Here is a 255801-nt window from a genome sequence, read left to right as displayed (position 1 = left end):
GTATCTGCAAATTTGACAGATAATTCAAACATGCATGCGGACGGTACATAAACTGTAGCATTCATTGTGTACAAGCATCTCAAATAGGATTATCGGATAGATATTCTGTATCTGTGGCTTTCTGTAACATCTATCTTAATTAATGTCAAAGCTAATTTTTAATAGGTATGACATAGAAAGAAAGACAAATACTAGATCAGAGACTCAACAGAAATATACATTTTTTCATCTAAATATCTATATTTAATGATGGATTGTCCTTTTTAAGGTGCTGGCACACAGTGGACCAACATTTCAGCCTTTTAAATAAGCTCTTTTTTGACAACAGTGGCAAATAGAAGGTCATGTAATTATTTATTTTAAGTGAGTTGAAGGTCTAGTGCCACACATTGTCACAGTTTCCCATTGTGCCCCAAGTATCCCTTAAACCTTAAGCAGGAAAGATGCCAAACCCCTTATGCAAACATAAAATATGCATAATGTATATTCAATCCAAAATGGTCAGTCAGAACAACAAATTGCAACATGTCATGGAGGGAAAAATACATTTTCTTCATCTTGTAATCCATTACTCAAAATAACTTTAAAGTAAAAAGAAAAATGTAGATGAAATAAGTTATTCTCTAATTTCCCAGAAGCAGGAGTGATTACTTATAAGCCTTGTGTGTGTCCTTTTGTCTTTTAATGGTGTCTTATGTGTCCTTTTTCATATGATCTGTATTGTAGTAAGTTTTTGGATTGTGTGGCAGATCAGAAAGGGGGAATGTTATCCACTGAGCGAAGTAGTGGAGTGGATGTCATTTTATGATTGTACCTTGTCCTAATGAGCACTGAAAACAGCCACCGTAGTAGAGGTTCATGTTGTTTGCTAACATTCCTTCCATATCTGGTTAGCATTTAAACTCATTCCTGTACAGACCTTATCTACTCTGTGTCTGTATTTGGTAGCTTCGTCAGGCATTTCCCATGTAGCATCCCTCTGTGTGTGAGCGTGTGTGAGCGTGTGTGTTAGGAGGCTACCTCAGTCTGCACTAGAAGATGCCTCACTCATGTTGTCCACCTTCATTATGAGGTGCAGGGTAGCTGCTCAGTCATGTTGTACCTCCATTGTACAGCAAATGTACAGAAGATGAAGGAGTGATGTTAGACAGGAGGATGCAACAGAATTCATGCATGTAAAACAAACTATACACTGTATCTCATCTTCAAATAGGTTAAGATTGTTAGGATATGTATGTATGTATGTAAATAAGCCGGGAAAACACCCCTTTTTTCAGAATTATGTAACTTAAGAGGACAATAATCAGGTTGCTCTATGGTATGTATCAGTAAATGTTTTGCACCCTGAAATCAAAAGAAGAGAAAAACTAACATGCTGGCACTCCTGGATCCGGCTTTCCTGTTTGGGCTTTATCAGACACTCCTTCATCTGGACAGAGAGCCGATGGATGCAGCTCTGTGTGCGGGCCCACACAGTCTGTCCTGAGTACCACTACTGAGTGTTAATGTGCGTGTGTGTGTGTTGTGTGTGTGTGTGTGTGTGTGTGTGTGTGTGTGTGTGTGGCCTGACAGGAAGCTTCACCGGCTCCTGGGACGTTTGGCCTCTGCCCCCATGTACAGGTGTGTGAACTATGAGCACAAAGGTGAATTTTGGGACAAGAGACACTGCTGACGTGCCCCTTTTTCTGTGGTTGCTCCTGTACATTCCTATCTTCTGAATGTGTAAACCTGTACACGTGGTGTGAAAATTCCTCTATTAATGTGTATCAAGAGAATGGAACAAAGACAAAAAATGTTACTTTTTAAATTATTATATTATTATTACTCTTATTATTGTCTAGCTTTGTAAAACTGCTGATCCATCTGGCATACCTCAGCAGGCCTTTCCCCATCTTTGAAAAAGGACAAATGAGTGACGGGGAAATGAGGTTTTGGATAAACTATTTTTATTTGTGGTTGAAGCAATAGACTTTTTGGACTTTGAATTGTGCATGGCTGTGTCTTGAGTGTAAAAAAAATAAATAAAATATTGCAGTTTCGGAACTGGACTGAAATAAAAAAAGAGGAAGAAAACCAGAGTTGTGCTAATGATTGTAGTCTATTGTGATTCTTTGGTTGTATTTCTTTTAATTCTTTATGCCATTCAGTGTCTTGCATTTTCTTAATAATCATGAGAATGAAACATTAGAATATGAACAGACGAAAGAAAAGAGCATGTTATGAATTATAGAAATAGATGATACATTATGTGTTGTACATGCTATAAGTTTGGACAAAATTATAACGCATGTTAAGACTTGAATGACAAATTACTGCCATATCACGGTATCTATAGTGAACATAAAAAATAACTTTACAAAAAACGGCAATATAAAAATGTTTTATAAGTTACACAGGGATGATTTAAAAAGTAATAAGGGTCATTCAAAAGATTAAACCTTTAGGTAAAAATGACAGGACAGTCATGCCCTGCTCACCTCTCAACTTTGCAAACAATTCACCAACGTGCAAATAATTATGTAAATTCACACACAACCAGGGACATCCAGCGCTTTGTGTGTCTGGACCTTAGAGAACAGATTGAACCACGACAGGTCTGGTGCTTTGATGACGGCACGTGCCAAGTAAGATGTTCACCACATTGTTCAGCAATGAAAGAGATCCAGTCCTCTCTCAATTCAATGGCGAGATCACATGGCGGTCAGCTCAGTAGAAGTGACGATCCTCAGACTGATTTTACCAGGCATCTCGTCAGCTGTCTTCTGTCCTCGCTTTAACAGCTGAAGCCTCTGAGGGCCAGAGGAGTCCTTCACCGACCCGGACAACACCACTTGGCCCATAAACTCATCCTTCACTGCGTTGCTGTTCCATACCTGAGGAAAACCAGTCAATATGTATGTAAGAGGTTTGCCGCCATATATTACAAGATATCAGGCACACCCCTGAGTGTCAAAGTATATGGGAGCTGTACCACTTTTAATTTGAGTATGACGTTTAGACCAAAAAACATGAATTTCAAGTGTTTCTTCAGCCACTTCTTTCTCCAACAGTCGAGAACCCTTTTGCAATTATGTAAGCAAATAATGTAATCTGAAAACTGCTGCCCTGGTTAAAAAAAACAATACAACTGATCTCAGCAGGTATTGTGTCTGGAATGGAGTGGAATGGAAATTTCTAAGTGACCCAAAACTTTTGACCGGTAGTGTACATACATACATATATACACACATATATATATACACACATATATACACACACACAAAATATATATATATATATATATATATATATATATATATATATATATATATAGTTAGTTAGTTAGTTATATTTTATTTCTGTGTCATGCCAAACATCTTGGCCCATCCCACATGGGATTACAAGACACCACAAATTCACTTATTCAACAAACATCTTCCCGTTGCATATACAAATCCTTCGAACAAATACATGAATACAAATATATAGACATGCACATACATACATGTATATACACATACACACATACCACACACAAACAACTAGTTCTCATCTACACTCGATAAAGAGCATTTTTCCTCATCTCCCAGGCTTTATCTAAATCATTAGCAAATTTATGTTTCATATGTGAACAGCCATCTCAATCTTTGAGCATCATCCATATTTACCAAATCAATCTCTGCTTTTATCCTACAAAACAAAAAAATCACGCTGCTCACGATAAAAAGGACAATAGAAAACAAAATGGAACTCATTTTCTACATCATTCAAACAGCACATAGGACAAATATGTTTTTCCTCTTCTACATTAACATATCGTCCTGTTTCAATAGTCAAAGGCAAAACACCAGATCTCACTTGAGCACATAAGGATCGTTGCCTTTTTGACAAATTATATACAACATAATTCTCAGTGCCATATTCTGGTTTTATCATTACAAAAATACGCAATTTTGGCTTAGCCCATATATCATCAGCCCACTGCTTTTTGTCTTTAGCAAACACAGCTTCTTTAAACAAACAGATATTCAGCTTTTCATTATTAAGAAACAAATCCCCAAAACCATAATTACAAAAGAATTTGCATATGTCGTTAGACCAAAGACCAAGAATGTGTTCATCCCAGAGAAATATTTTCCTTGTCAACCTATTTGCGTCCATATTTAATAGACGATTCCATAACTGGGCCATACATATCTTCCAGCGAGCCTCACATGATTCCCATCCCATGTCTCCCACTATCGCCAATGTAGGGGTATACTTATGCACACCCAGAAAATATCTTATAGCACTATTTTGCACTAATTCACAATTAGATATATTCCTAAGTCCTCTAACACCCACAATATAATCAAGTATAGGGCACACACAGGCTTGAAACAATTTAGAATACGTTTGAAAACTTATGTCTTTCAGATTCCTGCTTTTACCAATAATTCCTCCCAAAGCTCCTCGTGCTGAATCAGCAAGAACCTTAACACCATTTCTAAAATTCATATGTTCATCAATATAAAAACCTAGATATTTATGAGTCTACAAAGTTCATCTTGTGTGACCCAATTTTAAACTCATAAGTGCTGCAAGTAGTTAAAGGTTCTCTAAAGTGAATTATTTCCGTTTTCTTTCTATTAATGAACAATCTCCATTTATTACACCAATCATCAATATAAGAGAGCATGCGCTGCAGATTATCTTCAGATGGAGACAGTAGTACTATATCATCCGCGTACACAAGAATACTTATCATTTCCTTTCCACATCTTATCCCACAATTCAATGCTTTAATTTCCTTTGCCAAATCATTTATATAAATTGCAAATAATGTGGGAGACAAAGCATCGCCCTGTTTACCCCTGATGATGTTGGAAACCAGTTGGTATGGAGTTCATTCAATCTTACACATTCTATGGGCTTGTGATAAACACACTTCAGTGCCATATAAAAATTTCCATTTACCCCATACTCTATAAGCTTATATGCCAACAGATCCCTATTGATCATATCAAAAGCTTTGTGAAAATTGATAAAGCACGAATATGTTGGCTCATTTTCACTTATTCTATTAGTTATAATTGTAGACAATACAAAAATGTGATCTAAGCATGATCTTGATTTACGGAATCCATTTTGTTCTTCCACAAGAAGCTCTTCTTTCTCTAAATACAACATGAGCCTCTCATTAAGTCTTGTAGAATACAGTTTATAAACTGTGCTCATTAGACTAATCCCTCTATAATTTAAGGGCACCCTTGGATTTTCATTTTGGGATTTTGGTATCGGATTAATAATTGATTTAAGCCACATAGATGGTATTTTGCCACATTCAAAACATCCTTTAAATAAATCACACAAAATATCAAATAGTTTGGGTGATTTCAGTATTTCATTTGGGATATTTTTGACCCCTGTCGCTTTTCCCAATTTAGCCTTATTAATAGCCATTTGAACTTCTCCTTATTATTAAGATCCTTATTTATGCAATATTCCCCTTTTAAAATGTAGCTCTCTATTACATTTTTCCTCTGACATAAATCCTCGTAATACCCTCCATCAAAATCAAACATCTCACAAGAGAAAAGATCTTTAAAATCTTTCTCCCACCTATTAATTACATCAGACAGCCCCGTCACTAAACTACTGTCATTCCCCAGCACTTCCATGGGTATTTTACAACTACGCCTTGGCCCTAGTTTATTAATTTCTGACCAAAATCTCTTAGGGTCAGACGTTTGGATTCTCTTCAGGTTTAATACCAATCCTCTTTGATAACGTCTTTTATAGAATCTGTATCTTTTATCAAACCTATTCTGACTTTTCTTAAATGTTTCTAATAGTTTATTCCTTTCTATATTATTATTTAAACACTTCAGAAACATTTTTTCTATTTTACACATGGATTGCCACAATTCATTCAACTCTTTGTTCCAATAAGGTTTCGTATTGAATGGCTTTTTTTTAACCTTATAGTTGTCTCCATCTTTAAAATCAAACTCTATATCTTCTTTAATCAATTTACAAAGGCTGACATACCAATTATCTAATTTTTCTTGTTCTCTAAAACATAATTGTATGTCATTCTTCATTTTCGACAGGGTTGATTGTTGTAAACTCGAAGATAAGAAGTTAACTGGTAAAGTCCTGCTAACTTTCCTTTTTTTGGATGCATTTTGTAAACTCTCCCGGTAAGCTACATGACAATGAGCCTCCGTCTTTATAAGAAATGTTAACCTCAGTAAAGAATGATCTGGGACTCTGCTTCTTTCTCCAATCAAATCCATACAATTTGCCATTTTAATTAATTGATTTGAAACTAAAACTTCAAAAGAGTCACATATTTGTAAGCAGTCATATGGTACAAGTATATAATCAACCCTTGATAGATACCGATGTGAAGATATCACTTAGAGGACATATCATCCCATTAACAATACATAACTTAGATTCCTTTAAGAATTCAATCATTGATTCTCCATGTTTATTTACAGAACCATCCAAGAAAGCTCTAGGTGGCATCGCATCCACTTTGTTTATAGATAGTCATCAATAGCACCTATCCTACTATTGAAATCTCCACACACTAGAATTGCTTCAACTTCTGAGCATAGATAAATCTGACTCATAACATGATTAAAGAAAAAAGAGGCATCCTTTCCCCATACTGACGTTTCAGGTGGCAGGTAACAAGTAAAAACAACAAAACTATAACCTGATTTCAAATGCACAAATCTTAAATCTAGAATACCATCCACCGGTTTGTCTACAACATCAATTTTGTACAATTCAACCAAGTTATTTTAACAAAAAACCCAACCCCACCGGAGCCTTTAGGTGCTTTAACATGTTTTGTTCCATTATAACCAAACCATATATAACCTTCCATGTCGATTACTTTGTCATCATATAAATGCGTCTCATTCAGCGAAATAATATCCGGGTTTAAAGTATTCAAAATAAGAATTCTTAATTTGCAGTTACCTACAGTCCATCCGTTAACGTTCCAATGTACTAAAGAAATGGAATCTTGAGCATGGTGGGTCCGAGAAACCGTTCATCTTCCAGTATCTGGCGTGCGTCGCTGTTGCTCCTCATCACGTTTCACAATGCGTCCATTCCCAGTTACAAAAAAAACATTCCCCGATGGGATCTCCTTCAAAATGGTACGAAAGTTCAAATCCAAAAGCCTCTCCGTGTGTGATTTTGCCGATCGAATATATAACTTGTTGTATCGATCATCATCCCTTAGCTTGTATTTCCTTCTCAGAAACGCAACTTTGTCCCCGACTGAAGCCGACTGGATCCTGACCGGGCCCGGTCCACGACCTCTAGGCTTCAGCCTCTCCACTGCCACCAAGCTAGGCACAGAATCACACCGCAGCCCCTCCAACATTAGCCTGGACACTGTCTGCGTCACCTGTTCACCCTCCTCGAAGGGCAGGCCAAAAACCATTATTCCGGTTTCTGGATTGAAATCTGTTGCAGCTGTTTTCTTGATATTTAGCTCAATCTGTTCCATGCGAGCTGCCATGAGTCCAATCTCCATATCCAGGCTATTCTGCCCTTCTCTAGCTTTGTTTTCAATTTCTTCTTTTAGGGCATTTTGATTGTCTTTTACAATCTTTATTATCGAGTCACGGAAACTGTCAAATTTACCATTGAAGTTCTTGTCCAGGGATACATGTAGACTTCTGATTTTTTCATCAAGCATCTTCTCCAAGTTAGCATTCATTCCTGCAATACGCTCACTCAATTTTCGTAACTCTTGTGTGATAGCCTGATTCTCGCTTGCTTCCGTGTTTCTGTCAGCGTTGCTTCTCAGCGTCTTTCCACCTTTCTCACTCCCTTTCTCACTCATTGTTGGTTATATTTGATGTTTCCTTGACACGTTGACCAAGCTGGATACAAAATTATCCTTCAGTGTACTTTTTTGTCTTAAAATTTGTTCTTTGTTATGTTTTTTAATCGAAAAAAAAACCTCCTACGTATACACAACTCCACATGCAACACGCCCGCTGGTGTTAGTCATATAGTATATATTGATATTGGAAATTAGGCTGTCTTTCTGAGTCAGACAAGTTGACATTTTTAAGATACATGGTTTCCACAGGACAGTGACCCACAATCCCTTTGCACTGCCAGTCACCGAGATTAATTACAGTCATCAGGACCAGAGGGATGCCATCTTACCTCCACAATTATGGGATTTCTGGGCTTCTTCCTGTAGAAAATGGCGCTGGTCATAAACTCTGGTTGCAGGGTGTCCTTCTTGATGGTGGATCGAACCGACCGGCCCTCACAATTTATAATCACATAAGGGTCTGCACCTGCATGAATACATTAGAGTTTTATTTTAGCAAATCATATTGGTGGACTACAGGCTGATTACACTGATTAATAGATTTAGGGTAAAAGTCTGGTTTGTATAAATTCCTTTTAACCTCCTGTATTGTCCTGCTTCTGCAGCTCCTCAGCTCCGTGGACGTAGACGTGAGTCACAGCTTGTGGGTATCCAAGGAATGAACTCCAGCATTTTACCTTCGGCTTATCCTCTGTCAACTCCCTGTGAGAGTAGAGGAGAATTTAGGCCCCATGAGAGGAGTAGAGTTCCTATAGCTTGGTTCTCTGACCTAGATCTTTTTATAATCAAATTGGAAGAAATGGGAAGTGACATTGGGATCCTGAAAACATTGGTTGGACTAGCCAACTTGGATGACCTGTATGTGATTTGGTTATGTGTTTAGGTCTGCCAACAAGATCGTCAGAAACAAAATCTGGCAAAACAGAATATTTGGCCAAGAAAAGCATTTTAAGTAATTTGATGTGAACATCATTTTATAGTCTAAATTCTCCAAAACAGTCATTTGGGTGCTTTCCTTGGATATAGTCCATCTATTAATGTCTGAATTGGACAGCTCAACAGCTTAGTTAAACAGCTGTGTTCTCGCTTTCACTTCCACAGTGTTTCTTAAGATCTGATAATTATATGAATGTTACATTTCTGTCTGGCATGCTGCTATTTACATCACACACGGTGACTGGTTCAAGATCACCTCTCCATCACAGTTGTACCTGCAGCCTGATTCCACATCGGTGAAAACTCGGATCATGTAATCCCCCAGCTTGTAAGGCTCAAAGGTGGTGGGGATGATGACGTAGCGGCCCTGTTGGAGCGTGCATCTCATAAACACTATCCGAGCATTGATGTAGGTGGATGTGTTCACACATTGTTGGGTCAGGATGTCGTGCATCCGATACTTTCTGTTCAGTTCCACCTGGAAAAGGAAAAGCATTTGGGCTTTATGTAGTGTTCATTTAAAGATCACTGAACAGTTAGCTGACTTTACTCATCAGATATAAAGTCTGGCAGGTGACAATGAGTGTTACATGCATTGCGTTTACATGTGCACCATTAGTCTGGTTATGTGTTTGCATATGTAAACATCTGACTTTGAGACACCTGGATAGGCTACCTGCAATACCCCAACAGAAACCAGGACACTGTGGCTTTTGAGCACTTGATTCAGGTTTTTGAACGTTCTTTTTTGGCACTGAACAAAGTGGCTTAGAGGGTGAGAAATCAAGAGTAATTTTACCCACTGAATGCCATACAGGCATTGAACACAGAATGAATGCAATTGTGAACACTTGTTATTTTATAAGCTCTCATATAACTTATTTGCCGCTACCTGCCCATTTACACAATTGTATACTGCATATTCTTTATGTTTTTAATTATGTGCTGTGTAATGCATATTGTATGTACCTGTGCTGTACTTTGGAAGACGCCAAAGTGAATTTTCCACTGAGGTGGACATGAGGTCAATCTAACCACAAACCAAATTCTAAGGCTTTAAACTGCATCTAGGGTAGTGATAAGTTACTGTTTGCTGCCTACAACAATTCTTCTGCCTCCTGTTGGTAGAATAATAGATTAAAAATAACATAAGTCTGTATTCTATTACAATTTTATTAAAAACACAGAGTAATGTAATTATTGCACCGGTAAGATGAATGGTGTGTCAAATAGGCACATTTAAAAAGGTTATACTGCATGTCCTTCTTGTTTGAGCAGTTAACAGCCAGTCATAGATTAACATAAGAATCATAGTCCTCCTCCAGGCTTTCACTGAGCTGCTGGGATGCCCTGAGGTGTCAACTAATACATATTTTTAATGTGTATTTTGGTTCATAAATGGCAATAAAAGTACCCATTACTGTATGACCGAAAGTCCTACAACTGATATACTTTTCAAACAGGAAAACGAGAATGTGAACACAGTGTTATCAGATGAAGGAGGAGGATACAGCATGATGACCATAGATGACAACGGTTAAATCCAGGTTCAGGCTCAAAGCAGCACAACAGGCTGTGTTGTTAATCAAATGCTGCTTGTGGCATCAGCATTTATTGCTGTCCAGAACCTATCCCTTTGGCAGCACTTCTGTCAGCGTGATAAGAGTGTATAGTGTGTTTGAACTTAGCCAGATCTCTGGCAAGTAAATCACATTACAGGAAATGGGATGTCAGTTTTGCCGAGTACGGTTATATGGTTTGAATGTGACAATCTAATCCCAGCCAGTAGGATACAATTTTGTTTGGCAGAGTAGTTTTGCAGCTGTATGAGAAGATTCCCTTAACTTTGCATTAAACATTATTGAGTTGTATTTCTCTTTATAAATGTTGCAGTTCCAGACATAATTATCTCGATTGTAAAACTCCTCACATTAAGTTTTTTGTGAGGTTGTGGTTTCACAATTGTTCAGTATATTGTAATACCAAATACCAAATTTTCCCAAAATGCATGAGCTTTCTATTATGGCTGTAGAAGCACTGTAGAACACAGGCAACTGAACTCTTTGCACCTTACTGGGAGTTAGAAGGAAATGGTCACTGTGTTTGGTTCCGCTGTGTTTTTCAGCTTGAAACAATCAACTAAAGTATGTGCATGTGTTGTGTTTAATCATGTATGATTTAGCCTCTTGTCAAAATAGTCTGTTTTGGTACTGATAAACCATTTCAAGTAAAGTCTGCCTGCCAGTAAAACACTAAACTGTTCACTATTTGCTCAGCAAATTCTTTGACCAAAATGAAAGCCAAATTGTGCCCCAAATGAATTGACCTTTAACTAACGTCTGCGTCTCATGTGAAGACCAATTCTTTTGTAATGAACTCATCGGAGTCTCACCATGATCTTTGTGCAAAGTTTCCCATACCCTTCAAATGTTTAATAACTATTCTGCTGCTTATCATGCACCATGTAGTTTATAGATCAGTTATCAGCTGTTCATTAGATAAATAAAGTAAGTGGAAATGTTACACCATATGTTACCTTGAAGACACCAAAGCCAATGCTTAGATTTTCTCCTTGACCAAATTGTCTGTTGATCTTCATGTCCTTCTGTTGCAAGGTGATTAGAACCTCGTCAGCCTCCTTTGTAACATCAAACAAGTACTGTAAAAGAAGTCAAAATGGAGTGAATATGAATGTATACATGTGCATGAACACAGATGATGTGAGGAGTCCATTCAAGAGTACCTGTGGGTTCTGTAGGAATGTCGACTTGTGGTTAGCACAGCCACCGCAGCGGTTTAAAAGCGGCTCTGCGTGTTTGGTCCAGCTCCCAAAGTGCACAACCTCGTTCCACGTCTTATGGACACTGATCAGCGAAGTATTGAGGAGACGGCAAACATCTGCATCTTCGTAGAACTTGCACCAGTCTGTGAATGACATCCTGTGGATGTGAAGAGAAAATGCATTAATACACTCTAAAAGAGGAGATAAACTCCACAGGTGGACTGTTGCGATTAGAGGAACCTTATCACTCACCAGAACTCCCCATCATCCTCTACTACGATGCCAAGGTTGCGCCTCTCCGTATCACCAACCTTTGACCATTCCTCAGAGCTGACAAACAGCAAGCAAAGCAAATGGAGATGGTTGATGCTTATGAAATGCTTATAGATACAAACAAATAGTTTTAAAGTTATAATGCACCTTTAATAAAGAATTGTTTTGGTAGTCAAATTAAAGAGGTTACATTAGATCAACTATGACAAGATTTCACAACAGAAGAAAAGCTTGACCACTCCTGCAGCATTATTGACTCCTCTGCTGTCCCACCATGTGCTCAGTGTGTTCCACACAGTCACTATTTTCACCACAATATGGCAAATTACCATCTGAATAGTTATACACAATCCTGGTGGTGAGCTTGTGAGTAGGAGTGCACACCGTAGAGCTCTTCCTCTGGTCAGAACTACAACAGTGTAGAAAATAATGAACTGGAAGCACTTCTCACCTGTCACTCCAGGCTCCCTTCCACTCAGTCTTGCCCCAGGGGTTCCTCATGCGGATCAGAAAAATGGTTTCATTCTTGAAGTAGGCCAGCAGTCCGTGACCCAAACGCACTTTCTTCACTGCAGTTACTGAGTATGCGTGGCCTTTCACCAGTCCGTTTGCCATCCTGTGTTCAATCTCATGAGGCTGTGCCTGATGATATTATAAAAACAACTGGTCAGTATCTATCTCTGAAGTATAGAGACGAAGAAGCAACATATTCACAAAGAGCACAAACCCTAATGGAGCAGCTAATGATTCCTCCCTGTTCGTAGACCTTTAGCAGATCCTCAAACAGCTGGTCCTGTTTTTTCGGGTCCTTCCAGTAAGCTTCTTTCTCCAGGTTGATGGCTTCAGCCACACATCCACTGAAATCCACCACAGCGTCTCCGGTGTTTCCCCCCTCCAGGGACTCATAGCAGCTATGGAGCCTGGACAGAGAGAGTGCAGGGGAATCACAAGTTTAGTTTGAAGTTGGACATATATGTTCAGACATATGAAAATATAATACAGTTAAACACAAGAATGGACTCTACCTATTTGCATTTTGTTTTGCATAATAACATATTGTCAATAATTTGTCTGCAACAATACACAATATAATATGATACAACACTTATTTTCAAAATGTCATGGGCTTTGTACAATGTATAGAAAGCAGCATTAGTTGTATTGTTATTTATGCATTGCAAATATTTGGTTTTTATTATTGGTCTAAGTAGTAGTACTTGTAGAAGTAATCTGATTTTTACGTTGTTTTGTTGGTGTAATTTATTATATTTTAAGATAAACATTAATAATATAAGCGTATATTTTATAGTATCAACTAGATCTAACTAAATAAATACAAATCTATTTATGTTTAGGTTTACTGACTTGGCGTAGGCCTTCTCGAGCAGAGCACTCCAGAATTCGTTGTTGTCTTTCGAGTGACAGTAGATGAGTTCACCGTTGATTGTAGGCAACCGGTCGTCTACCACTACATCCACCCACTCTCCAAACACCCAGAACTGAAAGTGGAAGATTCCAGCATACCGCTCCGGTTGTTTGGGATCCCACTCCTGCTCCTTATAGTCAGGAATGACCTGGAAACACACACACACACACACACACACACACACACACACACACACACACACACACACACACACACCATTAAGGTACTATTAAATGCTGATGATGTTTATTTCACACAAAAATGTAATATTACACAAGGGATGAATGTATGTGCAGTATACTTTTGTTATGCATTATATAATTGCATAAACTCCCTGCTGCAGTATTATGTGAAGGTCACTCTTATTTTCAGAATCAAAATATTGTAAATAATGTTAATCCAATCATCAGCTAAAGGTAGGACTTTAATAACGTTGTGTTGATGGCTTTCTTGCTTAAAGGTCTTATACTGTGAAAAGTAAAATTTCCACGTCTTTTTTTATAAAGCAGACATTGAATGTTTTCATGTCACAACTATACTATGTAGAAAGTGTTGCTACAGTGCTGTTACAGTCATTCCCCGGCTGCAATGAGGGTGCAGAGACACAGAGAGCGTAGCTGCAGATGACCCAGAAACGCTGGCCAATCAGAGCAAACTGGGCTTTTTGGGAGGGAACCTTGAAGAGAAAGGCACTAAAACGTGTTTCAGAACCTAAACCTAAAAATGAGCAACATATGGGACCTTTAAAGTTCATAACATTGCAAAAAATAAATTTGCGAATGAGACTCTGAACTTATAACCAGAAATTACTTTTTAAAGATTAAAATATGTGACACTGGATAGCTTCCAAAGACTCACAGAGGCTCTATCGGTTACATTGTGTATGTTCTCCGAAATGTAGTGGGAAAACCCTGTGACATTTTGCCAACAAAACGTTTTTGAAAAAAAGTTCTCCTCTTCCATTATTGTCGAAATTGCCCTATTTTTTATTTTTAAGTATCAACATTATGTTGAATGCATGGAAATAGTACTATCTACGACAAAAGTCATTTGGCAAATTAGTTTGGTTTGGCTGTTAGTTATGTATGAACCCCCCTCAGATGAATTCCTGCTGTCCTGACTTGACCTGAGCTGTCTGCTGGTTACATGTTCCAACCCTAACCCTTTACCTCAGGGCTGCAGTACCTGCAGTAACTGCAGTTTTCTATCACAACTACAATACATAAGCCTTATTAATATTTGCTTACGGCATCACCTCAGCTTACACTTTTAGAATAAAAAAAACAAATTAACTCACCTTCTTCCAGAGGTTTGGCTTCAAAGCCAGACAGGAGCAGGCAGCAACAAACCAGCAGTTTCCCACAATTCCCTGGTTCAGGTCATGGGAGCTGATGCCATCCACAAACAGATGGGGATCATTGCTTATCTCCTACAACAGAAAAGTGAATGTGAAGGATTTTACACACGTTTTCTGAGTTGTTTGATCTTCAGATGATTTAAAGTGTGGTGGTGGTGCAGTGGTCTTTTTACTTTAACTACAAAGCTTCAGCTCTGCACTGAATGTGTCAAAACCATTTCCAAATCATTACATTTACATGCCACCTGGTACAGTAAAATATGACTATGTTCATTTGTAGCAATCATTTCCTTCACTGATGAATGTAAGTGACTACCACTACCTCCTGTGCCACTCACCTTTGGCCGTTTCCACTCCACACGACCAGGAGGTGGTTTCCTAAAATAAAGAGATGCATTGACGGCTGGGAACTCTGGATCCTCAAACAGCTTCTTGTCGTTGATGCAATCCCTCTTCAGGTGAGAGTAGTACTGGTTTTTGTACGGGACAGCAGAGGAGAACATGGTCCAGACACTGAAGGCTCACAGCTGCAGAGTGATAACAGACATCAGACTTTTACTTTATACTTTTTGTGGGAAGGATTTCCCTCTAACTTCTGGCTATTTTTTGGGCAAGGCCTGCTGAAGTGCACCCTATAAAACTCTGAACTACTTTATTCCCAGATCAACAGCAGACAAACATGTGACCCAGAGTCCCTCCAGACAGTCTAGTCTAGAAATATCCATCTTCACTAAAACAGTATACCAAGAGCCCACAAATGGAAAGCTACATTTCTAAAGGTATCTCACCCAAGCTACTTTTTGTTGTAAACTTATTTTTAATAGCCGGATGTGCTGCAAATATCTGATAGACAAAGGGAATATAATTTTTTTTTTTTTTAATTTTACAATTTTTTTATCCATCAAGACAAAGATAAATAATTACACATTGGGCGCCTGGGTAGCTCACCCGGTAGAGCACACACCCATTTAGAGGTTTACTCCTCGACGCAGCAGCCGTGGGTTCGACTCCAACCTGTGGCCATTTGCTTCATGTCATTCCCCCTCTCTCTCCCCTTTTATGTCTTCATCTGTCCTATACATAAAGGCCTATAATGCCCAAAATATAACCTAAAAATTACACATCCTTCACACATCAACACTAGGCAAGAAAGGCTGCCACAGTACGTGCGATCAGGGACTTTGTGGATCAGTTTTGACCTTAACTGTCCAAACTAAGTATTGCAAAGAATAACATGAATTGTGTTTAAGGCTGGATTTTGCCTCAAAAAGAATACATATATTTATGAAAGAGGAAGTAATAAGCAACACAGCTGTATTCACTAGAGAATGACGATATTTTAACTCTTGATCTTTTTGTCCCCTCACACTGACCGCTTAAGACTGCATTTGGACAATACGTGCCAACATAATCATTTTGAATGAATCTTGATATTTTATATTTGCCAAGAATAACACAGCATTCAGAATTGAATTGACTGGAAGCAGCAAGAAAATGAAAGGAAGTTTGTTCTTAACAAGAAGACCCCAAAAACATGAAATGAAATGTCTAAATTATGTGATAATGTATTGTGTATATGAAAAAAATACTAGAACAAAAAAGAAAAAACAACAAATGCCCACTGTAGCTCTCAGACAGCAGCAGTAGGGCGCTGATTCCTTCCTGCTCTACAATAAGGAAGTTTCCAGGTGCTTTACCTGCCTGTATCGCCCTCCCACGCACAAGTGACCTATTTATGCATGTGCATTGTTAGAGCCACACCCAGAGCCAACAGTTTGTTCTACTCCATATTGGATTTTATTATCTCCCGGTATTATTGTTTAACAGGACATTGAGAATGAGTGAAATACCTTCAGATGTCATAGCATGATTCAGTGGCTCTGGGTAAATGGGGTAGACAAGACTGTGAGGCTGTGTGGGTGTTATCTGTTTGAGAGTTCCTGGCTAATGTGGTCAGGCAGTTTATTTTTGGTGGTCTATTTTCCCTTCTTTACTGGACAATACAGTAAGTGTAGCACATGTCTGTTTGCTGAAACGTTCCTTTCTTATATTGACGTCCGTTGTAAGTTTTTGGTCCTATACTCTCTGTTTAATCTTTGTCATTTGTGCAAAGCAGGTCACATTCCAGACATTTCCATCAAACGTGCCAGTACACCGTGGTGATGAGACAGCAGATATCCTCAGGCTGCAGCCATGGTTAAAAATTTTACATTTCAAAGAGGAGCTTGTACTGACTTGTACCTGACAAAACCTTTTAGTAAAGTATTAAAAGGCTAATTGTAAAGAGCATTGTAAAACACCAGCCCATGTCATTCAGTAAGGAAGAACAGGCGTAAGGGTTTGAGGCAAGAAACTGAAGATGTCTCATAACAAAGTATTGAAGTGAATAAGTAAATATTAATACAATGAAACCATATTGAAGCAAAATGTATAAGAATTTTCAAACTTAGATGAAGAAAATAAGTGTAGACTTGAAATACTAGAGAGGTTAAAGGCAACACTCACCTGTAAGCTGTCTTATCCTTGCAGTGATGAGCTCAAACACATCCAATGTCCTCCGGCTCCTGAGATGTGTTCAAATCAAAGCCACATTTCTCTTATCAGATATGTTACATACAATAACAGTCTGTTCAACCTTTTATAGAACCAAATCCAGTTTCTTGAGTTTCAACTTCTGGCTACAAGGACTTCCTCGAAACACATGGATTTGCACACAACAACGGCCTGAAAACTGGTCTGACGAGCACCTCTCTGCAGCAGGAGGTGTTAAGCAAAGGCTGATAAGGGAGGGAAGGGCAGACTGAAATTGAACACCTTCACTCCCCCCATCCAACTTTTCATAGGTATAACAAGTTAAAAACTGTTTTGTTCAGTATCTGTTCTTTTACAGAAACAAAAGAAAGCTCATATTTAATATATCACTGTATGTGCTGATTGTTTTATCACAAATATCTGTTTAACAAAATTATTTGTTCTGTTTTGTTTTGCTTCACCAAAAAAAAAGATCTTCCAGTTACCTGGGGTCAGTGAAATAGAACAAACATAACTAATAAGCCATGTGCTATCTTCATGCTGTAAGGGATTTGTGGTAATAAGACAAACTGGCAGACTCTCAGTGGTCCGGGCTTAAAGCTCAAAGAGCACAAGAGGCACTTTGACTCTCTCACAAGGACACATCCTGTCTTAATATTTCCAGCTTGGAAACTTGTTGAAGAAGAATGTTAGTAGAGAGCCAACAGTAATAAGGTAATTTCATGCAGTAGCAAAGTAGACACGAAGAAGAAGAAAATCTAATTATTTGGATTAGCAGTGATGTGAGAGAGGACCAATGGGAAGTTTCAGATATGATCACAAGTTCATGAGAAAAAACATGTTTAAGAGAGGGGGAGACAAATATAGTCACACAGTGTATGAAGACCATCAGTAAGGCCTCTACAATTGTCACTTTCACAGGAGCACAAGAGGCAGTGACCAGTGTGGTCTGATAGTGGCTCTAGGGAAAGGGTCACAGGGTCACCAAAGTCTCTTCCTTGTGGGAATCTACTGTACTGTACATGTTCTAAGAACATGTCATGCCAAATCAACATGACATAGTTTTTATGAGATGATGGTAACAAACAAACAAAAAAAGAAAATGAGAAGCAATCACACAACTTCCACTTCTTGGGCGAATTACAGGATGTACATTATTGTCAAGTATTTTAAAACTTCTTTCAATATTTAAATGGTCAATTCAATGTACTGTAAGTTAATAACCTCCTTCAAACCAAGTCAATTTATTAATTTTATATTTATATAGCCCAATATGTCAAAAGGCCTCGAGGGGCTTCCCTCATGTATGTATGGAGCCCCAAAGTGGCCAAAAATAAAATCAGAGTTCGATTGGGCGCCATTATAGACTTTATTTTCAAAATCCCTTTTTAGAGAGTGTGTTTTTCTTTCATAATGCCATTATCTTTTATTGACATATTATTCTATGTCACTTTGTATTTCTTGTTTTATTTATAACCCGTTCTCACTCCCAACTCGTAAAATAAGGACGCTTGGGCAGTGCCTCTCAGCGTTAGATACGACATAAAAAGCACCCTTCAGCGTGTGTATGGAATGCACCTGGGAGAGCAGCAGCTCCGCTGCACTTTAAGATGACGTAGTATTAGGAGCGACAATGGCACCGAGTAGTATGAAAGCCCGAAATTCTGCATCAAACAACATAGGACTTTCACCCCGGAGACCGGGGTTCTTGTCCCATTCTTGTCCCGCCTGTCACAGAAATGTTCATTTTATAACCCCACAGATGATCTTTTCCTAAACCCAACTGTCCTGTTCTGGGACAGTGAGAATGGGAGTGAGAATGTGTTATTATTTTACACCAGCTACTCACTTTGTAACTAAATCAAATTCTAAGCTCTCAAACCCAGCTTGTAAACCAGCTTTTAAGAGAGAATGTATATCCATGTAAAGCTAAAGAAAAGCAGAGTTTAGTCTGTGCACTGTGTTTATTTTGAACAACAGCTAGTTGGTTGATTCAGAATAGGATTGGCATTGTCGTTGCTCACCCTAACAGGAGCTAACCGGTTACATTTGCTAGCAGTTGTTTGACTTTTTTGTTTAACACCATAGACAGTAAAAGAAATGGACCAACAGATCCCGTTGCTCTGGACGGGGACCAGTGAAGGCTATTAGAAGCACTGTTCTGTGCAGCCTCCAACTGAGCTTGAAGACGTAGATGTGACGTGAGCAACCTGTCTGAAAGTTGTAAGTCTTCTGGGAGCTGTGCCAAGAGAAATCTCAATCATTCCCAATCTTGCAGAGACGGAGAGCGTAGGTATATGTAAGGAGATAACATAGACACAGGCTAATTATTGCTAACTAAAATGCTAGTTAACATTAGTAATTCAACTTAAACAGCTAATGTAAGACGAAACTGCCTGCGAGCTTCTCCTGTATTATACGGTAATTCCTCTACTATGTGACAGTAAGTCGCGTGGTTATGACACAATCGTTAGCCTATTTTTACAAAAACGCCTGCTACGGAGCCATAACGTGAGATACAAGGTAATGGAGCCTATTATACATTGTTGTGTTACTTTAGAAATAAACAATGGACAAATAAAGTTTTTAAACGCTTCACATGTAAAGTTACATGTGAAGTCATGTGACGTCACAAAGTGACGTCAAAATGAATTGCAGTCAATGGAATGCTAACGGGAGGTGAGTGCTTGTTAGCATCAAAATGGCGCCATAGGAGGTACGCGTTGTGGAGAGAGGCTTACTCCCTTGCTTTACACGGGCAGGGAGAATGTGATTGGCTGAAAGGTGAGGGTGTAGTACCTGGTGACAGCACTACTTTCATGTGAAGTAACAGTATGAAATAGAAAATTATATAATGAAAACATGAACGTGAAGTATGAAATAAAAGTTTCATTGGGATAGCATTATGCCAAATTAAATGGTTTTGTTCAATTATTTTATAATATATTGATTTACATATGTTTTACACAATTTATTTATATGGTCATTTATTTTATAATGTTGTATTCATTTAAATAAATAATAATAATAATAATAATAATAATAATAATAATAATAATAATAATAATAATAATAATAATACAAAGTTCTACATGCACAAAATAAACATCAAATAGTAATGTGCAGATTTGTATGACATACTGACTGAAGATAAACCTTTTTCCTTTTCAGGCCAAAAATATACTTATACACAAAATATTTCATAAACTGATAAGCACACTGAAATAAAACTTACCAAAGAGGATTAAACCTCATGTCCCTTCCTCTAGTGCCACCCTGAGGACAAACAGTACATTTTCAACCTCACCGCTAATGCTCCACAAATTTCACAATTATTGTATGACTATGTTGTACTCTGTCCAAAGCGTTAGTATTGTGGGATGTAGGGAACATCACAGTCTCTTAGGGCTATTAGCAGAGATTTAGACATTTCTATGTGCTGTTTTAAAAGCAGCAGCTGACAGCTTTCTGCTTGTACTCCAGCAAAGCTCTGTCCCACAATGATATATAACATAATTACACTATTCCCCCTTGTCATCTTTATAAAAAAAAAAAAAAAACTCATCAACCCAGAGACAAACCTTTGTGATACATAATGGATATTGTGTTTGACTTATTAAAACAGGGCAGGTCAAAGAGAAATATCTGTCCAGTCAATATTTGTGAACATGAAACAATTTCTCTCAAAGTCAGAAGGTGGTGAACTTTAACCCTTAATGACGTCAAGATTGGAAATCTGGAAGTGATCCGAAGAATGACAAGTGGGTTGACCGTAAAAGCACAAAGTATTTGGCATACAGGTACATTCTCTGGCACAAAATAGATAGCAGAGTCCACAATGTCAACTAAACTGCTCAGGATTTTCTATAATAGTGCCATCAGAGATTAGAGTAGCCTATTGTTCATACATATTGATTGGACTATTTTAGGACGTAGGAATTACAAAGGTCAAATCCTAAATTAACTGCTTCTACAAAGTCTGTTTACTAAAGCTGTTCTTCTAGTATTGGCTTGAAATTTGTTATGTTTCCCATCATATTTACCATTCAAAGACCAAAGAGCCAATAATCATTTTGGCAGAATGGCTAATAAATCGCATGTTTGCTTGTTTGAAATAATATTAAGTATTTCATTTGATCTAAAATAAATGACAATGAAAGAACCAAATGAGCTGCTTAAAATGGAGAATGTTGTGTATAATCTGAGCCGATAACAACCCAGACAACCAGACCCTGTGCAGACATTATGCGGCCTCACTGTGGAATGTTTTTGCTGCTGACATTTTAAGCTCTTAAAAAACAGGCATACCATGCATGACTTTGAATGGTTGGCAACAAAGACAGACATTCATTTATCAATGCCTCTGTTAAACATTTACCGTATGAGATAGTGGCTGATAACAACATCTTAGCTCCTAGAAGAAGTCAAGAAGTCAACTTGATTTGCATTCAAATTATTTCAGTGAAGCTTCAACTCTTGCCTCAGATGTGACTTCCCATTAGGGAGTAGTTACAGCCAGCAGATGGCAGGACATCATTCATTTAGCCAAATGGGTGCCTCTATACAGTACGTGCTACTGAAAAGGCCATCTGTGTGTCCATACTTGAGCCCTGCAGTAGAGGCCGCCAGAGCAGGCTACGCAGTCTTATCAGGCCATATTATAGCAGTAAGGAGGAGGGGACTTTCTCCAGCATAATACAACAATAAAAATGTGCAGTTATGGTCCAGAAAGTGCTGTAATAAATCTATGTTAAGATGTTATTAGAGCATATTTATTTTATCATCTGGACTAGCTTTACAAATCATATGTGAATATATGATCATTATACATGCACATTACTCAATTTCCACATCTTAGTTACATGTAGAGATGTATTGGACAGGATTAATGAGTGTACAAAACTGTCAGTATTTGTGTTGTTGGCTATCATTAAAGAACCATGGTGGGGGGAAAAGTAGTTTCCAAAATTAGGATCTAATACAGTTTAGTTGTATTCTGCTAAAAGTTTACATTCATATGGCATTAATTGGAGCAATCATGAATATACATACACTTCTAATGATGCATATACCATATCTTATCCATTAATAAAAAACTAGATAAAACCTGGACTACATGCACAAGTAGTTGGCGCAGCTTAAAAATTTGAAAGTTAAGATTTTAATTTGCTTGCCGGTTGTTAGACATTTTGATATTATAGACAAAAGAGCATGAATTATCATATTTCAACATTATTATTCCAATATTGTGTAACGATATATAAATTGACAATGACAACAGCTCAGCCGTTGTTTGACATGTTTGGCCACTGCCGAAAATGTGAGAGACAGATTTCCTGTTCCCATGGTGATGAAGATATTTATGTAGTGATCTCCTACATGAACACAATACTATTTTTAACTCACAGATCTTTTATCTATTTATACGTCTCTCAATAGATTCGTAGCACACATTGAGCATTGGCCATTGGGTTGCACATATACAAAATGCACCTTACAAAAAAGTAAAAAAAAAAAAAAAGCTATTCCTGTGAATTTGTCTGGAATTCTGAATTATGGATTTATTACTCCATAGAAAAAGATGTAAAAAGCGGTGATTATTGTTGCAGTGATTAATGACAAATGAGACTGTGTAGATCTGTGAAACAACATTCTAAGTGGCCGTCATTGCAACAAACTCAAGACAAGAGAGATGAAATACAATTGTTTTAATTGCAAAAGGATACCGGTTAATACATTGAATGAAGCACTGAAACAAGCCACTGTGACATTGCAAAATACCACTAAAAAGGACATTGTACATTTCATTCAAAAATTCATTCAATCAGAAAGGTATACATATGAAAGAGAACAGGAGGGGAGCGTATTTACACCATGATAAAGTGTCCTGTAGCTCTACAAAACAAAGTGTGTTGGGAGGCTTCCTCATTCAAGATGTTTAAAAAGGTTTTACAAACAGCTGTTAACAAAGATCAAACTTTCGATGTCCCATTGGATTTTTTTATTATTATCAAAAGACAGTAATCTTAAAAAAAAAAAAAAAAAAAAAAAAAAAAAGGCACCACTGTAGGTGATGAATTCACACCCTCCATCTTACATGGTGGCGGCAGGTTAAGACAAGACAACCAACATTTTCTGTTAATGCTTTATAATGCTGTAGCGCTGTAATACGCTGTAGAAAAATCAAGGAAACAAGATTATTATTAGCATGTAAGGTTGTACAGAACTGATATTTTGACTACAAATGGGATTTTTGTACAAAATGGTGGTTAAAGTGAAGTGAGGTGTCCCTGCTGTTGGATTAGCTGATATTCTTAGCTATTGTGCTGGTGTGACAGCACTCCCTGCAGGAGAAAGGTGGAGTTCACAGCACCGGATAGTTTGGGGAGCACTAAGTGGCTGATGTACACAGCTATTCAAGGATTATCCAGAGGACGGGCACCTACTCTTAGACATACAACTTTCAGACTGTCACATCATCACAATGGAATAACCGCATGGAAATTTCTGTTTAAGTTAATTTCTCATAATGCTATTGGGTATAAAAAAGGCCATTCCTAGAGAAAAGGAAAACTATTTTGAACTATTCTTGAATCCAAATGCATAGATGTTAATTTAAAGGATGCTACACTATGTGCAGCATAATATTTTAATTATAGAGAGAAATGAATTGTGGTCACGCATTGTACTGCTGGCAAGCAAACGGTAAAGTGTCTGTTGCTGAGATAAATAAGTAGCTCCCTGCTTTGTGCTTCAGTGTCATCCAATTTAGCGATTCTCAGGCTTGATTCCCTGCAAAGGTCTGAGAAAACTCTGTCCAGTAGATTTGTAAGATACACAATGCAAGTTGTGACGATAGAAAAAGAAATATGGCCATAGAAAGTTGCACACAGAGGCTTGAAAAAAAGTACTAGTGTTAAGAGCTCATGTCAACAAATGCAAAGAAATTCTAGAGAAGTACCCTTGATATAAATTAATAAAACTTTATAAAAATTTAAAACCCACACATAGATTTAGACGACCGTTACGTTTTCATCTCCCCTGTATCTGAGAACTACGCTGAGCCATGCAAAAGGAGAAACTCCACTACAGTTTAACCTGATAAAACTTGAATTGCCTCAAATGCCTCAGACGTTATTTTTTATGCGTTAAAAGTAACATGCAGAAATCTTCAGGTGTGCTTCCTCCAGGATATTTAAAAGCATTTTATAACTAATAAAGTTACGTATTTTCCCTTATAGTTACTGGTCTAAAAATCATCATCATCGTACTTCAAACATCCTACTTTGGCTTTGATACCTTTTATTTATTGGTCTTTGAATTTCACACTTTGTACTATAAAATGTCACAAGTGACAACCTGGCCTAAAAGGGAATTATTTAGACTGTATACTGAATGTGTGTTGGCTTTTCTTTTTTTTTCTTCTTTTTTTTTCCTTTTTTAAAAAGGGCCTAATATTTTTTTTTCCTTTGGTTGTTTTTATGCACCATTAGGTCCTTCAAATCAGGTTTTTTGATGCCCAGTTTCATAATCATTCAGCAATAACATGCACTGCAGTTTGTGAAAATCTAAAACACAGAGGGTATATATTGCCTACCGTCTACGTAGAGGGTCTAAATAAAGGAAACCCCAACACAAAGACTTCTGAGGGCTATGTGGGATGCTTTTTCATAGTAATTTCCTTGTCCTTGATTAGACAAGATGAAAGCCAATTATTGCCAACATAAGGATTTTGAGGCCTCCGTTGTTATGGTGGTTTAGTAAAAAGTGTCATCTTATGGTTTTATAATCTCTTGTTCATTTGGGAACATGAATTTTCATTGAGGAGGCGTTGGCTTCTGATAATCCTCTTCAGTTGGGAGCTGCATCCCACACATCCTCACCCTCTGCGGTGGGACTTCATTTTGTTGGCTCTTCTTTTACTTTGACCATACCCTGTATCATGTTGAGCAAATGTTAGTGACATATGTAGTGAAGTTATAGAAGCACAGCAATGAACATTGGGCAGAGATGTTATGATGGATAGCTATACACAGTATTTACAACGGGTTAAAAAGACTGTCTGGTGTAGCAGATTTCCTCTAACAAGGGACCATTACCTTTCACACCTTTAACCGTAGGACATGGAGGACATGGAGGAACGTCACAAATACAAGTGATAAAAAAGTTAGTTCTGACTAACACCCCTAAAAAATTCCATTTGCTGCTTGGAATTCTGTGACCGAAATATTAAAAGCCAGAGTACATCCTTCAACAAAAGGTTTGAGACCGAAGTGACATTTTTACACCGTGAAATCTGCTGGTCAGTGAACTGTGTGCCCTTTTTGAGAAATAGTGGTTAACCTCCACATAGAAACATACGTCTGATCATTAGTGAGCCGATTGTAACAACGTGGTAGAAACCGATTTAAAAGCAAAACAAAAAAGGTTTGTGTTATTCTCAAGCAGCAAATGGTGTCATAGCCCTGATGGCTAAGGCCTTATAAAGAGAAAAAGAAAGGTTCTCCTACAGAACAGGTGGCACTGTGAGTGAAAGTGGAAAGCAGCAGATGTATAAAAACTTCTGTGTTTCAGGCCAAAAAGGAGGCAGGCTGCAGGAGGAGCGTCTACATTGATTCGCCGAGAGAGTCATCATCATCCAGAGATAAGGGCAAGTAGAGATCCTGCAAACACAGAGGAGCAAGATCACGTGTGTAAATTCACGGTTAAGACAAAAATAAATGATGGATATGGAGACATAAAGGCCAAAAGATGAGAGGAGAGGGAGAGAGGTCCGAGTACCTTCTGCTTGTTGTTGAGGCCTGGACTGTTGGGGGTGGAGGTGGGGGAATGCTTGGAAATTGGGGTGGAGAGCTGGCTGCTGGAGCCTGTCCCGTTGGCTGAGAGAGCCCACAGAAAAGAGGGAAAGAGGGACGGATAAGGGAGGGAAACAGGAGAAAAAGAGGTAAACAGTAGTGTGGATTGGAAAGTGTGCAAAAGAGGCCTAAACCTCTTTCCTTGGCTCTGGAGAAAAGTCATTCCTGAACTGTGGCCTCATTTGGCTTCAGTGTAGGGGGACGCTGTCAGTCCAGGTCTAGGTGGCTGACAAGCTCTCCATTTGTTAGATTCAAAACATCTTATTCACTTACTCTGCGTCTGCCACGTTGCTAGGATTCCCTCTGTGTGGAACATTGTGTTTATATCTGAGAGCTAAGCGATGTGATGTAGTTTTGTGTGTTAAGTGCTTTAAAAGAGTTTTTTTGTCTATAAAAGAGATGAAAAGAATTCTGAAGACTATCAGCCAGATGGCCAGTGTAAATTTGAGCCAATGAGTGTTGAAAACACAACGCTTCATTGTTAATGCCACTGGCTTCATTTAACCACTCAGACACATTTACAAATGCAGACTTTACAAGCGGTTTAAACACTTTAAAGTCCTATTATCTTGGAATCTTAAAAACAGTATATCTAAACATGAGCAGCTCTCCCACACACACTTACTGAACAGAGAGTGCAGCTGTTTTATTTAGAGACCGAACATTCAGCAGCAGAGGCAGAGTAACCTTTTCTATACAGTAAGGGTTGCCCACATTGTCCAGGTTATTCATCTTCTGTAGAAAACTCATTCTAATGTGGCGATGTTAAAATTAAGATCACTGTGTTTTGTTGTGGGCTGCCATCCCAGGGCCATGCCAAACACATTTTCAATGCATTCAACTCATTAAACCCAGTGCACTCCAATACAAGTAGTTTTTGTTATGTTAAAGGCTGAAGGAAGTGCTGGTAAGCAGGCTAACAGTTCTGTAAATTAGACTTACACAGTATTTGAGAATGATATGCCAAGGAAGGCAGGAACATGGTTCAAGGCACAGGCACAACTATTGTTGAGCTGGTGGCCAATAAGAGGCTTCCATACTAGCTGTTAACCAATCAGACACAAGGGAAGCATTCAGAGACAGATAACAACAAACCGTACTTTATAGTTTTTCGTGTTTTTTTTAATCTGTCTAGATATCGGTATTTCAATAGTAATCCCAGTATTAACTAAAATAGTTATCACTTTTTTGTCATATTGCACAGGTTCTGTGTATATGATGTTTTAAATGCATGCCAGGAATGGTTTAAACTGAAACAGGCACTACATGGATGAATAGATTTTGCTTTGCATTGTTGTCGTTTTATTTTTGCGGCTTTTAATTTATATGTTAAGTCGTCGGAAAAGATAAACCAAAACTAAACTAAAACATTTATTTCAACCTCACACAGACTCATAGCAAAAGTAATCTTTCCCCTCCGCACACCCAAAATAAAAAAAAAGGAGAAATCCTCTTCCTTTGGTTCTTTCTTCTGGTACATGCTTTATGAATGATTTATACTTTTATAAGCTTTATTTACAAGTAGTCCTGTAATCCCAGTTAATTTATGCAAGTCACAACCGTGTCCTCTGCTATGACCCCATTGTCACCCTGTTGACCTCAGGTATTATAGGAGGTGGGTAATGCTCAAAGTTTACTGCCTCCCCAGCACGCTGGCCAACCATCTGCTGTTTCAAAGGCCGTAATCAATAAAATATTCAAGACCACTGAAGGACTGAGGGACCCCGCAGTGCTGGAGACGCCAACCCCCCGCCTGTCGCGTAAAGTGGCGTGAAGAAAAAAACAAAAACTGTGGACTACCTGCTTCTGATTAAAATAACTCACCTGCTTTCACCTGTCTTTCTTTCAAATGTCGGAGACATTGTCATGCTGTACTGCTCATACTTTAACAGGCTTTAAGAACACGTACCAAAACCTCTATAGGGTTGTGCCATCATGGTATATACCAATAACCAGTAGGGGAATTAATAGTTTTACAAAATATATAATCTAACATTTATATAATTTGACCCAGTTATTTGAAGCAAGAGGGTTGAAATGTATGCCATATCTTTCTGACCGTTTACATGAAAGCTGTCAAAGCCCTCATGCTTGAACCCGATCAGATTCCATGGCACCAACTGTGCAGCCAGCTAATGGTTCAGCTATATAAACTCAGACAGCATTGCAACAAAGAGGCATAGCAATGTTTTTCAGTGTTAAAAGCTGTTGTTCACATAAAAGATTCAAGCACAAGCAGTCACCAGTGTCTCCATTATGTTCTATTGCCTCCTGGATATTATTAAATGTTAAAACGCCCGATTGTCAAATATATAGCTGAAAGCGGTTTACATTGTCTTTGTTTACTTTTCATGTTTTATTCATGTTTTTTTTTTTTTTTTTAAGAATCTGCACTAGGAACATTATTCTAAATCCCATCAGATTACCATCGATGAACAAAGGCTGGATTCTTAACTGTCCCCATTATCAAGTATTAGAGGGGTTTTATGAGGGGTTGTTGTTATTTGGACCCCCCAGTACAAACAGTCTGACTCGCACAACCAGACAACACATTGAGGAACCAGGATTTTAACTCCTTCTGTGCCTTTTGTCAAATTCCAGAAAACAAAATGCAGATTATAGTCAAACAAAAGTTTTCTCTCATGAGCATCTCTGAAATTTTCTAATTTGAAGCAAGCTCTATTGGTATTTTTAAAAATCTTCTATCATTCACTATTGACCCTTAAGGAGAAATCATCGTTATGTTAACCATTCCCTACAGAGTAAGGTCAAAGGTGAAGGAGCTGGTCCCTATCACTCTGCTATTATATTTTATTTTTTATGTACAAGTTCTTTTTAAAGCAACAGAAATGGCCTAGTTTTATTTCCCACCAGCTCGCTTTGTTTTGATTTATAGAACAAGGTGAGGTCAGTTTCTGCTGTACTTTAAACAGGAAGCGCTACAGTGTGGGTGAGATAATAATGGGCTCACTCGATTCAGCAGGAGACTTGATGCGCCTGATCGGACCAGGACTCTTAACTGAACCACGTTGAGCTTTGGCTCCCTTCATCACCCTGCATTCTGTGGAAAGAAGCACAAAGAGTTAAAAAACATCACTTTCTCTAAAGTGAAAGAATAAGGTACATGTATTCATGTTTGGTCAGAAAATATTAATTTAAACAGATGTAAAAATAATAGAATACATCTAGGCAAAGCTCTATCTCTATCTTTTTTGTTATTTTGATTAACGGACCTTTTAAATAATGATTTCAACTCTGGTGCCATCTTGATGCATACTTGTCTGAAAATCTTTTGCTTAAACCACAAAAGTGTCTTGCAAAACTGTCTGAATGACTGCATGTTTACTTGGCATATTGATTGATGGAAATAAAAATACAAGAAGACGCGACGCAACCAACACACTGGCTATATGTAGTTTTGATAAGCCAGCTGCTGTGATCCTGAACCAAATCATTTTCATTCATTTTCTAAAGGAGAATGGCTTTAACTGCTTCATTACAACGGCAGTATGTTGCTTTCCCTTTAGCCCTTGTATTTTGGGTTCTAGCAACATACAATGCATGGAAACATCAGTTTTGTGTGGGCCCACAGCAAAAGCATGTTCAGGAGACAAAAGCATAAAATACAACAGGTATGGAAAAACAGTTTTCTGCAGAATGAGGGCCACATTTTTGTATCCATCAGTGTAAAACATGCTGAAGCAAGACAATTAGCAGCAGGTTGGTAGGGCTTTAGGCTTTAATTATTGTAAATCAAACCTCAAAAGCGACCAAAATGTGTCCATGGCACTGAGCTACGGAAACTGGGTGAAACACATTGCATTGGTGGCATCTTGTTTACTTATTATTTGTTCAGATATTACCTTTTTCTTTATTTAGGTAAAGTCAAAGTCTGACTGCTTATGTTTAGACAACATTGAACTGTAAATAGTTAGATTGCCTTCTTTATAACCCTGGGTTTAATAGCTATTATTTAAGAGTGATATCTGTTGCTTGTGAATTTATGAACATGCATCGCAGTAAACGTTTATATAAATCATATTAAAACGTAGGCAGTATATTCTGGGTCACTGAACTAATCAGGGTACACAGACTCCAGACATTGCTACTCCTCCCTCTGCATCTTCCCCTCTATTTGTACTGTCAGGCTCGCTCTTTCCTCCCCCCTGCCCCCTCCCTCCTCTCTTCCACTTTTGATGCTAATTATACTATCTGTCCTCCCTCCGTCTCCTGGGATCGCACCACGTCTGTCTTCTCTCTCTTAACCTTCACACACTGCTGGATACAGATGTACATTCATGTGCTATTGTTTGCAAGGTGTGCCACCGCGCCGTTGACAATGCTTCCGACTGGCAGCTTGTCGAGTCTACTCAGTGGTCTCGAAATAGCCCTGAGTCTGTCTGCGAAGATTCCCTCTCAACTGAAGTTGTCGCTGCATAAACAGAGCTGCAAGTACACATGTCCTCTTCTATGTCTGCATGTCCATCATAGTCTAGTATTTAACATAAGAAGTGTGACAAATAACCACAAGGGATTTAAATCTATTTTTGGTTATTCCACCAAACCTTAAAAGCTGTGTGAGTAGAAGAGAAAAATACATTTAAAGTTCACCTCTAGGCCAAACAGAAGTATAGAGGGAACATTTCATTGTATGCGTGTCTCGGATTTTTGCATATATAGAATCTTCACTCCTTGAAAAAAACATCAGAAGGTAAACTTATTTATCTTTGTAGGGAGAAATGCCTTACAAAACTTCAGGATTTGAACATAAGTCATCGGTGATCGGTGTGTTGTCATAATGTAATGTGTCACAGACAGGGCTCTCTCCTCCTCTACTAGGCAAACTCTGTGATGGCTGGATGCTCCAGTCGATTTCTTGTAGTATTGCCCCGAGGTTATTATAGACTGAATGAAACAATTTAGCTTTGGTACCATTGCTGAAAGTAGAGGACCCAGATCATTATAAACGTACTGGCATCTCTACCCTACAAAGATGTGACAAGAAACTGAGGGGAAGAGACAGGATGAAGGGATGACAAATCTGCCCTGCATCAGCGCTGTGTAAGATTAAAAGACATTTAGTAGATACTGAATGATTCGAGTAGGGGACATTAGGTGGAAGTGGGTTGTTAAAAATAGGGTTTTCAGGTCTGTGGGGAGCAGAGAGACTGTGAGAGGATTGGTTTTACATTTTCTCTCCTCGACTTCTCAGCAGTATCAGCACCAACAGATCAGCTGGCCTAAACCTGTCACCGGACAGATTAATGGCTCTTCTTCTCTACCTTTTTTTCCTATCCCTGCTGCCCGTTGTTGATATCAGACTTCTCTCTTTCTTGGCCTCCTTCTCACATGCATCATTTCCCTCCTCACTATAAACAAGCACACAGCTTTGTATGTGAATTGAATTTCTATTACAGAAAAAAACCATTATGGTAAGTATGAAGAGCCCCTGACGGGACTGATAATTTAAATGACACCCCAGGAACTAAGCTCTCAATCTATTTGGACATTGTCATCAACATGATATTTTAATTTGAATGTTATGGATTTTATGGAAGTTTAATTAGGTTTTCCAAAACCCCTATTCTAAATCTATTGTGTTGTTTTAATGTGTATGGACAACTCCGGGTGTCATTTCATTATATTTCTCACAACTATAATGTTTTACTGTCTTTTGGTCGATATTGCTGCATGAATATTCTAAAGCTCATACGGTATGTTTACCATGGTTTTACAATAATATTGCACAAAGTTGATAAACCGTTCACCACCATGTCTGACTACGTCTATGATGTAAAATACAGACTCATGCTGTCACGCTCACCGTTCTCATCCAGAGAGAAGTCGTCCTGGGCGTAGCGGAATTTCTCTGGTCCACATGCAATGAAGACATCGTCATCGCCAAAGAAATCTTGAAGGCAGGTAACCTGTGAGGCCGAATGACAGAAAACTTTAATAAAGACCCTTAATAACCTGGCATCAATTTGTATCATTGATAAGAGTTTAAAGCAACCCTAGTGGCTCTTTTATGCTGTGCTTAGGGCACACCAGTGCTTTGAGCTAAACGCTAACATGCTCACATTGATGTTGTGAATGCTAAAATGTTGATGCTAAGCAAGTATAATGTTTACCATATTTGCCAACTTAGTTTTGCATGTTAGCATGCTAACATTAGCTAATACATAGCTACAGTACAGCTGAAGCGGATGGTAACGTCATTAGCTTTGAAGGTAATTCAATGTTGGATAAATATAAAATTTTAACCTGATGATGGCGCTAGATAAAAGTTAAGGCATCAAAACAGTTATTACAATTTATATTGAGGGGAACATGAGTGTGTGTGCCAAATTCATCCAATAGCTGTTGAGATATTTTAGCCTGGAGCGGTGGCCCGACCCGACAGATCGACAGCGTCATCCCTATAGCCACGCAGCTTAAAATATATCAGTTTTAAATCGCTAATCAATGCACTGAGAGAGTTACAGAACCTGAGACTATACATTTGCCAAGAGAGGTTAATCCGTTCATATTCATCTTATTATATGTTGTTAATATTCATATATTAATAAAAATGCATTTGAAATGTTAATTCAGGCCTAATTTAAATTAGTCTAATTTAAATTTTAATCCACACAGGCATTTCCAGCATAAGGAAGCATTGCTAATTGCTGTGCAGAGGAAGCAGCATTTGATGACAAACACAAATGTTGATGAACTCTGTAAACACAGCCTTACGTGAATAAATTCACTGAGTAAAGCTTTCCTTGTCTGCAAGCCAAAAGGATTTAGTCCGCTTTAAGTAGTAGTAGGGCACCTTTGTGTTTTACTTGTAATGTTAACATGCCTTTAGGTACAGCAGATGCATTTAACAAAACACACACAAAAAAAAAAAAAAAAAAAAAAAAAAAAAAAAAAACAGAGTATAATGTTACACCTTTGCTGTAATGTGTAAATGATTCAACTTCCTTCCCCAGGGTCTTTTTCACTCTATAGCAGCTGTTGACACAATATGGCCTGAGTGGACAGATGTCTTTGGGCCACACCTTCTCCTCTGCTCTCCATTATACAGGCGCCGTTAGCAGCTCAGGCCTATTAAAGCCATTCAAGCTAAAAGCTGTGTTTCTCCTTGGTCGTTTTTGTTTATTTTCCTGGTGCAGATGACATTTGTTACAAAGCATCTCAGCCTCATTTCCAGTTTGCCTTTCAACACAAGATGACGTTTGTCATTTCTCACTTGAATTATTAGATCAAGACTCATTAATTGAACTACAGCTTACTCACTGGCTTTATTCATATTTTGGGCAAATTTTCTAAAAACACAAGACTCTCGCTGACTCAAGCCTCTCTTGCTGGTTTCTCTGAGGAGGTCCATGGCCCGAAAGGTTACCCCGTGTTGGGACATTTGCCAAGATAGTCAAGATGCATCATTGGTTTCCTTTGTGATACACATCCAAACTATGAGCTGCAGATAAATTGGGAACACCCCACCCCAGCAGCTGCCATGTTGATTCTCTGTCCTGCTCGACAAGCTAAAAGTTTGTGGTGGTGACTCGCAGGCGAGGCATTCAACAGCTGTACCCCTCTCTGGGTCCCGCAAGATTCCCTGGATACAGGCCTGAAAGATCCCGGCTGAGGTACAGATATGGTGCTTTGACTCCAGGGATCAAAATCAAATTGGTTTTTCAGCCCAATTTAAAAGGCTGAAAATGTGAGTTTCCTTCTGTGTGTTCATTATCAAGAGATTAGATACATGTTACTTTCATTAGGTTAAACTGTTGTGTGGCAACGAGGGCACCTGACAGTTAATCATAAAATGGAAGCATTAAGGAAGCACTCTTTTCCCCCACAAGGCCAGCGGGTGGAGGAGAGGAGATGGAATGGGAGGGTAATGGATAGTCCATGTTTTAATAGCTTTAACAACAGAGCTGATTAAAGGGATAAAGTGTTTATCCAACAGACGTATACCTTAATCTGCTTTAACAGAATCTCCATTTGAAATTAAGATTCTGTCCTCTCAATTGGTTTCTGACAGGGAGCACTAGTAGTTTATTATTTCACAGTCAATCCAGCCACTCAACGAAGAGGTTCAACGAAGATTCAATATAAATACCTCAAAAACAATGTCTGTTTTTGCAGAGGAACTTTTACAAAGAAACATTTAGAAGCATGCTCTGAGATAACTTGGGTTTGACCCCTTGTTTCAGAAAGCATTCATCCTCTTTTATAGTCCTTAGCAAAAACATTGAATCCTTCTAAGCAATCCTACTTATCCCATTCCCTACAGGGATCACTTAAGATCCGCATTATTTGTACAGTTACAGTGTAGATCTTTGACCAGTGCTCTTTGCATCATTCAACTCACAAATACTGTAATTCATGTACAGTGTGTATCCAATGTCTCTTAGACACTTCGACTATCACCAAAACCTGGCCTGCATGTGCACATAACTAATATTAACATAACTAGGCATTTGTTTCTCCTCTCACATAGGATGTCTATCATCCGGTAATTGTCAGTGAATTTTGGCCTGAAATCTGTCTACAGTTGATAGAAACGTTGTTGAAAACGGATCTGCTTTGCATGCGATCAGATCAAATGTAAAATGTCAGAGTCCCTTTGAAACATGGCTGCAGTGAGGAAAGGGCAGGCCAGCTTGGGAACATTTGAATATAGGTTAAGAAGCATCCGCTCTCAATTTGAAAAGGTCAGTCAGCTCTGTCATCAGACCCACCTGGCAACAGAATCTAGGAGGACAACATGAGAAGACATGCTGCCATTTATCTTAAAGCCCTGTCTTATTTTACATATTGCACATGCACTGCACACATTAGAGCATACATCTATATACTGTATATACATTTGTGTGTTTATTGGAGGAAGGCGGGTGGGCTATTCTGACAAACTGGCTCCTTCCAGACTCCATGTGCCCCCCACCCTCTGTCCCACCAAGCCCGTCCCTAATCTCTGACTCACCAGCTGTCAGGACCACATGACCCCCCCAAAAACAACCAACACCACCAGCAGCTATGCAGGGATCCACAGTCCAAAACAACTGAATTATTCAGAGTTCCTTTGGCCCGACTCTGGCCATTCGTCCACAGGCCGCAGACGTGTCATGAGGTCATGGCAGTCAAATGGTAAATATAGAAATTAAGCAGGAGAGTAGGCCACAAGTGTAATTTCCATAGTTCCTGTGGTGCTTAATGAACAGTTTTTTTATTTCAATATTTGTTCTACAAAAACGAAAAGGTCCGGGAATTACCTCAGATTTGAAATGTTTTACCTTTTATAGGATTCATTCATTAAACCACAAGGTAACACGCTACAGTGAAATTCACCACAAAATACTGTAAAGCATGGCCTTTATGAAAGTTAATATAATTAATGCACCGTATGATACCGATTATATCCAGTATCAAAACAAATGAATGCATGTTATAAATGAGAGAGCAAAGCAAATAACATATCCTCCTCCTCTGCTTGCAGAGAGTTCATGTTTCACTGTAAATATGACAACTTGTGTAGTACTACAACCACAGTGTGAAAAATAATGTGTCATTCTAATCTGGGCTGTGCAGTGCGTCAAAAAGGTCCGATATACAAAGTATATTATTTTGTGGCAATAGTTTCAGGTGTAACTCAAACCGTTGATCTGCCAAACAAATATCTCAGGTCAATAATGTTCAAACAGCAGCTTTTTGCCACAGCTTGTGTGTGAAGCAGCAGGAAACATTTTTTAAACAAAGCTCATGCATCCTTTGTCTTCTATAAGCAGCTGCTTGTCTTGACTTCAGCTCATCCTTTCAGCAGCTCAGCCAGAGCAATAATGAATGAACGACTGATGATTCTCCAGGTCCAGTATCTGTCTCATATCGGACTCCGCACAGCCATGTTAATTGATCCCTGTGCAGAAGAAGAGCTATTCAATGCTGCATTATACCATTTTGACTCTGTATCATGACTCATCTAATCAGTACTAAATCTGGCGAACAAAAAAGGTTTACCACCAGTAGTAATGAGTCAGGTCAAATGGCCAGGCAGTAGGATTGAATATAACTGATTACACTAATCTGCTCTGACCGATACAAGGGTTTCCTTCTGCCTCCATACAAATCAGCTGGAAACAAAATAAATAAGTCTTGAATTTGGACGGTTGCTTTGCATTGAAGCAACATTTTCTATTTTACTGCGTTTTCAGCAGAGGATATGATGGCGTGAGGTTGAGGGCAGAACATTTAACAAAAACAAAAGACGAATCTCACGTGAGCAAATTTTCTTTGCTTAAAATGTTATATTGGGTAGTCTCAGCATTACCGAGCTATGTGAGGGAAAAGTGACGTGTAAACTAGAATTACCAACTCAAGGTTGTATGCCTCCGCCAACCAGTCAAGTGGCAGTTTACATCCATGTCTGTCCAGACTCAAATTATATGTAGTGAAGACTTAAAAAGGTGTTAAGTATTTTTTCTTGGCAAAATGAAAGTTATCAATAATGACATGTATGATTCCAGTGAGTAAGAAACTAGTAAGAAACATGCTGTCTTCACTTTGCTGTCTAGACTATTTTTACAGAGAAGTACAGAGGAATGATAGAGAGCTTCGTCACATGGTGAGACGACAATCACCTGAAGCTCAACATCAGCAAAATCAATGAGGTTTTGATGGACTCCCAGAGAAACGAGAGGTCCCGTGTTCTGGTTGTCATCCAGGGAGGGGAAGTGAAGAGGGTGGACTAGTACAACTGGACTGGACTCACAACACTGAAGCCCTTTTCAGGAATGGACAGAGCAGACTGTTCTTCCTGAGGAGACTCAGATCCTTAAGTGTGTGCAACAGGCTCCTGCAGATCAATCCCCTCAAGGAGTTCCTGAGATATCACGTTCACGAGAATGGGACAGACGGGCAAACGGACAACCCAAAAACATGCATAACTATGCCGGCGAGGAGGTATAGAAAGATAACGGCTGAAAAAGAGCCAGTAAGACCTTGCTCTGCAAACCCATGGGGAAACTCCCACACCATTTTCTTCACTGTAGGCGCACAAACCTGATCAATATCAGTGCCTCTGCACTGAGTGGAATATTCCTCCAAAATACACACTCGTCTCCATTTTGTCCATTTCAGTTGAGGGTTTCACAGAAGGTGAAGTATAAAAGGCCATCATAGCAGGTTGTCTGCTTTTGTAGCAACAGCTCAGATATAATTACAAAACAAAAGTCAAATCCAGTAGATCAAATCACAAAGGAAGACGATATTTAAGCAGCCCTACTACATGATCATTATGCCGGTTGCCTTTCTGACCTGTCTGTGACCTCAGTGCAGTGGTACAGTGTCTGTGTGCTACTGGAGGTGCTCTGAATGCATCTGGAGCGCAGATGAGCCAGTTAGGCAGCGATATCCGCACAGTCATGGGGAGCAGCTGGTGCCTGATGTTGTTTTAACCCCACCCCTCCCCAACCCTGAGGAAGCAGGCTTTCCATTTGGCTGACTGATGTGGCCTTAGCATTATTAAATCGTGCTTCCTCCTCTTCCCCCCTGGTCATGCTCACTTGTTGATGTGGTCCTTGTGCAGGAAAGGGGGGCCTGTGAGGGGATTCAGGCACAGAGGAAGCATACAGGCTACCATGCCTGCTCGAGATGTTTCATCATGGGGACCACACCCCTTTGTCAGCCTGATTGTCTGCCTCTGTTAAACACTGTGTGTGTGTGTGTGTGTGTGTGTGTGAGAGAGAAATGTGGCTGCAATGAGCTGTGTTGATGGGTGAGAAACCGAGAGCAAGCAGGTAAGACCCAATGTAAAGAGCACACTCAGCGTATTACAACCATTGTCACAAACTGAATCCATCACGGCGGAGCTTATTGCCATGACAACTGCTTCTGCAGCATGGCAAAGAGCAGGCAGGCTGCAAGAGCACTGATAACCAAGCAAAAGCAGGCTTTTCTTCCCTATTACTGGATGTATTTTAGTCGTTAAGAAGCCCTAAACCCATGCCTGTATCCATATCCTATTCAGTGAATAATTTCTTACCGCAAGTTATTAACTTTTAAAGCAAATTGGAATCTTTTGTTCTCCGACAATAACAGTGTGACCTTGTGCCTGAAGCATCTATTCCTTTTCCTCCCTTTGTTGACAAATCAAAAAAAAAAAAAAAAAAAAAAAAAGACTTAAATGTAAACCTCATTTCTAAACCAGGTCAGAATAATGGGCACTCAAATCCACTAAAGAGCCCTGTGCAATGCTGCAGACTCTTACTGCAACACAATGTACCTTCAACATATTTCATAAATAATGACATTTGGATTTGGCTATTAGATTACTAGACGAAACCCATGCCAACGTGCAATTCAGATGAACAAGCAGTGGATCTTAGATGCAAATCAGAACTATTCTCCGATGCAGACACCTCTATCAAAATGGAATGAATACAAAATGGCTGTCAGCAATTAAATAAACTCTGATTTAATGTAGCATTTAGAAGCAGTTAGGGCAAATCAAGAAATGTACTTGAATGGGGAATTTTTTTTTCCCCATCAGCAAAAATAAAATGATCCTAATTTGCTCTAGGAATGGAAAATGACTCCTGAAATCCACTGGCCCCACCCTTCCTGATTGAAGCACCAGCAATTGAGGGGAAAATGGGAGTGATTTTGTTCAGAACACTGACAAAGAGAGGAGGGCAGGCTCTCTTCAGAGTCTACTCAGCAACAGACAAAAGAGGACGATCAAGAGTGAAAAGTAGGCATTTCAAAAATGATATGAAAACCTGGATCACCTCTCATCTTGGTCACAAACTGAGCTAGAGTCCACCGTGCTTCCAATTCACACCAGATGATGGAATGTATACAGGTAAAAAAAAAAAAAAAAAAACATGACATGTAATTTATTTTTTTAACCAAAGGCTTGCATTGATAGTAAACTCTCACACCCACTACAGGATGTGGTATCTGACAGACCAGTCCACACCAGCTGGGCTCTCTTTGTGCCTGGGATGTGGTCTCCTAGCAACCGGTCCCAGCAGCTATCGCAATGGAATGGGAAGAGGAGGATCGGTGCAGAGTCAGGGAGGGGCGGGCACTGCATCAATATTGCTTCTACCATATCACCTCCACCACAGAGCAGCTGCAGTCTGCCTCTGCACACAAAGACACCGCAATAATGTGTGCCGCATTTCTCACATTTCTGTGCATTGCAATGAAACTGGCACGAGTCCCAACACCAATGGACACTAATCATGAAGAAATTCATCTATATCTACAGTGATGACAAATATGCTCAGTTTGAAACAGCTACCATATGGCGGCTATTCAATTCATTTTGAAAGAGAAAATTGCATGGCAAGAAGAGAAACCAAACCATAGCCCAACCACAAAGATACAAATAAGTCATAATCCATGAGGCGATTACGATATCCAAACATTTTAGCAAGTGTTTCTGTAGGAAAACCAGTATGAGACCTGGGGCAGCCAGACTGCACCCCTGGGAGAGAGCATTAAAATCAAATTCCCCCATCTATCATTTCAGCACCCCCCTCCCCCTTCCTCCAAGACACATGTGGTTCCAGCCTTATTAATACAGGAGGAAATACAACTGAAGAAGTACAACACCTAAAAGGAGCTCAGCAGGGCACGATCCCAGTCCATCTGTAATGAATAATACAGGAAAGAAGGTCCCAACAGGAGAATTAGCGAACATTTAACCATATCAAAGAGAGGACTGAGGAACAGATGTCCATGTTCGTATCCACACATGCTTTCACGCTTGTGCCGCATCTCCGCCTCCGTTAATTAACTGTGATTCACAGTAGTCTGGAAAGCACAGGTATCTGTGTAGTCAGTTACAGGCAGGTGTGGCAGGTGTGAGTTTTGAAATGATCAAGGGGAAAAAATTATTCAGTACCTGCGTTTATAGACACATTTTATCATGGTTGTTGAAGGTTTTTCAAAACCTTTGTCAAAAAGGTTCTCCCTACTGCAAAACAACTTGATTTTTTTGTATGACCACATTCTGACACTGCACCCTATTTTGTTGGACCACAAACATTTTATTTAGGGTCCATGTCACAGACCTTTCCACAGTCTTCCAGGTGGGTGACCCTGCATGGTGGCTGCTCCAACAACTATGAATAAAACATTATGCCCTTTTAGCTTAGCCAGTGTGTTGAGAAAACAGTCTTCCCTGGGGAGTGACTTTTAGGCAAAGTTAAAGCATGTTGTGTGCCTCATATTGATTATTTGATTAGCTTTCGCCATTCTTGTGCTTTAGTATTAGCTGCATTTACAGCTGTGTCCCATTACACAGTATGTCATCTGTTAATCTTCAAGGTAAGGCTGTAGTTGAAGTACCAGCCTACACAAGAAATGAATGCACTTTATTAAGACAGCAGTATGGAATTGAGGCACAGCTTAAATGGGACTGTTGCCAAGCCAACTATTGAAAGCACTCTCTCACAATCTGCACTTAATTGTCTTTAAAGCAAAACATCTGAAAGCATTTTCTTGCCTGTTGCTATCTAGCATCTATGCTGGGAAACCATACATTAATACTGGACAGAAGTCAGAGTCAAAAAGAGACCTATGGAATTATTTAGAAATATAAATATATCCTGCTGGTTGAGGTAGGTCGCAGCAGGTAAGCAAATTAGTTAGCTCTACTAACTACATACCCAAGGTAGTCTTAGTTAGCCATAAACCAAATGCATATTAGGATGAGTTTTAATATTTCCTGTGAAATAAAGAATGTCTGATGTACATCTTTCCCAGCTTAGATCGTTTATTGCCAGTGATATGCAATGTTTGGTGGTTAATAAAATCAAGTCCTCCATCTTAAATTTGTTAATTCAGGATACACTGTATTACCTTTAACCTCATTATTGTGTGTATATAAAATACAGGTGTGATGTCAATGCAAGTTTTTACTGCCCACAGCCAGCTAGTGGAAACTAAACTTTATTCTCAGAGGGATTCCAGTGCCCTGATTTCTGTTTGGCTACAACAGCTAAAAGGATCGGTTAACTGAACACCAGAAAATAGTCAAGGTTGGTAAAGACACTTTGCCCTTCATTCAGTGGCTCCTTTTACATGACATAAGAAATGTCTGTGTATTTTGATCCTTGTCATGTCAACATTGGAATTCAAGCTGAGAATCCAGATGTGCCAGCGAGTTTAATAGATTCACTATCTGGTGACAGAAGCTGATCATTTTTTTTGTACTGAGCTCAGTTATTGCAAGGATTACGAGTAGTAGCATTTACTAGCTTCAGTGTCCTAGTTGACAGTAGCTACATTCACATTTTATTGTTAAGGTTTTCTAGACCCATATTCTCACCGATTTACTAATATCCCAGCGTGCACCATCTTAAACAGAGTAACAATGGGGACAAAATGATCAAACAACAATACAGGGTTTGGCCTTTTGTACACTACCATAGTGGGTGGAAGACAGAACTTCCCAGGACTATTGAGCTTTTCAGTGACTAAAAAGTAACTCCACAACAAAGGCTGGTGGACAGGATACTAATGGCCTGCACCACAAGACAGGAGAGTATGTTGCCTCAGACTAAAGTCAGAATAAAGACTGCAGACAATATAGGCCATTGTGTACACAGGTTGTTCTCATGGATGCTTGAGGTTCTCATGGACCTTCTGTGTCACTGTTGACTGAGGGTAGGAGCACACATTTTGTCCTCTATCTACTGGGTCCATTTTGAAAGTATACATGATGATAAATGAAACCACTGAAGACACAATGTGATTGTTTGGGGTATTTTATTATAAGCAAATAATTTTGTTTTCTGCTTAACTTTCATCCTGATACCTGGCTGTGTGTGTGGATGTATGAATGATGAACTGTCCTCAGTCCTGACCACACATTTTCCTATTAAGTAGCTTTGCTTACATACTGTACTGTACCACCCTTGTTTTAAGGTATTAGCTGCTTGGTACATTTGGTTTTTAGATGGTTAGTTTTTCATATGCAACTTTGGTTTGCAGCAGCACATGATCCAATGTTTGTTTTACCTGAGAGCATGATGCAAGCTGGGAAATGGCTAAAGGTGAGACATACCTGCTTTCCGTCAAGTGTGTAGATCCTCTTGACCGCGCCGCTTTCGAGTTTAATGGCCTCTGTGATGTCGGTGAGCACCTGCTCGAAGGAGTGTGCCGTTTTCTTATTGAGCAGGACGCGCACAGCCTTTCGTGGCTTCACGCCGCTGCGCATCACCGTCACTAGCTTGGGTCGAATAAAGTCCTTGCTCTCTCCTCCGGCAGCTTTGGCAACAAAGGCTTGCATGTTCTTCTGGCTCGCTGAGGCCTTTACATTCACGGACCAGTTGGGGTTGACGTTCTTTGTGTAGTCAACCTTCTTGTAGATGTTCTCTGATGCACAAACATAGCTTTCCCCTGTGAAGGCAAAGAAAAATTGGGTTAGTGTGTTGTAACACACTCAGCTATTCAACTTTGACACCTGAGACTCCCAGAGGTGTCCACTCAGAAACATTTGAACCTGCAGGAACTCAAAGTATGAGATATCAAGACCAGTGGGGGAATCTTCGGGCTTTCACATCTTGGATTCCATCTGACATCGAGCTAATGTCACAACTAAAAATCATTTTACTTAGAAAATAGCACATGCTGCAGATGGTGTCAATAAAAACTGTTCACAGATAGGCTATGAGCAACCAGATTGGTTCTGCAGAGAAATGTTGCTAGTTTATCCAAATGTTATTTTTGATCCTTAGATCTCCACACAAACTAAATGCCATTCATCCCCATCGTGTTGAGGCAACGGCAGGAGTCTGCGGATTGGATGTCTTAACACAAAAAACTACAGTATCCGGTTGGTTAGACTGCACTGGGAAACATGTTTTTGTGATTTGAATATTGGTGGTTTAAAGTAAACTTCAAAAGCCTTTTGAGACAGGACAGAAACTGAGATTTAATGTTTAGAAGATTATTTCATGGCATAAAATGCATATACAATGAGAGCATTTCATTAAATAAGACATCTGAAATAATGGAACAGATACAGTGTTACTGTGTGACTATGAAATATGATGTAGCTCACACTTGTATGTCTTTGTTGAAGCCTGCTGAAAGACTGACCTCCCTGTAGGACATTATTTAGTCATACAGGATCCAAGCATTCTTTTAACCATTTAAAAAAAAAAAAAAAGAAAATCTACCAGGTAGTTTAAATATTCTACAGCCTTATCACAAATGTACTTTTCCTTAGTTGGCCCGTCTTCATCCAATTCTCAAAATAATCAATTTTCATCGCCATTTATCAACTTCCAGTCTTTACGGCAGATTATGCCATTCAGACAGGGAGAGGTGTTAAAGTAAAAGCAAAATGCAGCAGTTGGAGAGAAAGCGAAATTTAGACAAAAGGGGAACCCAGAAGGCAATAATTAGGCCAAATGTGGAGAAATTACGTGAAAGACAAAAAGGCATAGAACAGGATTACACAGTGCAGAGGAGATTGAGCAATTAATTATACACCACAAGAGGAAGCACAATGAAATGCCCCCCACCACCCACAGTGCTTACTGTGCTGCTCCCCGTTTACTGCAATCCCCACACACATGCAGAAAAGCACATAGATGCACACACACACTCCTATCTTTCTTAAGCAGCTCAAGGAGCAGAGATGATCATCTCATTCTGAACAAATTAAGCTGCAGTTTATCTTCTAGCTTTAGCCCAAGTTCACTCTGTCCACCTCGTCCCACTTTTTTAGAAAAATCTCATAAAGTGGGCCAGGGCTTAAAACGTGGGTCATTTAACTGGGTCTTATGAATTATTCTTGAGAAACATCTATTTGATGGCTGTTGATTGAAAATGTATGGTGCTGCATCTAGGCAAAGGTTTTCCCTGAAATATGACTTTCCTCAGGCAGGCCAATGCATGGATCATCTTGTCTGGTGCCAAGCAAAGACTTTATAGCAATAACCAAAAAGGATTTCTAATCATCTTCGGCAACTTTCATAACATAAATCTCTAAGCCTCATAAATCACTTCTGATGCCAAATATAGACTAACAAACAAACACTAACTCATTTACACTACCTCATCTCTCAGACTGAAGCATAAACTGATAAGTAACATCATGAAATATGTCGTCATGTAAAATACCTTGAGTGGTGAATCAAAAACTCCACTATAAGTGAAAATACAAAAAGGTGCCGTTTCAATTGGGTTTTCCACCCTGTTACTATGGATGCTGATGGAGACGCTTGAGAGTAAAAACTCACTCCCAAATTGTGACTGGAGGTTTCTTTAATGAATTAAATGCTAATATCATCTGTTAATGAACCATTTATCCCATGCTGAGCCATAGAGAGCCGACTTTACAGCTCAGTATGAACCCCTGCGAGAGTCTAAAGCTAAACGCCCAAAAACTGAGACCAGTGAGTCTAATTACGGCCAAGATAAAAGCTCACAGCTTTACAAGCAGGTTCAAGGACTCTTTGACAGCAGATCCACGAAATACAATGTTATATGAGTAACAGGTTGTGTTGTTATGTAAATGTGGCTGTTTAGATCAAACAAAGCAATCTTTCTCAGTTTTTAAGAAATTCTCATATTTTCCTCTTAATAGGCTAACAAAATGCAAAATGTGCATGTCACTCGACTGCCCCAAAGTAACCCCTCAGATTAGAAGTCGATAGATGATATGAAGAGATTACAGGAGTCTAGACCGAAAAGATAAGACTTCTAATCTCAGAACTGGAAATGTTATTCTTCTAAATCTTCTCAGCACAGAAACTGACTTGAAACTGCAGATCATCTTCAAAATGGTGGTCAATGTTTTCGATTTGACCTCACTCAGCAGCTCTACTAGGGAACAAAGAAACTGACAATCCATTAGATTACTCCTCTCATGATGCAATAAATCAGATATGGTAAGTGGTTGCAGTGTCCTACTACATATGCTTACCTTCCTCTAGCTCATCCATTGAGACGATCTTGCGTGTGCCGTCAATAGTGAAGATGAAGCGGACACCTTGTGGCAAGTTGATGTGGTCAGAGAGCGAGCGTGTGAGGTCAGCCAGCAATGAGTCAAAGGTGCGGAATCGGTCGTTGGCCACAGCGTACACGATGCCCTTGAAGTAGCGGTCTCCGTTGCGGTAGAAGCGCACCTTTTTGGCTTTCTTCTCATTGGTGAGGGCCTGCAGAGTGCGCGTGCGGTAGAAGCTGCAGTGGGCGCTGTGGGTAGGGCTGGGAAGTCCATTCAGGCGCCCGCCCCGCGGGTTACGGGATGCCTTGTCTCGCTCATCAAAATGTCCAAAGTCTAGCTCCATGATGACTGAAAGTCGAGATGGTTTTGACAGATGTGTGGTGGTGATGACCAGCTCCGGAGAGTCTGGAGAAAAAAAGGAAAACAATGTATGTAAAGTAATGTATCACTAAGTTAAATACTGCAATAATATGATTTACTATTTTGGCTTGTTCCAAAAACATGGCCCAGGCAACAGGTTTTAAAAACGAGGAATAAAGTGACCAATTAACAACCATACTCCGCCTGATTAGCCACATCAACCTAATATATACTAGGGGCATTTCTGCTAACAGTCAAAAAAAAAAAAAAAAAAAAAAAAATAGACTGTTACAAAATACAGAGATGTGCATTTTCACACTTCACATTAGGAACTGAATTCTGTAAATCTGTAATGATAGTAATGGTTTAATTACCATACAGGTGGACAATGAATTAAACCACTAATCATTTTAAGTAAGACTAAAGGACTGGTTTTGAATACTGGTCTTTATGCTCCAGCCTAATACAGTGTCTGTATTGAACGCAGTGATAGTCTTGCTTCAAACAGTGACACATCCTGACCACTTCAAAGAACACTGTATGTGTAGGCTCATCATTTTACCTTCAGTACAATGTACGAGTCCTTGATCGACTACTGTGCTAAATAACATGGTGCCTCAAACCCTTTACAAATGATCCAATGGGATTTCCACCTTCTACACATTTGATACCTTGTGGCACCAGGCAGTGGCATTTTTTAACAAGGAGTTCTCATGTCAAATAAGATAGTTCATGATTATTTTAATGTCATGTTTACATCAGCTTTCACTCAATACAGGATTTAAATAATGCAGGTACACAAATTGAATTATACCCGCATGGAGATTAAGTTGACTCACTGACTGAAAGAAATTGCATGTTGGATTTGCAGTTAGCCAGAATACAATTATAAGTGCCTTGGACCCACACTACTGTGGATAAAATTCATGAATTAAGATGATATGTTTTGCTTATAGTAAGATTACAATCCAACATCTGCTTTGGCTTAACTGCTCCGTGAGGCATGTAGCACATACGATAGGTCTCTTCTTCTGTATTCCGCCTACATACACCTGTGAGCAGTTGTCTCACTTGCTTGGATAAATCAGTAAATGGCACAAGGCCACTTGTGTTTTTTTTTTTTTTTTTTTTTTTTTTTTTAAAATTGCATTAGTCAAAACCAAAGTCACATTTTCAAGACTCTTCATTCAGTGAAACAGAAGTTTATGTGGATCTAACTGTGAATAATCTTTCATTGATTAAACACAAAATGACCACATTTTCCAATCCATTTATACTCCACCAACTGCAAAACACTATATATCTGCAGCACCTTGTTCAAATGCTAAAACATTGTTTTCAAAACTGATAACACATTTAAAACAAAATGGAAAATGTGCATTTCTGCAGTAACTATATTGCAATATATAGAAAATCTGATCAGAATATTTTATTATGAGTAATTATACTATACATACCCTTTTGTAATTATTATTGCAGCCCTGGAATTTTAGGAATTCTTTTTTGTTTCAATCTTTTATTTTTCACAATTACTGTATACAAACATAGAAATAATAAAGCATATTGAAGCAAATTGCTGATTGATTCTTGTTACATATACTTTAGTATAGTCAATACAGTGAATATTCTTATTCTATAATGAAATACTGATTTATGTGAGAAATAATTTAAACTTCAAAAGATAAAAGTTCATAATTTATGTAATGCTCTTTGTTGTTCCTGTTTTTATATCACTGTTGAGTGACAATGTATGCTTCCTGAGTGAAAATTGTTGCCAGTGTTTTGTTCAAATGATCTTATTTTAAGTGTTTTGGTGGAAGTGGGATTAACTGTTTGGCCAAGATACATGCTATACAGACTGTATGAAGAGTTTTCAAAGAGTGGCTTTAGTATTGACTGATGCTTGTTAGGATTTGGAGAGAAAAAATAAAGTACAAGGGTACAGTTTCAAAATAAGCATTTGATATATAATTTGGTAACTTGCTGATTGTTGGTTTAGACATGTGAAATCAATTAAGCCCCGAGAATCTCTAGGAACCAACAGATGACATAATCACAGTATTGTCCCGACAGGCTGATCTGCTCTCAGATGACTCAGGATGTGTTTGTCACATTTCTCTATTTCTTTGTGATTGCTAATATGTCCGGCCGTTAATATGCTGCCATTGTGTCCAGTGTAATGAAAACGCATTTAGTGCCGCGCGGCGGCACAGCCAGACCAGTGATATTGTAGATGTGCACTTTTCAGATTTTAGACTCTTACAGCAGGTGTTTAATATTTAAGTGCAATAAGTGAGTACAAGTGTTGTCAGTGCATTTCTACTAACATTTCTGCCAAGTTTCACCACATTAAGACTGAATTTGAAGCTTTCATCATTTAAAAAAAAAAAGGAAAATGTTAACTCTTGTCATTTGTCCCAAAATAGTGGGGATTTGAATGTTACAGGATATCCAGCTCTTCCTGTTTCCTAGAAATTAAGCAAAAGATGCATCTGTTCAGCCAACAAACAATAAACCATTTATACTATGGGATGGACTGGCCAAAGGCTGGAGCAGCTTTTCTATTCAAAAGACTGGTCTCTTTCTGTTAACCTCCCACCTGATGAGCACAACTCAGTTCTCAAAAGCCACAAAAACTCATTGAACCATACCATTTAAAGTGAACACTGAGAAAAAAAAAAAAAAAAAAAATACACAAAAACACTCACACCCACCCACATAAAAGAGGAAGTTATCTGTACCCAGTTTAAAGCTCAGCTCCATTGACAATCTGATTTTCAATAAAATGTTCTTTAAAAAAATAAAAAACCTTCTCAAGAGTGATCACATCCTTATATTTTGAATAGCATTTGCCGTTTAGTAGTTTGCTATTGGAGTAGTCTTGCCCTAACAATTTCATTTCCCAGTTTGACCCAGTGCCCAGTGTTTCTCTGTGCAGATGACAGATACAGTCTTTGCAAACCAAAATAAGATAAAGATGTCATGCATGTCACCTGTTTTTCTTCCAAGTCATAATTAGCTTATAGACTTGACAACATTGACTATGAGGTCACTGGTGTTTGAACTCATCTCGGAGTGGCTTGTTAATAACACACTGCATGTCTTTTAGAATGTTTAAGTCACTTTTTCCTTATTGATAACGTTAACGACCTGGCATCACAGTTTGTCTTTCAAAGACTTTTTTTCAATCTTGCACCATTTTGCAGCAATTTTCAACCAAACCCTTGGTGAGAGGGGCCTCTTGTTAGAGGATTATTGCACACTATTATCATTTATCAGCTTTGAGTGAAATTATATCGCTAAAATATGAATTTACAGTATTATGTTTTACTAAAGTTTTTTCACTTCTTCTTTCACATAGATTTTGTCAAACGGTTGACAGCAGAACACCATTGAGTCTCTTTGAATAGAACTGAAATGACTAATCAATTAGCTGATAGACAGGAGATTAATCAGCAACTATTTTGATAATCAATTCATCGTTTTTAGACATTTTCACAGCAAAATGTCAACCGTTCTCTGGTTCTAGCTTCTCTAATGTGAGGGTTTGTTGAGGATCAATGTAAACCTAAATATCTTTAGGTTTGAGGAACATTGATCAGACAAAACAAGACATTTGAAGATGTCACACTAATATTATATTGTGATATTGATCTCAAACGTGTCATGAAGTTCTACTTCAAACATTTAACATGTTAAAAAGTTTCCTCAGAAGCCTCTACTGCCTCTTTTACCATTTTCATTCCACGCATGTAAACCAATGCATGAAACAATGTCTAATAATGCTCATTTGCTCTAACAATTTGTAATTCTTCATTGTCCTCCAGGTTTTATGCCCTACATGGTGCATTTAACTATACAGTAGAGGACCACATTGATTAAAAGGAAACATCTGCCGCCACCCATCCATGTGGCAGGGCCCTCCAATCCCCTGCTAACCCCTGGCTGTGCTGCTGACTGCATGAGGTTTTATGACAGGCACGCTGATAGGGGTGGGACTTCTGGGTGCTCCTCAGCTGACAAAGGCCAGGTTTCAAGCCCATCTGCCGCACTAATGGGCAGAGCTAACAGTGACCCTTCCCCAGTGGAGCATCAACTAGGACAGTCCATTGTCTCCAACAGGGTGCCTTGCCTTCAAAATGACATCACCATCACTGCTGCTGCTCCTGCTGGAGGAGCAGCCGGCTCATTCTCCAGCATGAGTCCACCAAGTACATCTTGTCAATGGAAGCAGTTATGGTACACAATTAAAGCTTTTCAGTGTGAAACTATATGACATCTAGATATACATGGCTGAATGATACACTACATACTTTTGTCAATAGCTTAATGTAAATCACCATCACAGCTAAATGAATGCATTCTCCCCAAAATTAAAGCCTCTTCTGAGCATTAAGCAGCACTGCAGCAACATTGTGTGATTTATCACTGATATTTTTGGCTGTTTCTGTGCTCCTGGCTGAGCCACCCACACACCACCCCGGTGACTACACACTCCTGACAAACCAGCAACCACATTATGACTCTCCACTCATCTTTATCCAGAGCTGATCTACATACAGTCATCTGTCTAGAAACACCACGCCACGCACAGCTATAGTTTTAAATCACAGTCGCAAAAGGAAGAAAAAAAGTTTCCCGATGCCACACTTCTCATTTATGATGGATGACTGTGGCCACATGGAAGACTGCAGCGGCAGAAAATGCAAGTTTTTTTTCCTTTAGGAAAAAAAGGCGGCTGGGTGTGCGCACACCTACTCACAATCCACCTGCTCAAATCTGAAAGCCTAAAAATATTTATTCCGCACACAATATACCTGCAATGTCATCTGCAACTTGTCCACTCCAAACCAGAAGAACGCCAATTTAATTTCTCTTTTAATCAGTAAAGTATGTGGATAATCACACCCAGTAAGACTCACCTGCGTCGCTGCTTGCGAAGAGAAGGGAGTGTGTGTGGGGGGGGAGCGTGCGTGGATGTGGGAGTCGATGCAGCAGGATAGCGGCACGCCGTCTCTCCCCTCGCCTTTGTCTGCTTCAGTCTGAGAGCCGAGCCGCTGCCTGCCTCACTAGAGGAGCCACTGGGTCCTAAAGCCAACGAGCACTGACTGGACCCGCCCACTGTGGAAATGCTTATAGGTACCAGTCAGAGTGGGCTGGGGTGGAGCTCACATCAGTCCTTCCAAAGTTACACGGACATGCAGTGTATTAAAGGAGGCTATTATTTAAAGTCATGGGTGAAAGATGAAAGAGCCTATTAGAGATCTCATATGTGGGTGTGAGGCACTTTCTCTCAAAAAAATAAAGTACTCAAAAGTACATTTTCTTCTCTTGAATTTCTCTCTATTTCTACCTGCTTTGATTCTCTTATCACCCTACAAAGTTGTGGCTTTCTCTGTGTGTCTGTGCAATCAGCTGAGTCCCTTTGACAAAAACCACAGTTTGGTGCTCTCAGCCTGGTGGAGCTCTTTGTAGCTGGAAGATAAAAGCTTGAATGCCCCAGTGCTTGTGTTTGACTTTCCTTTCTGGTACTATTTCATTGTCAGGGAACAGTATGCTTAGTGTTTTAACTCTGAAAATCTATAGCAATTCAACAATGACTAAAGATCAAGTTCATATGTGTGAAGCCCACTTTCTTACTTTTGCCTTAGTCAGAACACCTGCACTGTAGTCTGAAAATGTGTCACACAGCTGCAAAAGAGAAGCACATCAAAGAAAAGTTATTGCATTTTATTTTTCAGGGAGTAATTTGATATGTTTGCACCTCATTATGACGGGGATAATGAAATATCTGATGATGGGAATGACAGCCGATCCACAAGGGCCAAGGGATCAAATGTTTGTGGATGATTTTACAGTAACGTCTGCACAGTTTGTAGATGCAGCAAAGTGACATGTCACCTAATGGATAAGGCTGTCAGGTTCATTTTAAAGACAAAACACCTTGTCACTTAAATGCCCACATTGGTGATTATTTCATATTAAATTACAAGCTTGGGGATGTAAACTTTTCTCAACATCATGGCTATGTCACAGATTTGAATAAAAAGGCTTTGTGCTAGTTATTGTTGTGCGGTCTCGATTTCACTGACAGCTCTGTCAGGACAGTGGAGACCCCATGGGCAGTGTCATGCATCGGGGAAAGGTGAGAAGTAGAGCTTCAGAGGTGTTACATGATACTCCACACAGGCTAAAGTGTGGCAAGAAAAACACAAACATAACATCCCCAAACAAATGAACTCTATTGTTATGATATCCCTTAGACAGTAATAACTTGTGGGCCTAAAAACTGGGCCACAATACAAATGTACAAGGTTCCACAAAGTTTATCTTTGGTCTAATGCTTGAACAACACTGACTTTAGGGCAAACATACAATGAAAGTGTGTTTTCCCCCACAAACCAATCCATCTTTGTAACACTGATATGTTTAAAGTGTGTGTCCCAAATGATTAATAAAGATGATGGTAATACGCAAGTGAACACTTGTCCTAAATATGTATTTATTACTTTGGTTCTATTAGTGCACAAAAGGATAGTTTATGTAGGCACTGGTTTCTTGAAAGGTTGCTTCTTTATACCATTTTCAAGTGATTTTTCTCTCTCAAATCAAATTAAGTCATCATAATCCCCATTACATTTTGTAAATTAAGAGCTACAATCTAAATTATTTTAACTATTTTACTACTTTTTTAACTCCCCGTGGATTGAAGTTAAAACCTGTTTTACATAAATATAATCAGATTGCATATTCAGAATTAAACATAAAATGTTTTGGGGCAAGAAAATGTAAGATAATGCTTGGAATCTCACATGATGGATTGATCTCAATATAACCTATTGAACATAAACATGAAAGTGGCAAAAAATTAAATTTAGGAAGTTTCTTTTCTATTCATACTTGCACATGGAATTTCAAGTGTGGGAAGTGTGAGGATATTAACAAGGGCTTAGCTAAAGGACAGCAAAGATTATTTATACTGTTGCAACCATGTTCATTAATTGCTCTGCTTTGATGCCAAAGACATCACTGAGTAGCCCACTGCTTTAAATGAGAAGACCAATGGATACCAGGTCTCTGTTTTTAAAGAGCCAACAAAAGGAGTTGACTCTTTTCACAGCCGGCAGCACTGTCTTTGTCGTCTATTCCTCTCCCCTCGGGCGGAAAAGCTTCACTTTAAAACTCAGCTGTCGTCACATTCTGGAGCCTCTCCTTTGCATGTCACGCATAACTCTAATTCACTCTGATCACTGGCTGCTCCGCACCTCCCTCAGTGAGCTCCCCAAGGGCTGATGTCCACTGCCTGCAATCTGACCGAGGGGAGAGGGAAGGAAGTGTCAATGCAGGAGGTAGTTTTCCAGGTTGTGGGGCATAGGAGGAGCAGATTTGGATATTTGGCTCTCAGTTGGGTGCTGTGTCACACTGCGTTTCATGCCAAAAATGAACATGTACTCAGCGACTTTCCAAATCTGGTCACATAATCCCTTATTTGGGGAAATCATAAAATAAAAGATGTATTGTTTGGTCACACAGTTTAAATGTTCCTTACCAACAAGAGTAAATGTGACATTCCCAAATGTGATGTAAAGAGGAAGTGTTTTACATTTGTTGTCTATTCACCAATGTTTTGCCTGGAGAGAAATGAAAATGAAAACCTATATCACAATAAAAACTAAACTGTAAGCACAACCAATGTACTTTCAAACCTTTTGGACATCTTTTAATGAGGCATAATATAAGAGATGTCCCTTCTGGCGGTTTAAAGACTTATGCCAATGAATAAAAGTTCTGAAGTGCTGAAATATATTTAAGATTATGAAATAAAAATTACCTCCAAATGCTTTCATAGATCAAATAAAGAGCCCCATAATAAAGGACAATGTGAAGTTATTTAAATTCAGTCTCTCAAATGTTAGGACTTCTGATGAAGCAGCTTCATCACAGTTGTCATTCCTGTTAGTAATGACTAGCTTTTAATGCCAACCCTTTAGATGAAGGTGCTGAATTTAACAACAGATTTATAGTCTGCAGCTTACATCATGTCGGGTCAGGTTAGCCAGAGATTCCGGTGCAACATGATAAATGATGTACTAGAAGTGAACAACATAGTGTACACCTTCAATATAACAATGTATCGTAGTCTGGCGGCCATTTCCTGCAGCAGGGTAAACAGATACAATGGATGTCTTTTAATCATTTGCACAATTTTGCATACCTAAATTGATTTTCATAAAGATGAATGGATATAAACCCAGTTTCAGTGTACATATGGAATGAGGCGTATGTGTGTCCGACAAGCAGCAAAGGACAGACAGAGTACTGTGCTTGCCGTCGATATGACAAGGCTGAACGAGGTGGACTGCAGAATAAGCATAAGTGATTCACAGCTGGTGTCTGGGGGAAACACGAGAGAGGGGTGGAGAAGGCCGGCCGGCGAGTGGAGTGAAGGGGGTGGGCGGGTCTGGTGGCGATAGTGGGGGCCGGTTGCAGCCATGACAACTGATGGAGGAGGAAGTAAACAGATGTCCACAAGCTGGCAGACAGGCCCAGAGTGGTCGAGCCACTGAGAGACAGGTGGACATCCAGGAACACAGTGGGACTGCAGAGTGACTGTGAAGCCAAGCAGGGCTTTGCATCTAGAACACAAACACTGGGGTCATAAATAAATCTGTCACCGTATAGTTTAGGGAACTTAACACAAATGAGGCCCATATTTGAATATTCTGTATCCCAGTGTGTAGAATGGCACTAGTTGCTGTGGCACCACATTAAAGGCCTTTGTTTATTGTTGTACTGACACACATTGTCACTCCATCTGGTGTCCACTACATCAAAGTATTGAGATGGTCTCACTTAAAAAAAAAAAACTCCCAACATATAAGTGGCCAAATACAGCATCTTAATCATATTCATCAACCAAATTTCTGTCTCTTCCAATTTGATTGCAAGTTATAATCACGAAATGATGACACATTGATGATGATGCAGTGAGAAAGCCTTCATCTCAGCAGTCCAAATTAATCTGTCGCTGTCTTTCTAATAACCCACCTCAGCATTTTGCAGAGTCACCGCAGCAGCAGTAGTCTTGACAATAGACTGGAAACTTGAAAGCCATCAGTTTAAATCCCCTAGCAGGCTGCTAAATCAGAGTGCAGGAAATGAAGGAGACGCCCTTTCTCCTCCCTCAACACTAACTGTCAACATGACCTTAAGCAAGGCACTTCAAACCCAGCTGCTCTGAGATGCATTTGTATGCTGGACTGACTTGAAATACTCACTGAAGGGGAAAATATGCAACTGTCATGTCAACATTTGAACAGGTTGAGGTTTCAAGGTGACTTTAAACACACCCCATGCGTTCTGATGACTGTGATGTTCAGGAGACGATACATGTGCTGCCATGTGTCATTAGTGATGTGTTTTTAGGTTACAACAAGAAGGGATAGTGATGAGCTACACAAGCAGTCCAGAGAAGACATATGGTTCAGTGTGTCTTTTGGCATGTCTCAAAGTGGGCCTCTAGGACGGAGAAAAGGTACAGTATTGTTTAAAAAGTAAATCTGTGATGCATACAAATGACAGAAAGTGATCAAATAAAGTATTTAGGAGAATGAAATTCCACAACACTATGAGAGCAATGGAGCATTTTGTCGCAGTCGCCCTCTTTGGTGTCCCTATGTTTGAAAGACACACAGCAGAAATGCCCTCCTGGATGCCCCTGTGGTAGATCAAACATGATAAAGTGCCCTCTAGGTTCCCTTACAGTGGAGAAAACGGGATGCAGTGCACTAATGGGTGGCCTGAAATGGAGAAAACGTGATGCAGTGTCATAGGCTGCCCTACATGCTTGCAGACTGGCCATGGCGCCCTTTTTTATTTTTTTCCACCCCTGCCCCTCAGACAGCCTGAATCCGCCATTGTGAAAATCTAAATGAATGATTGAATGAATGAATGGATAAGAGTAAATGGATTAACATTCCTGATCTGTGAGGGTTTTTTACATGTAAACTTTTTTTAAACTATATTCTGCTCACACAGTCTGAACACAGTATGACTGGGAATGGTGTGATGTTCTTGTTACGGTAAAGAAAGAGATGAGCAGGACAGACTTCTGTAGTAATGACAGCATCATTAAACAAGGCCTCATCGGTTACCATGGAAGCTTATTCATCGTCGGAAAAAACTTGAGAGGCTTACTCTGAGCCTAATCAGCTGCAGGCACTCCAGGAAGACTATGATGAGCAATGGAGGATGACGTCATGTGATGAGCAGTTTGTGAAGAAGCTTTTTCTTTCTCATGGACACAATAGTCTTCATCATCATCATCATCATCATCATCATCATAAATTATGCTGAATCACAGATGTGTGTCATCATCATGTGTGTTTACTTTTTTAATTTCCTCCATCACCTCATTCTCCTAACCTCTTTGTTACTTTATTTGCTCTTTATTATAGAGAAAATGTATTAACCAGCCATGTGAGTCCCTACAGTGTATTGGCATGTTGGAGTCTGAATAATATCACCTGAATACTTAAAACATGGTAGATAAAACCGAAACAGAAGGTTTGTAGGGGGGTGGCTTAGTGGATAAGTCAGAATTACGGATAGAGGATCCAAAAAAGCTAAACATGACCTGGATTCCATTTATGCTCCTTTAAATCACCATGTGGGGAGTCACCATTGTGCCGTCTCAAGTAGCTTTGTCTGCTCTGCAGATTTTCTAATGAGGGGCTTTTGGAGGAGGATGACAGAGCGCTCTGCCTGTTCTGTCGGGGAGGAGGGGCATTTAAAGGAAATGAGCAATGCTCTGTCCATGGATACGCCTAATACAAGATTCCCCCTACTTAGATGCCCTGCTGGCAGCTTGGCAGCACCATTAGGACTGAGAGGGGTGGCATTAGTCTGAAACTCTCATTATGTCAAACAAACTGAAAACCTCTAATCTAGGCACCAAATGAGAGGGGTAGAATGAAATAGGGCAAAACTGAGCAAGAAGGCAGCGGAGGTGCAATTCAAAGTGCTCAAATCAGTTTTGTTTGTACTTTGCACTAGATAACTTTATTTGTTAAATGCTCAGAATATTTGCTTGTATTGAATAGCTTTAAGTAATAATCCATTATGTGTTCATATAAATTAGTTACTGCATTAACTTTTGACTGCTATATACAACACACATGCTATTAAAGTTTCTCTTGTGCACTGAAATTGAGGTTGTAGTTTTTTTTAACAGCAACAATAACTGTGTATTTGTAATTTGTAGTATTTATTTCCTAAATTAGAACAGAAAATGGAGTTAAAAATGTCACAGGCCACACTCAGGGTAAATAAGCTCATTGGTAAAAATCACATATTCCACCAACATAAAAATAAAAATTGGATCACATACAGTGAACTGGTTGCCTCTCATCATCATGTTATTATTATGAGACAGATGTATGACAGTTGGTCAATAAATCAATCAACCAAAAATATGTGAAGAAGAAGGTCAGACAAGCACATCTTAGAAGAGATGGTGTTTTGTCTCTACTTATGCTAATAAATGCTCTTTTAATACTGACAAATGTTACTGGATTTGGTAAATTGGAGGTTTTATCCGCTTTTATCCACTCTGAAAAATGCATTGCCTAAGAAATTTATCTTTTGTGGAATCAAGGAGGATTAGGAACTGTCTGCATCCACATCAAAACGGTTACAGTAATAAGCTCATGTTAGGCACTCGGCCTGATATAGGTTATCTTCTCTTGTTTTTCCTTATGTAGGTAGTTCACATGGATTGTGTTGAAAAAAGCCACAGAATCGTTTTATGAGCATCATCGATGACATAATGACTAAACGTGTGATTACAGAAAGAAGAAATGGATTGTCGACTTCCATGAGATGATCCACATTTGCTGAACTTTGCTCATGTTATTACAGTAATAGGATAATTAATCAAAGCCATTCACTCGTTTCTAAGTTTATCTAGCTGCTTCTGAAAAATTTCTATACACTCCAAAAATTGCACAATTTTCTCCACACATAATTCTTCTACTGAAAGTCCTGCTTTAGAGTTCGTAACCTGCAATTATTTTATTCACCAGGAGATGGAAATATTTCCCAAAAACATATAAACTGAATGAAGATAAGACTACATTGTAGTTAAATCTTTTCTAACTTTACTCTTGTCATTTTTATTTTCGGAATGTATAAGGTGTTTATAAATTATGTGGCTGTTCGTAAGAGATATTAAAATCACCATATTTTTGAGCATGGATCAAAGGGTTATTTCCCAAAAGAGGTAAAAAAAATATAAGTGAGCTTGGCCCACACACTGTCTGTGTGAAGCCAAAACAGGATTAAAAGAAAAGACAAGCAAGCTAATAGACAGCTCTATTCTTATTGTGTCACAACAATTTTTTAGCAAGCACTGGATTTTTCATGTCTTTTGTGGTCAATATGTTACTTTTGTTACTGCTTCTGCTCATAAAGTGTAATCTGCTGCTAAAATTAAACAAGCAGTGCTAGTAAGAAGTAGTAATAGCAGAAATAATGTGGGCGTTAGCATCCAAAATGTCACATGTCTGCCATCTGCTGGACCATTACCACATTACAACTTTCACTCCAACCCTCAGTTTTAGACAATGCCACTAAAGGGATAGTTCATATTTTTTGGGCCATATACATTTGGATATAATATGACTTACTCTTCGTCCACAGGGTCTAAAGACGGGCTAATGTCTACTCATCAGTACCACCACCAGGGAGTTATTAATAATAATAATATTAAGTTTATTTGATATAGCACCTTTCACAGACAGAATCACAGTGCTTCACATGATAAAAATTTGTACAAAACATAGTAAATTAACAATAAAGATAAAAGACTAAAAAGCAGTCATTAAAAGACAACATTCTACATAAATGAATCAAAAGCAAATTTAAACAAGTGCGTCTTCAGCTGCTTTTTAAAAGCTTCAACAGAGACTGCAGAACGTAAGGCAATAGGAAGCGCATTCCACAGGTTTGGAGCCACCGCTTCAAAGGAACGGTCACCTCTAGTCTTTAAACGGGTGTGTGGAACAACCAGTAATCCCTGGTTAGAAGACCTGAGGGGCCTATTTGTAGTGTATGAATGGAGCATGTCCGAGATATACGCTGGAGCTTGACCGTGCAAAGCTTTATAAGTCAGAACCAAAACTTTAAATTTGATCCTGTCGTTAATCGGAAGCCAATGTAATGTGTATAAAACTGGAGTGATGTGCGACATCTTGCTAGACCTGGTTATCAGCCTTGCAGCAGAATTCTGGACTCGTTGTAAATGGTCCTGGGACGATTTGCTGAGACAGGTAAAAATAGAGTTGCAGTAATTATTATTAATGAAATAAAAGCATGAATAATCATCTCAAGCTCAGAATGTGAAACAGTTCCTCTAATTTTGGCAATGTTTCTTAATTGAAAGAAACACGTGCGGGTCAGAGATTTAATATGTTGCTCCAAGTACATGTTATTATCAAATATTACACCAAGATTTTTTAGTTTGGACTGGACAGCTGAGGACAAGGAGCCCAGCAGCTGACTAATCTTCAAAACTATAGGGTCCGGAGCAACAATAAGGACTTCGGTCTTATTTTCATTTAGCTGTAGAAAGTTGTTTGCGAGCCAATCCTTAATCAAATTGAAACATCTAAGCAATTTCAACACTTTGTCAGTGTCTTCTGGCTCAAAAGAGACATACAGCTGGATGTCATCTGCATACAAGTGATAAGAACTATCTCCAACTTGGCTAATTATATGTCCCAGGGGGAGCATGTACAATGCAAACAAAAGCGGACCTAACACAGAACCCTGCGGCTCCACAGGAAAGGGCCGCGGTTTCTGAGGAATAGGGGCCAAGATACACAGAGAAACTTCTGTCTGATAGATAGGAGGTGAACCAATCCAGGGCGCTTCCTGAGATACCAACCCAATGTTTAAGTCTTTCAAGTATGATGTTATGATCCACAGTATCGAAAGCGGCACTAAGATCCAGCAGCACCAAAACAGAGCATTGACCCTTGTCAGAGGACATTAATAAATTGGACACGTTGGACACTCTAAGAAGAGCGGTTTCAGTTGAGTGTTTCTGACGGAAACCAGATTGAAATTTGTCTAAAATGTTGTGTGCATTCAAAACAGCAATGAGCTGTTTAGCAACAACTTTTTCTATAATTTTGGAGATAAAAGGCATTTTCGAAATGGGCCTATAATTTTCCGGCAGTGATGTATCCAGGTTGGTTTTCTTTAAAAGTGGCTGCACACTTGCATGTTTAAAATATAAAGGGACACAACCAGATTGCAGAGAGCTGTTGAGTATAGCGAGAACCCAAGTACTCACAGACCCAAGAACATTTTTAAATAATGAAGTTGGTATGATATCTCCTGGGCTCGAGGAAGATTTCATACTGCTAACCAGATCAGTGAGTTCTTGTAGCGAGATTGGAGCAAAATGGTTCATGATTGGTGGCCTGATTGAGTGAGCCGAAAATGGAGTAGTCGAAGGGATAATTCTATTTCTGACATCACTGATTTTCTTTACAAAGAACTTAAGAAAGTCACTGCAATCCTTGTTTGAAAAAATTGGCACTTCAGGAGGTGCAGGACTGACAATATTATTGATGGTTTCAAAAAGGATTTTAGGGTTTTGTTTACTTGATGAAATAAGATTAGCAAAATAAGTTGTTCTTGCCTCCTTAACCATGTTGTTGTATTCAGTTAAGAGGTCCTTGTAATATAGTTGCTGAACATGAAGCTTGGAGGATTTCCACTGTCGTTCCGCCCTCCAACAAGTACGCCTGAAACATGGAGTCACTAAGCCATGGGGATGTGTTGACAGGGGAAACACGACGCATTTGACATGGGGCCACTTTATCCAACACTGATATGCAATTTGTGTTGAATGAATGGACCAGATCCTTAATGTCAGCATGAGAGGACAGCACTGCGCTTTGGACAAAAGCTGCAGTAAACCTCCCAGCTGTGGAGTGATTTAAGATGCGAGAACATCTTACATTTTTACTGGGCAATACATCAGGATTAAAAGACAAATAAAAAAAATAAAAAATAACACAATCATGGTCAGTAATTTGCAGTTCCTCAGAGCAAACAGAGTCAATATTAAGACCATGGTCCAAAGTGTGACCCCCAATGTGTGTGGGACCAGAAACATGCTTAACATAAAATTAAAAGCCTCAGTTACATTAAGAAAGTCTGCAGCTAAAGTACTAGACAAATCGTCAACATGTATATTAAAATCTCCAACCATAATAACGTTATCCAACATAATAATTGGTGATAGAAAATCACTAAATTCAGACAAAAAAGACCTGTTAGAACCAGGTGGTCAATAAATTAAAATACAATAAAATTACCAACTTTGGTATTTATATACCACCGCGAGTCCTCCACCACGACCTGAGGTTCTGGGAGTACTGCTAAAACAACAGTCAGGTGGACAAAGAGGGCCGTATTCTAAGTTTTTCTGCCAAGACTGCCAAGAAACCAAGGCACCTATTAATAAACAAATCATTCAGAATAAAATATTTGTTTGTAATGGATCGAGCATTTATTAACATCATCTTGAGAGGCGCTGACCCAGTGCTAGGTACAGCAGGGGCCCGTTCCAGGGGACGCAGATACCTTGGAAGGGATCCACCAGACCGTTTCTTCAGGGTGGACGGCCTAATTGTTAAAATGGTCTGTATGGGACGATAGAGTGGTGATTCATGTGTAATTGCCACTGACGGGCTGTATGGGGAGATGTCACTGCTGACAATGTCCTGAGAGAAAGAAGTGGTACTGAGAGAAGAAGAGTCTGTGAAGGGGGTGTGTGGTGTAAATGATATACTGTCTATGGGTGTAAATAGTCATTCACGTGCGGCGGACTGTACAGAGTGCTGTATGTTAGCAGCTAAAAATGAGCTGCCCAGCTTGTTTGGGTGGACACCATCGTTCCTGAAATAGGAGGAGTGGTTCCAAAACAAATCAAAATTGTTTATAAATCCAAAATTATGGACACAGCAGGTGGACTGGAGCCAGGTGTTAAGACTCAGAAGCCGGCTGAAAAGCTCTCAACCGCGGGACACCAGATTTGAAAACAGATTTGCCACAGAGCTCTAAAAGGCTAAAAATGTCGTTAAAATCCTTCCTTGTCTTCACCGATTCCCGACGTGCCAAATCATTATGGCCCACATGGATAATCACCCGAGTTATGGAGGGTGAGAGAGACTGCAGTAGACCTGGCAGTTTCTCCAGAAGGCCTGGGACCGTTGCTCCCGGAAAACAGCGAGTTATGGCGTTAAAAAAGCGTATGTTTCTGGTAATACTGTCACCCACTATCAGAGTTGTGACGTAATAGCACAGTATGTAGTCTAACAATAATCTGTACCGGCCCTAACCCCAGACAGCATTGTCCAAATTTAGGTATTGGAAATTACAGTAATCTTTGCATAATTTGTCAAGTCTGGCATGCAAGTCTGTTTTCTTACAGTTTTTTACAATCACTTTGGCACTAATTTCAGAACGTTGATGTCATTTTTCAAAACTCTAGACATAAAACTATAACACTTTTCAATAGCTTGGATACTATACACATAAGCCTAAAATCATTTGTTCATTTAACAAAGATCATCTGTTCAATATGACACAACTTAACATCAAAGTACTACTATTTCAAAAAGCAATTCCCATGGGCGATTTTAGACCCTTTTTAGGGGGGCTCAAGCCCCCCTACATTTCATCTCAGCCCCTCTAAATAATTAAATATATATATTTTTTTTTTTTTTATCAATTTTGTGCTTTAAGTGAGAGTTTGCAAACGTGTCTGTTAGTGGCAGAGGACAAACAATTACAGGTTCAAAGGGCTTGAAACAGGTTTAATATCCTGTGTGTCTGTTGCCGATGTCATGCACCTGTAATCCAGTCAAGGAAAGGGTTAACAGAAACGTAGTTTTGGCCAATCGGAGGTGGTTGTGCCAGACTTCCACCTTTGGCTGAGTCTCTATCTAATCTGTCAGAAGGAGAGCAGGAGTGCGGTTGTAAAGTTTAACGTTGGTAGTCCCCAAAGAAGAAGTTGGAAATTCCATGGCAGATTAGAACCCAAATTGAAACATAAGCAACTAAAATTGCTGAATGTTAGAACATTGTGTCAAATTGGTCGTTATTACTGTGACTTATAAAGTGTCAGGTGTAGTTCCATCGTAGTGTTAATAGTGTCAAAACACGTTAGCTGACATTGTTGTTCAGTAGCTAACACTGGGTTAACACTTTTGCAAGGCACTGTATTTGCCCCTGCAATTCACACATTACATTTCAGATGATTGTCTATTCATTCCATTACAATCATCTAACTATCAATTGATACAACTGCTCAAAATGATAATTAACTGTTGCATTACTCTTAATGCATAGTTGTATGGAAACAGACAAACAATGTTCCATGTTTAGATCATGAACGTTTCAAGATAACGAGATTCATTGTCACCAATTAGCGTGGAGCATGAACCAATTAGACTACATTATCTATGGATGTAATATTTCATCATCCTTCTTTAATGTAATGTGCTACTGTTTATCAGACACTGTTTCTATGGTCCCATGTACCACTTTTGAGACTATTTACAGTATTGACAGTACTGCACTGTATGGATGCATGCCATTGGAATTGCTTGTCCAATTCTGCCAAATCGTTACTGGTGATTGAGATATATACTTTATATATATATATATATATATATATATATATATATATATATATATATATATATATATACTGTATATATACATATATACTTGTACCACATTGTTCGCCATGCCCGAAGGTTTTTTCCAAGATGTTTGGCTAATTGCAATGTAGATGAGAACCTGTAGCCAAATCCACAAGACAGAGTTAATGAAGATGTAGAATACAGTAATCACTTCTTTGTTTTGCTTTTTAAAGTACAAGCAAGTTGAGGAACACTGCATTTGATGTTTTACAGTACTGTCTTTTCTTCTCTATTGTGTAGCTAATTATTTCTGCTTTGATATTGTTTTTCATCAATACATTTCAGGTTTTGTTCAACGATTAGTATTCTCTCTACTACTGCAGTACTTTTACAGGGATGTATTTACATCTAGTACCATAATGAAACATGTATCACCTATTTTGTACTACAATATTTAATGATTGTACAAACAATGACACAGTGAAACTATGGGTAGCTTGTGTGTGGGTGATCTAAAGTAATGTTTCAATCGTATTTCACAATCAATTCGTTTTTTTAACCAGTGATTGTGCAAGTGCAAGATTTATTTAAAGATATGAATGCACAATGCAATGTTTTGAACATTAGACAGCCTGTGTTACAAGTGATGACCGTTTTGAGTTTTGTGTCTAGAGTTTTGAAAAAAGACGTCAAGGTTCTGAAATTAGTAGCAAAGTGATTGTAAAGAACTGTATCTGATATGTAGGCCTAGCTGTGTATAATATTTTTGTTGCAATTCCCTTCTGACAGTACACACACATATTGTCAACAACTGATTATTATTATTCTGATTACTACATATTCATTGGTATTAGTATTATTTTTTAAATGTTCTTATCCTTGCGGCTGTGATCTGTGTGTGTACAATTTTATACCTCTAGCACTTTCTCTTTATAGACTGCCTTTAACTTGACTGAAAAGATGCTGCTGCAAAATAAAATCACAGCAATTGAGGCGTATGGGTCTAAAGGAGCAGGAGGGGGTCTGATGGAGCAGTACTGCTAATCTGTACTGAGGTAAGGACTGTATCTCACATAACAAATAAATTAAATTATATGAATTGAAAGTGTATGTATCATATGTCTTTTTTCCCAGATGTTTTTCTAGTCTTCTAAGGTTGGGACATTCAGCTAATATCCTCTCATCGTAACACTGAAATCATGGCCAATATATATATATTCCTAATAAAAATTAGGAATGGCTTATTGGTTTTGCCCTTTAGTTGCTCTTGTTTTTGTTTCGACTTTTGAAGCCAAAGGTGAGAAACTGGCTGCAACAAATAAAAGCACACAGGCTAACATTAGCTACAATTATGATAATGAAGAATATAGATTAACAGCAATAATAATAATAATTAAAAAAATTCCAATATTGTTGCCATAAAGAGTCAAGACTGGTGCTTGAAAACAGCATTATGGAAGGAGGATAGCCATCCATTCTTAGATAATTGAAGATTTAACTCATCGCCTGGCCCAGCTGAAGTGCAATTATTTTGAAAAACCGATCCAACCGGATGTCTCCTGTTAAACTTTTCCAGCTGGACACACACACACACACACACACACACACACACACACACAAAGCAGCAGTAAAGGCAATGGTGGGAGAAGACGCACGCGGACCTCCGGCGAGCTCATTTCCACTGTGATTGACCTGCAGCGGTGTATCTGGTTGGGAGAAGATGTCTGTGAACGAGATGTATGTCTTCCGGCCCTTCAAGCTGATCGCTCTGCTGTGCGTCTTCCTGGCGCTGTGTCTGGACGTGGTGGCTCTGCTGAGCCCAGCCTGGGTCACTGCGGAGCATTTCTCCCTGTCTCTGTGGGAGTCCTGCTCCCAGTCCGAGGCACGGCATCAGACAGAGGAGGCTCAGTGGAGCTGCTTCTCCACCCTCACATCTGGTAGGAATTTGGTGTTTGCGTTTGCACATTTTGGTTGTTTATAACAGTCTGTCCTTGGAGTTTGTTATTTAGTTGCGAATGGGATAATCAGAAATTGTGAGAGAAAAAAAGATTTGATCTCAAGGTTTTAGTAAATTAAGTAGCCTACTCTTTTTTTTTTTAGGGAAAACTCAGATTTTGCCATTTAGGCTATATGGTATAGCCTATGCGTAATGCACTGGTAATTGCCATATATAGTTACTCTGGGTGTTTTTAAACTAGCTTGTTATCAGTGGTCATTTTCAGGGTCTGTTATTTAGGCTATAAAAAGGCTGAACATCCTATGTTTGACAAAAACAAAAAGGAATGTTTGTTGAACTGTACACAACAGCCTGGCAGCTCTGGCCACCGTCTCCCAGGAAGAGTCTGTTTTAGTTGGATTGTTGTTCTCTGTCCAGCAGCTGAGGAATTCAGGGATTCTTGTGCTGCTGATACATTTCCTCTGTTCATACCAGAGCAGTGACGTGTGTCAAAGTCATTGTGATCCTCAGCTCAGCCAGCAAGGGTTGACTAATCCATGAGCAATGAATTGAAAAAATGTGTGGATTGTTCAACTATCATTGTGTTTTCAGTCTTGTTTTGAATGGTAAATCAGTTAACAAAGGGCTGGTGAATCAGTGTTACATTCAAATGCTGATTTTTTATGAGTGGCATCGATGCTTTAACATTATGTCTAGGTCAAGTCAATGTCCATGTTTAGGATAGGAAATAAACTGAACAAAACGTGTACAACACGTGGAAACACAGTCTCTTCGGCACACAAAGAACACAAAGAACCACTCCAACCGAGAAGGCTTTGAGAGGGTTTGAAGAGACACATTCAGGATCTTCTCCATCATCCACATTACCAGGCCTGGACCCACCAGGTTGCCTTTTGTCAAGCATTGACGCCACATGAGAGGAGGGTTTATGCCTCCAACCCCCTTCCTTTCCCCACCAGGGGAGGAAATCCTCATTAAATGTGCCAGATTTTGGCTGGTGGCTGGTACAGTAGCTTGGCTTGTTATTAACTGGAGCTTTGTCTCCATTAAACACACAGTAGCTGACTGTTAAGTTAGTAATAAAAAGAGTAAAAGGCTAAAAGCAAACCATATAAAATCACATGTAGTCTTGGCCTTATTAGTTGCCAAAAGTATGTCACATATTTTAGATTTCAGTTGTTCATTAATAGTAAGAGGCGTGAGTGGCTACCATCACAGACACAAACATGCACAGCTACAAAGAGGGAAACACAGCTTTGGGGTGAATAACCGCTCTCTGATATTGTGGAATGTGTTGGGGTGAATGGGAGGTGGGTTTGTTGCTTTGAGGGTCTGCAGACCTCATTAAAGCAACAGTGGAGGCGTGTATTGAGGTTAAAGGGGCAGTTCACCAAAAGGCAAAGCCGATTTATTATGCACACATTCTCACATCTATCCCAAGATTCTTGAATTTCAATCTTTGGAGTGAAGGGCGGACACCATTCAATGCAGAATAAATTGCAAGCAACTACTATAATGCAGATCAAAACAGTATTATAACTTACAGCGTCAGTGAGCATTGTGATGTAAGTGCACTGTTGTTTTTTTTATAACCACATAATGGACCAAAGATGTTAGACAAAAAAATATGTAAGACTTAGGGGCCATCCACACGGAAACGTTTTTTTGTGCAAACGCACGTTTTGCATCGTTTGGGCCGACCGTCCAGACGAATCCTGCAAACGCACTGCCTGAAAACGCACTTTTTTGAAACCTGGTCTCAGGGTGAAAAAATCCGAAAACGGCTCTCGTTTGGCTTCGTATGGATGGTAAATACGGATCCGTATCGATGATGTCATCGCCACACCGCACTTTTACACCCTCTCCCGCTGACGCCCACAACTGCGGTGAAGCTAAGCGAGCATGTCCCATCTCCGTGGTCAAACCAGCTCACTTCATCTAAATACTGCCTCTGCTCCCTGACCCTTCCCTCTGGATTCTACACAAGATATATTGCTAACGTTATGTAGCCAACGTTAAACATCGCTAAAGTAGCTGACCGCTCCAGCAGCGAAGTAACGTTAACGTTAGCTGCTATGGCTATCTGTTTATAAAGTGGAAGTAGACAACTTATCAACTAGCTAGCTAATCTGTCTGCTTATAAACTCCTTGAACGGATAATAGTAACTTTTACCACGGCTTATTGTAGAAAGGCTATTAAAAAGACATCATTCATGGATCATTGATGTTGGTTTGACTGCCAATGTTAGAGCTAGCTAACGTTAACGCGTTACTAGCGCGCTGCAATCATGCAAAATAAAAAGCAATCCAACAGCACATTATACAATGTAAACAAAGACACGTTTTCTTGCGGCGGCCTTCATAAAATGAGCAGTGGTGAAAGGTATTATAGTCCACGGATGTATTAAGAGAACGTTATAATCTAGCTAGTCATGTTATGATGGGAAGTGGAAGTGACTATGCTCTTCTTCTCCGTTTTTTGTGAATGTCTCTAGCAGAAACAGCGCCGCCTATAGGCCTGGACTATGAAGTAGCGTATTGAGTCATTTACAAGTGGATTCGTTTGGACGCAACTATTCTTGAAACGAATCCAGGGAAGACGGGTAAAAAAAAGATCGTTTTGGTACGTGTGGACGGGGCCTGAATCAAATCATGTTGAGATCCTTGGGAAAAAGTTCATTTTTACCATCCTAAAGACAGTTAAATCAGGACCTGCGTTCATCAAATGCAAATACTCCTTTTGAGTCGAGTCTCCTGAGGTTTGGCCTTCTTCTGACACTGACAGGTGAGACATCAAAGAGGGAACACACAATGCAGGCAGGAATGTAAAAATGCACAATACATTTCTGGTTTCAGACTCTGTATCATGGCTTTACTGAATAGAGTTAAGCTCATGTCAGAAAAGCTTTTAAAATGTGCCGGTTTAACAACCTAGTGACGTGTAGGCCTTTTGACGCAGAGGAAGTGATGAGTTTAACTTTTCCACCAGGAGCGACTGTTTGGAATAAACTAAATAAGTGTGCCGTTAAAAGGCCACCATGGCTGAACCGACATGGAAAAGACTGGTAGCCACAAGCAGAAACAGTAAGGATTAATTAGCACCAACAATTTCACCAAAATAGACAAAAAAAAAAAACTTTCTAACTTTATTTTCATGTAAAAATCAGCAAAAAATATGATCAACCTTGATGGAGATGGATGAGCACTGGGCAATGTTCTCAGAAGAAATACATATAAACAGGTAGAAAGATCAGTCATCAGGCTATTTAACACCAACAAATGACACCCATCCCCCTTCCCTCCCCTTAATACCCACTAACCCTTAACCCAGATATAATATAATTATGCTGCTTTTATTCTGTTTTTAACTCTCTTGTGTATGCATTCGCGGTGTATTTATTTATTAATTATGCGGAACTGTGTGGTGTATAGGAATGTGTGTTTATGTGTGAGCTGCTGGACACTTGAATTTCCCCATGGAAAATATCAGTTATTGGAGAGTTTGGGTGTATGCGAGTATAAATGTATAAAAAGGTCTGAGTCTGTTCTGCTTCACTCACTTCCCTCTGTGGGATTAGCTCTTGTTTTGTGTTTGTCAACACAGCGGTTCAATTCAACAGTGCTGTCCTGTGAATCAAGCTTTTGTCGCTGCACTCTAACCTTCGTGTGTCTCGTCCTGCAGACTGGCAGATTGCCACCCTGGTGCTGCTGGTGGCCGGTGCCGTGGCGACTCTCTTGGCCTTTCTGGTGGCCCTGATTTCCCTCTGCCGGGGGACACAGAGACGGCACTACCGCACTGTGGCTGTGCTCCTTTTCACTGCAGGTATGTCTTTGTCTTCCTTTCTATTTACTTTCCCACCAAAAGTTCTTAAATCATTTGCACTTTCTGCCCTTTATAAATGTCTATCTAATGTTCCTACACATCATGCACATTTGGAAACAAAAAGATGGCCCACATATACATATACATACTGTGTATATATATATATATATATATATATATATATATATATATATATACACGTTAACCACGACCGCAACAATTTCCATTTAGACAGGGTTTTTTTTTTTGTTCCAGTGCTAATGTTAAATAGAAGGGTGCAGAAGGAAAGAAACAACTGAATGAGGCGTGCTGGTTGAGATCATTCTTTCTGTGGTGTGGAGTCTGGGGAACTGCCGGATCATGAGCCAAGAAAAAGCAGCCGCAGAATTTGCAGACTTACCAACCAAGTGAAGTCACTTAGGAAAAAAAAAAAAAAAGAAGCTACCACAAAATCCTCAGCCAGCACTGCCTCATATTTGGACAGCCCTTCTCCTGCATGCTTTGTGAGAAGGTCCTTTGGGTGAAGCCACATTTTGACACTGGTGAGGGAGGATCTATTTATGAAACAAATAATTAAAACCAAAGCAGAGAGACATTGTTCTGTATGTATGTATGTACGGGCAGGCATTGTAGTAACAGACTCGTAGCCTGTGCTTACTTTACTTTGACAACAATGATGAAACGCTAACCACTTACTGCTACTTATCTCACGCCCAGTTCCAGTTTTGAAAAATAAAATGGGATTATATAAGAAACAGACATCCTGTCATACATCGCAAATAACATTCCTCCTCCTGCAGTGTTACATTGTGCCTCTGGACTAATCTTAAAGGAGTGGTTTGACATTTTTGGAATATCCATACACTTATTTGCTTTCTTGGTATGACTTTCTGTAGATAAGAAGAATGATACCACTCTCAGACAAGAGTAGTATCAATCTTCTCTTCTAACTCTTGGCGAGAAATCAAATAAGTGTATTTCTCACAATGTCAAACTATTTCTTTAACATTTGTCTGATTAGTCTGTTAGTCATAGTATCCTCCTCAACTCCAGACTCCCTGTGGCGTGTCCATCGTTTTCAAACCCATAGTGAGTGGAAAGATATTAGGTTATTTGTTATAGCGTTTCATAGATTAGACTAAATGGCTGGAACAAGCAGATGGATAATAATATATAATGCTGTCAACCGCTGTGAAAAAATGTTTAATCTAACTTTGAAGAGGAAATGGAAGGGATTTTTCTCTTGTTCTGTCACTGAAACCGTCAGTCACAAAGGACCAGTGTGTGCAGTGAACTTAATGGCTGAGCTTTTGACTGTTAGCCATTTACTGAAAAGTGTGGGAAGGCAGTGTTATCCTTTCCTGTGTGTAATTGCTTTAAGAGCCTTGCGAGAATAAGGTCTCCTTACAGGCACACAGTCCTTAGCAGAGCAGCAGCAGCACAGGGTTTGGACTCTGTTAAATGCTCCTTGGCAGGATCATGGCTGTGTGGTATTTATTTTCTGTCCAGAAATATGACCTCAGTGAGCTGCGAGCTCAGTCTGGGCTCAATCAACACCGCCACATTTTTGAGCTGCTGTCGTCCCTCCTGCACGCCCCCATTGCTCCGTCCTGTAGGAAGGAAAGGCGGAGTTGTAGTCACACAAATTCCCTTCCTCAAGAGTCACCTAGCATGCCCGAAAGGGAACCGAGGTAGCTGGTGTGAGACGAGACCACAGTACTCCTTTGATCGCACGCACACATGCACGTACCCCCTCTACCCCCTAAGTGACACATTTACCACCGGTAGTTCATTGTCCTGAATGATTTGAAAGGAAAAATATTTACAATGATCGAGGCATTACAGACATTTTCCTTCAGGGATGTCAAGGTCCAAAGAATAATGAATAAAGAATAATTGTTAGAAAAATGTTCCTCATTTCAATAAAGAAAGGCAACAGCAGAGGCTTTACTTTGCCGAAATGTGCTGTTTAAGTCAGTCGCTCTCAGGAGAAAAAAGACAAACCACTTCAAAAGACCATGAATCCCACAAGGAGGAGTGTCATAGAAAGACTGTTTCTCTTGATGTTTTCCTTTTTTTATGCAGATGGCAGACTGGATGAGAAATAGAAATACATTTAATGCGAAAACATATCTTATATCTTGTTATTGCACTGCATTTTTACCTTACACTTGAAAGCACCTTTTGGTCCTTACATGAAAAGTGCTATTCAAATTATTATTATTATAGAAATTATGGTACTTGAAACAGCACCAGTCATATTAAAAGTTGTATTGATGTGGTTGTAGAAGTGCTATCAGTAACACAAATACTGCTGTAATATTTAATAACATTAGTGTTGCCTAGTAGTAGAGTTGTTTTCCCCCAGTAACATCTGATGTTTGACTCTTTTGGTTCTAGTGGTTCTGCAGGCCTGTGCTCTGGTCCTCTACCCGATCAAGTTCATCGACGGTACGGTCCTTCAGACCTATCACGAGTTCAACTGGGGCTACGGGCTCGGCTGGGGAGCCACCATCTTCATGTTGGGCGGGGGGATACTATTCTGCTTGCGGACGGACGTATACGAGGATGCAATGTACTGAATCCTTCCTCAAACCCCCCCGCCACTGGAACTACACACATAAACATACACACACAGAATTCCCATACAGGAGGTGTGCTACTTTTCCTCACTCGGCACACAGCTAATGTGTATTAGAGCACAGACCCAGTCTCTCTTTTTCTCTAGCTGTCTGGGGCTCTCTGTTATTTTTAGACAGGTTGTGGGGGCTGTATGAATAGCACCCCCCACCACACCTCCTCCCATGCAGCCAGCGGGTGCCTCAGCCCTGCCGGTATCAGGGATGAGGTGGCAAAGCTAAAGCACAGAGAGCTTTCTGGACAGGCACGGGCCACCGATGCTGGACGTTTCCACCGCACGTTGACCTGGATCTCTATTGTTAGGGAACAGGACAGTAGATTCTCAGCACAGACCTGAATGTGCAGTGACCGAGCATTTAAAAGGATTGATGTATCTCCACATTTCCTTTTTATAGTTTATTTTCCTTTTTGTAGCATTTCATGAGGACAAGCTTGTTGTTAATGTATTTATGGCATACACTTTATAAATATTGGAAAAAAAAACTGAACTTTCCCCTCCGTGTGTTCTAGCTTAAACATATCTAGAAATGCTTGCTGAGCCTTCTTATGTTAGAAGTGTAAATTAGATAGCTTGGATATATGCTAGAGCTCTCCAGTGTTTATAGTTTGTTTGAAAACTCACACTTTGTCTCAAATGAAAAAAATTTAAATGTGTACAAAGTATTTCTACATGAAGGAAAATCCCAAATAAACAATTGTAGTTTTGGGAATATTAGGAGTGTGAATTTATATTGGTCTTTAATACTACAACATTACATGTCATTTAGCTGACGCTTTTATCCAAAGCAACTTACAATTGCTATATATATATATATATATACATACATACATCAGAGGTTGCATGCCTCTGGAGCAACTAGGGGTTAAATGTCTTGTTCAGGGACACATTGGTTGATGTATCATAGTGGGAATTGAACCCAGGTCTCCCACACCAAAGGCACGTGTCATATCCTCTGCCCCATCCCACCTCAGCATTAGTGCAGCTGCAGTTGTCTGTCACTCTGACGCTAGTGGTTCACAAACTGACCTCTGACTGAATTTTAAGAGGGGGAGCATCAGGGCTGCCCCCCTTTTTTTGGACTAAACAGCAATGAGACAAAAATGTAAAACACTTTCATTATCCAGAGCACACATTCCTCAGAGTAAGACCCCCCATGCCCCCCAACCCCCCCAGTCTATTTAAAGAGATATCACTGGGTTGCTAGCTGATGTGTGAAAACACAACGCATTGGTTGAAGCATAATGAGCAACATAAAACATTTTATTCCAAATCCCGAGACGCATTTTTGCCGTTAAACTTTACAACTTACTGGGAGATGATGTGTATATTTCATGTAATTATTTGGGACGTATTTACAACACTTCCACAGTATTTGTTTGTTGTAAATGAATGTGCTCACAGGCTGAAATTCAAATCACAGCTATCATTTATTGTGTAACCTACCTTTTAGTTTGCAGATCATAAGGTAGCTTTAGGTAGTTATTATAGTTATAGTAAAGTAATGAAAGGCACGTTTAAAAAAGATCTCTATTATTCCTCTGGGTGTTTTGTGTAAAACAGAAGGCACAGCCACACCTGAGCAGCCTGGTGTGAAGTCTCTCTATACACACTTTCTTTACCCCCTAGAGTTCAAACTGCAACAGCTGGTTAAACAATCTCTGGAAAGGGAACTTCTTCAAATAAACAATATACCCAGGTGCAGCAGTGTGAAATCTCCCCAGCTGTGGACAATATTTACACCCGATCAACAGCTCCAAGAGAAAAACACCCAAATTACTTTGTGAAAAAAGTGTAATGTGGTGTGTTCTGTGTGTGTGTGAGAGAGGTGCCAGGCCAGTGGTTGTCTTATAATAGCAGTGACCTATCGGGAATCTTTCAAATGTGACTCACGTGTTAAAGGTGACGCGCTTACAAGGCATGCTGGCGAAGAGGTCACACATCATACAGTTTCTAAAGCATGACATGGACGTCATCATGTTACTTTCTTGGCCCGCACACGCATGTTGTTTTGAGTTAAACATTAGTGGAGAAGACAAAGTGGAAGATGTTTTGACAGTGGGGAAACTTTGAACAAGTGGAACATTGACTCAGGGCATTTAAAAGAAGAAGAAGAATATGTTAAACCTTTCAGGATACACAAACACCCATCGTGTACCACCTGTTCCACTTAATATGCAAATGTATTTACCAGTCAAGTTTTCTTTGCTTTTATTTGGCAGAAGAGGGTTTTAAATTATGCACTCGGTAGTAGTTTTGGTGTGCTGTTAGGGTCAAAGGTCAAGATGCCAGTAGGTCTTTATTCTCAGCACTCCACCCACACAGTTACTGCTCTTCTTGCATTACATGCCACTGTATAGTAAAGAGGAATATGCATGTAAACAAACTTGTTTCACCAAAGCCATTGTTCATGTTTTACACTAACTCACTTAAGTGTCAGTTGCTCATGGCCCCTGTGATCTGATTCTGTTTACTTGCTGTTTCCTCCTCCATGAGCACCATATTTGACCACACCCACACCATTAACTCTAATGTCTTCCTCCACCTAGTGGTCAAACTTCATTATATCTGGTGGTGTTGTGACATTGAAGGCTTTAGTTGTGATTCTTTCTCTCAAATGAAGGGTGATATTCAACCTGCGGCATCTTTAACCAAAAAATGTTGATCCAAAAATCTGGTTTTTGAGGTGTTTATCATGACTCTTTGCGCTATGAAAATTAAGTGGTGGAACAGAGAGAGAAAAATATGAATCATTTCATTTTTGTTTGTTGCTTTTGCTAAGATTAGCAGGAGAATGATCTAATTAAACTAATCAACTAATTAATAAACATATTATTATATGTTTAGTTATTAATAAACGCATTTTTTAAACAGAATCATTTTTTGAACAATTCTGCACCTCTGCAGCTACGTGCTTTCCTCTCTGCATACTTTGGACATTGTAATGGCAAAAATTACATTTAAGCATGATTCCTTATATTCTTATGTTTTCATTTGTGCTTTGCATTTTCTCACACAATGCTGAAAGGGAGTTTATCTCATTCCCACATGTATATTTTGATTCTAACTAAGTGAGAATCACAAAGTCTGGAACATAATGTGAGCACTGTTTGTCTGAACAGATAGGGGCTACAAGGTCACCCTAAAACTATCTCTAGTTTTCCCATGCCAGTTGAGATGTAACTAAGGGGGTGATAGTCGTACAGGAAGAAGGAGGTGAAACGCAGAGTCATGATAAGCCAAGTGTGTGTGTGCTGTCACTCTGAAGATGTATTTAAGCTCAGTGTTCCTGTTCACCCATTGAAGAAACGTTTCAACATTGGGCTGCTGTCTTTTGCGAAATCTATGTTCTTCCTATATTTGCAAATATATAAATAATAAAATACAAAAACCTAACTTGGTTTAGTCTTTGACTGTCTTATTTGTTTCACTTTACTAAACTTTCAAAACTTTACTCCTGCTGCAAAAGAAACTTCCACAACAACATGACCACAGCTTTTCCCACTACTGTACAGGTTTAGCACAACTCAAGAAGAAAAGTATACTTTATTAATCCTGCAAGGGGAAATTCAATTATTTTACTCTGTTGTGTTGTATATATATATATATATATACACACACAGGCCCAAATACGCACAAACTGGACCTAAACACATGCATAATGTACAGAGAGATGTCAGAGGGAGGGGGCTGCCTCACAGGATGGTGCACCGAGCAGTTGTTCAAGGGCTCTTAGACACTGCCCAGTATGCAATTTGGCACCTCACCATATACCACTCAAAACATGACACCATTTTGCAAGGTTGAATTTGTAACCATTGACTTTGTTTTTTAATACAACAACTTGGGGTTATGAGTCTTCAACATGCAGAGCCAGGGATTGAACCACTAACCTTGTGCTCAAAAGGCAACCAGCTTTACGTCCTGCCCCACAGCAACCCGCAAGTCTTCCTGTATGTAGAGCAGAGGAAACAAAACAAAAGCAAAAATAATCCTTCAGTCCACAGCTGTTTGGACAGACAACACATTTAGTCACATTCAATTCTAAGTCTGAAAAGCAAAAAACTGTTTGTAGTGAAGATGATTTAGCCTTTGGAGAGTAGCCTAGCCCCTGGGTACAGTAACCAGCCAGGCCCTGCACTCTTTTACTCTGCAGGGACAGATTCCAGTTACTGAGCCTGGGGGACAGAGACAAAGATGGGCTCTGACATCTTGGTGCCTGAGGAGGGAAATTATTGTTGTAGTGATACAATTATGCAGAGATCTACTAAACATTAAAGATAACCAATTATAAATGCAAACCTAAGTTGTCCAGCTCCTTCTGTGATCCTCAGCAGTGGGTGCCCTCTGCAGATTAGGGTCAGCAGACTAGTGAGGCAGATAAATAGACTGAAAAGTAACACCTAGGCTATACATTACCCTCCAACCAATCCTCATCAAGCTTGGCTCCACCAAAATTACATATTAACCTGAACAAAGTTACTCACTTCTCCTACACTATCACACTTATGCTGTGCTGCAATCCCCTGGGTCCTGTTGAACCCACATACTACGACTGTTAATAATGTATACTGAATATACTGTTACAGTCAAAACAGTTGCATAGCTCATTTTTAACTCATCATTCACTTGCATATCATCCATTATCTTCTGTTTTGTCATGCAGCAAGGGTGTTTTATTTTGTTGAGCCACACAGCAAATAATCCGAGCCGTTAACTATTCAACCATGACACAAAAATGACTCATCTAGCTCAATCTGTCATTCATTCTCTACTGATTAATCATATAAGATCTCTGTCTTTTTACCAATCCCTATTGACACACGCATGCACATGGACAGTCAGGTGTGAGCAAGCGACCTGCTTTGGGAAGCAGTCAGCTGCCTAGCTGACCTTGTGGATGTCAATGAATGTTGGATCAAACACAAAAAAACAGCAGTCAGCCTGGAGCCAGATGGTTACTTTCCCAACACGAAAGAAAATATCATGCATATCTAACATAGTAGTATATTTTGTGTGTTAATTAAGGGCAAGGAATGTACAATTAAAAAGGACCCACACACTGAATCAGAGAGTGTTTTGTTTGCAATGTTTTAATCAAACTCTGGTTTTTCTCAGGCAAAAAAAAAAAAAAAAAAAAAAAAAAAAAAAAAAAAATATATATATATATATATATATATATATATATATATATAGCATAAAAAAACTCAAACATAAAACAAGCATCTGTATGTTCACCCAACAACGTCTGACACACCTTCAGTCGCACGCTCACACACACACACACACACACACACACACACACACACACACACACAGCAGTAAAGAAATGGAAGATTGTCTCCGTGCAGTTTTTTGTGCAGCTTACATCTGTGAGCTTTGAGTCTTATTCTAAACATATCATTCTTGATTGTCATGCTTGCAGTCCCACAATGATACACAGATTATAGGTTTGGGTGGGAAGATAGGGAGCCACCTCCTTGTGCTCCATTTTGGTTCGTTGAGCAGTGTTATGAAGTGAGGGATAAAGGAGTGCTTGTACTGTTTTTCCATAATAATATACAGTCTATGGTTTTTTCCTGCAACTTGGCACCCTAAAGCGCGTCCCAGAGGGCAGAAGTTGGTACTCCTCATGTAAAACATGAGTAGGGTCCATGATGATTTTCCCCGCCAGTCCAAGGGTACGCTTAGTGCAGCTGTTAAGGAAGGCATTTTCCACAGAGTGACCCGCCAACTTGGAGCAGATCCCCAGAAGCTGTAGTACTGAAACAGACTGAACTCCGTAGACCTACTGCAGGACACTTTGAAAAGTAGAGCAGAAGAATAGGTTGAGGATTTCCTTACTGGCTCCAAATGACCAAAGTCTCCTTAAAAAGTAGATCCTCTGTTGAACTTTATTGCAGATGAAATCCTGCAATGGGTCCAGGACAGTCTAAGTTCACCCCTCGGTGAATGAAAAATATGAACATGAACAAGTGTACCATTTATTTCAAATATATTTTTACACATCACGTCATTTAATTTGGCAGTCACAAATTAATCCATTACAAAATCTAAATACTGTAACACTCATTTCATTTATGAACGTGTTGAGTGCTTTATATCATCTGGACACCAGAGGGCAACAAGAGCTATGACAAAATAAAGTGTCACCTATTCCTAACTATATATCACTCAAAAGCAGGTTATCTTAATAAATTAATTAGGTAAACATCATAACAGATTATTTTAAGATGCATATTTAATTTAGTTTTGTTCGAAATAAAAATAAATGAAATGAAATTAAATGAAATATACTGTGCCATTAAAAAGTAAATAAAATGGGAAAAAGCATGCTGAACATCCCGATTCTTCACTTACACAGCTTTTTCTGTCTACTTGCAAGCATGTCACAGTTAAAAAATACTCTTATTTGCATATGAACAATATTTTAAATTCATATATAATTCAAAACATAATCCCAAATGATAATCAGAATATTCACATCTGAGCTGGTGTTGCACATGGAAACCAAAAGGCAAATATGGCACTTCACTGTTTGAAATAAAGGAACACTGTGTGCAGTTTATGTAACAGCAACTGTTTACTATAGGGAATTGAACAACATAATATCCTGCTGTACATAATTTCATACAGATACAACTGTGAAGGATACATATGAAAATCAATAAAAATCAACACATTTCAGAGTGTTGTTCCATAACTGGTTTTAAACTTAAGATAATAATATTCTGGTTCTGGAAAAATGCAACAAGATAGAAACATTATCTGCAAAATGCAGCAATGATTGTTTTCATTGTTCCTGTTTATACAAATATGCATACACTAAGGATAAAACAAATAGATTATAAATTATTTCCAGCTGTTTCAGTTATAACAGACAAGGTTATGCAGATGTTAAATACTTTATTTTTACGAAGTACATTACACTGAAATGTTTACTTCTGTCTTCTCAGAAATGTAATGTGTTCCATAAGTAGGCATTCAATCCAATGGACCATGCTACGTTTTGAATGTTAGTGATGAACGTTGACTTTGATAAGTCTTCAGCTGAATGTTTTGTCTTTTGGTGTTCTGAGGAGAGGTCGGTCTCAATGAGGCGAGGATTTCACCAGGTTCAGTTGACATCATCAACGCCTGAATAACACATTGTTAGCTGAGGTATACACTCTCATGTAATCATTGTATCCACGTAATATTCGTTAATAAACTGTCTTCAAATGATTTACAATACAGCTCATAGTGCCTTCAACAGTACACTTTATTTTGAATAGGCCATTAAATGAAACAAAGAACATGGCAGATCACCAGTGGCTTGTTAAACATCTTATCAAAGTGAATCCCACATTGTGCCCTATTACAAAAAACAACAAGCTGTCCTTCTTTACAGAAGTATTTGAAAAATAAACAGTTTGTTATTGTAGCCAGTGGACAGTAATTTCTTTCTACAACCCATGAACACATGTCAAATATCACCTATTCAATTCTGAGGTGAAGTAGTACACAATACATAAACAAATCTGATTAAACATTATACTCTGTGAAATACAATCTTGCATTATCTTTCCATAAAAGGCAGTAGAAAAGTATTAAAGGAGGTCAAGGTGGAAAACTCTCACTGAGAAATAACTTTAAGTAACAGTAGTTGAACCATAGCTGAAATAATTGACCCCATAAACACATGAACTATAGTAAGAGCTTGAATCAGTCCCAGTGGATATGAGAACATGAAAGCTGCATGTGATGCATTCATGTTCTGCATTTCAGCACCTGTTTGTGCTGTTTATAAAATATTTGTTATATAATATCTGTTATTTTTTAGTTATTAGGAACAGACATGTAGGGTTAGGTATCTAGATGTCTTGTAACATTACAGATACTTTTTATGATGCATTTAGCTCTTAAAAAAGTAATGTCAACATCTGACCAACTCTTCCATTTAATACAATAAAAAGCCAAAAGGAGGGGAGAGTACATTTGGTAATATTTAGTGTAATTAAGGCATTTTGGCATATTTTGAACAAACGTTTTACAGCTACGGAAACATTGCCAACCCGGCCACATCTTGAGTTATAATTTACTCTCTACAACTCTTGCAAGCAGTCTTGGCATTACATAAAAGTACTTTTCATTTCTTTCCTATTAACACATTTAAAGAAAGAACACTGCATTTTACATTCTGTACATGATTAAAAACTTCATTGGCTTGAAGTGTGCAATAAAGACATAGTACAAAATCATTTCAGATGTATTATCCTTGTATACTGGATTTAGACAAAAATAAAATATTTGTTGTCTGGACTAATTGGCAAGAGTTGTGGCAAAAAGTAAACAATTTTACAAAAAAAAGTATAAAACCAACCATAAAACCATCATTAAGAGCAATACGTATGTCAAAACATTTTCAGTTAACATGACACTCAAGCATTTTCATAACAATGTAAATCAAAAGAAGCAAGTGCAATGCAGTATGTTGGATTACAGTAATATAATACTGTTTGTAAATGTTACATGTTTTGGTAAATAACCCGCCGTAACCTTGAGCGTAATATGCCATGTCTTAAGCAATGTGTTGGCAGTGGTTGCAATCTAAGGTGATGACTTGTGTGATTTTCAAACAGAGACCCTGAAAAATTAGACAGGTGCTATTTGAGAGCGATGAAGGTGCAGATTTTCTTGCCTTTTTAGGCCTCCGCAAATGTAAGTACTGAATTTCTGGAAAACAATGTGGCGAGCATAGTCTGGCTTCTTCAGTTGTCTCGATCTCCTCCTACAATGGAAACACAGTTTGGAGTGAGCTCATCTTATTGCGTGTGTGTGTGTGTGTATACTACATACATAGTATACATACATACTGTATATGTGTGTTTACTCACACTTTGAGCACTGCCCCCGCACACAGCGACAGCACCAGTATGGCGATGATGGCAACAGCGATATATACATAGACAGGTACCATGTCCCATTCTGGTTTCAGTGCCATTTCTTCCATTTCGCATACACAAACGAAGTAAGGTTTATTTAATATTTATTTACTTATTCCTTCAACAACAAAAAAGCATCTATCAAAACCTTACAAAGACAAGTCCACTAAAATCTACAACAATGTATTATGAACGCAATGTTCAAACAAAGCAGAAGATCCATATTTGGACACATTTTTGTTGTGTTAGAGCTGTATTCCAGCATTTTGTATTATACATTTTAATTGAAAATTGAAATTTTACAAGGGACCCGAGAACAAATATATATTATATGATATTATATATTAACATCACAACAAGACAATTAAAACAGTTACAAATAGCATTAGAAATATCAACAAGAAGAACATCAAAGTCCCCCATAGGATTAAGTATTTCTAAGTTTTTTTGTTTATTTTGCAGTTCATTACAGTGGTGCAAGGTGCATTAGTACCAGCAACCAGTCTTCCCCAGTTTAGAGATGATAAACTTTTAAGCTTATCCAAAGACCCAATGTCATGGTTGTTCCCTTTGAACTCAACTAAAGCCCCTTTCACACAGGCCTGTCATGACGGGACTGTTTAAGCTGCCTCGCCGTCTGTGTGAAAGTTACCAAGACGGAATAGGGGGACAAAGTGGTTGCACCTTTAAGCCGACAGCGGTAGTCACAGAGGCGTTAACAGAGGTGAACCAACATATGTGGCAAAGGGATAGCCGGCATGGTGGGACTACATGCAGTATATGATGCCAAAGCTAAAGTTATTAATAACAAAAACATTGAAATAGCCTAGCCCTAAATTATTATTCAACTTTTTCATGTAACAGCAGTTTAAACGAGACTGAATGGGATTTAGAGCCTAATATCCGGATCAGAATTACAACATAGCTATAAATGTGCGAAATATTGAAGTTTAACATTTGATTTGACGTGATTTGAAAAGTTTGATAGCTGTCTTATAGTATAATGAATACAAAGACACTGTGGTAAATGGCATCCAATGGTTTAAAGATAGTGTGACTTAGGTTATTCATCAAACAAAATCCTAATGATATGGAGCAAAACAAACTCAAATAAAAATTGACATAATAACCATAATCCACAAAGTTAGTGTGACTCATGAGGACTTGTTAAACAAAAGAAAGTTGCTTCGCAGCTTAGTTTGTAACTCCTTTACCCACTGGAAACTCTTTGCATTAATGATTCAGGAGTGCGGGATTAAACATATCAAAAATGAATCTCTCAGAAATATAAATCCATGATTTCATAAAAACTCAAGTGAAGACTGACTGAATCTTTTTCACATTAAGCCTTTTTTATCACACTCCGGTGAACTGATTTCATGCTAGAAATGTTTTTCAGGTTTTCTTTGTAATGACAACAAGAAAATGATTTTACTGCAACGTTGTAGTGAATTGAAACATCGTTACCTGGCTGGCATGTCGGACGACTCCATTCACTCCAAAAGCTCTTATCTGCACAATACTTATTCAACCTGGACCGAACCCTGACGCAGCTTCTCTTATTGTCGTGGATGGAGGGCAGAGTTAGGCTCATCTGTTTGGTTGAAATCAGCTGCTGTCAATAAAAAAATAAGTGGAGAAATTACTTGAATATAATAAAAGTTAGATTTAGAGAGATAACACACATAGCCCAATGCCTAATCAGAATGTCCAAATCAGAGCTAAAAGGCTATTGACTATTGATGATCACAAACACAATGATCATGTTCCTCCATGTCAATTTAAACTTTAAACTTTAAAAAGAAGGGGACTAAAAGTGCAGTGAAAAAATAGCAGGCTAATAGCCTCCTTTCCAGATTTTCCAGTGAGCAACAAAGTTGACCATATCCTTTCGTTATCCCCTTCACGTAAAGGTCTAATTTCAATTAAACAGCATAGGCAATTTCTCCCTGCACTCTTTGCAGGATGTCAGGAGACTCTGGGAGAACGATCTTGGTGAGGAATTTACAGAGGATCGATGGAAGGCTGTGCTTCACTTAATACATACTTCTTCCCCTTGCGCCAGGCACAATGTGATACAACTCAAAATAGTTCTAAGAGCACACTTGACCAAGGCAAGACTGGTGAAAATCTTCCCTAATGTGGACCCTTCGTGTCCTCGCTGTAAAGGTCAACCAGCGGACCATATACACATGTTCTGGTCCTGCCCCAAACTTAGCACGTTCTGGGCCAACATCTTTGGGGCCTACACTAAGATGCTTCAAAGAAACATCACCCTCAACCCTGTAAGTGCCTTATTTGGATTTACTCTTGAAAATCGCCCGCTCATAGCATTCACCTCCCTGATTGCCAGGCATCTCATCCTGCTCTCCTGGAAGGAACAAGCACCCCCCAGCTTCACTAGATGGATTAGAGATGTTATGCACTTCCTGAAACTTGAGAAGATCAGATATACCCGTAAAGGCTCCTTGCAAACATTCGGGAAGGTCTGGGCCCCTTTTTTAAAGTCCTACGAGAGCTTGCAAACACCATTAGATAAGGATGACTAAGGTGCTATTATTATAGTGGAGCGGCAATTCCCTCCCCCCCCTCTCCCTTTATTTTTATTTATCCATTTATTTATTTTTACGTATTTGACTTGACTTATTTACTTAGATATATTATTATTATTATTATTATTATTATTATTATTATTATTATTATTATTGCTTTGTTATTTTCTTCTACTTTCTCCTTTACTAGTAATCACTTACTTTGAAATTTTGTGCTAAATTGTATATGCTTCTTCTACAATGCCTCGTTGGACAAGCACTTCATTGGTCAATTATTTTTGTGATGACCTGGACTTAAAGGGACAAACTGGGATGGGTGGGTGGGGTGGGGATATCTTTCACACTGTTTAGTATCTGTATAACACAGCCATACTTTCTTTGTATACATTTGGTCCAATATGTACTGTAGAAAATGTTAATTGGTTTAATGAAAAATGTATAAAAATTGCTAAACAAAAAATAAAAATAGCAGGCTATATATGAGAATATATCAACATACACTGCAAAAATGCTTATAAATGTCTCCACTGTCTTCACCGTCTGAGTAATCACTTAATTGATAAAGGTTGTGTTGAGGTATATTAATTCCACTGTTCTGTTATGCATGTGTTGTGGTCTTTGCATGACACGTAATAACAAGAATGTGTTTCATTGCTTTTTAATTTTTTATTATTTGCATCGTCTCCTGTTGCTTTTGGGTTGGGTCAGTTTGTTAAACTGGGAGTGTGAGTCATCTGGCAATCAAATATTCAGACTTGCCAAGATGTTAAAAATTCAAAGAGTTTTGACCTTTAAAAGTCTCTTGTTATTAACACTGAGTTTGGTGTCAACACATAATTTGTCTAATAATTGCACTAAGTACTTTGAAAAGTAAAGTAAAGTCATTTCAGAGGGAATAAAGTCAATGACAAGCCAAGCAGTGAAGGCATTAATCTCTATACAGAAATTCTGGGAACATTCTCGGATCTAGAAATTAAATGAGGATGCAAAATGTTGAATGAAAAAATGTATGCTTGTACTGACTCCCACAGCGGCCTTATCTGTTTTCTGCAGGTTGGCTCTGCAATGCTTTCATCACTCTTGCCTTTGTTTGAGCCCATTCAAAACAAACCAAGGCTGTGGAAAGCTATACACCTTCTGCACTACAATATTTCTGGGTAAAATACTCTGGTAAGTGAGTGCCTTAGAGTTTGTTAACAGTAAACAAATTACATACAATATTAGGAAAACCATACCGAAGCAATTTTCCCATCAGGTCCCTCTTGATTGTGCTCCACCTCCCATTCTAGGCAGTCTCCAGGAAGACTCCCAACAGGACCTTCCCAGTGTAGTTCCAGCTGCATGTCTGGACCTGTTTGCAAATGCAGCTTCTCTGTGGTTTCAGGCTTCACTGTATAAACAACAATATGATTGATGAATTGAATGATTATAGCTTGTGATAAGAAGCTAAGAGGAAAACAAAATCCAGATTTTGCTGACCTGAAACAGTATACCCTCACTGAGTTTGCATGTGATGATGGTACTACACAAGAAGACAAACAAGTACCGTGGTTTTGGATTTGCAGGGAGATGAATGTTGGTTTCAGGGGGCCTTCAGGAGAGGAACCATTAACACAAAAGTTGATATCAGTGAACTTAGGGAGAGATTTCTCTGTGAAGTTGCAGCCACTCCTGGCTCCGTTCAAAATCAGGTATTTCGGGCATTCCTCTGCCTGTTTCAGCCCATTGTGCCTGTGAAAATGAGACAGCCTGGATAATACATTGCATACATAGTTGCTATCGATCATCCAAACAGTTTTGTTGGTGAGGTTTAAAGATGTGTGCCGTTTACCATCACCTCAATTCTTCAGGTGTCAATGGCCTTTGTTTTGTGGTACCCAGTAGCATTACAACTTGGCATTAAAAATTATTAACAAAACTCTTTAAAAAAAATTAACTATTATTTAGGATCATCAGCAATTCTCAGCATAATTGTAGACAACCTTGACACTGAAGTGGGTGTAAACAAGTCAGGGAATCACCAAAGTTATTCAGATTCATTCTCTGGGGATCTTAAATATATCTGTTCCACATTTAGTGACAATCCATCCAAAGTTGTTGAGATATTTACTTTAAGACCCCATGGTGGCACTAGAAGAATAAGCAGGGGATCACCAAAGTTGGTAGGATTTATCTGAAGCGCTAAAGTGGCTAAAAATGCCTTTAATGGGCATATGACATACCAGAAATATAGATTTTGCTGTGAGTTGGCCAGCATCTTTGGGCTTCTTCCCCAATTGCACTCCAGGTACTTCATGTTATGGTACACACAGACAAAATCCTGAACGGCAGTACCCACAACACCTTGAGGTAGAAAGTGGAATAAAACCAATCAATGACAATTCATACAATTCCCAAGTATCTCTTTATGAGTTTTTTTTTTACCACCATCTATTAAGCCTTGAGGACTGACCTGTGCTGGGAGGTTTTTGGACCACTTCAATGTAGCTTGTGCTTTTAATCATAGTGCCGTTGGTGCAGGGTCCACTCAGCAAGGTGTACACTCTCACTCTAACATCTTTCATCAGATCAAACTGGGCACTGTGTGTCCTCCTATCTGTCCTGATAGCCTGCCAAAACAGAAACAAACTACCCTGTTATTCAAAATTACAGCTTACATCTATGTTTAGTGTGCTAAAACATTCAACCGAGTTGCCTTTAGACAGAAGGTTTGCTTCCCAGTCTTGAATTTCCGTGAGACATATTGTAACTTGACGCTGTGCTTCCCTTTTTTTTATTCAAAGCTGGTTATTGTTGTCAGACAGCATCAGGTGATGACTCAAGAACATATCCTGAAGCATTCATCATAATAATAATAATTTATACTTTATTAATCCTGAAAGGGGAAATTCCAATGTTTTCAAGCATTTGGAATAACTGTTAATATCCTGCCAACAATAAATGTTTTTATTACATGTGACAAAGAGACTGGGTTGTGCCACACCATCACAGATAATCATCGTCTTAATCATAACATAGGGTTAGGGTTACACCATAGTCTCTTCCTGCTCATCAACCCTCTGCGGGCAGAAATGATAACTGGGAATTTTATGGTTAATCCATTCTTGGTCAATCATCCTGGTGCAATGACCAGAGGAGAGGAGAGCTATACCAGATGGACATAATGCTAAAAGAATGAACTTTACCGGAATATTCTTAGAGAATGAACAAGCCTTCGGGCTGTGGGAAATTGAAGTCACATAAACCTGTTCTCACATCTCACAAACATGTTTAAAAGTAGCTCCTTACCTGAGGATATGACTACAGAACTAAATCAATCTGTAGCAGATTTCCACTTTAATGTAATGGTAGAGTACTTCATTTAAATAGTAAGTATTTAAGTAACTCCCAATATAATATAGGCCATATAAGCATAAACCTGGTACAGTTTCTACAGAACTGGTCTAAAAATGATCTAAATCGAGGCTCAACACCGTAAAGTTCCATAATAGAAGAGATGCAGCAGATTATCTAACATGAAGTGGCAGGTTTCTGAAGTTTAAGGTTATTATAATGTTTTCAAGATATGAAAACCGATTTTCTTTCACACACAGCCTTGTTTCACATAGATTTACATATTTAATCAGGATTGTATGAAGTTCAAAATCACAAATTAAAAGCAGCAGAGACTTAAACATTTAATTCTTAACTAGCCTGCTGCATTTTATGGTCCTTTAAAGGGCCTGTTTGTCTACCTAATCTGAACACAAACAAATGTGTCATTTCTTCAGGGTTATACACACAATCCTTAAATTATTATTTTTCTTCATTCAAATGACCAGTAAAAATGATCAGTTATCATATACAGCTGTTAAATCTGTCTGAATCTCATACCATGTAGAAATGAATTGCCTCCATTAATTGTTATAATATAGCTATAATAATCACTTCTGGCAGGAGGTTAGGCAAGTTAAGTGCTTATATGTAAGATTTGAATAAAATGGTGAGCACTTACAGTCCAGCTGTCCATATATGTGTTGAAGTACTCCAGCTGATACAGTTTTGGGCACTCTGTCATATTAATCAAGCTGGTAGGGGGGCTCCATGTAATCTCGAGATGTCCAAGATGCCCAGGGTCTAATATCACAAGGTCCTCAGGAGGATCCACTGCAAGTCAAAAAAAAAATGTATTTACAGTGTGTTGTGTGTCTCTATTGAAAAAACTTTTTTTAGTAGGCTATGTTCATCTCTGTTTAGACGCCCACACTCAAAAAGTCGCACCCATACTGGCAACAACTCCATATGCCTCTGCAAAACTATTCATTTATTGTGCGCACACATTACGCCTAAATGCATTTTATTTTATTTTGTCCGTTTTTCACGTCTTTCGGTTTGCCTCTTTTAAAAATAATAGGCTAGCCTATAAGGATAAACAAGTGGAGTTGCTTGCAACGTAAAATTAATATTTAATAATTACCAACCTGTAAGTCCATTGCAATGCATGCTCTCCCTCCAGGACATTAAGAGCAGCATAAGAGTAAGCCAGGATTTAGTGGCCATCAGTGGGCTATGTTCACGCTTGTTAGGTTATAACCAAGTCTGAAAAAATAAATGCAGATCAAAGAAATTGTAAAAACGGCAAAAGAGAATAAAAATGGGTAGAAATCCACTGAGTGAGCTCACTATGCATTATACTATCTAATTTATTTTAATAATAATAATAATAATAATAATAATAATAATAATAATAATAATAATAACTGTTCCCTAAAAGGTATGAAAACGAAATAAAGCCATTACATAAAGGCTAGCTCTCAGATCAACATTTTCAGAATTACTTTCCCCTGTGATACAAAACCAAAATAATATAAAATAATATTAAATGCATTATTACTAAAAACGAAAGCTGTCAGACTAAGAGACGAACTTACGTGAATGAGACAGAGCGTTCCCCTCTGAGGCAGTTTCAGGCAGAGTTTACAGGGGTGTGGGTGTGTGCTACACAAGCCTTATCTGTAGTGTCTCGCTCTGTCGGTAGGCTAACCGCAAGTGCTGAGGAAGCGGAAGACAAAAAGGGGGGAACGAGAAAAAGATTACCACCACTGCTGCTCCTTTCATCTGGCCACGTGAATGGCTCTTTGTAGCCTGGGTGGCATTCAAAATCATGAAAAAATATTTTCCTATCTCAAATTTTGTAATTAGAAACCTTAAAGTCTTTTGTGTGTTAATTGTGTAGCCTAAATAACACTTACTGACCACTACATGTGCAGTGGTCAGTTAGTCTCGTATTGCCAGACCTACCTCCACAGCGCTGTGTCAGCACTGGACAGAAGAGCTGGGCAGCAGAGAGAGCAGAGAGAGGAGGAGGAAGAAACAAACAGTTAACGAGAAGAACTCCCACGGAAGGCAACTGTAGTGTTTGCTTGTTTTTCATGGCTCTCCTGTCATGCCATATGAATCTAGAGTGTTCTTTCTAGACACACCTCTCAGGCAACGTTTGATGTAAACAAACTGAACGTTAAGACAACTTTCCATGGGAACCAAAACCGTAACCTTCAGGGAACGTTCCCAGAACGTTCTGGGAACCATAAATGTAAGCTGTGAACCTTGTTGGAGATCCATAAAGGTAGCATTTGTAGTGGATATGAGATCCAGTGGGAGATATTTATTTTCATTAAACTAATACGCCCAATAAGGAGAAGGGGAGATCATGCCATCTGTCTTAATCTTCTTTATTTCAGTTTACTGAAAAGACATTAAGCCTCCATAGCTCTGTCAGGTCTGGTGAAACTTTTATCCCAAGGTAGGTGCAGACTGTGGGGGACCATTTTTAAAGAGCAGCTGGTAGGTGAGGGTAGACCAGAAAGGCCTCCAATTTTTAATTTTGTAGCCTGAGAAGCAACCATTTGTTTTATCTTGCACTTGGACCTGATGACGCATGCTCACTCATCTCTTTACTGTCCTGTCTGGGGGCAGTCAATCATGATACCAGCTGGTCTCATGAATCCAGTAGCACAGTCAGCGACGGAGCTACATATTTAGTCTTTCATCCTGCTGCTGCCTCTGTTTGATTACAGTTATTCAAGCAATGAGCTGGTGCATTTCCAAAATAAATCACTCCGTTATCAGCAGACAGCACTCTACTTGGCAGAGCCTGAGATGTAAAGACAAGACAGACTGAGCTGCAAAGAATTTGACTTTATTTTATATTGACCACGTTTGTTTTTTTAAGAAATCCCTGGAATTTATACAGATGATATGTACAGAGGTTCAGCTTAAGCCACTTGGTATTCTTGCATGCATTTGACCTTTTTTTAAAATACAAAAAGCTTATATACATACGTTTGAATTTTCTTGGCAGTGTAGTATTCAGACAGGACTCACTGTTTTCTTTGGATGACATGACAAGCTAACAAGCTACGTTGTGACACATGGACAGGTAAGATGTAGTGCAATAATGCGGAACAATTTGACATCTCCATGCTGCATTAAGTTTTGTTACAGGTGTGCTGTAAAGGGAGTGTCACTTAAAAGCAAAATAAGAAACATTCCATCAATTGCTCTTCCTCAGAAACACACTTCCACACCTCATTAAATACCTGCCACGAAACTTGTTCATAAGTCAGTCTCACAATATGAGGCTTCAGCAGTCTGAGTTAGACAAATCAAGTGGGATATCATCTGGAAGTTACAGTATTTTTAGTAACAAATTCCCTCTCTTTGTTACTATTCCTCTGCCACCGTTCAAAAAAGGAACACTGTTTGTGGAAATACAATGTGGACATTTCACACTTAAAAAACCTGTAAAGTTAGAAGACTGCTGAAGCCTCACATTTACTTTAGCTGAACTTGCATTGTTTTAAAGATGTATTTACGGCCAGTATGAACAGGAGGAATAACAGCCACCACACAATGTACATATGGGCATGTGACTTTAGAATTAAATAATGTGAACATGTACTCTAAACAAAGACTTAGCAACCGCCGCTAAACATACAATCACACTGTATGTAATATTTCATATTTGTTTGAAAATCATAACCCAAACCATCTGAATGCTCTTGATACAACTCCTGCTCGATGCTATGAGATCAATTCGTAGATATCGGTCTACAGTGTTGACAGTGCTTTTGCTCATACACTGAAGGCTGCAATGAAAGGATGCCTTCATTATTTGGCACTTGGTAAATTTACAGTAAAATAATGAAAGGGCTAATGTGAGATACAGTAGTTTATGCAGGTAAAAACCAGGATAAGGCATCAGTGTGACATTTGACGACATTTAGTTAGACTATTCACAGTTGTTTTGCTTTCCTTAGTTGACAGATGACCGAATCATCTCACCTTTTAGGGTGTAAACTAACAAAGAACTGAAGGAAACACGTAGTGACATTGCATTGGAGTTATATGTATCGTGTAGAGCAAAAATCATCTAACTAAAATGGATGGAGTCTATAGTCATGTTTTCATTCAGTCGTCAAGCGAATTTTGAAATGTCGGGAAAAAGAAATGCAAATTAAGCGTGCTTCCATCAACTGGTTTAGAGCAAATAAACTACAGCCCCTTTTACACATGCACTGAAACATGAACTTATCTCGACATTACCCAGCGGAGCTGTATGTGAGAATGCAAATGTCTATGTCAGTTGGATCTGACATCAAACAAGCTTTACCCACCCAGCTCCCTATTACAGAGTCTGTGTAATCTCAGATAATGCAGAAAGTGTGAAAATGTGTGAACACGGCTTGTGTCTGTCTGTACTTCAATTTTCTTGATAACCGTTCATCCCATCGACTACACACTTGGAGGGTGTTCTACTGAGGACCCAAGGAAGTGCAGTTTCAAGTGTGAGCTCTTGAGACCCACACTGTGTAGTGTATTGAGAGGGTCCCCTATTAACTGTTACTCGCAAGAGTAAATTCAAGAACAGATGAAGAAAGAGAGACCGAAGATGTTCAGCATCAGCTATGTAACTTTGAAGAATAAATGCTTTTGTTCTCGCAAATAGCCATGTCCCAAATAGCTAGCTGTTAGCAAATAACGCATATACTCTAGCATTGCTAGGGGGCACAACTAAGTGATGGCATGTGTATTGCTCAGGACCCAAGAAAGCAGTGTGTTGAGTGTGAAGTTGTTGAGTGGTTGATGAGCGGTTCTCATGAAAGCTGCAAGAAGCAACACCGGAGCTCTGTGACCCATTAAAACCCTTTTCATGTTTTGTAATTGCCGTTAGCTTTTAACCATTAATTAATTCACACACAGGCTGGTACATGCATGCTGGAACGGAAAAAAATATAAAATGAATCTCTAGTGCAATACCGGTTCAACACATGCCTGATTTTGTTCAGCTTTGTTCCGGGTTTAAATAGGACACACAGCTCCACGATAAGTATATGACTACATGTAGGAGATATATCATGCCCAGGCCTGCAAGGTGTGATATCATGGTTATAACAAAAACGAACACACAATAGGAATGAGTCATGTCAAGCATTTTCACCAAAAGCTATACAATTAAATTCATCTGTAAATGTCATTATTACAAAGAAAAAGAACATCACCACACCTTGTGGAAAAAGGGTGTGATAAATTTACTGTAAGTTTTATAAAGATAATAAAGTAGGTTTAGTCTGGCTTTAAAGGAATACGCCGACTTATTGGGAATTTAGCTTATTCACCGTAACCCCCAGAGTTAGACAAGTCCATACATACCCTTCTCATCTCGGAGGCGAAGGCTCCAGTGGCAACAGGCCAGCACAGAACATGCAGGTATATGGTTCCAGCAATCTTACTGCTCCGAATAAGTGACAAAATAACACCAACATTTTCTTCCTATTTACAGTACAGGCCAAAAGTTTGGACACATGACTATTTACATTGTAGATTCTCACTGAAGGCATCAAAACTATGAATGAACACATATGTAATTATGTACTTAACAAAAAAGTGTGAAATAACTGAAAACATGTCTTATATTTTAGATTCTTCAAAGTAGCCACCCTTTGCTTTTTTGATAACTATCCAAACCCTTGGTGTTCTCTCAATGAAATGGTTTTCACTTCACAGGTGTGCTTTGTCAGGGTTAATTAGTGGAACTTTTCACCTTATTTATTAAAAAGCAAAGGGTGGCTACTTTGAAGAATCTAAAATATAAGACATGTTTTCAGTTATTTCACACTTTTTTGTTAAGTACATAATTCCACATATGTTCATTCATAGTTTTGATGCCTTCAGTGAGAATCTACAAGGTAAATAGTCATGAAAATAAAAAGGAAAAGCACTGAATGAGAAGGTGTGTCCAAACTTTTGGCCTGTACTGTACATGTTGTGATTTGTAGAGTCACAGCGTGTACAAAAAACAACGTAGCATGAGACACAGCCACCTTCTATCCGTAAATGAACCGGGTGTGGCTGTGTCTCATTTTACGTTGTTTTGTGTACACACTGTGACTCTACAAATCACAACATGTAAATAGGAACATGTTGGCGTTATTTTGTCACTTATTCGCAGCAGTAGGCTAGTTGGAACCAGTTACCTGCAGGATCTGTGCTAGGCTAAGCTAATGCTGGAGCCGTCAGACAGCGTTACAGCACGCACGGAGCTGAGAAGAGTATGTATAGACTTGCCTAACTCTGGGGGTGAATAAGCTAAACTCCCAATAAGTCGGCGTGTTCCTTTAACAGAGTCAGATGGTTTAGCCTTTTTCCTCAGGAGAGAGAATATCAATCCATTTTTGCCATACAATTCACATATATCTTAAAATCTACTTTATTTCCATTAAAAACCAGCAGTAAGCATATATGATGGTCAAACCACAAAATAACCTCTTTGTGGTTTAACTTTCTTCCCTTTTTGTGCTTCAATTCACTTAGTGCCATGTATGATGAAAAGTCAAACACAATCCCAACGTCATTTCTTTTGACCATTCCGCTCCCCTTACTCTAAAACACAAAGTAACTGTGAGTCATTTGAAAAAAATATCAAATATGTGTGGTAACATATCAAACAGCAGTAAATACAGTAAGTCATGGCCAGACATTGTTAGCTTAAATCTTAAAATGTGTTTTTAGGCATCTGCGAACAGTTTTCACTTTCGATCAAAAAAGTTTTTGAATCTAATCCGCCAATAGTTGACACAGTAAACCTGAGGTAGGTTACACACCAGTTCTTTTTCTTCATTGTCTCTAAAGCTGTAATTACAGGCACGCAAAGTTTGTGAGAAGTTGCAATGCTGCCTTCAGTGATAATGCTTTTGCTGACACTTTCTTTGCTGACAGTTCAGATACAGCCCGCCAGCTTCTTTAATGCTAACATAGCGCTGTGTGCTACAATTACTGAGTTTATTTGACAGTTGCTTGTGTTTCATAAGTGAATATTTTACATGTCGATAAATATGTGTCAATATGATCAGTAGATGCTGTTCTATGAAGCCCACTGTTGCACACTTTATAGATATGTGTCCATCCTTTAAAGCAACACTATGTAACTTTTCCCGCTTTGGTCTCCCTACAGGTTGTCTCATTGGAACTACAGCTGCAGCTAAAAGTTACATAGTGTTGCTTTAAAATGCTGCTTGTTTGGTTATAATATGGTGAGCATAAAAGATTACGTGCCTGCAGCAGCAATAGTGTAATGGATGAGGTTATTTCCAGAGGTTGTTTTTATTACACTGAAATCGATAGGGTTTATGGAAAAAGACATGTCTGCATATTTCACAGTCAAAGGCCTGATAAACTAAAAGCCCTGTATTGTTTTGTGTCTCTGTGGTATCTCTTCCTTGGAAAATGATGACAAGAAGTTGGTCAATACAGGCCAAAGGAGGTTCTCAGGAACAGCATTCAATGCCCAAATCTGAGCAGTAACAGTGAAAAACTAACTCATGCTTGTCAGATTCAGTGACTTTAACCTCAAGTAACTCTCTTTCTCAGATTTTGGTTGTCTATGCACTGTAGTGCATGGAGTTATTTAACATTGACCATTGATCTCCAACTAACAATTATTCTCCTGCAGTATGGCAGCCAATCAGAGCTGTAGCCAATCAGTAGAAAAGATGCTAATAGTAATAGTGTAATTACATAAGCCTGCAGAAAAATCAAAGAATACCCCTCCTTTAAGGCACAACATGTCATGTTTTAGATGTAACAATGCTGTTTTAACATGATGGTATTTGTGGACTTTCAAGGTGTTGAAGTGGCATTAAAGTGCCCATATTATGAAAAAAACACTTTTCTGGGATTTGGGGTGTTCTTTTGTGTCTCTGGTGCTTCCACACACATACAAACTTTGAAAAAAATCCATCCATGCTGTTTTGAGTGAGATACGGTTTCTGAATGTGTCCTGCCTCTAAAAAAGGAATGGCGCGCCACAGCTGCCTAGACTAACATGCCAATCACTTGACAACAAGATTAATATTGCCCTGCAGGAATGTTCAATTAAGAACTCCGCCGTCTGCCTTTGTGAACATGATCAGTTCTTGCCACATAAGTTTGCCACATGAAAAAACTTCTTAGGCATGTACTGTACGTCTTATGCTGTCAACACTGCTGTCAGCTCTACTGACAAATGGTTTGTTTTTAACTCCCAAACTAACCAATTATCATGTACAACCAATTTAAAATACAAGTGTGACTACTGTCACTACTGCTAATAATGCACACAGAGGAACAATATAGCTACACTTCCAGCTGCTTTTGAGTCATTTTCTAATTTCTCACCAAAGAGTCATTAAGTTGACCATGAGCACACAGAAAACACAAGTGAGCTCTAAATGTTCAGCTGCACCGCACCTGCACTGGTAGTCAGGGTAAGGACGCACAGAGCAAAAACATATAAATATAAAACAGATGAATAAATACATTAATAATTTAATTTCCCTGAAATAATGAATTGTATCAGAAACTACATACAGCAGGGTGGGCTGGCAGTAAGATAAAAGTGTGCCATGTGTGGAAGGTTTGCAGGAGTGACTGCCCCTTTCTGGTCCAGAGGCACTTCACTCAGACCCCTCCGCTCACAAACACATACAGTATAAACATGTTTCATCTGAGGTTATGCAAAGCAATAAAAATCCTAACTGCTTTGTGTCTAACATGGCAACCCCATGCTCTGAACTCCACAGAAATGGCAAGTGATAATTGGCAATGACTGGAACGAAAGTATAAAAGCTTTAGAAAAGTTGGAATACAGGATATCTTTCAAAAACAGAAACCTTGCATGTACAATGAAATAAAAAGAAGACCGTCGTGCTTTTGGCCACAGCCAAGCATGTTCTCACAGTGGTCAAATGTCATGCAGGTTTGTAATGAGAATTTTGGATTTGTACAGAAGTTCAAATATGTTGAAACCAAACCAGAGTTTAAGGGGAAACGGTCAGAGTGTCTAGTGAAGCATGACTTCCAGAAAGACAATATCAGATCCAATCGTAGTAATATCTCAAATATGTAGACAATACTTTGAATTATGACTTAGGTTTGGCTGCTGAAAAGCAGAAACAGTGGGGACATGATGTAAAAAAATAAAAACTAATAACTTCAAAAAGATATTAGAAAAAATAACAGAAGCGAAACTCAAGAGTGTAAGAACCCCTTAAAGTCTGATTTGTGGCTACGAGACCAGCGTGTAGCTTAGGTCTCTTTAGTGAAAGAAGAAGAATCGTGTCTTTCATTTCCTCACTGCCAATGTCCCCAACACCAGCAAGGAAATGTTGTCAGTACTGGCACTTGCAGGCTCAATAATCACTGAGCATGTTGACACGGACAAACAGGTCTTTATATAGACCAATTGTATTTTATGTCTCTCCTTAGCAAGTCTGAGCTGTGCAGCTCAGGAAACACACACATTGCTAGTCCACACACATACAGGACCCCAGTAACAAGGAACAGGATACAAGCTAAAATGCGATGGACAGGAAGTGGGGAGGTGGCTGACATCATATAAAGAGACAGAGGGATTTCTCCCTCCCGTTTCCTGTTTCAGTCAGGCAGAAGCAGACTCCCAAAGACCTACGAGCCACTGGGTCCTTGCCCGAACGGGCTCCCTGGCCCCTGGCGATGGCGTATGGGTTCAGGCTGGGGAGAGGGGTTGGCTGGACGACTGCAGGTTGGATACAGCATTCAGGCCTGTGTCAAACAGCTGAAAGTTGTGTTGGCTTCGAATCAGGCAGATCCAGGAGAGCCTGAACAGTCACACCCACCTTCACCAGGCCGCGCTCTTCTAGGATGTGATGGGGCAGACACAGCTTGTCCTGAGTTAGCAGAGAAGCGTCTTTTGTTATTTACACTCAGCAAAACAGACAGGTGTGGCTTACATAGTTTCTCTCCTCCCTCATTATTTAAAGGGTTGTTCAAATTCCAAAACAAACACACTTACCTCTAGTGGTATCTAATTATGCCAAGAATTTAGGTGTTGAGGTTTTAAGATAGTGATCTATAATATGATATCAACATGATATCATGCAAGATTATGTGGCTGTGTTATGTTTAATTAAAAAAACATTTTGAAAACCTGGGACTTTCTCAAAGATCTTTGTGGCTGACTGAAGCATATTTATGAGACTTTCTTCACAATAACAGCACACTGCTTGATTTTCTATAATACTGATTTGACATCATCACTTTGTCATGGATCAGTACCTTCAAAACAAACAAAAAACATAATTTCTTTTAGACAGCTTTGTAGCAGTGGTTTTAAAATATTTGTCTGTGAGATTTGTGAATTTGTGAAGCAAAATGGCTGTACGGATTTGAATATTCTATGTAACTGAATACCTGATTGTGAAATAAAATCAGAACTTAAAATCATTATATATATTGTTATCTTGTTTTTTTTAGGGTTCTCAAATGCAGATTTGTCCAATATTCAAAACATACGTTGCACAACTTCAATTGGTAATTTTCTAAATCTAAAAATTCCAGTCATGTCAAAACAAATGTAGTTGCTAAAACAGGATTGGTGAAATTCAAGCACTAAAATTTATATATATGTATATGTATAATAATTGTTTTGAAGTAACAATACTAATATGTCAGGCAGATCTTGCCAAAGGAAATGATAATAAATGTTTGTTTTATTTCCATTGGCTATGAGATACATACACGTAATATAATAATAGCCTTACCTGTGTGACACCCAGCTTTTTACAGGCATCCAAAAAGTTCTCCACATTCCTACGGCATTTAGCCATGCTAAGCTTTGGCTGGAAGACAGGATATCAATCATGTTAGAAATAGAAAGCAGTACACACAAGGTTATGTAGGTTATGTAGGTACATAATAACTCTGAAGTATTAACTACAAAAAGTGATAAAGCTAATTTATTCTCACTTTATTCTTCAGATCTCACCAAGTGTTATTTGCGATTTGAAATAAAAAAGAACCCTTTTAGGATTTTCAGTGTGCTTACCACTGCGGGAGACGGCACGTGGATGCTGGCAACAGACCGAGGACAAATGTGATTAGCTAAATGGCAAAGGACAACCCCATCCATCAGAGCAGCTCCAACATCGTCTGGGAGCAACACCTTCAGTCTGGACTCAATGTTCTGGAAACACATTAACATTGACCTCATGACATCACTGTATTCATACTTTACACTGTATTCTGTATTATTTACACTGAGTTTTGTCTCCCCTTCGGGCCCTGTCTGTTCTTTATTTACCAGGAATTTCCTGCTGAGACTCAGCAGAAAGTGAATATGGGTGCAACCAGCTCATTACCTGAGGAGAGTGTCCAGGCATGCACTGCACTGTATGTTTTAGACAGGTTTACAAAATGATGTCATTTGGAATACCGTGAGAAAATCACATGGTAAATCCAATTTAAACAGTTTACACATGGAAATAGAATTTTGTGAAAAGACGTTTAGTTAAGCCATACGCAGGTTGAAAACTAGGAACTCTTTTTGCTGGGTGAAACTTGTGAAGCAGTACAATACATTTGGATGTTTCGATGTTATCTGTGTATGGTCCTTTCTGTGAATTTGGAGCAAATGTATTGAATACATTGTTCTTCAAACTAGGTTGTCATAAAGGGAAAACAATATGTATGTGTTTCTTGAGTGTCAATGGCCTAAACAGCCTAATGTTTTGTGTTCATTATTTTTCTTTGCATATTTAAAGCTATAATGCGTAGTTTCTGTCTCCCTCAAGAGAAATTCTAAGTAATGAGACACCCTCACTCCTCTTCCACGCAGCTGCTAGTAGGCAAGGACACAGAGGATTAAAAAAACATGGACGCTTCAGAAGAGGTCACTATCTTCACTCGATTTTCTGCGGACGAAAGTCTGAACATAGCCAAGTTTTGTGGAGCTGATAGTCTTAATTAGCTTTGTAGCAACTCATTTGGCAATGGCTTGAATGTAACGGATGTTCATTATTCTAAAAAAGTTACGCACTACTTTTGAAATTTGGAGACTCAAGGGATTAGTTACTTTAAAGAATTTATTTATTGACATCACTTTTGCGTCTTTCAACTAGCTCTCCAGAAAGTTTAATCTACCCCAAACTCACTTCTTTAGATATTTACAGATACAGGACTTTACACATTCTAAATTAGGTCACTTTCCGGCTCTCCCCCCCAAAACCCAATTAGACCTTATTCTAGATTTCGACCCTGTCAAGAAGGGATACATTAGTAAACTCTACGACGCAATTAATAAGGTGGGCAAGATACCACTCAACCCTCTTAAAAATCGATGGGAGCGAGATATGGGAATGTCTATCTCCGAGGAAGATTGGGATCAGGCAATCTGAAGGATACACTCCTCTTCAGTATTCATGAGACATTTTTGGTCTCTCTTTCTCTCGCTCTCTCTATCTCTTCAACCTGGTGTTAGTTTATGTCCCTCTGCATGTGTCCAACATCTATTAGTATACATTTCCCTTCTTTTCCTCTATTTGCACCTGTAAATGAGATATTTATTTATTATTTAACAAAGCTTTGATGCTTTTTCAAACCTGATGTGGGCCTAAGTAACAAAAAAAAATGGGGGTTTCATATGCTTCACAGTAGTCAAAGACATAACTGAATTCAGCTGAATCTGTCTCAATACTTCAATGCCTAAAAGGTTCTTTCTGATTGACTTCCCGAAGTAGCATGGTCATATACCATGTCATCTATCACAGTAGTTTGTTGTTCCAAGATCAAATATCTGGATGCTATCTGTCACCAAAAGAAAGCCTGTTAGTTCTTGTGCATGAGGGTGTGTAGGCTCTGTCATAAGCAAAGTCCAGGTCCTGAAGCTACTTGGCCAGAGTCCAACACATGTTCTGTGTTTTTCATCATAGTCCAGTCAATGAGGAGCAGGAATAGGATGTGAGACATGATGCGTTGTCACCTCAGGTTGGCTTTGATAGTAGATCTTGGTATTCATAATAAAGATTTTATAAGGAATTTTATTGACGTTTATGATCTACTATGTGGTGTTTTTGTGCACTTTCAAATGCTTTCATGCTTTCTCCATAAAGTTGGACAAACAAAAGGGTTGTTCTTCTCCCAGCATTGCTTAATGGTCTTTTCTAAATGTGAAACTCTAGTCAGTGAATGCAATTTGACCTTCACTGTAGTTTCCATTCAAAACACTTGGAAGTAGTGTAATCTCTGACCAGTGATGACAATGATTTTATTGAGATAGAAAGTTCATTCAGTCAAGACTCAAGTCTTGATTTCTTGGTGAACGTCCAGGGGCAAGACCTTTAAGCCGACATTGACAAAAAGGCCTGCTCTAACTTTTTGTGAAAGAAGTCAGTGGCGGGTTTCCCAGGAAAGTGAATGTCTCTTCTATTACGCCTGTGCATTCCTTTTCTTGCTGTTGTTTCAGTGTGCGTAGTTTCTGTTGCCCCCATGAGGAATTCTAAGTAATGAGAACAAAACTGTCGGTGCATCCACATGATACAAGCCTTCCATGATTGCTCACCCGCCTCACCCCTCCTCCACGCAGTTGCTAGTAGCCAAGGATATCAAAAATTAATATCAAAAAGTTATGCACTAAAGCGTTAACTCAGCTCATAACTACAATATTCCTATGAATCTGTAAATAATGTTAGCTTGATTCAGGGATATCAGGTCATCTCAACCTGTGAAATGGCCTGAAAACATGAAGTCCAACATTTGTTATTGGTGTGATATTATGTGGTTCTTTAGAAGCAAGTGGGTTGAGCACATCTGTGCACTCTTTTGTATTTCATTTAATTATTGAGGTCATGAAGCTACCTATTAAAGGTGCTCTAAGTGATGTGACGCATTGTTTAGGCTACAACATTTTTCGTCACATACAGCAAACATCTCCTCACTATCTGCTAGCTGCCTGTCCCCTGAACACACTGTAAAAGAACGCGGTCTCTGTAGACAGCCCAGGCTCCACAAACGCCAACAAAAACAAACTGCACTGGGACAGGCAGCTCGCGGATAGTGAGGAGATGTTTGCTGTATGTGACAAAACATGTTGTAGCCTAAAAAACGCGTCACATCACTTAGAGCACCTTTAAGTCTGTGATAAGTGATGAGAGATTAAAGTTCCTTTCATTAACTCAGTGATCTCATACGTTACAGCTTTCTCTGCCTATTTAACAAAGCGCACAAAAGCGTTCTTTGGCCTCTCCCAGTACGTTACCTCACCTCTCAATCTTTGTTCTTCTAGACAATCTCGGTCAAATTATCCTTTCCATCTCCTATCTTCTTTGGTTAAGTTTTGGTTTTAAGCCAAGGATACAATGCTCTTTTCAACTAGTTTAGGTGTGCCTTGGACAGTCTCCAACTTGTTGCTGAAAGATTTATTGTCCTTTTCTGTACAGACATCTTGCTGGCAGATACTCAGCTTCTACTGACCTCTGTTTTTCTTTGTACACTCCAGTTTAGGATGTCAGCTTAGGATGTCATCTTGCCGTCCATTTTGTTTTTATGGTGTGACCCTTCTGAACTGAAGTTTGACTTTTTTCATGGAGAGGGGCCATTAACTAGTTTTTGTATACTTGTAATTTTAATTTAAAATTCAACCAACTAAGCTGTGGCTGCAACAGATAGACTGTTTTCAAGCACTCTATAATCAGAGGTGTCAAGTAACGAAGTACAAATACTTTGTTACCTTACTTAAGTAGAAATTTTGGGTATCTATACTTTACTGGAGTAATTATTTAACAGCAGACTTTTTACTTCTACTCCTTACATTGTCACGCAATTATCTGCACTTTCTACTCCTTACATTTTAAAAATAGCCTCGTTACTCCTATTTCAGTTTGGCTTGTTATCATTCCGGCTTGTCATCGTTCAAAAAAACACACACATAAAAAGAAAAACCTATCCAGATAAATCACGCCATCTGGATAGAATGAATTGAGAAGTATAAACATATACCATTCCGACACCCTATTGGTTTGTACGCAATCCATCGCACCTGTACAGACCCGGTGCTAATACGGCACCGGTGCTTTAACGACCGTTATCTACCGGACCGAATAGCAATGCGGATTTCGGTGCCTTATTTAGGTGCCGCCTAAATGACTGTGCTTCTCTCTGATGCTCCGAAAACGGACGTTAGAGGGAACTGAAACATCACCACACGGGACACTAGTTAACACCACACTCGACACCACAAGCCCGCCCCTGCTGCTGCAGGCAAAGCATAACTCGTTAGCTCAGCAAGCAAGCAACATGTCGGTAAAGGATATTTGCCGTTTGTGTAACAAGAATTTACAAATAAAAGGCACCATTTCAGGTTCCCGGACCATATTCCAAAAGAAGGATCCAAGAGAAAAAAGCATTAGCGAGCGGCTAACAGAATTAGGGCTACCGCTGTCTGAAAATACTGGTTAGCTGATTGGATAAACCATCTGTCTATCACCACCTAACCCACCTCAAAACCAACGCTGATTGGCCCGGTCATTTGGCTAACGGCTCCAAATTATCTCTACCTCAAGATGCCAGACTGATCTGCGAGTGGAAAACTGGAGCTCGCGAGATCAGGACGGTCTCACGAGGCTATTATAGGAGTGCAACTGAATGTAAACATGACTTTTGTTTGTTCACAAGAAAATCCACAGTGCACCTTTAATAATTGCAAAGTTCGGCGCCTCAAACAACATCCAGTTGAAGGGAATTGAAGTGGTGACTCATCTGTTATGATTAACTCCAGATAGGATTAAGCACATACTGTACTTATTGAATATAAGGTAGGTAAACATATTCCTCGACACATTGGAATGTTAAATGTGCATGTTCACGCACAAGCAAATTCTAAAGTAGCTCCTATTTGACACTTCACATAATTATCCTGTCATTCTTGTCAACGGACTGTCTGTAAATGGTCCTTCTCTTTCTCCTTCTAAGAAAACTTGGCAGCCTAAAGGTGCTTATTTCTCTTTGTGCAAATCAGTCCTACTATAGGGCTGATACATAGTACAGTGTGACACAACTTCTTAGAAACCAATAAGTAACTTGAAGATATAAACACTGGAAAAAAAGCAGGATCTGGCAGGCTTTGGACAGTGAAGGACTCAATGTTTTGTGCAGAATACAAAGGCATAAACAATCTGTGAAGCTTCTGACCTGCCGTAAGAGTCCTATCTGTTCGATTTCCTCTCTCAAGTGCTCCATCTTCCTCCTCATAGTGAAGCTGGGGTCTGTCGAGCTGTACTCCTGGCGGCTTCCTCTGGTGAAGGCTGAAATAATAGACAAACTGTTCTGAGTTCCAGAGAACACACAGTGAGATGCAAAGAGGAAGCTAAAATCCAAGACACAGCTACTAATGACTTTCCTAGGAGATCAGTTCTACTACAGGTCAGTGTGAATACAGTTACACAGATTCTACTCCTGCTTTCCAGGAAAGTCTGTTCTCTTATTGGGCCTAAAACCTAAGCACTACATCTGATGATGTCCAAGCAGGAAATCTGGATATTATCTGTGTCATCAGGAAAAAGGTGACACCGCTATGAAACCAAACTACACTGTATAGAAAACAAATATCTTTACATCTTCACTTTCATGGTTTCTAGAAATTGTCAAGGTGAGTCACACTTCTGGCATCATTTTTTATCTTTAATTATCATACTATAACATAGTACGATCGAATACATATCCCACAAAAAAAAATGAAAAAGTTCTTCTCTAAAGAAGTTTTGTTAGAATTGCATCCCGCACAAATCCTTGCACCCCATTGGGTCCTTTGTTTCTGGAAACGCAGCTTCTGACAATATATGATATGAATGTTTTCCAAATATGTTCTTTTACATATGTGACACTATTGAAAGAGGCTAATGATAAGAGATGAATTCTGCTCTTATTTTAAAACTAATTCATCTAATCGTCATCTTTCCAAACATGTTACAAGCACAAGTAAATTTTCAGTCAGATAAAGGGGTCCTAACTCTTTTTCATTTTTGGTTAAAATAATATCTTCCTTACAGTTCTGAAGAGAAGCAAGAAAGAAAAGTACAGTACATAAGTACAAAATTGAGTGGGAAGTTATACTCCACTACATTTAAGGGGGAAATACTGTACTTTTTAATTGAATATATTTATTTGACAGCTATAGTTACTAGTTATTTTACCAATTAAGATTTTACATACAAAGCATATGAAGAGTCCATAAATATGATGCATTATTAAACCTACATTGTGTAATTTTTTGAGTTGATTCTTAGCAAAAAACCCTTTGTTCTTTCACAAATATGTACTCATTCATGTGAAATGACTTCCACCAACTAATCAAAGTATTCCCGTAAGCGTAGAATCTGACATTCAGAATCATTCAGAATACATACGAGCGAGTCGCTCAAATGACGGCAGCCATGTAGCGCCTCCATCTTTAAGATACATTAGCCAAAGAGGGACATACCTCCGCATTTCGCCCTCTTACACCTACTGGCACCGTGACGAATGCAAGGGGGAGATTACTCGCCAGGGAAGCGAAAAAGAGAATTAAAACAACAACGCGACAGGCAAAGCAACAAGACCAAAGTTAATATTGGAGTGGCTAGAACAGCTGTGTTTAAACGATGGAGAGAGCTAATTTCGGGTTTGGCCACCGTAGGAGGAAGGGCTAGAAAGTAATATTCAGTTGGTTGTCATATACAATTTCACTGCTAGATGGGAGAAACTCTTACACAATGTAGCTTTAAAAGCAAACAGTAAAAATAACAGTAAACATGTAAACAGTAAAATGAGAGATGAAATATTAGTCAATTAATTGACAGAAAATGTAACTATTTTAATAACAATTAATCAAATTAAGAAAAAAATGCCAAACATTTCTCGGTTCCAGCATCTCAAAGATGAGGATTTGCTGATACAGTGGACTGAATAAATTAGAGGTTTGACAGTTGGTCAGACAGAACAAGCTATTTGAAGGTGCCACTTTGGTTCTTGGGGATTGTGATGAAGTCTATTCATAAAGTTTTACGAACCGAACAGTTTAATCGATTAGTTGAGAAAATAGTCAGCAGATTAATCCATAATAAAAACAGTTGTTAGTTGAAGCCTTATATAAAAGTAAAAATGAGCTGCAGCTCAACCAACCACAAACATAAAATGCTGCTTACACATCAATCCATCAGTAGTGAAAATCTAATAATATGAGTACTTTTAACTTTCAAAACTTTAAGTACATTTTCCTGATAATACTTACTACTACAGAAAGCTATAAATCAATGATGAAAACATAAACATTTCCATGATTCGTTAGTGTAGCCAAATTGAAAAGAGAGCCATCAATCATGTTGCACATTGTCCTTGACTGCTAATGCACTGATATAGAACAGATCAACAGTTCCTCAGAAACTTCCCCACTTCCAGAGAAAGGACACTGGAACTCCACCTTAAAATATTTTGGCTTCAGATACGAGCCTTGGGTTGAAATGGAGCACTTCCTCATTGTTTATACAAGCTGCACTTTTATATTTTATATTAGTGGAAGCTAACTGCACATACTATATACTCATTTAGCTAATCCCATTGATTTGAAGGTATCTTTAGTAAAAGAGACTGTTTACTACTGATAAATGATAAATGCTTGGGTAAGTGATGACTTTGTTTTTCTCCTAAATGTAATTTACAAACACGATTTGCTATATATACATTTTTTATTTGGACTTGAGCCTTTGGATTTATCAAGTCAAATGTTTTACACCCTTTTTAGTATCTATTTCTTGCTTGTTTGTATGTTTGTTTATTTATTTAGGAAGGGACAATGTACATTAATTAACATGAGCACTTTTCATCTGCAGTCCCTGGCAGGTTGATGACATTAAAACTAAACATACAAGACCACATAAACATATGAACACAAACGAAGCACATGAACACAAATAAAAGCAGTACGCACAGACCCTTAAGCACATACAAGCTTCAAAGCGCATAAGCTCAGATCCATAAGCACATAAACACAGATAAAAGCACATAGGCAAAAACAAATAGCAAAACAAACTAACCATCATCTCAGATTATGACAGCATGTTAGATTAACCACTAATTTATAGATTTGGAGAAAGACTTGAGCGATGTGATGTTGCTTAGTTCTGTGGGTATGTGCTGCTCAATTGGAAAAGCTGACTGTCCAAAGGTACTTTTTCTATGTGGTATTTTACAATCCCCTGGTTTTATGGTCTACACAAACACATAGTTTTCTGTTTGTAAGGTATGATTTCATTACCCTTTTTACTACATTAGGTGAACATTTTAACTTTGATAATTTGGTAATTAGGACCCAATTTGCATAGGATGCAATTCTTATTTATAGGACGCAATTATTAATTGCATAGAATGCAATTCTTTTTTATCTTCAGAAATGTATTAAAAAGAGGTCATACACATGAGCATGGACTGTTGTCATGCTTGATGTGAATTACCTCACGTACATGCCGAGGTTCAATCACACAATTCCACCACTAGTGTTGTAGCCAAGTCACCAAGTGTCGAGTCAGAGTCAAGCATCCAGTCCCCAGTCCAAATCCAAGTCTGAATCACCAAAGAAGAGTCAGAGTTGAGTCACCATTACCTGAGTTTGAGTCACAAGTCAAGAGTCCAGAGAATAGCGACTCGAGTCTGACTCGAGTCCATCGGACACATAAAAACTCAGAAACTTTCGATTCCAACTTCCGAGTCCTATTTCATGAAACCTTGAGTCAAATTTCATAATTCCTCGAGTCCAAGTCATCAGTACACGAGTCCAAGAAGAGTCTGAGTCCAGGATTCAAGGAGCCTATCACTGCCACATTAAAAAGACAATAACCCTGTGGCGGGCTATTTTTGAGTTCCAAGATCATTACTGTTGTAAAAAGTGAAAACACTGACCCAAAAATGTAACACAGTCATGCAACAAGTCTATAAAACTGAAGTTACCTGATCTCGGCTTTAGTCCAAACACTGTCAGAGTGGTGCTGAAATCAACGTTGCGCAAGCCCTCCTGTAGGCATAACATTCATGAGAATTTAAATAAGGCATTCATTGTCTTAGCACTCAAAGATATTTTGAGATGATTGTTTTTCATCCACACACAATGGTTCTTACACCTACCTCACAGTCGTCATTCCCAGTGGAGTTTTTCCGAGCACTCTGACACTTGTACTGTCATGTAAGGAAAAACACATTATTTTTATAATATGACTCAGACTCCATTTCTATCCACCCTCTCCAGTTGGACAGGTTTCAGTGGACTTTAGACTTTGGTTGTTGATATCATACTGACGTACATACTGTGGGTGAGATGATAATGATAAAAAATGACTATCGTCATACAGTCCTTCACTATGTTATCTTTAATCAACGTAACATCATCACATTTTCTTGATAAAACCTGGAACTTTCTTAAGGACATTTATGAGACCTCCTTTTCACAATACGTTTTAAAGGCTCAGTTCACCTAAATCACACATAAAAACAGGTTTACTCCCACCAGTATCTAGCAATGTAAATACCTGCTTCAGAAACATATGCTCTAACCCCAATACAAAGGAGGAAAATGGAATTTGTGGTGCTTGATTATTTATTTGTTTAACTCAACAGGAGGGTGTGTTTCCAGAAACAATGTCCCAGTTCTGGAGAATCCACAGATCTCACTGTGAACAGCAACCAAATATTTCTGCATTGCTTGATACCAATAAAGGTTAAGTGCGAAATACACAACTAATTACCTGAGGGGAAAATGCAAATATTGTATTTTGTTCTGCAGAAGATACATTTTATTAATCATAAATTAGACCGCTGCAGCTTTGGGGAGACGTGTGCGGGATCCTACCTTGAGATAATCTTTTCTCAGGTACTTGTTCCTTCTGCGTTCTTCATTCTGATTGAGAATGGGTGGGACTTGGGGCCACATTGGCTCTGAATCTGACTGGTCTGTCTTCAAGCTGCCATCAAAGGAGCAGGAGGAAGAAGGCTGTAAAAGCATAAAGATACAATTAAAATAATTCTCTGCATCCTCCAGAGGAATGGGGGACTATAAATAAAGTAACTTGTGGACACAGGACATTTTTACTTGTGGTATGTTTGATTTGAAGTCAAAGAGTTTGTACCTGTCCACTCAGCACTGATGCTCCACTACTTCCTTCATCCAGAGAAGCACTAGAATAAAGACAAGGGTAGCATCAGATGTCTATATCTGTTGTTTTGGGGTTTTGTTTAAGCATTTTTATTACAGATTACAGATAGACTGGAAAGGGGAGAGAGAGAGGAGATGAAACGCAGCAAAGGGCCGCTGCCAAGGACTCAGCCTAGATGGGGTGCATGCTCTATCGGGTCAGATCAAATCACGATACTATTCTGTATCGACTTTTTCCCTGACTCCTACTCTACAAGGGCTCCACTGTAACACACACACATGTGTGCTTCTAGTCAGCATGAGTGAATATGTGGTACAGTACGTACCTGCGAGCAGTCTGAGGCGGGGGCCTTGGCTTGCTGCCTGAGCTTCCGGAGTGACTTAGGAATCTGCAGACGGAAACAGATGAAGAACAAGAACTGTGACAATGGCGATGACTCATGTTGCGTTATTTATGTGGTTTACGTCAATCGTAATGAAAGGTTTACAAACAGTAGGACTGAGTCAAATTCAATGGAAAATTCTCCAGTTGAGCAACAAAGGGCAATTACAGTCATTTGCACAATAAATAGTGTCTATTCATAGTCTAGTCCAGTGGTTCTCAACTTTTTTTTGTGCCAGCGCCCCCCTATCAAATATTATGTATGTTAATTCCCCAGAATATTAATGATTATGCCCTAATATAGGCCTATTATTGTTGTTACTATTGTTATCAAAAATAATCAAAAAATCAAATTGAATGACAAAACAACACATGTATTAGTTTCCCAGGTATCAAAAAAGCCATGTGAATAGAAATTATATATTTACAGGTTTTTAAAAAAAATGCAACCATTTGACATTAAAATTAAATAACAGCAGCCAATCTAGCCAAGACTAGATAACATTCAAACTATAATTAGGTATTATCAAAAGGCCTGCTGCATGGTGTGAACCTCAGCACCTTATAAGATGACTATAATTTGAATGTCCTTTTTTGTTTGTGAAGTGACCTTGGGTGTCATTAAATGCGCTTTAAATAAAATGTATTATCATTATTATTATTATTATTATTATTATTACAAACACTAACAGTAGCCAATCAGAAACAGCTAGCAATTTAACATTCAAATCTAGTTTTCATTCAAATCTAAAATCGAATTGTTCCAACGGAAAACAAGCTGGCACTTATCGAAGGGTAAAAGCAGAAGACGCACGCACGCACGCACACAGAAAAGTATTTTGGTGATGACAAACAACTTGAAGAATGACACCTACTCCCGAATGGAAATAAGTTTAATGTTGCAGACCACTTATTTTTTTAGTAGTTTAAGTGTAAACATGTATTATTGTGAATCTTTGGTTTAAACTAGCTTTCAAACAAACGCCCCCCAAGGGCACCTCAACGCCCCCCTTTACAAAATATTGCTTCCAACGCCCCCCATCATCTCCTGGGGGGCGGTACCGCCCCCGTTGAGAAACACTGGTCTAGTCCTAAATTTAGCACCAGCCAGGGGTGATTTTGGCAAAAGTCCTGCAAAATCAGTTTTCAGTTTAGTGTCAGTTGAAACTGCACATCCAGCCGAACAAGTAGGTTATGTGTCAACCATATTGACCCTACAGTCACATTAGCGACAAAGCGACAAGCTGCCATTCATTTTCAATGGGAGTGGCCATTTGCCAGTGACAAGCAACGAGCTTGCCGCTGCCACGAGCAAGGCAGGGCCGAAATAGACGATGCCAATTGGAGTGAGGCAGCTCCTCTAAATGAGGGCGCCCAGATAGCTCAGTTGGTAGAGTCGGCAAAGCTGTTTGAAACCTAAATGGGCATGAATATTTTTTTCCGTTAAACTCTTACATCAAGATATCTAAATGAGGGCGCCCAGATGCCTCAGTTGGTGGAGCAGGCGCCCACATATAGAGGTTTACTCCTCAACGCAGCGGGCCAGGGTTTGACTCTGACCTGCGGCCCTTTGCTGCATGTCATTCCCATAGACAGTATATAATGGACCAATAGACCCCGTTGCTCTGGACGGAGACCAGGGAAGGCTATTAGAAGCACTTTTCCGGTGATCTCTTGCTTTACTGCGCAGCCTCCAACTGACAGAGACAACGTAAATGTGACGTGAGCAACGTGTCTGAAAGTTGTAAGTCTTCTGGTAGCTGTGCCAAGAGAAATCTCAATCATTCCCAATCTTATAGAGACGGAGAGTGTAGGTATATGTAAGGAGATAACATAAGCACAGGCAAATTATTGCTAACTAACATGCTAGTTAACATTAGTAATTAAACCTAAACAGTTAATGTAAGTCGAAACTGCCTGTGAGCTTCTCCTGTACTATACGGTAATTCCTCTACTGTGCGACAGTAAGTCACTTGGTTATGACACAATCGTTAGCTTATTTTTACAAAAACGTCTGCTACGGAGCTATAACGTGAGGTACAAGGTAATGGAGCCTTTTATACATTGTAGTGTTACTTTAGAAATAAACATTGGACAAATAGAGTCTTTAAACGCTTCAGATGTAAAGTTATTCGCAGTCAAGTGACGTAAAAAAAAAAATGGCGGTCAGTGTAATGCTAACAAGAGGTGATCGCTTCGTAGCAACAAAATGGCGCCATCGGAGGTTCGCGTTCTGAAGCGAAGCTTACCCCCTTGGTCATTCCTCCTCTCTCTTCCCTTTCATGTCTTCAGCTATCCTGTCAAATAAAGGCCTAAAATGCCCAAAAATAATCTAAAAAAAAAAAAAAAAAAAACTATCTAAATGAGTCTGACACATGGCAGTTAGCTATAGCCTAGTTAGCCTAAGTTAGGTTCAGGGTTCAGTATGAAGTGAAAATAATGATTGGAATAGTGAAAATATGTTAATATTATTATCACCTTTTTCCCTTCCCTGTCTCTGTTTACTGTGGTAGCCTACCTATAAGTCTTGACATTGTAGAAACTTGATGTGACTAAATTCTGATCTAAGAGCCCAATTATATAGGATTATATGGCCTCATAGTAACCATTTTCAATGTGTGTCGAAAGCCTTATTTTTATTTGAACTTGACATTACTGTATAAAATAATCTATTGTGAGCTAAGGAGTTCTGCCCTCAATCACTCCATCGTGACTCTTAACCCAAAATCTAGGGTGAGTTGAGCCAATGTTAATATTTGCATAATACCATTTCATTTGTAATACATCCTCACCTTTGTAGTAATGGCCCTGTGGCTCAGCATTAAAGTAAGTTTTCTCAGAATTGTTGGCGTCTTTCTAGTCACATATTTCAGTGTTTTCCCTACCGTGATGGTCCAAAATGATGTTAAAATGCACAGTTTGCACACTAGAATAATGTTTTAAAAAAGCAAAACTAAAGCTGTGATCCTAGAATCACCCCTGGCAACGGCGATGTTGAAAGTAAGCATCAACCAGCTCACAGGAAATATAAGATTCTTCTAAGAGGAAAACATGTTCATTCAAGCATTGAAACAGCTTGGATTTCCTTATACTGTGTCATGTGATTGTATTGGCAATGGTTAACCAGCGTAGCAAAAAAATAATCTGTAAATGATGATAAAGAAAGTCCATCTACCTGTGAGCCCTGCCAGTGACTCTCCGTCTGTGAATAAGACTCTCCGCTCTGCAAATTAAGGACCGTCGTCTAGAAGCCGCACGTCAAATGTGCAGCAGCAGAGTTGAGGGAGAAAGAAAGAGTGGGCAGAGTGAAGGAGGTGAAATGGTGATGATGGAGTCATATTTGGGAATGTTAGGCAGCAGCAGCACACATGACATGAGCATACATGTTAAATGATGATAAATCAGGAGAAAGCAACAGAATACAGAGGTGGCTTTTAGCAGGTCAGCAAATGGAGATCTTAAAGGGGTGATAGAATGCAAAACCGATTTTACCTTGTCATAGTTGAAAAACGACAGTTTGGTGGGTAAATAGGACATACATAGAACCCAATCAAAATCCCACTGACACATCTTTCCTCTGCAAATCTCACAATTTGAAACTGCCTCTGAAAACGGGCGAATCTCAACAAAGCTAAAAATTGACGTCAACTCCTCAACTCCTAGTCTTTGTCACGCCCCAACATTTGCATAGGCCTGAGGTCAGCTTAGTCTTCTGAATCTAGGTCACGCAGATCTCTGATATTCCATTACTAAATTCACTTCTGCGACTTTTTTATGCGAGAAATCAACTATGTAGAGCTCAAATACGGGCTGTTTTACGAAAAGTTATGGCTAATTGCAAATTTGGTAAGACAGTGTCGGACTTCAAGAGCTCCACAATCTGCCGTGACAGCAGGCGGCTGCTGGCCGGGTTTGATGCCTTCCCGGTCAGCCTCTCCCCCTTCACAGACCCGCTGAACTGGAGCTCTGTCAGATCTCACACACGAGCTGTACTGTGTACTTTAGAAAGAAGCAAGTTTTGAAGTTTTTCAAGCATATTGGAAATGAACCACGGTCGTAAATGCAGTGTTCCCGGCTGTATAATGGAATACTGGCCCAGAGAAAAGCGTTTAGAACGAGTAGATTTAGGACAATAGAGCGGGAGTTTGGATCTAACGCAACTGCAGGGACTCTCCGCTAAATTTCCCCACGCTGACTAGCTACAGGGTGAGTTGTGTTTCTTTGGTGGCGGTTCCAAGGGTAACGTTACAACGGAAACTAGTTGTAATGTAAGTGTCGAAACTTTGCATTTTGTCTGTTTTAGGCATGTCGTGCCCGAGCATGTCTGGGCATGTCACAGAGTGTTTGTGTGTGTGTGTGTGTGTGTGTGTGTGTGTGTGTGTGTGTGTGTGTAGCTCTGTGTGTGTGTGTGTGTGTGTGTGTGTGTGTGTGTGTGTGTGTGTGTGTGTGTGTGTGCCTGTGTGTGTGTGTGTGTGTGTGTGTGTGTGTGTGTGTGTGTGTGTATGTGTGTGTGTATGTGGTACGCTCAATCAATCAGCGCGCAGCTCATCTAAATATTCATGAGCATACCATATTTGTAAGAAAAGCTGTCGTTCCAAATAGGGCCAAAACACAGGGATGCATAAGGACCCATAAAATATCAACTGGGACATTTTCCGCGAATGTTACGTACCCCATTAGGAGACCATAAGGAACAGTGTGAAATACCCTACATAATCATTCTATCACCCCTTCAACTAATGGCAGTGCAGAGTGCTTCAGTATGTACAGTATGGCTTGTGAGAACCACACACACCTATTCTGCTGCTCCTGCTGCAAAAGCTGAACAGCAATCTTCCTCAGATCCAGCACTTCCTTCAGCTCATCATCTTCTTCCTCAACTAGCTGCTCCTTATCAGAACTGTGAAAGGTTCAAGAACAAAGTGACTATCATCAGAAACTGTACACAGCTTAGCATTTTGACTCACACATGTAAACATTTGGCAACAACATATTAACAGTAAGGTCTGCAAAATGAAGAGAGCACCAAAACAACAAATTCAAAAAGCCTCTATACAGCTGTCAAAACACTGAAACCTCATTGACATAACTATGTGTATGTAAACAAAGTTATGTAATCTAAACTCATCTTTTTGACCATATATTTATTTCTGGCTGAGGCCATGTGCAGCAAATCAAGTGTGCACATGAGTGTCTAACATTTTGAAGTGTAAACATCCCAAAATATTGGGCAGATGTTTTAAACTGACACACAACCTAAACAAATAGCATTCATAACAGCTGCTAGCAGATTTTTTGTGTGTTTACATACACGGTCCTAACTTGACCCTCAAATAGACCAGTTGGTGCCACAGTAGATTAGTATTCAAGTTGAGCGCGCCTTGTATATTTGCAACTCGTGATGAAAGGAGCTATCTGATTGTACTTGGGGCTCACCATCTAGTTGATTGACCAAGCGGTCAGCTACTATAAACATTAGCCAGTGCTGTGGGCAGGAATCAACTCATTATACTCATTATGGGCCATGTGTTTTAAGCTAGCCTGACAAGCCAGACCCACATCAAGATGTTGGCTCTGGGAACTCACCATTGACAGGGCTCAATCCGAGGGGCGGGATAAATGGTTGTCTTTCAAATTCCCTCTGCACGCAATAGGATAGCGCTACAACCAGGCAGAGCAACGAAGAAGGTAGCAGAGCTAGTATTAAACTTTTGCTGTATCCGGTCGGCAAAACTCCAAACAAATCTTACTTTTTTAAAGGTCCCATGGCATGAAAATTTCACTTCATGAGGTTTTTTAACATAAAGTTCCTGCCTATGGTCCCCCAGTGGCTAGAAATGGTGATAGGTGTAAACCGAGCCCTGGCTGATCTGGAATCTTCTCCTTATGAGGTTATAAGGAGCAAGGTTACCTCCCCTTTCTCTGCTTTGCCCACCCAGAGAATTTGGCCCACCCATGAGAGAGAGACATCATGGCTTTCAAAAGAGCAAAGTGGCAGTTGGTCAAGGCCACACCTCCACCCTCCACCTTGCCCCCCCTTTCTCCTCCTCAATAGCTAAAGACACAGAATTGGCCCATCCTAAGAAAAGCTCATTGTGGGACTGGCTCTAGTGGCTGTAATTCTGCACCAAGGCTGAATTTCAGGAAACAGACTTCAGATACAGTATTAGGGGACCACTAAGGTCTATATAAGAGCATCCAAAGAGCACCATGTCATGGGACCTTTAAGAATGATTTCAGTGCTGTTCTTTGTTCTTTTCTCAAAGAAAAGCTTAACACCAAGTCTTCCAGAAGACCGCTGTTCCCAGCAGCAGCAGCAGCCATAAGCCCGCCCGCCGACTCTATACACGATGTTATTGGCCTGACCAGAGTTTGGTTTTTCCAGCATTTCAACGGAGAGTGCCTAGACCCCCCCTGGCTGCAAAATAATTTTGCTGCCGCTAGGGTGCGTCTGGATTTCTAGTCTAGTTTTCAGCCCACATCTCCTGATTTGCAATAGTTAGAAAAAAGTTTGCTAATATATCTCTATATTCTCTAAATTGTTTAACACTGTAAAACTGCAGCTGCAAAACACCTCTGTGCAGGTTCTTTGTTTTCAATGTAAACATATTCAGGTCCATGACTAGTCGACTAGTTTTTTGCATTCTTTGCATAAAAATGAGTTGCATGCATTGTGTAATGAATAAGACAAGAAAAATGTTTGCTCAAGCATCAGAGGTACAATATGTATTGAATAATAAACTCACCCAGACTCCTCTTTCCAGCCATCCTTATCTTTGCTTTGATGAGACATGTTAAGAACTTTCTCCAATTCCTGAAACACACACACACACACACACACACACCCTGTCAGGAACCAATAACCAGAAATTTATTTTATCTCCTGATTACTCAGGATTTGTATCACTGATTTCCTATCAACAACTTTTTATTATGTTCGCAATCATCCTTTTGATAGATTGATAAATAGATTCATACCTTTATACAAGACACATGACTGCTCTGCTGCCCGTCACACTCTGACAGAGCAGGATCTTCATCTGGGTTGGGGTCTATAAAGTCATAGAGATCCTGATCTGATAGAGGGAGGAAGCATCCGCGTTCATCACATAACCTGTCACATTTTAGGCACTTCATTCAACCACCCCGTGTCTCTGTTATTGCTGTCAAAGGGAATATGTGATACTTATTTTCGGTAACCTTTGCAAGAATCCATTTTGGAGAGGAGAGAAAGGGCATCAGCACGGGCTGTCTCTGAAACCTGAGAATGCAGGCTGACAGTGTCGTCATCTGAAGGCTGCAGAAGAAGCAAAGAATTTTTGTATTTAGTATTTTAATACTTCTAAATCCTAGTATGGTATTTTAGTTTTCCTATTTCATGAATTCGATTGTGCGTGCATCTTCGAGAAATGAAACGATGAAATCCTTAATGATATTCTTGATAATCTCTGCTTTCAGAAGAATAATTCTAGATGTTTGCTTCTTATGCCATACTACGGCTCAGCAGCAGGGACGTTACTTGTGTCTAGGACAGAGGTTGACTCCCACACATGTGTTTTTCAAAGTTGTTGATATTCCACGACAGCCTCATCTGTTCTGTCTAGAATCAATTCTCCATCTGTCCACCACCAGCCACCCAGAGAACTTCCCACCTCAGCCAGTCACCCTTGATCACTCACCCGCCTGAACACCTGCACCCCATTAGCCCGTCTACCCACTGCCCAGTTAGCTTTCAATTCTTGCCAGATATTCTGCCTACTTTCCATACTTATCTGGCCATTGTTTTGTCTAGTCTGCCCACTTATTTTGTATCATCCTCAGCCAGTTTTGTATAACTGCCTGCCTGCTTTGGCCTTATTGGATTTGTTTGTTGTACTTTTCTATTGCAATCGTGAGGCTGAATTTCAACCTAGTATTATGACCGTATTATCCTCTGTTGCTGCTGCTCTGCTGTTAGATTTATATGCTTAAAAAAACGTGCCTAATATGTGCTGGCTAGCAGCAGTGTATCAGAAAGAATTTTGAGATTTATGTATCTCCAAATGTTGCATTCTGGTAAGTAGTAAAACATGATAACATGTTCATAATGCCATCAGTTGATCTTGAGTGTTTGATCTCTGACCTCAGTTGTAGACAGCCTCTTGTCACCATTGTCACTACCAATTCCAGAGTCAGGCCCGTGGTTCTTACTGGGATAAAAATCTTCCATGCTGAAAATATGCAACACAAACTGCTCATTAGGACTGTATTTTTCTAACAGGTAACCATGAAACCAAATTTTGCAAGCGCAGAACAATTATAAGTATAGCATAATGCATATTGTCAGGGGAGCATGTGTAGATGCAAATAATATGTTTAAAATTATACAGATGTAAGTGTATTGTGTGTCATGTCATGATGAAAGAATAGCAATAACTATGTCAGTACCTATCTGTAAGCGGCTGTGGAAGGCAACGTTTGCCGAGAGAGGGGAGGTCCAGGGTGTCTGGTTTCTTGTCCATCCTACACGCCTGGATGTTCAGGTACTTGAATATGTGCACTTTGCCCTTGAGACAAATCTGAAACATACAAATGCACAGAAGGTGTCGTCGAGAGTTGTTGTAGTCTATATCGAGGACGTTTCATTTACAGGGTAGTTCTGGTGCCAACGGAAGTTCCGCCGGATTTCCCAAATTTTTGGCTGGAATTTTTGGTTGATTTATGAGGACTATGGTTAACTGCTCCTCAGATCTTTGCCAAAACAAGTTCCTTTCCAAGGCTATTTTGTAGAGGCGCCGTTGCTGGGTCTGGTGCTTAGCGTCGCCCAAGACGATTGTGATTGGTTTAAAGAAATACCAGTAAACCAGAGCAGATTTTTCTGCTATCCAGGTATGTTGTGTGGACTAGCCAGACCCTCCTGCGCGGCGCTGTGGAGATAGGTCTGGCAATGTGAGACGAGAGTTGTTGTAGCCACTAGAAAGATAAATATGTTCATTCATCCACTATTGACAATTGTACCAGGTTCATGAAAATGTGAGGGACATGACTCAACCACATATAGGAAACCCTAAAAAACCATCTGTGCTGCATGTCAACACCATATATATACTTGACGTCCATATAGTATGCACAAACATAATTGTGACATTAATGCACTCACCTGTGCTGGTGGAGACTGCATAGGATTGTTATCTAGGATGATGTGCTGTAGCTGCCTGAGTTTCCTGTAAGCTGGAGGAATCTCTGTGATCTTATTGCAGGAAAAGTCAAGTCGGATAAGAGGCAGGTCAGCCAACTCTGCAAGTACAGACCAATAAACAGCTTTTGTTGAATGTTATGCTTTCAACTTGCATTTTGGAACGTATTTGTATGTTGTGTTAATCTGGTGGATTAGATCTAATCTAAAAGTCACGGCAACACCCTATAAGCTTCCACATTGGTCTTATTTCTGGGCTGATCTACTGAATACATTAGCATGACATCCATTAATTTAGTATTTGCTGTTCTATAAATATTATATATTATATCTATTTGAGGACTCAAAATAGACTTTTTTTTGTCCCTAGGATGAGTCAAGCTCCAAAGACACTAGATAACACAGTTCCCATAATGCAACTTGATAGTATCTTTACTTTACACCCTCCATTCCTGGTAAACACTAGTGCAGGTTTTTTCATTTTTTTTTTTAAAACAAATGAAAAAATCAGAGGCTGCAGGGTTTGTTGTGTTAAGGATGAAATTATTAATAGGACATCTCTTAAGAACCCAGTGAGTAAAAAAGGATAACATCAGGTGTGATGGACTGACCCTCAGGCAGCATGTGAAGACAATTCTTCCTGATGTTAAGTTCTCGCAAGGCATGAAGGCTCCCCACCTGAGCTGGTAGCACCCGGATCTCATTACAGCTCACGTCCTGCAAGGGGAGACAAAGTGCAGGAAATGGGAGTGCTCCAGCAGTACGACATACACAAGTTCATATGCGCTGACATATACACACTGCTCACCATTTCCATCAACTCTTTGGCCTTGCCGATCTCCTCGGGGATGGACACCAGCTTGTTGTTGCTCACAAGCAGAACTTTGAGGGGGAGGCTAAACAAGTATTTTGGCAAAACTGACAGGAGATTTCGGCTGTAGAGAAAGATCAAAAATTGACCTACATTTAAAACAGTATACAGAAGCATGTAACAGTGAGTATATGATCACTGGGGATTGAGTTTCGGCAAAAGAAGAAAGCCTTTCTTTCATGAAAGCATGTTTGCCCTGTGAGTGTGCTGAAAGGGGAACAAGCACTACGTGAGAGTGAAACTGAACACAAATGCATTCACTTTTGTTAAATGTGTATCACGAGACACAGGTAACTGAACATATAGTGTTAGCAATGACGCACCTGACGTCAAGATAAGTCAGCATCTGCAGATTGATAATGGCTTCTGGGACGCACTTGATGCAGTTGTGGTAGAGATTGAGCGACTCGAGAGGGGCGAACAGACACACTTCTGGAGGGATTTCTGTGAGTCGATTCTTGGACAAATCTGCAAAGGGGAGGAACAGGAGTTGATGAAATATGTACACTTTGAACACATAAGTGACATACATATTATAATCTTTTTCAGATCTGGGTATCGTCCATTATGTTTGCTTCAAGCATGAGGCCATAGGCTTGAAAGACTAATCAATATGTCTCATTGACGGAGCGGTGAGCAGCACGCCTTTTCATCAAACACTGGTCTAAGATTACGCCAAAGTATTGGGTCTTGAAGGTTTGACTGCTACTGTCAGTATAAGATCTCTGTGTTTCCAATATCAATCTCACTGGGAGTGGCACATTTATTGGCTTTAGATTTGAAATGAACGGTTGGAAAGTGTTAAAACTGACTTGACACACATCTTCAAGATCTGTTGCAAGCAACTGAAGATAACCACCAAATGGTTATTAAAACAATGGAGATTTGGGCTGCTTTTTGTACAGAAGGGTGGTATGTCACTAGATAATTTGGAATAAAAAAAAAACTATATATATATATATATATATATAGATATATATATATATGTGTGTGTGTGTGTGTGTGTGTGTGTGTGTGTGTGTGTGTGTGTAATTAGCTAGTGTATATAATCCTTTTAAAGGATTTATCTTTCTGAGCATAATCATGATCTGAGTCATTTTCTAAAGGTATTTATTACACCTGAGTTATATAGTTGCATTTATATAACTGAAATATGGCTGTACTTAGACAAAGTGGTGCTCTAAGCTAAATTCTAATACTAGCGTGGCAACTTACTCACAAATGTACAATAATGTTTAGCAGGTGTAATGTTACTCAACACAAAGTACAGCTGAGGTTCATGGGAATGTATTTGGTTTTGCAGGTAATTCAAATTAATAGACCAACAAATGTAATGTTAACATTAACATTTATTACGTTAGTTCCACAAAAGAAAAGTGTTAAAGTAAAGTATATAAAAATTAGTATGTGCTAATGCTGAATCAATAAAGGACAAGCCATCATTACAGTAAAATTGTCTGACACAGTAAGCACAGTCTGACTATGACTCATGTGCTCTGCTTTGCTACTGAAGCAAATTTACTGCAAAATCACAGCCCTGTAATCAGCCAAGAGTGCGTGCTACTATTCTGTAACAAGAAAACGAATGTAATCCCTGTTGAGGTCAATGAATGTGAGCACTTCCTCCCATCTGCATGTGCCTCTTACGATAAAATATTTAGATACTGTCTCTCTTGCCCAAGAACATTGAAGTAGAAAAGAACACTCACTCAGCACTTTCCCATACACAAAATGTACTAAATTGTAGTATAGGCGACATCATCAACCAGACTAATGCTCCCTCTGGAGGTCTACATTTTATGCATGCCTTTGGATCAAACACAAAGCCTGATTTGCACATCGTCCCTCAAGGTTGCTGAATCGCTCACACAATCCAAGACATTTCCACGCACACAGACACACACGCAAGCATTCAGAGCCATTCTCTCTGTTTGTGTCACCTTTAATTAAAACCTGTTTAACTATTTAAACAGGAAAGGTGAGGATACATGGGGGACTGTAAGAAAAGCAATATATGTGAGGACTTCCTAACTGATAAGACTTCACCTTCAGACACATATTGATTCAGCAGCTGAACATTAGTGTGTGTGTGTGTGTGTGTGTGTGTGTGTGTGTGTGTGTGTGTGTGTGTGTGTGTGTGTGTGTGTGTGTGTGTGTGTGTGTGTGTGTGTGTGTGTGTGTGTGAACGATCCTGTCTTTTGCATTATCTCTGGGTGACACAATAATTAGAGACCTATGGGATGGAGCTGCACAGCCACAGATAAAAACAGCTTTCACTTAAGTGCCACATCACCTACAGCTGAAAGCAAACACTACCGTGCCTGCATCCCCTTAATGCGGTGCGATGGTTTGTGTTTACTGTGGATTGATTAGCAATTTTATATCGCTACTGATATAACATTGCTAATTGCTGCTTTATTCAAATAGTATTTCAACACATTTATGCAGACATCACAACCTTCCCTACTCCCTGAGGTTACAAGATGTCATGAGGTGCGCAAAACTGTTTGTGAGTTGTGTCTGTGCCTTTAGATAGACTCTAATTTCTGACAAGCCTTAAGTGACCCGACAGGCCTCACTCTGTCGCTGCAATCTGAGCTCTGACAGCAGCCAGTAAGCAGAAGTGAGAAGCAGACCATGAGACATTCAGCAGCACAAAGGGAAAAGAAGCCGAGAGGTTAAGGGAAACACAAATTACCAAATAGGGAAAGACCAAAGCTGAGGTTACAGGGTATACTCATCTTCCATTAAGAGTCAATTCTGCCTCCCCCTGAGGCTCAAACCTTGATGCTGTAACCCAGCTGTACATAGACGGCTTCCCCACATACCTCCCTCCAGTCAAACAACTGGGGACTCTTCTTTAGCTGTGGAATCATGTGGGTCGATGGGCGATGGGCGATGGGGGTGGGTGGAGGCAGTCTTTGTGAGCCTGTCCGTCTCCTTCCCCTTCTCCCTCCTCCAACCCAGCACCATCTGCAGCCCACAGTGGGCCTTTTATCCACCTGCTGGTCGCCCTGAGCTCCCGCAGGACAAGGTCCGTCAGGCAGACGAGCCCTCCACCATGGCTCCATTGTGCTGCATCCTCACGCCAAATCACTAATCTATTCATTTATGTTGGTAGTGCAGATGATGTCTGGCTATGTCTTCCCATGACACAGCAAACTCTGCACTACCAGATATCCTGCTGAGTGCTGGCAGAAATAACAGTCTCTCTCTCTTTACTGCTGCAGAGGGATTCTGAACAGGAAATGTTTGTTTTAAGATTGCAATTAGAAAGCTCAACGTATGATCATCTTAATATATCCGCACAAAAAAAATCACTTATGGTTTACAAGAATTCCCAGCATCAAGTGCACAAACTACAAAGAAACAAACCAAAATACTAAAATCCTAAAGATCTTTACTTTAGTAATGAAAACACGGAAGGAACATGACAAAAACCTGATTAATTAGGGTTCATTATTGGTGCCTGCAGCAGACGTGATCACAGTGTCTCTGGATCAGCTGTAATTGCTCAGCTACTTTGTGGGGGGTTGGCTGTGGGTGCTTTCATGGGGCATTTAATTGTCACTGTACTCAAACTCTGGCACTAACTTGGTCCATGCATTAGTGTCACACAATCTGCATTTCCCGTACCACATATGTTCTTCTAGACGCTTCGTCAGTCCACGTGCAGCAGCCCCATACTGACAACAGACATATATGGGCATATGCAGACAGATTCATTCATACACAGTAAACATTCACAGAAACATTATTATAAGTACTTTAGATATAAAATATTAACGTTCACACAATGCTTGATTTTGTTCTCCTACTAGTGCGCACACACGCACGCACGCGCACGCACGCACGCACACACGCACATTCCTTCATTTATGGGTCCCACTCTTCCTCTCCTCTTCCTCCAGTCACTCGTGAAAACTACAAACGATGGTGAAAATAAAGTGGTCCTCCACAGTGTATAGTACAGTATGTTTGTTTCTTCTGACTGAATGGAATCAAATCAAAAGTTTGACCCATATTCTGCATTGTAAATGAAGAAGCAGCAGTTGTGGCTGTACACTTAACTTGACACTATGGGTGACGGTGAGGTTTTGGGTGAGACGTTTGTGGGCTGTGTTGTTGAGTGGTCATGTATTTCGTCACTTGGTGTTGTGTTTTTATGTGTGGATCCCAGGAAGAATAGTTGCTAATCGGGATCCAAGTCAACAAACAAACAAAAACAAAAAGGAACAGGTCACTGTTTGATTTTTCATCCAGTTCTTAAAATACCACAGGTTGGGGCGGCCTCTAGCTCACCCAGTAAGAGCATTCGACCCATGTTGGCTGAGTCCTGCAAAGTCCTTCCCAAAAAGTACCAAATTATTATTTAATTAAAATACCACAGGTTTCTGACTAGAGTTTCTCCAGATCTCTTCTCAATTTCCTAAAGATCCCATATTATGCTAATTTTCAGGTTCATACTTGTATTTTGGGTCTCTATTAGAAAATTTTTACATTCTTTAATGTTCAAAAACAAATTGTTTTCTAATATACTGCTTGTCTGAATATTCTTGTATCTACCCTCTGTATGAAACGCTCCGTTTTGGCACCTATCTCTTTAAACTACCCTCTGAAAGAGCCCAGTCTGCTCTGATTTGTCAACATTTCCGGGTCATCTGTGTCACAGAGGAACTTTCTTTAATTTCTTTCTTTTTGTGTGTAAAATAATAAGCATCATGAAGATAAATCTGATTTGTACAATCATCAAGTCATTGTTTATTTATTAGTTTAGTTTTCTATCCAAATATTTAACAGTGTTATCATTAATCTGATAACGCATTGCATTCCTGCTGACATCCAGGTATGCATTTGTCTTTTTTAGATATGCAAAGGCACATCTACAAGGCATATCTAGAAGGCCTATCTAGAAGGCATATCTAGAAGGCGCCCTGAGGGAAGAAGCACCAGTTGGGAATGTGGATTATTTTCAGGCTACACTCATATTACTAGGATCGCTCAAAAACTAGTGAGAAGTAAAAAAACAGCACTTATTTGGAGGCAGTTCTTATAAGTAGCCTCCCAGGAGCGCCTGCTATTCTTCACAGATCAATCATAACAAGAGGAAAGACAGGACAGGCTTTTATAAGACACCCAGAATATTTGATTCCAGAAAGACGGAGCACCAAGTATGAGTAGCACAGTGTAGTGCTGTGTTGTGTTTTTAATTGCCAAGCCTCTGGAAGCCTTTTGAGTGAGTCAGCCTGCAATGTGCTTGTACTTTAATGAGCAGTGGCACTTAACAGTATTTATTGTGGTCGATTATCAAATCCAAGAATGCCAGCTTGATACTTGTGTCCTTGTGGAGACTGTCCTTCACAAGCTAACTAAACTTCTCAGGAATGTAACAACGAAGAACCATTCTTACAGTATGAGACTTACCGCGTGCTTCAAGTCACACACAATGACATAAAATGTGGGATATTCGTTTTGCCACCTTTTTCAGCCAGCTCTCCAGAGTACACTGCAGAAGTTTGGACATGATACACAATTAATCTTCTAGCTTCTGGTTTGTTCTTGGCTGTTAAATCTCCATTGCATGGACTCTCAGTTGGGGACAGAAATCCCCCTTCTTTATCTTTTCTTTGACCTTGCATTCTTTTCATTTGGAGCGTTATTTGGCTGTTAAATATCACACCAAACCCATCATAGAGGATACAAGAAGGCGAAAAATCTGTAGTGTGATGCGGCAATAACGGCAGATTGCGGCAGATTCATAAAACAAGGGAATCTAAACTAAAACAACAATCTCCTGCACGACCCATATTCTCAAGCATGCGTCATGTTCACTCAAAACCAAACAAAATTGTGAGTTTAAAATTATATTTGTTTACTAGGATTCCCCTGAGCAACCACACATGCTACACGTTTGTTTGTCTGAGCAACATGGCATCATGACTTTCCGTAAACATACACGCCACTTTCCTAAAGCCAAATGGTGTGTTATCTGTATGTATTTTGAGCTATCCACGTGTATGTCTACGCTGTATACAGCAGATGTAAACATACCCACCACGTGGCGTTGCCACATTGCGTACTATCGCGAGAACAACATCACACGCGTGTAAAAAAAAAAAGACGAAAAAAAAAGTTGGGTTTAGGAAAAGAACACAGGGAAAGGCTTTAGTAACACACAAAAACAGAAAAAAACAACAAAAACACCCTTAGGAAAACAATAAACGGTTGGGTTTAGGAAAGAAACATTGGGGAAGGCTTAAAAAACAATAAAAAAAAACAAAAAACAATGGCTAAAAATTGCCACACGCGGGACACAATCCCGGCTCTCCTGTGTGAAAGTCCTGTTTACCCATCCGCCAAGGTGAAAATTCACTTGTAAAGTAGGTCAATGGCGGGTGAATTGCGTTGATAAACATGCTAAAAAGCGATTTTGCATCTTGATAACATGCCAAAATGGCATACAAAATGGCATACAAAATGGCATACAAAGTGGCGTGTCATACATATGCCACTTCATGAGATCAGTCTGGTCTGAGAATACTGCACACATGCAAACACACTGCATGGTGCTGCAGCTAACGTGTGTGTGTTTATACCCTTGGGGGCAGGGTAATGGCAGGCTGGGATATGAACCTGAACATCTGCCCAGGTTGATGCACAGCTCCCCCCCTCTCCAATGTCAGGGCAGCAGCTCAGAGCTTGTGCACTTTCCCATGGGAAAACAAACTGACTAGAGACAAACTGCCAGGAACACACTGCAAATAGACATCCTTGTGTGAGCAGGCCTCTCTCGTTCTCTGTCTACACACACTGGGACCTTCTGCTGCTCATTAGTCAGATGGAAAACCCTGTACTTCTAAAACCAGCAATAGGGGCGCCCGGATAGCTCAGTTGGTAGAGCAGGCACCTAGGGCTGGGCGATAGGAAGAAAATCAGATATCACGATATTCTTGACCAAATACCTCGGTATCGATATTCTAGGGTTGACAATTGGTGCGCTAACAAAATACCTTCACGCTTAGATTTTAGATAAATAATCATCAGTAATGTGGACATAATGTCTAAGTGGGGAAAAGGCAAATAATAGAACAGCTGGAACAGTCTGGTAAGTTCAGAAAAGTACATGACTTTACTGTAATGCAGCTTTTAAAACCAGTAAAAGACACCACTTATGGTCATATCACAATATTACGATATCCAAAATCTAAGACGATATCTAGTCTCATATCACGATATCGATATAATATCCATATATTGCCCAGCCCTACAGGCACCCATATATAAAGGTTTACTCCTCGACGCAGAGGGCCCCGGTTTGACTCCGACCTGCGGCTCTTCGCTGCATGTCATTCCCCCCCTCTCTCCCCTTTCATTTCTTCAGCTGTCCTGTCATTAAAGGCCTAAAAATGCCCCAAAAAATAATCTTAAAAAAAAATGGATGCAATAGGATGGATTTAAATTATAATAACACCCAATTAATGCTGGGATACCATGCTGTTGCTTCAGTGGTTTTTGATACAGATCTAAATATTGCAAGGACATTCAGCTTTATATTGTACATGGTGCAAAGTTTACAAACACATACTATCACAACAATTTTCAGAAGAATCATTAATTTCTAGTGCTCAGTACCAAATTCAATACTTTTTAGACACCGACCCAATTGACTCTAAAGTATTGAGTATCGATTTCAATACCTAGGGAGTAAATCTCATCAGCTCTATGTTACGCACAGAGACGGGGCTTATGTAGTAGAAGCTGAAGAATAAATAAAAAACATTTATATTGTAATGTGTAATGTATTTTTGTTTTATAAAATTGGTACAGAAAAAAGTAACATTTAAGAATCGGTATCGGAGTCCCGATATTTCTTTCGGTACCGGTACCGAATATTTTTTAACAATACCCAGCCCTAAGCATTTTTTCTTCTTACAGGTTAATTTGTTTTTCCTTCCGTTTGAAAGGCTTCTGATGTGATCTATCCAGTGAAATGTAAAATCTGTATTTGCGGCATTGTAAAGCTGTTTCTTTTCACAGCGGAGATTGAAGTTGATGTAAAGGATGGTGCTGTCAGTGAGGTGTTGATCTCTCTTTGCACATTTCAAAGTGAGACTTCGATCTGGCATGCTATTCATTTCAAGGCATTGAAATGAGGATGTGAAAAAAAGTTGCAGCATTCACAGTGATGGGATTATCACAGTGTAAGCAAGAGATCAAAGGTGTGACAGAAATCTACACTCATATCTCCTTTGATTAATATCAGTGTTATATATAACATGCACTCATGATAACAGTTATTTAAAAAATCCTATATGCAACAATCTTGACAGTCTGGACAGTCTTGCTTTAGAAAGAGACAAGCTGAAGCATTATTACAGTATATTGTAACAATTGCGTACATTCAGCCCAGTAGTCCAGAAATAGAGCATACTAACTTCCTGAAAGACAGCCTGTGCATAGGCCTAATATGTATGGTCACAGGAAGCTCTTCAAGGGTATAGGTTTTTAACAGTGTTCAGGCACAGGTGATTTAATATGGTCTCATTATACCTCTAGATCACTGACACAGAAAAGCAACAATCTGCATTCTTGTCCAACATGTCTGCTTACTGTTAAACAAACCGGTTACCTATCCATGATTTGTCAATTGGTGTCTATAATGAATAATATATTATGATGTACCACAAATATTTGTACTGTCTCTGTATGAAGAGGTACCAAAATCTTTGAGCAGAAAATGTATATCCCTTGGGGAAAGGGCTCTCCAACAAACCAGCAGCTTGATGGAGTAACACCATATGGTACGTGGACATCTCAGAAGAGAGGCAACTATCATTCTGATATCCAGCATAATCTAGATGTCCGTGACAATGACTCAGAATGATTAATAATAATTCAATTCCACTATTATTCATTCAATATGCCTACAGTATTCAAAAAAAGCATCAGATACAAATATTCTCCTACACAGGAGTCACACATATTATCAGTTGTATAGTCCAGTGTGGTACTTCATGTGTAAAAGTTAGACAAGCCCTTTTTTTAACCACCAGACTAATACAGTAGCCTATGTATGGCTTAACCATGACAACACAGCCTTCAGAATACGTGAGCCTAATACTGACCTACTGACTGACCTGACTATATGACCATTCTACCTTTTGCGGACACTGAATGAAATACTAGACTTGAGAACAGATAAATACCTATCCACCTAGAAACAAAAGCAGACCAGTGTCTTCTGACAGATTGTGGGCTTTATGGCCATATGCACCCCAGCAGGCAGAGGGGGTGAGGCTGCAAGAACACTGAATCTTTTGTCTGTTGTGCCGAAAATGAAAAACAAAAAAACAAAACGAAAAAAAAAAAAGCATGTAGCCTACGTGTATCACATGCTCGCTGCAAATGCTATTCAGTGAGCAAGATTGTAGGCCTACAACTGCCGTCTCGGTTCATTCATATTCTGCTCCAGTAGTCCGGTGCCAAATCAACTGCAGCTCGGTGTACAAACCACTGCACAGCGCCTGACTTGGGTGCGCCTGCCGTCTCATTCATGCCTCAGAGGGGGCTACTGAAAGCCGTTGGCGTCGATCAAAACATCCACACCAACAGCAGCCGAGCCCCAATGTGCAATAAACTGGTGTGATATATGAGCTCGAGTGGACAGTTAACCAGCATGTATAGGCTACTGTATGTGCATTTACAGAAGCCAGCTCAGTGTGCGGTATATCCCTTTAAATAGTGTCACCTACACACGTTAATGCGCCTCTATCCAGAAGATCAGACACACATCCATGCACAATGCGGGCAGGCTGCGTTCTCACACGCATAAAAGAGTGAGCACATTTTGATATGAGGCACAATTGGGACTGACTCGTGGTTTCCTATAGTATGGTCCATGCACGCACAGCAACCCACCTGCTTGTGTTGTATCGGTCAGATCGTAGCTCATCCCCGGGTACTCCCTCAGCTTCCTACCGCTCAGGTTCAGTAGCCCCGAGCACACGGCATCCTCCAGGGCTCGGTCCAGGCTGCGGGCCGTGTGGTGCTGCTGCTGGTGCTGGTACTGGCTGATTCCCGGGCTCCAGTGAGGTCCGCTAGAGTAGTGATGGCTTTGTAGAGCCGTGACAGCTCCCACACCTCCCTGACTAGACGCCATTTTCGTAAAAAAGAAATTACTCTTACAATAATAACAGCGCACAGCGGCAGTTTCTCCGCCCATGCGCATACGGGGTACATTCCCTGGATGGACGCTAGGGGATGGGCTTCTGAGGCGATGGTGCTGCTGCTGCTGCTGCTGATGATGATGATGATGATGGTGGTGGTTATGATGATAGTGAGCAGGGTATGGTGGCCATTTTAGGCTTTTACCCTTCTTCCACCTGCTAATACCAAACTCCCAGCAGGGGCCCCAGTGCAGCACACAGGGGGCTGGGGTCCTTTATGCAATCCAACATTCAATAGTGGATGGTTATTGACAAATTATAATGAATCACTATAATAACAACAATATCAGATACAGATATTTAAACAATGCAGAGTGTCATGTTCCATATCCTTCTGAATACGTATACTACATAACATAGCATAATGCATCAGATATTATGATATAGAAGATTATAGTAGAGAGTACAGCACCCATTACTGACCTACTTTTGGTCACTGGCAGACTGAAGGGTGGAAGCTATTACAAAATAATTATTCTTAGCCTACATAGATCTTTGCTGTGAGAACACAGCAAAGATCCACAGCAGCTTTATTTAAGCAGGATATGTCTGGGTCCATGGGGCATTTCATTTTCTCCCCGTCACACCAAACGAGCACTAAAGTAGACCAACTGATGTCCATTCATATTCTGCTCTGGAAAAATGCTCTGATCAGCCCAATCAGCCCTCATCTCATAAAGACATGCATTCTATGTAACTATGACTACAGTTAATTAGCCGACAGGCTAACACTGGCACATTTAAAGAAATGTTGATTAATATGCATTGTCCTATAAATCTTAAATCTGCCTAACACACCTTGTCCACCCAAGTGCTGTTTGGCCCAAAAGCACCTGTGTCCATATTGCCAGCACCAAATGAGCTGTAAGTGTCTCTCTGACCCAACTGCCCCTCTGATCAGCCCTATAGTCATTGCCAGACCTAGCCCTAGGATAAGTAAAAGATAATATCAAATTTAGCGATATCTTTTACTTTAGCATTGAACAACATGCAATGAATTTTGCAGCAAAGCACGGCTGCAACAAACAGCTGGTTTCTTCAAGTCCCATTGTTTCCAACACCTTTAACTCAATTAGTTGAATTTAATTGTTTTCACTGAATTATTATTATTATTATAACTGGCTTGCATCTGGCTCTTAAGAAACATCATTACCTGTGACGCATCCTGTCTGCTACTCCAATATAAATGGCTGATGCAGACATATGCAGCTTCTGTCAAATTAAATAAATACAACAGTAATATACCTGACCTTTGTTTTAAATCCAATGAGGCTTAAGGAACATCTATGCACTGTGTCTAGGAGTGTGGCAAAATGAAGACATTCTTGAGGGAGGTGATCAATAAAACAATGTTCATCTTGTCCCTATAAGATGATATTGCTGCACCTCTATCCAACAAATCTAAATTTGAAACCCCAAGAATATGAATGTATTGATTTTGCTATAATACAGGCAAAAAAGAACTATAGCTCTCATCTGGAAGAAAATGGAGGCACCTACAATCGGTGCTTGGATCAAGAATATGGCGCAATGTAAATCCATGTTGAGATTAACATTTATATTAACAAACAAATTGTGGGTGTATGAGAAAATCTGTAAACCAACTGACCAGTTCATAAAAAAAAAAAAAGAGAGACATAGGGGAGCTTGTAGCTTGTAAATGCGGGACAGGATACATAAAATTCAACAAGTGGTGAACCCCAGAAGGGGAAAGGACTGAGACACGTCTTGGAGGGTGACAGCAGAGGTGCAATTCTTGTTTCATTTTGTATTTCTGTGTATCATGGGTTTGCTGGAGGTGCCATCGTTTTCAGATTTTCTTATACTTGATATTATATTGTATAGTATGATTATAGTAGGCATTTTCCACCAGATTATCTCTGTTACCAGTCAAATGATTTAATGGGTAATTTGGGGGACATTATTTTTCAGTGTTAATTAATCATAAAGTGATGTGAGATATGTTTAATATAAAAACTGCAGTAAGGACCTTTAGCCACAGATTTGTTTTTATTATTATGGTCGCTAGGATATTCCAGAGATAAGGATGGCAAAAGATCAGACAAAATACAGTGTGGACCAGAGTTAGGCAGTACCAGCCAGATTTTTTTTTTTTTTTTTTTTATTTTTTTTTTTATTTATTTTTATTAATTTCTGTGGGTCACCATAATCCGGTTCCAGGAAATACATCAAACAAGGCGAAACAATAAAAAAAAAAAAATCAATAAAAGACAGATTTCAAAATGTCATCAAAACAGTTTCGTCAAAATTTCATTTCTATTTTTTATATAGTATACTTCCCTCAATTCTTATTGATTTTATCGACCCACCCCCACCCACCCAGATCACACCCACCTGAATCACACCCACCCACCCACCCAGATCTCCCACCCACACACCCACCCACACACACACACACACACACACACACACACACACACACACACACCCACACATCCACACACACGTAAAATAAATTAACGGGGTTCTAAAGACAGGTTCTAGAGGGCATCATAAATTTGTCTCCATTGGCTATCAAATTGTTTCTTTTTATTTTTGTCCTCTGACATTGATCTTTCAATACTTCATTAGAGCCTTCCAATTCTCTATTGAAGGTGCGTCATTATTTTTCCAGTTTTGCAAGATCAATTTTTTAGCCAGATTGTTATGGTGTATGAAAAAGCTCTTTGCATGAAAGATTCAAGAACACATCTAATGGTGAAGAAACACTGACCTTTTTATCAAGAATATAAGAGAGCTCATGTTAGATTTGTAATATTCAGTGTGCATTTTCCCTAAGGAAACAGCTCTCGCTTTGCTGTATTGTGCTCTGATACAGTAAACTTATTATTGCATTGAACTATGCTGGACAGTATTTCTTGGACTATTGATGACTATTGAATAGTGTATGCTTACACTGACCAGAAAGATGTATATGTTCAGTGGATACTTAAACAGGTTTTAACTACAAGACCTGGTTATACCCATATACTGTAGCCTATATAAAGAGGTTATACTTCAAATCTCAGTAAAGGTAGGCTATTGCATTTGAGAAAACATATTACCATAGGCGACCACATCACATATGGGAATATAAAAAAGAATAAGTCAAAGAAGTTAGAAAAAAGAAGAAGTAAGAAAGTCAAATTCCCACGAATGAGAGAATGTATCCGTCATGAATATGTACGAGCACAGAGACAGACTCTTAGTACCGTGCAGGCTGCAGGCGTCCTCCTCCTCCTCCTCACTCTAGTCGGATATCTCGCCTCTTTAGCTTCATGTTGTGATAGAAATCAATTGTCGTCGCAACCATAAATGGCGAAGCAATAGAATGACACCCATTGTAAGTTGCAGTTTCAGTTTAAGTAGATGTGCATGCAGTGTGGTTTAATAATCTCCTGTGCGGTCAGTTGGAGCTTTGTGACATTACAGAAGAACATATTAGACTGTTGTGTTAGCTAGCGGTAGCTAAGAGAATCGCTGTAAATTGGCAGATGATAGCGATTACATAGGGATTATTGCATCTACGTATATGTTATCGGGATAATGGTCGACGGAGAAATGCCAGCTGTATTCAGCATTAATCATCATCTAGCTAAAGGTTAACGCTGGGTTAGTTTAACATCTCAGTTGAGTCCAGCGATATTAAGCTATGCTAAATAATAATGTTAGCTAACGTTAGCAAAGTGTAGTGATACCTCATAATTAGTCCAGGCCTTTTAAACACCGTCTGTGCTACAAACTGACCAAAACAACTTCTGCGGTACCTCTGCAGCAGAGGACAGGACATTTGTTGAATGACATATAGTTGATACAGCTAACGTTAGCTGTACATAATCTGGCTAATTGAATGAATCTGCTTGGCTGTAGCTAACGTTAACTTATGCCCATATGTTTTAAGTTTGCATATCAGTGTATGAACAGTACTAGATTTTGCACTGCAATGTGCAAAGTTCCTGCTTCTGTTTGTTTCCCTCACACATTGCCTGTATCTATTAGCCTATCTGACCAAAGAAGGAATGCCATAAATGAGTAAAATGATAATTTAGTAAACTGAACAGAAAACACAGATTTATGCTGTGTTTGCCCTCCAGTGCATACTGTGGACCATGCTCTGTCCCTCAGAGGACCAGGGAGGGGTCTATACTATGTATTGTTCTCCACTGACCCTAAAAGTGATATAACATTACAGTTTGTGCAAACAACACAAAGGATGTCCGACGTCTTTGAGGCAAGGATACATATAACAGGATTAGAGTAATTTGAAGCTCAAGTACCTGGGGTTAAACCCCTCACTGTGCACTTGGATCCTTGACTTCCTGACAGGCCGACCCCAGGTGGTGAGGGTGGGCAGACACACCTCTTCCACCCTCATCCTCCACACAGGTGCACCCCAGGGCTGTGTTTTGAATCCACTGCTGTACCCCTTGTACTCACACGACTGCGTAGCCACTTACGACTCCAGCACTGTCATCAAGGTTGCTGACGACACAGCTGTGGTGGGAGTGATCACAGACGACAATCAAAAGGCCTAACTGAAAGAAGTAGAGGACCCGACCTGCTGGTGTCAGGACAACAACCTACGCGTTAATGTCAGCAAGACTAAAAAAGATGTTAGTGGACTTTGGAAAGGAACCAACCCTTATATCAATGGGTCCTCGGTGGAGAGGGTGGACAGCTTCAAGGATAATTCCGGGTATCCCCCTCAAATACTGAGGATGTTTTTTTACTCATGCATCATTTGAAGTGTCCTGACGGGTAGCATCACTGCCTGGTACAGAAACAGCACCATATCAAGACCCCAAGGCCATGCAGAGAGTAGTTTGATCAGCTGAACACACAATAGGCGGTGCCATACCCTGCCTTAAGGATATTTACACCAGGCATAGCAAGAAAAAGGCTAAGAGAATCATTAAAGATCCAAACCACCTGGCCTTTTGTCCCTGTTGAGGTCATGAAAAAGGTACCAGATACACCAGGCTAGCGCTGAGAGGCTCAGAAGGAGCTTCTACCCTCAGCCAGACCCCCCTCCCCCCCACCATGCACAAGTTGATGGAGCTGATGTAGTTAGTTCATTCATGTGACAAATAAATTGATTGATTGATAATAGTATTACTTCATGGAAAGGCTGTTTGAGGTAAAATAATATAAGTAGGGGGATTAAGAGCTGTCATTGTAATGTTTTCATTTTAAACAATTTTGCATTGTGACAGTAATCTTTCCAATGTTTTTATTTTTATTTATTTATTATTATTGTCATTTTTGCAGTAAGAGCATGGCAGATAGAAAGGGAAAACCTGTCACTCCGATCAAAACGCTCACAAAGAAAGAACAAGAGGAGCTCAAGAAAAAGGTAAGGAGGTTGGGGATGTTGTTGTAATATTGATATTATTTAGTTCTTCTTGGATTTTTTGTAGTATGAGGATACATGTTTTTCCAATAAAAAAAATTGTGTGCAATAAAGGCATATGAGTAATCATCATTTTTAGAATATTGAATTTGATCAACAGTGAACTAAGGGATGGAAAAGATACATATATTGTACATGTTTCTGTGTGTTACGTTCTAGGAGGAAGAAAAAGCAGCAGAGGTTTTTGAAGAATTCTTGGCGTCATTTGAAAGCGGCAAGAAAAGCGTAGTGAAAACCTTTGTCCGTGGGGGTATCGTGAATGCAACTAAAGGTCAGCAGCTAGGACATCATGGCAGGACTTTGAATCTAGCAGCTACATCGCAATTCAGTTCCTATTTTTTTGTCTGGACAAAAGATGAATCAGGAGTTATCTGTTAATGTTAAACCGAATTACCTGGACATGAAGTTGAAGGTAATTATTAAAGAATATCAGGCTGACTCAGCAGTGAAAAAGTTCACCATCTTAATTTTTCACGGCATATATCTTTTGAATGGTTTAATAAAATTCATTCACAATACTGAACAGTTCTTCAACTTACTGCTACACATAAAGAAATATTTTTAAATTAAATCTGCAAACACAGATTGAGCCTGACTGAGGCTCAACTGAGCCTCAACTAATTCATCAGTTAATGGTCAATCTGTCTACCTAATTTACAGGCAGCTGCTCAGATATCTTGCTGATCAACAACAACAACTAAAACAATAGAGCCTCCCCCTGTGTTTACATATGGAACTTACTATTACCTAAATTATAGTTTTTACACCTATGGATAGTCATTGTTCAGAGATGCTTTGATAACTTTTTGCAGAGGAGGAAGCCGCAGAGGACACCAAAAGTAAGCTGTATCGACCTGCTACAAAGTTCGTCCCCGTGTCCCAGCATGTCTCACCAGTATCATCTGGTGAAAGCAAAAAGTCTGTAAGTTTGGTCTCTGATGTTTGTGTAATGGCATCATTTTCTAAATTAAGTATGTATGCAACCTTACTATTTACATTTATCTTTAAATGTTGCTCATGACCTCTCACTTTGGTCAGTGCAATTGTCACTTGTAATAATAACCACAATGGCTACCTGTTTGATTGACAGGCATTTAAAAGAAAGACAGAAGAAAAGAAGAAGAGTAATCTTGAACTCTTCAAAGAGGAACTTAAACTGTAAGTCTTTTTTTGCAAACCAGTTGATTGATTTGATCACTGAGTTGATATTATTTTTTTTTGCATATGTTAACCTATTTTTTGTTTGAAAAAAAATGCAGAATACAGGAAGAGCGAGAAGAAAGACATAAAAAGAAGAAAAATGATTCTGGTGGTGGTGGAGGATTTGGAGATCTTGACACACCATTATCAGGGCGATCATGTAAGAGTCCCTCTTCAAAATAAGAGTTGTATTAGTTGAAAATTGCTAACCTCCAAATCATGCTAACCTCAATGCTGCTTTTTCTCCACAGCATTATATGATGACCTAACAGTGCCAACCACCACTAACCTCTACATTAGCTGCATTAGCCCAAAGGTAAAGGAGCACACTGACTTTGATTGGCTTAGTACAGCATTGATGTACATTTCTCACCATTCATTTTTCTTGTTTTCCAGATGAACGAGGAGATTCTCTGCAAAGAGTTTGGTAAGTATGGTCCCCTAGCCAGTGTGAAGATTATGTGGCCCCGAACAGACGAGGAGCGCTGCAGGACCTCCAACAGAGCCTTTGTGGCTTTCATGACACGGAAAGATGCGGAGAGAGCCTTGGCTTCACTTGATGGTACGGTTGACCCTTAAAAATAGGCTTGATTTACAGACTGCAATGGCAGGTTTATCTAATACCCATTGCTCCGGTTGTACGGTTATGTTCCACGCAAATGTGATCCATGTTTTGTATTGTAGGTAAAGTGATTATGGGGTTTGAAATGAAGCTGGGATGGGGTAAACCAGCTCGCATTCCACCTCAGCCTCTCTACACACCGGTGGGGGTGAGGGCCACACCGCCACCCCCATCGGGTCTGCCTTTCAATGCTCAGCCAAGGGATCGCTTCCGCAATGACTTCACCAAGCCGCTGGGCATGTCCAAAGGAGAGCTTGACAAGGTAAAATCGTCTCTGCTCTCTGTGTCTGCATGGCCATTATTTCTCTGTTATGTGTGTTTCACTAGGTACTGCAGGCTGTCATATAAGTAAGGGGTGTTACTGTTAGCTGCATTGGGATGGTGGTGTACTAGAATAGGAATTACAGTCTGTACACAAATGTGAAAATTAAGGGAAGATGAGCCCTGAAAATGCATAATTTGGCCTTAATAACTATATATATATATATATATATATATATATATATATATATATATATATATATATATATATGTATATATTTCGTATATCTATATATCCAATGCAGTCCTGCCTAGGGTCCCCAGCAAAACCCTAGACAGGCTCCAGTATGTCCAAAACTCTGCCGCCATGGTCCTCACCCACACCAAGACCTGGCAGCACATCACCCCAACCCTCATCCACCTTCACTGGCTCCCAATTAAGTCCCGCATCAAATATAAAATCCTCCTCACCTAAAAATCCCTCCATGCCCTGGCCCCACAGTACCTCTCTGACCTCCTCCATCCATACACCCCACCCCGAAACCTGCGGTCCTCAGACGCTGGCCTGCTCTCCATTCCCCACACCAGACTCTGTACCTTTGGAGACAGAGCCTTTAGTGTTGCAGCCCCATCCCTCTGGAACACCCTCCCTGCAGATATCCGAAATGCTACATCCCTGGACATATTAAAAAAAAAAACTCCCTGAAACACCACCTGTTTACCACAGCCTACAACCTCCCTTAGCTTAGCCACAGTAATTCAAGTGTTCTTGGGTTTCATGAAAGGCGCTATATAAATAAAAGTAATTCTTGTTATTATTATTATTAATAATATAAAATTACAAGCATTACAAAACTGCAGTGGGTCCTGCGACTGATTCCGACTAAATTGGTGTTATTTGTCACCAATCATTGTAAAAAGTTGGGAATCATGTTATTATGCATGTTTGTTAATTCATTTAAGTGATCACCTTGTCTGTGCAGTTCCATACCACAGGATGCAGGGGTATAGAAATTCACATATTCAAAGTAACATAACATTTTGACTGTGTATACAAAATGTTAGTATAAACCTTTAGATGAATTAACTCAGTTTAGCATTTTAGAATAATTTACTTAAGATGTGTCACCCTCCCCTCATTTCACTGACTCTGAATGCTATCGTTGTTTTCTATGCTGTATGTATCCTGCAGTGTTTCATCTGTACAAGTACTCACTTTTTAATATTTTCACTATTTGATTTGACTTCACAAACAGACTCTGTCCGAAGCCGTAGTCAAAGTGGTTATCCCAACCGAAAGGTACTCACACTCACACGTTACGCCGTCTGACCAGCTGTTATAACAAAAGTGTTATAGGACCCATACAGATTCTTTCAGGCAGGAGGTTCCAGTCCTAAGAGCTGTTAATGCATCTGACATATAGGACATGGTAAGCAACCCCAACTCTTTGGAGTGTTGCAACACATTAGTGGGCATTTTGACATCTACAATTTAAAACTTGGTATTGTAGATGCCAAAGGTCCCGATGGCCTCAGAATTACATACAGTCAATTCAAATAGTATTTTTTTTTTATAGACACTTGTAGTTTCTCCTTCTAGTTTTAGTTAAAATACCTTAGATAATTCATGTTGTTCCCATCATAATATTAATGTGTGTTATTGTGAAAAATGAAAAGCAGTAGACTTTGTAAACGACTGTTAGAGCCATTGATTTATACCAACATCTTTGAGCCCTGGGTTTCCCATGGGCATGCTGAGACACTGCAGACCGATACAGCTAGAAGGCAGATAGATTTAATATTAACCCAAGTCAGATGATGTAGATTCATACAAGTGCCATAAAAGAAAGTATAAGTACTGCTTCAGGTTAGAGTAGCTAGTCATATGAAGGTCTAACTGCAGTGGTAGATCTGACACAAAATCAGGTAACACTGCATGAACATACTGTACATTAATGCTCCAGTTCAGATTGCTTTCAGGCCTGAAGCCCCAATATACAGTAACTTCTCTATGTAGCTGCCTGCAGAAATGTTGTCACACTGATGCTGACTGATGTGTTGAATGTGTTTTGTTCCAGTTATTGTCTGAAGGTATACATTTTGAGACCATTGCATCTAAAGAAAATATCCTAAATTTGGTGGCCTTACAAATAAATACCAACCATGTAGGAATTTTGTAGTTGAGAACTTTTCATTACATAACTTGCAATAAAAACTGGCCTTTAAATTCTCATGTGATTCTGTTGGAATCCTCTCAACAATCAACGTAAAATGGCAAAACTTAAATTTCGGATTGGGGCTTTCATATCTTAAAATCAAAGTCAGCGTTCATGAAAAGATATTGTGATTTATTTTACCCCTTTCATGGACACAGTGACCCAGGAATATTAAAGTATGCTGACACGGTGTCTGTCCAGAGAGCAGTGACTATGCAGTTTTGCACAGTGTAATGTCCCAGGGGCCGTTGCCTTATTAAGGTCAATATTTTTTAAATAGTGAAAGCTATGACATGGAACGACACTGTTAGCGGTCAACTGCATTCAAGCTGACGCTTAGCCTGCAGTTTGCATGGGCCACTAGTTCATTGTAAAGAGGTATTAAAGATCTCATGCTGTGACTGACAGACAGAGTGCAAACCCTGGTCTGATACACTCCTTTTCCCCCCACAGGAATCTATTATTCCTCATTCACAGGATGATAGAGTTTGTAGTGCGTGAAGGCCCCGTGTTTGAAGCCGTAATTATGAACAAGGAGAAAAGCAATCCAGATTACAAGTAAGTATTTGCTGCACCTGGCCCAGTGTTGGTCTCATAAGTGACCTTAAAGGGTACATATTGAATTAGCTCATTCATTATTGTCTCAGGTTCCTTTTTGACAACAAAAGCCAAGATCATGTGTACTATCGCTGGAAACTGTTCTCCATCCTCCAGGTATGTTTTTACTGCACAGCCTTGTTTCTAAAAACATCTAGGAGGTATATCTGGAATAACTAAAAACTGTTCTATACTACTACTAATAATAATACAAATTTACTTACTTAATCTCATTTTATTGGGGAATAGCTGCTGGAGTCATGCTAATTTGAATACCCCAACTTTAGCTATTATGAAAATGAGACTGCGGCGTATCTGTATGTGTGTGACTGTATGTACTTCACCTTCACCCTTACCACAGGGACAGTCCCCGACAGAGTGGAGGACCGCAGATTTTCGTATGTTCCGGGGAGGCTCCATGTGGAGACCCCCTATCCTAAACAACTACTCCCAGAGAGGTGAAGATAGGGAAGAGGTGGAGGAGGATGCTCCCCCTGAGGAAGAGTTGAAGAAAGGGCAGCTCAGAGCTGAGTATGTCTAGCAGGCAAAATGACATGTATGTATGTATGTATGTACTGTATATAACTTAAGTTGAATGAAATTAAATTATTCTTCTGTAAAAACCATGCAGGCACAGACAGAGGCTGGAGACATTGCTTAAAGAGCTCACGCCAAGCAGAGAAGATATCGGCAATGCCATGCTGTTCTGTCTTGAGCGAGCAGATGCAGCAGAGGAAGTAGTGGGACACGTCACTGAATCTTTTTCCTTGCTTCAGACGCCCCTTCAGAAGAAGGCTAGTTTGCTTCCTTTAACCCTATATATATATATATATATATATATATATATATATATATATATATATATATATATATATATATATATATAAAAATTAAGTTGCACAGAATGTATATGTGAAGGTGATTTCACTTATATTCTCTTTTTTTGTTGTTGTCCTCATTCCCACAGATTGCCAGATTGTACCTCGTGTCAGACATATTGTACAACTCGTGTGCCAAAGTAGCCAGTGCATCATATTATCGTAAATAGTAAGATACTTTCCCCCGATTCAACTTCAACACTTTTATCATCTTTTCTTCTGCGTGACGGTTTTAAAGTGTCTCTGTCTTTTCAGTTTTGAAACAAAGCTAACACAGATATTTGGAGACCTTAATGCTGCGCATAAAAACATACAAGCCAGGCTGCAGGCCGAACAGTTTAAGGTAATCATGCATGTCATTTGCCTCACACAAGGACATTTACCAAAAATAGAAGAAAAAAAAAACATTTGTATTCCCTATCTCCACAGCAAAAGGTCATGAGTTGTTTTAGAGCATGGGAGGACTGGGCCATATACCCGGAGCCTTATCTAATCCACCTTCAAAACATCTTTCTGGGCTTCGCCAAAGCAGTGGAGGAATCGACCGAGATAGCAGAGGTGAGCTGAATATTTATCAGCTCATTGCAGACACTAACGGCATTTCAACAACTCAAACAGCTGTTCATGTTGAGAAATATTTGAACCAAAGCTGTTGTTTCAACATATATTTGAACAATCCAAACTTTAGTGCACGTGCCTGTCTCCCTTGCAGGAAGTATCCTGCTATCTGGATGGCGCGCCAATGGACGGCGCACCCATCGATGGGTTACCTTTGCACAGAGCTCCTGTGGATGACCTCGATGGCTGCCCCTTAGGCTGGGACCCTCTAGATGGAGTCCCTGTTGACGACATAGACGGTGTTCCCTTAGGAGTTGCTATTGACGACATTGATGGAATGCCCTGTGAGTCCACCACGTATCAGAAGCATATCTTTCAACCAGAAGTCCACCATTTCCTGTTCCCGTTGTCAATTATCTGCCCAGCTCAAGTGTCTTGGATCAATACACAATCAATCCACCCTCTCATGGGTTGTTGTCTGTAGCTGAGTGTGCACTCTGATCTCCATGAGAACAGGGCATGCAAGTACAGAAGATTAAAAAAGTCATGAACTTACGAACATTACATACCTGTACTTGTCCTGACCCAGCTGTCTTTTTTTTTTTTTTTCCTTAGTGGAGGAGAGCAACGTTCCTCTCTCCAGAGTGCCTTTGTCTAAGTGGGAGACGACGGGTGATACTGGGACATTTTCTCAAGGTAATGCAGGTCAAGATGCATTCATGTAGATCACTCTCCCCCCCCTCCCCCCTCCCCCTCATATGATCCTGCTCATCTTTCTTTTTTCTCTCTAAGCCAAAACTGAGTCTAAGTGGGACATGGTGGTGGAGCATAACAGTGAAGACAAAGTGAATGTAAGGTAAGGCCTCTGTGGTTGGCATCAATGCACCATCGGTCTACATTTGCGAGAAGCATACACAGGGCCAGATGTACTAACGCTTTTGCGCCCACTTCAGGCGTATTTGTTTCGCAATGTGCGCGTAAAAGCATGGCGAGGTATGTACAGGTAAAAGCGCAGACTGCCTGTCGCGGGAACTGAAAATGGCTAATTGCGCTTTTCCGTGACATGCATATGCATTCATGGGAGGGTGAAGGTGAAAGTAGGAGTTTCCCATAAAGAGATGGGAGGGGAAGCGTAAAGTGTGCCTAATTATGTATTCCGCGGTATGTACAAAATGCGCCCCGTGAAAGCGCGCCTCTATTTTACGGTGAAAATTCTCCGCCTCTTAAAAGCAGGTGTAAACCTGGAAGCGGGTTTCCTCGCATATGCCTCCTGGTGAAATGACAGCAGTAATCCGAGCAAGACGAAGACATAGGCCAAAGAGACAAGCTGAAAAGATTTTTGCCACAAGTGTCACACTTTTTCATTGAGTGAACACAAAATCATTAAGCGTTACAGATTAAGCAGCCACGCAATATTAGTTACTGGAAGAAATCACAGATGACATCATATCTCCAACTCAGCGTTCACATTCCATTCCAGCAGTTGTTAAACTCCTCGCTACATTACAGATATTGGCATCAGGATCATTTCAAACAGTCATAGCATGAGCAGTGGGAATATCGCAGTCTGCGCTCAGCCGTATCATAGCACCAGTATTTAACGCTTTGCTACAGCGCAATTTACGGTATAGTGGGCGAAGAATGGCGCCGATTACTCGATGAACTGCAGGTTTGGTAAATACGACGTGAGCTGAAGTATCACAGCGTGCGCTTTCTGCAGGTTGGCGTTGGCGCTGATAACGCTACATTTGCAAATGTACATACATCCGGCCCACAGTGTACATAAAATGTCAAATAATAATAATAATGTATTGTTTTCCTCTCCCTCCTGGTGACAGTGTCAACTCGCAGGATGGAGTTGAAGACTCAGACAGCGACAGTAGTGAGGACTCCGGCAGTTCGTCCAAATGTGACAGTGCAGACTTCCAGAGCTCCCTCGGAAGTTTTCAGAAGTCTGAGAGCAAAAGGAAAAGGTTGAGAGAGCTGGAGGCAAGTGTGCATAAAAAAAAAAAAAAAAAAAAAAAGAAAAAGTAAAATTTGCTGAACAGTGTATTTGCTTTTATAGAAACAATGTAGTTGTCCTGTATTATTTGTGGTGTTCAACCCATTCACTTTGGAAAGTCAGACTTCATGCCTTGCCCACCTCAATATCCTGTTAATCACAAATACACAGTATTTAATTTAGAAAAGGATAACACTATTGAAATGTGTTTTTTATTTTTTTTATTTATCATCACTTGTTGAATAGAACCGTTACAGCCATAGCAGCTGTATTAGCATATTTAAATTCCCTTACACACCCATTTACATTTGACTCTATAGTTCGCTCCCTCCCTACAGTTGCATTTTCTAATGTTTGAAAATATGTCCAATTATAGATAAAAATTGCAGAACTGATTAGATGTGTCTTGACACAGGTAAAGGTTATGAAGATTCAAGATGAGTTGGAATCTGGCAGGAGGCCGAGGAAGACTGGAATGAACATACAACAACAAGTGGAGCACTACAGGAACAAACTGCTACAGAAGGTGGGCTCCTGGACACTTCTTAATTCATATTGCATCTTCAATTTTACCCATAGATAAGTCCTGAATTATTAAGGCATTTAATTACACACCGTTATTATTTACACCCAGTGTTTATCCTGTAGTAAAGGGTCTCTAAAGCAAAAAGGCAACCATCACTGATGTGTAATAGAAATTTTTCTTTAATCAAGAACAGGATGGGGCAACATTTACAAAAGTGCTTGCTATTAGTACATTAAAATTAGACTATGAAATTAGTCAATTGGCACAGTAAAAAAAACAAAAAACAGTGTTACTTATGCAAAGCACTCACAACCAGACACAGCTTATGTGCAACTGCAGAGCCATGGGGATAACGTTAGCAGTTTCAGATCTGCAGATTGAGTGTAACGGCACCATATACAGGGGAGGAAAGTCCAGCTACAGTTGCGGTTTGCATGTCGTTGTGTTCTTTTTACAAGTTAAACATGTAAAGTTTGTTTTTTGGAGCACATCTTTGTTGAATACTTGAGTAAGAACAGTTTACACTGCTCCAAGTATTATGTGCATTTTTTGACACAGTAATATTTTTGTCCACACAGAGAAAATAGCATCTATAAAAAAAAAAAAAAAAAAAAAAAAGCGTACTTTCTCTGCCCATAGGTGTCGATGTTGATATGTACTGGTATAACGTTACATCTGCAGGTCTGAAATTACTGAAGTTGGAATAGTCAAGCATGTGTCAAACCGGCCTGACATTGACCAAACAGCTCCCCCTTGTAAAGAACCCACAAGCTATTATGTGCAAACGAGGGGGTTACAAGCCGGTTCCGTATCGTGTTTTTTTTTTTAGTCTCAACAGGCAAAGACGTAGAAGCCTATATCTGACTTCACTGGGATGTTTTACCCTGTCTACTATAGGAGTTTAAAAAAGATGAAGAAAAGAATGAGAGATGGACATCAAAGTCTAAAGACAAGTCAAAAGATGACCGAAGGGACAAAGATAGGAGCAAAAGAAGTGAAGACGGGGTCAGAAGACGAGGATGGAGTAGAGATCCCGATGACCAGACCCGAAAATCGAGGAGCATCTCTCCTTTAAAGCAAGTGCCATGAGATGTTTTTGTTGCCAACGTATTCATCGCGATTGTTATTCTCGAAGTCAATCTGTTATATGTTCAACCCTTTTAACAGGACAAGGTCTCCCAAATGGTCGAAGCGTTCCCGATCACCGTCTCCAGACCGGAAGGCAGGGAAGTCCAGGTCACGGTCGCCGCATCGCTCCCACAAGAAGGCAAAAAAGAGCAAACACTGACTCTCAACTCCGGACCTTGTCATCCATTACTACATAACTGCTGGTATCCGTGGCTTAAACAATGCAGTGCTCTTTAAAAACAGACTGACCAGTCTGTTGTCTTGGTCCCAACTTACACTATCCATGCAAGATTCAGCACTCTTTTGTATGATGAAGTTTGAACACTGTAACTAATTATATATATTTTTGTTTTAATGTTTGTTTTTAAAATGATAACCAGAATGTTGCTGCAAAGTTCTGACACAGAATAAATCACTGTTGGAGATGAGTGTGTGTGTGTGTGTGTGTGTGTGTGTGGAGGACATGATTGGTAGGGCCAGGTATCAAATACATTTTTACTGTTACTCTACTACATTTTTGGCATTGGCTTTTTCCAAGGTTAAAAAGGGTTATCAACAAGCATTTGTCTAGTGTGGACTTTTATTAAGGGAAATTAATAGAGCATCATTTGGTTCTGTTTACAAAAGCAGCAAGTATGCAATGTTACACACTAAATTTACAGTACTATTTTATAATGAAATGTGCTTTCATTAAACAAAACAATTTATCAAAAGTAATTAAGAGCTTTTGTAAATGTAAGATACCCAGCCCTAATAATTAATAACCGTATACAGATTTCCTGTACTGTAGATTTGCTGTCATCCACTGTAATGTTGGTTGATATATTTCAGAGGAAAGCTTGAGAAGTTGAATTTAGAAAGCGATCTAGATTGCATAGGCACAAATCATTTCCAACCACCTTGCTTTCAAGACAAATGGTTACATCGCTTTACATAAGACACATTCAATTCTGTGACTAAGATTAGGACAGTATCTTGCACTTAACTTATATTTTCTGAAATGTGGGAGCAAAAGAAATTAGTAAGGTGCCCATACTGTTACAAACAGCTTTCTAGCTATACTCAGTCTTGACCATACAGCTGTAAATTAACCGATATCTGAACAGACCACACACACTTGGCATTTCCGGCTGTTTTTTTTGTTTGTTTTCTTAATGCCAAAGCATTCACAGTTGCTTGGTATTAAAGATAAAAAATAGAAATGTGATAGAGAATCACACCTTGTCTGTATTGTACAGCCCATTCTCTCATCTTCCATTTTGGGGTCCGTGTTCTCCCGAAAAAGCTACAGGCGGCTCTTTGTCTCAGAGCAATAGCCATTAGGTGACATCAGATGGCCCCTGACAGGCTGTCCTTCATCTTAAGGACTGATCTCCGACTGACAGGCCATGAGTGTGGGGAGCTGGCAACCTCTGAAGTGCTCAGTACTTTTTTACATTGATGAAAACCTTGATGGCTCCAGTGAAGTCGGCAGAGAGCAGAACCTCTGTGTGATCGGTCTTTAGGGCTCCTGCAAAGGACAACACTTATTTTATAGCACTGAAATGACAGTCTTGATGTCATGAAATCGGTCCATGAATGAACTTAAGCAAACATACCCGAGGGTATCGTTTCAGAGTCTGTGGAATCCAGGCTCTTGCACTCTGCTTCTGGTTTGTCTGCTCCAGCCTCTTGTGGAACAATAAGGCCCGGGTGCGGTGCAAAGATTGCTGAGGTGACCACTGCATTGTGTGCTGAAAGATCGATAAATAAAGATTAAGTGTCAGTTCAATCAAGGGGAACACACTAGATAGGTAGTTTCATTAAAAACATGTTTGTCATTCAACCCGCAGCACAATTACCTTTAATTCCTTCCCAGAAGTCATTGCGGTCCCGTCGTACGGATGTGAATTTGCTCAGGTCGTGGTAAGTGCTCCAGATGTACACGTACTTATCCTCTGAGCCACTAACTATGAAGGAGTAGTCATGACTGTAGAAGATAATCCCACAGTTATTCAAGGTGCAATGCACCATATAAACAAGACTTTTGTGACTCCATTGTTACCGCTGCTAGTTCAAAATGCTCAAGTCAAAACTAGATGAAAGGAAGCCGTCCTCACCTGAAGCTTGCCTTGATCTGGCTGCTGCTGTTGACATAACCTTTGTATTTCATGGATAAAGACAAGTCCCTCAGGTCATAAAGGCGAATGCGGGAATCATTTGAGGTCACCAAAATCTATCGAGGGGGGAGAAGGAATTGGTCATTTAACAAGTCTGACTGACCAGCCCAGTCTCATGGCAGTTTGTGAAATGGTCACGTAATTTAATCTATTGATTCGTGTACATGGACACGTTTATCGTTTTTTTCGCGATTGTCAGCACATTTTTTAAACTAATGTATTTCAATGGGAAGCAACTTTCGTGAGCACAGCACGATTCTTTAGTAGCGAGTAGTACGAAAGCCACAACACAGGACTTTCACCCAGGAGACCGGGGTTCGTGTCCATCCGTCGCGTTCTTCTTTTCCTAAACCTAACCGTCCTGTTATTGTCGAATCGTGCTGTGATCACAAAAAACATTAGTTTAAAAAAACGTGCTGAGCATCACGAGAAAAAAAAACAAGATAAACGTGTCCGTGTACATGAATCAATAGATTAAATTACGTGACCATTTCACGAACTGCTGTGAAACCGGGTTGGACTGACATGCATCATTGTAGGGACATCAAACATACTGTAGATGTTTCTGGAAATGAGATCAGATGTTACCTTATTCTCTCCAGGTAGAGGTTCAATACCAGTGATTTTACGGCCAACTTTGTTCCTGCCTCTGGTTGACCTCACATGAATTTGAGTGTGGTATTTTAGACGCTAAGGAATGGACAAACAGAAAAATACATTTAACCTGGAATGAATCCATGACAAAAATTGATAATAAGACATAATGAATTGACATAATGAAACCACGCATTAGCAAAAAAAAAAAAGGTATTGCAGCTGGATACCTCTGTGTCATAGAAGATGCATCGACCATCGTAGGTGCCGATGACGGCATACTTTCCATTTTGGCAGAAGTTGGCTGCCGTGATGAGGCGCGTTTGGCCGTCCACCTCATTCCACAGCGCCACCTTCTTGTCAGGAATGTTCCAGAGCCGTAGCTTTCCATCCAGAGAGCCACTTAAAAAGTATCTGTCATCCTGGGAAACAAGAAGCAAGTGTTATTATAAATACAGTCTGGGAGACCAAATGAATAAATGTGTAGATTTGTACTGAGATAAGTGAGGCAGCTTACTCTGGGATGGAAAGCAATGGCTGTGACAAAATCAATGTGCTGAAAGCAGCAGAGACACTCTCTCCTGGATATGTGCCACAATCTGACGGTTTTATCCATTGAAGAGGAGAGGAGGAAGAAGTTCTAGATAACAAAAATGGAAAAAGTAAGAGAAGAAATAAAACCAGTACTGAGAGAGAGAAGAATAAAGAGAGGGCAGTGAGACCTCACCTTTGACCAGGACAAGTCCAATAGATCAGCCGTATGGCCTTTATACTTGCAGAAGGGGACCTGACGGAAAGGGGCATTCCTATCTTCTGTGTCTGGGTCCTCTGGAGCACAACTTGCCTATGACAAGTACAATCTTTTAGTAATCTCGAGACTGTAAGATACACAACATTGCAATACTCTCACTATGACTAAAACAGCTTAAAAATATCCGGTTCTTATAATATTTTCTGGAAACATAGGACAACCCACAAATCAAAAAGGTATTATTTGTTTCACTCACTCCAGGATCGTCAGATTTAGAGGAGCATAAACTTTCCTGAGAAGGAGAAGGTGAAACTCGACCTAGAGAAGCCAAGCAAAAAGAATCTTGCTAAGCATCTAAATTAAAAACAATCAATCATCATACAACAACCGAATCTGAGATGCTGATGAGGTTACCTTCAGTGTTGTACTTTAATCTCATGTTATTGAAGTAGTCAAAGGCACTCTTTAAGACCCAGATGCGAACCACATTATCTTGGCCTGCTGTTGCCAGCAGCCTCCCACAGTGAGAGAACTTCATCGTCCAAACGGCCCCCTGAGGAAAAGACAAAGATGCTGTGATATGAGCATTCACTGGTGCACGTTTTCTCTAAAAACATTGATAACAAATAAATAAAATAAAAAAACTAAGATCATTTTACCATGTGCTCCCCACTCAGGTCCTGTACAACCTTAATCTGATCAAAGTCAAAGGGACCCTTGAAGCTGTGTGCTGCCTTGAACTTGGCAGGCCTGGTGTAAGGCATGCCCTCATCGTCACTGGATGACGGATCGTCCTGATCTGTATGGAACACTGAGCCCACACCAAACAAAAGCCAAGCTAAGGTTATCAAACTCTTTACAGCAGCATTCATATTTAATAAACATGTGGTGGCATTGGCAAATCCTTTAAAGTGCTCATATTATGCTCATTGTCAGGTTCATAATTGTATTTAGAGGTTATATCAGAATAGGTTTACACGGTTTAATTTTCAAAAAACACCATATTTTTGTCGTACTGCACATTGCTGCAGCTCCTCTTTTCACCCTCTGTGTTGAGCTCTCTGTTTTAGCTACAGAGTGAAGCATCTCACTTCTGTTCCATCTTTGTTGGGAGTCACACATGTGCAGTAGCTAGGTAAGGACTACTATCCAATCAGAAGCAGAGTGTGAGGGCGTGCCACGCTAGCAGCTAGGCGAGCATTATAACGTGTTACAAAGTGACGCACCATTGTCACAGAAGTAAAGGCTGAACTACAATAGAGCTGTTTGGAGCAGTTTGTGAACAGTGTTTTCTGTTGGAGATGGTAAGTCCCTTTGTGGTGGACTTTGGGCTTTTTCACTTTGTAAACCTATAACATGCACAAAAAAATTATATATAACACAATAAAGGAAAGGGAAAAAGCCAAAAAGCATAATATGAGCACTTTAAAAATCAATATACACCATCGTAGCAGCATTTAGTCTGCAATATTTAACAAATGTTGTTCCAGATCCAGTGCTCAGGGAACTATGTCAAATCTTGTTAACTTATTGGAAAACAGTCTGATAAATGCCCACGTAGTGAATACATGTAGATATATATAGTTCACTAAGCAAAGTGATCTGCATTATTAGTCAAACAAAGTGTGTTGAGGTTATTGATTCAGTAGTGCATTTCCTTGACTGCTGCCATCTATGTTAATGAGAGTGAGAAGTGCATTAAGCTATTTGTACTATAATATCCTCAGTACCCACATCCATTTAGAAATGACAAATCTCTTGTTCTCTGCATTTTTTAGTACTTCTACTTATTTAAAAAAAAAAAAAAAACCCTGTCAGGAAAATTACTTTGTAATGTTTTTGTTGTTAGTTCTGGGGACATTATAACATATTTCAAAAAATGTAATTTAAAGCTGTATATTAACAATTACTTTTCCAAAAAAATAAAATAACATTTCAAGTGTTTTCCTGAAATCTCCAAAAATGCTTTAAACTCCTGTGTTCTTTTACCTTCATCACGCACACTTTTCACTTTGTTGACTGCCTTCTCTCCATATTCCTCAGCAAGATGCTTGGCCTTCTTCACAGACTTGCCCAGGAACTTTTTAAACTGGGTTCTGGTTAGAAATAGGGTACAACAAAATATTATATTCTATATATGACTGTGTGGTGAGAAGGGAAGAAAATAAATTCCAGCGACAGGCTACAAGAAGTTACTAACGTTTTCTGTTTTAGTTTTCCTCCATCTGTGTCTGCCAGTGGGGCCTGAGCCTTGTCATCGTCATCTGACTGTGCGGCATCATTCCTGAGAGGAAAAAAATGTAACAGATCAGCTTTCTCTAAATGTACAATTTGTTTTTTACGTGATTAGGCTTTTAAAAAAAAAACTTTTCACAGTGGGAAAATGTAACATGCAAATGCACCTGTGTTAAAAGAAAAAAAAACAACAACAAGCCTACTCCCTTGCTAGGCAAAAAGCTTTTTACTAGAAGTTTTTTTTTTTTTTTTTGATAATGAAGTGTCTGGATTCAGTATAATCTTCCCATTTTTTGTTTGTGCATATGTTGTAGTACTGAACAAAGCACCACTTGTGTGTCTTCAAATCACACCGGGTTCCTCACAAAACACAGATACAGATATTGGAGGTCTTCACGGGTCCACCCAAACCCCTATGACCCGATACCCAACCCAGGGCCCGTGCTGGTTCGTATCCACGGTTTATGCCGTCAATCGGTTCCAGTTCAGGTCCCGTTCTTTTATCGCGGGTCCCGGGTCTCTTTAACATTATATGTAATATCAGAATAGATCCAAGAAGACCCAGCCGTGATCAGACAGCTCTGATCATGATGAAAGTGCTGTGTGTGTGTGTGTGTGTGTGTGTGTGTGTGTGTGTGTGTGTGTGTGTGTGTGTGTGTGTGTGTGTGTGTTGTCACTATCAACATTGAGAGCAGAGGTCAGACTTGGAGAGCACAGATAGCAAATTAGCAATGCTAACGTTAGCAGCCGTGGCAACAAGCAATCATATTTCAAAAGGGCAAACAGTTGAAGCTATTTTTATTATGCTAGATGCAATAAAACTGCAAAGCTGACTCGAAACAAATCACGTTTGCAATCGGTCACCATGACAGCGAGCCAGTGGACTTTTAAGCTAAAATAATGAGTGCTGTTTCAATCAGCAGGAGAGGAATAACAGAAAACCTGGATGTTTTTTTAACAACTCTCTTGGCAGGGAGGATGGAATATATGCATCACGGTCAGGCACGGGAGACAAGACTACTAACGTTACATTAAGTAAAACACATAGGTTTGTTTTGAAAACTTGTAAATTAACAAGAAAAGTAAAATGCTAATAGCAACCAGCTGTGAAATTGGTGCCAATCGGGTCTGTGTCTCCCAGGTCCGATATTTCTCTGTTCTGACTGGGTCCGGGTCCCAGCTTTTAAATAACAGACAGGCCTGGTTTGGTTTCGGGAAGTACATTTACTTTTTGGGTTCGGGCAGACATTTTTGGACCTGTGAAGACCTCTAACAGATACCATACTGGCTCTGTGGGCACATCCCATTTAACAATACTGTAGCTAAAACAGAAAAATCATTTTCTGCTTACGTAATGTACTCCTTGGTCCTCCTCATGATGTGCAGAGTAAGGGGGTTAATCCCCGCAGGAAGCTTCTCTTCCGCCTGGATTAAAGGGATCTCTTCCCCAGTGTCCAAATTCTTGATCATCACACTGGCCAGGATTTCCTTTTTTAAGATAACACATAAGTACACATTTTGTGCATAGAAGGTAGGTGGAAGGAATGTGCAAGAGGTTGGGTCATGGCTTGGATTCAAGCTGAATGAAGCAATAAAAACAAACCGAGTGACTCTTACCTCATCTGTCAGTTCTCTACCAGAGTTGGAACGTGGACGCTGAGGGCCTGGAGTTTGTCCTCCACTCTGAGATGAAGCCTGTTCATCCTCATTTTCCTAAAAAAAAAAAAAAAAAAAAAAAAAAAAAAACAAAGCAATCAATGGTGCAATAGATAAGCAAGCTGCTACACCACACATAGTTTAATTTTTGAGCATTTCTGGATGAAAAAGAGGCCTCACTGACCTGTGCTGTGACCACTTTGTCCCCACTGGTGGCGCTGGCCAGATCCAAGGAATGCTGCAGCTCTTTAGTTAGACTCCTCACTGTGCTGCTAGGAGACACCAGGCCGGAAGGCTCCAGGACATCACCGCTGACTGCAGACACTGGACAACAGAACACAACACTTCATCTAAAAACTAGTGAACTATTCTATCTGCTTTGTATTTGAATGCAGCGGTTTGTAGGTAAGAAAAACAAATCGAGAAAGACATTTTGCCAAGATACTCGTCCTCTTAAGTAAAACCTCAAATATGGAGGATGGGATGCTATGAGCTGTTCTTTCATTCTTTCAAATACATATTTGTGGAAACTTGTGTATACTGGTAGCATTTAACATGTTTCCCTTCTGTAAACCAAAAGCTTACTACATCCCTTTCAAAGATCATTGTTAGAACAGCTATAAAATAAAGGTTGTCTATTACACGGGTTGTGAGATAACAGCATCACCCTAAAATATCGCTCTAAAGGCTGAACTTTACAGCTAAAATAGTAGTTACTAATTCAATGACATCTTAAAAGTTGAATTCAACATTTATCAAACTTCAGTGCTGGTAACTGAACTGTTTTCTCTACCTTCCAGTCCACTCGGCCTCAGACGCTCCTGAGACTTCTTGGAGGGTAGACTCTGCCAAGACGGTGGCGGCGGTCTGGGTGGAGGACCTCCGCTGGGAGGGGGTGGGCGTGAGGGAGGAGGCTTCTTGGTGCTTGCTACAATGTCTGGTTCCACTGTGAATTGCCGTGGGGGTTTCGAAGGCCCAGAGGAGTCCGAGTCAGCCTGCATGTCTGTGAATGGGACCTGGTCTAAGATATCTGCAGGTCTCTGCTCCTGCTCCCCTTCGGCAACCACAACAGCCCCATCAGGCTGACCCAGTCCTACAGTGCTTGTGATGTCTGGGGGCTGAACACCTTCCTGTGACCCAACTGATGGCCCTGGGCGATCTGTGGGTTCAGGGCCAGGTATTGAGCATGCTCCATTTGTTGGTGCACTTTCCTGTTGATCCTCAGGCCTCTCGACAAGCTGAGGTTCGACAGCTGGCGCTGCTAGCTCCACAGGAACTTCCTGAGCATTATTCTCTTCCACTGGTTCCGGCTCTGCTCTTACATCAACATGTAGTTGATCTAACAGCTGAGCCACCTCACCAACATCGCCACCACTTCCCTTTTGACTCTCCTCAATGATGCTATCAATGATCTAAGGAGGAAGAGAGCAGCTTGTTAATTTAACAATACAGCAACTATGATGCAAGTTCCCATGATAACTACAACTAAAATATGTTACTGTCTGTACATGCACTTTTTTTTCTCCTTTCTTTTCACAATAGTTAACACAAAACAAAAACTCACAACCTAAGCAATAGCCACATAACGCACTGCACAATGACATTTCTAAAACATACTATCATATAGATATATATGAAATCCACAGTAACTTACACTTTTCTTACAAAATAAAAATATGATGAAACTCCATTGATGAACTTCCATTTTATCAGTCATCTCGTGTGCGATAATAGAGAAAACCATACCAGTAGGGAATCATCTTGCTGAGTCTCAGATGTGGCCACTCGGCAGCTCACATCTTGTGCAGCATTTTCTGATCTCTGTGAAAGCTGTTTAGAAAGCAATAAAAAAATACAAAATAAAATAAAATACCTTACATACGCATAGTAAATAACAGGTCACATGCCATGGTTGATTTACATTCAGGGCTCATAAAACACATCCAGACTGAGAACATTTGTAGAGTATCGGTACCTAACTAAAGAAATACATGTTTAATGAGCACATTCTTTCATCCAGCTAACTTTTGTCCTTTTTTCATATGACGCAGGCATCTTGCCATGGGGGTAAACTCTGTGACTGACTCTAAAGTCGTGCAGATTTTATCCATGCATGAAACACTGTTCTATGATGCAATTTCCTCTTGCAGCAAAATCAACATTTCAATGTCTTGTTAGCAGCAAACATAATTTGAATTTCAGTTGTAACTGTCTGTGTGGGAAGGGCAGGCAGAACAACAAGGCCAGATGATTCATTTAAATTTAATTTACATCTTCCTAGCGGTCAGGAAGAAGAAGCCGGCTAACCACTGCAGGAGGCAGAGATCATGGCAAAGGGTTGAGTATTTGCAGTTGAGAATCATTACTAAAGAGCCTGTGTTAATGTTTTCACACAAGGTATCAATATCTTACAATAAAGTCACTGGTAGGTGTAATTTCAAGAAAAAATACTATAATCAAAGCAGTCACCTCTAGACAGTTAAACACTTGTTAGAACAGTGTGCTGTTTTAATAGGGTTCAGTTCCATTAGCAATTTTAACTAGCAAGATGTAAACAAAACAGGTAGTAATTTTGCTAAATAGCAACCGCTAAGAAGTAATCTATTTGTCAAAAAAAACTAGTAAACCCCTGCCGGAATCCCCACAATTATGCCTGTTAGGGGATAAGTCCCTCATGCCCCCAGGCATTGCTAAATCAGAAGCTGGACTGATGTTGACGGGTTTTATTGTAGCTGCCAGAATCATTTTGCGTAACTGGAAGAGTCCAAATAGACCGGACATTACGGACTGGCTTAAACTTATGACAGAAATAGCGGCCTTTGAATCTGATCGAAAGGGTACAGAATGTCCAAAGCAAAAACAGACAAGCATGGATGTCTTTTCAATATAGTATTACCACTGACTTTTAGAGGGGAAGTGGGGCATTTGTGGATAGAAGATGATTATGGGTGTGCAGGCACACATATGTGTGTTTAAATATCTGTGGGTAACAGTGTGTATGTAATGGATAGGAGGATGCTGCGCGGGTTCCTTTTTCTTAGGCTGCCTTTTTATTTGTTTTATCTCATTGTTTTATTTTCTATTGTTTGTATTTGCAAATGTGAGATATTACATTTGTACCGTGTATACATGTTGCATTACCAAAATAAAGAAAAAATGTTAATGACAAAAAAAAAACTAGTAACAAACTACCTTAACACAATCAATAATAATAATAATAATAATAATAATAATAATAATAATATAAAATTGAACTCCAACTCTATATATTAGCTACCTCAGAGTACCTCCACTTTAATTTTAAGCGTTGGTAACTTTCAAACTATTCATTCCAATAGCAACTCAGCAGATACTGCCTTGTTTAAACAGTGACTGGGCTTATATAAACATACCTGAGGTGAAGGAATGACAAACTTTGCAGGTGACCTAAAAACATAAAAGGGATACAGTTCAAAAAGGCAATGAAAGTCAATGTCTAAAATACAGCATCCTAAAACAAAACTGAAAACCAAATGTCTTATTGATTTATTTTTCAACTTGAGCAGTTCAATTAATGTGTGAATTATAACTCTTTTATCCCAAAAAGAAATCAGATTTTCAGACTTCTTCTGTCTGTAAACAAACTTTCTGGACATGGTTGCTAAAAAATGTCTGAAAGGTTTGATGGCAACACACATACAATATGGTCTTTGAGTGTGATGTGCTGAATGTTTAGTGAACATAATTTGATGAATTCCATAGACTGTACTCATAAAAGCAACCAGATACTGCCATAATGTTCACAAATATGGTTTCTAAACTTGATCAGTACTAAAAATAAAAAAAGAGTAGCTATATATCAATAGGTGGTTTCTATAAAAGCTCAAATTACTAACGTGACTAATATGCGTGTGACATAGCTAGGTGACAAATCCACTGCATGGATATTTACATGGTGGACTCCATTAAGGCTAAAAACAAAATCAGCCACTTGCTATAATGTAAACCGTACATAAAGTCAAAGAGAACGAGTTTAATAGTGATGAGTTTCTTAAAGTAACATTATTTTTTTTTAAACATGACATTGTTTCCTGGTTAATCTCGACTTCAGTCGTTGCGCTTACCAGCCAAAACCCCAAAGCACCCACAATGACAGCAAGTAGTACCTTTTTGGTGTTTCAACAAACAAGGTTTTGAAATAAAAATTTTGATTTTATGTCAGGAATAACATCATGTGACTTGAGTGTTGGGGCTGACTCTCCCTGCACTAACATCAGACAGCTGGTAAACTGAAGTAACGTTAATGTATGGCACTTTACAACACAATTTAATAGTTTGAATACTAAATAGATTGGACAGTAATTTACAGCCGACTCGAGACTTCCTGAAGCAGCTCAGTTAGCTTAACGCTGTCTAAACAAATGAGCATTTTGCAAATGTTGTTAGCTGTCATTGCTAAGTCTATGCTTATAACATATGGTACTATACAGAACAAGCAGGAAACGTGCATTCGTCACTCTTATCCGCAGTAATATAATCAAAATGGGTTTCCTTACACTTTGGGAGATGGAGTGAAATTAACGTCCTCGGGAGCATCATAGAATTCCTCGGTGTCACTTGTATCTGACGCCATGCTAACATGAATTTAGCGCACTTGCTAGTCCAACTTAGTCGCCAGGCAGCTGTTTGAAAGCCTAACCTGCGAATGGAAGTGTTACACACATGCACACATATACACTGCCTTCTTTGTTTAGGTTATAATTTAAAAGGCTTGGCCCAGGCGTCGTCAACCACTTTCATGTCCAACGTCACGCCATAACTGTAACGTTAACGTTACAGTATATTAGCAAAATGCTAGGCTAACAAATGTAATCTGGTCGTACGGCTGACCAACGCCTACTGCTAACTAGCTTTCTACCCTCTTATAAAAATGTCTCGTTCATAGCACAGTATATTCTATGAAAGCAGAAACCAAAAAGCGTATATTTACAACAACATAAGATCAACTGTCAAGATTCCCGGAGCCAGATCCGCATTATAAACAAACCAGAAACACAAAAAATACATCTTAACGAGGTGAGTCAAAGGGCGGGGCCCAGGCGCTCTCTTCTTCTACTTCACTGATATGACAGTTGGTAGGCTACTGAATTTGTCATTGCTATTACTGCCCACTATTGGATTTATAAAATAAAAAAAGGAAAAACAGGGATAAACTGTCATGGGGAGATTTTCGTTAAATAATCCAAGGAATACACTGGCAACAGTATTTGGAAATGCTTGTAAAGCAACATGGAAGGATGAGTTTATCGCTGAAATCAGTGCAGTCTCGATCATCACTAGATCTAATGATTTTCTGAGGCAAATGGCAATATATTGACAATATAAGAAATCCAAAAATTTTGACGAGAATGTGTTGAATCTGTGTAGTAAAGAAATGTGGCCAATATATATGTAGGCTACTGACCAGAACATTGTACTGTTGTGAACTTGTCAATGCTCTCTGACAAGACAATCTGTCTAATTAGCACATAAATGATCACAAACATGTCTTTGACATATCTGCAGTGCAATTTCTTGTTACTTGGCTGGCATACCAATGTGTCTATGATGCGCTAAAACTGACTTATATCAGTATATCATTGATTCCTTGATCTATATATTCATTATTATGTATTCATTGCTGTCCTTAATCCACTTTTATCCCCTACTCCATACCTCAAAATCCTGCTAAATTAATTATGTTGGGGTGCTTCCCTATGTAACGTTACATTTTTCTTGGACCTTGCACTCTTTGTGTACATTAAAGCCTCTCATATCTTTCACATTCTGCCTATCACTTAAAAAAAACTGCATACTTAACACTACAAAAGCTTTATTTTGCTTCTGTCTGCTCCTGGTAACACAGGGCCACTCACAGTAATAATAAAAACATGTTTTTTTTTTTTATTGAAAATGATGCAGAAATAACTGATTCTGGAATAGCATATGTTTGGGAATCTTTAATTATACTAGAAAATGTAATTACATGGTACTGTATATTGAATGCTTCTTTAACAGAAACAGTGCAACTCATGAGGTGAGAATTGGTTGGTAAAACATGCACATAAATTAGCAGCTGCAGGTCCCATTCATTCACACATAGCATAGGCAGGCACTAGAGTAGCCAAAGCTACTCTACAGCAAAATTACCGATTTGAAGTCTGTTCCAAAGCGCTCTTTGTTCCAGATCAATGCATCAGTTGATTAATAATGAGCTTGCAATTTAATTGATGATTGGAGAGGACAAAAAGGTGATGGAGGAGTGATTATTGAAAGAGCCTTAGAGCATTTTAATGAATGCATATTAATTTGTTTTTGTCATAATGTAGGCTGTAGTTACATTAATATTATCAAGCATGGAATGAATATGAATTGCAAAATAATCACTGTTGTGCTTTAAACTATTTAATTATCCTCAGGCATGTTTAAATGTCAGTAACTAAACCCCACATTCACAGTGTGATTTGCATCACAAGGTTGTTTTTTAAGCAGGCTTTGGTAATGAACAATGAACAATTCACTTTATAGGAGGTTTTCAAATATAGGTTTGAATCTTTGTCTATCTTTTCTTCATCTTTTGTGTAAAAAAGTGAACCTATAAATTAATTACAACAACAATATGCTGAGATTAGGGTGGTCTAAGGATCTTGAAACTTCTATAGCATTAAACAACCCTCAAAGGGAAATATCAGGCATTATAAAATAAATAAATAAATGTCACACCTTTTCTTATGAACAATTAATCAAATTACTACAGTGTGTGAAAGGAGTCACTTTTAGTGATAGATTTAACACTTAACGCTGAGGCTCTATGGAGCAGTTAAGCCCATTTTACAGGTTGTGCTACACACTACATTTTGATTGTCTGCTTTGTTGAGGAAGCTTCTGAGTGTGGAGATAAGGAGGAAATGTGTGTGTGTGTGTGTGTGTGTGTGTGTGTGTGTGTGTGTGTGTGTGTGTGTGTGTGTGTGTGTGTGTGTGTGTGTGTGTGTGTGTGTGTGTGTGTGTGTGTGTGTGTGTGTGTGGTCATACTATTATTAAGAAAAACCTGCTTTAACAATACTGTACTTTATTATGGTCATGTTAATAATAAAAATGTAACTTACATTTGAGAGAAAGAGACAGAACTTATTGTGATAAGAGTAGGGTAGAGGGAGTTATAATGCAAGCAGAGGCATCACAGTATATATATTTAACAAACTTTGATTGTTACAGCCAGCAACCACAACCACATCCACTGCATCTGTGCAGTTACTGTAACCGATAAGGTAAGTCTATCCTAATATTAAACCCAAAAAGTCCTACTTCTGCTTTTGTAAAAATTACAGCATGCAAAGCATTTTGCATCAAAGACATGTGTGTGCCCTTGTTACTTTTCGAAAATTGAGTAAAGCCTACTTGTAACAGGGAGCCTTTCATTTTCCTTATAACTACTGGTGGGCTGGGCGTTTCGAGTTAACACTAAATTACCACAATTATTAGTTCGTCAAGCAAAGCAATACAGACATTTGTTTCAGGGTTCAACGCTTCACAGAAATACGACTCCTAGAAACACTTTATTTAGTAACGGAAGTTTTGAGCCAATGAGAGAAGATAGCCATACTCTTCCACCAATGGAAAGTGTGGATGCTCCAGCTCTCCTAGTAAGCGAAAACTGCATTGGATAAAACAAGGAAGGAGGCTCCAGTGGTATAAGTGGATTTAAGGGCTTGGAAGGAAAACAAGGACGGTAGTTAACGTTATCTCGTTGTCGAAGGTATGGAATTTGTTATTTGAAAGTTTAGAGAGTGTATTTAGGATACATAGGGTGATTGAAATATCATGTTAAGCGCAACAAATACCAGGTTGACAGGTAGTCACAGCCTAATGCTGCTGGTGGCAAACCAACCAACCAGACTAACTAACTAACCCAACTAACTCAAGTGGTTAAGACCCCGGTCTTGCTTTTATGCTGTCTTTACTTAAGGTAACATAGCTAGCGGACGATGTTTAACGACAACTTACGTAACAGTCATATAGTCGGCTGTCCTGATCTAACGTTATTTTAAGCTAGCCAGTGTTAATGTTAAAGGGTTAGCTTGGCTAGTTAGCCTTAGCCTGTTCTCACTGATCTAACGAATGTGTTGAAGCAACATGGCCAGACAATTAGCAAAGCTCCGATATGACAGCGTTACCTCTTGTGACAATATACTTGTTTAGTCTGGCTACATAAACACTAACATTTTAAATCATGATAGCCTACAACCTTTGCTAGCAAGCAAGTCAGCTACCTCGCCGTGGACTTCTAGTTTCTCTATGCATGTATCACACACACACTTAGCTGTTAAAGGACAGACCTGTCCGACTTCGTGCCTGGAGTTCAGCGTGCAGCTTGTTGCAGAAGCAAACAGTCTACTCCATCGGAACTGATCACTAAAATCATGTCTTTAACGTTTATCTTTAACGTGTTTATAACAACAGGAACTAAGAAGCAACTATTGAGGAAACTTTACCGTACCCGAAGTGTGTGTGTATCAGTTGCAATTATTTTAAAGCATCGAGACGTCGTAGTGCTCCCTTTATTTTGTACATCATGTCAGCAGCTGACAGTCAGCTGAATTCCAAAATACGAGGGAGATTATTCTGTCAAGTAACACATATACGGCATACTGTATTTTTAGCTTCAATTAGCCTAGTTCTGTGTAAAGCAACAAGTTAGACATATATGCAACTGTCACATTTCAGCAGGGGTTGGGGGTCGAGAAACGCAATACACCAATTTTACATCCAAAATGAACAATGCGAATGTATTCATATTACTATGAATTCCCCCACTCTCAGAAGTAATACGGTCACATGCTTTAAGGAGATAAAGTCTGTCAAACACACAAATGTTTGCTTTTCATGATATACTGAAAGCCATGGGTAAAAAATTAAATATTTCTCCATTACAACAATGAGATATTGTCCTAATGAGGAAATGCATTGTTAACATGTAAAATAGTGGGCAGACTGCAAACCATAAAAAAAGGTTCTGTTAAAAGTGCAGTTGTAAAACAACTGACTTACAAGTACCGAATCAAAGCTTGTCTACATGTAACAGCTTTATCTTTTTCTTGGATGAAATTGAATGATTGTTTTTTTTTGGGGAAAAAAAGACTGCATTCATATGTTGAAAGTACCGTGTTTATGTTTTTGAGGTGTGGTTTTGGCGAGGGTATGGAGCACCCTGTACACAGAGTGGAGACGATGCCTATTGGACTACATGACAGGTAATGTGCAATGTGTATTCAATTATTATTTTGCTAGCAAAGTGAATATGTGTATTAATTCACTTTAATTGAACACATTCCACTTTCATCTTAACAAACTGTTAAAAAGAAGTATTAGCTTTTTGTAAACCAGGCAAAATGACTTGTGAAAAAAGAAGCAACTTTTGACTCAAGATTGAAGGTTGACCTTTCTTAAAATGTATACAGTACAGCAGTTGTCAGTCTGGGCTAGGAAATGGCTTCCACCTGGGATCGGAGGTGTTAATCAGGTAATCCCTGATTAGATTGTAGGAAAGAAAAGCAGTAGGACTGTGGTGCTCAATGACCAGGGTTGAGAACCACTGCTCAGAGTCTCAGATTTTCACTCAATGTCTTGAAATATATTACAGTGTTTCCACTAAATTAGTTCACCTGGGGCAGTTTTCCACGCCTGAATGGCCTGCGCATAATGTTGTCTAATTTATCACAATTTGCCAGCAGTCATTTTGTCACTCAAACAGTGTTGTCACAGCCATTTTTGACTATTTGCTTTTGCCTTTTTGTATACAAACACTGAAATAGTTTTATTTTATTTTTATTTTTTAACCAAGGCCCATTGTTGGTGCCGGCAAACAAACTAATCTTTTTACGAGCTGCAGGCATGCACTTTCTTCTCCACTCTCAACAAAACATCAGCAAACAATGCAAAATTAGGGAATAGCATGAACATATCAAGATCAAGCCTATGACCTCCAGTATGAGAGGCACCAAATTTGGCCCAGTTTTTCTCGAGTTCGCTACAAAAAATATAGGTTTGACCGCAAGGAAGCTGCAGAAGAGCTGAAAGTAAGACATTGAGAAAATACAGAAACTTTGGTTTAATGTAAAACCTTAGTTCTATAATTAGCAGGGGTATCTCACATTAGGATCAACAGAAACTCCACGTCAGCCATGATTGGGCACACCCAAACACATGGCTGTCAGGAAGAAAATATACTTTAGGCTTGTACCACATATTTCAAAAACCTTCTCTGTGCTTCTTGCAGAGGTTCCTTATTTCTGGGACCCAACTGTTTCTCAGGGACCTAGCTTCTCCAGTACAGAGTGACTTGTGTGTTTATGTGGTAATTACTGCAATATTTAATATGATAAAATATATCAGTTGTGATTTTTAAACCGTGCTTAGTTTCTTTTGACATCAATGACAGAAAACAAGGAAGATGCAAGCCAGTTGAAGCATAGCCTGCATGAAAATTATGAATGTAGATACAAGATCCGATGACAAATGAGTTTTACTGATTACATGTTTAAATTTCTTGCATACCTTAATGTAGGTAGTACCAAACGGTTGCATACAGACTCTTCTTGGTATTAGACCTGCACATTGAAATACTAGGACAATGAGCCTGATAGTTTCTATGTGTATACAATCTGTTGGCAAAATATTCTTCTTTACTTTGTCACTGTGTGAGGTGGATGAGACACTACACCAACTGGATGAGCAGTTATATAGAACATCAATAACAGATACTAAAAAGACAGTTGGCTTGTTTAAATGAATGAAAGAAGCATAAAGCAGTACGACATCTGTTCTCCCTCAGTTTAGATTGAGGGAGGGATAGATTTAGTTTGATTTAGGTGACTGGATGAGAGCGTGCAGAAGCTCTGAGACTTGGAAGACAATTCAAATCTTTATCCGTCTTCGACGCTGAGATATATTGCCACCAACGAAACGGCATGAGTATGAGATGGAGCAGATAAGAAAGTCTCTTAACTTTATGTGGGAGGAAATAAGCAAAAATGGCAAACCAACAAACAAAACTACTTGGGGTAATGCACGAAGTACGGGAGCTGAAGTTAACAATAAAGGAGAAGGATAAGAAAATGACTGACCTGGAGCGACGAGTAGATGACCTGGAACAATATTCTTGAATGGATGACCTTGATGATAAGTGGACTTGTGACAAAACATCAAACCTACATTCGAGTGACTGACAGGGGGAAAAAGGTGAAGAAGCTAAACCGAATGAGCTCTGAAGTCCCCTGAAAAGCAAGTGATTCAGTTTTTTGAAAACCACAGATTTCAGCATGTAACCCACTTCTAGGAAGGACAGTAACGCCAAACATGAATTACATGAACGCACAACGACTGCTATGAGTGGATCGGATATGGATATCTCTTTACCATTTAGAGATGTGAATGATGATAACCTTGGAGGAATAGGATTATTGGAATATACAGGTAGCTGTCAATATGAGCATGAGAAATACGACGAGCTGAACTTGAATACATTTGACTACACAGAAAGGAGGGGCGGGGGGGGGTAATGTATATTTGGAATTAACATAGAAAAACCTTAATGCTTTTGTTTGGCATTTTTTTGGCATATACTTGTGAATCCTGATAGTAATTTTTTATCTTTTTGTGGATACTGTTACTTTTGTAGTTATTTGACTCCTACTGATGCTTTTTGTCTGTGTATCACTGCGCATTAAAGAACATTAGCTTTGTTCCTTCTGATTGAAATAGTTAAACTGGATATTTATCTCTTAGATAGCAGTTGCGAGGGGCTTTATATAGTTTAAAGCTTCACTTTTACCTAAAATGACCTTGTATGTTTTATATTATTATGAATTACATCAGCAGTTACTAGTTCTTAATCCTTTGCACAATAACCCATCAAATCTAATTGATTTGATAAAAGTGGGGCAAGAGGATAGGCGTGACAACTTCTGTTTTCAGTGAGATATGAATTTAAAAAAAATGTTTTCCTGGTTCCCACATTAGGTACAGACAGCACTGCGCCTTCTCATCTGCTAAAGCCCTCTTTTAATTTTTTTACACTGATTTTACATTGGGAGTAGATCGGGCATCCTGGTGGCCTAGGGGTTAAGGCGCCATTATACTCGGATGAACTCTTTTCCAGCATAACCTGACCATGTGTGTCTCTGGCCGTGGAGCTCTGTTGAATAATTTAGGAAAAGTTTCTCATTCCAGAGGGGTCGTTAGCTAGTGCTAATTGGAAAGTCTAGTGGAACCAGATATACAGTGATAGTGGTTGGACATTAAAGGGCCTGGTGATAGGTCAAAACATAATTTAACAAGAATACTGGGCTCCAATAGGAACGCTCAGTCACCTTTTGGCACATTTAATTGTGTATTGATAACTGACAATTAAGTTCCGTAAAATGTATTACATAGCTTTAAACTGTGGAGTTTGTGAAATTGGTACTGGCACATTCTAGCAGGTGCCAATAGTCATTACGTGTATACAGGTGTATGCCAAACTGTTGGTCCACCTTTATTGCTTAACATTAGTCATGTTTCCATCTAATTGTCAAGCAATTCAAAGACAATGCAAATTAGAAGCATTTCCATCAACTGGTTTAGAGTTCGTCACAAGTTGACATTACGCATGGTTGTAGATTGCAAACCGGCTTGCTAAATCAAAGAGTTTAAAAGCTAAGTTCTTTTGGCTAAATGGAGAGAGGTAGCATCATACAAGTTGGCCACCTGTGCAGAATACAGGGTTGTGGCAGAGACATTTGGTGTCAGTAAGACAACTGTTCACTGCTGTGTATACGCGGTGTGCAGGGCCATACGATCCAAGCTGTTGAACCAATTTGTCAATATACCCGACGTGGCTGAGGCACAGGCAATAGTGCACCGCAACTCTGCTACGCACCTTGTGTCACAAGTGTATGGCGCAATGGGTGGGACCCATTTCCCGACCCTTCCCCCATCCAATGGATACCGGGACTAAAGTCATGTGAGTTACATATTCGCTACGTCACAACTTATTCAGCAAATCTGTTTCCATCTCCCATTTTGCGAATTAACTCTTTTTCGAAAAAGGCAAAAATCACCTCAAGCGAGCGTAAAAACGTTTGCAAATTTTTAATTTTTTTTTATTTTGCCGTTTCCATCAACATTTTCTAATATAAAATACGCATAAAAATACGTTGATGGAAACCCCACTATTAATTGCACTAGATTGCACTATGAATGCTCACGAATAATGCTCATTTATCCCACTGTCTGTTTTGTTTTGTTTTGCCAAAGCCCAAAACACAGCCGCGTCCAAAAATGATATGTTGGAAAGTCTCTATATTTAAAGTAGAGGAATTTGTAAGCATGTTTTCAGTCTTCTTTGTTGCTCTCCAAATCTTAAAACTTATACCATAACACATACCATATAAAACCAAATACCATGGTGGCAACACCATATGGTGAAACGATACATTTTAATTTTGTGACATTTCACTACTACATCCACTAGGAAAATAATATCTCTATAGTGCTCCTATTGTTTTCTGAAAAATAATCATTTATCTTAAAACCCACACTTCAACGCATTAAGGAATAACTGTGCATCATTGGATTATTAAAGAGAAATGAATCCAGTTGTCGATTTTATTTTAATTTCACTGAATGCAATAAAATTTGACACAAAATCACTCGTTGAATCCTAGAGAATGGCAAATGTATTTGGTTCAAGGTTACTGAATTGTATACATGTCATAAGAGTTGTTTCTCTTTCTCCTACTCCTTTATCTCCCTTCCAATTCTTTACATAGCAAGTCCAGAACTGTAATCACAACTCCTTTTAACAAGGTGGCACTGTTGCTCAGCTGCTGGGCTTATTTACGAACCCTGAAAGGGTGATCGAAGGCTGGGCTTCTCCCCCCCTCCTACCACGAGACAACCGTGAATGCAGCAGGGCAAGTAGTCGTGGTGGATGCAATCTATTGGCTTCTCAGTGCTGCTGCTAAAGTCACAACCCTGACTGTAGCCTGCACAGCCTCTGCCAGTGTATTTCTGTAGCTGCTGCTGCTGCTGCTGCTCCTGCTGCTGCCACTGCTGCTCTCCCTCCCCCTTAAATGGTGTGGGCAGAGTGGGATGGAAGAAGGCATTGGAAACCTTTTCATGGAAATGGTCTTTGCTGTTGGTATTGCTGTAGCACCATTCTGGTGACAACAACATGCCGTTGAAATGGAAAAGCGGTTCGCCTGTTAGCTGGAAATTCCCAGTGCCAGTTCTTAAGACATCCAGGTCCTCACCCCTTTCGCCTGCCTACATGTGAGTAAGAGCTTTATAGCATTTTCACCATACCATTGTGGTTATGTATATGGAGACAGATGTGTTTGCTTTTCAGATTTTCTATTCATTCATTTTTGTAAATTATTGTGATACCATTATTTTTTTGTTGCAGCCCTAATTAAGCAGAATGCGATTGAGCCTCGTAGTGTGTCAGGAGACTTGCCTTGTCCAGCATGCATTTTATGGTTCGCTGGCAGAATGCTTCACTCTTGGTCATTTTGCCGCTAGTCTGGGCATGGCAAGCACCACGTCCCCGACTCTTGCCCTCTCCCTGTGGCTATGTTTATTTGGGAACAGGGACTCAGCAGCTTGGGAGGAGCCTGCCTTTGTCAGGATGTCTGGCGTGCCCTGGTTTAGAAGCTATTGTCATCCGGTACTGTTCAGGAGGGGGGAGGGTAGAATGGAACTGCCTCTCACAGCCTCTCGCCATCCTCTCTCTTTACCCCTTTTCTCGACCTCTTCTGAAATAGACAAGTGTCTTGTTTGACTTTTGTAACATGGCTTTGGCCAAAGCGAGTGAGAACCAAAATCTTCTCAAAAAATTAACACCGTTTTAATGGCAAGTGAGGCTAGCAGATTGCCTGAAGGTAATTTCATTGGCTAACAAGGCTTTCTTGGACAGATTTTTACAAAATTGGATTTAAGCAGACTTCAGTTATCATGCAGCATTACTTATACGCTTTAGAGATTTATTTTTAACATTACTGCATCACAACAAGATCAATTCATGCTCCAACCTCAGTGAAACAGGTGACATCTGCAACATGGCTAATTCTAAATGTACAGAATATGCACATTTCCCATATAGCCCTTACTTTCCAAGTAAACCTTGTCTTGACTAAACTGTGTCACTTTTGTAAGCTCTTTACAAAATGGCATGGTGAATGCTTCACTATTGGCATTATTGACTTGGTGATTATGGTTTTAATCTTTTATTTTACTAGGGGAGTTTAGCTGACACACACACACACACACACACACACACACACGCACACACATATACACACACCTGGAGGCTGTCTGTCCAGTTCAACCACAGTCTTATCTGTTGGCCACTGAGCAGCTGTTGGGGGGTTAAGGGCCTTGCTCAAGGGCACCAGCAAATGAGGTGTAAGCACTAGTTACAGTATTTACTTCCTCACCCAGTTTTATCCAGTCTGTACACTGATCACACAAGCAACCTTCCACTTATTTTAGCTTAATTGCTAACATCATAGGATCTGTAACAGACAACATTGTTCAGTACATAATTTAGTGGAACAGTGAGCTAAAATTGTCAATTTCCATCTTTTCCAGTTTAAAAACTCTAGTCTGCAGATACTATGTGCCTCATTGTTGGTGATTTCTTTGGGCTCTTAGTGTGTAATAAAGCTCTTTCAAAATAAAGCAGGACAAGGAAACACCAAGTGGGACCATAGACCAAAAATGTATTTATCACTTTTAATTATTTTTGTTTGTCATGGACCTCCTTGGAGAAAATTTGTGTTGTGTTTTTACAACTTCACAATTTAAATTCCCAGTGGTATGCCTGTAGCAACACAGCAAATGTTTATACTTGCTATATAATTTAGAATGTCTATATAAATAGTCATAGACCAGCCATGTGCTGTACATTTCTGTTTTGTGTACCAATTGTATTACTTCTCAGGATATTTTAATCTTGATAGATCATCTTTTTTGACTTGGTGGCAGTTCATTTTTAAAAACTCGACTTTTCTTTAAATAAACAATGCTGTGTCAGTGCGTTAAAGGTGAACTACTACTACTGTATTTAATGAGTTATGAGTGCTGGTATCTCCGCAAGAAGAGGATCTTCACATCAGCATTTTTACATGTCTTTTAAAAGATTAAGACAACTCTCCCAACGGAGACTCAAGGACGAGAGTGCATCAAGTGTTCTTAAGTGGCTTCCGACTGTGCTTGCGTGTCGCAATAGGAGATTGTGCGCACACACTAACTAGTGAAGCATATTTAAGCCTTGAGGCTCCACCTTACTCTGCCCCACCAGACCACTTGCTATTTTGAAACGTGTATATTGTAAGCTGTATTTGAAGGCAGGCTGATATTGGGCCCCCAATTATAGGTTACTCAGTGGTCAGGGAGAAGTCACTCTTTATAGGCCCTTTGAGTGGTGCCTCTGTCCGTTTGGCTTTAGAGACATTTTTAACTTGGTATGTTGCTCGGGTAATCTTTTGTATATGTATCCAAAGCAGCAGAATGATGGAGGAAACATGAGAGACAGTTTTTGAAACACCTGACGTACACAAAGTATAAAGAATTAAGATTTGTTTTCACAATGTGCTTGTCTGTTTTGAAACCACTCTAATCTATATATAGACTGGTGAACTGCCTGTGGTGCAGATGTCATGCTAGCAAGGAATGGTTAAGGTTCACTGCCAGTACGGCCCATGGAATAATCTGCTGCTCAGTAAAACGCCATTGGGTTTATCTTTCACCCCCACAAGAAATCCTTGTATGCCATCCCTCATCTTACAGTGCTTCAGTACTAAGCACTTAATATGTGTGACTGCTGTCTTTAGTAATCACCTCTTAGAGGCGTCCTGGTGAGCCAGCAACCTCAGCCTGTTCGATTCAAGGCGGGGACCTTTAGTACATGCCGTACCTCTTTTCTCTCTTCCCATTTTCCCTGTCACTCTTTGTCAACGAGCTCATTACGCAAAAATGGGAGAAAATCAATCCTTCAAAGAACATCTAAAAATGAAATAACATCTGGCACGTTTTGTCCTTTTTATAAAATTGACTGCTGCTGTCCCTTGGTTCTACTGATTTATATATTTTATATATATATATATATATATATATATATATAATATATATTTATTGTTTTTGTTTGAAAGAAAGCTTGCTGCTCCTAAAATGGCTCAAGACTTTTCTTAAAGCCACCTAGTCTTTAGAAATATGTCTAGTGTTAGTTAAAGCCAGTGGGACAGGATACAATCCCATACGGTTTGTACAGCTATAGGGAAAATGAAAGCTCAACAGAATTTTGTGAATGTAGATGCTTCACATGTCTCATGTGGCTGTCAAATCTTTCTGCTGAATCCCCTGTGCTACTGCTATGAGTCTCCAAGGTAAATGCCCCATTAGTTTACATTCTTCAAATCCCACTTTGTTAATAACCTGCATTAATTTATTTGATCAATTAAATAATTCATCAATTCTAAAATAATAGGAACATAGTTCATTTAATAGCTGACCTCAAACTGAATAAGAGATGGGTTTGCACTTATTTACTTTGACTTTGAACACCATCTGACAAAGACTTTTTTATGTTTAAAAATACATAAAACTGGAATTGCACTGGAGGGTCTCACCAGATATATCGCAATGTGATTTATGTGTTAATTGGACTCAGTTGGGGATGATATGCCAGCAGAGATTTTAAATCTACAATGGTGTTCTTAGCCAACATACTGTATGATTGAACTCTTAAAGCCCATGTTGCAGTTTAACCACCACTGTTGATTAATAGGTACATATAGCACACATCATTGTTAAAAATGTCTCCAAATAGTGTTAAAGCCCAGTTTTTGTCAGGTTTTTGTCGTTTTTGGTATTAGTGTTTTTTTTTCCAGAATTCGGTGATGACGTCAAGTTGGGGAGACGTGTATCAGCCTAGTACTAGAACTATGGTGACTGACTGGGATGAGGTAGAGGTGTTTTTACTGTCCGTGAATAGCACCAAGAGAACGTCAATGTTTTATTTATATCTAGTGACAGTGATCATGTCGTTAGTTCAGATAAGTACCGGTAAACTTATCTAGATCTAGAAAATACAAGGCATCATGCTAGCTATGTGCTAACTTGCCAGTCCCACCTGTGAAATCCCCCGATGGTTGTAAACACATAAATATGATTGATATCATGATTATATATCTCACGTTTTGATGGTAGCCTAGTAGCTCCAGTAACAACATATTTGCCTGGTGTTTATTTATTACTTGGAGGGGGATGCTGTTCAGCTTTTCACAAGTTCAGACAGCTAGCTAACGCTACGCCGACGTTTCGCTAACGCTAGCGCAACAGCGTTATCCTAGCCGGCTAGGTAAATATTACAACTGCCTTCAGAGTTTCCTATATCTGCGTCCACGTTGTCAACATAAGACTTGTGGCGTTAGTGCTCCTTTTGTATGGGATTAGTTTTGTGACTTTAATTCCAAGCAAAACTTCTCAAGTATCAAACAAAAAACACTAACTCAAGCAAAAAAATTGTCACCTCAAAGGTAAAACTTGCAAACAAAACATTTGTGTAGTTGTAAACTATTGGTCTTTTATTTGTTTGATATAATGTCTTTTTGTTTACAGTTCCCTCTGCTTCTTTCTCAATGATCAGTCTTTTGCTCTCTCCATCACGTTTGCAGTCATGTTCCCTGCTTTCTCCTTTGCGCTCCCTGAGTTTTTGCTTGCGATTCTGACACAAATATCTCGCGTGGGCAGGTCTTACAGAGGTGCGTCCCCATTGGCTAATGAGTGTTAAGGGAAAGTTCAGGGAAAGTTTGAGTGACAGCTCAGCCTCAGTGCAGGTAAACAAACGTTAGAGACTCGGTCTGGTCTGGAGGACAAACAAGCCACTCCACAGCGGATTACTACAAGATTAATAAAGTGTAAGTATTGATCATATATATATATTATCTGTGATCTACATTGCAAGCATGGTTACTAGACATTTGTTGTTTCGTTGTGTTATGTTACTAGCTAGCTAGTTAGTAAAGCTTTTTTAAGTTAGCATTTAACGTTAGCTATACTGCTAACGTTATCTAACACTTGTAGCCACTGGCTACCTTACTGAGCTAATTTACCATGGGAATCATGTATTCTTCGTGAGGCCTTACTCAATGGAGCTGTATTAATTATCGTCTTCTCTCTGTAGAGACCTGCAGGACCCGAGCAGAGCTACGATGCTCCTGGGAGAGCATCGTAGCTCTATAATAGAGCTACGTTACTAACCTAAGCTTAGGTTAGTAACGTAGCTATATTCTGGTCTATTAGGAAAAATTATTATCCAGCTAACTACTAATTGTTGTGGTTGATTGGCCTGATAATACACAATGCTAGGGTATTGGTTAAGTTGTACAATGTGGAAGCTGTGAATATAATGTATTATATCTAGAGGTCGACACACACTGTACAGTACAAATGCAGTGTTAGCACTGCTTAACTGGTTCATCTTTATAGTTTTGTGGTAATCTGTACTTTCCTAGTTATGACAAAGACTGGCTATCCTAACTCTAATTACGTATCTTCTGTTGCATTTGCAAGCAGGTCAGCATAAGGAAAATGTTCATAGTGTTTTTAAAGCCTACACATTTACTAATGGCTACTGAAAAGCAAGTTTTTAATTGTAAATCACACAACCTTGGAAGCTTCAGTTATCAGTAAGAACTGTTACCATTTGATTTGTGTAAGAAACTGTTATAATTTTCTATCACAGCTCACATCAGGCAGCAGGCCGACCAACCAGGAGGATGTGGGAGCAGCAGAGGAAGAGGAGCCTTTAGTCTCTCTGTGGAGGAAACACTGTGTGCGAAGGCTTCAAACAGCCAGGGTGTAGACCAATAGCATATGTATTGATCATATTTTGCTTAGATACTCAATTAACACTTACAATAACCTTTTTCTTAAGTTTTCATTGGTGTACTTGTAGTTTCTTAGTCCATTGTATGTCAATATATCCTACTACAGTATACTGTCCTGTAATTTAATTTGTGTTTACATTGTCTTACTGTAATTATATTTTAAAAGGCACATAATATATTAAAACATTTTTTTACATACACCCTTGTCTGTTTGGTTCATTATATAAAACAGGAAATAAGGTTGAGACTATTATAATGCTTTATTTTTAGTCCAATATAAAACTTCACCCACATAATGGATATTTGAACATATTTTGCTGGGGCCCCGGTGGTAGAAGAAGCTGGAACTCAGTCATTATTTGCAGTACATCACAGGTCAGGGTCAGTTTTTCATCACCAACAATACACAAACATACTGAGTAATTGGGTTATGTATATATTTCACATATTCAGTTTCACCTAAGGCAAGCTGTATTTCTCCGCTGACTTGTGTCTGCAACAACACTTCTGAGGGTGGTGCAGGAATATCACACACAACTCCTGGACGACAGCCTTTTCTGCAGGAAAGATCTCTGAAGGGCAGGGATGTGGCTGTAGTCCTTCACTTCCTTGACTTCTTATTGGATGATAAAAAGTGTTTGAAATTAGCTCAATAATAAATAATTGTAATAAAGCCTGCACTCTAGAAACATTTTTCTAGCTTTCCTGAACACTACTGGAACACTTATTTCTGGAATATTACTGATCACAGTTTCTAGATTCCTACCTCCACGTTGACTACATGTGTAAAGTAAGATATGGCCAGCCACCAGGACACATGCACATCACATCAAACCATAAGGATCACTAAGCAAAGTATTTGTCAAGGGCCTGGTGTGTAGTTAAAGTACATAGTTTGGACAGTAGTAACACTATGCATTAATTCTAAATATTGACTTTTACAGCGCTAAAAAATACGTCCGTTATCTGCCATCTTAAGGTAGTGCAAAGAAAGAAGAAGCAGTGTGTACAGATGGAACATTATCTAATGTATGTGTCGAACTCTATATATATATATTACATTCACAGCTTCTACATTGTACAACTTAACCAATACTCTAGCATTGTGTATTATCAGGCCAACCACAACAATTAGTAGTTAGCTGGATAATAATTTTTCCTAATAGACCATAATATAGCTACGTTACTAACTTACGGTTACCTGGGAAAGCATCGTAGCTCTGCTCGGGTCCTGCAGATCTCTATAGAGAGAAGACTATAATTAATACAGCTCCATTGAGTAAGGCCTCACGAAGAATACATGATTCCCATGGTAAATTTGCTCAGTAAGGTAGCCAGTGGCTACAAGTTTTAGATAACGTTAGCAGTATAGCTAACGCTAAATGCTAACTTAAAAAAGCTTTACTAACTAGCTAGCAAGTAACATAACACAACGAAACAACAAATGTCTAGTAACCATGCTTGCAACGTAGATCACAGATAATATATATATGATCAATACTTACACTTTATTAATCTTGCATTAATCCGCTGTGGAGTGGCTTGTGTGTCCTCCAGACCAGACTCTGAGATTCTAACGTTAGTTTACCTGCACTGAGGCTGAGCTGTCACTCAAACTTTCCCTGACCTTTCCCTTAACACTCATTAGCCAATGGGGACGCACCCCTGTAGACCCGCCCACGCGAGATATTTGTGTCAGAATCGCGAGCAAAAACTCAGGGAGCGCAAAGGAGAAAGCAGGGAACATGACTGCAAACGTGATGGAGAGAGCAAATGACTGATCATTGAGAAAGAAGCAGAGGGAACTGTAAACAAAAGGACATAATATCAAACAAATAAAAGACCAATAGTTTACAACTAGACAAATGTTTTGTTTGCAAGTTTTAAGTTTTACCTTTTGAGGTGACAATTTGTTTGCTTGAATTAGTGTTTTTTGTTTGATACCTGAGAAGTTTTGCTTGGAATTAAAGTCACAAAACTAATCCCATACTTTTGTACCATAACTTTATTGAATGAAACGTTAAACTTCGCTCCTACGAGATGGTTTTTGTTAGTTAAACACAAAGCTAACTGGCTATAGTTTGCCTGTACGTATGCTAGCGGACATTAGCTAACGTTGCATAGCCAGCAAGCAGCTTCGGCGAGCTAACCTCGACAGTTAACACATCCACGTGTCTCCATTTCAAAACATCACAGATTGACTGCTTTTAACAGCAGAGGTTGATTGTGGTCAACATACTGTCGCGGTTAGCTCGCCGAAACTACTGCCGATTGCCGAAGTTGCTGGCTGGCTACGCAACGTTAGCTAGCTAATCCCGCTAGCATACGGACAGCACTTTATTATTTAACTAGCAGTCTAAGCTAACACTGTTGCGCTAACGTTAGCAAACGTCGGCATAGCGTTAGCTAGCTGTTTAAACTTATGACAAGCCGAATAGCATCCCCGTCCAAGCTGCCTTTCACTCCCCCAATGTAAGTCGAAACTGCCTGCAAGCTTCTCCTGTACTAGGCGGTAATTCCTCTACTGTGCTACAGTAAGTCACTTGGTTATGACACAATCGTTAGTTTATTTTTACAAAAACGTCTGCTACGGAGCCATAACGTGAGGTGCAAGGTAATGGAGCCTTTTATACATTGTCGTGTTTCTTTGGAACTAAACAATGGACAAATGGAGTCTTTAAACGCTTCAGATGTAAAGTTATTCGCAGTCAAGTGACGTAAAAAAAAAAATGGCGGTCAGTGAAATGCTAACGAGGTGATCGCTTCGTAGCAACAAAATGGCGCCATCGGAGGTTTGCGTTCTGAAGCGAAGCTTACCCCCTTGCTAATAGCCTTCACTGGTCTCCGTCCAGAGCAACGGGGTCTATTGGTCCATTGTATATGTGTCAATGGCTTTCGCCTGTCATCTCCCCAACGTGACGTCCTGCAGTGCATTGTGGGGGAAAGGAGAAACCACTGTAAAAAAGTACTACTTTTTCGTATTTTATTCCGTTTTGTGATATCCATTGTATTTGATGTTGTTGAGTAACAGTTTAAATGTTTATTACCAACAAGCAAATTGCAAAAAATCGTTAGAAAATAAACCTTGCAACATGGGCTTTAAGTGCAATCAAGGATAGATCACAAAGCCACACATTAATGTATAGATACAATTCTTAAAGAAGTAGCACACATTATGAGATGCATATTTAAATATACAGGATGTGTGTCTTTTGGAGCTGTTGTCAGAACCTAATGATGTAACGGTTACTTATTCTTACATGTCGGCTTCTCCATTTCAATGGAAGGCAGAGAATCAGTTGGTGTGCCACATTAGCTAAAAAGAAGCTAAACTGAAACAGCCTGCTGTTTAAATAAAGACGTGAGCGATTAATATGCTCTCTAAATTCCTGTCTAGATAGTCACTGATGATCACAGTGATGTGGAACAATATATGATCATTTTTACGCACAGGGACAGGGATCATTGGAAGGCCAGAGGAGGGGATGCATAGGCAGTCTGTCTGGCAGAGCTTTAAGGGAGTTCAGTCAGGTGAGACTGTCATGTCTGTGCTCATCACACACACACATACACACACACACACACACACACACACACACACACACAGAGCTGAACCTTGATGAAGTGTAACCACACAGTTGACCAGTCAGTGTAAATGATAAATATGATATTTAAAAATAAAACCAAAAGAAGAAGAAAGAAAAGAATTGCAGAAACGTGAATAAACTGAGTTAATAATCTACTGCTTGCCTTGGCCAAAATATCTGTTCTTGCAGGTTTGAAGACTGGATTGGAAAAACAAATCTGCATCCATTCTACAGCAGAGGTTCCCAAAACTCTTATCTAAGTAGATGTTTCTAAATCTGGATCCTATCAGCGGGTCAGGTCAAAGCTACCTTACTCTTTGCCAGTTCCATCTTTTTACACTGTAGCACACAACAGAAGATTCACACTTTCTCCCTTACTGGAAATACTCTGTTTGGTGTAGACGAAAGGGTGGACCCTGGGTAGAGCATTACGGTTCGTAATTTGGTCTTAAACAACTGAGTCTCTTGCCGTTCCTTGAATCACCTCTAATGATTTCAGCGTTGGTCCTTACCAACAGAAGTTTCCCTCACCTCGTCATCCCTCCAGTTAGACATTTTCCCTGCCGTCTTCGTGTCCTTCCATCTGATGTCTGATCCAACTGAATTCGACATTTGCGTTCTCACATACAGCTCCACTGGGTAATGTCTAGATAATTTAAGGGGGCTGCAGTGCATGTGTGAATGGAGCTATAGTTTTATATTGTGAATTAATTGTAATTTTTCTCCCATAATGGAAGGTGGACAGCTAGGGGAATTAAAAGTATATAAAAACTTCAATATTGTTGACCTGTATGATTGTGGAAGGATCTACAATAATTGTGCATCCCTGTTTAGATACTGGCAGATTAAGCTCCTTTGTATGCAAAGCTATGTCCCTCTACTTATTTTGTGTACAGGCAAAATTATGCTGACACGTCTTATTCCCCATTGCTTTGACACATCTCTGGCCTTTTTGTTTAGTCTCTGGATTCTGTCCATGGGTTCACACCCCCTACTTGGTCTGCATATGTTAAATAATTCCACATATCTCCAGTGACTATACAATTCACTGTATTTGGAGCTTTTTCTCAAAAAAGAGGAATGCAAGCTTTCTTCACAAATTAGTATTATTCTGGCTGTAGTTGTCCTTTTTGGTTTGCACATACTCAACTGGGTCATGTTTTCTTACAGCATCTTTCAGGTTGATCTAGCATTTGGTACATGTTGACAGATTGTCCGGTCCACCCACACGCATACACATTATGAAGCTTGTTTGGCTTTAACCACTTGTGGTGCAGCTTGAAACTGTTAAAACTCAATTTTAGGTATTTAAATCCCCCAGCCCTTAATGATGTAACAGCCTTAACCCTAAAATGCTCTCTGATTATAAAGTGGAATTACAGACTCTTTATAGTGTACATACTGCTTAGATTATCAGCATGATTGGAGCAATTATCTGGAGAACATGGATAGTTTATCCTGGACAGAGTGAGCCGCTAATATTTTGGCAATATCAGTGGACCTACTGCTTCACATAATTCAAAAACCAAATCACTAAACAGCCGCTTCATGCAATTCTTATATCTGTCAGCATATATTTTGTGACACCCTGGGGGGTTGTTTTCACATGTTTTCAAATTTTATTACACTTTTACTGAAGCTTATGAAGACAACCTCTAATACTGGAACTCGTGTTTTCTCTGTTTGATTTCAATCTAATCTAATTTTAAATCCGAACTCCATGTGTGATTTTCACCATTTACAAGTCTGTAAATAGTAAATCGCAGTTGATTGAGCCACAGTGTTAATTAGGAAAGTGCCAATTTTCATCAGAATGGGAAGAGCAAACAACATTTGTCAGACACATGGAACACAGATGTTTGAAATGGTCTGATAAGTGATCACTTCCTTTTTACTGGAACTCTATTAATGGACAAAAAAGAAAATGGCTCATTGTAAAAATAGCTGTATTCATTATGATATATATATTACATATTATATATTCACATTTTCATATTGCAAGCCATCCACCAGACCTGGTGACACATTTTAGATGCACCACCGTCCGTTTGATGGAATAGAAGAAGGAATGAGAGATGACTTATAAGACTGCACAACTACCTCTTTTTCTCTGCCAACTGCATCTTGCTGTGCGGTGGTGGGGAAAGGAAAACAAGAACTCCACCCAAATCTCTGAAATAATTTTTTTTTCCTCTCAGTTGTTAAATTAACAGTTGAGTTAAGGTAAAATGTAAGTGTTTCTGCTTGGAAAGGTGGAGAAGCAGCTGCTGAATGTAAGCATGTTTGTATACTTGAAGACAATAACCCATTTGATAATCATGTGGCTAGTCTCATGCTGTACCTTGATAGGTTTACATTATACAGGGGCTTTTCTTCATTTGCAATAAGGAATAATATCTCCTTTTCCCTAGGAGTAGAAGCTGTTCAACATGTAGCTTTATTGCATTGCTGTGCTCAGTGATGGACTCTTCAGTTAAGGTGTCTTGTCGGTGCTCGGTGACTCCACTCAGATCACTTCAGAGAGATGCCCTTGTGTTGTTTCCATGCAACTTGTCACCTTTACTTATGCCTTTTTATTTTCTTGTGTGAGTGGTTCAGATTCAGCTGCTGGAGTGCATGTTCTGAGCACATCAGCCAGACCGTAGGAGTCTTGTGATCTTTTTGTCAATGCCAATTCCATTGCTGGCTCATTGTCTTTTTTTGCTCTCAGGCTCTTCCTGTGTTCCTGTTCTAACAATATGTCGCATTAGGCCACCGTAGCTGTAAGCAAATTATGTAAGCAAAAAATGTAATGAAACTTTTAAATGTCTGTGTAATGCAGTTTTGGGGGGATTTCTGACGTTTTTGTGATCGTTCTTCCTGTCTCCTATGAGTAAGCAGTTATTTTGAAGCATGGCCTAGGAATTGACGCAATTAAAACTTTATTCATATTCCCTCGCATCTAGTAGCTTGCTAACTTTTAACCTACCAGTGATCTACTATATCTCAGGTATCACACTATTGTAAATTCATTTCATATTCAGTGCTCTTGTCAGAAAAGATTAGGTGTGTGTAAGATAGACTTGAAAAACTGTGTACCTATCCTTTACCATGGGTGTCAAAATAATTTTCCAATAAATTCCACAATGCAAGTTCTAGGATATTTTGCTCCAAAAACCATGTCATTGGTCTTTCAGATGTTCAAAACCTGAAATAGATGAGATTAATGAAGTTTATATCAAAGCATGGCTAAGCATGACGAGGCAGCATAGCTATACTCCTCATTAATCTTTTAAGACCCTTCCACTGTCATCCCAGGGGAAAAGCCAAGTTGACTTCAGCTTCCTGAACTGTCACTGGTGGAGGGACGTTTTTAAGCGTTTTACTGACATGAAAGGATGGGGTGGCACCCTTGTTTCTTCATTACTTCTTTTTCAATCCTCCAACTTCCTCCACTGCTTCCTAATATTTCCTCTATTTCTCCCAGCCCTGCTTTACATCCAAATAGGTGGGGAAAAGCAGCTTTAAAAAAAGAAAAAAGATACATAGCATAGCATTTATGTTATTTGTCCTTTCCGTTGTAGTTAACATAGAGCTGGGCAATATATCGATATTATATCGATATAGTGATATGAGACTAGATATCATCTTATATTTTGGATATCGTAATATGGCATAAGTGTTGTCTTTTCCTGGTTTTAAAGGCTGCATTACAGTAAAGTGATGTCATTTTCTGAACTTACCAGACTGTTGTAACTGTTCAATTATTTGCATTTTACCCACTTAGTCATTATATCCACATTATTGATGATTATTTATCAAAAATCTCATTGTGTAAATATTTTGTGAAAGCACCAATAGTCAACACTACAATATTGCTGCGGTATCGATATCAAGGTATTTGGTCATTTGGTATTTGATTTTCTCTATATCGCCCAGCCCTAAGTTAACAATGTATTTTCCGGTGCTTGTTGTGGGAAGAAAAAGCCATAAAATGGAGGAGGCTGTGAGAGCAAAATGGTCTAAAGTGTAAACTTGAGAAATTGCTGCACTCGGAACTAATCACAGGTCTTGCTTTTTCCACGTATCTACAGTATCTGCCAGAATTCAGAAATTTCAAGTTGGAAGCTTAAAACCAAAGCTTTTATCTCTACCATAACCATGTATACCAAGTGATGATTCCTCTCTAATTTAAGTAGTACTATTATTTTACTACTAATCTAAGCAGGGGCGTAGCACAAAATTCTGGGCCATGTAATTAAGGCATTTTCTATGGGCCCCTCCCAGCATCCACGGCTATTCATTCTAGCATCTTTTTGGGCCCTCCTCACATGAGGGCCCTGGGTACTCAGTCCCTTTTTCCCCCCCGAGTCCGACGCCCCTGATTCTACAATAGAATGTTTTCCTAAATTCAAGAATTGTTTTTTGTTATTAGGCCCCAAAGATAAAAGCCTTTTTATCTTCATCATCTATCATTTTAATTCCCTTTATTTCAAAGCTTCTGACAGTATGCCCTCTAAGAGATAAGCAGTATGTATTATAATGCATCGTTTGATGTGAGGTTTTACATATTCAATTCATCCGCATTTTGTTCAAGGTGTGAACAATGTACTGTGATAAACTGCTGAAAAACCACAACATGCCAAACTTTTGTGTATAAAGTACACTTATTGATGCGGTCCTCGATATCTAGCACATACTGTATATACATATATAGCAGCAAACGAATATTTGCTACGTAAAGATATGCTAGAGTAATGGCATCCTAAACAGAGAATAAAGTCACACTCCCTCTGTGTGTCTTAATCCGAGTTTCTCTGTTCTTTGTTTCATGTTAGCGCCTTGTGCCCCGGTATCCAGTATTGGCGTCAGTATTGACAAGTTGGGGAACAGTCTGTGAGAGCCCTCTGGAGGCAATCCCAGACCGCCTTTTCTCAGTATTTTGTTTAGATCTCAGGCACGGTTTTGTGTTGTTGAGTTGTGATAGCATCATATTGAATTAAACTCTGACATTTGTAAATCATTAAACTCATAAAAGCTTTTTAAACACAGTTAAGAATGTAAGAACTGTTTTTTGTTTTATCAATGTATCTGTATCATATCTTAATTATAACTCACTTTAGTCATTTTAAAAGTAATTATATAAAAAAAAGTGATACACATAAAACCCCAAATAAACCCACAGTCTGTCAATTGCCTATGACTGATGCCAACTAATTGTGAAATATTCTGAAGTTTAATAAATTATTTTTTCATTTGTCAGTGCTGAGCTGCATTAATGCTTTCAGACATGATTATCTTTAAGCACACCACTGATGCAGCTAGGGATTCGGTCTCCAGGTTCTCTGGTGGGTTTGGGAGGAATAAAACGTATTATGTGGGCTGGCCGGGTTGGCTCAGTTGGTAAAGCAGGCGCACATTTACATAGAGGTTTATGTGTCGACGCAGAGGTCCAGGGTTCAAGTCCGACCTGTGCCGATTTCCTGCATGTGCCTGTCCCCCCCGGCCCCCCACCCCTCTCTCTCTCTCCCCTTTCTCACCTACCTGTCCTGTCCATTAAAGGCAGAAAAGCCCAAACAAATAATCTTTAAAAAAAAAAAAAAAACGTATTCTGTGGGATGCTGTAGCTGTTGTCTTTTTTGTTTTCGTTTCGGCAGCCACCAACACTCCTTTGTGGTTTGGACAACCCACTCTCTCCTCGCTGCCTGTCCGACTTACCACCTGACAGGGTAAATGTGCCAGTTCATTGCCTGTGCTGTGTGTCAGTGTGATTGTGACCACTGTTTAGGCTGTGCCAGTTTTTTTAGTGTTGTGTGGTAGTGTTCAGAAATTCCTACTAGACGTGGTCCATGATCATCTCCTTGTAAAATCTAGCTTATACTGATCCCATCCTCTCATCATCAGTTTATCAAGATCAAGATTCAAGATTTGTATACGATAGACCTCAAGCATGTGTGGCTTAGATCATAGTGGTTTCACGTGGTAGCAGAAACCTCCATGTCTTTGTGCTCATTTTGTCTCTGTTTTTGATGTATTCTCATCGTCCTACCTGTTCGGCAGTTCTTGTACAGCATGTGAAAGGAATGACAAGTAGATTCCACCTGACCTTCTCTTAATGTTTTTCCATCATATACCCCAAATGTCTTTGGCCTAATCATCAGTCTTGAAAAGAGATTGCTGTTGACTGTTACATGGTTGAAGTTAGTGGTGTGTTCAAGTGCAAAGACGTGAGGTGACACAAAACGTTTGATCAGTCAGCCTTTGTCGGCCTTGAGTTTGGCTCGGAGCATCGGAGCCCTAAAGTGAAGTTTCTTTGACAAGAAAAGTGAAGGAAAGTTTTCATTCTCTCAAATCCTTAGATAAAGTTGCGATGAAACTTTTTCCTCTCAATTACTTTTCTCCCCAGATAATGCAGCCAAAGAAGTGTTGACATGTCTATAGTGTAGCCGTTAATTTTAATTGGGGATCAATAAAGAGTATAAATTATTATGAAATTAAATTATTATAACAAATGTTTTTCACCTCCAGGTGACTTTAAACAATTTTGAATCACAACTTTGCAAATAAATATCATTGTTATGCATTTCCACTATCTTTTTTGTTTTGATATTTTTCATAGCATAGAGAACAACTCCCAGCATCCTCATGCAGTCTGTTCAGTGAATCTATCATTCTGAAATAGTAGAAAAATAAAGGATTATTGAAACAGAATAGTTCCATATGAATGTGCACATTGTGATCAGTAAAGGACATTTCCATTCTCTGTTCTTAAACCTAGCAGACAAAAGCAAGGCTTCTGCTGCTCTTACAGACCTCATTTGCTCTTTTTCTCCAAAATCTCAAACCACAAGCCCTAATATGAAAATGCCAGTTAAAGATTTGTTTTACTAAATTAAATTACATTATTAGACATGAGTTTCCCTTTTGATAGCTGCTGTTGTTAATCTCATGGCTGAATGATAGAGGTCAGCATTTAGGTACAAATAACATACATCATTAACCTGGCACAGATTATTCATTCGGCCATAAGGGGATCCTTATTCTCTGTCTGTCTAGGTGTGTCCTGATGTAATGACTATATTTAACATCAAATATCTGCAATCTGTTTTTTAATTGTATTCAAATAAAAAGGATCTTGCACATTTCTCCTTCTTAGTATCACACTTATTAGCATTTTGATCGTGACCCTTGTCAGAATCTTTAAATAAATAACTAATAACTGACATTGTTTTGTATCAGATGTGTCATGGTGTGCTACCTATAAACAATAATAGGCAGAGCAGCCTTTTATGTAACAATGTACAAGCCTTGCATTGATATAGTGATATGTACATCTCCTATTACAGACATACATATCATTATATGTGATTACTCTGAAAATAGAGTTGCATTGAAAGGTTGGAAGTATAATGAGTCTGATGAGTGAAAAAAAATAATAGCTTCTCAGCATTGAGGACATTCTTTAGTTCTTTATTGTTGGCGTGTATGTCCACCTGCACTTGAAAAGAATATTAAATGTGCACATCTTCACATTTATACTATTTTTATGTGAGGGGGAAAAAGAGATGATTGTTTTCAATTGAAGTGAAATAAGTTTTGCATATCTGATTATCAGCCTGAATCTGCCACATAAACGAACAAATTAATTTCAAACATTTTTCCAATCATTCCTCTACCATCTTAAAGCTGTTTTATTTAGATATGTTGAATAGCGTCCTCTCAAAGCACAGGGGACATTTCCTTGCAAATTATAAAACCACTCTGCTAAGCACAAAAAAACTCAAGTGTTCCTCTACAAAAGGACTTTAGAATTGCTTCATTATATAAGTAGTCCACCCAAAAACCATTAGTCTATTACATCTGACAAGCACTGCCTGCTCATGGGCCCGTTTGAAGACACAAATTTACTCTTATGCTGAGACACACATTTTTTTTGTAAAAGAATATTGTATCAAAACCAGGCCAATCTTCATCTGAAAATGAGCGGCTTTGTGACTATTCTGTCATCCCTATAAATTGCATAAAGAATAGTTGTAATATTTTTAGGTTTCATTCAGTGTGTAAAATGCAAATCTTTGTGGGCCATTGTGTTGCATAGCCCTTCTGTCCATGTGCATCACCTCTTACTAACTACACACTGGCTGCATCGCCTGAGCGTGTCAGCTGTGTGGCGTGTCCGTTATTATTTCGGCTCCCATGTTAACAGGTTAGAGCTTACACACAGCTTACTCAGGCACGCCTCGAGCCGTGCCGAAAACGCGTGCATGCTAGAAATAACTAAATATTCTCTAGCCTATTTTGCCGTCAACACTGCCGACGTTGTCTTTGCTGTAATAAAATCAGTATATATTTATTTATGATATTTCATTTTATCAATGGGAAACATACATGTGTACAGACAAGGTTAGCAGCAGCACTGTGTCAGACACGTTACTGGTGTGTAAAGACAGAAAAATCCATGCAGCTGACACGAAACAGAAACGCCATGCAGGCAGTGTGTAGCCGGCCTAAGGCACTTTTTTACACAAACCACCCCCATTGTCAGTCACAAGCCATGTAGTTCCTTTTGGTGTTACATTAACGTTATTATCCTCCTTTTAAAGAATACCAACCTGCCTCAACTCAGTGACTCTCTTTTCTAGAAATACTGTAAGATATGTTTTATAGTCTTTTGTTTAACAAGACAAGCTGTTTGTTTTATAGAGGCAGCACTTTTGAAATGCAGGAACTTGGCATCAAATTCAAAGCAGTGCAATCAACATTATTTGCTTATCCTATAACCTTTAGAGACAGTTGTGCTGTTTGATAGCAGATGATAAATGCTTGGCTGGTTGTTGTTGATTCACAAACCTTGAGATGATTCTTTTACCCAGTTGAGCCTGATTCTCTAATGTCAGTTTTGTCAGTGCAAAATGTACCCATTTGCAGAGAGTATGCCCCTTGGGGGTCTGAGTCACACTCTCTGTGGAGCTGTTAAGGACTTTACGTTACATTTTAGTTTGACTGGCCTAGAGCACAGGGATATCATAAGAATTGGATTATATGGATGAGAAATGCTAATATATCACGTTACTACACAGCCGATTCTTTTCCTTGGTAGAAGGCTGTTAAAGGCTCAACCCAAGTTCTGCTATATTGTAGAATCCCTGCATTATAAAATCAATTACACATTTTGAAACCAAACTTTCATTAAATTCAATCATCATTAGCAGCGTTTTGTCTCCTAAGTTGTTGTTTTTCCGAGTGCTGAAAACTGAGAAATAATGTCTTGTGGTTTTGTATTTCAGTCACAGCTTTTCTGAAAACTAATATTTTCAATGCTGTGCAGTCCATTTCAAAATAGTTTGATTTGATTTAATGTCCTTATTTAACTCTGAGAGATGATGCATGACATAGCTGTGTGTGAGCAAGCTTCCGCACCCATCAGTGTCCCGCTTGAGTCAAAACACTGATTAAAAACGCAGCATTATGATCCACTTTAATGTCTTGGTTCTAAAGCCTTGCTGGTGTCCTATAGGCCACAATGCTCATTATAGCCTGCAATACAGAAGTGTTGCACCAAACATGAAAAAAATGCAATGTTTACGATGGAAGGTCATTCAAATTTGAATGGCTTATCTATTTGCAAAGTATTCATGCCAATTTTATGACAATATGTCATAAAACAACATTTACGAGATACAGTAGGCCTATATCTTGTGTTTAAAGTTGACATATTGGCCCGAGGGCGGCACTTCAAGGACAATGGTTCATCATCCAAGGAGCATTGATGTGTTCATTGCATTTTGTGGGAAATTGCACTTTAGATTTTGACATTCATTGTGTTCAAGTGGTAATTAGTAAATGGCTGCATTTAATATACTGCTTTTATCCAAAGGGCTCACACACTCACTCACACACTGATGGCGGTGAATATTCAGCCAGATTCAACAACAACAACTTATCCCATCCCTATCCTTTAATCCATGACTTGGCAAGTTGTTGACATAGCTTGCTGTTGAATATGACTGACCAAGTAACATCACCATCCCTCGCCCGTGGTTTGGGTTGTATACGCAACAGCAGCATGTGTGTTGCTTTTAGGTAATCCATGTACACTTCTAAGGAATTCAGTTGGTTCATAGTGGCTATAAATAAAATGATACACTCAGGATAACACATTTTTTATTGTTTTAGAAATAAAGTTGGCGTGTTTATACTTAATCAGCTTAGACTTTGTTTTCATACACATGCATAAGCACAACATAACTGCTAATATAAAAGAGTTTCTGTAGTTTTATTAAGTGCCTTGGGTATTTCAAATTTAACAACCTACACATATCATTTCTAAATGATAATATGGCTGATAAAAGTCACATTCATTGCTGATGTTATTGAGAAAAATGTTTAGTAGCTAATGTTATCTAATCCATCCTGAGCTCCGGTTTCCAGATAGTGAAGAGATTGCTCTGATGTTATGTACATTTCTTCTTCTTTTGAACTAGGAAGAATGCTTATTTTCATGAAATTTGGACGCAGCTAGTCATATTTAAGACCCAGTGAGTGGCCTTAGTTGGGTGGGAGTGAAGTTCCTTGTCCAAAGGCACTTATGAAAGTATGGATCATGCCTTGTACACTCCCACTGCCGCAATCTTTCCAGCTGCTCCAAGCTTGCAGATCTGCAACTTTTAGTGGCAATTTGTCTAACAATGAGGCTACCACCACACAATATGTATTTAAGTAGTGTCACTTTGAGAACTTCTCTGTCCTACTTTCCATAAGCTAAAATTAGATGGAAAACGTGTTTTTGCTACCCTTTTTTGAAGTAAAAACTTAACTTCTTTTTGCTAACAGATCCCTCGTGGAGGACGACGACGCTCACATGAAAGTTGCTCTGGGTTATGGTGATATGGGCATCTCTGCTCACCTTCAGGCATCAAAGACTGGAAACACTCGATTTTTCACAAGCAACACACACAGCTCAGTGGTTCTTCAGGTAAGAGTTCAGACATGTAGTGTCTTACGAAGCATGTTAAGTCAATGATCATCTTTGTCTGATAATAATGTTTCCATAAAATGAAGTAGAGTCATTCAGGTTCCTTATTATCACTAATTTATCAATAAAATAAATATCTATCCAAGTTAATCTACGCCTACTATAAGACTACAAACTGGTTAATTTGCTAAATCAGAACTACGTTGAAGAGCTCATGGCATGAATTACAGGATACAATTTAATAGCTTAGACAGTATTTCAATGATTAACAAAGCATTTGGGATTTGGTTTCTGTGTAATGTGATATGATAAGTGAGCACAACAAGACTATTATGAAACACTGCTGATCAAGAATGTAACAGGAAATAAATCTAATTCTTTTCATTTCTTTTCATTTAAGTTGTTGAAGTGACCTACTTTCTTCCCAAAAATATGTGTATTTGAAGCAGGTACTTGACAGTTAAAGCACATCATATTGATAAAGAACCCAAACTTTCCTTTCATTGAAGTGTAGCCAAACTTATCTAATATTTAAAAAAAAAAGAACAACAGTTCCCATGTATCAGAGAACTGAATAATCTATAAAAATTACACCATTAAGGAGAAGCAGAGAGTAAAACAGTTGATAATTGATTATTGTGCATTATGTAATATATAAAATAGATGCATGACAAAAAAAAGTTCAAAGAAAACTAGTTTAATATAAGTTATAGATCTCATTTACATAGGAAGATAATATATTACAGTATACATTTCCAATCTGCAGTTGGTGGCTGCTTTTGCATGTCACAAACAATGTGTTAAGATCAACCTCAAGTTGTTGTAGTTGATATTGGCAATGAGCTGTTTGCTGCTGTCCCAACAATGGCTGCCATTCGTCACCAGCTCTCATTGAAACGAATGGCTGTACATTATTCTCTTGGTGTCAGAGCACAGTTAGAGAATTAGAATGATTATTCTAGGCCATCTAATCTTACACCCTGTGGCCACAGATAGTTAGCACACTCACTTAGTCTCAGTTAGCTGGTGTATTTGGACGCAACCCATAAGAGTTTGAGTTGTTGTATTATGTTAATAGCATGTATTGTATGTTTTTGTTATGCTTGCCTGCTATTAGTGCTAACTGTTATGATTGATTCGTACAGTAAGTCATGGCAAATAATGGGATGAAGGATGCGTTTAACTTAACCATTTTTGCCTTACTTAATGCAAAAAGCATAAGATGTAGTAGTCAATTATAGCAGGTGTCCAGATTAGTGATTATGTTTGTGGGGGGAAAAAGGTGTAGACAACCTCCGGTACGCAGCAGCCAAGCAATTGAACAGTGGACACAAAATATGACTCTCCAAAGAGTCACTGCAGTTGACTGCATTGTTTAAATGAACAGTGCTGATATACAAGTCATGGATTAAAGGATAAGGATGGGATTATTTGTTTGAAATATCAACAGTTTCCCCCGAAGAGACGGAATGAATCTGTGTAGCCGAAGTCCGATATTCTGCAGATAATGCCTCCATGCTGTACAACTTCTCACTATGTTGCTATGCCTACATGGGGATAATATTCTGTAGCTCTAAACATATAATTCTCAACCAGTTAGGCGCAAGACAGCAACAAATCAAGCAGGCCACAATCAGACAGACGGCTCAAGTAGATCCCAGGGCCATCACATACCATTTTGGTTCTATGAGCTCACATCTGACATGCCGTGGTCCACTTCTCTGGAATAAAACCACTGCATAGTTCAGGTCCTTTAAGCTCGGCTCAGTAACACTCATCCCTCACATTTCTTCGTGTCCTCTTAGGGATTTGACCAGCTGAGGATAGAAGGTTTACTATGTGACGTCACACTGGTGGCTGGGGACGGCGATGAAGCTTTCCCTGTACACCGCGCCATGATGGCCTCCTCCTCCGACTATTTCAAAGCCATGTTCACAGGTGGGTCTGCAAAGCCTTGCACTGACCAGGGCATTTGTTCAACAGTTGGGTTAGCCACTTTACTGGTACCAGTTACGCTGATTTGTGCGGGATCTGCTCCTTGTCACTATGCCGCATGCATTTGATTGCGTTGTATCTTCTTCGCTCCTGCACTGTATTTTCTGGTAAACCATTTTTTTATTCGTGAACATTTCCATGCTTCAAGACGGGCGCTGTCATTTTGCCTCCTGAGAGATTACTCAAATTGACCTTGTGCACACATCCCTCCAGTATTGTGTGTATATTCATAACCGTGTCCATGTTATAAAACCAACCTGCATTGTTATGCATTCATGTTGATGGTCATTTGTACTTATGATTGTAAATGTGACTTACTAGCCTGTTTCATCTTCTCTGCACACTGTATGCAGAGGTAGATGGACCTTAAGTACATTTAAAAACATACAGTGTGTGAATGGTATTTTGAGGAATAACTGATAAATGGTCATATCTAGAAATGAGGTACATTTCTACAAACTTGCTGGATGCAAAAAGGTAATTAGACTGAAAAGACCAGGTGTTGTATGGCCTTTTGTGGTTAAACCATAGACTGTTAATATTAATGGAGAGAGCATGTATGACGTCACCATTTGGTTGGTGGAGATCTGCTAGTCGTTGAGTTTGCCGTTACGGGCGCAGCCATCCTGATCTCTGGCTATCACATCATAGCCACGCCCTAAAACACCCCCTGCTTTATCGCCGATTTTAAAATCAACAAGACCATAATTCAAAAAATGAACATCATTCTGTGTTGAAGACTTAAAACTAGCGATTGAGACCATAAACTCATTATGAAAAAGTTTACTGAGGTAATAAATCAAGTGAGAAGTGGGTCACTTTCTCATAGACTTCTACAGAAACCGAACTCCCTTTGCAACCGCACATCTCGCCCCCTGCTGGAATTCAGATATAATGCAGGTTTAAGGCACTTCCGCATTTGCAGCACTTTGCCGAACCGGATGCTTTGTCCATTAATATTAAAGGAACACGCCGACTTATTGGGACTTTAGCTTATTCACCGTAACCCCCAGAGTTAGACAAGTCGATACATACCCTTCTCATCTCTGTGCGTGTTGTAAGGCTGTCTGACGGCTCCAGCGGCATCAGGCCAGCACAGAACATGCAGGTGAATGGTTCCAGCAATCCTACTGCTCCGAATAAGTGACAAAATAACGCCAACATGTTCCTATTTACATGTTGTGATTTGTATAGTCACAGCGTGTACAAAAAACAAGGTCACATGAGACATAGCCATCTTCTAACCGTAAACAAACCAGGAACTATATTCTCAGGTGGAAGAATATAGTACTTGGTGGCGGAATGATTTGCTTTGCAGCAAGCCTGTCTGAGAATATAGTTACGTTGTTTTTTGTACACGCTGTCACTCTACAAATCACAACATGTAAATAGGAAAATGTTGGCGTTATTTTGTCACTTATTCGGAGCAGTAGGATTTTTGGAAACATTCACCTGCATGTTCTGTCCTGGGCTACTGGAGCTGGAGCCGTCAGACAGCGTTACAGCACGGAGATGAGAAGGGTATGTATGGACTTGTCTTACTCTGGGGGATACGGGGAATAAGTTAAATTCCCAATAAGTAGGCGTGTTCCTTTAACAGTCTATGGGTTAAACCCAAGGAAACCTAGTTACACAGATGTCAGTAAAAGTGACCTTACTGTTTGATTGGACCTTAGACCAATTAGTTTAAATTAAGGTGTTTATTTTTCATGACTCAATCTTTGATTCGTAATTTTAGCACCCTTGTCACTTGCATTACTGAGCAATGTTAATTTTTGAACAGTCAGCAGAGCTACTTTGGATGTCATATCAAGACAGTCGTGAAATTAAGTTTGGAGATTTGTCATTTAAAGTATATGATAAAGATGAAGAAGGTTCTGCAATGAGAATAGAAGAAGAGTAAGGGGAAATTGTACTGTGGGATAGCTCATTAGTGATAGGGGAGCTGTGAACACAGATGCTGAATAATTGGATTCTCTCTAAGACCTTCAATCCTTTCTTTGAACATAAGTCCTTTGACACTGAAAACATTTCATTGTCATTTACGCACAATGGGATAGGAATCTAAATTAAATAATGCAATTTATATTTTCAGCTTAAATTAATTTGTTCAGCTATATGCGCTTTATTCTTCAAGTTCTTTAAAAAAAATCAAATAGATTTGGCTGCTCACAGACCTGTTAGTCAGATAACATTATGTATAAGATGAACCACGTCTACTTTTTCTTATCCCCCAACTCTCACCCTGATGCAGGTGGAATGAAAGAACAGGATTTAATGTGCATCAAGCTTCACGGAGTTAACCGAATAGGCCTGAAGAAGATCATTGACTTTATCTACACGGCCAAGTTGTCACTCAACATGGAGAATCTGCAAGACACACTTGAGGCAGCCAGCTTTTTACAAATCCTTCCTGTGCTGGACTTCTGCAAGGTTTTTCTTATATCTGGGGTAAGGAGGCAGACACACAAGCCACAGCTACACATTTCTGCACAGCACACAGCTTTCCTCTAGTGTTGGCCAGTTGTACATTTGTTGTTGAACATGTTTAAGGTCGTTGGATGAAATAACTGGATATTGGGATTTCAAAAGCTTTTTGAAAGCTGTGGGTTATTTCCCAGAATATTTTGGCAAGCACATACATAAAAGCACATTTCAAGAAGGATTAGAAGAGAAGTAGAAATTTCAGTCAGAAGAAATAATCAAGACAATAAAGAAGAGGAGAGCTACGTTAAGGTGGACAAATTCTGGTAGGCTACACTTATATTAGATCAACTTGCTGATGACTAGTAACTAGTTACTCCATGTTCATGGTCTGTCTCACAAAGTTTGCTATGTTAAGCCCAGAACCCCCTAACATTCTAAAAAACAGCGCTGTTTCAGGTTTTCAGTGCACTTATTCAACCAACTTGACAATTCTGCTTGGCTAGAAAGGTGCCAGGTATAATGTTTAAGATGTTATGATAGAAAATAGCAGCAGTCAGTGTTCATAAACATGTCCTTTTTATATAGAAAATGTACAGTATATAAAATTGGCAGGATTGCTCATATTAATGTACATGAACTCTGGTGTGTTCTGAAGGTATGAGCTTGCTTACTTTTGAATACACTGCTAAAATGTAACTAAATCTAATATGCGTGGATTCAATTTTGTAATAAATCTCTTAGCACATGTTGACATCTTAAAATTACTTATTTTACTTATTACTTATTTTGCCAACAGTCTTAAAAACTGAAAAGTATTAAGTTTAAAGTGCTGGAAAACAGAGAAAACAGCAAATCCTCTTGCTCACTGCTTATGTTCTGTGTTACAGGTGTAGACGGTATGTTCGTTTGCCTCTGATTGCAGCATCACTGCTAAATGACTACTATATTTTGTAATTAGAAGTCATCCTGTCTAAGGAAACAAGTTTATCTATACAAGTTAGGAAGATCCAGTCATTCATGTCCAAAGATGTGTTGTCAGTCTTGGATGCAGCATTCCGATTTTGATTTCTTCTTCCCTGCAGGTTTCTCTTGACAACTGTGTTGAGGTGGGGCGCATCGCTAACGCGTATAACCTCACAGAGGTGGACAAATATGTCAACAACTTCATCCTAAAAAACTTCCCCTCACTGCTGGGCACGGGAGAGTTTGTCAAGCTACCATTTGAACGGTTGGCTTTTGTACTGTCGAGCAACAGCTTGAAACACTGCACTGAGTTGGACCTGTTCAAGGCTGCTTGCCGCTGGTTACGCTACGAAGACGGGCGTATGGACTTTGCCCCAAAGCTCATGAAGAACATCCGCTTTCCCCTCATGAACCCACAGGAACTCATCAATCACGTGCAGACAGTGGACTTTATGCGCACGGACAACACCTGTGTCAACCTTCTCCTGGAGGCTAGCAACTACCAAATGATGCCCTACATGCAGCCAGTTATGCAGTCAGAACGGACAGCCATCCGCTCAGACAGTGCCCACCTGGTCACCCTGGGTGGTGTTCTGCGCCAGCAGCTAGTTGTGAGTAAGGAGCTGCGTCTTTTTGATGAGAAGGCTCATGAGTGGAAGGCGCTGGCACCCATGGATGCACCCCGCTACCAACACGGCATTGCCGTCATCGGTAACTTTCTCTATGTGGTGGGTGGCCAAAGCAACTACGACACCAAAGGCAAGACAGCAGTGGACACCGTGTTCCGGTACGACCCTCGCTACAACAAGTGGATGCAGGTGGCATGCCTTAATGAAAAACGTACCTTCTTCCACCTCAGTGCACTCAAGGGACACCTCTACGCTGTCGGTGGAAGGAACGCTGCCGGGGAGCTTGGTGAGTTTATTTCCCTGCTTGTTTGTTTTTAGGTTTCCTTTTAAGCAACAGCAGACAACTTTAATTAATATTGTATGAGATTATACACTTAAATATCAAGGAGCAGTAGGAGAAATGTGCAGTTTATTAAGGCTGCAAGCATACTGACACTGGTAATCAAGTGGTTGTGCCTATCGTCAACATCATTTGCTGCTTCAACATGTTGCTTGCATAATCTCTGTGTAATTCCCTACAATTTAGAGGATGTGCACATTATCATAAACACTTTTAAAATGCAATGTAATCCATTACAGAAGCATTTTAACACATGCCAAATCCTTTGTAACGTTACATTTTTTTCACTTTATAATAAAAAAGCCACAGCCTACAGCCTTAAATATTTTTGTTAAGTTGAACACTTTGCTGAGACGGTCTCAACAAATATTCGAGATTAAAGTTACACATAACCTGTAGGTTTTACTACAAGGCAGTATCAGATACCATTGAATTGTAGGTCAGGACCGGTGGGGACACGAACCGTACTGGCAGAGAGGAAGTGAAAAGTTTCATACAATTTCTCAGTGATTATAAAGGGGTCGTATCAGATCATCATTAGTCCATAATCTGGTGCTTTTCATAGTTTTTAAACATCATTTTGCGACATTTGGACTCACAATTCACCCATCTGGTAGGATCACATCAACGGGGTGATATATTTATATCCGTTCATTGTAGTTTGGTTGCTGAGTAACCAATCTGGAATCTCTGCACCCGCAACTGTGGACCACAGCGAGGTGCCACCCAATACTTAAATTCAGCTCTGTAACTGCAGTGGAGAGAGGGAGAGGCTGCTGTGTGAGCGGTCTTCTCTTCTGGGTTATAATTAGACCAAAAAGAACACGGCCCCGGTTCACTGGCTGTCTACACAAGTGCCTTTTTCTGCTTTACGTTTCACTGCCCATTCACTGCATGTGGTTTAGCCTTGATGGTTTTCTGGATGTGCCGAGTCCCTGCATTCTATTTGTTTACTCTGGGTAGGTCATACGGGTGTGGTTTTACTGTTACGTCTGAAATGACCAGGTTATAAAAGAAAAGCTTAACAACGTCAAGATGGATATTTATAGCAGGAACCTTTCCATTTTAACCGGTACACTTTGCATTTTTTTGTTACGTAGCCAGACTTCATTCCCCATTAGTCTTTGTGGACTTATTCTCTATATTATCTTTTCTAATGACAAAAATATATTTGACAAATCTCTGTTTTACCCAATTATAAGACCTTTTATAGGTCTTTAAAAAAAGAATTACAACATTGTTTACCTCGGTCGCACAATTGAAATGTCACATGGTCATTTGACAATTATTCAATAATTGTCGATAATAATTGTCAAAAGCAGCACAGATGACTTACAGTAACGTTCGATCCCATTACGGGGTCCCGACCCCACATGTTGGAATCACTGCTGTAGGTCAGAGAAGTATGCTACATAGTGATTATTACCAGATGTCACCAGCTAGCAGCTTGACCCTTGGTGTGTCCCATTTTGATGAACAGCCTGCAGAAGAGAAAAATCATTCTAATTAGGAATAGGACCTTTTCAGCTGATCATAGGAAAATCTAAGAGTAAAGTAGAAAAGCTATTTTTCTAAGTTTAATTAGCCTCTGGTGTCAGTAGGTGAATCAGCCAACATTCAGTGTTCATACTCATGGTAAATAATCATTTGTTTAATTAGAAGAGTTTTTTGTTTTTTTTAATAACAGGCATTCCTTTTTGAGACCAACCCTGCTCTGCATTCATATAATTCCACTGCGCTTAGTACAAGTATTGTCTTCTAAATATGTCTGTTCCACTTCACTGAGCAGCTGCAATATTTTGTGCACTGCTCAAGGTCACTTTGATGATGGTTGTTGAGTAAGGCATTCACTCATTTTACCGGCTGACATTTCCCCAGGTGGCTCACACTGCTTTGTGGCCTGGAGCTTACTGCTGTATTTTGGAACCAGTATGAATATTTTTCAAGTCATTGAATTAACCAAAGCCTTAAAAATATTCTTGGTGTTCAGCTGAGACCGCTTATTGTCTCTGACCAATAATCCGTTTACCAACTACTTTTTCTATTAACTGCACTCTCTGAAACAAGATATCATTTTGATTACAATATCTCTACCCCTGTTTAAAAAAACAAAAAAAATACAGATGAGACTTCCCCGAGCTGGGAAGATAATAAGAAGATCACTTATCTATGGCCCATGGTGTTGTGGTAAAATGTACACCTGTGCTTCCCCTTATGTTTGACGACGGCGTTTGAGGCTAAAAAGTGCAAAGCACACACTCTTGTTGTAATGTTGTAAATTATAACACTTCATTGAGGCATCTTCGAGGGGAAGATCCCTTGATGCCTAAGTCTACATCACTCCTGCTGGTTGTCAAACTTGCTCTGCACCCAATCGCAACCATTTTCCAAGATTACAGTGAGCACACAAGTTGACTGCTGCTTGTTAAGAGGTCACTCACCTATGAGCGTCACTCACGAATCCCAGTGTCCCTATTCCACTTTCGCACGGATATTGTAAAACCGTCCTCAGAGGCCTTAAGATAAAGGATCTTCCAATCTACCCATTTCCTGTGCAGTTAGTGCATTCAGTGCTGGTGGGGTTGTAGGGATGTGTACTGTTAAATCTGTGTTTTTCAAGCTGAGACCCTCCAAGGCCTCATTTGCTGCTGTTTGTCCTCCTTAGTCTTCTTAGTTGTGTCTTGACCTACTTTCTACTAATACGTTCTTTTTTTTTTTTGTCTTTTTCTTCAAGCTACTGTGGAGTGCTACAACCCAAGGACAAATGAATGGACGTATGTTGCCAAAATGAATGAACCACATTATGGCCACGCTGGGACGGTGTATGGTGGTTATATGTATATTTCAGGTGAGTGAGTTCATTTGTAATGTTGTGTGAATGTGTAGTGAGTTTAACCATACAGTGGCACTCGTAACTTTATGAACCCATGCTAAAGTTGACTAAAAAGAGGAATAAAAAAATCGTCTTTTGGAAATTGATCTTAATGCCTTAATTAAAACAATGAGGAAAAATCCAACCTTTTAAGGACACCAATTTTCTTTGTGAATGAATAATATATCGTAAATAAATAAATGTTCTTCATTAAAATACAGGGGGCATAAGTAAGTACACCCCTATGTTAAATTCCCATAGAGGCAGGCAGATTTTTATTTTTAAAGGCCAGTTATTTCATGGATCCAGGATACTATGCATCCTGATAAAGTTCCCTTGGCCTTTGGAATTAAAATAGCCCCACATCATCAAATACCCTTCACCATACTTAGAGATTGGCATAGTTTTATTTCAGTTAGCCTAATAGCTGGTTTGATTTGCATTGAGAGATGATTTTATGGAAAGTACCCCATGTCAATCTCTAGGTATGGTGAAGGGTATGTGATGATCAGGATGCATAGTATCTTGGATCCATGAAATAACTGGCCTTTAAAAATAAAAATCTGACTGCCTCCTATGGGAATTTAACATAGGGGTGTACTTACCTATGCCTCCTGTATTTTAAGGAAGAACATTTATTTATTTACAATACATTATTCATTCACAAAGAAAATTGGTGTCCTTAAAGGTTGGATTTTTCCTCATTTTTTTAATTAAGGCATTAAGATCAATTTCCAAAAGTTGATTTTATTATTCCTCTTTTTAGTCAACAGCAGTCCACGGCAGAGAGTGGACACTGAGATTACTCTTTAGGTGTCACCTCCGTACTTGTTCACTTCATAGGATTGAAAACACAAATCCTGCGTTATGGAGATGAGCCCTAGTTTCTCAGTGTGACTAATCCAGAGCAGTGCTACAAAGGAAAGGGATGGGAGGGGTGGAAGGGAAATTGGGAAGGATGGAGCAAAGTAGAGGAGTGAAGCCTGTGTAGGAGGCGCAACACTGAAGAGCCTGTGTTAATCCCTCCTGGCCGTGGGTACTGTCATCGTTCTACAACACATGAACATAAACAATGTTCATAACCATCGCTGGAGGTTTCCAGCTGTTCAGATTTGTTTTCAAGTGAAAATCTGAAAACTCGCACCACCAAAAGAATAAACATCAGCCATTTGAGTAGTAAAGCAATTACAATTAACAAAGTCAGAATTTCAACCAATGCACCTGTGAGTCCATAAACTATTTAAAAAGATGGTATATTGGTATTGGGAAAGACTTAAAGCCTCTACAGTCTTGGTGCATTAACATACATTAACATGAACAACATTTACATCTTTGCACTAGTCACATGCTGCACTTGCAAGCTGGGAGGCTTTGGCAAATGAAAATAAAATATTGAAAACCTTGTTAGCAGTAGTAAGCTTATTTACAATGTAAGGTGCTATTAGATACACTCCCTGATTTTCATTACTGTGCACACAACCAGTGAATTTCATTTTATAATCCATAGAGCCCATTATTATTCCTGCAAATCTTTGTTAATATTATACACAAGACATTACCTACCACATTAGTTCCAGTAAGCCCAATATTCGAGGCGCGGGTGGGCAACAGCTCCAGCAGGGGATCCCAAACTTTTCCTTTCCTGAGCCACATTAAACGGCTCTGACTGGGGGATCCCGAGGTGTTCCCAGGCCAGGGTGGAGATATAATCTCTCCACCTTGTCCTTGGTCTTCTCCGAGGCCTCCTCCCAGCTGGCCGTGCCTGGAACACCTCCCTAGGGAGTCGCCCAGGGGACATCCTTACCAGATGCCCGAAACACCTCAGCTGGCTCAGGAGGGTAGTAACGAAAATATGTTTAAAAAAAATAAAAAAATAAAATGAAATACATAAATAGCCCAATATTAAAATCAAATAAATTGCCTAAGAGTGCATTACAATCTTTACAACATACGACACCCTCTGTCCTCTGCAAGGAAAAATGATCCCCAAAAAACAGGGAAGCAGGCAAAAAGTGGTAGAAACCTAATGGTAAATCCCACACTTGACATACAGTAATATGTATTTGTATGGTTTGTTTGTGTCTCCTAAAAACGGTTTGTCAATTGTTGTTTTTGTTTAGTTTTTTGCATATCACATTGTGCTGCAAGAATTGTCACTGTGTGCTCGCATGTGAAAAAGTTAGCAGCGCACGCAGCCCCTTTTCTAATTTGATTTCATATTAACCAACTGAAAGCCTGGTAACGGGCCAGAAACTAAGAACCAAATTCATACATGATTACTATCACTGTTTATGCAAACAAAAAGCAAAACTTCAAAAACATTTAAATTAGTTAGTATCTCACCTGGGAAGCAAAAGAACTGGGGCATCTTAGGGACCACACAGACCACATGATTTGCAAGACTAATATTACCATGGAGTGTAGATGAAAGGGGCATTTTTTACTTTTTAAAATAAATAAAGCGAGCTGATGAATAACATAATGGTCACGGACTGAGCTAATCTGCCAGTAGCCAGCTGTTTGCAGTCTTTTTGCCTCAGGCTCTACTCTGCAGTACACAGTATTTATTGCTCACCCTTTTCGTATTCAAATGGATTTCTTTTGTGTTGGTTTTATGTTTGAGTGATGCTCAATAGCAGGCCAATAGCCTGGTAAATTACACAATGACACTATGTCATGCTTTGCACCTGCAGCAGCTTATAATACACGTGAGGGGAAATTAATATTTGAATGTTACAGGATATAGCTGGTGAAGCAGTTTTGTGAATACAGCTGTGGGTTATGACACAAGAAAGAAGCATGCATAACGGCTCATGTGAAACCTGTCTGTAATGGACTGTTGTGCTTTTTAATGCAAAAGGTACAGAGCATTACCCATTAGAGGAATTTTGTTGCACTGAGGCCGCATTGTAGCGTCCACAGTCTCAGGGGTTACAGTCTTGCTGTGCAAGGTGAACCATTGCTGAAGTGCAGTTTTGTGTCTGTCTGTCACAGCAGATCAGTCGCGTTCTCCGGCTGTGCTGCTGCACTGTCTGAAGGTATCCTGTCAGCTGGATGAAGCTGACAAATTCACTCAGCCCACAGACCATCACAACTCAAGTGGTGTGGCAGAGTTCAGGCATGAGTACTGATCCAGCACAGAGCCCACTGTCTCTGGTCCAGCGTGTTACCTGAAGGGTCTGTGTAAATCTCCGGTGGTCTTACAGTTCAGACCATTTTTTAGTACTCTACATCTACAACAGGGAAACTACTCCTTAGTAATTTAGACTTGTGTCTTGACAGCAGACAGTCTCATAAGACTAGAGTTGTTGATTATTTGAAATAATTTTGCACTGATTTGTAGTCATTATAGCTTGACTACAGGTTTGTTTTTTTTAGGCTGATACACATTGCTTTTTGGGGAGTCCAGCCTTATTGTATATAAAAAAAAAGAAACTTGCCAGCTGGGGTTGATGCACAGCCTGAGTAAGGGCTGTCTTGGTGTGGAAACGAACGGTCAGTGATGACCCAAAATGATGTCTGAAATTTCAATTTGGTGCTCCCTAACGAGAGTAAATTACTGTCTTTTATAAATGGAGTAATGAATAAGTGAACAAGAGACACGGCTGGAATCTGTTTGATTGTAAGATCTCATATTCCAGCATTTTTAAAGGCTGTGAAATGAACTTGACCATAAGATTTCAACAGTGTGCTACCTCTTAGTGAAGAAACGTGGGTTACCGAATATGAATATCTTAGATGAATACGGACCATAACTGAAAAGCACTGTAGTTTTTAACTTGATCGGAGAAGTGAAAAAAGGAACTCAAATGATTTCAGTTGCATTCTTAATCCACACACAGCTCACTGTATGTTAATGTCGATCCATATGTTCCTGGCCATCCTACAGAAAAAGCGAGCATGTTGCTGGTCTTTAGCAATGTGCATCCTTGAGGGATTTGACTGTACATTTGTTTGTTTCTTCAAAAGCAAGCTCTGATTGTTAGTAATTTTTTCTGGAGTTCAACGTCTGCACTACTCTATTATTATGGGGTATTTTTGGAAAATGCTGAGCCCCCTTTTCCTGCCTCACCTTTTTGTGTCTATTCTCCACCTTCTCTTTGGGTGTGCTGGCACTGATTCAACCAACCAAGCAGGTCAATGGTTTTACAAGGGGGACTCTACAGCTACTATATCTATGTGGCTGAGCAGGGAAATGATTTTATATGACCTATGTAGCAGACAATACAAACAATAACCTGCTCTGTCCTGTGCTGTCCATGGAAGGGCAAAAGCTTTTAGCCTGCCTCTCTGAGATGTGCTCAATTTGGCTAAACCTTGTCGGCTCTAAATGTCTCACTAATGGCACTGATTAGACATTAGGATACCGGGATACTGATCAGACATCATTGTATCAGGGAAAGGCCAAAGCCCTTGAACTGAATCAGAATAGCAGCAGGGCCTCTTGAGAGGAATTATGCGGACCTTACGTCTGCTCCAGCACTGTTCCCTTGTCAGGATTTTAATAGCAGACTTGCACCCATGGACTACTTGGATAAAGAAAATGGATAGTCGGGCTATCTTTGGGTTTGATCAGTTAAAGAGGTGCAGCATCACAGATCTGAGTCATGGCAGCTGAATAGACGGCTTAGGCCTAAACAATAAACCAAGCACACGATCACTAGGCAGCAGCAAAAGAGGGATTCTGCCTCTATTCAGCATGCTCTGCAAATCTTCTCTGCGTTTGCTCCTAGTCATTCTGCCTATGGGGGGGGAGGGGTGGGCTGGCTTCCACCCAAATGCATGCTGGGATTGTGTTCCTCTTTATTTTAAGCCTTCCCTGTAGACATGTCCTGTTTTTTTTTTCCCTCCCCACTTTCCCTCAGCTTTTTGTGTCCCGCCGTCTACACTCTGTTTGTGCGTATGTGCATGAATGTTTTGTAATGCTGTTGCGCTTTGTACCTACTGCTCATCATCAGCATTATTTCAAACTGTAGAGAAGAATATTGATGTCACTCTTGCTTGTAAAAAAAATGACTGTTTAGCCTGTGTATTGGGCGTCTATAAATGTACAGACATTGTCCTGATTCTCGTTGCAAATGTTCCAGTGTTATGGCTGGCGCTCCACATGGCCTACATAAATAAATGTAGGTTGACATGGGTGAATGAGTCACCGATCAATGGGACTGACAGGTCCACAAATCGTTTTTTTACTCCCCCCCTCCCCAAATGATCAGTGTGGAGGCTAATTTGCACTCTTTCTTCTTGCTGCAGGGGGAATCACTCATGACACTTTTCAGAAGGAGCTGATGTGCTTCGACCCAGATGCAGATAAATGGACTCAAAAAGCACCCATGACGACTGTGCGCGGCCTCCACTGCATGTGCACAGTGGGCGACCGCCTTTACGTGATCGGGGGCAATCACTTCCGGGGCACCAGCGACTACGACGACGTGCTGAGCTGCGAATACTACTCCCCCGCCCTCGACTTGTGGACTCCTATCGCTGCCATGTTGCGAGGCCAGAGCGACGTGGGCGTGGCCGTGTTTGAGAATAAGATCTACGTGGTGGGCGGCTACTCGTGGAACAATCGCTGCATGGTGGAGATAGTACAGAAGTACGACCCCGAGAAAGACGAATGGCACAAAGTGTTTGACTTACCCGAGTCACTGGGCGGGATCCGAGCCTGCACAATCACAGTTTTCCCCCCTGAGGACATGTCATGCTCGCCCTCCAGAGAGTCGCCCCTCTCAGCACCTTGATGAGTAAAGGGGGTGAGCCCTGTTTTGCTCATACCCCCGTAACCCCTCGCCCACCCGACCCCCCCCCCCCCCCCCCCCCCCCCCCCCCCCTCAACAAACACTCCTTATAGACATTGTTTGCACTTCCTCTTTGGACAACATCTGTACTGCATCCCTAAGTATCCCCAAGTCCACCTTCCCTAAAGCTGTGCAGAAACCCCTCCCTAAGTGATTATACCTATGTACCGATACGGTTTGGCAACCTAATTACATGTTAATGTTGCACACTCGGTATATTTTGGCAGGAAATACCTTGACTTGAAAAGTGACTTTGCAAATCAACTTTTCTACCTGATGTCTACAAAGGTTTCTTATGTCTCGTTTCTTTAGGCGTTGTACCTTGAGATGTTGACTTACCGCACTGACTCTCTCTTCTAGTCTATGCCAGGTTAGATGCAGGTGACTCCAGAAAGCAGAAGCGTAGGGACGGATGAGCTCCAAAACGCAGCCGGTTTTTAACTCAGGGGTTGGCCCAGGCCCCATCTACGTTGCTCTCTCTTACGGTTTCAGTTCTTTCCTGCTATTGCTATGAAACTGTTAACAAAATGGTGTTTTCTAAATTTAATAAACATGGTTTTGAAAGTAAATAAACTGTTGTCATTACTGACTACAGCAGACTCAGGCCGATCCTCAAAGGCGGAAGTTTTTTGAATGTAGTGACTGGAAAAAAAACATCTTCAACATGCACGTAGCCGTGTAACTCCTGCCAAGACTTGACCATGGTTTAACGTGTTGACTATTTCCAAAGAATAGAATGTGTGTTTTTGTTGTAATATATTTTTGTTTACGGTGGATAATTAGTAGACTGGTTGGTTTTGATTAACTGTTCAGTGTATATATAGACACTGTAGTTGTCCGTTGTTGAAGATACAGTAAGAGTGAATCACTCTGACTCTGGTACAAGATGTGTGGTCTTTACAACTTATATTTCAATGTGCAACCCTGTGTTGTTAAAGGACAAATACATGAACCTTTTAATCTTTAATCAGCTGTGAGAGAGATGTTAGGTTCCTTTTAAAAAAAAAAAAAATTTGACTGCAATAAATGAGCTGCAGAGGTGACATGGAAGATCAGTCAACCTGTTTGTAGGAATTGTCAGTTTGTCATTAACAGATTAGACGGCAGGGTTATAAAATCTAACTTGCCATTGTAACCAGTAACATTCGGTGCTTTTCAATCCCTACATTATGTGGTTAAATATTGGAATCCTCATTACTCAGAGGCTTTGTCCGTGTAGAAAACTTAAAGCGCTGAAATGTCTGCCTGTGACGTAACCATTATGCTGCTCGCCGGTATAAACTGGAAACGTGCACTTCTACCGCTGTCACCGCTCCTCCTGGCATACAACAGCGAGAGTAATGTTGCCCACAATCTGCCCACCTGCTCCTGGCCGATTAAAACCCTTAATAGCAGCATATGGTGTCCGAGACGTCTGCTCCATGCTGTGACCAGCAACAAAAGATTTGTGTAATCATCAGGTGAGTTTGGTCTGGAGCTTTAAATCCTCATTATACTCTCATTATATTCCATTAATGAGACGCTGCAGTGGTGCCTCTGTTTTTAAATTTGAATGCCTGTTCCTGTGTTGTTCGTAGCAACAAAACCTCAGCTCATAACCGGTTAGAAGGACTTATTGTTTTTTGTGCCTTTCAATGAGTCACTTTTAGCTTTTCAAACTTTTATGCATCACATTTCCTTTTTTTCTTGTGCATGTTGTCTCATGCAGTTGTTCTTGTTTTTCTTTGTCACATTGTTTTGAGAAGTGCTATGTTAATACCTTTTTTTTGACATTTCAAAAGCTCTATTTGGTGCAGCAGCTTATTGTTGAGCCCTTTTCATGAAACGGTTTAAATCATTTAAAAGTAGGCCGTTTCTAATCCTTTAATGGAAAGTCACTGAATGAACAGAAGAGCAAAAATATAACGGGCTCAGCTGCTGACAAAGGACAAAAGACGGCAAAAGGGTAGTAATTTAGTGGCATCTTTCTCTGGACATTTCACTTAAAATAAATCGCACGCTGTTGACCATCAAAGCCTTTGTATCACCTGGACCTGTAGGCATTAATACGAGTCAAAAGAGAAGATGGAGTGATGCTGTAGATAAATCGCCCTAACAGTGACCCTTCCTAGAAAAGTAGGATGAGAAGACGATACATAACGGCTTCAGTTAGGCTCACAAAGGACTGAAAATATGTTGCCTGTCATCCTCTTATATACTGTTATAACTGCCTCACTTTTAAATGTTCTGAATTTTTGGCAATGTACAAATTTTGCTTTTGCCAACATATGTTACCAAGATGCATTGCTATTAGTGTGTGATGAAAAAATGTGTATTCTTTGAGGCATTGCTCAATAAAATGCCTCATTAAGGCTCAGAGATATGATGATATAAACTGTGAGATTATGTAAATTTGTCAGCTGTCAAAAAATGTTCCATACTGTTTATACGATTGCATTTATCTCTGGATGCATTAGGCCATTGTTGCGGTTGGGCTCTAAGTTTGGCAATGTTGGTCTATAGGTCCAACACAACTTTAGTCCAGACTGAAATATCTCAACAATTATTGGATGGATTGCTGTGAAATTTTGTACAAATATTCATTGTCTCCAGAGGATAAATCCTAATGACTTTGGTGAACCCCTGTGACCCCTGCTGAACATGTTACCTGCCAAACATCAACATGCTAGCATTATCACTGCGAGCATGTTAGCTTGCTGATGTTAGCATTTAGCTGAAGGTAGCACTGTGATTAAGTACAGACTCACGGAGACACTAGCATGGCTGTTAACCCTTGTCTTTTATTATTTTTTGCATCAGTGTGATGAAGCACCTTGATTTGTTGGGTTTTAATTCAGTTTCTAAACTGACTTCCCTAAAAAAAATTTACAATATCCTGTCATTTATCCATATTGCAGTATGAAATTGCTTATACCATGAAATTGATTATTCCATTATGATGGAGGATTTTATCCCTGCTACCTACCCCTCTTCCTCAATGTAAGCATTGTTCCAGTAGTCAAACCAGACAGATTGAGTTTTACAACTCAGCTGTTCTTAGACATATTTTAAAGCATTAATTGATTTTTTAAATGGACTTGAGAGAAGACATACAAAGAATGACACTGCAAAAACATCTACCTCAGCATATCCACAATCACTAGCCATGCAGATCCAGTGTGTTATTCCTGCCACATGGTTGCATTGTTTTATGCAAGCCAATGTCAATATGACACAGAGCTTTTTTGTGTCCTGATACTGAAGCTTGGATTTTTAATAAACAGTGGGTACTCTATGCTAAAGCAAAGACAACTGGAGCAAGAAATTACAAGCGTTCACCATTCCTCCCCTCCCCTCTCCTCCTCCCCTCCCCCCCTCTGCTTCACTACCTGTGTGTGTTTCTCAGTGGATTTCACCACCACAGGAGGCACGTTCACTTGATTCATTGAGCAGATAAAAGAGATGCGAATTCGGCCTGAGTCTTGACACATGAACACAGCACACATTTGCGACTCGGTGTGTGTGTCTCCAGACGGCTCCTCCTCTCATCTCATCCCAGCCAGAAAATGACCTAGATTCTGCAGGCTGATGGGTGTGTTTACATACACAGAACACTGATGACATTGTCAGTCAGACAGCATTGCTCACAGTGGTGAGGAGATGGATGCTCTTACAGTAACTAAAGCTCCAATCCACCTCCTATCATGATGAAATACTCTGCAGAGCCACAGATCCCTGCTGTCCTCTGACTGCATGCATGATGGTGTTAATGGCTATTGATCCCTCTGGCTGGCAGGCAGCCAAAATATCCTGATGTTCCTCCTGCTAGATATATTTATTTTTGCACTGAATCACAAGCTGCCTTCCGTTATTAGACTCCCCAAAGGATTCAGGTCTCAGAAAAGGTTTACATCTCTCTCGTCTCATCATGAATATTCAGATAGGTCACGTCCTTGCTCTCCTCTTGAGCTCTCTATCCCCCTGTGACTGTGTCCTGAATAATCTGTCCCTGATTCATCTTTTGTTCCGGTGCTTGTTCCGGCCCCAGCTGTGGTTTTTTTTTTTTTTTTTTTTTTTTTAAAAGCAGAGATGGGAGGGGTGATTGGGATTTGTTTTGTTCAACATCTGGCCATGCATCCGTCCTACATTCTAGCTTATGCCTAAATTGTATCTCACAAGGTATTCTGTGTGCGTATATCCTCATACAGAGAGAATCATTTCTTTTCTGTATTATCCTGCAGCTGGCCTAAATACAGGACAGGGTGTGCAAAACTACCATTTTGCACCTTGTATTTAAAAAATTCCCAATTGTCATATTGTTGCCAATGAAGAAGGGAAGATGTTCAGTTTTTGGACTTTACTTTGTTTCAGTTAGCATGTTCTCCCACTTTTTCATGCAAGTTTCCTCCTTGTAGTTCAAAGTGGATTGGAGACTGACAGCCTGTCTAAAGTGTCTCCTTACCTTCACCCCAATGCATGCTGGGATATGCTCCAGTGCCCCCTTGACAAAGGAAAAAGCAGGTAAAGAATATAAATGGGAGGGAGGTACAGACAGAACGATGCAGTTTGCACACTGAGAGCTTTTAACTGTGAGATGGTCCTTAGAGGCAACAAAGAACATGTTATTTTATAAGGTGCATGAAGAGCCGCTTCCTCCGGACCAGATGAGAAGAGCGGGGAGCTGGAACGGTGCAGCCTCTCTGGGAAAACTACTTAACCTCATAAGGTTAAATACAACTCAGGCTCCATGTCCCTACAGGTTTCTTACACACTTAATGATTCAGCTGATCATACCTGAGCAGGAACGGAAGCCTTTTACAAACGTAATCAAAACAAATCCACGGTCACACATTTAAAGAACAAAGCATACATAGTGATTCTAAAAATGTTTTCATATTTTTTTTGTCATATGCAGCCAGTTATAGCTCATCGAGATTATATTATGTAGGAAACTAAGCCTAAAGAAGTGGGGAAATGTGTTTTTGTCTGTTACACAGATATATGTTGTGATACATCTTCTTTCAACATGTACTATGTGACTTTTTAGAATGTTCTCCACTGTAATAATTGCATGATTTCCACCTGTTGTGACCTGATTACAGGTTTCTTTGCAGGATTTGTGTTAATAAAAACTCATTATTTTACTAATTCATTGTAAGCCTGTAAATCTCCACGGACATTTTTAATTAGTTTTTCAGTTATTGCACAATGAATAATGGGCATGTCTTGCAAAACAAACAGACACGTGAAAAGATGAAAAAAGAACAAAAACTGAGAAATCCTATTCCCGTATGATTTCAAGAATTTTATTTTTCTTGTTTCTAAATTAACTAAATTAATACAATTTTATGATTTAAGTGGAGTTTTCTAGTTTGACAAAAAAAGATGATGAATTATAATTTGGCATACTGGCCATGGCAGACACTTTTTGTTTTATGCATCCAGATCTATCCTCTGGACTAAATTTTGTTCTCTGTCTCTGAAAATGTCATGATTCCTGGCCTGTGAAGGCGTGTGACGGTTGAAAGAGAGAGAGAGAGAGTGTGTGTGTGTGTGTGTGTGTACATGCGTGTGCGTGCGTGCGTGGCCACGCAGGCGTGTGTTTGTGTGTGTGTGTGTGTGTGTGTGTGTGAAACAGTGCTGATGCCAAAGTGATTGATAACTCTCCTCTCCAAGCTAGCTTTCAGTCTCAACCTTCTCAACTCTGTCCTGTAAAATGCCAGGTTGCCATGGTTACCCTTGCTCTTCATTCATGGAAATGGGGGAGAATAAAAAAAGTGAAGATTTTCTCATCCTCTCCTATGAAACACTCTTGCTGAGCTATCCTGGGGGGCCGAGAGGAGACCGCTGACCTGCCTGACGAGATTTGGGAAAACAGTGACAGAAAGCAAACATTTAGCTGCATCTTCAAACACAAACCCTTTCTCTCCCCTGCGATGTCGAAATGTGGTCGAGCTGATTGCCGCTGCAAACCCATTTCCATCCTTATTAGAGCAACTAATTTCCATTTCCACTACATTATCACTGAGTGCATGCCAGAGGTGGCTTTGATTTCTACAGCGCTTTGTAATAATGACCTCTAGTGGTTCCTTTGAAAACAAATGAAAACTGAGACTCACACTGAACCTGTTTAAAAAGATGTCTGGATGATGAAAGATGTCACACTCTTGTTTTTTTTTTGTCATCTGCAACGATGCCAAAAGAAGAAATGTAATCAAACACACGCCTTTCTGCATTTACATAAACCTTAGATAAACCTAGATTTACACTTTGAGACAGAAGTTAATCTTTTTATTGACAGCGTTGTGGTTTGAGCCAAGACAGACAGACAGACAGACAGACAGACAGATAGACACAGTCCCCATAACAGGAGTAAACAGGATGAGACGCCTGCAGGGCGGGATCAGTTTCTAACACCACCCACTTAGACCCAGAGTTTCCTCTGATGAAGGCCACAACATGGCCCAGAGTCCCCTTGTATAACGCTGTTTATAACTCTGAACGACACCTAGCTTGTTTAGCAAGGAGTTCTTTGCTTGAAACCCTTTCAATTGCTTTGCTTCTGATTCTTTACAAAAAACTTAGAAGGCCAAAGAAGTGGAAACCTTTGTACATTTAAATAAAGCCAATATGCATTCATTCAGGACAGTCTAGATCCAATAATGGACACTGATGAATGCCTGACCTACTTTGAAGCTGTTATGCCCTGTAAAAGCTGACCCCAGTGGGCAGGGAAAGCAGCCATTAGTGCCCCTGCTGGTGGATTACTAATAATTACAAACTAACATTCATTTTCCCAGCAGAAAATGCAAATTAAGTTTTCATGAATAATTAATTGCATGAAAATGAATGGCGGAATGGAATAGGCGCCAGTATAACGTTATGAGATGAACATAATATTACAACCTACAATGACTTTCATTGCAGTAAAGCCTCTTAAAGCCTCAGCTAGAAGTCGCTGCCATGAAAATGGATGCAGTGGTTGTTTTTAATCTAGAAATGAAACAATCACCCTCTTATTCACTGTAATTTCATATTCAACACAGGGGTAGATAAAATAATGTAATCAGTTCATGATTTCGGTTCAAAAATGTGTTAATTTTGCAAAAGCTGCTACAGGAGAGGGTCAGATTAGGTTGCCAATTAGCACTTTTTCAAACCCTTTTATACTGTATACAGTAAGGTTAGTCTCAACTACAACAGCCTCTCTGTTATCTCTGTTTTTCTGTGTTTCACTTCTGCTGTCATGATTTCTATTTACCTTGACATATAAAACACTTTTTTTCTTTTACAGTGGAACATTTACTTTTATATTTGTACTTAAGTACAATTCATAACATTAAACTAAATGCTACTTTGCACTTCTATTTAACTGGCTAGAATACAATACTTTTTAAAAAACATTATTTTTCTCATACTGTCCATCTGAATATACCTGTATTCACACTCTGTCTGAAATGCTCTGTTGTAGCACTGATCTCAAAAGCCCCCCCTCCTGAAAAAGCCCAGTCTGCTCTGATTGGTCAGTGTTCGGGTCTTACGCATCTGCACTCTCTGAGTCATTGAAACTGTATTGGCACTGTAACAGGTAACAGTATAGTACATGATATGATATAGTTTTTGTTTTAAATATTAAATTATATAGTGTGTATTATATATACAGTATATAGTATAGTTGGGACATCACAACCGGACAGAAGTCCTGACAGCTCGTTTAAAGGCATTGGACAAAGGCAGGATTGAGCCATTTGTTTTTTACAGTATTTATATGGCACCATAAAGAATTAAGACAGGTAAACATTGTAGAAACCCAAAATACAAGTATGAACCTGAAAATTGGCATAGGCTAATATGGGACCTTGATGTAAAATTTAGAACATTTTGTATTTTAGGTGACTTAGCCCCTTTGAAGATATGTTTAGTCCCATTTTGCATTGAAACCTCACATTTCAAGGTGCTTTTAATAGTCACTGAGCCTAATATTATTCAGCTTTATTACTGTGATTGTATAGTCTATATCCACGACGTTCCACTTCCGGGATTGTTCAGGTGGCTCTGGACATTCCGCTGGATGTCTTTAATTTCGGCCGGATGTCCGTTACCTTCCGCTTTCATTGTGTTGACATTTTAAACTCAACTTATGAGGACAATGGTTAAACTGCTCCTCAGATCTCTGCAGGGTAAATCCAGACAGCTAGCTAGACTATCTGTCCAATCTCAGTTTTCTGTTGCACGACTAAAACAACCTTTGAATGTACACATGTTCCACCCAAACAATTTCCTTCCCGATGCCATTTTGCAGAGGCACCGTGGCTCTGTACGGTGCTTAGTACCGCCCAAATCGATTGTGATTGGTTTAAAGAAATGCCAATAAACCAGAGCACATTTTTCACCCATCCTGGAATGCTGTGTGGACTAGCCAGACCCTCCTCCGCAGCTCTGTGGAGGAAGGTCTGGCAATGCGAGCCTATTGAGATTGTGTTTCTTTTGTGTCTTTTCTGCCCTTTAGTGCAGTCAGGCCTCTTCTCTCAGGATTGAATGTGACCAGCAGAGGGCAATAAGGTGACTCTTCTTCTCCAGGCTTGAGGGCATAACAGAGGCCTGTAAAAGGTACCTTTTGTCTCTGTTGTGAAAATGGTCTTGAATGCTGAAAGACATGACAAGACTGATAAAAATCCTGGATTGTTTAATGCCCCGTCAACATGTCTAGTCTGCTTTGGGGCTTACGTGACAATTTCATAGAGCGAATAAATTGAGTAATTTCATTAGCCTGATAACATACTGTAATGCAGCACCTGCCAGGGAGAATCCAGAATTTCATAAATACACAAACGTGTCAAGCAGCAGTTCATAGACTACACAAATACTCATTCTTACACAAATAAACTCTATCGTCACCGTTAATCACACAGTCACAGTAACAGAGATGGCAGGTAGAGGCTGACACAAAGTACTTTGTGAAATCCCAAAGCCTGAATGCTGCTGATTCACTGTTTTATATATGGCCTAACATGAGTCACCGGGTCTACTGAATGAGATAGCCATGATTCAACATGACACAGCACACGTCCCTGCTGTTGACCTTGTTGCACAATTTGCCTGCAGTGTCATATCTGAGTTCCATAATTATCTGTTGCTGTATATGCGTTGTCCTTCACTTGACATGTTGAAAATAAAAAACAAAAAGCACAAATTTAACTGAGAGATTTCTCCTACGCACAATCTGCACATCACATCTGTGCTTCTTCCAGATGATCTTAACAGGGAACGCTGTTTGCAGAGACACCGTCCCCGCCTGAGAGGTGCTGTCTATCGCTGCAAAAAATGTAGAATTTTCACCCTGGAAACCTCAAGAGGATAATTTATTAGATGCAGAAATCCACAAATGATTAGTCTATGTATATCTTCTATGCAATATGTCCATCTTCTTCTGATTTATATATCATTAGATAACTAATAAATACATCAAAATTTCAATCAAGTGATATTCTTTTTTAAAGATAATTTTGAGCCTTTATTTTGATAGGACAGCAGACGACACGAAAGGGGAGAGAGAGGGGGAACAACACGCAGCAAAGGGCCTCTGACCACAGTCGAACCCAGGCCTTCTGCATCAAGGAGTAAACCTCAATATATGGGCGCCCGCTCTACCAACTGAGCTATCCGGGCACCCATTGAGTGATATTCTTACTACGAAAAGTACATCACAACTGAAATTATTGAAAATCAAATACCACTGAATTTATAACATTGAAATATTTGAACTTGAAAAGGGTAACTACAGGTAGTGTGATCCCTAAATCTTGATTTAAATATTTTTTTGTTGGGTTAAAAAATTCAAATAGTAAAAGTAAGTGCCCAATCTTAGAAAAAACATTCAACAAAATACACTTAAGTTGCTCAACTTAAAATAAAAACAAAAAAAACAAATGCTTTTTGATTGGTTCAATTCAGACACAAAATTTCAACATTGAAACTAGAATATTCCAGCTAGCAATGATAAGCAATCCAGCATGAATGGAATCAATCAGGTTATGTTCTAAGTTTCTCAATTTTGAACAAATACAGTAAAAGAATTAAAATGCAGAACTCATTTAAACATTTAAACTCCAATTGTTGCCAGAAGCAAAGTATGACTGGATACCAGATTGCTTATTGAGAACGTTGTAACCTTGTGCAAAAGGTAGAATTAGATTTTTTTTTTATGAACATTCAAAGTCTCTTAAAAATAGTTTATTTAAAAAAAGCCACACCACATTCATTTTGAAGTAAGTACATGTACTGTTCTAGTACCATCACCACAGCATTGCTCTGCTTGTAGTTCTTGACAATCCTGCATGCTTTTCAAGTAGCCTATCTTACATGTTATTTAAAACAGGCTGCTAACACCACATGATATTGTATGCCCATGTTTATGCATTCCATCTCATACTGTTCCATTTATTTCAAGATCCCTCCTTTGATAGTAACTGCACTCAGGCTGAATACTGTATGTGTCATAAAAGCAACATCTTGAGGCCATTTCAGCGACTGAAATGAACAATCTGTATGTCTCCAAATTACAGATGTTAGTTGACTTCCATGCAGCTCTGTGCGATGTAAGTTGTACAGTGCAGTTGGAATAAGAAAGACGCCAGGAGCAGTGGAACAACTCTGTGGTGGCAGCCAGAGCAAAAAGGAATTATGACATGGCTGCGAGACATGCAGATGGAGGCTTGAACATGAGATAAACTGGGGAGGATTTAAATATTGGAATTTCTTCTTCTTTTCATCATGGCAAAAAAAAAGAAGCCTGAAGCTTCTTACCAGTTCAGTGCTGGATGACTGGAAGTCTCAGCTGGAATGAGACAAGCCTTACAAAATCCATATCCGCTGAAATGGCTATTGTATGACAGCTGGAAAAACAGCACTGAACACTTGTGCTCATCCAGTACGCTGACACAACTTCCGACACTGAGACAGATGGAAAAACACACCCATCCCACAGCTGTAAAATAACTACACATTTTAGCAACTGAGGGAATGTTTTACTTGAGTTAAATAGTCAGGCCTTTAACATACATATACAGTGTATCAGCTTAAACAGCCAGTCTTGTTTTGTGTGCTACAGACTTCAGTTTGTTTTTCCAAACTTGCATTAGTTTAAAGAAACCTGTCAAATCAAACTCTTAACATGGACAAGACTTACAAAATCAAACCAAAAACTGTTCATTAGGCCTATATGATACAGCACATCATTCACTTTCAGTCTTTAGAACCATAATAAATCCATTCACTCTTTAATTAAATACATAAAATAAGAAACTCTCACAGAGAGTTTCAAAGAAAAGCGTAACACCACCATACGCATTTTCTCCATACAGTATGTTTTGAAATGTCAACAACTGCTACCTAACCCTAGTGAAATTATTCTAACATGACCACTGATAATATCAAAATATTCAAAATCATTGAACCTTTGTACCCATCAGCTGTTGTCTCTGGTATAAATATAGTGCTATTTTCATTGTATTCCATACAATCAAAACGCCTTTAAAGCCTCTTTATACAAAAAGCCTCAGATGTTAAAGTATATAATATAATATAATTAACTATGATGACGCGGAGGAGTCTCATGGGGACAGAGTCTTATCCCCGAGCGTTCAGTCTTGCTCTGTTTTCTGTTCACTCTGTCTCAGCTGTGTCATGCATGGAGATGCTGGCCTCCTGTTTCCGTTGCCTCTTGTGCCTCCAGAGCAGGACGGCCAGCAAGAGGAGCAGAAGGAAGCCCAGAGCTCCCCCGATGAGACCTGCTTTCAGAGGCAGACTTCTGTCCTTGGGCTGGTACGTCAAGCAGGACGGCGTACTGTTTCCAACATCATTCACCGCTACCACACAAACCTCTGCGATTTTGTCCACGTCTCCCACTCCGCCGCTCCTTCGGTCCTTCCCAAACACCTGCGTGTCTTCCCCCACTACTGTAACTTTATAACCTGTGACATATGAATACGGTGCACACCACTTAAGTACAACCTCCGACCCGTTCCAGGACACTGATTTCAGCTCGGGAGCCAACGGACGCTCGTTATGTAAAGTGGACCCTCGACACGTGCATCCGCTGGAGGCTGCCAGAACAGCACAGGGGGTCTGACTCTCCAGACAGGGGTTGTACTTGCATTTGTCAGAGGTCCCTCCATATGGAGTCACTGTAGTGGGTCCAGCATGATTGTCTGCGTCTTCATCTGTCGCATCATCGTGAGAGTAATCCTCTAAGGTAGGCGCGGGGGCCTCGGTCGAAACCCCACGTGGTGTCAGAGGTCTCATGGGATTCGTCCCTGCTACTTGTGATGTTGTTGGCAGATTAGAGTAACCTCTGATGAGAACCAGGCAAACGATCACCAGGGAGAAAGGAAGTTGCCTTCTGGCAGCCATCGTGCTGTGTGGAGATTTTAGAAAGGAAAATTCCATCAGTTAGCTGTAAAATCAGCTTTTTGCTTATAAAGAAAAAGTATCAGCCCCTTGGGTTTTCACCGCAATGTGTACATTCACAGAGTGAGTTTCTTGTTTTCTTGCATAAAAGAGCCTGAATGAGGACACACAGTTATTTCTCCCCTGATGCTGTGTCTTTTTAAAGATGATACAACTGCACAGGGAATGAAACAAATGTCTTAAATGTGAGCCTAGGGTCTGCTGGAAAATTTAAAAAAAAAGTTTCAAAACTTCAAAACATAAACTGTGTACTATAAACCAGCGCACACTGCTTGTACTCCTAAGCAAATGGAAAAATTGTGGACACTTAATTAGTTGAAATGTATTATTATGTGGAATGTTTGTCAATGATTTATGGTTGTGTATACAGAGCTGCTCGGAATAATCCTCATTTGTTAAGCTTTGGAGGTACTTTACTCTAATTCAGCATTCCAGGCAGTATTGCTCAACAGGTCCAGATGCCTGCACACCCAAGATTCAACGCAGCCCTTTCAGATGGATCCAGTTACAGGGATTTCCACAAGAATCCACATAAACATATCTAAAATATGCTCAGTGGTAGACATGCATAGAGAGGTAACAATGAAGCCCATTCAAAAATCTCCTGTGTTTAACCTCATTAAAAACAGGAGCCACCATTGAATACTAATTCACTCTGTGCTCTTTGTTTTTTGGACACAGCTAGACTGAATTTGCCTGTGTTAAGAGTGAAAGTATGTCAAATATGTAAAGATATGAACTTACCTGTTGTTTGCAAGTTTGTAATCTTTATGAAAAGGTGAGTGAGCTCCTCTCGCTTCGTCTTTCCTCCACTTGCTGCCTCTCTTGCTCTCTCCTCCTTTTATGTTTCCCTTCTCGACCAACAATCACCTCCTTCTTTCTGCCCTCCCACAATCCCCCCTCATTCCCGACTCTTCTGACCCAGCTCCACCTCCCTCCTTGCACATGCTGTTAGTGGTATTACTATAGTCTGCTATTAGTTACGTCACTGCTACCTAATTTACTGGTGAAGTAAACCACATTGATTTCTATTGCATTCCTTGGTGATGTGCAGGTTTTTCAGAGTGTCTCACTTGTTAATGAGCTCTTGTTTTCCTTTTAGGGCTGAGGGACATTGAATAGGATTGGGAAATATCTGTGCCAGGGCTTGATTCATTGGTATTTGTCATCCCTGACATATTTCAGTGGCTCCAGACAGCATATTTAGCCACCTAACCTCTCACCTAAATAAAGTGTATGACTTACTGTAGCTTGCAACATTGCAGCAAAAGTGAAAGGACTGTTGTGCAGCTGTTCACCAAAAGGCCGGAAACAAGCCAGACTGGACTTGTTCGTGAATCATTTGTAAGGTGTGAAATTGCCATAATGCAGGTACTTTTCTTAAAAAAAAAGTGGTGGTAAGTAATCTGAGATACCGCCAACATCATAACAGAACTACACTCAGTGCTTCCAGGGAAGAACTGAACAAAATGTTTTGTTGAAGTGACGTGAAAAAAACAACTTTATGTGACAGCTGTGTGGCCTTAAATCCAGCTGTACGCTCACATCTGCGCTCTGATTTTGAGCATAGTCGGCAGAAAAAGTGACCACGATTAGCTCACATTGTCCTGTACGAGAAGAAGTGAGTTCAGTCAGCTATGACTGAACAAGCTTCACTTATGGAGTCAGTTGGCATTTTACCTTCTGTATGTGTCATATTCCTGTAAATTGTTGACAGATATTACCATCTTGAATAACTATTTTCCCCCCAGGATAAATTATTTATTACTTTTATTTCTTATATCGTTATATATAATATATTTGAATTATATCTTGTGTGAGAATTTGTCTGTGGGTGAGTGAATGTTTGGGTGTCAGTACATACAGGAAAGAGTGTGGGAGGAGATGCATATATTTGCAAGTAGGAATGTGGGTATGTTTATGTATTGTGTAATACAGGTTGTGGTACGTATTATATCTGTATCTAATGCTGGCAAAACATGTCTCTATTTTTTCTTTATTTCATAATAATTTATATTTATGGTAAAATGTGTCAGTCGTACGTCTGTAAAGAGTTCATCCATAACAATCCCATGAGAGAAACAGTGACACAGACCTTTTATAAGTTCATAGGAACAGAGATGGTGTGTCAGGCAACATGAGCGAGTTGGAAACAGGAGTGAAGTCACTGAGTACGATATAATATATCTGTTGTGACTCTGGAAGTGACACAAATTCAAGCAGATGGTAACTGTTAGACGGTTTGTTACATAACCCCATAATCCGCTGCCCCTCTTTGCCATGGACCACTTTTGGAACACAGTCACTTTTTCCCCAACCACTGTGTGGCTAAGATGCTTTCCTCATCAAAAACGAATAGGTATGGATTAAATTATATTTATGTGAAATGGAAGCAGTCCAAATGAATACTACAGGGTCTGATTATAATAACATCAAATAGCATGAGGGCTTGATTTATAACATGCACAGTAATATATGATCATGGCTATTGGGCCAATAAGGCAGATTTCACAAATTAATAGTGAAGTAAATCATTAATTGTGATGTTTCAACAGCCTAGGGGAAAACAACACAAACTTGGGGAGTCAGCTTTGGCTAACTCATTCCCTGAATGAGGCAAATGTGATCCATAAAACTAGACTAACAAGATTCTTCTTTCATTAGTTCACTTTTTAAACTTGTTTTCATCTTTAAAAGATCTAGCTGCTTTTAAAAAGATGCAGGAATGAGGCACTGCAACACACGTTCTCAATTATAATGTAGGCCTAATGAATTCTTCAGTATTCAGTGGACTGTGTTGAGGATTCTGATCTTTTTTAGTTGAACTGACAATAACGTGATTAAGAAAACCATGTTCTCAGTATAGGCCTATTCATGATTGTGAGGAGCCATTCCAATGGGAGATGATTAGTTAATGTAGGGCTAGTTACTTGACCTCAGTATCATTCATTAATAAAGCCGTCTACAGTGCCTCCTAGAGCCTAAAAGGAGAAAATACTGTAGAAAAAAACATGAATAAGGTATTAAGCAAAGAGACAGGCGAGGTCTGTGTCTTGTCAGTTACACAACTGGGTGGGGGTGACATTAATTAGTTTTCATGATGGATTGCACTGTCACTGTGACAATAAGCGGTTCATCTGCGAAGTATCAGAAAGTACATGATACGTTTGGTCAGTTCCACAGCATCCTGCATTTGCAGCGCAGTCTGCAGCAGACTGTTGATGTGGGATACACTGTTATCTTCTCCGCCAGTTTCAGAGTTTGTATAACCATCTGAGAGGTCGATGACCTGCGGGTACTAGATCTGAAATACTGGAAGTAACATTTTAGATAGAAAAAGAGGAAAACTCCAGTTTTTGCCCGCAAATGGCTGCTGCACTGCCGCGAAGTATGGACCATTCTTAACCCCGAAACTTAACTTGCAGGCAAATACATTTGCCATGGACATAATGTCATGCAAGAATAAAGAAACAAGTGACTATCACGATTCTCAAAAGATCACTAAGCCATTTGCCAATTAGTATGCTATTTAAGTGTGCGAAATAAAGCCAAGTGATACTTTTTTATTAGACTTGCAACAAAAGCCAGTATGCTGCATAAAGAAAAAGACACGACTTGCCCACGGAAGACCATTGTTTATTAATCTATGTATATGTATTTTATTGAAATATCAATTATCGAAAAATATCTAGTAATTTACTCTGTTTATTTTTTTTATAAATTCATTTGTAAAATCTTTCATTCATGCCTGTTTTTATTGTCCAATTAGATATCAATCAATGGAATTGCCTATTTTATAACCACTTGACACACGGGGTCTTCCTGCAGGCTTAACAGTGACTTAAAAACAGGAAAACAGCTAGTTATTTCTTACTCTGCGAGGTCATTCCATGTTTCTTTGTATCTGTATTTCCCCACCTCCTCGGTCAACTGGGGAAACTGATTGGACGGAATATCAGAAGAATAAATGAAATGAATCAAAATAAATATGTCTCATTCACCCAATTGTGCCCGCTGAAGACAGACATGTTAAACACAACAAACATGTGATTGAATTACGTTTTATTTTAGTTGGAAAGTAGAAAACCGTGTGTAAATGTAGGGTTTAAAGCAAATTTTATTTTTAAATTACAATAGGATAGAATAGATAATTGTGCTTAGAAAAATGAAAATCTTTAGCAGTGTAGCCTACGACATAAAAGTACAAGTAAATAGGTAAAGTAAATAGTAAAAAAAAAACGTTCAACAAAAATAGGTAACATTTCAAGTAGCCTAAGTAAACGATATCGAGTAAAAGCAAATAAAACCCAAATAAATCTAAAATAGGTCTATATACAAATACCAGCAATAAAAAATGACACATTTAAAAACACTTTTGATTACCAAGATTCAATCGAAAAAAAATGGTTTGACATGTGTGGTGTAATCGGTAGCGATGCTGTAATGCTATGTGGAGAGGAATCCGCCGACACTGTTTCTTGATTATAAAGGTTTATTTACATCGAAGAAATCAGCATCATGCACAAGCCCTGCAGAGCTCGGAGAAGACCTGTTTTCCCAATTCTCCAGTGGTCCTCTGACTTTCTTTGTTTGAACATGCAGAAGGTAATTTAATTAAAGACAAATCCACATTACTTTGGCTTCTTTGTAACGCTCTGCTGAACGATGATACTTCCTTCAATGTAACACCCAGGGCAGAGAAAACGCCCTGCAAAGAGCTTCTTTGTTGACGTCATTCCTGTGCGACAGGCCTCTCAGTACAAGACTACAGTCAGTGCAGTTCTGCTGAAAGAAGCTGAAATGGGTGAGTCGCTGCTGAGGGCCATTGTATCAAAGTGTTTGAACAATAATTCACGGGCTTGAATAACGCCGTTCAAGACCGTCAGCACGTTTCTCCCGCAGAGTCACAGTGGTTGCAAGAGCACGTCTTTTACCGACCGGCGCTGTTAGTTTTAAAGCTAACGTTAGCAGGCTAATGTTAGCTAGCGGAGTCAGGCCCAGCATAGAGCCGCATATCAGAGTTGACTAGCTTGTTTTTGTCAGCGACGCCAGTTAAAACAGCTAATGGGGCAGATGTAATTGGTGCCAGTTCACTCATTGTTCTGACAAATTACAGCAACACAACTGGCATAATTAATCCAGTTCGTTAGAAGTTTGGACTGTATTTTAGTCTCATAGTTAGCGTAGCCTGTAAACGTTAGCTTAACGTTAACTGAATTCAAGCTAGATAACTGCATTAAAATCATGACTTCCAGGAGGACCGGCTATGCGGGCAGCATGGATTCCTCTCCCTCAAATAGCAGCAACAGCTCAGTCCACAGTGGAAATCGTAAGCAAAGTATAATCAACATTCCCGAAAGGACCGGGGTAGAGTCCTGTTATGATCGGAAAGCGGACAAGGCTGGATACGGAGCTTCGCAGGGCAGCGTGACCGTAATGTCGCTCAAATCACGTCTCGCCCCGACCATTCAAAGTGCCATGTCCGCTGCAGTAGACACTCTCCTGGGCGAAGTGGTGCTTGTGCTCAATGAGACTCAACAAGAGTTGCTACATAAGGAACAAGAGAATGAAAGACTCAAAGTGCGTCTGGAAGTGTCAGAGCGGGAGTTGAAGACTTTACAGGAGTGTCTGTGTAGTGCTCAGAAGCTCATAGACCAGCTTCAGATCTCATACACGGGCCCTCAGTCAATTAGTCAGTCCGTTTTCGCCCCATCGCTGTCTTCCATGGCTTCAATGACTTCAGGCTTGGACCGGGATCACCAGAACGCCCGAAATGTGAATGGAGCCGGTGTTGACATGGGTCTCGGTGGCTCTGTGGATGATTCGCTTCATGGGTTTGAGCCCAGAGATGACTACAAAATGTGCCAGCTTTCAATCCAACCAGATGGCTCTGTGACTAACCACGCTCTGGAATCCTTTGCTTCCAACACATCTCATATGTGCTCAGATTCCAGCAGACCAGGTAAATATACAATGTGTACTGTGTGTGTTATACTGTATCATTCGGGTTTCCTTCGACTGTGAGTCAGAACAAATTAATCAATAACTCACTTTAAATGGACATATAGAGTTTTTGGTGTGTCTGATATTATAATGCTTCTACATTACCCATTTCTGCGTGTTTTGTTAGATGAGCGGCAGTCTCAGGGACCAGGTGGAGCATCCAGGTTTGAGATTAAACAAGAGCAGGGGCCCACTTCAAGCTCTGGCCAGCCCAGCAGGAAGGAGCCTGGGTTGCCTGATGACAACAGAGTCGATGATGGTGACCTTGGCTACGTTGAAGTCGGAGGGGAGGGAGGTTCCCAGCGTGCCTTTACTCACCCCATGCGTCACCAAAGACCTGTGCGAGAATGCGGTGGTGTGTTGCAACAGGGCGGACTTGATGGACAGAAACCGTTGGCTAGGACTGCTGTAGGCGGGAGAGTGGACAGTGTCTCACCGGGCAGGGCAGAGGACTCTGCAGGACCTTCGGTCTGTGATACAGTAGGGGAGCCCTCTGGAGATCGGCCTCACCACTGCTTGGAGTGTGGAAAGACCTTCCGTCTGATCTCCAGCTTGAAGAAGCACATCCGCATCCACACTGGAGAGAAGCCCTATCCGTGTGGAGTCTGTGGTCGTCGCTTCCGCGAGTCAGGCGCGCTTAAAACCCACCTGCGCATACACACAGGTGAGAAGCCATACTCTTGCTCCGAGTGTGGAAACTGCTTCCGCCACCTGGACGGTTTGCGCAAACACAGGCGCACACACACCGGAGAGAAACCTTACGTGTGCGCCATCTGTGGGAAGCGCCTGAGCCGCCTGCAGCACCTCAAACACCACCAGCTCATCCACACCGGAGAGAGGCCGTGCTGCTGCCCCTTCTGCAACCGCAGCTTCAAGGAGCCCGCAGCGCTGCGGAAACACATCCGCACGCACCGGGAGGAAGGAGGTCACATGGGGATTGGTGCCAGTGACGACACGGACCCAGACGCCTTGGATGACATTAACAACCTCCACCCAGCAGCTCCGTCCCCTCAGATGAGGTTTGGGGAGTGGGGAGCTGAGGAGGACGACAGCTCGGTTGTGGACTGTGTGTAGGGCATGATTAAAGGAGTAACTGTCTGTTGGTATTCTTACCACAAAACCTACTCCAGGTAAATAAAAAAAGAAAACCTGGAAAAAGGTGTTTGTGTAGCTTATAAACACGATGGATAAGGTCATCTCTGTTCCATGCTGTTGAAGTGAAGAAAGGGGCTATATATAACCCTAGCATTGGAGCTTTGTTTATATCATTCTTTACACTCTTAGATGTAAAAATAACGTTTAAAATGTTCGCTGTACAAGTATTTTTTTCCCCCTGCACATTCATCAAGCAGCAGCAATAGCGTAGAGGTTGTTCTTGGCACAGGGAGTTTGCTAGCTTCCTGGCAATAATTTGACAAAAAAAAGTGGACAAAAGCTGTTTCCTCACTTTAAAAATATAAGTGCCTTGAAAACAGGGTCTGAAATTAACTTTTTTCCCTTTCTGCCAAAGTGGCGGATGGCCTGACGATTTCACATGCCACTGCCAACAATTTACCTGCATTTGGCCGGTGATAGTTTCAGACGCTGCTTGAACGCTCACTCAACCATCAACTGAGTCGCTGCTGCTGCTGCTGTTCAAGATAGTTCCCACCTGGATTTTAGTCAAGACAAACTGTTTATTGTTACTCAGCTACTAATTAGGCATGCTTTTGCCAACACACTGAGCTGCTCGGATAGATAGAAATGGATCCATAGGGCTGGCTCATGCTTTGTGTGTGGACAGACTTGCAGGAGCACAGACCATGTGCATTGTGTAGTTGGGCATTAGAAACTGAACCTAATATCACTGTATTTTTGGTTCAATTCCTTGATATTATTTGTATTGCAGCCCTGTTGAGAATGATTCAAGTTTTTGATGGTGCATAATATAGGGAAGTCATAAAAGAAATAATTTATCGGTTTACTTATAGTCATTTGGTTTCTTCACCTAATCGATTTTAGTTGAGAAAGATTTGTGAAAATAGCTTTTTCAATAATCGTCCAGTTCCAAGTGGATGCACTCGCATTGAAAAAAATCTAGTGTTTATGAAGGACCAAAGCACATTTGTGAATATTGTAATGCCACAGATGTCGCCACTATTTCTAAGTAATAATTAATGACCACAAAAATCCCATGCTAGTGGAGTCGCAGTCTAGCCCAATGATGCCACCTGTAAGCTAAAAAGCATTTACATTTACACTGTTGTGAGTGTGTGTCTTCATGAAGCATGAACCAGTTTCACATTTGAGTCAACAGCATCAAGCAGAAGCTATCTATGTCAAGAATATCTAAATTTGAAGCAATCCAGACTATTTGTTAAGTCATTTGAAGGGGGCACAGTCTGTTGGCATCACTGCATGCACTCAGATCAACAATGGAAACACTTTACCGCTTGTCGAGTCTTGATTATCATCTCTCTCTCTCTCTTATGGACCATATTTTAGCATTCCATTTTTTTGTTTAAGATGCTGCTACTGTATGTCTAGAAAGCCTTTTCTTTTCTGGACTTATATTATTGTAACCAGACCGTCACTGGCAATTACTAGCGGACAGATTTTGGTGCTTGCATGTGCATATCTGCTCCTCCGCTGGCATTAATGCCTCCTGGCTGTTTCTGTACATATGTATGTAGTTTTAACCATTTTATCTGGATTAATGAGGGTTAACATTTGTGGGAAAGTTAATGTGCAACAACAAAAAAAAAAAAAAAAAAAAAAAAAACACAACATGCTTTTAAAACATCAGTATGCTGACATGCAATGTAATTATATATAATCTTACTAAAACTCTTCCTGATGTGACACTGATGCATCAGGGTTAACAGCAGACCATTAATCTTTTCAGCCTTTACTCTGTAGGTCTCTGGTGTCATTTACAGTATACTACTATAACAATCTCCATGTAACTATTCTATGTACATTTACAGGTGTAAGTCATTTCAAAAGGCACTAAAAATTTTAAATATTTGTTACTGTATACCCAGAATACGATTTGCCATGGTAGTCTTGATCCCAGATTATCATATTTATTGTTTTTTGTATTACATACAGAGGGGGCCTTTGCATGTAGGTTTAAACTGAAACGGCAGTGTTACATGTGAAAAATTAAAAACTTCTTTTAATTCATCTGTGTTCAACACCTATTGCCCATTGCCCAACATTCATTGTGTTACCAACTGTAAATGTTACTATATTAAAGGGCCTTGTTTGTACTTCTTTTCTATCTTTGGCTGTTTTATTCATTTTTAAAATTCTTTCCGCAGTAAAACTATTAACTGGATCGACAACGCGGCAATTAGCTCAAAGCTAAAGCCAACGAGTGCATCCTAATTTTAGATCATCCCGATGTTATTACTTTAGTTTCAGTCAGTTTGTTTCGTTGTATCATGACAGGAAAACCGCATTAACCCTGGAGCAGACTAAGACGCTGCCAAACCAATTGTGTACGTGCTATTGACTCGGCCAAAGACAAGTCTGAAATTGCACTACTCTTCTCCCAATGCTCAGTAATGACATTGTTTTTACACGCAAACTGCTATTTTAAGGTGGCTTTTGGTATGATTACAGAAAACTGTAGAAGTTTTTTATTGTTTTATTTTTTCTGTTAACAAGTGCACTCTTCTCAGTGTTGTTTTGACAAATCTGTTGTGATTGTTACAATGGTTGTGTAACGATATTTTGTAATATGACTATTGTGATAGTTGGTATTGCTGTAATGTTTTTGTTAATGTTATTGCAGAAATATCCAAGGCTGATAAGTTGCATGTTGATATAATCTGATTGGGTATAAGACCCACCAGTGTTTGTTAAACTTAAAGAACTGGAACCCAGTGGGTGTTAGCACCTACATTTGGACGGATGCAAACTTGTTCCAACAAAACAGACCACAAATGGGAGTTAAGGTATCAAGTTGAAGCTAGCGCTGCAGAATGCACACAAACACAATATTTCCTTTAACGCAGCAGTGGAACTTCACAGTGCAGAGCTCGTGATTCACGAAAAAACAACATGGCGAAGCTGTGGCTGGTGAGAGAAAGGTGCATCTAAACAAGTCATAACCGCTGTTCTTTAGTGACCTCAGATAGAGAGGGAAGAGGAAATCTCAGAAAACACACTTCCCCTGCTGTAAACTGGGTCCCACGGTAAGACTCAAAATATTGTCCACCTTTTGATTTCTAGTATCTGATGGCAATATACACATTCTTATTGACAAGTTTCTCAATCCGCTCATGCACAACCTAAGGGTAAATTACATCTTCCAACAAATGGTGGCAGAAAGTAAGTATCGACTACTGTTATTTGACAGTTAGAGAGGTATTAGTTACTTTGCAGATTAAGATTTTAAAGTAATGGTGCCTTAGTTAAGTTGAAAATGCTGTAATAACAATCAAATCAATAATACTATAACACCATTCTGCTATTCTTAGTGCTTATATTTTTACTTACTGATCTCGCATGCACTTTTAATCAAGTAAAATGTTTAATTTAAGAGTTTAACTCTTATTTTTACATTCTGGTATTAATACTTTTGCTTAAGTAAAAGCTCTGAATACTTCCACTACCATCCTCAGTAAACTTCTCTCTGTTAACAGCTGGTTTTATCTTCAGGCTGCGTAATACAGCTGTTTATTTCTCTTTTCTGTTTGTGATTATTGTCTGGTGCAATTCACTTTTCAGAAGGGAAGTAATTATACTATAATACACAGGGATGGTTTATCTGTGCCCTATCATTCCCTGCGTGTTTATGTGTGTGTGTGTGTGTGTGTGTGTGTGTGTGTGTGTGTGTGTGTGTGTGTGTGTGTGTGTGTGTGTGTGTGTGTGTTTTTTTCTTGGCAGCCGATGATGCAGTGATGGCGAGTAGCAGAGGCAGAGAGAAATGTGAGAGTGGCCTGTGAACTCTCTGTAGGCCCATGCAGTCATTTCCTGAGCGGCGGAAGGTAAACACTCACTTTTTGGAGAGGAAGTGACTTAACCAGGCGTAAAAGTCCCAGTTTAACACATGACTGGAATGACACTGCATACATTGCATTTGTATGAAGGTTTTACTGTTTATAACTTATATTTAGGTGAAAATTTAGTGCTGAACTTCTGGTTTAAGTTTGTGTGTTTTTTTTTGTTATTGTGGTATTGTGGCTTTTTCTTAAAACATTTGAGCACTTTTATCATTAGGAAAGATAAGGTGATCACGTCTTTGATTTGACATGTTTGTATTATTTATTTCTTGAGTATTGTTTAACTATACGCACTGCGTGACACCATGTTGTGTTTTACACACCATTAAGGCCATATCATGGTTTGTTGTGTGATATTGTACTGTATCAGTTGTACGTGACTGTGTTTTTTTTATTTTTGTTTATTTTTACGGCTGCAGCATGGGTTTAGTGCCCAAGACAAATTTCCACCTTGTGGGACAATAAAGTTCATGTTGATGTCGAAAAGAGCAACACAAATATTTTTTTGTGGTTTGCCATGTGCTGCAACAATTAAGCAATTAGTCGACCGACAAAAATAATCGCAAACTATTTTGATAATCGATTCATCGTTAAAGTCATTGTCAAGTCACTGAATATCTTTGGGGTTGGACTGACAACCCAAAACATTTAAAGACATCACCTTGGTCTAGAAAATAATCATTAGTTGCAGCCATATTGCCATGGTAAATCTACAGGTTTGTACGCTAGAGTGTGACTTTTGCGCTAGATAAACTGGTATGGTGTGTGATATATCAGATAAACTCACCTGTGAGCTCATCACAACATGTAACGCACAGCTGTAAAGCTGTAGTGCAGATGTCACATATTTTTCTCTCTGAGCGAATGAAGCTGAATGTTGAACTATCATGAGACAAAAACCAGATGTCCAACCAGCTGCAAACTTACAGGTGGAGGAACTCCTGATGGTGACCACAGCATGACCCCGATGACCCAGAAAATGTCTTTTTGAGTATGTCTGAAGCTTTTATTGGCACGATATAGTTGGTGGATGATCAACATCAGGCTGAACCAACAGGCAAAATGATCATGTTTATTTTAGTAAGAAAAACAATGATCATGCAGTCCTTAACAAAGCTGATTTATCAGTGTCCATAGCTAAGTCACATGCTCATTTTAATACTTGTATACATCAGAAACTAACCAAACACAAAGGCGTATACAGAAATATATTACATGTCAGTATTTTTTTTTTTATTCTCAGAGTGACACACACAGCTGTGTCACTCGGGGGCAGAGGGAGGAGAGGAGAGGAGAGGAGGGGTGTTAGGGAGAAATAACCAACAAGGAAACCACTTTCAGCTTTGCTCCTGCACCGCCTGGCTGGCCTGCAGCCAGATTTCTCCAGAGAGGGTTGGCTCACCCCTTCTCCTCTCCTCCCTTCTTTCTCTCCCAAACCCACATACGCACTCTCTCCAACTCTCCAAAGCAAGAGGCGAGAAGAAGGAAGAGCGACAAAAGCGGGGGCAACTTTTGAACACAACAGCAACGAGGGCAACGACAAACTTCTTAAAGATGTCAAACGTGTCGGTTTTGCAGACGGATCGCTTGGGCACAAGAGGGAAGTAATTTTATTTTATTTTTCCTTTAGGAGAAAAGAGGAGGGAGGACGCGCTTTTTTTTTTTCCTCCGCCGTATGAGAAGTCAAAAATCAGCCTCGGTTAACAAAGCAGGCGCTTCTGAGCTGGAGCTGGACCCCGTCAACTTGTGATTGAATGTCCCCGGGTCTCTGTGGAGGGCAGTGAAGGATGCCAGGATGCCCACTCTGATCGCCCATCTGCTTGTCATCTGGCTGAGCGTCCACAGGCTGGTGTGGTGCACGGAGCGCTCCTCCACACGGGAGCGCTTCAAGGTGGTCATCGCTCCTCTCATCTGCAAGCGGATCTGCCTGAAGGGACAGTGTCAGGATACCTGCGAGCAGGGCAACAACACCACGCTGATCGCGGAGAACGGGCAGGCGGCAGACACGCTCATCGGACAGGGCTTCAGGGTCGGTGAGTGAAACTATGCTGTTTATTTACGAGGGGATAAAATTAGGCCGCTGCGATTAACTAATAGTGTCGCTGTGACCTCTGCGTTTACAGTTTCTCCTCTATAGAGACTTTTGGGAGGTGAGGGAGGTCTGTTTGCTCATAAATTGACTTTTAAAAAAAAATATATAGATATTTAAATATATTGTATGAAAAAGTTACATAGGCAAGATAATCAGACTCTTAACACTATCACTGTGTTCTAGCTGTTTATGACATTCAGCAGTATTTTAGACAGTTTTCAGGGAGAATAAATACTTCGAATCGTTAGTTTAGGCAATAAAAGTGCCAATTACTACCATGAAACTCCATAAAATGCTTAAATTGGGCCCAGTGTTTAATGTTATTACAAGGCAGTCGTGGAAAAAGTATTAAAATCACCTACTTAATTGAGTAAAAATGGAAAATGTTTCTCCATTAAAGGAAAAGTCCTGCATTCAAATTCTTACTTCAGCAAAAGTTTTGTAGGCAACTTAACAGTATGTATCAAAAGCTAAAGTACTGCAGATTGACCCTTTCAGTGTCTTTTAGTATTAGATAGTTGTCAAAGTGAAGCTGGTCTAGATGGTGCTGAGGGTAACACTTAATATGTATAGGCACTTCAATCTGTAATAATGCAGCATATTTCATTATCTTACCATATGTTTTATTTTAAAAAAAAACAACCTTTACCTGCAAAGTAACTTGTAACTACAGCTGTCAGATCAGTTAAGGATAGTTAAGTAAAAAGCCTCTTGAATGTAAAGTAAAAAGTATTTTAAAATTGATATACGTAATTAAATGTGGTCACACACAAAATGGTACTTGAGTACAGTATGACATGTAGAACCGATTCATTCAGGCCTTTATTCCCTTGAAAGGTCCAATCTTCTTTATAGTTTACATCAATTTGACACCAGCTACTCCTATCCACCAAGAATACATGTCATTAAGAGTTATGTAAAGTGGGCTAAAACTATATAAAGGTGGCTAAGACGAGGTGAGCTGGGTTTACCCTCCACTGCATCACTGGAAAATTTTCCCATATTACACTTTAATTACTGAGGCATGGCTCATTACATAGCATATAAATGTACTCTTAAGATCTATACTTCCTCCCTGACTCCAGTGTCTGGTTGGCATGAGTGGAGCCTTTCTGCGCTGTATCAGATCAGCTGTGGTGAGACGTGGAGCCTTGCAGTCTACGTCAGTCTCCGGCCCAGAACTGGATTTCATTGATCTTCTTTTCTCCTACTCGCTCAGTGTGGAGAATAAGATGCTAAACAAGAAAATTACACATTGATAGATCGCGTGAACGTTTACCTGTGATTTAAAAAAAAAAAAAAAAAAAAAAAAAAAAGGAGCTTCAACTTCTCACCGTCATATCTGTAGTGGGCAGATAGTGTCATTTCTTTCTTCAGCAGTTGTTGATTATTAGTCACTTCATCCCCTTTTCACCAAACTGATATAAACCCCATATTAAGCTGTAGCACAAGTCTAAAATAATAAAATATAGATAACAGCTGTATGTCAGACCCAGCATACTGGGATGCAACAGCTTCATATTTCTATATCACATTGGTGACAGAACCATCTTCCTTCCTCTTCTGTTTTGCAAGAAATAAAGCACAATTAACAGAAACACTCCTCAAAACTCCCATCTGGCTATTTCATAACAGTTGTTTTTTTTTCTGCTAAATTCTTAAAGGTCCCATGGCATGAAAATTTCACTTTATGAGTTTTTTTAACATTAATATGAGTTCCCCCAGCCTGCCTATGGTCCCCCAGTGGCTAGAAATGGTGATAGATATAAACCAAGCCCTAGGTATCCTGCTCTGCCTTTGAGAAAATGAAAGCTCAGATGGGTCGATCTGGAATCTTCTCCTTATGAGGTCATAAGGAGCAAGGTTACCTCCCCTTTCTCTGCTTTGCCCGCCCAGAGAATTTGGCCCACCCATGAGAAAGAGAGAGACATCATGGCTTTCAAACAAGCAAAGTGGCAGTTGGTCAAGGCCACACCCTCCTCCTCAATAGCTACAGACACAGAAATGGCACATACTAAGGAAAGCTCATTGTGGGACTGGCTCTAGTGGCTGTAATTCTGCACCAAGGCTGAATTTCGGAAAAGAGACTTCAGATACAGTATTAGGGGACCACTAAGGTCTATATAAAAGCATCCAAAGAGCACCATGTCATGAGACCTTTAATGGTGATTTTGTCTAGAGTTTACCAGCTACTTTGGGTGCCTACACACGTTTAGATTTTAATGGAGAAGCGAAGATGCAGTAATACTGAATGAAAAATGGCCTTATATTCATCTGTGGAAAGCCATTAACACAATCAGTGAGAACTAGAAAGGCACTCGGAGATTGCAGCAATTTTTCAGATTATTCCAAAACCACTTTGATGCACCACAAACGCTCTATCTTGCAACGTTAATGAAAGTGCAAAATAATTTGTGTATTCGCCCCATGATTCGTAACTGAATCCAAAACTGAATGGGTTCTTCATTGGCCTATGCTTCACCCTTCCAAATAGTTTCATGAAAATTGGGCCAGTCAATTTTCTGTAATCCTCTTGATAGACAATCCAGCCAACAAACAAACGACAAACCCAATCCAACCGAACAAAAACATGCCCTCCTTGGTTGAGGTAATGAATCATCAACAAGTTATTTTCGCAAGGTTTGCAGTACAGAGAGGTAGTTGGTCATACAGATGTGGCTTCTCCAGCTGTTTTCATTTGTTTGCCCATGTGGAAGTAAGCAGGCTGGATTTAATCCAGGTCAAGTGAATCCTTAGGTGAAAGTATTATTCTGCCTCGACACCATGCAGTGCTGTAGAGTCAGAGAGTTGGCTCGGCCACCAGCGTTCCCTCTTCTCCCCCGATTTCTTTGTGGTGCGTCACGTTTTGGAGCTTCTCTGTCAAATAATTCAAGAAAGACATTTTAGATTCCTGGAATAGCTGATGCTGCTTCACATTTGCTCTGGATAGTAAAGCTACAGTCAACTGTCTCCTGGGTTTAACACGCAAAGTATCTGAAAACATCTTAACTGAGTGTATGAGTTTTTGCGGCAGGGGATCGTGGGTTCAGCTTGGAGAGGAGACGTGTGTTGTTTAGTGTGAGGGCTGGAATGTGGTGTGGACAAGTGGAAATGTATCTCTCCCATGTTAAAAAGGGCCATGGCTGTAGCAGCAACAATATGAAGACTTTTCCATATTGAGGCTGTTGTGACGTCAGAACAGCGAGGCCCAATCTGAGCAAATGTAGTTCCTGTATGTGTGTGGAAGTGAGCTGAAGTACAGGACACCTTTGACTGCATGTGCTTCAATATGTTCAAGGATTTTCAGTCAGTAAAGCTATTGTTTAAATTTGGCTGAGGAGTACCAAGGCTGAGGAGTACCAAGAAACAGTAAGGTTTTAGTCAGATCTGGGATTTCTGCCAATGAAGATGAATCATTTTTATGGCCTTTACTTTAAAAGTAATGGAGTGCGAAAGTTCATTGGGCAGGTTGACATGATAAAGTGACCGAAAGCCCGGGAATAAGAAACTCAAACTCGGGACATGGTATGCATCTGCTCCGAAAACATATATTTTAAACCCTAACAGCATGTTTACAGGATCAGAAATACATTTAACCTTACATTTAAGATGGATGAATCCTATCCCAGGGTTAAACAACTGTAGAGCAAAGTGGAGAACGGTGTTGGCAGAGGTTTGTGCCGAGGAGTTGTTTTGACATTGTTCACTTTTTCTGACCAGCTCTCCAAAAAGAAGAATAAGAATAAACCTTATTATTCGACATACAATCGTACAGTACAATGTAGTGAAATCCAATCTCTGCATTTAACCCATCCTAAGCATTACGAGCAGTGGACAGTCAGGGTTCAGTGTCTTGCTCAGGGACACTTTGACATTCGGCTGGAGGAGCCGGGGATTGCACCGCCAATCTTGTGGCTACCTCTGAGTCACAGCCCCCCCACCAAAAAAAATACTGTAATATAATGATATAAATGGAGAAAAGCAAGCAAATCTCAGATTTAATCTTTCATATTTTAAGCCAACCCAGCGGTGTGTGAAATATCTCAACAACTATTATAATGTTTGGTACAGACATTCATGGCGCCCAGAATATTAATCTTAATGTCTTTGGTGATCCCCAGACTTTTTATCTAGAGCCATCATGAGGTTGACATTTGTGGTCTTGAGTAAAATATCTCCATAACTATTGGATGGATTGCCATGAAATATATGGTACAGGCATTCATGTTCCCCTCAGGATGAATTGTATGACATTTTTGCTGAAAACAGCCACTGAGAGCAGTGAGAGGCAAAACAGTAAATTTATGAGCTTACAAGCACATGTCTGCTTCATGTACATGAGGACAAATCACCTGAACGACAGGCAACATGTTCTCTGAGCTCTAGCATACACTGCAATTCATATACTACATACTTTCTCATTAACAAGTGTTAATCAACACATTTAATCATAATGTCACTGCAATGAAGGTAAAACATGCCAGATATGCTTTGGCTATATGTTTCCAGGGAATCCACATGTCATTAATAGATCTATATTTCAATTCACACTTCCTAAAACTGATGAAAGCACGGAAACTTGAAAGCCTCCTTGGCATGTTGGCAAGCAGAGGAATGTTGGCGTTTATAGCCTTATATGCCTTTTTCTTGGATTCCACATGGTATCTTTGTAAGTCATACTCGGGCTCTGTGGGGGAGCAGGCATTGTTATCGTTTATGTCAGGAGTAAATATATGAGTGCATCTTGAGGCATGTGAGAATGGTTGCGAGTTCCATTTGTAAATCACAAATTGTTAAAACCCTGCATGCACCTTTGCATGCTCCCCCCATTGCATGTCCTCTTCAATGTCTTTATGGAACCTGTTTATCGGCAGATGAAGACTGTGTTTGTAATTATATCCATGTGTTTGGCTGACAAAATGTCCAACGGCCAACTTATTTTTTTCAGCACTTGAAAGCGTGGTGTAAATTGCAGGATAGGGTGAAGCAGAGAAGGTTACAAGGTGCTTTTTTTGCTCCTTGAAGACTGGGAGTTTTTGTTTATGTGGGTGCATCTGTCTCACACTTTGTCCACTTGGGAAAGAAGAGCTATATTTCAAAGATATACTTTCAACATGAAGTGGTTACATAAAAATCAGCATCTGTACACAATGCCTTGGTTGTGTGTTTACTTACCAACAATAATGAGTCTTACTGTGAATTTTTATTCTCATCTGTCAGCAGCTGCTGGGCCTCCAGACAGCCCTCTGAGTCTCGTCTCTCCTCTGCATCTCAGCAGCATCTCCTCTTAATCAGGGTTCCAGACATCCAGGCTACTCTAGATTCTCATCTTTTTCTGGAATAACTAAAAGCAAGGGGCCTCATGTTGCACAGGAAGTGGTCTTATCGTATCCTGGTCTGGGCTTGTCTCCCCTAAAATGGGCATCCTGAGAAGTGAATAAGGCTATTTCAGTATTTCCCATGTGGTTCTTTATTTAGAGTAAAGTGACAGTAGTAGCTCTGTGGTTTGTTTTGGTTTTCCCTTGGACTGGGTCAGAGGTCCATGGGAGCCTGAAAATGAAGACACGTCAGTCAAATACAGTAGACAGAACTGGTTCTGCTTTCTCTCTATTTAGAAGGAGAGTTTATTTTACCTTTCAAAGCCCTCTGCTCTTACCCACACTCTCCTTCTTTCTCTCGTGCCAGACTTTGGAGAAGGCGGTCTAACACAGGCAACCAAAAACCTGCAGCACTCCTTATTTTTTGCCACAGGTTGGATTGGGCGAAGCTGGGCACGGCTCCCGTGCTCCCACCCTCTCAAACACAAACACGTGTGTGTGTGTGTGTGTGTGTGTGTGTGTGTGTGTGTGTGTGTGTGTGTGTGTGTGTGTGTGTGTGGGAGGCTCATGTACATTAATTTGCAGCTTATTAATTGTGAAACCTTCTTCCTTTTGATGATTTGCGCATTATGATTTGTATTTGCAAGCTCATCATAACCTTTTGTCAGGGGTGTGATTTAATATGTATGCATGCACATTCTGTCACCTCTTCCTGTCTATTTATGCATGTTGGGAAAATAACACATGAGGTTATTTGGGTTCGACCGTTCTCATTAACCTTCTACCACGGTTTTGCCAAGCGCTTTCACTGTGTAGACAGACTGTAAATGCTATACAAAGGTTGCATGAGTATGAATATGTTATATGCTGTACGTCCTGTATGTACACTACCGGTCAAAAGTTTGGAGTCACTTTGAAATGTCCATTCCCCTCAATTATAGACAGAATACCAGCTGAGATCAGTTGCATTGCTTTTTTTAATCAGCAGTTTTCAGATTACATTATGTGCTTACATAATTGCAAGACGGTTCTCGACTGTTGTAGAAAGAAGTGGCTGATCTTTAATGCAATATATACATTGCCCATTATCAGCAACCATTCATCCAATGGTCCAAAGGCACATTCTGTTTACCAATCTGATATCATTTTAAAAGGCTAATGGAAATTTCTAAGTGACCCCAAACTTTTGACCGGACTAGACTTCATGGTCATTTTCAAAAAGAAGGCCCTGTCGTAAAAAAATAATCCTGCTATTCAACTTAAAAACCTTAAAAACATGGTGTCTCCCAACTTGAAAGCAGTCTGACAGCCCAACAGTGTGATAGATACTGTATATGAAAACTTGTTGTTGAAAGGGTTAAATCCACAGTCACTTCTGTAAGGATTGCACCACAATGCTCATTCATTGAGAAAATCCACATGATCTGAGCAAGAGTTTCCTTTGAAATTGAGACTCCTCCATATCAACACTTTCTGCACACAAAACAGCCAATTATGCTGGGAAGGTTGAAAAAAAGCATTTCAGCAAATTAAGTTATGAAAACAATGAAGTAATGAAGTGTTTTTTGTAACGTCACAAGGGAACAGCGTGTATATTTGCATGTGTGTGTGTGTGCGCCTAAGTGTATTTGGTGCTCCAGAGCTCAAACAAACAGCCTACTTTAACCATCTTTCACACTCTCCTCCCATTTGCTTAGCGAGGGGGAGAAACGGAGCAGTTATTTAAAGCTGTGCAGAGGAATGCGAGCGCTAGGGACTGCACCCACACCCTGCAGGACCCTGTAGCTGTAGCGATTAGCCAGGGTAAACATAATAACACGGCCTCTGCCAGCGCTGCCTGCCACCATGGCCTGAGACTGTGCAGCCTACAGACATTACCTGCCACGCGCACCAGTGCTGAGTGCTGAGTATGTCCCGCAGGGCAGGTATCTGACATAATCTCAGCAGAGCACTGTCAGCACTCCTCTACCTGCCTGCCCTCCGGTCCCTATAGCCAAGGCTTTTATATGTCATTATATGACATCATCCTGATCTGTGCCAAGATCCTGTCTGACTCTTTGGCTCTATTACCACAAACATCTCTGCCAGGGGAGTGACAGGGCAACGCTGGACTTGTGCCCACCCAAGAACGATTGAAACCACACTGCATATTTTCATGACGTGAAAATCACATTGCGCAAGGCAGAGTTTGGATTAAATTTGGTACTCAGATCAGATTTTCCTGATAAGTCTGCTCATTGTCCAGTTTCTGTTAAGGTTAAACTGTTGTTTTAGGCGTACTGTGAGAGGTAATGAATGCCTTTTGTGACAGTGGCCGACCCTGGCAAAGCATAGCGCTATTGTTTGGATAGCTGAAGCCGGGGCAGCTCAGAGTTTCTGGGGGTTGTCGGAGCTCTGAGAGTTGTGCAAGGGGAGGAGGAATGCGTATGCAGGTTTGTGTTTTCAAAAGGCAGTGATTATGTCATTTACTCCCAACGTCTGGCTCAGCTGCTGGAGTGTGACCCACTTCATGCCTCGCTCTTTTTCGCTCGGTGTGGTATGTGGTCTCACAGTGCCAGTTGATGGTAGGCGTTTGGGGATGCGGTTTCCAGCTTCGGAGCTGATGGTAAAGGGAAGAACGTCATATAATGATAGCCATTTTTTTTTTTTAGCTCTAGCAGCAACCGTTTATTGGACCCAGTATTGTTTGGTCATGGTTCTCTCAGGTCATTAAAGATGGATGGATAGTAGTGTGACGGCCCTGTGTAATCTGGTAGGGCCTCTCTGTGGGAGTGATACCTCTCTGGTCTTACCCATCTTCGTTTCCATCTTTGAGTTGATTGCAGATCTGGTGCACCTGGGAGCTGGGAGCTGATAAAGCTCCACCTGGTCAGACTAGACTCTCTTCTCTTCACCACTATCCAGACATCAACCATGGCCTGATCACCCCGCCTGCCATATCTTGTTTTGGGTTTATTTAAGTTATAGTTAAGTTCTGTTTAGTTTATTCTTTTGTTAAATAAATTACTTTTGATAATTTACGATGCCTCGCTCCCTCTTTTGTCATGGCCTTTGAGCCAGGTTGTGACAAAAGATAATAAACAATATCAAGGAATACTCATAGAAATACTTTTTAGATTCAATTTAACTTCTGACACTAATATTTAATCAAGTGATGTGTAATGTAAAAGGGTCACTAATAGTGCTGAACCTGCTGAGAATGAACACCCGACACTGTAGGTCTATGCAGCTTTCAGCTGCTCTTTACTACTTGTTTTAGTTGTCCAAGGCTAAACATTGACAGTATGGTAGAGCCTCACTGCTCTCAATATCACACCATAGGTAGCAAATTCCAGAAAACAAGCCCACAAAAGTTGAGTTTATGTTACGTGTCCAGCACAGAATAGGCAGTAGGCAGAAATCGACCAGCGGTTAAAGATCGGTGCTTTCTATTCAAGTTAGATGAGAAGATTGATACCACTCAATGGTTAGTTTAGTATAGCATAAAGACTGGAAACAGGGGGAAACAGCTAGCCTGGCTCTGTCTGAAGGCAACAACATCCCCCCCCCCACCAGCACCTCTAAAGCTCACTAATAAACAAATTATTTTGTTTGTTTAATCTGTACAAAAACTGACGTGTAAAACGTCACGTTGAGGTTTTATAGGGGATTATCATTGTCAGACTACTTCAAATGTTGAGTGGGTTGATTCAGACTGAATCATAGTGAAAGTGACTTGGTGAGCGTCATCACAGATGCAGACTGGTTAAATTGCTATTCGTCATTCCACCAGGAAAACGTGTTCAAAGAAAGGGACAGATCAGGCCATTGTAACATCTGTATGGTGAGAGATGATGTCTGCACTGTTTTCAGCACAGTGAGCTGGGGAGCTTTTCAGCTGTGGTTTGTAGGGCTGTAATTTGTTGTTTTTGTGCTGGGAGGGTGCGGACGCTGTGGAGGGAGGGGGCTGAAGATGAGTCATCTCCAGACAGACAGGAGTGAGTGGGTGGGTGGATGGGTGGTCACAGGGCACTCAGAGGCCACCTTTCCTCCTTCTGTCTTTCTATTTGTGATTACACACATATTTGTGCTTGTGCAAAGACATTTTTCTGTTCAGTTTACAAAAAAAAGGACAGATTAGTATGATTTCCCCACTACAATTTATTACCTGTAATTTAGTGAAAATATGAAAAATGTGTCTGACTATGTCCTTATGTGTTCTCATGGACATACATGGTGTCTACCAGGCTTGCTTACTTAGCAGTTGAGGAATGCACAGTATGTTTTTCTTTAAGGGGGAAAAAAGTGTCTTGGAATCACAATAATCCCACTGAGACGTCACATTATATTTTTTATCCTCTGGATTTTACATCTCTGCCTCGTCTTGCTTTATTCCCGCCCTTTCCCAGCTAAATGATATACAGTATACGACAAAGATATGTTCCCTCTGCCATCTCATGCTGTGAAGAGATCTGTCTTTCTCCTCACGGAGTGAATCATGACATTATGAAGAAGGAGCTCTCACTTGTATGTCACATGAAACACTCTGACGAGAAGAGCTTAAAGACAAAGACTCCCCCCGCCCCCCAGCCACAGTCTTTTTGTCTCGTTCTTTTCACTTCAGTTCGCTCTTCTAGTTGGAGTGAGTGCTGCATGGGAAAATGATACGCTTCCTGGCTGTCATTGGAGCGTACCTGCAAGCCGACGTACAATGACAGCAACTTTGAATGTTCTCTTTGCTGACTGAATCCATATATGGTCAAATACATTTAATGACAGTACAATGTGTCTTCATTCAATGAGCAAAGGTATTGAAATACTACTTTGTCCAGATCTAAATTCCATAGATATAGAATGAGTCATCTTTTAACGGGATCCTGGATTATTATTAACTTCCTCCACTTTCTTTGACATGTGGAAAATAAGGTTCATGATGATTACACAACTGCTTCAAATATACAAGTCCCTCCCTGCGCCATTCAGCCTGCTCATGCCTCACATTCATTCAGACCACCAAATAACTCTTAGGTGCGTTTGATTTTTAATAACACACCACCTCTTGTCTCAGGAATGTGTTAGATCCATAAAGACAAAGGCGTGGTACAACACACAGCGCTGCTGCTTCTGAGACGCTAAGGTAACTGACAAGGAGAGTCAATGAGCAATTTTGGATCATAAATCCTGCTAATGAACTCCGAGGTGATGATTTAAAGGGAAAGTCCGCTGGAAAGTAGAATCCTTGTTATAATCTCGGCATTTAAGTGTTGTGCTCTTTCCAGTATGTAATGTGGTGCAGTCACTGCGGCTCTCCAGGAGACAGTACACCCTCTCTCTCTCTCACACACACACACACACACACACACACACACTGATGAGCACACCCAGTCACATATAAGATCTGCAGAAAACATTAGCCAGTGCATCGCCAGAGTGGCTCAAGCTTAAATGAAGGATGCAGATGTGAGAACAGCCAATGCATGTTATTATAACATACAAATGATTGAGTCCTCCTGGAGCGCTGAAGACAAACCAACATAATCACAGCTAATTTAAACAGAATCCAATAATCAGGAAATATAGGCATGAAGTGCAGTTGTAATACCACCTGTTGCTGAGAGCTTTAGTTTGATTAAAAAAATGAAATGGAAGTACTATTTTTCTATTTGCTGAAATATTATGGCTTTCTGGGCAGATTGAAAAAATGTTAGCAACAAGTAACATGTTAAGAACATTATTAATAAAATTCAAGAAAAACAGTCACAAAAAAAGAAAAATACAAGATAAAAAAATCTAGCTTTTTGAATTCTTGGCTGTCTATGAAGCATCTTACCTGAACACTAACAAAATATTTGATTTGTGATAATTCTGTCTTTATAGTGAAAATGGAGACTTTATAGATAATGTTACATACGTTACGAATTGTATTTCAGTTAGCGCTGCCATCTACTGAGCTTTTACTATTACTTACTTCGCACAACTACAGAAGCCCAAAGATTTCCTAATATTGATCCCATAGACATACAGTAGGCTATTTCACTGTTGCACACAAATTGCACACTGAGACAAAAAATTCCTTCCAACACTTTGCTTTTTTCTATAGTTCCTGTTTGCATCGACACATGAAATGGAGAAAACAGATTTTCATGAGTCATGGTGAAATTGATCAGACACAGAAATAACAGCCATGAGCCTCATGTTAACCTACATAGAGATAGTTCAAGTTTGTTCCACATGAGATATTTTAAATTTGGGAAAAAGAGAGCAAGGGTATCAGATCGGTGCTCTACTTGCAGATTTTCTGTGTTGATGTATTTTAATCCGTATCTCAGGTTTGTAGTAAGAGGTGTGCTGGCAGTGGCAGGTGTGTATTGTACTTTGCACTGTGTGTTGCATGTCATCACACACAGATCTCATTCTCACGGCCCCCACCCCTGTCCACACCCGAGAAATATTAGCCCAAATCTGGAATATGATTCCCCTTCTTTCCTTTGTGTTCTTTCATGTGGTATTGAACCTGACTGTGCTGCATCAGAGCGCCGGTCTCATTCAGACACCTTCCCAGCCAGACGGGGCCTCAGCCCAGACTTTCCCTACAGTATGTCGTCTCTGTGGGTTTAGATTGTGTAATCGCGTTTGGAAAGAGGTTCTTTTCCTGACTGCAATCCTAATTTTCAACCCCCACATCTTTCCCAGTTTCCTCTCATTCTAAATCCAGTACTGAGATGAAATCTGAGACATGGAAACTTCATACAGTCTTCTACAGTATGTGCTGCTCACCTTCTTTTTTCCTGCCATGCCTGAGTCTTCCAGCTTGATTCTGCATGTTGCTGCCTGCACTCAGTCGTAGTGGTTAAAGACCACTGTCACATGGTGTTAGGTAGTGGAAGGCTGCTTCTGAAGGATCCATCTTGCTACAGATTTAAAAATTGTACTCCATTAGTCGTGTGTTTCATTGATTTCCTTTTTTTTGCCAGACTTTCACTTTGTGAGGATGTCCCTGCTGTGTTTAAAGTGATCTAGTCCCCCAATTACGCCACAGACCAGACTCCCTGGCAGTCCACATCTAATTACTTCCATATGTGCACACTTGGCAGAAAAAGGCCTCTCCTCTCCTCAACAGGTTTTGTTGGGTTTTTTCTTTTTTTCTTTAGGTTTTTCTTTTTTCTTTCTCCTCTCCTCTTTCAGGATGGAGTTTGGTGGCTAAAATGTCACAGTTTTGGCAGCTCCAAATGGCAACAAGTAGCAATGGTGAACTTTATAGTCATCATCAAATCATGACCACACCAAGAGCATGCTTACTGGCCAGGCAGGTAAAAAAAGGTCAAAAGGAAAAGTAAAATTGCAACGTACCAATAAAAGTTATCATAGCAGAGTACTGTTAGTAATGATAGTTACTAACAATAGTTAGATGTTATAGTTGTAATGGTTATATTTGAAGTAGTAGCAATGGAAGCAGAAGTCGTTGTTCAATACATAACAAACAAATTGAAATAATTGTGTTTTATGATACATGTTACTTTGGTGTAAACCTCAGCACTGGATGAAAATAAGTGATGATAGAGAGATGATGTAAGAGAGATGATGGACTTAAAGAAAGGCCATAACCATCAAACTTAAGCAGGGCTTGGCAAGGAGGAAGAGGTATTTTGCTGAATAAATGTTTTGACTGTAACCCTAGTAAAATGTGATAATGTGTTGTGAACTGACTGGACAAATAGGAAAACTCAAGGGCTGAGTATTCAACTTAAATGTGAAAATTATACAGAATCAAATACTGAAGTTGACATCTTTGTCTTGTTTGTCTTCTTTTATCAAACATATCGTATAACATAATAAAGTGACTCATTATTTATTCATCTGCCTATATTTGATTTACACAATTTCACTAGTTGAGATTGAAAATGCCCAACATAGTGTCCCAGTGTCGAAAGTGACATCTCAAATAGCTTTTTTTGTCCGATAAACGGTCCAAAATCCAAAGCTTGGACCACTCAATTTCTGGCCTTTGGCCTTTTTGCTGAAAGGATTATTTTGACATTTTAGGAAATATGCATATTTGCTTTCTGGCAGAGATTTAGAAGATGAATACCTGTTCATTAAATATAAGGCTACAGTTTAACATGAAGACTGGAAACAGCTAGCCAAACTGAAACAAAACCCACCTACAGCACTTCTAAAGCTCACAGATTTACATGTTACATGTAATTTGTTTAAATTGTACAACAAGTGTAAAAGCTAGGAACTATTTATTGACCGCAAAGTTCTTGGAGTCTCCACAGGTTGCTTTGCAACAGCTTGATCTGTGCAGATTAATACTCTCTCTTGTGTATGCATTCATTTCAAATTTCCTCATCTATCTATCTATCTATCTATCTATCTATCTATCTATCTATCTATCTATCTATCTATCTATCTATCTATCTATCTATCTATCTATCTATCTATCTATCTATCTATCTATCTATCTATCTATCTATCGACTAATCGATTAATCCTTTCAGCTTTAATCAGACATTACTGTATTTTGTTCTTAAGTACTAGGCTGTTTGTTTTAAGTTCTTAATTTTGGCTGAATGATGGAAAATATGCCTATGCATACTTAAAGGTCCAGTGTGTAACGTGTTTAGTTGTTCATTATCAAAATCTGTGTTGCCCGTTCACAAACTTGTCCTTTTTCTTGAATATTTACCACCACCATCAATTCCAAGTATTCCTTTTGGCTTGACATTTTACATTTGCATTCACATGAACTGGGGTAGACGCTCCATATTCATGCACCATCTTGAAATACGTTAGCCGGTTAGGGACATACAGGACACACTGCTCCGCCTTTCGCGTTTTCCCGGCCCTGGCAAGTTTTGAAGATGGAAACATGGAGGACCCCACAAATTCAAAATCCAAATTTCAGGAACAGAAGTCTTGTTCTTCGCCCAGAAAAAGAAAAAGGATATTGAAAAGAGCAAGAGACCGACTTTTTGAAGCGTGAAGGCTACCGTAGCTGTAATACGTACTTTGAACTGCGTGGTGCGAGAGAGTTGATTGCGATATATGATCTCAACGCCAAATGGGAGAAATTCCTACACATTGGACCTTTGAACATACATTCAAGGGAAGGTATCAAAACACATTTCTGGTAGTGATACTAAAACTCAGGGATATTGGCTCAAGTTCCCCAAGGTTTTAGACATTACCTAGCACTAGCATGTGTAAGGATTGCTGAGATGAGGTGGCCTTCCTGACTGAGCTTTTACTATTACTTACTTCGTTAGCGGTCATAGTAGTACTTCTAGTAGCATTCTTAGGTTTCTGTTTTCTCTCACATCTCTCCTCTCATTACTTCCTTGCAGTTTCCCCCACAGTCCCGCTCTCTCTCTCTCTCTCTCTCTCTCTCTCTCTCTCTCTCTCTCTCTCTCTCTCTCTCTCTCTCTCTCTCTCTCTCTCTCTCCTCTGATTGTTCTATTGTGGGAAACAACTGGACTTAACACAAACACAATGGGAGACCCAATAAAACTGCAGGGAATACTGTATATGCCATAAATCTCTCTCCAGCCAGCAGCTTTCCCATAGATTTCAAGATCTTTCCCATATGTCAGAATAAAGCTGTTGAACAGATCAATGACTTTCAGACGCTGCTGCTGCTGCTGCTGACTGGCTGGTGGGGCCTGTTAGTCCATCAAGCTGATGTGACTTTTACAGTGCTACAGCTCAACGTGAATATCATGCCACAAACTTTTCTGTCTGTCTGTCTGCTGTATTTGTGTGACACAGCACAAATATCATCAGGCTCAGACTGTCTCTGAGGTGAATGGATCCCAAATGAGCAATTCCAGTCTGATGTGACTCATGAATAACTCTTTTTTTTTTTTTTTTTTTTTTTTTTTTATAACTCATTATTTGCTTGTGTTGCTCATGTGTGTAAGCTTTTCTTTTTTCCTCTCATCCGATGTGATTCATAGCTATGAACTGTTGACCCTCTGCCCGTAATGGTATGACAACTCTCCCCTTGTCTCTCTTTGCAGTTGTGTGTCCCCTGACGTGTATGAATGGAGGAGTATGCAGCTCGAGGAAACACTGCCTGTGCCCGCCTGGCTTCACCGGTCGGCTCTGCCAGTTTCCACTTCAGCAGACGCAGCAAGCTCAGGCAGCGCGAGGCAACAAGCAGCCTGTCTATCCCATATCTTTGAAGCCAGACGGCCAGAAACTAGTGGAGCAATTAAGCATAGGGCGTACCCAGTTGACACAAACACACTCTGTTTTCACCCTACCCATGTCACACTCATCTGAAGGTATCTATCATTCACTACAGTTAATGCCAAACCAAATCTCTCTTGGTTTTGATTGATGGGGAAAATATATACATATATATTTGTGATGCATGTTTTTGTCTTCCTTTTCTCTATTTTTAGTGCAGTTTAATGTTCGTGTTCACCACACGCCAGACACCTCTGTAGTCATTCAACCCCTCGACCAATCAGATGTCAAGCCTCCTCACAAGACAGGGCCACGCCCGATCCCTGCCAGACACAAACCAAAGGGGCGCTGCTTCCAGGAGACCACACCCAAACAAGCTGTGAGTTTATACACACGCTGCAGTGATGGACAATCCTGGAAGGTTTTGTTTTGTCATTTCCACCGATAACACTTTTCTGTCTCGTCTGCTTTAGTGCAACAGCACCCCGCTTCCTGTTCTGACCAATCAGGAGGATTGCTGTGGCAGTGTGGGGAATTCATGGGGACAAAACAAGTGTTATCAGTGCCCCAAACTACCAAGTGAGTTACAGTGTGCTTCAAGAAATCTTTTTGCCTTTGAGTTTTCATCTTACTTCAATTTCAAGCTGCTCTGATTCACTTGTTTCAGCTTTGTAGATGTCATCCACTATTTGTTTACTCTTTAATGTAGTTTTTTTATTCAGTGCAGCAAATTGTTTTCTTAAAGTAGTCCATGTTAGGTTTTTATCTGATCTACATCTTGTGTGTTCCTGGGAATAAATTATTGTTTATTGAGCCAAAAATGTCAAGCATTCCCTACAATTTATCCCTTTCACTTCATGAAATTATGGCCCTGGATTAAAACAATCACTTCATACTTCTATAAAAATGTGTACATGAAAGTTAGCGGTGAGGTGGGGTAGGGAGTGTGTTAACGGTTGGTAAGGAGAAAACGGAAGAAATTACAGGAATTACACACAGACTGTGAGACAGAAAAAGAGAATGTGGAAAATAACCCTATACTTAAGCATGTTCCTATGGGCCTGCCCAGTGCAGGACTGTCATCACATTGCTGGAGATTGAATTTCAAGAAAATCTTGGCTACTCACGTTTTTCCACTCCGCTATTATTCCGTCTCTCAGTTCTGACTCAGACAATGCAGCCTTTCACAAAACCTGATACAGTAGGTCTGGTTAGTCTTCAGACAACTGGATTCCTGCCCAGAGTGGTGTCTGTTTTGTGACATTCATATCCATTTAGAAGCTCCTTGTTTTTTTTCTTCTGAAAATGGCAAAAGTGAGATGTGTTCTTTCCCCTCTTTTCATTGTGTTTTAAAATTTTTTTTGTGTGAGTGCAGTCTTCCCACAGCTCTCTAATAAAACTGCCATACATGTTTGTACTCCCTCATGGAAAGAAGAACATTCTTCTGTGTTAGAGGTTCAAGGCGCATTTAGGGTAAGAACAAGAATAATGCATTGGGAGTTCAAACCTCATGAAAGACTTTTCTATTCTGTAATGAGCTACACTTCATCAAATGCCCTCATAAAAAAACACATCCAGCCGTCATTAGAAAAGAACAAGAAAGGCAAAGAAAAAAGAAAAGAATCTTAGTTTGTCATATCATCATAAAATCGGACCAAAATGTTAAAGGGGTAGTTTAACATTTTGGGAAACATGATAAATTGCTTTCTGGGAGGAGAATGAAATGTGAATACCACTCTCATATCTGTACAGCAAATATGAAGCCAGCAGACGTATCACAGCCAGACTAGCTGTTTCCCCTGTTTCCAGTCTTTATGCTAAGCTAAACTGACTGCCTGCTGGCTTTAGCCTTACCTTTAACAGGCAGGTATGAGAGCGGTATCGATGTTCTCATCTAACTCTCCGCCAGCAAGTGAATAAGTGTACTTTTTGAAATGTCAAACTTTGTTTTATCAAAGTTGGCTACAGTAGCCATAAATGCATCTTCCTCAATAATGTGACCGTATGTAACAAAGCTTATTATGTTGTTGTTTTTATGTTTTAGACTAATTAATACACATATTAAATGAATAGTTTGACATTTTGTGAAATACGGTATTTAATTGCTTTCTTGCTGGAAACCAAAACTTGTCATTTTTACATTTTGCTCAAAAACATTCACACCTCACAAAGTCCTTCCTCAAAGGCTTTCATGGTGATACAGTCAATTGTACACATTAACATTGACAGAAGTAGTTGTGTCAAGAATTTAAATTGCCCATATTATGAAAAAAAATCACTTTTTGGGGATTTATTAGTTATTTTGTGTCTCTGGTTCTTCCACATGCATCCAAACTTTGAAAAAAAAAAACATCCATGCTGTTTTGAGTGAGATACGGGTTTCTGAATGTGTCCTGCTTTCAGTCTCTGGGTGAGCTGTTCAAAATCTGCAGGGCTTTCTACATCACTAGCCGAAACGAGGGGGCTAGGGGGCTAACCGTTAGCAAAACACAAAATGGCAAAACACTGCTACAACACACACACAAATTCACCCTAATCTGCAAAATAAATTGCATAACTACTTACATGTCCCTGTTCTGCGCATTTTTGACTGACAACAAATATGTTACAGAAGTTGAGAGGTCTCACTCTGTAGCTAAAACAGAGACCTGAACACACGGTGAAAAGAGGAGCTGCAGCAATGTGCAGTACACAATTTTGGGTCGAGCTTCTACAGTTTTCACCCACAGGCCTTCTCATTCCAGAAACAATATTTCACTCAAGCTTTACTTACCTTTCCCTCTGTGCTTTGCCATGTCTTCTCCTCCCTCAGATGCATCAGTCAAGCATACCATTGTGGAAGACTACGGCTCTACCTGTCCGCAAGGCTATAAAAGATTCAACAGCACTCACTGTCAAGGTAACACGGTCAGGGTGTAACTTATAACCAGTACATACTGTAGCTCAGTTTGGGAGTTGTTTCAGTTTAATGTACTTATTAAAGCTACAGTTCTTGTGTGATAAAGCAATATCATACTTTTCAGTATATCAAAAATACCCTTTTAATTTTTACACACCACCTTCCAACCTTGAAGATATCAACGAGTGCTCCATGCAGGGCGTCTGTCAGAATGGAGACTGCCTGAACACACTGGGCAGCTTCAAATGTTCCTGCAAGGCAGGTTTGGTGTTGGACAGGAATCGATGTGTTGGTGAGTGAGAGGTCTCTACTGGTCTTCTGCTTTTACTGAATATCCACTTGAGTGGCATAATATTTTAATTCCATAATGGGAATTCCTAAATAAAACCCTGTTGTCTCCTCTGTCAGAGTCTCCTGCTGAGCAGGCTCAGTGTTTCCGGATAGCGTCCGAGGCGAGGGGCTGTGAACACGCACTGCCCACCCACCTCACCCAGGAGATGTGCTGCTGCACGGTGGGCAAAGCCTGGGGCCACAACTGTGAAAGATGTCCTCAGGTGGGCACAGGTGAGTGGACGGAGAGGAGCAATTGCATTTGCAGGCTGAGAAAATATAGAAATATTAAATATAAACAAGTTGCCGTTCGTGATAGGCGGGACATTATCTGTCTGTGCGTCTGCACGTAAACACATTTTATAAACACAATTATTAACTTTCATCTTTTACTGCCTGTTAATGTAGATTTTCTGTTCTTACTGATTTAAAATGTACAGTTCATAATAATCTCATCCATGTGTGGCTTAATCTTAATTAACAGTATTTCTTATCAGAATACTCATTAATTTTTGATATATTGTGTTGATTACACAGTAAGTTATTACGCAGCTCAAGTTCTTGTTAATGCTCATCAGAAGGGTTTCTCACTCTTCTTGTCTGATGGCACTCTATTAAACTTGAAAACTGGAGATGTAATAGATAAGATATTGAGATACTAATATAAGGTATGTTACAAATCTTGCATCTTATTATGCTACTTATGATGTCGGAGGTTTATTCTTGTTTCTGTATTGGATTACTAGTGAATGTGCACTGGAACAGAGCAATACATCTAGTTTGAGCTCCCAATACACTTTATACTTAATATCTGTATTTGTCTACACTGTCATACAATTTAATAACAAAGTGGAAGTGGTTGGATGTCAAACATTTTTGTATACAACGTAGGTTGCGTCAGATTACAGGAATGTAATTTAAAAAAGCTGGAATAGTGATATTCTAAAAAAAGTAAAATAAAGTAATCGTAAAATGAATTCTTTCTCTCCATGTGGGGCTCAGTGGCCTTCAGTAAGATCTGCCCTGCTGGGAAAGGATACTTTCTCCAAAATATAAGAGAGACTGTGGCCTTCCCTCCCATCATCTTCCGCAAGACTGACAAGGAGGGTGAGTGCTCGAATATGCTTTTACACTACCCAGGAGTCCTCAAACATTTCTAACATTTCTACTTGTGAGTGCTTTGTACGGATCATGTGAATTCACACTTGTAATGTCCCTCTATCTATTTTCCTTTCAGAACCTAAGCAACCGGTAAGACACTATTTTTGTTTTTAATAATTCATTAATTTAAAATTTTTGCTGTTGTGAAATCGACTATCTCTTTCAATCAGGAGAGGCCTCCAGAGATGGCGACTGCTGCACAGCCGTCTCCCACCACCACCACCAGCAGTCCTCGTGTGCCTGGTAAACTCACCTCGAACTCCAGATTCATACTCCATAACTCTAGTGATAGAACATGTTGAAACGGAAGAGAAAATGTATTTGTTACTGAGACCTAATGTACTCTGACTGCCTGCAACGACAACTAGTGTAGAGAAATGTTCCCCGTGTGTGGTGAAGACAAAAATATCAGGACTAAAGTTCAACATGTCATATTTCCTCCTAAAGTCTGTCCACTTCATCTCTCTTCTGTTGGATCCACAGTTGTTAAACCCACCCCTCCAACAATCATCCGAATGACCCCAGGCAATGACCCCTTCGAAACACAGACAAAAGTCTTGCGTGAGTTCCCTGCAAACCGACTCCAACATCTATTCTGCTTTCACCTTATAGAGGGTTACTTTTGTAAAGGCTGGTTCATGTTTCATGCAAAACTGGAAAACCCAGCTCTCCACATTCCCCAGTAAGAGAAGATATTGTGGTGAGCTTTGGGTCCATCACTCACAAATGACATGTTGACTTTCTCCATGTAATAAACGTAATCTATGACGACACGCAAAAGACTTATTTAGACCCTGAGGCAATCCCTGTTGATAGAAGTAGGTGTATGCTTCTTTAATGCTTAACTGACGATTTTGGACACTTTGCATGTCGTGTGCGTTTAACCATGATGCATGAACCAGCCTCAAGGCTATGTTCACACTCTTTGTGTTTTATGGAAGCAAGTGTTGCCATAACTACATTCCATGCTGGTATTAAAAAGCAAGTTATGTGAGATACTTTCCATAAAAAGAAACAAAAATTCCTAAAGGAGTGTTGGATATTTTTGGGGTGTTGAATATCTCCTTCTACTCCTATGTCTGTGTGTTTATTTATGATTTTTAGAAATCCAATAAAGTAGCTTCACTGTCTTTCTGAATGACACTTGTCATTGGCTTTGATATAAAAAAGCCAGAGGCTTTTTAAAAACTTGAATAGTGTGAACATGACCAAAGATATAGGGATTTAGGTACGGCATGGGCTTCACATATAATATATATACACACATACATCTATATATTGATATATATGCATGTATATATACGATGCCTGTGTTCCCTCCTTGAAGCAGAGACAGATGAATGCAGTCTAAGCAGGAGCATTTGTGGTCACGGAGAGTGTGAAAACAGCCTGAATGGCCACATCTGTCACTGTCACCTTGGCTACCATCTCAATCCACTGAGGAACATCTGTGAGGGTAAGAGACAATGGTAGAGACTGTGGCTGGAGGAGGGGGTGATGGACAGCAACAAGAAATTTCTCATTAAGTTTCCCTCTCACAGATAGATATACAATTGATAGGAAGGAGGAAAACTTAACCATCCATGAATTTTAAGCAGTGGCTCTCCTCCTGTCTACTGGGTAATAAACGGGTACTGCCTTAAGATCAGCATCATTAAAAACAGTAACGTCAGCTCTTGGATGTAGTCAATCTGTGTTGGTTGTTTTCTGAATCAAAATTGGATAGCAAGAATGATAAATGAAAAGTTTTAAACATGATCCTTATCCTGCCTTTTATGTCTTGAGGCCAATTGACCTGTGAAATTATATCTAGAAAGATAATTACCGCTCCTATTGGTCGGCACAATTAATGCATACATCCTAATATTTACAGAAATGAATGAAATATACCTGGTTGTGTGCGATGTTAAAATATTTTCATTTAGCTTTAAATTCAGTTGTTTGATATTCAACTATATTTTTGTTTCTACCTTTACCTTTGGTAAAAGGGGCACTCCACTGATCCTACATCAAGGTCTGTTTACTCGTCATGAGGAGTACGACTTGGCCTGTGAAAACAGTTGTATGATGTATTTTTTGGCTCTAAAAGGAGCTTTCCAAAGTTTGAGAAAATATTTTGGCTTCGTCTCAGAGATAAAAAAAAATTGTAACAAAAAGCCTGCATCACATACTGGGGGTGAGGAGTTACTAATGAAAGATTATCCCGGACGAGCCCCCAAATATGTTACGGCCTCCATTAAAAGGAACAAACAAAGGCTCAAAAGGGAATGGAGGATGCAACATATATAAATAGAAGGATGCCAAACACCATGTTAACAACAATCCAACAAGCTTTATTAAATAATAAATACTCCCAAAAGTAACAAACCAAAAAGAAACAAAAGGGACTGGACACCCCGGCCAAAAAGAACAAAATATGGGAAGACGCTGGACCAACCTCGCAGTGGGTCGTCGCTCCCCGTGTCTCCCCCTAAACTAACTAAAAAAGGTAAACTAATCCTAGAACAAACAAAAAGAACGAATAACTGAACTACCGGTAATCTCCAGCCCAAACTAAAACAATAAACTAAAACAACAAAACTCCAGCACCTAAATGTGCATGGAGGTTGGGAAAAGAACAGACCTGCTTGTGGAGAAAAAGGAAGATGAGGAGACAACTCCTCACTAGTGTGCTGCCAGTGTGCTCTCTCCATGTGCTCTCCACTCCCTGCGTTCTTATCACCTCCCCCACTCTACCTGAGCACTGATTACTCTCAGGTGTGCAACAGGTAGAGAGAGGAGGGCAGAATAGGAAATAGAGAGAGAGAAAGAATTAAGACACACAAAAGAGGCACATGTAACAAAGATGCTATTGAGTTGCATCATGGGAAATGTAGGATCCAACATTGTAAGAACTTGACCGGTACTTTGGACTAACAGTCAGGATAAAATGTAATCTGCTGCTTTAATTTGTATGGATTTTAGCTGTACCCATTAAATTTCATTTTAAGAGCATTTTAATTTTATTGAAAGATTTGCGTATTTAAGAAGTTTTTATGGGTTTATTAAGTAAAATGTGAAAGTAGATAAATCATAAAAGACATTTTTTGCTAAAATGGTTAACCTAGTTTCTCTGACAATTTTTATTTGATTGTTTAATAATAATGTCCCTATGAGTCAGAAATAGAATTACATGGATTACGCTGCTTCTTGTTGGATTTGTAAGATTAGCTGTGTAGTTTTTTTTCCATGTATTTGAATGTAGTAGCAAGAGGCAGTTCATCTACTACATGAGACATGAACTATCACTGAAGGAATAATGTTGGGATAGGTGGTGAACAACATTCCTGGAATCAGAGCACTGTTTCCTCTGCGCTCTATGACCCTCTGTAATATTCAACACTGTTTCCACCGTGTGTATTCATTGTCATTTTCTCCTGTTCAGATGATAATGAATGTGATTCAGAACCGTGCGGGTACGGCAGAGGCATTTGCGTCAACATAGAAGGAGGTTACAAATGCCTCTGTCGTCAGGGCTATAAACACATGGTGCAGCATGGGAGACTCAAGTGCGTAGGTAAGTTAGGTTGAGTGATTTCCATGTTAAGGTTTTTTTCCCTAGAAGTTATCAGATCCTCCATTGGCTCTATCCTTTTCTGTTTTACAGATGTGAATGAGTGCTCTAACCAGGACATCTGTGGTGTCGGAGGCCAGTGTGTGAACCTGCCTGGTTCTTATAAATGTGAATGTCACAGCGGCTTTAGGAGCAAGTCACACCGTCACCCAACATGTGAAGGTACTGTACAAAGACACTGATTATTGTGACAGTATAGATATTAGTGCACAGGCTCTCCAATGACAAAACACTTATTATGCGTGTGTCACTATAACATGCCTGCGTCTGTGCTCTGCGTGTGTTTTTCACATCATCTGTATGTCATTTCCTCTCACTTACTCCAGACATTAATGAGTGTTTGAACCCCGACACTTGTCCCAATGAGCAATGTGAGAACACACCAGGCTCATATGAGTGTGTGCCTTGCTTGCCTGGTCACGAGGCACGCACTGGCAAGTGTTATGGTGAGTACAATAATTATTTGAGCATTATTATCATGCTAAAATAAAAAAGAAGTTAAATTGTTCTTTCAGTGAAAGGTGTTTGCAGCTATGCCATTCCCATTTGTGTTATCTAACTGGTAAACTGCAAAATATTGAGTTTTGGACATTTCACAGCAATTCACCTACATTTACGCAGCAGCAGTGAGAGAAGACGCCATACATACCCATTAGTACAGAGAAGGATAATTCAGTCAGTTTATCAGTATTGTGCATAACCTTAGCCAATAGTGTATCGGGCATTATTACAGGGAAACATCTAAATATAACACATTTGAATAAATTGTCCTCCACGTCTTTAATAGTTTCAGACACTCGGAAATATTTTAATTTTATTGTGTTGTATGTAATAAATCAGGTATTAAAGTGCTCATATTATGCTCACTTTCAGGTTCATTATTGTATTTAGAGGTTATATCGGAATAGGTTTACATGGTTTAATTTTCAAAAAACACCATATTTGCCATATATATAAAAGCCATAAAGCATAATATGAGCACTTTAAAGCAGTTTTTTAGCCCACTATATGTGCACGACACACCACAGTAACAAACAGTATTGTAATTATGTAAAATATATTAGTACGAAAAATATGGAAATTATGGAATCAATTCAATATTGTGAATCTGTACTATAATGATACTAAAAAATCAGGCCTTGTTATAACCAACCAGTCAAAATGAGTCAATAATGTGCAGCTGATTTCAGCTAATAAATAAAACATTGCTACAAACATATTATTGAATCACTGTAATTTACCTTCCTTTTATGTCTCCAACATGTTTCACCAGATATTAATGAGTGTCAGAAGCCTGGCATCTGTCCTAACGGGCGCTGTGAGAACCTCCCTGGTGATTACCGCTGCCTGTGCAACGAGGGCTTCCTCCCATCTTCAGACAGCAAAGGTTGCCGTGGTGAGTAATGCTTACCTAACCTTTACATGACATAGATAGACTAAGTTGCTCATTATGCAGTTGAGTAACTTAACAGCCGCTTGGTGCTAAAGTTGTATTGAGGAATTCTTAATCATTAAACAAGTTGCATTTCACATGTTTTTCTTTCCTCCCAAACAGACATTGATGAGTGTGAGGACGTCAGGCTGTGTGCTTATGGCCACTGCATCAATACAGAAGGCTCCTTCCAGTGCCAGTGCTACCCGGGATACCAGCGCACACAGGAAGGCAGCCACTGCGAAGGCATGAATTATTCAACAAACCGTGTATTTTAATACCAATATGCAATTATTTATCACCCGAAACTCATTTTACTGATAAAAACAATCAGCGCTGGACTGTCCAAATAAAGTGTGACTGGGTCCAGATTGGTTTAGACCAGTTCATTAATTCTGCTCACCACATGCTTCACATTCCAACATTGTTTTTATTTCCTTCCCTTCAGATATCAATGAGTGTGAGAGGCCATCGAACTGTCAGAGGGGCCATTGTATCAACAGTATGGGCTCATACCACTGCGAGTGCCAGAAGGGCTACACACTGGTGGGAGGCAGGAGGTGCCAAGGTCAGTCTCTTCAAATCTTTATGGTCAGACCTTTATCAGAAAACAGGATGCTGTCTGTCTTTTTGCTAGAAACTACTAACAAAATGATATGCAGGAGAGGGTAAGCCTAATTGCAGTCTAAACCTTTGTTTTATTTACAGTATCTTTATTTTTTAAATCTTCATCCTTACCTTGTAATTATCATTATCTTTGCGTTATCACTGACATGTGTAATTTACACATCTCACACAAAGTGAGGAATTGCATTATGGGTAAAAAGTCATGTACATGTTATGGACACGGCATTTGCCAATATTTAAAATGTCAGAGCAAATATATCAGTGAGCAAATGTTTTCTTACTTAACTTTAAAAATTAAATCTGTTAAAAAAAGAACAAAATCTATTTGTTTGCAACTTAGATGGTGTTTGGATTGAAACAAATACTCAGAGCAGCATGTGTAATTTCCCTTTCAGACATAGACGAATGTGCCGCAGACAGAAGTCTCTGCCAGCCCTTCGGCTCTTGTGAGAACAGACCAGGATCGTATGTGTGTGCCTGCAATCATGGTTTTGTCCTCTCAGAGGACAAACACAGCTGTGAGGGTAAGCCTGCTCTGATTCCTCCTGCTTTACTGTAGACCCACATTTATCCCAGAGCTTAAACCAGGCCTGAACATTTGATCCCCGTCTGTCCCAAACCCAAAACATTTTAGTTTTAACCAACTGCAGGGCCTGAAAGCCAAACAATTATAAGTATTGGTATATATTACCAAATCCTATATTTTATATGAACCAAGTCACAAACTTAAAGGTGCTCTAAGCGATGTCACGTGTTTTTTTAGGCTACAACATTTTTTGTCACATACAGCAAACGTCTCCTAACTATCCGCTAGCTGCCTGTCCCCTGAACACACTGTAAAAAAAACGCGGTCTCTGTAGACAGCCCAGGCTCCACAAAAGGCAACAGAAACAAACTGCGGCAACCTGCACCACGAAACATAACAAACAGTGTTCCAGCCTATAACCGACAAGAAGGATTTGGTTGAGCCATCACCGCAGCAGCGTTAGCACGTAGGCTACTTCCACAATGCGCGTTCATGACTGTTTCAGGACGCACGGAAGGGAAGGGAAGGGGATGAGGAGGAGGGAGGGGCGAGCTAGCTTCCGTTTTGTTTGACGATACTTCGAACGTCAACAAGAAGTGACGTCACCCAACATCGCTTAGAGCACCTTTAACTAAAATTCAAAGCAAGGTCAGTTTGGCAAGCCCATTTGAGGTCCAGTCCAGTCACTGGATTTGCACACCAAAACCTGTGTTTCCTAACATTCACCATTTTTGCTCCTGCAGCAGTTCGAGTGCTGATGGATGAGAAGAAGGAATGCTACTTGAACCTTGATGACACTGTGTTCTGCGACAGCGTTCTGGCCACCAACGTCACCAAGCAGGAGTGCTGCTGCTCCATTGGAGTGGGATGGGGAGATCACTGTGAGATCTACCCCTGTCCTGTCTCCCAATCAGGTACCTTTACAGTCCAGTCTACTGTGCATAATGCAAGTAAATACACATTCAACTACGTTATGGGTGGGTTTGTAGCTCAGTGTGTTGTATATGTTACTAACAAGGGTTTGTAGTTAATATAAAAAATTAATTCACTAAGCTAAATGCATGCATCTGGGTAAATTAGTTTAGTTTAAAGTAAACATTATGTCATATTCTGTATCTACTTATATATTAAACTCTGCCTGGTCCTCTCCACCCAGCCGAGTTCCACTTCCTGTGTCCAAATGGGCAAGGTCTCTACTATGATGAAGGACTCCTGTACAGCCTGCCTGTCTACCATGGTAGATATAATACAATATTGGGTCACAATTTTCACATACACCAGGGCTACACGGTGATAAGATATTCCTGCATTTTTTCTCAAATTATAAAAAATGTAATAAATAACTTTGTACTTAAAACAAGTTCAAACAAGTTGTCAGTTCCTCATGAGATTGGTAAATCATTCTTACATCGATCAACTTTATGCTTGTCTTGCTTTGCCAGACCTTCCTCCACAGGGCTGTGGAGGAGGCTCTGGCTAGTCCACACAACATTCCGGGATGGGAAAAAAATGTGCTCTGGTTTATTGGCATTTCTTTAAACCAATCAAAATCGTCATGGCCGGCGCTAAGCGCTACACGGAGCCCCAGTGCCGCTGGAAAATAGCCTCGGGAAGGAACTTGTTTTGGTGGAACGTGTACGTTTAAAAGTTGTTTAGTCGTGCAACAGAAAACTCAGATTGGACAGATAGTCTAGCTAGCTGTCTGGATTTACCCTGCAGAGATCTGAGGAGCAGTTAAACGTAGTCCTTATAAATCCACCAGAGTTAAGAATTCCAAAACAAAGGAGCCGTTAAGTAACGGAAATCCAGTAAAAAAAAGACATACGGCGGAATTTCCGGCGGCAATGGGACAATCCCGGAAATGAAGGTCATGGATATAGACTAACTTTATGGGAAGACCGGCAATCTGTTGCTGAAAAGACACGTTTTCCTTCCTTGTCTGCAGATATTGACGAGTGTTCTTTGTTCGCTGATGAAATCTGCAAGAAGGGTCGCTGTGAGAACACACAGCCAGGCTACGAGTGCTACTGTCAACAGGGCTTCTACTATGACGGCAACCTTCTTGAGTGCATTGGTAAGTGCTTAGATACACACTATAAAATGACAAAAAAAAAAAAACGTCTGTAAAAATGCTGTAAAGATTTTGTTTTCTAGATGCTTCATTACAGATGAATGTGGTTCTTTATGGTTGCATGTTCTCCCTCAGATGTGAACGAATGCCACGACGAGTCTCTGTGCACTAATGGTCACTGCGTCAACACCGAAGGGTCGTTCTTCTGCAACTGTAACCGGCCCTGGACTCCAGACTCCAACAAGAAGAAGTGTGTGATAGTAACAGTTGCAGGTGAGTAAAATAATATCTTCCCCCGGTGACCCTTGACAGACATTTAAAAAGCTACTGGAGGAATTATCTTGAGATTTGAGTCAACCTTTTTTGTTTTACAGATGTGAATGAGTGTGAGGACCCAGTCAACTGTAAGAATGGCCACTGTGTGGACACTCCAGGGTCGTATTACTGCATCTGCTCTCCGCCCTGGACCCTGGCCACCGACCGTAACAGTTGTGTGACTCCTGAGGAGCAGGCTGGTGAGTGCAGACCCTGTGCAGTGGGCAACAGCAGTTTATTCTGGAAAAAGCAAAACAAACTCACTCATGGTGTTTGCTGTCTGCACTTGCGGGAGGTAGTGTATGTGAGACAAAACTGATTTATGTGCCAAGTTGAAAAAAGGAGGTGAAGGAATCTGCTAACCTTTTTGTAGTTGCCATTGTACAAAACAGAGGCCAGAATAGACGTCGTTTTTGAAATCACGTTTTCATTAAGTGGTTGAAGAGGGTTTTTGAGATCTCACTTTATCACTTTGAGTCTGTAACTGACATTGTTAAGGGGGTACATTACAGAGGAACAACCGTGAAATTACATACAGTACAGTGATGGCAGGAAGATGATAAAAGAAGTATTACAGAGTCATCCTGAGCTAATCCACGCAAACAGCACAAAGTGAAGCAAATAAAATCATGTGGTGTCTTAGGTAAACCAATTGAAAACATGCATTTTCAAGGTCTCAGTTACAAAAAATGATTGGACAAATTATATATATATTCATACATATATCCATGTTCATTTTGTACATGTGACTATCGCGTGATGTGTTGTTTGTTTATGCAGCTCAGTGCTCATATTTGTTTCAGCTGTAATAAACATATGGATTTCTAAAGTGGCCACTTTGTTCCAAATCACATATCAGGGGTTTTGTGATGTTTGCTGGACAAACACCATGTTGGGAAAAAAGGAGTAGTCGTTGTAGTTGTTCCATAAAACCTGAAGCCAATGCTATTGTGTTGTACTGATAAACAGGATCTGAACTGATCACTACCTGATACCGAGTCGCATCAGATACCAGACAAGCCAGGTTGACCCAGTCATTAAGTTAGGCTTGCTGGTTAAATCTGCTGAAGAATTCTGTCTTTAACTTGGAGTTTAAACGTTGTCCTCCTCATCATGGCCACAGGTTACCCGCAATTTCCACCAACTGCAGATCGGCTGCGGATTGGCTCCGCTGCGTGTTGGCTCCGTGCTCCGCCGTCCTTCAATACCCACCAGGTCCGGATTTGTTGTGGAACGGCTGCAGCCATGAGTGACAGCTGAAGTCACGAGGACCCACGAGATCTTGCGAATTCACTTATGATTGCGCGATATAACAGGATGTAGTTTCTATAAACAGAACCACAAAACCAACAGTTTGTTTCACGCCTGTCTCCGCCCATGATGACGTTTTCAAGGTGTAGTGCAGAGAAATATGAT

At 39.7% G+C, this 255801-nt stretch overlaps 11 protein-coding genes across 18 annotated transcripts in view; 5 read left to right on the top strand and 6 right to left on the bottom strand.

Moving 5' to 3' along the window:
- Positions 1-1931: 1931 nt before the first annotated feature.
- On the bottom strand, positions 1932-15111 carry LOC114567349 (calpain-5). Its single transcript, XM_028596424.1, has 12 exons — positions 14947-15111; positions 14549-14680; positions 13191-13399; positions 12553-12745; positions 12277-12467; positions 11805-11882; positions 11514-11709; positions 11307-11429; positions 9046-9248; positions 8415-8536; positions 8164-8300; positions 1932-2873 (listed from the first exon to the last, which is right to left on the bottom strand). Exons 1-12 carry the CDS (start codon positions 15109-15111, stop codon positions 2691-2693), a joined length of 1932 nt encoding a protein of 643 aa, XP_028452225.1. The 3' UTR covers positions 1932-2690.
- A 9338-nt stretch (positions 15112-24449) lies between these two features.
- Positions 24450-50397, bottom strand: LOC114566591 (neuronal migration protein doublecortin). Of its 2 annotated transcripts, none has more exons than XM_028595163.1 (7): positions 50233-50397; positions 44930-45355; positions 42059-42393; positions 31820-31922; positions 28967-29056; positions 25922-26019; positions 24450-25803 (listed from the first exon to the last, which is right to left on the bottom strand). In XM_028595163.1, exons 2-7 carry the CDS (start codon positions 45291-45293, stop codon positions 25747-25749), a joined length of 1047 nt encoding a protein of 348 aa, XP_028450964.1. In that variant the 5' UTR covers positions 45294-45355; positions 50233-50397; the 3' UTR covers positions 24450-25746. The 2 variants fall into 2 exon arrangements, with proteins under 2 accessions (XP_028450964.1, XP_028450965.1); XM_028595164.1 differs by lacking the exon at positions 50233-50397 and adding an exon at positions 50128-50207.
- Positions 50398-64636: 14239 nt separating this feature from the next.
- On the top strand, positions 64637-71675 carry LOC114566765 (transmembrane protein 47). Its single transcript, XM_028595489.1, has 3 exons — positions 64637-64970; positions 68673-68813; positions 71214-71675. Exons 1-3 carry the CDS (start codon positions 64754-64756, stop codon positions 71393-71395), a joined length of 540 nt encoding a protein of 179 aa, XP_028451290.1. The 5' UTR covers positions 64637-64753; the 3' UTR covers positions 71396-71675.
- A 6422-nt stretch (positions 71676-78097) lies between these two features.
- il13ra2 (interleukin 13 receptor, alpha 2) lies at positions 78098-88295 on the bottom strand. The gene is given in 12 exon segments (XM_028595595.1): positions 78098-80190; positions 80192-80221; positions 80328-80436; positions 81843-81990; positions 84163-84317; positions 84474-84658; positions 85150-85270; positions 85380-85536; positions 86922-87073; positions 87388-87505; positions 87838-87958; positions 88208-88295. Coding segments are annotated over 10 exon segments (1191 nt in total). The 5' UTR covers positions 87467-87505; positions 87838-87958; positions 88208-88295; the 3' UTR covers positions 78098-80135.
- Positions 88296-94174: 5879 nt separating this feature from the next.
- Positions 94175-128068, bottom strand: lrch2 (leucine-rich repeats and calponin homology (CH) domain containing 2). The gene is made up of 21 exons (XM_028596371.1): positions 127779-128068; positions 118184-118328; positions 117798-117924; positions 117601-117706; positions 116954-117090; positions 116242-116372; positions 115937-116024; positions 115015-115111; positions 114793-114890; positions 114561-114628; positions 112610-112714; positions 110990-111058; positions 107759-107821; positions 107407-107455; positions 107130-107270; positions 106409-106459; positions 106235-106298; positions 102446-102558; positions 97308-97445; positions 97024-97101; positions 94175-96150 (listed from the first exon to the last, which is right to left on the bottom strand). The coding sequence occupies exons 1-21, from the start codon at positions 128017-128019 to the stop codon at positions 96031-96033; spliced, it is 2229 nt and encodes a 742-aa protein (XP_028452172.1). The 5' UTR covers positions 128020-128068; the 3' UTR covers positions 94175-96030.
- A 3201-nt stretch (positions 128069-131269) lies between these two features.
- zgc:163098 (U2 snRNP-associated SURP motif-containing protein) lies at positions 131270-143912 on the top strand. Its single transcript, XM_028594677.1, has 24 exons — positions 131270-131429; positions 133355-133439; positions 133656-133767; positions 134309-134418; positions 134587-134654; positions 134756-134856; positions 134948-135012; positions 135093-135258; positions 135381-135580; positions 136836-136879; positions 138249-138353; positions 138443-138509; positions 138754-138923; positions 139024-139186; positions 139360-139439; positions 139526-139613; positions 139700-139828; positions 139983-140172; positions 140444-140524; positions 140621-140684; positions 141667-141817; positions 142246-142356; positions 143254-143432; positions 143524-143912. Exons 2-24 carry the CDS (start codon positions 133362-133364, stop codon positions 143642-143644), a joined length of 2643 nt encoding a protein of 880 aa, XP_028450478.1. The 5' UTR covers positions 131270-131429; positions 133355-133361; the 3' UTR covers positions 143645-143912.
- wdr44 (WD repeat domain 44) lies at positions 142518-155973 on the bottom strand. The gene is made up of 20 exons (XM_028594676.1): positions 155415-155973; positions 154272-154305; positions 152626-152709; positions 151673-152291; positions 151064-151203; positions 150841-150936; positions 150575-150711; positions 149189-149272; positions 148978-149084; positions 147648-147799; positions 147403-147541; positions 147245-147306; positions 146965-147081; positions 146755-146877; positions 146468-146659; positions 146232-146333; positions 145584-145699; positions 145326-145453; positions 145083-145217; positions 142518-144994 (listed from the first exon to the last, which is right to left on the bottom strand). The coding sequence occupies exons 1-20, from the start codon at positions 155489-155491 to the stop codon at positions 144906-144908; spliced, it is 2733 nt and encodes a 910-aa protein (XP_028450477.1). The 5' UTR covers positions 155492-155973; the 3' UTR covers positions 142518-144905.
- Positions 155974-158542: 2569 nt separating this feature from the next.
- Positions 158543-200392, top strand: klhl13 (kelch-like family member 13). Of its 3 annotated transcripts, XM_028595001.1 has the most exons (8): positions 158543-158653; positions 160077-160148; positions 185225-185366; positions 187172-187304; positions 189616-189812; positions 190871-191666; positions 194455-194568; positions 199846-200392. In XM_028595001.1, the coding sequence occupies exons 2-8, from the start codon at positions 160096-160098 to the stop codon at positions 200331-200333; spliced, it is 1923 nt and encodes a 640-aa protein (XP_028450802.1). In that variant the 5' UTR covers positions 158543-158653; positions 160077-160095; the 3' UTR covers positions 200334-200392. The 3 variants fall into 3 exon arrangements, with proteins under 3 accessions (XP_028450802.1, XP_028450804.1, XP_028450803.1); XM_028595003.1 differs by lacking the exons at positions 158543-158653; positions 160077-160148 and adding an exon at positions 165047-165207; XM_028595002.1 differs by lacking the exons at positions 158543-158653; positions 160077-160148 and adding an exon at positions 180058-180120.
- A 10195-nt stretch (positions 200393-210587) lies between these two features.
- Positions 210588-213681, bottom strand: LOC114566752 (leucine-rich repeat neuronal protein 4). Its single transcript, XM_028595448.1, has 2 exons — positions 213582-213681; positions 210588-212784 (listed from the first exon to the last, which is right to left on the bottom strand). Exon 2 carries the CDS (start codon positions 212778-212780, stop codon positions 212034-212036), a length of 747 nt encoding a protein of 248 aa, XP_028451249.1. The 5' UTR covers positions 212781-212784; positions 213582-213681; the 3' UTR covers positions 210588-212033.
- Positions 213682-217522: 3841 nt separating this feature from the next.
- On the top strand, positions 217523-222096 carry si:ch1073-224n8.1 (zinc finger protein 275). Of its 2 annotated transcripts, XM_028595055.1 has the most exons (3): positions 217524-217641; positions 218093-218799; positions 218968-222096. In XM_028595055.1, exons 2-3 carry the CDS (start codon positions 218115-218117, stop codon positions 219912-219914), a joined length of 1632 nt encoding a protein of 543 aa, XP_028450856.1. In that variant the 5' UTR covers positions 217524-217641; positions 218093-218114; the 3' UTR covers positions 219915-222096. The 2 variants fall into 2 exon arrangements, with proteins under 2 accessions (XP_028450855.1, XP_028450856.1); XM_028595054.1 differs by having other exon boundaries at positions 217523-218799.
- A 3065-nt stretch (positions 222097-225161) lies between these two features.
- The window catches only part of ltbp3 (latent transforming growth factor beta binding protein 3), a 36056-nt gene continuing 5416 nt past the window's right edge, over positions 225162-255801 (top strand). For 2 of the 4 annotated variants that reach the window (XM_028595847.1, XM_028595844.1), the window contains exons 1-24: positions 225162-225864; positions 241240-241506; positions 241627-241790; positions 241885-241990; positions 244224-244310; positions 244486-244602; positions 244719-244874; positions 245643-245747; positions 245878-245891; positions 245972-246044; positions 246285-246362; positions 247129-247257; positions 249226-249357; positions 249448-249576; positions 249741-249860; positions 250688-250810; positions 250970-251092; positions 251295-251414; positions 251869-251997; positions 252743-252913; positions 253156-253236; positions 253945-254073; positions 254206-254343; positions 254445-254585. In XM_028595847.1, coding sequence (XP_028451648.1) covers positions 225627-225864; positions 241240-241506; positions 241627-241790; positions 241885-241990; positions 244224-244310; positions 244486-244602; positions 244719-244874; positions 245643-245747; positions 245878-245891; positions 245972-246044; positions 246285-246362; positions 247129-247257; positions 249226-249357; positions 249448-249576; positions 249741-249860; positions 250688-250810; positions 250970-251092; positions 251295-251414; positions 251869-251997; positions 252743-252913; positions 253156-253236; positions 253945-254073; positions 254206-254343; positions 254445-254585 — 3070 coding nt within the window. In that variant the 5' untranslated portion in view covers positions 225162-225626. The remainder of the gene's footprint in view (positions 225865-241239; positions 241507-241626; positions 241791-241884; positions 241991-244223; positions 244311-244485; positions 244603-244718; positions 244875-245642; positions 245748-245877; positions 245892-245971; positions 246045-246284; positions 246363-247128; positions 247258-249225; positions 249358-249447; positions 249577-249740; positions 249861-250687; positions 250811-250969; positions 251093-251294; positions 251415-251868; positions 251998-252742; positions 252914-253155; positions 253237-253944; positions 254074-254205; positions 254344-254444; positions 254586-255801) is intronic. The other 2 variants (XM_028595845.1, XM_028595846.1) reach the window with 2 other exon arrangements.

Source organism: Perca flavescens, chromosome 13 (genome assembly GCF_004354835.1).
Source record: "Perca flavescens isolate YP-PL-M2 chromosome 13, PFLA_1.0, whole genome shotgun sequence".
Classification (NCBI taxonomy): domain Eukaryota; kingdom Metazoa; phylum Chordata; class Actinopteri; order Perciformes; family Percidae; genus Perca; species Perca flavescens.
This window is presented reverse-complemented; position numbering and strand designations above follow the sequence as displayed.

What these genes read in the sequence shown, in the direction of transcription:
- wdr44 (XM_028594676.1), bottom strand. Translation starts at nt 155,491, where the DNA reads ATGGCGTCAGATACAAGTGACACCGAGGAATTCTATGATGCTCCCGAG. An exon ending in AGGACCAAGGAGTACATTAC is followed by an intron (nt 149,273 to 150,574) that starts GTAAGCAGAAAA and finishes TTTTCCTCTCAG; the next exon opens with GAATGATGCCGCACAGTCAG. An exon ending in GCATCTTCTATGACACAGAG is followed by an intron (nt 146,334 to 146,467) that starts GTATCCAGCTGC and finishes TCCATTCCTTAG; the next exon opens with CGTCTAAAATACCACACTCA.
- si:ch1073-224n8.1 (XM_028595054.1), top strand. Translation starts at nt 218,082, where the DNA reads ATGACTTCCAGGAGGACCGGCTATGCGGGCAGCATGGATTCCTCTCCC. An exon ending in CTCAGATTCCAGCAGACCAG is followed by an intron (nt 218,800 to 218,967) that starts GTAAATATACAA and finishes GTGTTTTGTTAG; the next exon opens with ATGAGCGGCAGTCTCAGGGA.
- klhl13 (XM_028595003.1), top strand. Translation starts at nt 165,110, where the DNA reads ATGCCGTTGAAATGGAAAAGCGGTTCGCCTGTTAGCTGGAAATTCCCA. An exon ending in ACAGCTCAGTGGTTCTTCAG is followed by an intron (nt 185,367 to 187,171) that starts GTAAGAGTTCAG and finishes GTGTCCTCTTAG; the next exon opens with GGATTTGACCAGCTGAGGAT. An exon ending in GAACGCTGCCGGGGAGCTTG is followed by an intron (nt 191,667 to 194,454) that starts GTGAGTTTATTT and finishes TTTTTCTTCAAG; the next exon opens with CTACTGTGGAGTGCTACAAC.
- LOC114566752 (XM_028595448.1), bottom strand. Translation starts at nt 212,780, where the DNA reads ATGGCTGCCAGAAGGCAACTTCCTTTCTCCCTGGTGATCGTTTGCCTG.
- LOC114567349 (XM_028596424.1), bottom strand. Translation starts at nt 15,111, where the DNA reads ATGTTCTCCTCTGCTGTCCCGTACAAAAACCAGTACTACTCTCACCTG. An exon ending in TGGAGTGGAAACGGCCAAAG is followed by an intron (nt 14,681 to 14,946) that starts GTGAGTGGCACA and finishes TTTCTGTTGTAG; the next exon opens with GAGATAAGCAATGATCCCCA. An exon ending in TCATTAGCTGCTCCATTAGG is followed by an intron (nt 12,468 to 12,552) that starts GTTTGTGCTCTT and finishes TAATATCATCAG; the next exon opens with GCACAGCCTCATGAGATTGA.
- LOC114566591 (XM_028595163.1), bottom strand. Translation starts at nt 45,293, where the DNA reads ATGGAGCTAGACTTTGGACATTTTGATGAGCGAGACAAGGCATCCCGT. An exon ending in AATGGATGAGCTAGAGGAAG is followed by an intron (nt 42,394 to 44,929) that starts GTAAGCATATGT and finishes TTGCCTTCACAG; the next exon opens with GGGAAAGCTATGTTTGTGCA. An exon ending in CAAGTCTCCTGCTGAATCGA is followed by an intron (nt 26,020 to 28,966) that starts GTGAGCCCATTA and finishes GGGCTCTCTCAG; the next exon opens with CCAACGGGACAGGCTCCAGC.
- lrch2 (XM_028596371.1), bottom strand. Translation starts at nt 128,019, where the DNA reads ATGGCGTCTAGTCAGGGAGGTGTGGGAGCTGTCACGGCTCTACAAAGC. An exon ending in GTCATGTGTCTTGTATAAAG is followed by an intron (nt 114,629 to 114,792) that starts GTATGAATCTAT and finishes TGTGTGTTTCAG; the next exon opens with GAATTGGAGAAAGTTCTTAA. An exon ending in CCGCCTCAGACTGCTCGCAG is followed by an intron (nt 107,456 to 107,758) that starts GTACGTACTGTA and finishes TCTTTATTCTAG; the next exon opens with TGCTTCTCTGGATGAAGGAA.
- zgc:163098 (XM_028594677.1), top strand. Translation starts at nt 133,362, where the DNA reads ATGGCAGATAGAAAGGGAAAACCTGTCACTCCGATCAAAACGCTCACA. An exon ending in AGACGCCCCTTCAGAAGAAG is followed by an intron (nt 139,187 to 139,359) that starts GCTAGTTTGCTT and finishes TCATTCCCACAG; the next exon opens with ATTGCCAGATTGTACCTCGT. An exon ending in TACTGGGACATTTTCTCAAG is followed by an intron (nt 140,525 to 140,620) that starts GTAATGCAGGTC and finishes TTTCTCTCTAAG; the next exon opens with CCAAAACTGAGTCTAAGTGG.
- LOC114566765 (XM_028595489.1), top strand. Translation starts at nt 64,754, where the DNA reads ATGTCTGTGAACGAGATGTATGTCTTCCGGCCCTTCAAGCTGATCGCT. An exon ending in CTTCTCCACCCTCACATCTG is followed by an intron (nt 64,971 to 68,672) that starts GTAGGAATTTGG and finishes CTCGTCCTGCAG; the next exon opens with ACTGGCAGATTGCCACCCTG. An exon ending in TGTGCTCCTTTTCACTGCAG is followed by an intron (nt 68,814 to 71,213) that starts GTATGTCTTTGT and finishes TTTTGGTTCTAG; the next exon opens with TGGTTCTGCAGGCCTGTGCT.